This window comes from Callospermophilus lateralis, chromosome 4 (assembly GCF_048772815.1).
Source record: "Callospermophilus lateralis isolate mCalLat2 chromosome 4, mCalLat2.hap1, whole genome shotgun sequence".
Taxonomy (NCBI): Eukaryota; Metazoa; Chordata; class Mammalia; order Rodentia; family Sciuridae; genus Callospermophilus; species Callospermophilus lateralis.
Window position 1 is genome coordinate 53091952 of NC_135308.1, and position 288358 is coordinate 53380309.

The following is a 288358-nucleotide window of genomic DNA, read 5'->3' on the forward strand; positions in this document are numbered from 1 at the left end:
ATGCATATACCCCTAGGTGGCACTACTTGTAATGTGTATGCTCCCCGACAAGACTGAGCTCCTCTCTTTCTACTTCAGATTTATTGTGCCCAACACAGTGCCTGACTCACAAGAGGTACCCCTCCCTGGCCCCAATGCTCAATGAATAAATGTGGCATCAGGGCCAGAAGAGCCAAGCTGCCATGACTGCAAGCTCGCCTTCCCACTCCCAGTTGGTAGGGGAGAGTGACTGTTATTTACAAAAACACCAAGCCAAACAAGACCCTCCCTTCTCTGACAGGCTGAGGCTGTGCTGAGAACAGCCAGGGGTCACCAAATGGTGGCCAGATGGTAACTGGCTGCTGCTCCCTAACTCCAGGGGCCTGGGGCAAAAGGCTGGGCTGCCCACCTGCTCCCAGGAACCTGTGAATGATTCACTTTGGAGGGAAAAAAAAAAAAAAAAAAAACCCAGACAGTTCTCTCCTCTTGAATCCCCTCTAGCAATAAGCTCTCAGAGTGGAGAATCTGCTGACTCCCAGTTCCTACCAGTCCCAGGGATTCCTGCAGGCTGGACCAAGCAGAGTTCAGCCTCACCCAGTATAGAGCCTCACCCAGAGTTCAGCCTCACCCAGTATATGCATTTTTTTTTTCTTCCATCAACGCTCTCCTAACAAAGAAGCATCAACTCTGCAGTACTGACCCTGGGAAGTAGGGAGTTCATCCCTGGTGCTCAAGACTCAGAGGAAGCAGGACAGCGTCGGGATGGTGTGTGCGGAGAGGGCAAGAGGGACTCCTTCCTTCCTGGAAGAACTCTGAGTAGCTGGAGAAAGAAGGAGAGATTTTTCTGCAGTGTTCTCCAACAATGGGAGCTGACAGGGCTTTGGGGAGAGCTCTGATTCCCTTCCTCTCATTCAGCACCCTTCCCCTCCTCCCACAGATCTGGGAGGCAACAGGCCCCCAACTGGTTATCAGGTCCTGGAGCGTTAGAGCCTTTGTCTCCCCCTCAGACAACTCGCTGGCAGGGCAAGGGGCCTACAAATCCTCCCTGACCCTCCCAGCTCTTTGTTATCTCAGAGGGAAGATTACATTTCTGTGTGTGGAGGCAAGGTGCCAGGAGTCCTCAGAGCAGTACAGAGGCAGGCAGAGCTGCTGTCTGACCCCAGTTGCTTGGAGCAACTCAGAACTGCCCTGGGACCCTCTTCTTCCACAGGCCTGGGCCTTTTTCAAAGTGGAGGGTCTTCGTTTCAGAAAGAGCAGGGAAGCAGTGGGGAGTGGTACTTACTGAAGGGGGGGGGTTGGGCTGCAAGGATAAAAGCAGCCACCTTTTAATTAAATAATTGACTGGGTCTATGGATGGCACCGGGATGGCCCATTGTCTTCCCTGGATCTTTCTCTCCATTTCCCTCTCTTGAGCTATTTCCCTGAGAACAAATGAAGTGAGAGCTAGCAAGTTGGCCACCCATTTTCTTTCTGATTTCTTGATAAATCTATAAAGGAATTTGTTCAGCAGTGAGTCCTCTCAATGCCAAATAAATAAGACATTTAGATCGTTCTCTTTCTGTTTAAATCAAGGATACATTCTTCAACTCCTCTTTGGGATTCAACAGACTCATTAAACAGTTTCAAATCAAAAGGGAAAAAAAAAAAAAAAAAAGGACTGGATTCTCACCCTTGCCACCCTCTGCCCCTGGTTCTGGGGAATAAACCCAGGCTTCATAAATGTTAGGCAAGTACTCTACCACTGAGCCACATCTGCAGCCCAGGGATTCTAAAACCCTTGTTTTAAGAAGAATTATGGAAAGGAAGTTCAAGATACTCCCCTTTAGGAGCAAAGTGGAGAAATACTAGTTGAGTGTTAACACTGCAGTCTGGATGTTTTTTCTTCTCATAGATTGACTTCCCAATCATGTCCCCACAAATTTTATCTCCTTCTCTGGTTACTCAGGTTTGTTACACTTGTTGAGTCCAAAAACAACAGATGTGTATATGGAAAACCTCCTGAGCAGATCAATGGGATCTTGCCCAAGAATAGTTCAGAAGCTAGAGAAAGGCAGAGTGAAGAGAAGCTAGAATGGGTAAAGAGTGAAAAGACAACTACCAAAGCCATGTTAAGTATAAAATCAGTGAATAGGGTTGGGGATATAGCTCAGTGGAAGAGCATTTGCCTAGCATGCACAAAGCCCCGGGGTTCCATCTCCAGTACCCCCACCCCACCCCCCACGCCCACTAACACACACACACTACAAACATAAAATCAGTGAATATACCAGAAAGTCAGTAGGGTTTCCATGGACCGGCTGGGCTGAAATTGACAGGGAAGATGTGAGTTTGGAAGCTTCTATGGGAAGACAAACTAGATCTGACTGATGTGGAGTCAGAGGGCTATCCAGCATAGAGATTTTCTTGTAGAGAACGTAACCCTATAAAAATGTCTGCATTTCATTTATTACATAAGTGAGTCTTTGTTTTTAATTTATTCATTTGTTCAACTAGTATCTATCTATTTATTTATTTATTTTGGTGAGGGTACCAGAGATTGATTTCAGGGGCACTTGACCATGAGCCACATCCCCAGCCCTATTTTGTATTTTATTTAGAGACAGGATCTCACTGAGTTGCTTAGCACCTCACTTTTATGGAGGCTGGCTTTGATCCTCCTGCCTTAGCCTCCTGGGCCACTGGGATTATAGGCATGCGCCACCACACCCAGCTCAACTAGTATTGATTGAATACTTATTCTTTGGCCAGTTGGTAAACCTCTTGTGTGCATGGTGTGTCATGGGTATTGAACCAAGATCTTGCACATACTGAGCACATCCTCTCTACTACTGAGCTACACCTCCTGCTTCCCCCTTCCCCTGGTGCTGGGATTTAACTTCAGGACCTTGCACAACAAACATATCTTGAGTGCTTAGGATGTGATGGCACTATATGGCTCATTGTTCTTTCACCTGCTGATCAAATAAAGAAATGTCTGAGAGATTCTTTTTTAAAATTTGGAGTGAGATGCACAATCTCGCATTCATGATTCTACTAGTTAGGGTGGGGTGTGGATGAGGGAACAGGCCCTACCATTTACTTAATTTGTGCAACACTTTTGGTACACCAATATCTACTCTTCCATTAGATTCTATTGACAATCTTGTGAGGATCTTGTCAGACGCATGACTTGTGCAGAATCAAAAAGTTATTGGGTGGTGGTTCCATTCTGATGGAAGTATCCTTCCTCGCCTACCAGTGGTCTCCAACCTGACCTAAGGAGCCTTGGGGAAAAAATATAGATTCTTGGCTCTTTCCTGGGACATTTTGATTCCTCATGAATGAGCAAGCCCTAGATTTTGTAGTTTTCAAAAGTTCCCCATGGGACTCATACCCATTTGAATTACAGAACCACAATACACTCTGTGTAAGGATCAAGGGGAAAGGGCACTTGAGCCACTTTTCCTGGGGTTCCATGGAACAGAGAGTGCTTCAAGTGGGCTCTGATTAGTTTCCAAACCAACAAAACACACACACCCTCCCACCACTCACTCTTTGCTTTCTGATCATTCACCACAGGCTGGAGACTTCTAGAGACCAAGAATGGTACTGTAGAATTTGCAAGGCCCAATTCTTTGGAAAATCTAAATTATGTGACGGGGAAAGATGAGATCCAAGGAAAGGGTCTGGAGCTCAGGGGTGGGGAGATTGACCTACTTATGAAAAAAAAAAAAAAAAAAAAACCAGCTAGTATTTATTGAGTGTGAACTATGTGCTAGGCCCTTTTTAACTCCTCCACTCTATGAAAAGTACTATTATCCCCCTTTTACAGATAGGGAAGCTGAGATTTGGAGCGAGATCTTTCCCTCAAGGTGCGCAGAATCCAAAGCCCATGCTGCCCTGTGCAACCTCAGGACTACAGAGAATCCCCACTCCACCCTCCAATTTGCTAATCTGTCCATGGCCTGAAATTCGGGGACCCTTCCAGTATTGCCAGATGGAAGGGCAGGAGCGCCAAAGAACCCCAGACTGCTGGGAAGAGAAGCAGAGCTCCTGGCAGTTCAGTTGCTTATCCGCTTCTCGGGGGCAGCGGCTCCGAAACTACAAGGCCCAGCAGGCAGCTGCAGGGGGAGGAGGAGGAGGTGGGACTAGCGCCGGGTGGGAGTGAGAGAGGGAGCCCTCGCGCCTCGCCGGCGCACAGCGCTCGGAGCGCTCCTGCGGCCACTGGTGCGGCGGCCTCGGCAGTAGGCGGCGGCGAGCAGGAGCCCGAAAGCTGGTCCAGCCGCAGCGCGCCGAGAAACCCGGGCTGTGGCCAGAGCTGGGCGGCAACATCCGGACAGGACTGAGACTGTGGTTAGCGCATTGCGGTGCCCTCGCCTTCCCTGGACGCGAGCGCGCGCCGCAGCTGGAAGAGCGGCGGAGACCGAGGACTTTTCTCCGGTTCGAGGGGCGCCCCGCAGGGCGCACCATACCAGTGCTGCAGTCGGGCACACCGCGGCGCCGGGGCCCTCTCAGGGCGATGGAGCCGGGTCTGCAAGAAGCGTGAGGCCCCGCCGCTGGGTTCTGGAGAGGGGAGGCACCAGGTCTGGAGACCCCGGGCGGCGGACGGGAGCCCTCCCCCCGCCCCGCCTCCGGGGCACCAGCTTCGGCTCCATTGTTCCCGCCCGGGCTGGAGGCGCCGAGCACCGAGCGCCACCGGGAGTCGAGCGCCGGCCTCGGGATTCTCGCGACCCCGCAAGAACCAGAACGGAGCCCGGGGGCAAGGGGCCGGAGTGGGGAACGCGGGTACACGCCCGCCTGCACAAGCCACGGCGAGCTCTCCCGAGGCGGAACCGCAGCGCCAAGTGAGGTAAGAGCCGCGGCGCCCCCAGATCCGGGGCGGGCTTGGCGTCCCGAGCGGCCCCCGGCGCTGGAGCCTCCTGGCTGCGCGCTTCGCCCGCCGCAGCCCAGTTGCGGCCGGCGCCTCCCTCCACCCTTTACCCGCCCCCTCCACCTCCCAGCTCTGTCCCCAGCGCTCTGCGCCCCCCTTTGGTCTCCCCTCCCTTTCCCTCCGCGTCGCCTTCTGCACCCCCTCCCCGCGCTGGTCCCGCCGCTCCTCCTGCCGCCCAACTTTTCCGCCAACTCTTGCTTCGGAGCTGGCGAGGCGGCGGCGGCTCCACGGTGAGTCCTAGGAGGGATTGGGCCGGGACGAAGACGGTGGAGGCCCTCTGTTTCCTGGGACTAGGGAGGAGGGCGGGAGTGGGCAGCGAGGTTGTGTGTGTGTGTGTGTGTGTGTGTGTGTGTGTGTTGCATGCCACTCCATCTCTTTTTGGTCCCCTTGTAAGGATTCAGCAGGTAGCTCTGGGCGCACCCCTTAAAATCTGTTGCATTTCTAAGTCTTTTCCACCTCCGGTAAAGTCCGGGGTCCGGATTGGGGCGGGTGGGTGGAGGCATGAGGAGGAAAGGAAGTGGAGGGGAAGGTTAGCTTGTCTTGGAATAGGTTTTAAGGAGGTGTCGTCACCAAATGGCTGAATGTCTGCTTTAGCAGAGAGCGAAGAAAAAGATTCCCTTTTCCAAGGGGTGGTGATGTTTCACTTAGACTTTTTCAGAACGAGTCCGAAGTTTGGAGAAGGGGAGGGTGACCAGCTGGTGATGTTAAACCCCATTATGGGGAGGGGGCGGGGGGACATTCAGTTCCTATCTAGTTCTTGGAGGTGGGGGAAGGGGTGAGGATTTTGTCTGCGGTCCCCTGGGCAGTGCTTGTTGCTTCTCCGAACCCAGACCCCATTGCCCTCCGCTCCTGGCTCCCGTTATGTTTGGGGTAAGAATGAGAAGCTAGAACCCACATTTGCAGATTTTGTGACATTGTAGATGGGATTCTTAAAACACATACCCTGTGAGGCAGCCAGGCACCTTTTTTTGGGGGGAGGGTGAAGGAAACCTGCTTCTCTGTTCTGGGCCTAGAAGCTATTAGCCCGTTTGGAAAGCATTTCTACGGTGCTTTTCTCCCCCACCCCCTTTCCCCAGATGTAGCAGCCGCATCTGGTTCCGTTTCACCCCACACGGGTACACCGCAGCCACATTATTAACATCCCTCTTCCTCCCCTCCCCCTCTTCTAAATTAAAACTGGGGTTATTCAACTTGTTCTTACCACCTCCCTCCTTAAAGTTACTGGAGACTTGGAAACTAGGCTTTCGGATTGGAGGAGAAAAGAAAGTTACCTCGAGCCCAAGTTATTTAGTATCCTCCCGAACTAAGTATTCTCTGCTGCTGGTGGTGGCGTTTGGGTGCTCTCTAGATTGTGCAGAAAAGACGCATCTTGGGAGATGGGGCCAAGGTTTTCGTCTGTAGCACTACTGAACGGTTTTTCTGCTAAAGGTGGCCTCTTTGGCTAGGAGTCTGGCCCAGAACCGGGCCTTACCGATGTTTCTGGAACCAAAGCATCGCTTTCTATCCCCTTTAATTATAGTTGAAGAGGAGGCAGCGTCAGTCCCGGTGCGGAGCCGCCGGACCGCGGCGTCACACGTCTCTTTTCCACTCTCCCCGGAGCTAGCCGGGTGCGCAGCGGCTCGGGGCGGGAACTGTTTGCTGCCAGAGGCGCTCCTTGTGTGTTTTTAGGGAGTTATTGAGCTGCAGCCCTCAGAAACTAAAGTGGGGTGTTTTATCATTTAAATAATGGCTGCAGCTATGTGGGTAGGGGTGGAGTGTCGAATTGGATTTTGAATATTCTTTGGGGTAGGAAAGCATCATAGTGTCCAGCCAAGGGGTAAGTGACTGCAGAGTGGGGAGAGTTGGTCCCTCTCACCCTCTCCTTTCCACTCTCTTTCAAATTGAAAACACTTCTCTGGTTTCCTTCTTTGGGCGGTAGTTTTGGAAGCTGTAATGAAATCGCACTTTCTCTAGACATGGTAATTAAGGTGACTTGTTTCCTCTGCAGATGTGCCCTGCCCTTTGCACCTCCGGACCAGTGCTTTTTTTGGAATACCGTCTAAATTGTAGAACCTTTGCCTTGAGACTGTTGAGCAGAAAGTGGCCATTTTCCTCCCTTGGCTCAGGCTCCCGGTTTCCTCTCTGAGGCTTGTTTAAAAGCTAAGTAGCAGGGCCCAAGGGACCTGCCTTCGTCTGGCTAATTACCCCCAGGCCCGGGTCATCTCTTTTCCTTTCAGTGACCAAAGACCAGCAAGCTCTGCCATTGCCCTCTGTCTGTTCTGATGGCCTGCCTCCTTTCCTAATGACTTGTTTACATATTTTCCTTAAGTTGGTTGGGAGAAGCTAGGGCTGCGCTGACTCTCAGGGTACTGGGTGTTTGGGGATGGGGCCTGGCTTCCGCTGGGATGGTTATAGACTGCATCAGTGACAAGCCCCTTGAAGTATCTGTTGCATTTACTCTTAGTCATAGCTGAGTGTCAGCTTTTTAATGAGAGTCCTCCGGATTGAGAGTACTTTCACTGCCTGCTTTTACCATGTGGACGGAAAGGCCCATTTTAGAGATGTTTTCACAATAGGGATTTGGACCAAAGTAGACAATCTTAAGGTGCTTCTTTTCCTTGGTCTCTGGCCATATAGAGTATGTTAGAAAGTTCCTTTTGGTGCCTTTTGAATAATAAGTGAAGCACAGGGACAGGAAGAAATGGAGAAGGAGCATCACAGATGTTATCTCTTCCTCCTGGAGGGGGGCAGGGATTAAGAATACATCCAGGAATCCCTAAACCTGGGCTAGCTTTATTCCTGATGGGCTCCAGAGGGCGAGAAATTGAATTGAACATTGGGAAGACGGACTCCAGCCTTGGGGACCAAGGAAAATACATAGATTTTTCTTTTAGTGGTATGCTTTTTCTTTATTTGAGGTATTGACCTGAAACAAGACCTCTAATAGGAAATTTGCTCTTGTGAGTTTGAGGTTTAGCAGCCAGCCTCTGAAGCTTTTTTTTTTTTTTTTTTTTTCCCTCTCCCTTGCTTCCATTTCTTTAAATCTCTTTCATCAAAATGGCTGTTAGTTAAAGAGCTGTCTAGGAAGTTTGAGCCTGTTGCTGCTGGAGGAAAAGGAGTTAGATAGAATTGATTCAAACATCTTATTCTGAAAGAACCTCACATCACTTGAATTTAATTTCCTCTTGGGAAATTTGCCTTGCATTTGTCTTCCCCAGAGCTCTGTAAAAGGTCTGAATGCACCAGGGATGGATGGGAGTCCAGATGTAGAGCTTTAGAGAAGGTTCTGGTGTTTCCAGAGAGGATTAAATACCAGAAGTGGCTAGGATATTTGTTTTTCCCTTCAAAGTTGCATCTTAAACAGAAACCTCTCCTCATCACCACCACCCCTCTTACAATAAAGAAGCAATGTTTGTTTTCCCTCCCTCCTGTCCCAGTAAACAGCACCCACCTGGGTGATGCTCCACTAGTATGACCTTTCTTCAACAGCAGGGTTTCATAGATAATGTGGGCAATTAGCATTTCATTCATTGCTAATTTTATATATATTTCTCACTTGCAAGGATACTGGACACTTTCTTGCAGAAACTCAAACAATTAGCATTTCCTTTGGACCAATTAAACTTTTGTAAACTGAGCTGCCTTTTTTCAAAATACTTTTTAATAAAAGTATTTGTTTGCACTCTTCAACATGGAGTAAACATTGCTCACTTTTGGGAAAAGTGACCATTTCTGTTTGTGCTGCCCTCAATTCTGAGGCATCAAGATGTTTAGAAATTTCTCACTTGGTATTCTTTAGAATAGAGTTTGGCTGGCTAACAAGGCCACTAGCTATGACTCCCCTCTGCCCCCCCCCCCCCACACACCAATATACTCTATTTTTAAATAGTATTAATACAAGTTGAACATCCCTGATCTGAAAATCTGAAATCCAAAATACTTATGTCATATTGGCATCTTAAAGTTTCAGTTTTTGGATTAAGAATGTTCAGTGGCATAAGCTATGCAAATATTCCAAAATCTGAAAAAAACCTCAAAATCTGAAATAACTTTGGTCCTAACCATTTCAGAAAAAGAATACAGCCTGTGTCAGTTCTTGCTTGATCAGAATTTTTTTCTTCCATTCAGCCAATTAACAAATATGCCAGCATCTGCTATGTGCATACTAGGTACTAAGGGTATTGATAAAGGTTAGTTGGGCACAGAAGGGCATGGGGAATATAAAGAACAATAATAGCAGGCAACACAGGCCTCATGGGAGAGGAGCTGGTAATTTGTTTTGAAAATTTAGGGGAATGGGATCCTGCAGCTACAAGGCCTAGAAAAGGCTTGTGGAAGAGATATAACTTTTTAAGATGGAGTTCCAAGAATAGGAAAACTCCCAACCAAGCATTGCAGAGGGAGGAAGGGCAAAAAAGAAACACTCGTATAGAGGAATTGAGATGAACTCAACTGCACGGTCCAGTAGAAATAGAACACAAACATCATGTAATTTTAGATTTCCTTGTAGCCACTTTGAAATTAAGTGAAAATTCATGGATGACATCAATTTTGAGTGTATTTGTTTAGATTTTAATTATTTTTAAATTATTAATTTTTAATAATTTGGTTTATTATATTTAAATTAATATATCATGTTAATATTCCCAAAATATTATCATTTGAACATGTGATCAATATACAAAATTTTGCAGGGGTGCTAAGGAGTGAACCCTGGGGCTTGCTTATGCTAAGCATGTGCTCTTCCATTTAGCTATATATACTCCCAATCCCAACATAAAAAATTATTGAGACACTTTGCATTCTTTTTTTTTTAATGCCAAAGGGAAAAAAAAAGATCAGTGTTCAAGATCAGTGTATATTTTTCATTCTAGCACATCCGAAGGAGCAGTAGCAACATTTCAGGTGCTAAAGAACTGCATGTGTCCAGAGGCCACTGAATGGGCCAGCCAGGTTTAGAGTACAGGGTACATCCTAAAGATAGAGGGTGAAAATATCTTTAGAAAGGTAGGAAGGTCCCAGGTAGGAAGTTTGGGTTCTCCTGCCATAGTTATCAAAATTTCTGGGAGTACCATCAAAACACAATGTTTAGTTATAACCCCTTATGTTTGACCAAGTTGGTACTTTCAAGAGGTGAAAGTGGGCCCCTTGACCCCACTTCCCATTTATTTGATCCTCGTAACCACCTGTGATGTAGGCAAGGCAAGTATTTTAACTCCTTCCAACAAGTGGGACATTGAGGCTCAGAAAAGTTAAGTGTCTGTCCCAGAATGGTAAGGTCATAAATGGAAGGGCAAGAATTCATTTGTTAATCCCGTCCAGCCAAAGAACTGAATAGAACTGAACTGAACTCATAAACTAGTTTTTATTGCATTGTTTATATTATAAGAAAATTGAAATCTCGTAAAAAGTATATTTCATAGATTTTTTTTTTTTTTTTTTTTTTGGTACTGGGCACTGAACCCAGGAGCACTTTACCACTGAGCCACGTCCCCAACCCTTTTTGTTTTTTTACTTTTAGACAGGATCTCACTAAGTTGTTTAGGAAGTTGCTGAGGCAATCTTCAAACTTGCGATCCTCCTGCCTCAGCCTCCCAAGCTGCTGAGATTACAGGTGTGCATCACACCTGGCTTAGAATCTTTACTTTTAGAATTAGGGAGAGATGCAAGGTCATGTGGACCAGCCCCTGCTTTCCCACCAGACACTGGTCATCTTCTCTTGGATGAGAACTTCAGACACTTTAATGCATGCTGCCATTCAGTCCTCCTAACCACCTATGATGTAGGCAGGGCAGATATTTTAGCCCTCTCCTGCAAGTGTGAAGATTGAGATATTGTGTTCCACCCTTCACTCCCCATTGAGGACCTTTGCACCCAGGCAAGTCAAGCTGTGAATCCTGGGAGTCCTGACTGATATTGGAGAGACTGAAGGGGGCCAGCTGCAAGGTCTCTGGGGAAGATGCTGTATACACCTGCAAGGCTAGAGGTCACATATGTCAGGCTATAACGGATAGAGGCTGTTCCTGAGGGCTTTGGGGAATTCATTAATTAATAGAATGAGAAGATGAGATGACGGTTCCAAAGATCACAGACAGCACCGTGGATGAGCTGTTTGTATCATTGCATTTTCTGCAGGTGTGTGGAATGGGGTGTGTGCCCACTTATTTTCTCACTTCAGGAACTGGTGCCAGGAAGCCAGGTTCTCTTAGCATCCTTATTTTAGAGGTGAAACCTAAGGCCTGGAGGGGTATAGGTTTTGGCTGAATGAGTTGGAAGGAAAGTGTCAGATTAGTTTGACGAACGCTGATCACGTAGCGAAAAGAGGACAGTCTGAAACCAGCCCTATAATTGAAACCAAGCTGAATCATCTCAAGATAATACCACCTTCTCCCATCTACCCTTTTTGGATACTAAAAATTCATTTAGTAGACTGGCAGTTACTATGGGACTTTGGTTTTCTTGAGTTAGATGCATCTTTCTGGGTGACAAGCCTGCATCAGTGAGGTGTATCTTTGGGATATAGTGAAAGGCGGGGTCAGAGATGCCCTCAGATGAGCATTGCTTCTGTGCCAGGCCCAAGGTTGTGCCCCATTCTTATCCTAGACAGCCCATCTGTGGTCTGCTTCCAGGGGTCTTTCTGTCCACCAAAGGACTAATAAATACCCTTTCATTTCCAGAGCTAATTCAGATTTGTCCTTATCTACTTGTTTTCTTTATGGTATGAATCCCTTTGAGACTTTATCAGATAGGGCTGTTTTTTTGCCCTTGAGGACCAGGAAAGCACTGTATCACTGAGCTACACCCCAGCCCTTATTTGCATCCTCCCATCCTGTCCTCTACCATATGAAAACGGGTGATTTTTGAGCCTCAGTTTCTCCATTGCTTAGAGGAGAATTATACCTTTTATCCCCCTGAAATTTATAGTGAGGAATAAATAAAGTTTTGTAGTTACAAATAATTGTACCTAGTGTAGTTTTGGCATATGGTAATATTCAGTAAATACTCCTTCCATCTCTAGTCCCTTTCCTAAATTTAGAAAAATGAAATAGAAATGTTTACTTTTGGCCAGGTATGGTGGTACACGCCTGTAATCCCAGCGGTTTGGGAGGCTGAGACCGGAGGATTGTGAGTTCAAAGCCAGCCTCAGCAACAGTGAGACACTAAATAACCCTGTCTCTAAATAAAATACGAAATAGGTCTGAGGATGTGGCTCAGTGGTCGAGTGCCCCTGAGTTCAATTCCTGGTACAAAAAAAGAAAATGTTTACTTCTTTAATATGAAATCATTATGAAATTTTAGTAAGCCTTGGGAGGGAGCAGCGATAGTGCATACGTATTCCTGCAGGCCGAGCATGCAAAGCCAAGAATTTGGGGTTTTTCTGCCAGCCAGGACTGAGTCACTGAGAGGGGCCCTGCCTGGCTCAGGGGGAGGCAGGACTGAAGCACCACATTAGGGCATGTTCCGGGGAAACAGATTCTCTGAATAACTTGGATGGCTCCCTGGAGCATTTAGGACAAAAGCCACCTGGAAGAGAGAGATGATCACCCCCCACATAGCCCAACAGTGACCAAAAAGTCTTATCACTTGATAAATGTTTCAGCATTGATTCTTTCTTTAAGATCCCAGGGAGCTGTTTTATTATTTATTTATTTATTTTGTTAAACTTTTTTTTAGTTGCAGACAGACACAATACATTTATTTATTTATCTATCTACCTGTCTACCTACCCATTTATTTATTTATTTGTTGGTGGTGCTGAGGATGGAACCCAGTGCCTCACACATGGTAGGCAAGCTCGCTACCACTCCAGCCCGCTAGGGAGCTGTTTTAAATTTTATCACTGCGGCCCTGGGAAGGGTCAAGGGCTGCCAAGTGTGTGCATTAAACTGGGGCAGGCATGAGCCATCTTTGAGTCAGCCCTTGCAAGAGCCCTTGACTGTGCGGTGGGATGTATCTCTCCCACTCCTGTCCTAACTTCTGGGTATTCTCTGTCAGACATCAGCTGTCACCTTCCAGCATCAAGGACAGCTGGATCCACTTCCTGGTCCCACCCTCTGAGGTGCTCTGAAATCCTTTGTAAGAGTGGTGAGGATTCTGGTGTCTGTAAGGGAGGTGGGTAGAACTGCAGATGCCTGTGATTCACCCAGAAACAAAAAGAAAGAACTCTGGGGGATTGAGGATATAACTCAGAGCACTTGCCTGGCATCTTCCTTGAGTCCCATAATTACTAGCTAATTACCTGTGTACTTGGCTCCCATTTCCTAGTCTTTGGTGTGCTCCACATTTCATCCATCTCTCTTCTTCACCAAAGGGATAGGTCAGTTCTGCAACTGTTTTGAGTGCAGACTAAGAGGTAGCCTGACTGGGAAGATCACCGTAAGGTTCTCCAAGGTACAAGTCTCAAGGTCATTTGTGCTGTCAGGTGAGGTGGCATGTGTCAGAAATCCCAGTGGCTCAGGAGGCTGAGGCAGGAGGATTGCAAGTTCAAAGCCAGCCTCAGCAACTGTAAAGTACTAAGCAATTCAATGAGAGCCTGTCTCTAAATAAAATACAAAATAGGACTGGGGATGTGGCTCAGTGGTCAAGTGCCCCTGAATTCAGTCCCTGGTACCAAAACAAAAAATCTTTGTGCTGAGAAGTGAATGGCCTTATGACTGTCCCCAGATGGTTCTGCTACTTTGTGGTTGAGTGCTTCGTTCCATATAATACTGTGGGAGTCTCAGCATAAGTCTCCTCCAATTAATTGCACACCACTTTGTGAAGCCCTCACCCAGCAAAGTGACAGAACAGTTTGGGACATTGATGAGACTGTTCACTTATCGGCATAAACAGTCTTGAGGCTTATACCTTGGAGAATCTCATGGTAATCTTTCCAGTCAGTCTAGCACTTAGTCTGCACTCGAAATATAATTGTAGAATTGAACTGTGTTAGCCTTCTGTTACTATAACAAAATACCTGAGCTAATCAACTGAAAAATAGCACGTTTGTTTTATTTTTTTAAATATTTTTATTAGTTATTGATGGACCTTTTATTTGTTTATATGTGGTGCTGAGAATCAAACCCAGTGCCTCACACATGCTAGGCAAGTGCTCTACCACTGAGCTCCAGCCCCAGCCCACTAGGACATTTATTTTGCACACAGTTTTAGAGGTTTCAGTCTGGTTGGTTGGGTCTGTTGCTTTCGAGCATGGTTCACCTTACAGCTAGGAATGACCTGGATTCTCATAATCCCCTTCAAGGTCATACCCATGATTACCTAAAACCTCCCCTAGGCCCCAAATATTTGGGTTCAGGGTGCAGGGGAATGTCTCACTGTGTTGGCCAAACTGGGCTTGAACTCTTAGTCCTTCTGACTCAGCCTCTCTAGTAGCTGGGGTTGTGAGTAATTGGAATAATAGTTGTGTGTCTAGCTTACATTCCACTTCTTGAAGGTTCTACCATCTCCTAGTGGCACCATGCTGAGGAACAAGCCTTTAACACATAAACGGCCTTTGGGGAGCACTAAGCTTTAGCATGAATTAAAACAACCCTTAGCCAGAAGTGGTGGCATACCTGTAATCCCAGCAGCTCCAGAGGCTAAGGCAGGAGAATTGCGAGTTTAAAGCCAGGCTCAGCAAAAGTAAGGCACCAAGCAACTCAGTGAGAGCCTATCTCAAAATAAAATACAAATAGGGTTGGAGATGCGGCTCAGTGGTTGAGTGTCCCTGAGTTTAATCCCTGGTACCCCCTAAAATAAAGTAAAATAAATAAAACAACCCTTAGTCTAATTGAGACCTGGAACCTCTGATTAAATGTTGTGATAAGCTCATAGTTCTCTTCTTTGTACCTTAAGGAGTAGTTACTGCTTCAAGCAACGTTTTTTGGTCAGGGTGACCATGTGACATGTTTTACTTTGTTTTTCTCTGTGCCTCCCACCTCTCAGACCCTCTTAACTTTTTGTTTTTTTCTTTCCCCAGAGTCAGCTTGAAAAGGAGACTCGGGCTCAAGGTGGAGTATCCATGGAGGTGTGGAGCCTTGTCACCAATCTCTAACTGCAGAACTGGGATGTGGAGCTGGAAGTGCCTCCTCTTCTGGGCTGTGCTGGTCACAGCCACACTCTGCACTGCCAGGCCAGCCCCAACCTTGCCTGAACAAGGTAAGGCAGTAGGCTGAAGGGTTGGCCCAGACCCCCGAGCCTTTGAACAGGCTGGGCTTGCATGGAGGTGATGTGATCAAGTAGGAAGGCTCCTTCTTAGGTGGAGCAAAGGGCTTCCTTCCTATAGCAGAGATGCTTGAGATTCTTAGGCTGGTTGGGCCTGGTTATAAATCTAAATGACTTCATCAGAGGTTGGGGTTGTGAAGTCTGGTGACAGCCATCCTGAGTTGATAAGATGAGGGAAAAAAACATCTGATTGGCACCTAAGAGCTGAGTCTTTATCCTGGGTGGTATATAAATATATATATAAAAACCGATAGTTGGTGCGATGGCGACCAAGTAGCCTATGAGTTTTGGTTTAGCATTTGAATCGTACAACAGGGGACATTGTAGGATGTAAGAGTTTGATAATAGTCTCTGACTTATAAAAAATTGTTCCAGGGGCTAGAGTTTTAGCTCAGTTGGTAGAGCATTTGCCTTGCATGTGTGAGACACTGGTTTCTGGTCCTCAGTGCCACATAAAAACAGATAAATAAAATAAAGGTTTTGTGTCTGTCTATAACTAAAAAATTATATATTTAAAAAAAAATTGTTCCAAAGATACATCTTCTATAAGGGTTGGTGGTCATGATGACTTGCCTGCCATTTTGCCTTTCTTGAATGTGTCTCCCAGGTCCTGTTTGGGAGCCTGCTGAGTGGTTTGCTTTGGAGATGCCCTATTTGAGGGATTTCAAAGAGACTGGGAACTAGGAAGCAGGATGGAGCATAGAGACCTATAGTGTGTTGGAAATTCACAGAGATTATTAGTAACAGGAAGACTTGCCCCGCTACTCATGGGATTTGCACAAGTTATGAAAATACCTATGGGAGATTACAAGTGCCGCATACCTGATAGCTTTTGAGAGACTTTCTGAGAATTAATGTTTAGGCATTTGGGGGGACTTTGAGACTTGGTGACTGGTCACATAGAGAAAGTTGGCAAGCAGTAGATGAAAAGCTTGGTTGCTTATGATGTGGTGGCTGTATTTACAAGGCCATCAGTCTAGGCTATCAGGGACCTGTTTTAATGATGAGTGATGGGTGAGAGAACATGTCTAGTTACATGATGCTTGGAAGGAGCAGGGAGGGTTGTGTGAGACTTTCTGAAGGTGTAATAACTGGAGCAGGCATTCTGTAGGACCACAGGCAAGATCTGAGCAAGAACATACCGGAGACCCAAAGTGGGAGAGTTTATCTCTGCCCACAGGAGTTAACCATTAGGTAGAGACAAGTACAGAGAAATAAATGCAAAGTATACTGTGTTTAAATTACACATTGGAGTTATAATAAAATGCAGTGGGGGGGCTAGGGTTGTGGCTCAGTGGTAGAGTGCTTGCCTCGCACGTGTGAGGCATGGGGTTCGATCCTGAGCACCCCATAAAAATAAATAAAGGTATTGTGTCCATCTACAACTAAAACAATGTTAAAAAAAAAAAAGCAGTGGGAATGCAGAGGAAGAGAGGAGCACAGATCATCTGAGATGGGGAAAAAGTAGGGATCTGGGAGAGAGAAGTAAAGGGCTTTCTGTGGAAAAGCATAAAGCATGAGTGAGGGTACAGAGGCAGGATATATAAGATAAAATTGAGAATGGTTTGCCTTTTGGGTAAATAGTTATGGGAAATAATACCTTGGAAAATTAGATTTGGCTACCATATGAAAGGCTTCCATATGCCACGCTAAGGAAACTATACTTAAAATGGGTAGGTGCTGGGAAATTTGAAAAATTTAGTGACATGTTCCAGCTTTCAGAAATTTAATTTGGCCATTGAATTTGGACAGATGGGAGGAAGGGGTTAGTTAGGTGGACCTGTTTTCATCTTGGTCTGCCATGTGATAGCTGCGTTAACTTCCTTTGCCAAATTCGAACACAGTAAGCCTTAGTTTTGCCCATCTATAAAATGGGAAGGGTAAAAAAGGATTGAATGCAATAATCCAAATAAAGCACGTAGATGGAAAGTGTTAGCATTTATTACTGCTGCGGCCTCTGTTGACAGAAAGACTAGTTAGGAAGGTTGTTTCGATTGTCTAGTTGGAGTGAGATCGGGAAGTAGGATGGGGGCTGTAAGATTGTAAAAGAAGGAAAAAGCAGTAAAGACCCTCCAGAAATAGAACCCAGGGGTTTAAGTCGGTAGAATAGCAACTCTAGATGACTAGAGACAAGACAAGATGAAAGTAAGGGAGTGAATCCGCGTGTGGGAGGTTACGGGGAGCAGAGAAGATGGTGACCAGCCACTGCGTAGACAGTGGCAGGGGAGTCCAGGAACAAGGAGGGCATGGCTGGGGGTTGAGAATGTGCTTTTATGATGGACCCTGAAGCATTTTCTTTTTCCTTTTTTTAACTTTCTCCAAGACTCTTTGCAGCCCAAGAATGGAGATTAGAGAAAATGAATTTGTACAAATCTTTGGCCTAGCCACTTGAAGGCCGGAAGAGGGTGTGGAGCAGGGAAATGTGAGCTAAAGGAGATTTAGATGGGCGGTGGGGCTGGAGGAGGAGGGTCTTTGAAGCTGCTGGTGGTGGATCCTATCTAGGAAAGGAAACGGCAGGGATGGAGGATAGAGCCAGGGATCTGAAGGTCTTGATGAGGACAAAGTACAAGCCCTGAGAAGAGAGGGAGGAAGAGAGGGGGATGGGGACTGTTGGGAGGCTGTAGGCAGTCAGGACTGAGCATATAAAAACGTTAACTTAATTGAGGTATGATTTATGTAACATGTGTTGGTTGTAAGTGTATGGTTCCACGTGTTTTGTTCGTTTGTTTTTGTTTTTTGGTACCTGGGATTGAACTCAGGGCACTTGACCACTGAGCCACATCCCCAGCCCTATTTTGTATTTTATTTTGAGACAGGGTCTCGCTGAGTTGCTTGGCGCCTCACTGTTGCTGAGGCTGGCTTTGAACTTGCGACCCTCCTGCCTCTGCCTCCTGAGCTGCTCAGATTATAGGCATGCGCCACCGCACCCGGCTCCATGTGTTTTTATAGAATGTGTGTACACCATGTAACTGCTACCTCAGTGAAGATATAGAACATTTTCATCACCCCTCACCGTGCCCCTCTTCAGTCAGTCCCTGAGCAACCTCTAATCTACTTTCTTTCACCATAGATTAGTTTTTCCTGTTTTAGAATTTCATATGATAAAATTACATGCTGAGTGTGTATTCACCTGTTGATGGCCATTTGGGTCATTGTATTAGTCTGTTTTCAGTTGTTATAGCAAAAGACCTGAAATTGGATACTTATAAAGAAAAGAAGATTGTTTACCTCATGGTTTTGGAGGCTGAAAGTCCAAGATCAGGCAGCCCATATATTTAGCCTCAGGTGATGGCCCACCTTGCAGTATCACTACTTGGAGGGTGGGTCACCAGGGTGTATATAAGAGAGATCCTATGATGAGATAGGGAGACCAGGGAGCCGCAGGGAACTTAGAGGTTTCATGAGAACTTCATTTAATCCCTTATGAAAGCAGTGACCTTCACTAAGCCCCACCTCTTAAAGGTATTCAACCTTTCAATATTGTCACTCTGGAAGCCAATCTGCCAACACATGAATTATAGCAGTTATGAACAATTTTGGCCATTTTTAATAAAACTACTGTGTTCTGAACATTCATGCACAAGTCTTTTATGTTTTTTCTTGACTACCTTCATTTTGATTTCAAGTGCACTTCTTTTTTTCTTTCTTTTATAGTAATGGAGATTTAGCTCAGAGCTAGTCTACCACTGAGCTACATTTCCAGTCCTTTTTAATTTTATTTTGAGACAGTGTCTCACTAAGTTGTGAGGCTGGCCTCTAAATTTGCCATCCTCCTGCCTAAGCCTCTCAAGTCTTGGGGATTACAAGCATGCACCACCACACCTGGCTTTGACTCCACTTCTTACTCCCTGTTGACTCTTGGGACAGTTTTCTCTGCCTTTCTATAAACTCTGTTAATAATGAATATGTGCTCATAATGTCATTGTAAAGATCAAATGAGACCGTCTGCACAGCTCTTACACAGAGCCTGGTACACAGTAATAAATGGCTGCTCTTAGTCCATTTTCCCGGGACCCAGGAGTATACCCCATATGGTAAGGGACATGTGGTCTCTTGGGGCAACTTGGAATGGCCTAGGACATAACAGTGGAAAGCCACGGGACTTGGAGAATAAGTCTGGTGAAGGAAGTCCCTTCCTAGTGTGGCACTTTTATCCCTCACGAGCTCTGTCATGTCAGAGAACAGCTGTGACTGTGACGGGTTAAGAGAAAACATATCTTCATGCTTTGTGAACTTTAGGGAACTTTACAAATGTTAGATATATTGTATAGTCTTGGCCCTACTGATTATTAAATAATGCTGCTATTGTCCTCAAAAAACACTATAATCTGGGTATAAAGGATTTGTCCCTAAACTGAAAGCAGACTACCCCAAACCCTGCCTGCATTGAAACCTTTTCCCCCATTGGAAAGGCTTTGTGTGTAAGTGTGTGTGTGTGTGTGTGTGTGTGTGTGTGTGTGTGTGTGTTGGCAGCCCCTCCCCCAGCTGAATGCAATACTAGCTGTCTGCAAATGCTCCTGAGGGACTGGGGAGGGCCTGGAGTTTCTGGCTGTCCTTGGAAAGTTGATTTAATAAGGGTTCCAGGAAAACCAATCTCCCTCTCCTTCCCATTCTCTCGTGTGCCATCTTACCAAGTACAAGCTTGTTTCAGATCAGGCTTTGAGGTTTGCGGGTGGACTGAAGCTGGATCACAGGCCGAGGGGTAGAATACCCCTTTCAGAAGATAAGCACCAGCTTGAAAGACATTCTGAGCTTGAGGTGGGCTGTTTCCATTTGTTTTTTCCTCCTAGAATGGGACTTGAGGGGAACCGTGAGTGGGTTCATCCAAAACTGCCTGCAAGGCCACTTTGGGGACTCCTATCTGCCCCCACTTCAGCAGTCATGTGGGTTAAACATCCCAGACCCCGTGGTACAGGGGTATAGTGTGTGAGACTTGTAGTCTCCAAATACTTGCTTCCATCCATAGAAACCTGCAACTCATAAGCGAGTTAATGGGCTGAGGTTTTACAGCTCCTCCCACCCACCCAGATTTGAAGGAATCTGGTGGCTGGTTGAATGGGGGAGAGGTTACATTTAATGGAAAAGCTCTGTGTTTCCATTTCTGGCTGCAAGACCCCCGGCATGCCATGTGTGTACCACAGAGCAGGTCTTTGTCTCTGTGTTCTGCAGAAACCTGTACCCATGACTGCGGGTAGTGTCAGAACCATGAACCAGCCCTCAAGTTGTAGGGTCCTGGCAACTCTCCCACCCCACAGGGGTTCTGCAGCTGCCTTTAGTCCAAAGGGGTGTGCATTTCAGCTGAGCTACAGCAGGAGTCTCAGATAGGTACCAGGGGGTGTCCCAATATAAGACATGCTGTGATTCCGCAGGCTGCAGCTGATTGGCCTGAAGACCAGTGTCCCAAAGCTGCCCTGGGACACTTGGAGGATGTGCCCCCACTCCACCTCATCCCCAGCATAATTTCTTCTTGTGAAAAGAACCTGTTTGCTTCTAATTCACACTGAATGGCAAGAGGAATTCCAGAAGGCTAGTGGAATTACTTAGAGCAAAAGGTGATGTTGAATGACCCACTTGAGAACAAGGGCAGGGGATTTAGGTCTGTAGAAATCCACCAGTGCTCTAAGCTACCAGGTTTCCCTCAGGATCTACTGTGTCCCATGCCTGCCTCCCCAGAGAGGTGGCTGTTTGCAAGTGTTAGAGTTAGGGCAGGGCTGGGAGGACCCAGCAGCTCTCAGCAGAGTGTGAGAGAATGTGAGGATGCTCACGTGTCCTGCTTGACCACACTGGGTAGAGCTCAGCCACTCCAAGGCTGTGTTCTTGGCTCTGGCTTCTGCATTGCTACACCATTAGCTTCACTGATTTTCCACTCTGGCTTTGCCAACCCACTCCCCGAAGTCAGGGAGGAGGAATTTCTCAGGGAAGAACAAATGGCTATCCAGAGGACGTGCAGCGGGTGGGGGGAGGGAGGGAGCCCAAACAAAGAATCCATGATTCTTTGTCCATGACTCTGTCACCTGGTTTGGGGTAGGCAGGAAGGTGTCAGGGATTCTTCTCAAGCCTTCATGTAAGATGGGAAAATGGGTCCACAGGGTTTGTCCAGCCAGGGTGTTTGCTTCTGGTCAGGCAAACGAGTGAGTGACTGTCTAGGTGGTGATGGATGGCCTTAGGAGAAGTGAGTTCTGGGGAGTCATTATCCAGAAGGGTGAGGTCCAGGGTCAGAGAGCCTGACCAGCAGCTGCGCCCTGTTTTTATAATGCCTCATTCCTCTGGGGCTACCGCGGCCTCAGGCTCCCCCTGTAGACACCACCTTTGCCTCCTTCTTCCTTCCCTGAAGCCTGGAAATGAGACATCTGTTTTCCTGCTGACCAGGGAGGTCCAGCTGCTCTCCTTCCTTCCCCTGGACTCTTAAATTCAGCTGCCCGGGACTCCCTGTTCATTCAGGGAGGGTGGACCATTCATTCACAGACTTAGACACTTCTTTCTGCCCAACCTGTCCCCGCTCCTCTGGAACTGGAAGTTAATTGCCCTACCTGGCCTCCTAAGAACCTGAGGCAGATCCCAAACCATTTCCTTTTAGGAGAATTCCTTCTGGAATCTGAGTTGCTCCTGACCTTGGGGATTTTCTCAGACTTCCAGCTGCCAGTGGCCAAGTAGAGACCCTCCCTCCACGTACACAGAAGGTGTATTGCCAGCATAGTAGCATCAAGCTTGAGCATCCATCCGCCCCCTGGTTTCCACTCTCCTGACTCTTAACTCACAATAACTAATCACTCACCTTTCTCCTTTGCCAAAGAGGGTGTCCGCTGCCTTCGTTTAAAGGTTTGTGTCATGCACACTGAGGAGGCCTGGGATGAGGGGTCTGCCCAGTTAGTTACAGGGAACAACAAAGATCTGCTTAGGCAGAACTTGAAACTCCATGCTCTCTCCTAATCCCCCACGTTGTGCCGGGCCAAATCTGTACGGTTTGTGTGCAGTAGGTGGATATTGGGATAGCAGGCCCTGTCCTGGGCACATAGGTGTATTAAGCCTCAAGTGGTCGTGAGAGGGTCAAAGAGTTCAAGAAAGAGTGGGCTTAATGGTTATGAGCTTGAGCAGGGCAAAAGGGCACGAGACAGCAACGTGCAAGTTTTAAGTATTAATCAACAAAGAAAATTGAATTCAGAGCTTACCCCTTCCTGTTTTCACTGGGATTGAAAACTAACCTCTGGCTAAGGATTCATTCCTTCATTACTTTTTTTTAACCCATTCATTCATTCATCTGGCCAAGTTAAGTCCCCCCCCCCTTTTTTTACTACAATATATACTTTATATGTAACCTTTGTTCAGTCAGAAATGGAAATTATTTACTCAATTTAACCAGTGTTCAGACAGAACTGGCCGCCCTTATCCTTTTCTCCTTTTCACATTTTGTAATCCCTACTGTATTCTTGGACTAAGGTTAACTTGAGTTTGAGTTAGACCTAGTTTAAGGAACATATTCTTGGCGTCTTCCCCTGTTCACTCCTTGCTTTTTTGTTGTTGTTGTTTTGTTTTGTTTTTAATAATCAATCTAGCACGGACTTTATTCTGCCTCACGTTTTTCGTGTGTATACTAGAGATTGAACCCAGGACCTCACACCTACTAGACAAGCACTGTCAGTCCTTGCTCAGTTTTTTTTTTTTTTTTTTTTTTTTTAAGTTTTTGTGTTTTATCTGTTTGTTTGCAGTGTCAGAGATTGAACCTTGGGATTCATGCATGCTAAAGCATATGCTGTACCTTTGAGCCATACCCCAGCCCTTGGAGTTTTTAATGTTTGATAACTCCTCTCAAAGTTCTGTGCAATTAGCAAGAATATTGTTCTTTTAAAACATTCTTATTTTGATATGTAGTCTGAGTTCATTGTAGAAAATACAGAAAACCTATAATCCTATTACTAAGGAGGCTGAGGCAGGAGGATCACAAGTTAGAAGGTAGCCTCAGCAACTAAGCAAGACCCTATCTCAAAGTAAAAAATAAAATGACTGGGAGTCATATTACACCCTGTTCCCCCAATTTAATCCCTAGTACAAAAAGAAAGAAAGAAAAACTTAAACTCCCATCATCCAAAAATGATTATTTTTTTAAAAGACTTTTTTCTTGCCTTTATACAAACTTTCAGAAATGGATTTATACTATATGTACTGATTTATAACTTAAGCCTATATTTATTGTCATACAGAAAAGCTTTTCATCGTGCCTGATAACTACTTAGTATGTGAGTATACAAAATTTGTTTATCTTGTCCTCTACTTTGGGAGTAACTTAGGTTATTTCCAGTAATTTGCACTTGAGTGAACATGCTGTTACAAATAAAATTTGTTCATGTATCAAAGGGGAGTTACATTTTAAATGTTTTGATATCATCACTATACCAAACTGCCCCCCAGAAAGGTTGTCCAGTGAAAATCTTTTTGAAAGCAGGGCTGGGGCTGGAGGTACTCGCCAGTATGCACAAGGCCCTGGCTTCCATCATCATAATAATTAATAGTAAGCATCTTTATACTGCATGGTTTACATTTTTACATCTTTATAATGAACCCATGGACACAAGGTTCATGCCCATGATCAGCTTGAGATTATTTAACCTTAGTTTGAAGTTCAGGAAACTAAGTAACTTCTCAAAGATTGTATAGTTGGAGAGGGGTGGCATGAGGTTTCAAATTCCGGTAGGTCTGATGATATTTTTTTTCCTACTCTATCGCTCTCCATACCATCAAATTGGATTCCCCACAAAATTGAGACAGAACACCTTTTGAACATCCCTGCATGAGGCAAGAGAACTATAAGTTCAAGACCAACCTGGGCAATTTAATAAGACCTTATCTCAAAAAATAAAGGGAGCTGGGTATATAGCTCAGTGGTGGAGTGTTCTTGGTTTCAATCCCTAATACCACAAAAGAATAAAATAAAAAGAGATTTAAAAACTAATAATAATATAAAAAATAACAAAAATAAACATTGCTGGCTTAGTCCCCCTTATCTCACAGGAATCTGACTTCTCTCTTTGAGATGTTTGCCTTGAGCCATTTCTCCTGTGACTTTCTGTTCTGTACTGTGAGGTTCCACATCAGTCACAAGTCTGTGAGCTGCCCTAATGACAGTGGTTCCCTAGCATGGAATAATCAACGGAACAAAACCCTTTCTTTTCCACAGTAGCCACAGACCTCATACTTGAGAGAGATCTAGGATCAGAGATGCTCAAGTGTCAGATACCACACCTGAGTTTTTTGTAGGTCACACTTAGTCCGGAATGCAGCAGTATTGCCTAGACACAAAAACTACATCTATGTAAACTGGGTTAATGGTATACACCTGTAATCCCAGCAGCTTGGGAAGGTGAGGCAGGAGGATCAAGGGTTCAAAGCCACCCTCAGCAATTTAGTGAGGCCCTAAGCAACTCAGTGAAACTCTAAATAAGTACAAAAAAGGGTTGGGGATGTGGCTTAGTGGTTAAGTGCCCTGAGTTTAATCCCTAGTACCAAAAAAAAAAAAACCTACCTAGATTTCTTTTAATTGGATGGAAATAAATATGTCAGAAGGTTCATAAAGGCTGGGGTTTAGGATTTTTTTTTTTTTTTTTTTTTTAAGGCTACAGTGTTATTTTTCTTTAAGTGCAAAAACTGCGGTGGGGGAGGTCTAAAATTTTGTTTTTCTTAGTGTTTATATTTAACAAATTAATGTAAAAACAAAATTTTATATTACAAGGTAGTACCACAGAATAATTATGGGATTTTAAAGGTACGTATCAATTTGTGGTACACTATTCGTAGTGCCCTCGGAATAGAAACTAGACTTGTTGAAAGTTAGGGAATGTTTTCCTCTGGTTCTGTCAGTTGGTACCATCCATGTAACCTTTTGGGAAGAAACAGTAAAAGTCTTATAGACCTTTTCTAAATGCTTGAGTGAGCCGTCCTATTCGTACCCTCACTATGTATGGGTCAGGCCCAGCCCCAGCCAGCATTAACTCTTAATAACACAAATACAATAAATGACTCATTTAAGAAATAGTATCCACTCTTCGGTCTCGGGCCTAAGTTGCGGTGACAGGGCTAAACGCACTAAGAAAGTCGGAATCGTTGGTAAATATGGGACCCGCTACAGTGCCTCCCTCTGGAAAATGGTGAAGAAAATTGAAATCAGCCAGCATGCCAAGTACACATGTTCCTTCTGTGGCAAAACCAAGATAAAGAGATGGGCTGTGGGGATCTGGCACTGTGGTCCCTGCATGAAAACAGTGGCTGGTGACGCCTGGACCTACAACACCACTTCTGCTGTCACCGTCAGGTCTGCAATCAGAAGGCTGAAGGAATTGAAAGACCAGTAGAAAGTTCTACCATATAGCAAAATTCTGGTTTGTTGTTAATTGTATTAACTGGATGTTCTGATGTGAATTGTGTTAATATTGCCTTTTCAAAAGAGATTTGTAAATTGAAGCCCTTCTAATTTGAATTGGAAAATTTTGCTGAGATGGGTTATTGTAATTCAGGTGTTTTTCCACCAGTAGTCAGATGATAATGGCATGAAACTAAGTCTTACAGCTTAGGTATATACTTAGCATTTTTTTTTTTTTTAAACCACTGTTCAACTACTCTGAGATACATTTGACATTGTACAAAATTTGTTTTAAAGGTAAAATGCGCTAAAATACACAAAGGATATACATTAAAAAGAAGAAGAAGAAGAAGAAGTATCCAATGGTGTTAAAATGCAGTCCTTGGCAGGGTAAGGGCCCAGGAATCAGCATTTTAAGTTCCCGGGTGATATCAATATTGTTAGTTCTTGAACTACAACAGTTAAAGTGTGGACTTCAACTTGAATATAATTACATAATATTTTCTAGATGGTAAAAAATAAAAAGGTGCAAAAGAAAAAATAGAAGTAATATTCAAAGCCCACATCAAATAAAGACATTAAACCCTAGATTATACGAGGTCATATGAAATGACAGGATGGCCTCTTCTCAAAGGAAAGGTGTAAATTGACTGACTGCTGTATGCTATAGTATATATAATAGTGTGTATACACACACAGAGTTGGGTGTCCCTTTGATGATGTCAGTATGTTCTGAGAGGTGCACAGTTAGGAGATTTCATGGTAGTGGGACCATCATAGAGCGCTTACACAAACCTATGTAGCACAGCCTCCCACACTCATAGGACAATTAGTGTGTGCATCTGTGTACATGGTGTAGCCCACTACTCCTGTGGCTGTGATGAGTGAGATGACACGATTTAAATGAAGCACAAGAGAAAATGATGGAGTCAAGACACAGAAAACATGAGATATATGAGGCTTCTGCTGGCATAATGCCGCCAGCAGCATTAAATATAAAAAGTAAGCTTTTTTATATTTAACTAGAATAAACACACACTAAAATAACAATTAAAAGTGTATTATCATAAACCATAAACCAGTTAATTATCAATATTAAATATTATATACTGTATATAATTGGATGTGCTATATGACTAGTAGCACAGTAAGTTTGTTATACCAGCTTCTCTACAAACACATGAATGATGTGTTACTTACTCTGTGACTTGAGGACTGATATAATGTCACTGAAAATTGGAATTTTTCAGCTCAATTATAATCTTATGGGAACACTGTCATATGTGGCTTATTATTGACCAAAACATTATACAGAGCATGACTTTATATCTCTCTTTTTTTATATGTATATACATAGGTGCACCTCGACTTATAGTGGGGTTACATCTTGTTAACCCATTCTAAGTTAAATGCATTTAATACTGCCAACCTACCTAACATCATAGCTTAACTTACTTAGCTGATCTTAAAACATGCTTAGAACACTTACTTTAGCCTGCAAAATCATGTAACACAAAGCCTGTTTTATAATAAAGTGTCTAATATCTCATATCACTTATAAAATATCTATCCAAACCGACATCAGGAATCCAGTATACTACAGAGTATCAATTATTTACCTGAAGCTGCAGCTCACTGTTGATGCCCAGTGTAGGGCATGTCAGAAAATAGATAAAACTCAAAACACAGTTTCAACTAAATGTGTATCACTTTCTTCCTACAGATAAATTGAAAAATCTTACATTGAAACAGTGTAACTTGGAGACTGTGTATCTATTTACATATGTATGTGTAAATACATATACATATATATACATACACATATACAGATGTCTTGGACATATTAATACTTTTTAAGTAGTTGGTTTCACAAGTAGATTGCAATCCATTGTCATTTTTAAAAAAGATATCTAAAAATTCTAATTTTAAAAAAGAAAAGCTGTTGGGGTACTGTGGCACCTACCTATAATTCCAGCAACTTGGGAGGCTGAAGCAAAAGATCACAAGTTCGACATCAGCATCAACAACTTAGTAAGAATCTGCCTCAAAATAAAAAAATAAATTAAAAGGTTTGGAGATGTTGCTCAGTGGTAGAGTGCCCCTGGGTTCTATCTCTAGTACCAAAAAAAAAAAAAAAAGAAAGAAACTGGGAAGGAAGAAAAAAAATCAAAGCTAGGAAGACAAAGAAAATCAATGAGAAACAGTTTGTGCTACCATGTATTAAACTCTTACCTCAGACAGTACAGTGGTCCTTAGATTTCCCTGGTTCAGTGTTCCCTGGAGGGCATGTTAAAGCACATCACTACATTTTGGTCCTCTTGAGTCTGAAAAAGGGCCCAACCTTGGTGACTAACAAGTTCCCAGGTTGATGCTGTTGCCTCCAGTCCTGGGATCCACACTTTGAGAATCTCTAAATTCAATTCATTCCCATACCCAGAAAATCTATATGCTAGGCATTGTTGCCATTTAGCAGCTTAGGAGACTGGCTCAAAGTCTCAAAACTTGCTAAGGTTCAACAGCTAACAGATTGGTGGAGTGGTTCAGGATCAGGTCTTTGCCAAACTAATGCCTACTGCTCTAACCCCTGTGCTGGGAAGAGGTGAATGAAGATGGAACTTTGGAGGTTCTGGGAGGAGAAAGGCATGATAGGCTGGAAAGTGGGGAGAGGTGCGAGAAGATGAGTACTTTCACCTTGGAGGGCTGCGTGGGCGAGACTGGAATAGGGAAGTGTTCTAGAAGCCATCCTAGGAAGGAAAGAGACCCTCTTCCTGGAACACCCTCCTGCATTAAGTCCATTATCATTATCTTTGGGATGCATGTTAGTTTTCCACCCTTTTAGGAATCTGCTCCTTTATGGTCAAACTTGAGGGTTTATTTTTGGAATTAAGTTTTTTTCCTTTGCTGTTAGGAATTAGCCTTTGAACCTAGAATAAAATTCACCCCTTGATGTCCAAAACTTATGATTTGCTGCTTGAATGGTCAAAACCCTGAGAGGTATGGTTGGAAGTGGTCTTTATTTTATCAGGTTAGCCCTTCTTTGTTATCCACAAATTCCCAATGCATTTGAAAAATTTATTGACCTAACTTTTCTCATGGGATTGTATTCCATTAGCATCAAAAAAGAATCGGAAGTGAATTCTTGAATAATACTGAGTTTTCTGCTAGTCTTAGAAGAGATGAAGATGAGAAGCATTTATTGAAGGTGCTGGTGGCCAGAGTTCTGTGACCAAAACAGATTCCCTTTTCTTAAAGGACAGTTACATGGAGAGACAGTTCCCTCCCCCATCATCAGTGTGCTCTTGGTTGGGGGCAGGTGGGGAAGTCAGTGGATGACACTCCTCCATCCAGCAAGGCCCTGTTGGAACCCAGGACATTGGTTAGAGCTGGAAGGAAACTTTTCAAGTCAGCCTCCTCATTTCACAGATCATGAAGCTGTCAAGGAAGGTGACTTGCCTGGGGTCACATGGTTAGAGGTAAGGTTAGCCCAGTGGAGTGATTTCTACTCAGATGCTGTCTCTGCTGCATCCAGCCAGTGACAGCCACCTGTGTGGCTCAAGCTGAGTTGGGGACTAAATGGTTTCTGCAAAAGACCTCTCTTCCCCCGGATTCTAGTGGTCCTGGATCCCTGTGGAAGCAAAGGCACATAGACACCAGGTTCATTTTTCTATGTGCTCTACCTGAAAGCCATAATATCCTAAGTAGAAAAACCCGGAAACTATGTGTTTAATTCTTAAAACAGTAAAATGTTCATCTCTGATGCTGTGTGCATGAGAGAAGGAGGCTAAATGATGAATACCTGGTATGTGGAAGATGGCATATAAATGAAGCAACTTCTGGGTTTCCACAGGCCTGGAAATCTGTGAAACTGACCCTTGGTCCCATATTTTTAGATTTAGGACCAGTATAATTCCCCTTCTAATATTTTGAAACCCATGTAGGGTTCTCAATTTATTTTACTGAGTAAGCACATTTTTAATAAGCTATTGGTGTCTACCCCCATCACCATTGCGGGGGGTAAAACATACATAACATGAAATATACCAGTTTATCCATTGTCAAGGGTACAGTTATGTGGTATTATTTGTTCACATTGTTGTGCAGCCATCACTACCATTCCACTAGAACTTAATTGACATACCTATTAATCAGCCCCTCCTTCTCCTGTCCCTCAGCCCCTTGAACCATCATCTATATTATGTCATTTTAAGAGGATGTTTTATCACTTTTATTCTCTTAAAGTGAAAATAAGAGCTTTATTTTGTGGGGAGGGGGGTTCTGCTGAGAATGGAACCCAGGGCAAGCTCTCTACCACTGAGCCCCACCCCCAGCCCAGGCCATTTCTTTACATTGAGAAAAATGTTACTTTAGGAAGAAATCATTCCTTTCCCCACCTGGGAGTAGGCCTTAGGCAGGGCTCTGACCCAGGCCACCCAGAGCCACCATCACAGGATTGAGACCTGATGGGGGTGTGGGGCTGGCAGAATGTTGGGGTGCTGAGAGTCCTGGTGACTTGTGCAATGCAGCACACCTATTGTGGTTTGGGGGGTCCATAAGGTACATTCAAACAGCTGAGGCCTCTACTAATGCATCAGCAAGTTTAGGGAGTGACAAGTTTTTCCTGGCCAGCTGCTGGCGTTTCCTTCCCCAAATCAGCACCGCTGAGCCTGGGGGAGGGGCAGCCCTCTGAGAGGCTGGGGAGGGCCTGGGGAGGGCCTCGGGGTGAGAGAGGTGGGGGCAGGGCAATACATTCTTTTCTTTAAGGAACCTGACCGGACTTTAAGGTCAGAGCGCAGCGGAGAGTGGGAGCTGCAGGGTTACCTCTTCACTGTTGATTCATCTCGCTCTCCTCCCTCCCCCACTCTTAATGATCTTTCCATTACAGAACCCAGACCAGGAAGTGCATGACAGGTCGCAGCTGCAGACACATGGCTGGGAGGCCTGGGCTTTGGGCCAGTGGTAGGAGGGTCTGAACTCCCCTCCTACAGCAGGACCCCTACACACACACACACACCCCTCCCTTCCCCCACCTCAAGCTAACATTTTAGTGGAAGAAGTTTGTTCTTATGCATTTTATCAGTTGGTGACCAGTTATACTTTTGCTTTGAGTTTAGGGCGTGATTTTTTTTTTTTTAAAGGCAGGAATAAGACCTTCACCTGACCTACAGTCCACATAAATTGCCCATACCAGCTTTTAAAGAGTTCCCCATCATTGAGCAGACTCTTGCTCCTTGTCCCAAAGTAGAACCCATCTAGTTATGGTCTTCAAAGCTTCCCAAGATGTTCATGGTAGTTGCTGGGCAGTCTGCATTGCCTTCAAAATAAAATATCATCCTCTGTGATTCTATCTAAAATGCGAGGTTCAAAACATGTTTTGGGAAAGGTCTAGCTGCAAGATCATGGGATTTTCAAACTCAGACCTGGGTTCGAATCACAGCGAAGAAGCTGTGCCCCCTTCATTTTTTAGACTCTGTTGGAGAGGCCCTTTCCATTTATGAGTTGCTTAGGAAATGTTAATTTACTCTAAACTGTGTCCTAGGGGGCAGTTGTCACACGGGAGTTTCTGTCTCCACCGCCAGCTGTGTTGTTGGCTCTCTTCCCTGAATCTGCCAAGGCTGGATTCTTCTGGTGCCAAATGAGAAATGGTGACACAAACTTCTAGGAGCTGTGATCCTTGACTGCCCTTCCCCATAGCTGCAGGGCATCCACCTTCACTCCCTCTGAGTTCTTTCTTGCTGATAAGATTGGAGGGAGAGAAACAAAGTCTATTGGGAATCTTTTTGGAAAATGGGTGGAGTCAGTTTTATTTTTGACCTAGCTTAAGGTGTTATCAGTAAATAATTGGGGCCCTGAACTTTTGCTGGGGAAAGAAAGGAGATTTCTTTTTAAGACTACTCTTGGGTGCATTCCTTTGTTAATCACTTAATTACAGTCCTTCAAGCTGAGAAGGTTCTCCCAAAGTGGGAGGTGGGGGACGCTGATACCAGTTGGGGGAAGGGGACCAAATCCCTAGGGATTCAAAATACGGACAGGAAGGAGGCATCAGATGAACCCAGGAACAGAAGTTTGAACCCCAAATTCAATTCGGGTACATTGCAGCATATTAACACTCAGGCTTCCTATGTGTTTTAAGATTGACACAAACTCTCTCAGTCTGGAGCTGACAAGTGGGGTTCTGCATGCTTCCTGCGCCAGCTCAGTTCTTGGGGAGCTGGTTTTGGGGGGTCATGGGGCAGTCACAGGGCCCTGGCTGTGGCTTTACCCAGCACAGGCGGCTCTGCACTAAATTACAGTGACGAGGTGGGACATACAAAAGACCAAAATCTTTTTTTAATAAAAACAAAACAAAACTCCAGCCCCAAGCCCCTGGGCTGCTGAATGGCGATGGCTTCCTGTCAGGATTAGCCGGGCTGCCTGGGCATGTGTGCGCTGCCTTTCTCCTCAGGAAATACCTTTAGTAAGCCCCGGTGGGGTCCCCATGGCAACGTGCGAGGGGACCTGCTGACTGAGGCCATTCAGCCCGCCATTGTTCCTCGGCCCCTTTGTTGTGAGCTTTATTGCTGCCCCTCTGGCAAACACAGCAGTTTGCACCGTTTTGTCAGGCTGAATGTGGAGTTTTTACATTTTAATGGGCTCTTCTGGCAGTGGCCCATTTGCATGCAAAATGTTCCTTCTTACTCCTTTCCCTTTTTTCTATTAAAAAAAAAAAAAAAAAAGGCACCCTACTCCAAATCCCCTGGGTCGGGCGACTGGTGAATGCTGCTGATCTGGGCATCAGACCCTGCTAATTGATTTGGTGTTCCTGTCTCTCCTGCCACACACACCTGTCTCTGTCCTGTTCTTCCTGCCACCCACAAGATATGTGTTCCTCATTTCTGCAGCTTCCCTTGTATTGGGGGGACTTCCCTTGTATTGTGGATAAGTTCAGGGAGTTCCTTACCTTTAAGGCTCTCTCTCTCTCTCTCTCTCTCTCTCTCTCTCTCTCTCTCTCTCTCTCTCTCTCTCTCTCGATATCCCAACCCTATGGGATGATGGGTGTTATCCAGGATTTCAGTGAGAGGCTCTGGCCTGGTCTTGCCAGACTCAAGTAAGTTTTCAGTTCCATTTCAAAGCCAAAATAACGTAATAAAAAACCTCTGCAGAGGGCCCCCGGAGCCCCGCTGCGCTGTTCTGTGTTCCTTTTAAGTTGCTTTCAAAGCCACCCTGAGTTCCTCCCCCACCCACAATTGCCCCCTCATTTATCTCTGGGGAGCTTGTGCCAAGACTGTAAACATTCCTAGACCACCAGTTCCCCCATGTTACTGAAGAGGATGGCCTTTCTCCCCTAATTTTCTTAACCCAGAAATTCGAAATCAAAGGGATTTATCGGAGATGACAGAAATTGCTACCCTGAGTCATCATGCTAACAAGCCAAGTCTGGTTTGTTGAGGGGTGAGCTGCTCAAAGCTTAAGTAAGAAACCCTTTGTCCCATCCAATGTAGCAGCTATTCCTGACCCCAGTAGGGAGTTAAGACAGGGATGTGTGGACCAACCTGATGGCTAGGCAACAAGATCAAGTACAAGATGAAGCTATGAACATTTTCAAGGCCAGGGGAAAAGTACATTAAGAATGGAGTGAAGAATGTAGTTCACCTACAAATCTCAGATAGGTGAGCTTGAAGATCTGGGGACATGATGGAGAGATTGTTGGAGAGAGAAGAGAGAAGAAAGGTATTTTAGGAGAAGCAAGGTCTCTTGTGGGAGGAAGGGGCAGTAAAGAACCCAGAGATTTGGCCAGATGAGGTGGGGGAGGGGAGGTAGCTCAGCAACTCAGGGTTCTGGTGGAAGGAATAAATTCTGGGCTGTCACAGCATGAAGAGACAGGAGGCAGCATGAGACCTCTTTGAGGACTTGTGATCCAAAGAGCTGGCCCAAGGGGAGGGTTGACCAGCCCCTTTGCCTAATGTTCTTAATCTTCTCAGTGGGTCATCAGAGGTCATCAGCTGTAAGCCATAATCAAGGGTGAGGGCCTTGAGAAGAGGAATGGTGTCAGGTGACTGAGGGATCCAGCCAGGGAGCGAAGAGGGAGGGCCATGCTGCCTTCTACCTGTGGCAGAGGCAGTGCCCTGCATGCCTGGTGTGGGTTGCCTCTCACTCACATGCTGAGGCAGCGCTTTGCTGGACCACCCTGGGTGAGAAGCGCTGCAGAGGGACCCAGGACTCAGCAGGCCTGTCATCTGGGTCATCGCCGATCACTTTGGGAGAAGTCTCTCAAACTCTGTTTTCTTATGTTCAAAAGAGAATGAACAGGAGTGACATGATCATGAGTATACTTGTTGTAACAGATAAAGCTGTGGTAGCCAAGGAGGGCACTGGTAGTGCATCCCACCCCGCATTTCCTCACCTGCCATTGTGGACAGCCAAACCTCTTCCAAGAGGTCAGTGAGCATGGGCAGAAAAGTATATTTATAAATTGTTAGCATTCCATTATAAGGTAGTGGTTGTTAGATGAGCTATGGGATTGAAGGGATGAAGGAAAGGAGAGAGGATAAGAATTCCACTGAGGAGGTAGGAGATCTGGGTACCATCACACAGGATCAATGGGCTGAACCAGAAGGGCTTCATCATTCTCCAGAAGTCTGTAAAGATACAGTGAAGGTACAGGCTGCCTTTCAAAGTGATAGAGCCAGATTCTGGGTGTGTGAATTCTGAAGAACCAAGTCCACTGAGTTTAAATCCCAGCTCTGTCATTTACTACTTAGGTGTGCCATCGTGGTCAAATCCTGAACCTTTGTGCTTCAATTTCTCCTCTGTGAAATATGAATAATAACAGTACCTAATTCACAGGGTGGCTGTGGGGTTCTGAAGAGTTAACACATGCTGAGAATTGTGCTAGGCATATAGTAAGCAAACTCCTCCAGATACACAATAGAAGAGAATCAACCCCAAAGGGCTGCTATGAGGATGAAATAAGATGGTCTGTGAGAAGAGCTTTGCAGAGTATAAGGGGTATAGTCCACCCACGGTGAATATTAGCCAGTATTGTATTCCTGTCTACACAGTTGTTTAAGGATCACTAGATAATGTATGGGAAGGTATGTGGCAAATTGCAAAGTGCTATGCAAATATGTTGTTGTTCTTCACTGGGGTCATGTTAAGTTGTGGGATTTGGAGATGGATAACCTCCAAATCAAATTGGCTGTTATGAGACCAGGGCTGGTGAAGTGGTATTTCAAAATACATTTTCAGGTATGTTTGTCCCTGTGGCATGAATGGCCTGCATTTATAATTTCTGCAAAGAGATGTGTTCCCGGGGACTTCTTCAGTGGCTCTGTTATATTCCTGGCCTTACAAGTTGAAATCTTTTTGCCCCTACCCCTCTCCTATTTTCTATCATAAACCTTCTGTTCCAAACAGGCCTTGTAGTCAGGCTTCATACAAAGGCACAGCCTTGCTCAGAAGCATTTCATTCTTTGCTGTCCTCCTTCCCTGCCAACTTTGTCCCACTTTGCTCTGACTACTGAAATTTTTTTTTTAAAAGTTGTGTAACTTAAGACCCTGTGCTGGATTTGCTTGTACTTAGTTCTTGTATTCTCCAGTTGTCTCGTGTTGCAATATAAAGTGCATCATACATATCAAGTTGTTGTGTGCATCTTATCACCCCAGTTAGGCTAAGACATGTCTTGGGTGTCTTAACCATGTCTTGGGTGTTGAACCCATTTCTTCTTGCACAGACACACCTAATCATAACTATTTTGAAGACAGTTTCCTGTCTTCTTGGATTTTCAGGGACTGGGGTCTCATCCTCATAAGAATAACAAGGTGTGTATGGGCTTTGTGCCTTTTACAGGCTCCATTCCCCGACTCTGCGCAGTAGCCATAGCTGGCAGAACTCAGAGAGATTTATAATCAAGAGCTTAGAGCTGATCTGATGTACCCAGGGTAGAACCTCCTGCTAAACGACTAGTGGGAGATTTCTGGCCAGTCTTGCCTTCAACAAAATGCCACACCTGTTGGCTTGTTGGGAATTGCACAGCTGCAGTATGTGAGCGGCAAGTAGGAAGGGAGGGAGGACTCACTAGTGCTTCATTAACACTAATCTATCATGTTCCTAAATTTGAAACACCATGGGAAGGCCCCCCTCCATCCCTACCTCTTATCTTTTCTAGCAGTTCCCTTAAGGATTACTGAAAATTGTGGGTCCCCTCTCTATCCTACTGCAGGGGATAGAGAGGCTCTGTTAGAGAAGCAGGATAGGATTCATGAATGAATCACTTTCACTCTCAATGCAAGGAGCCCTGGATCCAACCTTCATGAGTTTCCACCTTCACACTGTCCCAGGCACTTGTCTCAGGACTAGGCATGTCCTCCATTTCCTATTCAGCAGCTAAGTAAGAGCCTTTGTTCTCTCCTGTTTTCTAGAGAGTTAATCAGGGCTTTGGAAATGAAGTCAGCAGCCTGAGTCCTCTCAGGATGTTCATGTGAAGTCAGACCCTGTCCCTAACCTTCCCACTCCCAATGATAACAAGACTCCATTCTGTTGGCATCAAGCACAATGCACCTTTTTTCCACAGTGTACTTTTAAACACATGGCATCCGGAGCTTGTAATAGTGAACATTATAAATTGACTCACAGTCAAACATTTTCAGCCTCAGGCTGGGTCACCATGGCATCCAGATACCACATGGTCTCCAGCCTCCATCCCCGCTTCATCTCTCAGGAAATAAGATACATAAAGCAAGTGTTTAGGTCTGCAGCTTCCCTCAAGCATCCCTATTGTATGTATTGAGGACAACCCTTGTACCTGATTCTAATGAATCAGATTGTTCCAGGGTTGGAATGTTGGCTTCAAGTGGCTGAGCAATAAAATGGCTTTCTTTTCTTCGCCTTTCATGGCCAGCTCAATAAAAGCATCAGTTAGCTCATCTCTTGCTAATAGACACCCAAGGACATGTCTAGCCTAGCCTGTTGGTCTTGACCAGAGAAAGACCAGCTGCTTTAAACTAGAGCAGGGATGGAGGACCTTTTCTCCAAAGAGGTCAAAACGTGAGGGACACTGGAAAAAACAAAAAGGAATGGGAAATGGTGACTTAATTAAGTTGTGGGCTGCTGGTGATCAGTAATGCACTGGAATAAGCCACCTTTCATAGGACAATGTCAAGGTCAGGGTCACTGAACAGGGCAGCAATGCAGAAGTAGGACCCACCATAAAATAAGTGGTTGGCTACCATTTCATCACCTCCTAAAAGAAAGTGGCATTATCCCTGCGTTGTAAATAGAGAATCTGACACATACTCAAGGGCACGCTAGCACTGAACAAGCCACAAATACCTTAGAGCCTTAGGCTGATTTTTGATTCCTCTAAGAATTAGCTTTTGCCAGATGCTAAATTTAGTTGAAGACCTATCAAGTAGTTTCTGTGTTTCTGACATTGTTGGGTACTGCTGGAGAATAGGTAATCTTGCTCTGGGTTGCTTGCTTATTCTTAAGAAAGGCAAGACATGAACTTTTTAAAAATTAATTAATTTATCTTAATTAGGTATATATGACAGCAGAATACACTTTGATTCATTGTACACAATTGCAGCACAACCTTACGTTTCTATGGTTGTACATGATAAGACATGGACATTTTTGACAATTAAGAAAGAACACATTCAGATGACTGCAAGTGGTATATCCCTACAGTGGAATATTTGTAGGCCATTAAAAGGAATAAAGTACTGCAACATTATGCAAAGTGGAAGAAGCCAGTCCACAAAACACTATCTATTGTATGATTTCACCAATATGGAGAATGGATAAATCCATAAAGATAGAAAGCAGATCAGTGGTGGGGTATGAGATGGGAGGTGACTTCTGTGGGTATAGGGTTTCTTTTGGTCTTGCAAAAATATTCTTAAGTCAAGTTGTGTTGATGGTTTTACAACTCTGAATACACAGCCCGCTGTGTGTTCCTGTGGTTTCTGTACTTATGAATTCAACCAACCTGGGATGGGAAGTATTGAGGAAGTATTGGTTTTTATTCCCTAAATAATACAGTATAACAATGATTTATATTTGATTAGGTGGTTAATCAAATGATTAATCTAGAGGTGATTTAAAGTATAGGAGGGGAAGTATCAAGGTTGTATGCAAATGATGTGCCATTTTATACAAGGGACTTGAGCATCCTCAGATTTTCGTATAGGGGTACGGGGTCCAGTTTCCTGGAACCCAGTCCCTCCTGGATACCATGAGACAGTGTACCAAAAACCATTTAATTGTACACTTCAAATGGGTGAATTTCTATAGTGTGAATTATCTCTGATGTTTTTTAAAAAATATAAGACAGTAATATAATTGAGTGTGAATTTATGTGGTTCAGTTAGCAACCATTTTACAGAAAATTAAGAATAGAGACACTAATATAGACTGAAAACTTAGTGGGCTTTTTTTTTTTTGGCACCAGGGATTGAACTCAGGGGCACTCAACCATTGAGCCACACCCCCAGCCCTATTTTGTATTTTATTTAGAGACAGTTGAGTTGCTTAGCGCCTCACCATTGCTGAGGCTGGCTTTGAACTCGCAATCCTCCTGTCTCAGCCTTCCAAACTGCTGGGATTATGGGCCTGTGCCTCCGTGCCCGGCATTGGTGGGCTTTTTTGATGGTGGACTTTGCGTAGTCTAGGGCAGGAGGACTCTAGAGAGATGCTGATATTTGTCAGCAGAAGCTTAGTTGTATAGAGGGGAGGATGTATTCAGGGCAGAGAACTCCTAGACTTAAAATGGAAGGCTCCTGTTAGGGAGAGAAGGTGGGACAGAACAGGTGGAAGAGATGTGGGAAGACTTAAAGGCCAATAGGGATATAGATACTAGCCTATTCATGACTGGGATCTGGGTCTGGATGAGGAGAAAAGGTGGGGCCAGTCTGAACTGTAACCAGAAAGACCACATAGGAGGTTATCCCAAGATGGAACCAGGAATGGGAAAGAATGAAACAAATGAGACACATTTGGAAGAGATCCAGGATCCAAAGGGTTGTATCAGGAGAAAAGAAAGCTGGTTCTTGAGGTTTTTTCATAGATTGTGTAGGAGAGTTTTGTTTGCACATTCTAGTTGAGACCAAGCCAGAGTGGGTGTAGGCAGGGCCAGGTCCCTTGGCTACTTTCTCTTGGGGACAAGTGTCTGAGTGTTCTCCTTGCTGTGATTTTTGTCTTTGTGAACTACTTTTCATCTCTGGGACCTGTTGAAATAGTCTGTGTGATGCCAGAGTCTAAGAATTTGAGTTCACTGTTGACCAACGGCTGATGCAGATCACGAGCTACAAAATATTTAATAAGTGAGGTCACTTGAGGGAAGTAAGATTTGATCAATAGGAGTGTCTGCTGTTTTCCTTTAAGGATCGAGTCCCAAACTGCTTTTCTTCTGCCTTCATTTGGCAAAACCACAAATCATTAAAAATGGAAAGAATAACTTTTTCTAAGACCCACAAAAGCTTATTTTTAATCAACTCTGTGTTCTGCTCACCTTTGTGGTGTTTCCCTTCACCGGATTCACAAAAATAAATGTGTGCTAGGTTAGTAGTTTCCGAGCCCTTTTAAAATAGCACCCCCATTTCTGATGAGCCTAGATTTATGATACAAACCTTGAATTGAAGTGGCCAGGGTACAAGTCCCCTTGGAAGAAAACTGAGCCTCTGGTAGTTTGCAATGTTGACACCCATTGTCTGTCTGTTTGTCTGTCTCTCTCTCTTATTTTCGTATTTAAAGTGAGTCTTGCTGTGTTGCCCAGATTGACCTTGAACTCCTGAGCTAAGCAAGCCACCTGCCCCAGCCTCCTGAGTAGCTGGAATGATAGGAGTGTGCCACCAGGTCTGGCTTTAGACATTCATTTTTTTAAGTGTGTGTGTGTATATATATATACATACATACGTACATACATACATACATACATACATTTAGTTATAGATGGACACATTATTATTTTATTTGTTTATCTTTATGTGGTGCCAGGGTTCAAACCCAGTACCTCACACATGCTAGGCAATTGCTCTACCACTGAGCCATAACCCCATACATTTTTACTTCTAAGGATTTTACTGAGAATATGTGGTAGACTTCAGAAAAAGACTCATTAAAATGAGGGGTGGGGCAAAGGAAAAAAGGGGATTCAGAGAAGAGAAGAGACAACGAAGAGACCAAGAGACAACGAAGAGACCCTATCTGTGGCATTTATTCAGCAAGCATTTATTAAATAGCTCTTGGGTGCCAGGCACAAGACAGGTGGGGTGCTAGCTAGAGATCTGAAAGTCAATATGGCATCAGAGTGGGAGGGAGAAGCAGCTTCCAGAAGGAGGTCCCTGCCAGGCCAAGCACTGGAGAGTGTATGGAGAGAGCCAGGCAAAGACATGGGCCCTGCAGATGATGGGGCAGTAGCAGATTAGAATAGCATGTTGTGCTTCAGGGCCTTGTGGATCTGTGACAAGTTCCTCCTGAGCCTCTTTCGGTGAGCAGGTGTGGAGCTGTAGGTCAGGTGGCAGGTGTGAGAGGCACCCAGTGGTTTCTTGTGGTGGAAGCCAGAGGCCAGCAGAATGCATGTACACCCTAAAAGCAAGTGGGAACTTTATTTCTCCCCTCCCCCATTAGTGAAGGGCAGTTATTAGTCTGGGATGGTAGGTTCCTAGATTCATTGGGATCACCGGCCTTCTTGCTAGCAAGAGTGAGCAAGTTCTCAGGAGAGGGATGGGTGTTCTTGGTGACATCAGATCTTGTGAGCCATGGACACTCTGGCCAGGTCTAAAGCCGCTGTCCAGAAAAGAAGTGAGGGGTGGGGTGGGGTGGATGTGTGACAGTGTGTTATAGGGAGGAAGGTGGCACACACATGAGAGGGTGAGTCCGGGCAGTGGGATGAGGAGAAAAAGGGGCTTTGTGTGCAGCAGCTTCTGCTGCCAGAGCAAGTGTGGGTTTTGTGGCAGCTGCAGGCCCCGTTCCTAATATAGGCAAAAGCTCCAAATCCTCGGGCCGACACCTGTTAGCTGGAGGCTCCCCTAAGCTGACCTCTCCTTGGGCTGTCCCTCTCACATTCACATCTGACTCACTGGGGGGCCAGATACCCACCCTCACTGAACCCTGTGAACCCAGGGCCTTCTCCCAAAGTGGGTGTTGGTGGAGGGGGCTGCTGGATTTTTGAGGAGCAGCACTTACTCAGCTGTCACTAGGGAGAGGGGTGAGTCTGACCTAGCCAAGAGAAATGGGGTGTTCCTCTTGGGAAGTGGCCATTCCTGATGAAGAGCTGAGGGTGTGGGGAGGGGGCACCCTGGACACAGTCCTGGTGAAGGCCAACTTTCCCCTTAGGATAGGGGGGAATGAAGTGTGATTCGCTTAATGCTGCTGCAGCCGCTTCCTAACTTTGCCTCTTTCTTCCTTTGACTTTTGGAGGAGTGGGGTGGAGAAGAGGACATTGGGGTCCTAGGTAGCCAGCTGCTTCCAATCCCTGCCTCCCCAGCTGTGTGTCTGGGGTGAGTGAGGCCTGGGAGGTCGCTGCTCGCTGTGGCTAGCGTAACTCCCTTTGTCTCTCCCCTCCTTCCTCTCCCCTCTTGATTCCTCTTCCTGGCCCCCGTGGGTGGCTGCAGCTCAGCCCTGGGGAGCCCCTGTGGAAGTGGAGTCCCTCCTGGTCCACCCTGGTGACCTGCTGCAGCTTCGCTGTCGGCTGCGGGACGATGTGCAGAGCATCAACTGGCTGCGTGACGGGGTACAGCTGGTGGAAAGCAACCGTACCCGCATCACAGGGGAGGAGGTGGAGGTGCGGGATTCCGTGCCCGCTGACTCTGGCCTCTACACCTGTGTGACCAGCAGCCCCTCTGGCAGCGACACCACCTACTTCTCCGTCAATGTCTCAGGTTGGTAGCCAATCCCTATCCTTGCCTTCCCCCCTGGACCCACCCCTCTGACTCTCTCTGCTAGTTTCAGGGGGAGGTGAACCTCCTTCCCTGCCATGATCTGCCCCCACTCTGCTTCAGAAACTGCTGCCCACTAACATTGCTCCCTGCCCGCCGCGTGGCTTAGCTCTCAAAGGGGTGACCAGGTAGGGCAGACCACAGGCCAGAAATGTGGGGCTTCTAAGACCTACTTCAGAGGAGTGGCTGATGCTCTTGGGATGTTAAGAGCCTACGATGTTCCTACCACAACTTACCCAGATCACCAGGATGCTAAGTGGTTCTTTCTCAGCCAGCTTCCACCCTGCCACTACCTTGCCACTTGGACTTGATACTGAGCTTAGTGACTAGAGCCCCAGAATATGTGGTGAGTCCCTGCTGTGATGGGAAGGACCCATCCAGATGCACCATGTCCACAGGCTTTACAGAAATACCTGCCAACCAGCTCTTGGAGCTGTGCCAGAGCAGCCAGAGAGCTCTGTGACTTTGGGAATCTACTACCTTTAGATTGTGACTTTCACAAAACTACCATCCAAGGAAGTAAAGCCGTTTGTGTACCCCAGGATGCAGACTTGGCACCTCCTCCCAGACATCACTGAGAACCTGCCCCACTACTGAGGGACTTGCCTTCTTTATTTCCCTCCATATCCCCCAAAGTGCCAGAAGGACTGGAAAAAGCTCTGGCATGAGCCCTGTTGCTGACCACATGGGTGTGAAGCCTGTTCTTTTAAGGGGTGGATACTTGTTGAGCAGAGATGTTGGTAGTGGTGGGCTCCCCATCTGCTGTGGTTAAAAGGGCATCTCCCAAACCTTAGCAGAGCCATGCCAAGGAACCATGACTTTGAAAATAGCTCCTAGCCACAGTGTGCCTCAATCTGCCTGTATTTCCCAGGGGTTGGCAGTCTAAAGAAGGATGTAGGTTCCTTGGCTTGCTACTGTGACACCCAGGGCAATCAGGTGGTGCCATGAGCAGAGAGAGGGCCTCTGAGTGCAGGATGGAGTTAAGTTAGAGGAACAGCTGCTTCTGGTGGAGCATTCAGAGGAGAGGCTTCTGGGCAGAGAGGGGCAGTGCAATGGGTTGAGGAAGGGAGGAGACAGCACTGGAGCACACAGTTTTTAGTTTCCGTCCCATTGAAAGATTGTCACCAAGGGAAAAGTGGGACTGGGAGTCCTCATGAGGAGGGGTGGCTGGATTCATTTATGACTCTACAAGCCTTAAGGGGGTGACTGTTGTTGTGGATGGAATAGAGGTGCCTCAGAAGGACCTTCAGTGCCCCTTCTTCTTCCTGTAGATGCACTCCCCTCCTCGGAGGATGACGATGACGATGATGACTCCTCTTCAGAGGAGAAAGAGACAGATAACACCAAACCAAACCGTATGCGTGAGACACTGTTTCCTTCCTTACTGCCTTTGGGGCCTGGGAGTTGGGTTTAAGCAGGAAGGGGGAAGCTTGATTGAAGCAGGAAGGAAGAAGCAGAGGGCACCCAGGGTCATGGTGCCTAGTTGCCCTCCCTTTAAATGTTCTGATAATTGCTGGGCACTGCTCTCAAGGGTTGGGCAGATGGGTGGGGCGCCTCCAGGTCCTATCCAGACCTTGTCCCAGAGCCTGACCATCCCTCTCCCCCATCCCTCTTGTCTCTCTTGGCTTTCCCTGGGCAGCCGTAGCTCCATATTGGACATCCCCAGAAAAGATGGAAAAGAAATTGCATGCAGTGCCAGCTGCCAAGACAGTGAAGTTCAAATGCCCTTCCAGTGGGACACCTAACCCCACACTGCGCTGGTTGAAAAATGGGAAAGAATTCAAACCTGACCACAGGATTGGAGGCTACAAGGTACTCGTGTGTATACACAGATATGAACAGCAGAAAAGTTTGAGAAAAGGGAATGGAAGAGCTGAGATAGATGATTCTTACTTATTACATGCCTTTAATTAGTGTTTTGTTTGTTTTTTTGTTGAGGCTTTTGGTACTAAGGATGGAAGCCAGGGCCTTGTGCGTGCTAAACACACACTCTACCACTGAACAGCTATACCATCAGCCCCCTTTAATTGTTTCAAATAATGCTTTTTTAACTATAATGGTAATGTATTTTTAAAAATTTCAATCTTAAAAAAATGTGAATAAATTTTAAAATCTTTTTTATGTGTATAGCAGTTTAACAAAATTGATCATGTTGTATAATTTCCTATTATAAGAAATTATAATTATTGAGAGGCAACAACACTATGAGTCTTTTTCAAGCATGAGTGTTTGAACAGTAATTTTTCGTGATTTACTTAAGATTCCATTATAACTAAAGCACTAATAAAAAAAATTTTTTTTTAAAAAGATTTCATTATAGGCTGGGATTGTAGCTCAGTAGTAGAGCGCTTGCCTCACACAGGTGAGGCACTGGGTTCAATTCTTAGCACCACATAAAAGTAAATAAATAAACTAAAGGTATTGTGTCCATCTATAATTAAAATTTTTTTTGAAATATTTTATTATAACCAAGCATGGGGGTGAACCCCTATAATTTTAGCTACTAGGAAGGCTTAGGTAGGAGGATCCCAAGTTTGAGAGCAGCATCCACAATTTAGCAAGACCCTGTCTCCGATTTTTAATTTTTGTATTGTTTTGTACCAGTGATTAAATCCAGGGGCACTTAACTACTGAGCCCCACCCCCAGCCCTTCACCCGCCCCACCGTTTTTAATTTGTCAATGGGCCTTTCTTTTATTTATTTTTATGTGGTGCTGAGGATCGAACCCAGTGCCTCACACATGACAGCCAAGCGCTCTACCACTGAGTTACAGCCCCAGACCCTTTTTATTCTTTTTTTTTTTTAAAAAGAACTTTTTTTGTGGGGGGAGGGATTGAATCCAGGGCCTTGTACATGTACTCTACCAACCAAGCTATATCCGCAACCCCTTATTTTTTATTCTGAGACAGGGTCTTGCTGAGTTGCTTAGGGCCTCATGAATTTGCAATTCTTCTGTCTTAGCCTCTGAAGCTGCTGGAATTACAGATGTGCATCAAAATATTTTTTAAAAGGTTTGGGGATATAGCTCAGTAGTAAAGTGCCCTGGATTCAATCCCTAGTACCAAGAAAAGAAAGAAGAAAAGGAAAGAAGGAAGGAAGGTTCCATTGTAAAAATACCCTATAGTTTTAATTAACAATTTTGAGCTATTAGATATTTTCTAGTTTTTCACTAATGTAAATATTACAGAAGATATAATCAGCATTTTGAAATGTGTGGCCTTAGGACAGACTGCTAGAAATGAAATTTTCAGGTCAAAGGGTGTGAGTGTTTTTTAAGCTATTGATTCATATTACCCAATTACTACAGCTTTTTTTTTTTTTTTTTTTTTTTGTAGGCTGGAGATTCAATCCAGGGCCATGCACTTCCTAAGCATATACTCTCTTACTGAGCTGTATCTCCAAGCCCCAATTACTTTCTTAAAAGGGGAAATTTAATTCACCTTCCCATAGTAGAGTATGAGAACGACAAGTTTACTAGACCTCTGCCAACAGATTAAGATAAAAAGTTTTTTCCTTTTTTCTTTTTTTGCGGTGGTTGAGGTGGAACCAGGGACTGAACTCAGGGGCTCTTGATCACTGAGCCACATTCCCAGCTTTATTTTGTATTTTATTTAGAGATAGGGTCTCACTGAGCTGCTTAGCGCCTTGCTTTTGCTGAGGCTGGCTTTGAACTGGTAGTCCTCCTGCCTCTCAAGCCATAGATTTTCTTTTCCTTCTTCTTCTTTTTTATTTTTTTTTTGTGTGTGTGTGTGCTGTTTTCCTTATTAATAAAATTAGAAGTCTCATGTTAATAAGCAATTTTCATTTCCTCTGGTAAATTCTGTTATATCCTTTGTCCGTTTATATTTATAGGAAGAACATATTTGTCTTAAGCCCTTCTTCAGAGTCTCTGATAATGTTTAACTTTCATATCACCTAGCTTCTTTTCTAAGCAGAGGGAACCAGAAAGAATAGGAAAAGGTTTTTAAGTTCATTCACCAAGCACTTACTGTCTGCAAGTTACTGTGTTTCAGATGGGACAACATAGCATTCCTGCCCATAAAGATATTCTGGTCTAATAAGAGGGCAGATGTCCATGAGAAGCTATTTTTAAAATGAGACCATGATTAGTGCTTCAGTGGAGATGCAGAAGAGGAAAGGATGAGAACAGATCTGACCAGATATTCAACTTGAGGCAGAGATGGGTTTTGAAATGAAGTGTCAGAGGCAGCCAAGAACTATTAAGGAGGCTCTCTTAGGAGGAGAGCACAAGAATGGCACAAGAATGGAATGGACAGAAGTGCAGATTGGAAAGGTTCCTAGTGAATTGGGGAGAGAGTGCAGAAAGCACATTTGCCCACATCATGGCTGGCCTTAAATGCCACAGTGAAGATGTTCAGAGTTCTCAGACCCATCTGCCATTTTGCAGGATATGTTCTCTCTGAGTATAAATGGGTAAATGGGTGGGCCCTTTCTACTTGGTTCTGGCTAACATTGCAGCCTGGGGCCACATGCTGCCTGCTCTGATGGAAGGGGCTGTGCTATGGGTTACCAGTACCACCCTGTGGCTTTCACCTGCATTCTCCTTTAGACCCTCAATGGAACCCTTTGGCATGTATCCCTGCAGGTCCGTTATGCCACCTGGAGCATCATAATGGACTCTGTGGTACCTTCAGACAAAGGCAACTACACCTGTATTGTGGAGAATGAGTATGGCAGCATTAACCACACCTATCAGCTCGACGTCGTGGGTAAGTCAGCCAAAGTGGCAGGAGTAGGCTTGGAGGAAAGGGCAGGGGCTGGCAAACACAGGATTCCTAGATAGCACGTAGCACTGCACTTCCCTTACTAAGCCTGACTTTTCTAGTCTACAAAATAGAGTGAAGAAGGTCAGACAAAGATACATCTGAAAGCTATATATTACTGTGGAGCAGAAGATGCTATTGATGGTCCATCCTGAAAGATGTGGCTTGTGCATTGATGCTAAATGTAGCATAATGTTAGCACATAACCTTGAGGCTTAGTGAGGCCAGACACTCTGTGAATGTAGAATCACAGCACATACCCACTCTGGGGCATCACAGGAGACTCCAAGAGGAATACCATGCCTCTTGGGGCTATGATTGCAGCCCAGTTCTTCTAGAAGATCTGGATCTCACGCTCCCGAGATCTTGGGGTGCAATGTCACAGCCAGCATCCTGCCCTGGCTTTGACAGTATATTCTAAGAAGATTGTGGTCCCAGAGGTCTCACGTAGGTCTTAGATTCTAGTTTTTGACAAGCTCTTGGTTGATGCTGCCATATGCTCGGGACAGCAAGAGTCTGAGTGACTATGATTCTAGTTGACAAGTAGGCTGTGGATGTTACAGGTAGACTGGGGATGTGACTGAGTTGCAGGGTTCTTCATGTAGACAAGAATTTAACTGTGTCTGTGAATGTGGGTACATTGCCTCAGAGAGGAGGTTCCTGAGGGCTTGGGGCTAGAAGACAGGTATCCCTTCTCCCAGCTCAGGTTCAAGGGCTCAGCAGAAGCACCAGGAAGGGTACTGCCTATCACTGGGAAAGCTGAGGGGGCACCAATGTGGGTATACCTCTCTTTAGGATGATATCCTCTGTCAACATCCCAGCCAGGACCAGATCATGGCAGGGTCTGACAAGCCTGTCCTCTCCATTGTTCTACAGAGCGGTCCCCACACCGGCCTATCCTACAGGCAGGATTGCCTGCCAACAAGACAGTGGCCCTGGGCAGCAATGTGGAGTTCATGTGTAAGGTGTACAGTGACCCACAGCCCCACATCCAGTGGCTGAAGCACATCGAGGTGAATGGGAGTAAGATTGGTCCAGACAACCTGCCTTATGTCCAGATCTTGAAGGTAATTTTGGCCCCAGTCTTTATGGGCCAGTGTGCTGGGAAGGTGACCAATATCTCCTAGGGGCTCAAGTCCTAGTACCCAGGACTGGGACTAAACCCTTACCCTTCAGGCATTCACTCGCCAGAGTAGGGATCTAGCCACATTCCCTAGGACTAGTGACATATCACAAAGTAGAGGTGAGCTGGGAACACATGGCTGGGGAGTGGGCCATCCCAGTTTCTAAAAGTGTGGAGAGTGACAGTTAGGACTTCTGGGTCAGCCACTCAGTGCATTTGGACTCCTGCTTATTCATTGCCTAAGACCAAAAACTTTCCAGCTAGGGTCTCCCAGTCTTAACCCTGCTAAATTCCCAAGTTACGGTGTTTCAGCAAGTGGGTGAATGATAACAACAAAATTCAGTTGGAAAAGCAAATGCCACTTATAAATTCTAAGCGGTATGAGGAGTAATGGCATTTTCTTCCTTTTTCCTTTCACTCCCAGACTTTCATTGTCCCTGAATGCTCCATTAATCCAGGGAAGGTAATTGGCTAAATCTCCAGTGGATCTTGCAACAGGAAGTAACCAGAAGCTGGGAAAGTGGTTTACCTTCTTGTCCCAGAGTTAGACTGCATCCTCCCCTGACTTGGCTGTCCCAAAGATTTATCGGCTGACCCTTCCCTCCACCACTGGTGCTGAAACTACTCTGGAGGAAAAGGGGTCATAGTCTTGGCCTTGGCCTGTTTCCATAATACCTGCTTCAATCCTGAAGGAGTGGGTTTAACACAAATAGAACATTTGCTTTGGGACAGTGGTTTCTTTCTTTTTAAAAAATTTTAATCAAATGTTTCAGAGGGGCCAACCTTGTTTTGTCCTACTCAAAAGGGGAAAATTATAAATCCCTCAGTGTTTCCCTTGCCTTGGCTCCATGGGCCTGCCTGAAAGTGACACAGGAGCAAAGTATGGCCACATCTCGGTGTTTGCCCAACTGACTGGTGTGTCGTTGGTTTGTTCCAGCATTCGGGGATTAATAGCTCGGATGCGGAGGTGCTGACCCTGTTCAATGTGACAGAGGCCCAGAGCGGGGAGTATGTGTGTAAGGTTTCCAATTATATTGGTGAAGCTAACCAGTCTGCGTGGCTCACTGTCACCAGACCTGTGGCAAAAGGTAAAGGGGAGATGGATGGGACCCTGTGCTGGGAACTTGATTTAGGCCCCACATTGCTGGGGCAGGAGGGGAAGCGAGCGCCGACTCTCCCTGTTATCCTACTGTATTCTTAGTGCCCAGAGCCATGGAAAAATACCTGGCCTGGGAGGCTGGTTTGGTTTGGTACTGTGTTGGTGGCTCCCTCTGTGCCTCTTGTGTGTTCCTTGGCTGTATGTATATCTGCATATGGACTTTTGCTGTGTTAGGAATGATGGTTTGAGTGGTGGATGAAAGAAGAGACCAGATGTTCCCTTGCAAGCTATGTGTGTGTGTGTGTGTGTGTGTGTGCACAGCACCCTTCCTTCCCTTCTGTGTATACCTTGACTTTCTTTACCTGAAACCAAACAGCCCCCCACCTGCCGGGCCCCATTTCTCCATGCCGCCCACCGCCCGCATGCTTGGATGGGCCAGTGGCTGCCAGCGTCTGGTGAAGGGTCATAACCAGCCATCCTCTTCTCAGGTCTGCCGGAGTTCCTCCCTCAGGGCCTCAGTCTCTTCCTCTAACAGGTCTCGCTGCCTGGTGGTTTTTGTTTGTTCCTTATTGCAAAGGAGACGCTGGGGAGCATTTCTTCCTCTGGTTTTTTTTCCCCTCTTCTCTCTCTCTCCCTTTCTCTGTGTCTCTTCGAGGTCCCATGTCTGGTGCTTGTCCATTTTGCTTCCGTTGTCTCTTCTAGACTGCTGGAGTTAATACCACCGACAAAGAGATGGAAGTGCTTCATTTAAGAAATGTCTCCTTTGAGGACGCGGGGGAGTATACGTGCTTGGCGGGTAACTCTATCGGACTCTCCCATCACTCTGCATGGTTGACCGTTCTGGAAGGTATACACTGTACTTCTCCTCTCGATGTCCTGCCCTTGCCATGGGCACGGGGGGAGCATGCATTGTGTGGCTAGGGGACATACAGTGCCGGGAGAGGTGGATAGAGGGATGGCTCCTGCCTACCATGTGCCCTTTTTTGCTCCACCTTGGAGGGTTACATCCTCTCGGCTCAAGAGGTTCCTGGTTTTGCAGGAACACAGAGGTGTCCCACCTGTACACCTGCATCTGTCTCTCCCCTTGGCCAATGCAATGCATGCACGGGCTCTGGTTTACCGTGCAGCTGGGTCCTTCTCCAGGGCAGGCTCCTTCCCTCCTTGGGTCCAGCAGCTTTCCCTCATCCACTTGATGCTGAGTGTCTTAATTTCCAATAGTGTTTTGGCCAGTCCCAAGTGTCAGAAAGGCTTGCCATTTGAAGGACCAGCGCTGGTCTACCCCTCTATACTGCCATCCTCTGTCACTACCTAGACAGTAAACTTCAGCTGCCTTGAGTCAGACCTGTCTCTGGAAGCTACTGGAGGCATGATGATCCTCTCTGGCTACTGCCAACCCTCCTCTCTCACGGAAGGAGGTCTGTATGTTGAACCAGGATGGAAGGAGCCTGCAACCTGTGCAGGGTGGTGGACTGGTGACTGCAGGGCCAATGCTAGTTGTGACTGCATCACTGAGTGCCCTGCATGTGGTCTGGGTGCTGCTGTGTCCTATGGCTGCTTAGACTGCCCTCCTTTCTCTTCTCTTTCCCTCTGCCCCTGTCTGATCTGCTTGCCCAGCAAGGTTTCACAATGCCCTGCTTGTGACAGAGAAGTGTTCTGTTTTTATCATTGTTCCTGTCTCTGTCCTGTCTGTGCTCCCTATGAGTTGTCTTTGTTTCTCAACATTGGGGAAAGAAAAAACAGAACCCTTCTCCTAGAACCCTTCTCCCCTTATCAGCTCAGCTGTCTCCTTGTCAGGACTTGAGGCTCACTCCAGGGCTGTGCTTTGTGCCCCTCTGGGAGGGCTCCCAGGGATGCTGCCTTCCTGGTAGCTGGCTGGTGTTTTAAAGGGAGGATTGGGAGAACTATAGAAGGGGGAGGACTGTCCACATGGTGGGGCAGAGAGTGCTCCCTGAAGCTGGCATCAAGTTTCTCGTGTTGAAGGAAAAAGTGAACTAACTGGTGTGGCTTCTGTAGGCATGGGTGTGAATTCTAAGTAGAAGGCAGGAGAAGAGAATAAAATAATGCCTCCTCCCATATCCTAAAGTTTTGAGTCCTACAGAACCTGTGGAGTTCTTAGGAATAGGGAGAGGGGGGAGTTTGATTTTTCATCTAGAGCAGTCCAAACATGTTTAAAAGTCAAAATCAGTTTTGCCTGGGGCTGGGGATGTGGCTCAAGCCTGGCATGCACGGGTCGCTGGGTTCAATCCTCAGCACCACATAAAAATAAAATAAAGATATTGTGTCTTCCGAAAACTAAAAAATAAATATTAAAAAAATTCTAAAAAAAATCAGATTTGCCTGAGGTTTGGCAAGCTATAAATATTTACATGTCTGACAAAGGATACAGACATGAGGCGGGATGTTTAGTCACGACACAGACGGGTCCCTACCTTCCCTTTCTTTGTCCCCTGAATCCCCCTGTATTGCCAGGTATTACAGCACACAGGGCTGAACAAGATATAGGCCCCACCTTCAATGACCTCCTGGGCCCTTGGGGTCAAGGACTCAGAAACTGTCTGTTCCCATGTGATAAGTGTGTGTGTACAGTGCTGAGGCTGTGCTGAGGGCCTTGTTTCCATGAGGAGCCTGAGAAAGGCATGCGAAAAGACTTCTCAGCTGCTTCTGGGGTACCTGATAACCTGTCTAGCCCAGCAGTTCATTCTTGTGAGCGAGGAGTGTCTGGGATAAGGGAGGATGGGACTTGTGTAGCGAGATAGTCTAGTCCATTCCCTTTAAGGGCTTCAAGTCAGTTTAAAAACAACACAAAAGTTTCAGGACGTCTAATCCCCTGTGTCAGAATCACAATCCTAGCTAGGACCTGTCTTGGTTCTTCCCCCTCCCTAAAAGTTCCCAGGGGAAAGGAGATGGGTTTCATGTTTCTTATGGAGCAGGGCCTCTTATGGACGGGGCCCCCAGAGCCTGCTAACAACCTGTTCACACTGACTCAGCCCTGGAAGAGAGACCGGCAGTGATGACCTCACCCCTGTACCTGGAGATCATCATCTACTGCACAGGGGCCTTCCTCATCTCCTGCATGGTGGGCTCTGTCATCATCTACAAGATGAAGAGTGGCACCAAGAAGAGTGACTTCCATAGCCAGATGGCCGTGCACAAGCTGGCCAAGAGCATCCCTCTGCGCAGACAGGTAACAGAAAGTAGATGGGGGATTCGCATGCTCTCTGCCACCTTCTCTTCCTGGGCCTCCAGGGACTTCTCTCACATGCTTTCATGCCTTGTCCCCTCCACTATCCCTAATCTTCTTCAGGCTTTGCTTTCTGGCCTCTAGACCTCTGGAACATTCTAGGTGTTCCCAAATCAGTTTCACACTGCTGTTCATGCCTGTAAATTCCTGTAAGTCATAAATACAGCTGCCCCACTCACCTGGCACTGAATTTAAAGAAAGTCTTGTCTTAAATGTGAAGCTGATATCATGCATTTGGACTGTCCCCAGGGCTGATTAGAGGTGGAGAAGGCCTGATTAGGTCCTCCATGCCCCCCTCCTTTTAGTGTGCCCCTCCCTCAGGAAAGAAACCTCCCAGGAGGTAAAGGTGTATGCAGGAATGACCATTCACTCAGAACACTGCTGACTCTGGAAGTTGCTTTAAGGGTTAGGAAACTATAATCTGAGGCAAGGTTTTTGCAAAGAATTGGGAAAAGAATAGTTTTGTTATTGTGATAGAGCTGTAAAATATCAAGCTGAAAGAGGTACATTTGGTCTGTTCATTTAAAAGGTGAGTAAAATGAAGTCCAGAAAGGCTAGTCAGGTGGTGGAAATCAGTCAGGTTCTAGAACTTTGGTCTTCTGACCTCAGATGGTCTTTCTGCCACTCTGCATTGAGGGAAGCATGTCATGTATATAGAAGCATACCTCTGCCATGGTTAAAAGCCTGATGAAGAACTGAAAGGAACCTGCTACTGCCACTCCCCTGCTCCCCACACCCTTGCTAGAAGGGTGACCCCACTCTCCCCTGCAGGTGTCAGCTGACTCCAGTGCATCCATGAACTCTGGGGTACTTCTGGTTCGACCCTCTCGTCTCTCCTCCAGTGGGACCCCCATGCTAGCTGGGGTCTCTGAATATGAGCTTCCTGAAGATCCCCGCTGGGAGCTACCCAGAGACAGGTACTACTCTAACTCCCAAGTTTTTCAGGATTCCCTTTGCTTGTTATTCTATGATGGGAACTGTGTATACCATGACTTCCAGGGAGTAAAGGTATATGAGTGCTTCCAGAGCTAATGCTGCCTGCTCTGTGCTCTCACTTGGGTGAAATATGGAGAGGCAGAGATGGGGTGTCATAAAGGCTTTTGACTTTTACTAGCCCCAGCTTACACTGTTCTCTTTCCTCCCCAAAAGACTGGTCTTAGGTAAACCTCTGGGAGAAGGCTGCTTTGGGCAGGTGGTATTGGCAGAGGCCATTGGGCTGGACAAGGACAAACCCAACCGTGTGACCAAAGTGGCCGTGAAGATGTTAAAATGTAAGTAATGTTTCTGCCTTGCAAAAGAAAACCTTTCCCTTTCTAGACAAACTAGAGTCTCAACCAAGTGGGATACCTTCTCTGGTGCTTTCAGTGCCTACACCTGCTATGCTGCCTACATGGGTTACCTGCGAGTAGAAGGGCATTCTGTGCCCTGAGATGTGAGATGGCTATTATCATCTCACCTCGTTCTCTTTTTTTTTTTTGTTGGTACTGGGGATTGAACCCAGTAGCACTTAACCACTGAGCCACATCCCCAGCCCTTTTTATATTTTATTTAGAGACAGGGTCTCACTAAGGACCTTGCTAAGTTGCTGAGGCTGGCTTTGAACTCACGATCCTCCTGCCTTAACCTCCCAAGCCGCTGGGATTACAGGCGTTCACCACTGTGCCCAGCTTCACCTCATTCTTAATGTCATCCTAGGCTGTGCTCATTCTAGATCCCATAACTGATTTTTCTTACTGTATCCCTGGACACATTTGCTACCATATATTGCAGAATTGGCTCCCATAGGGAAGGGAAAATAAACTTGGGAAGTGGGGAGGGGAAAAGCAAGTTCTGGAGCGAAGGGGCTCCTTAGGCATACACCCTTCCCCTGTCCTTTACCTGTCCTTCCCCCTCCCTCCATAATATCGTTAAAGAGTTTCACACCCATTCTCTGGTTTGTATGTGAAGCGGATGCAACAGAGAAGGACCTGTCAGACCTGATCTCAGAGATGGAAATGATGAAGATGATCGGGAAACATAAGAACATCATCAACCTGCTGGGCGCCTGCACACAAGATGGTAGGGTCTGGCCTCTTGAGTGTCAGTGATAAGGACTCTCTCGGGGTTAAGAGGAGAGGCTAGTTTAGCAGTGGTTAGAATGTGTTTCTTTGGATCTGAACTGGTGCCCATTGGTGTTCATCTGAGAATACAGGCATTTATATTCACACACATTGTATGGGCAGGAATAGAGAAGTAATTGTGGTCTAAATTAAGGCTCTTACCCCCAGTGTTGCTTGGGAACTTTCTAGGCTGTGGTCGGAAGAATTGTTTCTCTGACTTTCTTTGGGTAGTAGAATGACTTTTCCTGTTGTCAGGAGGTAGAAACAGAATTTAAGATTGGGGAATGTATGTATGGTGTGTTTTGGGGATTGGTATTTCCTCCAGCTGATACTAAATCTGCTTACCAACTACTTGACCTGCTGTGTCCTCATCTTGTGCTCCCAGGTCCTTTGTATGTTATCGTGGAGTATGCTTCTAAGGGTAACCTGCGGGAGTTCCTGCAGGCCCGGAGGCCCCCAGGTCTGGAATACTGTTACAACCCCAGCCACAACCCAGAGGAACAGCTTTCCTCCAAGGACCTAGTATCCTGTGCCTATCAGGTGGCCCGAGGCATGGAATATCTTGCCTCCAAGAAGGTATGGAACCTAAAGGCTCTATGAATGAGGTTGGGATGGGACAAAGCCGTCCTAGAACTCCAACTTACGATTTTTAATCTTTTGATAGAGTTATAGTCATATTGTCTGCTGACCACATGTGCTGTCTTAGGCTTTCAGGGAGCCTTAGAGGCAAGAGAGAGGGTGTAGCCTAATGGCTTTGGGATCAGACTGCCGTAGGTTCTAATCTGTTTTCTACTACTTTCTGTGTAGCTTTGGAAAGCTATCGAACATCTTTTTTTATTCAAATACAAAATGATAATAATACTTATATTATGGGAATAAAATGAAACCATATCTGTGACAGTAAAAATTAAGTGTAGTTCTCGGTGCTCAGTAATTGGTGGCTTTCTTTGAACACCAGCTCACCATGGATAAGCTATGCCTGGAGAGATAGGGCTTACATTCTTTTTGTTTTGTTTTGTTTTTAGTTGTTGATAGACTTTTATTTAATTTTATTTATTTATATGCGGTGCTGAGAAACAAACCCAGTGCCTCACACATGCCAGGCAAGTGCACTACCACTGAACCACAGCCCCAGCCCCCTGAGGATCATTCTTTGGGGTGAGAATCCAGTAGCTCAGAGTTAGAAGGACCAGAACGGAGGCCTATAAGAAATATTTTCTAAAATGATTGAGAGGCCTGGAACTGGAGGGTTTTGGAGTAGAGGAAAAGAACATTCTAGGAGGGGAAATAGATGCTCAGAGGGTACAGCATGGCAGATGACCTGGGTGCTGAAGCGGAGGGGACTCTGACAGCTGGATCACGGTGCATGTTTCAAGGCTGTCACCTGCCTCCCACCCTCCTCTCTGCAGTGCATACACCGAGATCTAGCTGCCAGGAATGTCCTGGTGACAGAGGATAATGTCATGAAGATTGCAGACTTTGGCCTAGCTAGGGACATTCACCACATCGACTACTATAAAAAGACAACCAACGTAAGTGCTGCCCGGGGCTTATCCTCCGCCCTGGGCACTTTCTTACCAGGCATCCCCCACTTAGGTGTCTCTGCTATAACCCACCTGGGTTGCTGTCCTTGACAGGGTGGAAGGTGGGCTGAAATTATGCACTGACCTCACCCAACCCCCACATCCCCTGCCTATGCCCTCCCTGCCCTGGGATATCCCCAATCTTCTCATGCTGCTCACAGGGCCGGCTACCTGTTAAGTGGATGGCTCCTGAGGCACTGTTTGACCGGATCTACACCCATCAGAGTGATGTGTGAGTTTGAATAAGCAATTGCCAGGGGTTCTGAGTGTGGGAGTCCTGATGTCCCCTGGATTGATGAGAGTCTCCTGTGTTGGAGAGACGACACCAACATTATTTTATCCACTAGCTTTGTCCCTATATGTTGAGAGCACCAGTCTTCTCCTTGTATTCCCCTTGGAGTTAAGAGTTGTGTTGGGGCAGGGGGAGGTTTGGGATGGGTACTTGCCATGCTGGCTTCTGAAAGGGAGACAGGAAAACCCAACTCTGTTCCCTGAGACGCAGTGGCTCTGTGCTCATCTGCAGGTGGTCTTTTGGGGTGCTCCTGTGGGAAATCTTCACTCTGGGTGGTTCCCCGTATCCCGGTGTGCCTGTGGAGGAGCTTTTCAAGCTGCTGAAGGAAGGTCATCGAATGGACAAACCCAGTAACTGCACCAACGAGCTGTAAGCTTGAGAAGATTCCTCAGCCAAGCCCTGGGGGGAAGAATGGACTTGATGGCAGAGGGAGAGGGGTGTTCATCTAGAGAAGTAACCCCTCCTAGCCATCCTTCCCCTAAGGCCTCCAATGCATCTCTCTGCTTCCGTCCTTCCTACCTGACCTCACATTCTTGCCACAGGTACATGATGATGCGGGACTGCTGGCATGCGGTGCCCTCTCAGAGACCTACTTTCAAGCAGCTGGTGGAAGACCTGGACCGCATTGTGGCCTTGACCTCCAACCAGGTAAGACTGGCGGCCCTCAGGCCATCATCTTATGGGTATGTGTGGCAAACCCTGCTGCAGGGAGGGGCATGCCCTACCATCATTCTCTCTCACCTATCACAGGAGTATCTGGATCTGTCAATGCCCCTAGACCAGTACTCGCCCAGCTTTCCCGACACCCGAAGCTCTACCTGCTCCTCAGGGGAGGATTCCGTCTTCTCTCATGAGCCGTTGCCTGAGGAGCCCTGTCTGCCCCGACACCCTACCCAACTTGCCAATGGTGGACTCAAACGACGCTGACTGCCACCCTCCTCCTTCCCCAACCTCCATCATCAACTGTGTCCCTCACCCACAGCTCCCTGGACTCACTGCCTTTCCCCGCCCCTTTCCTGCTGGCAGGAGCCAGCTGCCTACTTGAGGCCTTCCTGTGTGGCCTGCCTGCACCCACTGAGCTCTCTCTCTTTCTCTTCTTCCTCTCAACCTGCTTGTGAGAGAGAGGAGTACAGAGGCAGGTACTTGCTGGTGGCCACTTTGTTCCCTCCCAGGTGTTGGACCAAGACCCTTCCCTGTCACCCAGCACTGCCTGGAAGGTCGGGGAGTGGGTAGTGAGCAGGCATGCAAGTGAGAGCTTTACTGAGCTTTCTAGTATTGGTATTGTCTGTTTTACCTTAACCTGTCAGCCCCTTGCATTCTGGTGGCAGGTGCCTTGTCCTCAGGGCTACAGCTATAGGGAGCTCAGTGCTTCGGCCTCAATTGAAGGTGACCTCTGCTCCAGATGGATGGTGCCAGTGGCTTATTAATTCCAATACTAATTTGCTTTGCTGACCAAATACCTGGTACCAGAGGATGATGAGGCAAAGACTGGGAGCAGTGATGTGGCCCTGGGGCCCAGCCCTGAACTGGGGGCTTTGTACATAGCTACGAAGAAAACACAAAGTGTATAAATCTGAGTATATATTTACATGTCTTTTTAAAAGGGTCGTTACCAGAGATTTACCCATTGGGTAAGATGCTCCTGGTGGTTGGGAGGCATCAGTTGCTATATATTAAAAAAAAAGAAAAAAAGAAAAAGAAAAAAAAAAGGAAAATGTTTTTAAAAAGGTCATATATTTTTTGCTACTTTTGCTGTTTTATTTTTTTAAATTATGTTCTAAACCTATTTTCAGTTTAGGTCCCTCAATAAAATTTGCTGCTGCTTCATTTTTATATGGGCTGTGTGAAAAGGGAGCAACTGAACACAGGAAAGGAGGGAGACTGAGGGCCCCGGGGCTGTCTGTCCAGCAGGCACCATGTTCTCTGCAGTTCCCTTGTAACCTCTTCCTCCTAGGTCGCACACCCAGACCTCCAGAACAAACCTCCTACCTCTCCCATGCTTTTGGAAAGGCAGGAAAAGAAGATGTCTGCATCTTGGCAGGAACTGTGCCCCAGAGGTACTCGGCAGAGAGCCAAGACTGAGCAGCCCACAACCACAGATTGTTTCCTCAGAGGAAGCAGGGAAGGGGCCACAGAGAGGAAGGGCCTTGGAACAGCCAAGGGGTAAAATCTACAGTGACTGAGAGGAAAGCTAAGGATTGTTCCGAAGGGTCTGCTAAGACTCAGGCCCAGATAGGCAGCTCCCCCAACACCCAGGATGTGTAGTGTGGCTTGGCCTGTGCCTCTGAGTGAAGGAAAACTTGTCATGTACTTCAACATTCAGGTCCCTTGCTTTATCTTTTCCAGACTCCTCTGTTCATTATTGTCCCCCAAACCATTCTTCTGTATCTGTATGACCAGACTGCATTTGTTGGGTCTATCACAGATCTTGGCTTCCTATAGTTCTTCCTCTACAAACTCCACCTCGTCCCTCAGGAAAGGGGGAAAAAATTCTCTAAATGTTTTGGTTTTGGGCTGCTCTAAAGCTTCTGCCACCTGCTGGTTGTCACTGTCCTCACCAAGTGGATTCTGGCTCTTCTGTACCTTATTGTTCAACCTAGTACTACTCAGCCTGTCCTTTAAGCTTGCTTTCTGCTGGGCTACTGCTGAAACAAAAATGGTCAGCATTTCTGTAGGGGAAATGGGATTGCTGCTTTAAATTTCCTTTCTGAGCTGGGCATATTTTGGCAGCAGCAGTGTTGGTAACCATTGTACAATTTCCTGTCTTTGTTTTTCTTTGTAAATATGCAATTGTTGGCATATTGCCATTTGTGTTTATGTTTAAAGAAGGCATAATTTAGTGAACGGAACCAGGAAATGAATTTTAGCTCTTAAAATCATGTGCTTTGAGACCATATAGAAGTGTCTTTCCTTGTAGTGGTGGTAATTCCTGCCTTGGCCCTACCTTGATATGATTTTGTTTGAGTGGATGGAGGCTCTATAAAGGGCTTTATATGCCTGTCTGTAGGAGAGGTGCTAGAGAAATATAAGGCACTATTATTATAACAGTGATGTCCTTGCTATTACTACTCACAATCACCCACAAATTTCCCCAGAGGCTGGGTTGGCTGTCAAATAAAAGATAGTGAAATTGACCTGAGAGAAAATGAAATGGCCATTTTACTTAGATGACCAGATTGGTTCTCTTGGGGAAGGGAATCCAGTTTATCTAATGAAGACATTGTGCTGTCAAAGTGCTGAATCTGTCTGGTTTCCTGAGGGTTAAAAGATTAGGGCCTGGGATCACCACAGCATTAATCAATACTGCCTTTCCATCTTTCCTAATTGCCATAGGCTGAAGATCATCATTCCCTTGGCCCTGCTAATGTAATGTATTGATCTCAGGTAAGTAAGATTGAACATGAAATGAAGCAAGAAATCTATCTTAATGAAGTTACTGTGTCTGTCAGCCACCACTGGGTGGCGCCATCAAGCTAAATTCGCACCATTAGGTAATGCGTCAGTTTGCTTTGAAGTAACATTAGCCTGACCTTACCTGTGAATGTGTACTGGTGGTGAATGGGAAGTCTTTAGCCTAGGTTTAGCATTACAGAACACTGATTGGATATCACCAATATGACTTGTGATTAAAGTACAGTATTAAATGTGGCACCCAGGGTAGGACCATAAAGGCCACAAACTCCTCTGTATCACAGCAAAATTCTCTGTGTGGCCAAGTCTAACATCACTGGTTGTATGTTAGAGAATACCAGAAATCCATGAGGTCATTAGCAGCTGGTAGAGACAGGCACCTGCATCTGCAGAGAAGAGTAGAGAACAGTGAGATAGAAAGGAGAGGGCTTTGAAGCAACCTTGTATTGCCTTCTATTCCCTCAGCTGATAAGCCAGGAAGGGGGAAGATCAACAAGAACCCAGGTGTTAAAGAAGTCTTGGTCTGAGGCAAGTTCCCTCTGGTTGACACTTTAGCAATATTCAGAACTATCTGTATCATTCTGCCTCCAAGACGCATGCTTTGGCACATAGAAGTGATGCATTGAAAAACCCTGTGTTGTCAACTAGTTCAGCTGTCTCCTGTGACTCTATGAGGCCTAGAGCCAGTTGTGTGCTTTCTCAAAAGCCAGTTGGGCACATCTCTTCCCAACTCTGCATTGCTCAGTGATTTCATATTGGTGGCCTAAAATCAGCCATGATAGAAGAATTACATCACTGAAACCTGCAAGTGCTTCAAATCAGAGGAATGTTCCCTTCAGATTTGGTTGTTAATCATGCCAGAGCAACACCAGCCAGGTTTGGCATGGGGCTAAATCTAACAATCGTGGAACCCAAAAGCCAAGCACCCTACATGATGAGTATAAAGAAACATCCCTGAGTTTTCTTGGATGAGCTGCTCTATTTTTAAGAGTGAGAAGCGGGGGCTGGGGCTGTAGCTCAGTGGTAAAGCACTTGCCTCACATGTGTGAGGTACTGGGTTCAATCCTCAGCACCACATAAAAATAAATAGATACTGTGTGTTCATCTACAACTAAAAACATTAAAAAAAAAAAAAAAAAGTGGGAAGAGAAGTGTGTCTTATATGCCCAGATGTAAGAAAAAAACATGTGAAGGCCAACAGGCCAAAAGTGAACAGGGCTCCTCATATAACCATTCCCAATCAGCTCACAGGGAAGGGCAGAAAAGAATTTTAATACAGCCCAACGGTATATGCTAGTCATTCAACTGAAACAAACCTGAGAGCAAGTTAGCTTATTCATTTCCCATATTAAATACCTGAAGTGTGGACTAATTCAAATAAACACCCATCATCTTAAAAATGGGAAAATTTATTGTGAAATCACTTGGCTCTGCCAATAGCAAGATCCATGGAATCCTATATTGCATAGTAGGGATTCTTCATCCTGAAGGAGCTGAAATTAACTGGTAGGACAGGGTGGACTTGTCCTCTGATGGAGAAGCATTTTAAAGTGCATGTTCTTGCTATAAAATGCTGGTGATGTTTCTCATATAGGTGGTTTCAGGTGAGGCAGATGTGCATTTTATTTGGTTTAATTGACTCCATCTAACTGTTTTGTTTCATAGTAAGTAATCTAATTTCATCACTCACAGGCTAAAATATCTTTTCCCTTCTCAATTTCCCAAAGGAAGAAAGCTCTTAGTCAGCTGTATAACTGTTCAGTTGTTTCACTATTAATAATAGTGAAAACACTAAATGTAAATAACTAAACATTATACTTGTTACTAAGTAGCATAGGGATTGTATTGGACTTTACCAACCCCTATGACTAACAAAGTCTTATTTGTGAGAGACAAACTGACAAAAAAAAAAACACTCACCCAGTACAAATGGTTAAACGTTAAACCCTTAATTATGTTTCTTAGCAAAATGGTGGCTAATGGAAGCCATATGTGCTAGAATAGTGGCCACCTCCCAGATTCCTACAGCCTTTGCAAGCCCAGGAGGAGGATGCCTCAGAACAGTTAAGCAGTAGCCAAGTCTTGATTGCCAGTCTGTTTAGCTTCCCATTTTCCCTTCTAAGAAGCTTTCCCTTTATATTAGGAAAACCTTACTGAGAAGTATAACCATCCTGTCTCATAGGGTACTTTGTTTCTGTTCCTACTGATAGATCATTCTGAAAAAGTTGATTTAGGTGCTCTTAAAATGGGTTTTGAAGTTCTGACTCCAGACTCCAAACCATAGGAGGCAAAGATATCCAAGGTGCCAAGGTAATTCCATTATGCAAAACAATTTCCTTTCTTAAAAGACATGCACACAAATAGGAAACTGTTCAAAACAATACATGGTGGTGGGGGTGGGCTTTACAGTTTAGTGGGATGACATAATGGTGCAGAGGAAATGAACTTTGCAATTACATTTCTCTAAATAGCCTGAACTTGGTGTTACTGCTGACATCATCTGGAATGGTTACAAGGCCCCAAAGGACTGCTCTAAGGACTAAATGGCTGATCCTCTGTCTCAAACCAGATACTGTCTTAGCCTGAGGTCCTTCATGGGTGCCACTGCTGAGGGCTGATAGCTGGAGGGAGGGAGCTCCATCCTCAAGTAGTTCTTAGGCTCCTTTTGAATTAGCCTTGCTGTTCTGGGATGTCTTGTGTGATTTGGCCTGGAGTGTCTAGGTAGAAAACATAGGCAATGGTTGCAATTAGATGTGTAAGTTCTATAGGAGTCCCTTTTTTCTTTTCCTAAAGTAATGACAGACTTGTTTTCCTAAAGTCGAATGAGGGTTTATAATTTACTTTGGTAATAAAAATGAAGAAGACAGGCAAACAAGGCCCCCAAGTACCTTGGAGATCACTTTCTCAATGTCATATTCACAGGTATCCTATGAGCAGCTTTGGTCCTCAGGGCCACTTCACAATTTAACTCTCTCATGACTTCCCTTACTGTTTATTTATATCATGCTTTCTGCACTTGCCCCAAATTCTTTCACTCAAATGGGAAGAGTGATTAGATAAGTAATTTTATTTACAGGCGTTTCTCCTAAAATTTTAATTGCTTTCCTACTAATGTTTCCTAACATCAGAAGCCTATGTAAAACACATAACATACAGAAAACTATTTCTATCTGGTTCATAAAAATATAAGGATTCGCCTATTTTGTAATTAGCTTCTAGACTTAACATGTTTACGTCTGGTCCACCATTGCATTGGTTTGTAATTTTTTTCACTTTTGGATAATTGAGGTAAAAAAAAATACATATAGTACTCTTATATAGATGACTAAAGTTCGGCCTATAACTTCCTGTTTGGATGACAGGAAGAATTGTGCAGTGTTTTGCAATGGTCATAATTATAGATTCTCACTACCCTTAGAGATAACTAAAGGGAAAGGTTTTTTGTTTGCTTATTTTGTTTCTTGTTAGATACTTACAGCTTCTTTAGAAGAAGTAATGGGTAATGAAATAGATGTTGATAGTGTTATGGGTGATGATGGTACTAATGGCAGTTGTGTAAATTCTTCATCCTTAAACATCAGAATTGAGAGTTGGATTACTGATTTAAAACAAAAGTAATGGTTACAATTAAGGATTATAATATTAAAACTAAAAATGCCATTATAATATAAATTAAACATTCATCAGAAAGATGGAAAGTGGTATCTTCTATCTAGCTTTTCAAATGTAGCAATAAACTCTGGAGCAGAAAAAATTATAGAAAAGAAAAGGAAATTTTAATTTTAAAAAAATGTGGGCTGGGGTTGTGGCTCAGCGGTAGAGCGCTCACCTAGCATATAAGAGGCCCTGAGTTCAATCCTCAGCACCACATAAAAATAAATAAATAAAATAAAGGTGTTATGTCCAACACAACTAAAAAAATAAATATTTTTTAAAATGTATAGTGTATCTACTCTCATGACCTCCAAGAACAACTACTTCATATTCAGAAATAACTATTTCATATTCTCTCTTTTTTTTGGCAGTCCTGGGGATCGAACCCAGGGTCTTACATGTGCTAAACAAGCATTCTACTACTGAGCTACATCCCCAGCCCATAACTGTTTCATATTCTGGTATAGAATTCAAAAGGCAAAATCTGGAGTACAATTACATATAACCAAATGTTGAACTTTTTTTTTTTTTTTTTTTTTTGTCAGTGCTGGAGATCAAACCCAGGGCCTTGCACATTCTAGGCAAGCGCTCAACTACTGAGCTACACCCTAGCCCCAGATGTTAAACTTTCTTAGAAACAGATACAATAAATATTCCTTAATAAGGAAATAAATTCAGTTTCATTAAGAGGATTAAAATTAGAGGAAATTAATGTAGCACTTTTTTATATTTTTAACCTAATCAAGTGAGAAGTAATTGTCTAACCTTAGTTCCTTTCGATTGAGGTGCAGAATCTACCGTGTCCTCCTTGGAGTCAGGGGAAGTAGGTGATTCCACAGGATTGTCTGTCTTTGGAATCTAAGGAAAATAATATTTTACATAAGCATTAGTTTTCTGCTCTTCCTGAAACTCCAGTTCTTTTTACAGTAGTCAGTGCCTTTTAACACAATTTGCTTTCCATTAAAATCCCTAACTTCCTCCTCAGACTACACCCTTATGAGTAACATATGAAATATGCCCCTGAAATAGCAACTTAGTATTACTATTTCTTTTTGCGTTTTGAGCTCTCTATATACAAATGTTACACTCTAATTAAATTCTAGTATTTGAAATCCTTAGTTATTAACAAGCCAGTGACTTGCCAATATTGGTGCTGTTCTCAGTCTCAAAAAGAAGTTGCCATTTCTCAATTACTCATCAGTTTCTAATAGCACTGACATAGCCAAAATTGACATCTATTGATTTTAGTATCATAGTAAATGGTAAATTTGCCTGACTAAAATATAGGTATTCCTTAGTAAAAGCTCCTAAAAAGCTAGGGGTCTAGCTCAGTGGTTGAAGTATATGCTTAGCATGGTCTAGGCCCTGGGTGACAAGCAAAATGAGAAGAGGTAATAACAATAGATAATAGGTTAGATTAAGGAGCAACGATAAAATAGGTAGCTAACCTATCATTAAAAATTATGTTAATTATTGGCTGGGGATGTGGCTCAAGTGGTACCGCACTTGCCTGGCATGTGCCGGGTGCTGGGTTCGATCCTCAACACCACATAAAAATAAGGATGTTGTGTCCATCTGGGACTAAAAAATAAATATTTAAAAAATTATATTAGATTTGAAAAAACAAATATCACTATAATTTTTGGAAATAACCTCTTTGGTGTCCTTTGGAGGAAAAGGAGCTACCTAAATTCAAAGTCATAAGAATCATATATTTTTTTCTTTTTTAGTTGTCAATGGACCTTTATTTTATTTATTTATATGTAGTGCTGAGGCACCCAGTGCCTCACACATGCTAGGCAAGCGCTCTACCACTGAGCCATAACTCCAGCCCTCATAGTATATAAGTTATTTATGGAGCCTAGTATGCTACTTATTTTCATTTTATAAAAAGAATAGAAGTTTAAAAACATGAATGAAAAGAACAACCAATAAAATTCCAAGGAGCTTGTCACTTTTTCCATAATTCCTTTCTTACTCCAGAAAGTAACATCTTGATAAAAAGAGTTTATACCCATGTAGAATAATTTTGAGAATCCAAATTTTAGCCTGAGACATTGTGGTCCTCCAAGAAGATTCCCTTGCTCTTGAAAGTGGTCTGAGATGACAAAAAACAAAAAATCTTTGTTCTGTCTTGAATGGTTCCAGGAGTTTGATCCTGAACTCACTAGCCTGCCTTCATGGTCTGTACAAAATTGCCCCTAACCTTCCTAGAACCTGCCCTGGACAAAGCCCCAAGTCAGATACTCTGTGATAATACATAAAGGGAAAGCAGGGTGGCATTTCCTGAAGTAGATATTTCATGCTTCAACTAATTATCCTTGTCTTGTCCTAGGGGATCAACCTCATATCTAAGATTTAAAATGACTGGACCTAGCTGGGTACAGCGGCACAGGCCTGTAAATCCCAGCAGCTTGGGAGGCTGAGGCAGGAGGATCATGAGTTCAAAGCCAGCCTCAGCAACTTAGCAAGGTCCTAGGCAACTCAGTGAGTCCTTGTCTCTAAATAAAATACAAAAAGGCCAGGGATGTGACTCAGTGGTTAAGTGCCCTTGGGTTCAATCCACTGTACCAAGAAAAAAAAAAAGGCTGGTCTTCATTTTGAGTTGTATTTCCTTTCTTGCTTATGACAGTTCTGAGTCAAGACTTGAAGCCACACAGTAGTGGAAAGCCCTTTCTGATGGGCTCAGAGCAAGGTGCTCCAGTGCTTTGGCCCATCCTGCGTTGGTTTTTCAGTGAAATAACAGGAGGAATAAAGTTACTGAGTTGAAGGCAAAAATAAAATGAGTAAGGAAATGAATTACTTTCTGTGTTAGTCCTTCTTTGCTTAAAAATCAATAGAAATTTAGACAAATGAAATAGGAACCATTCAGAAAAAGGGAAGGCAGTGTGTGTATGGGGGACGTGGTAGAATCTGCTAATGAAAACTAGATAAGGAGGAAAAAAATACTCCTATTCATAAAATTCTTATGTCTTTTGGATTAAAGGCAATAGGAGCCCTATGACAAGGTGGTCTTGAGTGGCCTTTTAGGGTGGGGGTTTGAGAGTGCTGGGGATTAAACCCAGAATCTCATGGATGCTAGGCAAGCACTTTACCACTTTACCACTGAGCTGAATTTTTTTTTAAGAATTATAAAGAAAATATTAAAGCTAGTTGAGCCAAATTCCAAAAGAAATCCCGGGTGTGACAGTAAAAGGAAACAAAACAGTGGTGGAGAAGCCTTGGTTATAATGGACATTCAGATGATTCTCCCTAAACCCAATTACTCACTTCTCCACTTTGTGGTATTTCAATTGGCTTTGGTTTCACATCTATCAAGTAGAAGGTGCGCGATAGGAGCAAAAGGGAAGGAGGGACATTCTCCTTCAGGTGGAGGTCCAGCCACTGGACAAAGGGAATAAAACATGACAGAAACACAATGTTAAAGGTGAAGTGACCCACAGTCATCTACTGCTTCCCTGAGTTGCAACTCCCCACACACTCACGCTGAATAAGTATAAAATCACCAGCCAACAGACTTCTCCCCCAGTGCTAGTACCTGGTAGCACCTCCTGCCCCGTACTCACATGCCCCTCACCACACACACACACAGTAGTGGGATCACTCAGACCCAGCGATCAATTAAGTTCTCAATCCAATTATGATGAAAGTACTAAGCATCTTCTCTAAAAACAAAAAGTGGCATGAACCATTAACCAAAAATTAGAATGAGGGTGAGATGTAAATTTTTAGATATTAAGTAGGCCAAGCTTTAAAAACAAAAAGTTTTTAGACCATTTATACGTACACAAGAGACAATTCAAAAAGAAACGCTTTCAATAAAAAAATGTCTAGCATGCCTGTAATCCCAGCAGCTCAGGAGGCTAAGGCAGGAGGATCATGAGTTCAAAGCCAGTCTCAGCAACTCAGTGAGACCCTGTCTCTAAATAAAATACAAAATTGGGCTGGGGATGTGGCTCCATGGTTGAGTAACCCTGAGTTCAATCCCGGATACCTCCCCCTACCCCCCACCCAAAAAAAAAAAGAACAAGTCTGTTTTTTCCACCATCTTTCCATGCTGCCATCATGGTGCACATAAATGTCCTAGCTGATGCTTTCAAGAGTATCAGTGTGCTGAAAAGAAGCAAATGCCAGGTCCTATTAGGCTATGCTCCACAGTCGTCATCTGGTTTCTGTGATGATGAAGCATGGTTACATTGTTGAGTTTGAAATCACTGATGATCAGAGCTGGGAAAATTGTTGGGGACCTCACAGCTAGTTAAACAGCCTGTGATCAGCCCCAGATTTAATGTGCAGCTCAAAGACAGAAAAATGGCAGAATGATCTGCTGTCATCCCAACAGTTTGGTTTCAATGCACTGACAACCTAAACTGGCATTATGGACCGGGAAGAAGCAAGTCAAAAACACAGGAGGGAAAATCCTGGGATTAACCACTGAGCCATAATTCCCCAGCCCTTTTTTTTTTAATATCATCTTTATTTTACTTATTTATTTTTATGATGTACTGAGATTCAAACCCAGGGCCTCACAAGTGCTAGGCAAGCACTCTACTGCTGAGCCACAGCCAAATCTTTATTTTTATGTGGTGCTGAGAATCGAACCCAGTGCCTCACGCATGCTGGGTGAGCGTGCTACAACTTGAGCCACGTTCCCAGCCCTTTTTATTTATTTACTTATTTATTTTTATTTTGAGACAGGGTCTACCGAAGTTGCTTAGGGTCTCACCAAGTTGCTGAGCCTGGCCTCAAACTTGCAATCCTCCTATCTCAGCCTCTCAAGTTGCCAAGATAACAGGTGTGCACCATCATGCCTGGCTGATTTATGTTTTTAATTTTTTACACAAAGGGTAATATGCACACAATTTTGTCCTTTGTTTTTTTTCCATTGGCAATTGATTCATGTCAGTAGATGCAGTACTGACTCTCTCTAAACACTAGTAAAAAATCTCATTATATGGAAATTTCATAGTTTATTTGATTCTCTTATCAATGATCTTCAGGTTGTTCCTAATTGTTTGCTATTATAAATGGTATTGCTGCACTGGATAATCTTATACATATTTCATTTTGCACATGTCCAAGAATATGGGATAAATTCCTAGAAGTAAAAGTGATGAGTCAAAGAGTATATGCATTTTCAAAGTTTGAAAGATGATGCCAAATTACTCTACATGGAGATTTTTACCAGCAATGCCCCTTCATCCAAGCTCTTAACAACACAGTATGATTACAACCTCTGATCTTTGTCAATATATTAGTGAATGTGGCATCTCTTAGTTTTAATTTATCATATGAGTAAGGTTAAGATTGTTAAGTTTACCATTTTAAAATTTTCTTTTTTATGAATTAGACAACACAGGATTATCATTAATGGAATTCTTTAAGTAATATGTAATGCTAAATATGATCAATGATTATATTAATATCTTTGTTCCTTTGCTGGAGATTATAAAATTATATACCCTTTCAAGAGGGCAATTTGACAGTATAATAATCAATGACATTTAATACTCCATGTTTAAGAAATTCATGATCTCAAGTATTTCTATAATATGTTCATCTTCCAACCATAGTTGGTCTACATGTAAGAGGAAATAGCTACCTATTGTACTTTTTTAAATTATAAAAATGAGAATTTTAATAGGAGTTATTCCTTTGTTTTAAAGCATTGATATTTTTACTAAATTACTATCTGAAGGATAATATTAAGCATCTATTAGCAAAGCAAACGCTGAATTGGTTTGGAGAATTAATTGGGCACTACTAGGTGAGGTCCAGACATCTAGACAGTTTACATCCATAAAGCGACTTGAATGAGAATTTCTGCCCAGACCCTTACGGTCTCTGAAGTAGACAAAATTCTAAGGTGGCCTCAAGGTTCCCTGGTATACCCATACTTTCTCGAAGGTACTCAAACACTCTTCTAGGTGTTATATGAAGGGATTTGAGATTAAGGCCCCAAGTCAGCTGACCTTGAGATAAAGAACTTTTCCAGTTAGGCCTCACCTAATCACATAAACCCTTAAAATCTGGGGCTAGAGGTCAAAAGTGAGAAGTTTGATATTTAAAGTGTGAGGGGGATCTGTCATACAAGAAGTCCACTGCTAGCTCTGCAGATAGAGGCCAAGAGGTATAGCATAGAGGTAGCTCTTAGAGCTGACAGCAGTTCAAGGCTGGCAGCCATTGAGGAAACAAGGATTTCAGCCCTACAGCTACAGGGAGAGGGTTTCAGTCACTGAACTGAATGATCTTAGCAATGGACTCTTCCCCATAGCCTTCAGAAAAGAACACAGCCTACATCTCTAACCTGTAAACTGTGAACTAAGTTTCTATAACTGTAATTTGTAGTACAGTTATAGAAAACTAATATAATGTCCCATCCCAATCCAAGTGCAAAATAAATCTAGCTTCTTCGGTATCCTGCTACTCAATGATATGAGGCAAAATATGTAAAATGGTTCACTTGTGCTATGGTTTAATCTTAAATGTCCCCCAAAAACCCATGTGCTAAAGGCTTTGAGATGGTAGAACTTTTAGGAGGTAAGGCCTAGTGACGGGAAGTTAGGTCATTGGGGGCCTGCCCTTAAAGGGGATATTGAGACCAGGCCCTTCCCTTTTTCTTCCTGACCACCTTAAGATGAATGGAATGAATGGTTCACTTGGAATAAATGTTCATCTTATCACTTTGAGATGAACAGACTTGTGCCATGATGAACTGTTTTGTCACAGTCCTAAAGCAATAAGACCAAGTGACCATGGACTGAAATCCATGAGGTAAAATAAACCTTTTCTTCTGATAAATTAATTATCTTGGGCTGGAGATATAGTTCAATTGGTAGAGTGCTTGTCTTGCATGCACAAGGCCCTGGGCTAATACTGGGGGAAAAAAAAAAAAACCCTATATTTTGTCACAGCAATGGAAAGCTGATTAAAATAGTTTGCAAAGTAAATATCACAAGATGAGGTCTGCAAATCATAGGGGAGATTTGCTCCAGAGAAGAGGGTCTGAGGGTGCTGCTGCTTGCCTCTGTGAGCTGTTGTTGAAGTTGTTCCTCAGTAAGTCCCAGTGATCTCATCCCTCGGGCCCTACAAGCAGATTGTAGTTCTGACACACTCAAAGTCTTCACCCCTTCTTTGGCAATTATCTGCAAGAAATGTTAAGGAACAGTGTTAGATCTTTGTGTTCCAATTTTATCTAATCCCCTAGATTCCAGCAAATCAGTAGAAATCCAGAATTTGATAAGTTGATCCTTTGTCCCCTACATTGATTGCTGCAAAGACCAGAACCCTAAAAAAAATCAAAGTGACTTAGAAGGGTGGTAGTTTAGATGAAGGAAATCCTGCTAACAGGTATTAATAACAGAGACCTTACTTTCTTTCTTACTTTTTCTTTGTTTTGTTTTTCTTACTGGGGATTGAACCCATAGGCACTTAACTAGTGAGCCACATTCCCAATCACCACCATCCCCCTCCTTTTTTTGAGACAGAGTGTTGATAAGTTGTTTAGGACCTTGCTGAGTTGCTGAGGCAGCTCACTAATTTGCAGTCTTCCTACCTCAGCCTCCTGAATTGCTGGGCTTATAGGCATGTGCCACCATGTAATAATAGAGATATTTCTATAACTCCTTCCCAACATTTTATCAACAAAGTATTTCCCCTCTTGCATTTTGCATTGTCTGGTTGTAACATCTCCTTTCCCCTTTCATAGCATCTTTAGGGTTCATTAGAAAAAATGTTGTACTTGAAAAGCTTTCATGGTAACATCTGTTGCATGTCCCAAGATTATTTTTCCTCCACTGTCCCCTAACACCACTGTAGGAATGGCTCTAACTGATCCACAAAACTGCCTCAATAGATAACAGTTTCTGCTTGATATAATCCCAAACTATGGTACCTCTGGTACCAGTATTGCTTATTCCAAAGGTCTGAAAGCTCATGTAAAATCAAAATGAGACCAGTGGAAACCAGGTGTGTTGGCACATGCCTGTAATCGCAGAGGCTCAGGAGGCTGAGACAGGAGGATCATAAGTTCAAAGCCAGCCTCAGCAATGGGTGAGGACTAAGCAACTCAGTAAGACCCTGTCTCTAAATAAAAAGTATAAAATAGGGCTGGAGATGTGGCTCAGTGATTGTGTGCCCCTGAGTTAAATCCCTAGTTTCAAAAAAAAAAAAAAAAAAAAGCCAATAGGTTTTGCTTTCACGGTTCTGGGAAGCCTGGTCCCACAGGTAGAATACTTTATAACAGCTGATTTAGATTCAAGAAACACTCTTTCCATTTTTTTAAGGCATCTAATTAGTAGTTATATTCTAAATGGTGCTTTCTGTAAGATGTCTAGGCTGTGCTTCTCCTTCCAGCATTATGCTTTACCACCCGCTTCTAACCAGCCCAACTCACTCAGCAGAATATTTACTTTGGCACCAGCTCCTCAGTAGGGGAGCAGAGGTGTGCAGGGTAAAGCCTTGCCAGGAATCTACTGAGCTGCCATTTCCTTCCCAGCAGGTCCTAACTGCTTTAGATTAATCTCAGCTAAGACATCCAAATTACTGACTGCTTATGATGGCATTTTTAAGAAAATGGGTCCCAGTATAACAAACAATTTCTAAAATGATTGTTTAAACCACTCATTTTGCCAGCATCAATCCATGAGCAGACCCAACAGAAAATACTGCACTTCATCACAAAGGCATACTAAGATGCCTCCCAATGCTTCTCAAATCCCCTTCAGCTATGTTTAAGCTCTTACTTTATCGTCTGCTTTTATAGACTTCAGTGTCATCAGGAGCTGAAAGCGGAGCAAATTGTTGGTTCCAAAGGTCTGCAATTCTAGCAGTTTACAAAGGGCAACCAGCTGAGGTCGATCTAAGTGCTCCAGGGGTAGCTGATCCTCAAAGAATTTGGAAAAGCGAACTATCTCCTTTGTGCTGGGTTTGTGGCCTGTCTGGACCTAGGCAATGAAACAAAGAGGCTAATTAAAATGTATTTCCTACTAAATGTAACTTTCCCAATAGACCTTTGTGGGGGTGGGTATAAGGACTGAACTCAGGGGCACTCAGCCACTAAGCCACATCCCCATCCCTATTTTGTATTTTATTTAGAGACAGGGTCTCACTGAGTTGCTTAGTGCCTACTAAATTGCTGAGGCTGACTTTGAATTCTCAATCCTCCTGCCCCAGCCTCCTGAGCTCCTGGGATTATAGGCATGTGCTACCACGCCCAGCCCAGTAGACTTTTGAAATAGACAACAAAGCATTTATGAACATTATCTTCTTTCTTTTTTTTTTTTAATTTTATTTTTGTAGTTGTAGATGGACAGAATGCCTTTATTTTATTTGTTTATTTTTATGTGGTGCGAAGGATAGAATCCAGTGCCTCACACATGCTAGGCAAACACTCTGCCACTGAGCTACAGCCTCAGCCCATGAACTTTGTTTTCTATCTGGAACTGGAATCACCTGAAAAATAAAGAGAATTGTGCTGTTCTTTCCAAGAAGTTACTATCAACAAATTGATTACTTAAGCTTTCCTGCAATCTACTCTGATTACAATTAGTGTATTTTATAACATACATATTAGCAATTTCAAAGATTTGAACAATTTGGAAGATCCATGATGACATGCATTTTTCATATAACTCCAGCTCAGAAGTTGTTTGGTATGATATAAAAGACTAACACCTGTTTTACATAGGATGATAGCTGTGTAGAGGCATCTCCCATATTGGCTCTGTTCCTCCTTGCCATTTCTGTAATTGTTTCTTGAAGGAATTTTGCTACTTCCAGTTTTGCAGCCATTTTCTTTTTCTGTTTTTCTTCCTTAATAGTAGAAGAGGAAAAAGTTAATCTTTCATGACTACAACTTGGCAAAGATGGAAGAAATAACTATCACTTTGTTATTGCATATCCCTATAACATGTAGTGTAATGATATTATTTGCAGGCCTAATTGGGATTTGTGAGAACCAGGGCAAATATAAAATAGCTTGTATTTGAAACTTGTTTCCTTAATCTTGCCTTTCTTCCTTCCTTCCTTACTTCTGTACCAGGAATTGAACTCAGGGACACTCGACCACTGAGACACATCCCCAACACTATTTTGTATTTTATTTTTAGAGACGGGTCTCACTGAGTTGCTTAACACCTCACCATCGTTGAGGATCCTTCTGCCTCAGCCTCCCAAGCCGCTGGGATTACATGTGTGTGCCACTGCACCCAGCTTACATTTATTTCTCATTCATTAATGAAATGTTCATTAGCATTTAAAAGATCCCAAATGTCCCCTCAGTGGAAGGCTTTATCATTATTTAGAAAGAGATACTATTTCTTAACCAACTAGGTTGCTACTTGAGCCAACTCCTGATCTGAATAGACCCGGATTTTGCTCTACAAAGACAAGGAAATCAATTCTACACTGAAGTAGCTTAGAGTCTAAATGGAAAATAGATTTAATTAATTACAATACAGAGAGTTAAGTGGTATAGTACATATGAAGAAAAGCACTACACAAAGAGGGATAAAATGTACAATCTCAAGACAGTAGGTTACTAGTATTTCTTAATCCCTGTTTTTCATAAAAAATCCATGTGGTAGCATTTTCAGTCTAACCATGGTTAGTGTGTTTGTGGGTGGAGAGAAATAGAAAAAAATATATCTATATCTAGCTATATCCATATTACATACATAGATGATTACATATGTAGATTATATAATTAGAATTTCCTGAGCAACTTAAAACCACACACATAAATACATACATATAATAAACATACATATGTATATACGGTTTATATATAATATGTAAATATGTATTATGTTTTTATATATGTATGTTCATATAAAAAATGTTTTTTAAGTCACCTCTGATATTCTAATGATCATCCAATTAGAGGAATCATTGATTTTTAGATTTTAAAAGACAGCCAAAATGAAAATACACAATAGCAATAGCATGGTGATTAGAATCTGTTTGGTCAATCACTCATATCCTTCCATCTATCCATTTATTTATTTATTTATTTGGTACCAGGGATTGAACTCAGGGGTACTTAACCACTGAGCTATATCTCCAGCACTTTTTTATATTGTATTTTGAGAGAGGGTCTTACTGAGTTGCTTAGGGCCTCTGTAAATTGCTGAGGTTGGCTTTGAACTCTCTATCCTCCTGCCTTAGCCTCCCAAATTGCTCGGATTATAGGCATGCACCACGACACCATTTATTTATTGAGCATGTACCATGTACTAGGTGCTCTAGATTAAAACTAGCAAAAAAGAGATATGAGTTACTGTCCTCTTGGAATTTCTAATCTAGTGAGATGGACAAACATTAGTGACTAATGATGATCCAGTACTTCTACAAATTAACAGAAAAATAGAATGAATAAGTACTATGAAAGAGAAATGTATGGTTCTTATTTATTTATTATTATTTTTGTGTCTGGTACTAGGGATTGAACTCAAGTTTGCTCTACCACTGAGCTACATCTTCAGACACCCTGCCTTTTGTTGTTGTTGTTGTTGTTTTTTAACTTTGAGACAGGGTCTCTCCAAATTGCTGAGGCTAGTCCTGAAAGTGCAATACTCCTGCCTCAACCTCCAGAGCACTGAGATTTCAGGGTTGCACCAGTGCCAGACTAGAGAAATGCATAAGGAGCACAGAAAGCTCCTCCAACTCCCTCTCTGGAACACCACAAGTGTGTGTGTGTGTGTGTGTGTGTGTGTGCGCGCGCGCGTGTGTATGTGTGTGTGTGTGTGTGTCTATGTGTATGTTTGGGGAAGGTATAGTGTTCAAAGGAGAGGTAATATTTAGATAAAGCATTTCCCCGATTCCCCCCATGTTCCTATATCCACTACTACTTTCCTTGGAATGTTGTAGCATTAATTCTAAATGATGGTTCTCTCTCACTCTCTCTTTCTTTCTCTCTCTCTCTCTCTCTCTCTCTCTTCCAGTACTGGGGATGGAGCCCAGGGGTGCTCTACCACTGACATACACCCTCAGCCTTTCTATTTATTTGTTTGTTTGTTTGTTTGTTTGAGGCAGCGTCTCACTAAATTGCCAAGGCTGGCCTTTAACTTGTGATCCTCCTGCCTCAGCCTCTAGATCCTGCTTGGATTGTGCTATTCTTTCTATCCAGAATATCCTTTTCAAACTGTGGTAAAATTTCACTCTTTTTTTTTTTTTTTTTAAAGAGAGAGTGAGAGAGGGAGGGAGAGAGAGAATTTTTTAAGTCTCAGTTCTAAAGTTACCTCTTCTGTGAAATATTTCCCAGTATTACTGATTTAAAAGTTACCCACTTTGTCCTCTAGTAGTTTTGTTCATACCTTCATACCACTGTCTAGTAGTCACACAGAAGGGGAAAAGTGAAGGAATTGTGTCTGTTTCTCATCCATCCCCTAGATTTTTTTTTTTTTTTTTTTGATTGAACCTGGATTGAAACCAGGGCCTTATGCATGCAAGGCAAGCACTCTACCAACTATATGTGTGTGTGTGTGCGTGTGTATGTGTGGCTATATCCCCAGCCCTCATCCATACCCTTGACAGCAACATCAGACACCTTCTTCTCAAGGACTTCTCAACACTAAAGGGTCTGTGTGGCTGAATAAATTCTACCTACTATTCAATTAGTCGCCACAGTGGGCTTTTGTTATCTTTTTATTTTTTCTAATTAAAATTCAGTGGAGGGCTGGGTGGTTAGATGTGGCTCAAGTGGTAGCATGCTCGCCTGGCATGCGTGCGGCCTGGGTTCGATCCTCAGCACCACATACAAACAACGATGTTCTGTCTTCCAAAAAACTGAAAAATAAATATTAAAATTAAAAAAAAAATTCAGTGGAAAGGGATAATCTTTTTAAATAAATGGTACTAGAAAAACTGGATATCCACATGCCAAAAAAAAAAAAATCTAGACACTGACATCACACCTTTCATAAAAATTAACTCTGAATGGATCATACACCTAAATGTAAAATGCAAAGCTATGAAACTCCTAGGAAAAAAAACAGGCGAAAAATCTACGTGCCCTTGGGTTTGGTAATGAGTTTTTAGCTGCAATAGCAAAAGAATGATCCATGAAAGAAAAATTGATTAGATGGGCTACATTAAGAGTGTTTGGAGGCCGGGGTTGTAGCTCAGTGGTAGAGTGCTGAGTGTTTGCTTTGTGGCAGACACTGGTCAGGAATGAAAAGACAGGAGACTAGGAGAAAATATTTGCGAAATGTTTGTCTAATGAAGGACTTTTTTCCAAAATATACAAAGACTCAAAACCACAATAAGAAACAAACCACCCAATTAAAAAAGTAGACAAAAGATCTGAATAGACACCTCCTCAAAGAAGATACACAGATAGCAAGTAGTTACATGAAAATATGCTCAACCTCATAAATCACGAGAGAACTGCAAATTAAAGCAACAATGATATACCAGTACAAACTACTAGAATGACTAATAACTAAAGCATGGACAACATCAAATGTGGGGAAAGATGTACAATAACAGAACTCTCATTCATTCCTGGTAGCAATGCAAAATGGTACAACTACTTTGGAAGACAGTTCAGTAATTTCATGTAAAACTAAACAGTATTCCCATTTGATCCAGCTAGGTAAATACTCTCCTAAGTATTTATTCAAATGAACTGAAAACTTTCATCCACATGAAAGCCTGAACACAATTATAGCAATTTTACTCATAATAGCCTCAAATGGGAATCAACCAATTTTCAAAAGGTAAATGGATAAACTGTGGTATATCCATACACTGGATAAGACCTGGAAGAATTTTAAATGCATATTGCCAGAACTCAACTTAAGCTTCATCTTAAATATCCCTTTGCTTATCATGGTCAAAGTTCTGGGTTTGATCCCCAGTACCACCATACACTCCCAGCCAATCCTAAAGTAGAAACACTACCTACTAGTGAGAAGCAGTCTCCTTCCCCAGTCCCACCTCACAGCACTAGGGATCCAACCCAGGACACTGAACATGCTACATCTCAACCACTGAGCTACATCTCCAATTCCCAAGAGAACCAGGCTTTCTTACTGAGTTTTTCTTTTCCTTTTTAGTACAGGGACTGGAACCCAGGGGCACTCTACCACTGAGCTATACCTCCAGCCTTCATTTTTAAATTTTGAGATAGGGTTTCAATAAGTTGCCAAGGCTGGCCTCCAACTTGTGATCCTCCTTGCCTCAGCCTGCTGAGTTGCTGGGATTACAGGCATTAGCCACCACTGGCTCTTCCTGAGTTTCTTATTTGTCTGAAACTGATTTATTGTATAATTTTAGGCAATATTCTTAAAATTTTAATATATTTACCTATAGTTATAACTATTTTTCAGAAGCCAGCCTAAAAAAGGCTATAGACTGTATGATTCCAAGTATATGACATTCTGGAAAAGGTAAAACTATAAGGATAGTAAAAGGATCAGTGGTTGCCATGGATTGGGGGGAGGAGCAAACAAGGAAAAAATAGATGGAGCACAAGGGATATTTAGAGCAGTAAAACTATTCTGTGTGATGATATGAAGATAGATAGATGACATTATACATTTACAAACTCCAAAAACCGTACACCACAAAAAGTGAATCCAAATGTCAAGTCTGAGATTTAATTAATGAATGTATCAATATGGTTTCTTTAGTTGTAACAAATGCACCACACTAGTGTAATATGGGGGATAGAAGTATATGGACATTCTCTACTTTCTGCCCAATTTTCCTGTAAACTTAAAAACTGGTCCAAAAAGTAAAGTCTAGTTTTTTAAAAGTTCAAAATTTCTACATACCTTTTTGGATTCACTTTCAAAAGTTGATGGCAACATCTCTGGGAAGAGTTTCAAAAACACCGGTATCAAGAATTCCATGAAAGGTACAATTATGAATACCATAAATGGAACCAAGCGGAAGAAATCGGCACAAGTTCTCAATAGCTAAAGAATTAAATGCAGAAGCAATATTTCATTATTTTATGATATGCCAAGAAAAAAAAAAAAGCCTGCCTTGGTTCTTAAACTGTTAAGAGTCAAGATAGGTTTTCTGCACCTGTTCATAAAATAGAAAGGTGGGGTTTTTCTCTTCACCATTTTTTGGTGGTACTGGGGATTAAAAACCCAGGGGTACTCTATCCATGAGCTATATCCTCTGTCCTTTTTATTTTTTGACAAAGAGTCTTGCTAAATTGTTGGAGACTGCCTCAAATTTGTGATCCTCCTGCCTTAGCCTCTGGAGTCCCTGGGATTACAGGTATGTGCAACCACTCCCGGCTAACAGTACTTTGCATTTCTAATGCACATTAAACCTGAAATCTTTCAACTTCTTGGAGAAATTTAAAAACATAACTATTCTATAGACAAATATAAAAAACAATAAAGAATACTGCTTAAAGCTGTACAGCAAGTCAGCTGTAGACAAATAAGAAACTCAGTAAAAACTGGTTCTTTTGGGAATTGGGGATGAACCTCAGGGTAGAGCATTTACTTAGTACAAGGTCCTGGGTTGGATCCCCAGTACTGTGAGAAGAAACTCATTTTCACCAGTAGTTAACTATTCCTACTTTAGGATTTGAGATGGAGGGTGTTGGGGATCAAACCCAGAGCCTTGAACATGCAAGACAAGCTACTTTGGGATATTTTAGATGAAGTTTATGGGCTGGGGATATGGCTCGGTGGTAGACTGCTTGCCTGGAAAGCATGAGGCCCTGGGTTCAATCCCCAGTTCCAAAAAAAAGATGAAGTTTGAGTTTAAAACTTGGTTCCCAAATAGTTCATTTTAATTTCACATCTTCTTGCTGGAATACGATTTTTGCCTACCCGTCGTCTCTCTCGTCTGGTCAGCACCTGTCCATGAAGCAGCCTCCAAGCCATTTTGACAGCAATTTTGGTGTCAATCCAAAGTAAGTAGAATCCGTTGTAATAATATTTAAGTTCATCCATAATTTTTTGTCTGAGAGATCGCTTTCCTTCTTTAATATTTATCCCAATTTCTTCTGTGGTCTGAGGGCTTATCACCTTTGCCTTTTCTGGGGTTTGCTCCAGCTGAGGTTTACCAGGGTTCTGTTGTAGCCAGCAAGCTGATGTGTGTAACTTTTGTATTGGCCTAGTTCGTAAATGAAGTATTTTATTGCCTGACTGACTGGGATAACAGTACTTCTTGCTTCTATGGTTCTTCATATATGTCTTATTTAAATGAGAATCTGGCAAGTGAAGAAATGCAAGTGATGGGGAATAAGAGCAGATAGGATGGACAAAATGGCTAGGGAATCTGGAATAAAGAGTAACATTTCTGAGTTGAGCACATACTATTACAAACTTAAAGAAATAGATATTTTATCTAGTTAAAACTAAACTTTTTAAAGCTCATAGACAGCTCCTATTTATTAGTGAATGAAATATTTTTTGTTGTGGTGGTGATGGTAGGGGTATAACCTAGGGCCTCACATATACTAAGCATATACTAGACCACTGAGCTATACCACCAACCCCAAATATATTTTTTTGCCTCAACTAATAAATAGTATGTTCTATGGTTGAATATTCTCTATGAGAAATATTAATAAGTTAATTTCTAAGAATAAATTGCTTAGAAGTTAGAAGTCCTACAACCATTAACTTTAAAATCTACTAGCACACATCTACATGTCAGGGATTATGTTCAATAGTATTGTCTCTATGGACTACAATATTGTATCTTTAACCACTCTACTGATAATAGGAATGTTTTAATGAAACTTTCCATGGTCCCTGTGGGGGTTAACCAATCAAATAATACTACTTTGTCTATGTAATGTTTATGGACTCCCTTAAATGAGAGGCACTTACAACAGAAATGCCCTTTCATCTAAAATTTCTCAAGAACATTAGAAATTAAAATTAGAATTGGAGTCAAGGAACTCTATATTCTATCACAACAGCTTATAGCCTTCAGTTAAATAAGACTGTAAGATAGATCCTTTTTCTATTCTTTCATTCTTTTTTAATTTTCTTTTTAAAGGCAGTCTCTTTCTATGTTGCCTATATCATCTACCCAGCCTGGCCCTGAACTTGAGATTCTCCTGCCTCAGGCTCCTAAGTAGCTAAGATTACAGGCTCAGGACATAAAGCTTATTTCTTTTTTACCCCAGTGCTGAGAATGGAACCACAGTCTCATGCATGCCAGTCATGACTACACCCCCAGCCCTCCAGGCTATTTTTGAAGTATCCCAAAATAAAAATATTCTTTGGATAACCAAAAGGGAAAATTTACAATGTGATAACACACCCTAATGAAACAGGAATTTGCCATAGAAGGGACTTGTTTATTAGTCATTTTACTCCTTTTTACGTCAAAAGGCCTCATCAATTATAGAGGTGTCACTCTATAATTTTATGTGTGTATATATGTGGTACTGGGAATTAAACCCAGGGCCACTCTACCAATAAGCATATCTCCAGCCCTTTTTAATATTTATTTTGAGACAGGGTTTACCTAAATTGCTGAAACTGGCCTCAAACTTGCAATCTTCCTGCTTCAGGCCCTAGTTGCTGGGATTACAGGCCAGTATATCACTGCATCTGACTACATCTTCTACCTTACTTGTACCAGACCTCAACAAAACTACTCAGCCCAAGTTCTAAAGCATACAGAAGATTTTAGTAAGTTTACATTAAAATGTCAGCTTCCTAAGAACCAGCATAATCAAAAACCAACAAGGTTTTAATTGTGCACTAAGCCAACCCTTTTATACATATCCTTTCCATCCAGAAGAATAAGGTTCATATACTTTTGGGGGTTGGGAAAATTCTAATGCTTACCTTGTACGGACAATAGCTAAGACTGAATTACAACTGTTGAATGCCATATTTATTTTTCTCTGAACAAGTTTAACAAAGAGACCTAGACAAAAGAAGTAAATAATTTGGTATTTTAAAAAGACATCAATTAAACAATGAGTTTCTAGCTATTGCAAAGACAGAAAATTTGCATATTCAAAGTACAAAACCTCCTTCAAGTTCATTCCTAACAATTATTTTCTTAGCTCTGGATTTGAGTATGGAACTTTCAGATCCCAAAACACAGAAATGATCTCTAAGATAATGCTTAATGAAGAAGATATGACCGTCAGACACATTTTTATTTCTGGTCAATATGTCTAGTAATCTTCCTTGGATGGTGAGCAGGTATTTAAGAAGATGAGACAAACACACCTATTTGTAGACTAGAATACAAGTAGAAAGCAGATACCCTGGATTTGTTTTCTTCTCCCCACCTTTTTCCTCCCCCCCATGGATTTGTTTTCTGTTAGCTTTTTCCATATTTGGCCAAGCTACCCCAAACCCTATAGCTTGAAAGTATTCACTAATCTCTTTTATGTAGCAGTAAAGATATGCATGGTGCCTATATTCAAGTGCAGGTAAAACGGCGCCAGCAATTTTCCACAGTCCAAACTGAGCTTTCCTCCATCCAGCGGCGCTTTTCAGCTAGGGGCAGCAAGGAGTTGTAAGAACCCTTAATATCTCACACTATCTACTTCGCTTTCCTGCAACTGGGAAAGCTCATCAGGGTCTTTCCTGGATGGAAATCTTAACCACAGAGCTAGGATTTTGAACAGGGCTCAGCGTCTCTGGACCCAGCCCAACGGTGGACGGTGCTTTGCTGGAGCGAGACAAGACCTGCTGGGGCGGTAAATCCAGTCTCCCGCCCGGCACTCCTGCGTTGGGCTGTGGACGCCCAGGGTTCTTGGGGTTACCTCTGCCGCTGGCACATCACTACCCGGGTGCAAACGCGCCCTCGGCTTCCTCGGTCAGCGACTTTCGCGCGCGTAGTACGTGGGTGGACTGTTGTGGGGTCTCGGGATTTTTGTCTGTGTGTGTGCGGGGGTGGGGCAGATACAGGAACGATAACTCCTAGTGATCCATGTGGTTCAAAATGAAGACGAGGAGAAAAGGGCTCAGGACACAGAAGAGAGACTCGGAAGCGAAGCGCGAAAGGAGTGGAAACGGAGGTTGAGCTCCAAAGTTTGGGAGGCCAGTGAAGAGGACGAGATCAGGGGCTGAGGAGAGCGCGGTGGGAACTGGAAACCATAGGGAAAACGGGGCGCTGATGGGAGGGGCAGGATGCACAGGGAGCGGGCTCCGGAGGGGAACACGCAGGCACGGTCCAAGTAACAGCCTGAGGACTTTGTCCGCCCACCCCTACCTCCTCCGCCGGGATCCCGGGAACGGCCGCCCAGGTCCTCCCAGTTCCTTCCCAATTCCTCCCTTGGCCCTTCGAGCTAGAAGGGCCCGAGGCCAAGTCTCTATGACTCCACCTCTTGCCCTTCGCCCCGTGACGTCACTCTGAGTGACGACACCATCAACCAATGAACTCTCAAATTCTGTGGAGGGCGGGCGTCCTTCACCTTGGCCACCCAAGAGGCGGCAAGATCTCCGCACCAGCGAAATGACTTCTCTGCTGGGTTTAGTTTAAAGAGCGTCGGTCTTGGAGGATCGAACGGTGGCGTTTTTCTGACTGTCTACACCCTGTAATCTGTGGCTACCCCCCCTGGGAAACCCCCGAGTGAAGGTTGGATTAAAGAGACTCTTAGCCTAGCGTAATATGTCTGATAGTCGCCATGGTAACCATCTCTGAGTCACGAATGACATCATTTTGATGTATTCTCCCTCCGGCCCTCGCCCCTTCTAACTCCAAAACTGCCTACCGGGACTTGAGCCGGGAGGAGGTAGTGGGTGGCAGAAGGGCTTCCCCCTACCCCAGGCCCAAGGTTGGAATGCTGTGAAAGCTGCACGTGGAAAACTGGATTCCACTAAAAAATCTTTGCTTTATAAATGTTCTCTTTAATAGGAGTTACTTATAATCAGTAGTTGGTGTAGAAATCTCTATATTTAAAATGTACATTATATGGGCTGTGAAATTACGTATGCGCTGCAGTTTCAGGGGGCACTTCGGTTCCTAGAATGTGAAACTGAGCCATCTTGGAAAAGAGAACGATCTAGAAATATTCTTGTTCCCCAGTTATCTCTTCTTATCCATTTGATCTGGCTGTCTTTTAAAGGAAGAGAAAAATTTTAGTGGCTTTACCCTACCACCAGACAGCAAGGAATCGCTTTCTCGAAAAGAACGCCTTCTCTTCGCATGTAAACCGGCTACATACTTTACTCATCTGGGCAGCACATTTGTAAGAATGAAAGATGGCGGGTATTAAATTTCAGTAAGAAGTGCAAACCGCTTTTAATCCACAAAGCATTTTTCAGCTAATAACCAAACGATTCAACTGTTAAATAGGCAAAACTTATCAGTTTGGCCACTAGAGGTCCCCTTGTGCATATCTGATGCCTAACTTTCCACATGAAGGTTTCACTTCACGTTCTATGTTTACTAGAATTAAAATCTACAAGGCTTCCCTCCTTTACCTTTCCGTCCCTGAAAATTCACGAGGGTAAATTTTGAATTTTAAAATATAGGTATAACTTTCATATTGATTTCACAAATTAACCACTGTTTTACCATAAACACATACTTTTCTGGAAAACATTATAAAGGATCCAAAAATATTCGCCCCTGGTTCACTGGGAGACATTTTATACTAGGAAATATTCCTATTCATGCATTGTATTCACTTATAACCAGGCACAGTGAAAACCATTAAGTATTCATAAACCAGATGAACAATTCCATGCCTACCATTGAAAGATGAGCTAGGTTTTCTACCACCGCGGTATGTCAGCAACTCTATTCTAAAAGAGTGAAGGGTTAAAAACCCTTCTTACTGAAATCCATTTGTTCAAAGTAATGTCTATTTTTTCCTATTATCAAGCTTGGCAATTTCTTTGACTTTCAGGATACATGATTTGATATTTAAGGAGTTTTTGAATAAAATCATCAAAAGAGAAACTAAAAAAACTTTTCCCTATAACTATGGCTCAGAGAACTGTTTTAGATTTCTGTCTTGATTAACTGTCTGCTCCTTTACTATGGAGAAGAGTAAGCATATACTAAACCTCAGAAGATGTTAGATGATGAAAATGTGAATTGTTACTTTTAGTGCTCATTTCCCTAAATATTAACTGCACTCAATGTTTTGCAGAGAAGACCACATGCATCTACTTCACATAATATAAAGTTTAAACTTTTACTGTCATCATAGCTATTAGAAGCTGGCTAAAATAGAATTCCTGAGGACAATTTACAAAATTCTCCTCAAGAGGAAAATCCAGGTACCAGGTCAAGATGATAGTTTATCTACAAAGCATGGAGGTTACAGACAGATTGAAAAAGGAGGATAGAGGCAGAGAGGAACATAGGGGAAAAAAAAAAAGCCAAATCTAGCCCCTTACCAGGAGATAGAATCAAGTGACTCAGGTGGCTCCCTTAAGCTATCTGTTTTTAAGAGACATATTTATAATAAAAATGTGTTTTATGGATTCATTTAACTTTGATATTACACAAAGTGTAGGTTTAAAATAGTTTAAAATTCTGGGTTGTGGTGTTCCCTTTAGTCCCATCTTGGGAGGCCGATGCAGGAGCTTTGCTTGAGCCCAGGAGCAGGCCAGGCTGGGCAACATAGTGAGAATCCATCTCAAAATAAATAAAATTAACAGAGATGAATAGGAATGGGAACTCTTAATGCACAATATCAGCCTTACAGGATTAACAAACTAATAGATAATTAGTGCCCATTAAAATAATTGATCTGTGCTGGAAAGCCACACCTGTAACTCCAGCAACTTAGGAAGCTGAGGCAGGAGGACTGCAGGTTTGAGGACAGTCTGAGAAATTTAGGGAGTCCCTCAAAAACTTAGGGAGAACCTGTCCCAAAACAAACAAAAAAAAAAAAAAAATAAGAAGCAGCTCAGTGGTAAGGCACCCTGTGTTCAATTTCCATTACCAAAATAATAACTGACGTGTAGGAATCTTCTAATTTAAAGATGATAAAGAATTTCTTGTAATGGTACCAAAAAGAGCACTACAATGCCTATCAAAAGTATGACGCCTAGTAATGATATAACTTTATAGTTCTCAGAACAGACCGCGGACTACATATTGGTTTCCTCATCTGATTGCTGCCTGTGTTTCCTTTGTACGTTCATATTTCCGTGCTGCAACGTTCTAAGTCATTACCCAGGCTCCAGGAAATAACTACATCTGCACGCTCCTGTAAGACTCGTTTACTTTGTCACACACCTAAAACCTTCCATTGTTTTACATATTTTCCTAGAATGGGAAGGGCAAGAGGTTTACAGAGCATTACCGCCCTGTCCCTCTTCTTATTCTTGTGTGAGTGGTCTAGGACAAACGCTTTAGCGTCACTGAGTGTGAAGGTCTGGCCAGAGCGGCAAGGGCCCGGGCACGTGACTGGCACCGGGAGCTTTCTGGCCCTGGCAGTCTGGGATGCAGTCGGCGCTGACGTCCTGCTGTCTACCCACAAGCCTCCGGGCCCCAGTGCAAGCAGGAAGAAGGCGTGCGGGCCCGGTGCCTGCTCTAGGGAGGTCGGGGCGCTTCCTGAGCGAAACGGGGACGCCGCCCAGGCCTTCTGATGCTTGTAGACTGAAGACCATGCAACACTAGCACCCAGGGCCGAAAAAGAGACTGCCCCATCCCCCGATTTAAGTCCTAAACTGCTACTAGTGTTTCCGGCTGCAGACCCTCGTGGACCAGTGCTCGCTTCCCTGACAGCTGTCGGACAGAGACAGCCAAGAAAGCTCTGAATCGTTACGCTTTTTCCTGGTCTTCTTAACTAGATACTCGTTTGTGCCAGTCCGAGGAGTACCACATGGTGTTTAATAAGTGTGTTATCTAATAAGTATCAAAGAACACGCACAACCACAGTTTTGCCTCAGGACCAACCCTAACCCGCCCACCTGACTTCTAGTTTCATTTGCATTCCAGCCCCTTCGCATCATTCTTTCCTGACCCTTTGCCTTATCGCCCGCGGTCTCCTGTCTGGTCTAGACACTCTCGCGCCGTTCGCTCTGCTGGTTCTAGCTCCCGCCTCTCTCCTCCCGGGGCTGACGAGCCTCTTCCTCCTTTCGCCCTCTGTACCCCAAACCTGGGACTGCATTTCCCGGCAGGCGCCGCGGCGCGCGGCCAATGAGGGGCTGAGGATTTGGCGGCGGCGGCGCCCCGAGAGTCGGGGGTGGGGGGGCTTTGTGCGCGGCGGCGGCGACGGCGGCGGGAGCGGGCGGCGGGAGCGGGCGGCAGCGGCCAGCGCGGAGGCAGAGGCCGAGGGGGCTGTGCACAGGTCGCTGCGGACACGCGTGAGAATTCTGAGTGGAACTCGAGGACCCTGCTGCCCCGGTTGGACCGCCCGCCACAGCTCCTCTCTGGCACCGGTGGCTGCTCGACGATCCCTGTCCCGCCACTTCCCCTTCCCACCCACCTCCCGCAGCCTTCCTCCTCCCCTCAGCGTGCCCGGCCCGGTCCGGCCGTGGCAGTCCTCGGTGCCGGCCGCCATGGCAGAGGCGTCCGGCGCGGGGGAAATCTAGTCCGGGGATTTCATGCGGCCTAGCTTGGTTCCGTCTCCTCCCCCCGCGGCCCCGGCAGCTGTCGGCACCCCAGCCCCATTCCGGGCCTCCGTGTCTCTCCTGTGATCGTACTGACACGGCCGGGGGGTTAGAATGGAACAAACTGAAGGTAAAGTAAGTGTGTGTGTGTGTGTGTGTGTGTGTGTTGCACGGAAGTGCCGAGGAGGGAAAGATGGGGTGGGGGCTATCTAAGGATGGGGCACCAGTAGGGATAGAGACTCAGGAATGGGAGGAGAAGCGGGTGGCCTGAAAGGGTTCAAGGGTAGTCTAGAAGGAAGAGCAGATGGCAGGATGAGGGGTGTGGAGGGAATTGGGGGGTGGGGCAGGGGAGGTAGGATTGGGATTAGGGATGTAGTGGCGCTGAGCTGAGAATTGGGAGTAAAGGTAGGATGGGGGCGGGGATAAAGATAGGAACCGGGGAGGGGCAGAGAAAGAAGAGTTAGATTTGGAGAAGATTAGAGACCCGAGTGGACTACGAAATAGGGAGGTCTGGGGGTGCAGTGTGGGAACTAGAAGAGGCTGGGGGAAAGGGATGGAATTTGATGGGGAAATGGGGCAACTTATGGGAATCAAGGGAGAAATAAGGAAATGAAGTGGAGAAAGAGATGGTTTAGAAAAAGGGATGAGAAATGATTGAGACAGAATGCAATAGGAGGATAGGAAATAGACGCAGGAAACTGAAAGACATAGGATTGGATTAGAGAAGGAAATTAACTGAATGTTGGAAGGGATGAGAACGATCCACCAAGCGTCACATAGTGGGAGGAAAAGGGAAGGGGGTTGTTAAAGTGTTAGAAAGGAAAGCCTTTTGTTCCTATATTTGTGTGTATTCTGTGCCTATTTCAAGGCTATAGAATAGAGAAGCTAGTGGTTATGGGGTTGTGATTGTTGTGAAATGGGGGAGGTGTGGGTGTTACTGTTTTGAGGGAAGAGGAGATGTGTTTGTGTTATGGTAAGGAGACAGGGAGAGACATGGCCATAATATGATGATTTTGGTGAGGGAGTGAGGACTATTCAGATTTAAAGGGGGCAGGGGCAGCCATGTTTGCTGCCAGGCACTGCAGTGTAAATAAATTCCTTTTCCTTTCCGACATCAATGTAAATCTGGAAGGGGCCAGCTCACATTGTTAACCCCCCTTCTTTCTATTCATGAACTCTTTTCCCTTACCTCTTGGATCATTTACAGTTATTCATAACCAGCAAAGGAGGTAGTGATGTTTTCCATCTTGTGTGTTTTGCTGCCCACCCCCTTCCCTTTTCTGGTTGCAAACAAGACATACTGATGAATTGCAGTGTAAAATTTAACCCTTTTTGTAAATTTGAAACTAGATTTTTACTAGTTGAAGGAATCATTACTACTGTCATATTTCAGACATGATCGTGAAAAGTCCTTTGAATATTGATTGGTTTCAGAAGCCTTAGAAGCGGTCAACAATGTTTTCTTCAATTCTTTAAGTAAACAAGGAAATTGCATTGGTTTTTTTTTTTTTTTTTTTTTTTTTTTTTTTTACTTGGGGCTGTGCTCTTGGCAAAACACTGTTGTGTGGGTAAGAAGGGCTAGGGAGATCCGCTTGTGATAGATTATTTGCTTGCTATATTTTGAATGTTGAAAAATAAGAATGTCTAAAAGGGTATTTCTGATAGCTATCAAAGGATGGGTGTGTTAAGAATAGTGATTTCTATTTTTTAAAAATAAACTCTTTTCCTCATCTCCTCCCTTTGCCTTCATGCTGCTATCTCAATGTAGTCTCCAAATGCCAGTTCAGCACAGTGCAATGATCTATGAAGTAGGCAGGCAGTTCTTAGAGCCTCATTGAGTTGCCAGTTTCTTTTCTTTTCTTTTCCTTTCTTTTTTTGATGGGAAGTTCTGGTAACTCTCATGAAAGCTAAGGTAATTCTAATGTATTCAAATGTAACTACTTTTGTGATTAGAAGTTGTTGCTTCTCTAAAGATTTAAATCCTGACAAATTTATAGTAGATCAATTAGTATTAGGTGGAGCCTATTTTATTTTCATATTGAAAAGGATTAAAAAGTGTTCATGACCTTTTGCTTTTGATTTATAATTGTAATTGAGGTAATCAAAACTTTAACCCATCACATTGATGGTCAGATTGTTCTCTGGTACCAGGAAGTTCTATTAAAATTGTAATATGATGGACTGAATCCAATTCTACTACATATTGATTTAATCTATTTTAATAGTAATGTCCTCTCAGTTGTTTTGGAGAAGTTTCGGATGTGTTCTTGGTTTGTTGGGAAATTAAAATAAATGTTGTTAAAGTGGTACTTTCTGAGAGTACTTTGTTCATAGCATAAAGCCTGAATTTTTTGAAATTCTTTGAAGATAAGTTCCATTCTAAAAGGCCATTCAGCATGCTTTTTTTTTTTTATTTATATTCATGGAAATTTCTTAGTTGTGTTTCCCATTTGATTGACATTATTTTTTTAACTTTTTAAATTTTTTTAGTTGTAGATGGACACAATATCTTTGTTTATTTATTTTTATGTGATGCTGAGGATTGAACCTAGGGCCTTACACTTGAAAGACAGGCGCTCTACCACTGAGCTACAGCCCCAGCCCCCTTGATTGACGTTATTTATAATTAGTTTGCAAATTATGTGCATGAACTATCAGTGCCATACTTTTTAAGAAAATAAGCAATCATTGCAAGTTAAAATGAAATTTAAAAAAACACATGAAGCTTAAATGAGCCATCATGAATATTCTGGTTCCTTGCCCAGGTATCCATTCAATGAAGAAGGCTACTCAAGTCAGATAACAACAGAAACCCAAACTTTGCTCTAATTTTTTTGATCATCAGCCCACCTGTGTACTTTTTTTTTTTTTTAAACTGTAAATTAACAAATGTGCTCTAGTATGCTGATCAGATTGAATGAGTTTTGGATAGGGGAAATTAATATTGATGAACATTAAATTAACTTTCAGATCTGATAACAATCATAGCTGGTAACATTTGACCTCTTACAGTGATTTCCTTTTATCCTCCTGATGGTTGTATGAGCTTAATACTTTTAACCCATTTTTACAGATGGAGAAGCTGAGGTTAAGTAATTAAATAACATTGTAAACATTTTAAAATTCTTTGAAGACTGGTTCCATCCTAAAAGACCATTCATGCTGGGGTTTTTTTGGAATGTCAGCAAAGCAAGTATTTGAACACAGGTATAGAACCTGGATCGGCAAACCTAAGAAATTTATTTTTAAAAACCATAAAAATAGTATGTTTGTTACTTTCAACATTTTCAAGAAATTTAAAAAATAGCAGCCCTGATTACTACTTTAACTATTTTGAAGTTTTTTGTTTCTCCTTCTAGAGAATTTCCATGCACTTATTTGTATATTTCTCTTGAAGTACATACTATCTGCATTTTGCTTTTTTGTTTTAATAGGATGTCTGGGACATCTTTTAAAATTGGCATACATGGACCTACAGCTTTTTATAAAGGGTCATATAGTATTTCATTGTTTGGAATATTAACATTTAGGTTGCTAACATGTTTTTGCTATTATAAGTAATATAGCTGAATCTGAATTACATTCCTGTCTGTTCAAATGGAAGAGAGATAATACACTACCTTATTTTTCAAAAGAGAAAACTGAATCTTATAAAAGTTAAACCCAAGGCTTTGGTAACCTGTTACTTGGGTCTTTATACCACACCACATTATTTTACTGTGAAAGTATTTGAGTTGCCTGTGAAAGCTCAAGATGAGGGGGCATATTTCAAAGTTAGTATAATTAGTTTGAGGAAAGTAAGTTGCAGTGAAGCAAGGGATCTTGCTTTATTTTTTTCATACTTTGTTCATCAGGCACATATAACATATACACAATATTTTTACATGAATAAATGAATTGTGTTCAAGTTATCTTGGAGTTTGTAAAAAAGTGGTTTTTGTCAGAATTTTTCCTGTTTCAATACAGTTGTCAGTGACATAGCAGTGAACTGAATTAGAAAACAAAATTTAATCGTGATCCTAGAAAGAAAATTGTGACACTGATAAGTTTTTTAAAATGAGCTAAAAATGTCTCATTGAAAACAAATTTAGGGATGAATGGGCTCTGGCTCAGTGGTAGAGTGCTTGTCTAGTACATGTAGGCACTGTGTTCAATTCTAAGCACTACATTAAAAAAATAATAATAAGGGGCTGGGGTTGTGGCTCAGAGTTAGAGCGCTCACCTAGCACTTGTAAGGCCCTGGGTTTGATTCTCAGCACCACATAAAAATAAATAAATAAAGATATTATGTCCAACTAAAAAATAAATATTAAAATAATAATAATAATAAAGATATTGTGTTCATCTACACAACTTAAAAATTATAAAAAGATAACAAGTTTAAAAAATCTTAGCATATAATGTTGATTACTTTGTTTAGTTTTAAATTATTTTTGCCTATCAAGAAGAAAATAGAGCTGGGCATGGTGGCACATGCCTGTAATCCCAGTGGCTCAGGAGGCTGAGGCAGGAGGATTTGGAGTTCTAAGCCAGCCTCAGCAACAGCAAGGTGCTGAGCAACTCAGTGAGACCCTGTCTCTAAATAAAATACAAAATAAGGCTGGGGATGTGGCTCAGTGGTCAAGTTCAATCCCCAGTCCACCCCCAAAAAAAGAAGAAAACAGGTTACCATGGATGCTTACTCATTGGTTTTATTTTATTTTTAAAAAATATTTATTTTTTAGTTGTAGTTGGATACAGTACCTTTATTTCACTTATTTATTTTTATGTGGTACTGAGGATCGAACTCAGCATGTTGCATGTGTGAGGCAAGCGCTCTACGCTGAGCCACAATCCCAGCCCTGGTTTTATTTATTTATTTTTTTAAACAGCAACAGCAACAACAAAATAGTCTTGTATTGTAGACACTGAAGAAATTAAAATTATTAAAGTTTTTTTAGAATTTGGTATCTATCCATAAAATCTGTTTCTCAGTGCAATACTGTTTTTATTGTTCTTTTAGGAAAAAATCAGTCTTTTCTTTTTTTTTTTTTAAGAAGACACTAAGATGACTTTTGTTGTTGTTGTTGTTGTTAATAAACAACATACCCAGCATTTGAGTTTTGAAATAAATGGCAAGCTTTCCTTCTGCTGGCTAATTTTTTAATCAATATTAATAAGGGGGGCTGGGGATGTGGTTCAAGTGGTAGCGCGCTTGCCTGGCATGCGTGCGGCCCGGGTTCGATCCTCAGCACCACATACACACAAAGATGTTGTGTCCGCCGAAAACTAAAAAATAAAATATTTAAAAAAATTCTCTCTCTCTCTCCCTCCATCTCTCACTCTCTCTTTAAAAAAAATATTAATAAGGGTAAATTTAAGGAATAGATTATGCTAAGACTACTATGTATACACACACACACACACACACATTTTTTATTTGTCAATGGACCTTTGTTTTATTTATTGATACGTAGTGCTGAGAATCGAACCCAGTGCCTCACATGTTAGGCAAGAACTCCACCAATGAGCTACAACCCCAGCCCTACCTAGTATTTTTTTAAAACATACAATATGGTTTTTATTTTTACTGTTGATCTTAGTAAGTACTTAATAAATAAATACTCCGAACACTTCTATAGTATGTTGTGCCTGCTAGTACGGCATGAAAAGAATGTAAAAGCCATAAAATTTTAAATACTGTGAATTTAGAGAATGTTCAGTTTTTACACGATGTGTTTTGTTATTCCTAAAGACATGCTTATCAACAAGATTTTGAATTTAAAAAACTCTTTGAAAAATAATTTTTGGCTTATTTTAAAAGTTCAGATATGGATCTTAATCATCATAGAGTATGTTGAGAAAATGAATTGGAAAATGAAAAAGAATTTACATACATATAGTTTCTGTTTTAACCATATGTAACACTGAAAACATTACTTAATATCTTACATTTTACATGGAATTTTCTGAGATATTGATAAAATTCTCTCATAATAACTCAAGTTTTTTAGTTTATTTTAATGAAATTGGAAAGCACAGTGTTTAACTCAATAATGATGAAATAGACTTCAGGGACTTGTCAGGCCAAAGAGACTGTCTCATATATAAGTTTTTACATTACTTAAAAATTTTTTAAAAGAATATGTGTCCTTTTTCTTCATAGCTTGTGTTTTTATTTTAATAGATAACTAAACATTAAGTAATAAGTATTTTTCTAGGGCATATTTTTTCTTACTTGGTTATGAGTTAATGTGTACTTTCTAAAATATATAGGTAGATATTTTAAATTTATGAAGTGGGTAGCTTCCTGGGATCTCATGGATGAACAAAATTTATCAAATTGATCTGATGTTAAGAGCACATGGAGACTTGCCTCGTGGCATTTTGGCCATTGCCAAGATAATATTGTGTTTGTAAGTCTCGAGTTACCTAAGTTCTCTTAAATGTAGACTCTAATGAAAGCCGTATGCAAAAAACAAACACAAATAAAAAATAGGCATTTTACAACCTTTTTGAAGTTGTTTAGCATAATATTAATAAATGCATTTTAAGACCCAAATGTTCAGTATAAACAAATAATGAGAAAATGAACATTGTGTAACTATCACTTGGGTAATAAGTCCTTTAAGTAAACCTGCATAGGCATCTTGTTGGTTCAGCTTGTCCTGCCTTGGTGGCAGTAAGACTTTAGGGATAAAAGTATGCTAATGTTCTATTTTTCTTTTTAATCATAAGGATCTGAAAAATTCATAACCACAAAGGGTCAGCAAATATAAAAATGGAATAACCAGTTTTAAGGATTATCTTTTTTATTGTTATTTGTGATGCTAAGGATCAAACCCAGGACCTCTTATGTCCTAAGCCATGCTGTAGCACTGAGCTATACCCCCAAACTCATAAATAGTATAACGAGTTTATAATTATTACTGCCAAATGAATATCTGGGTAATTTTTTAAAAGCAGCTTCCTAACATTGTAGATACTTAGTAATTTGAAATCTAAGTGCTTTAATTATGAATGTGGAATAAAACATAATACTGAGTCCCAGAAGAAAGTTCTTTTTTTTTTTCTTCTTTCTTGATATTATAATGAGATTGAACTCAGGGGCGCTAAACCATTGAGCTACATCCGCAGTGTCTCTCTCTCTCTCTCTCTCTCTCTCTCTCTCTCTCTCTATATATATATATATATATATATATATATATATATATATTTATTTATTTATTTATATATGTCCATATACATATATGTATGAGTGTGTGTATATATATATATACATATATATATATATATATATATATACATACATATATACATATATATTTTATTTAGAGACAGAGGGTCACACTTAGGTGCTTAGGACTTCACTAAGTTGCTGAGGCTAGCTTAGCCCTTTTTTTTTTTTTTTTTTGGTACCAGTGATTGAACCCAAGGGAGGTTAACCACTGAGCCATCTCCCCAGTGTTTTTTAATTTTTACTCTGGGACAGGGTCTCAATAAGTTGTTTAGAGCCTGGCAGTGTTGCTGAGGCTGACCTTGAACTTGGAATCATCCTGCCTCAGCCTCCCAAGTCTTTCGAATTAACAGCCACGCACCACCATAGCTGGCCCATGGTGCCTCTTGAATCTTCCCTTTTCTATAATTTGGCTGAGTGAATCAAGTTTCTTTTGAGCTTGGGAAAATTTCTGGATTGTGTGTGCTTTTCTGACCTTCTAGATGGCTTTTTTACATGTTTAGAAAAGTTAATGTTGACTTTCAAGGATGGTAATAGCAGAAAATGTTGAATGCTTTTTTCCCCCTTTTCACTACCAGCTGAATACAGTATTTCATAAACCTCTACAATGTAGACTTTGAGAAAGACATTTTTATAATTCTTCTGCATGTGTAAGTTAAAATTTTATTTGGTTATTATAATTTTGTCACTTTAAACTATCCTCTCTTTTTAATTGCTGCAGGATCATCTAAATGCATTTTTAAAATTTATTTATTTTCAAAAAAATTTTTTTAGTTATAAATGGACATAGTATCTTTACTTTATATTTTAATGTGGTGCTAAGGATCAAACCTGGTGCCTCACACATGCAAGGCAGGTGCTCTACCACTGAGCTATAGTCCCAGCCATCCAAATGCATTTTATAATGTAGTATTTTACATTAGATTGGGGTTAAGAAACTTCTTTCTTTGCTCTACTGTATCTTTGAATTCTTTTCTGTTATGTAATAGAATTTTTTTTATTTATACTTCTACTGAAGTTTAAATATGTTCCTTGTTAATTTCTCCCCTGCAAAGATGATAGATAATGATTTTAAATCTTTTTAGATGGACATGTGTTGAATTTTCTTATATGTAAGAAAGCTCTATTTGATAATTATTTTAAAAAACATAAATTTGGTTTTGTGTAGGAAGTAGAGTTAATAGACTTTTAGTTACCTTATGGTTTCTGTGTTGCTACCACTTATACAATTAAGACTTGATCATTAGAATTTATCTTATTGATTAATAAAATTAAGGTGTTTAGGTGAATATTCATGTGTATGCATATGTATTCACACATATGCACACATACACATAATACTTCTGAGAAATGCTGTTGGTCCCATTTTCATTTTTTGGTCGGAAACTTGAATTTTTCTAAAGTGGTACTAGGTTTTCAAATAACATTTGTTATATTTAAGTTATTTAAAGATGATTTTATATAGAAATGGAAAATCAGTAAGATATAAAGAAAATTAAAATCACCTGAAACCCTCTCAACTGGAACTACTATTGATATTTTGTTGTATGTCCTTCCAGTAGTTTTTCTTATCTATGTATATATTTTCTTTTACAAAATTAAAATTATATAATCGTAATATTTTATAACATGTTTCATTGTTTAAAATACTAAGAAATAATATGTTTTGAGATTGCATTTATAAAAACTGACATATAGGGGTTTAGGTTGTAGCTCAGTGTTAGAATGCTTGCCTAGCACATAGGAGGCACTGGGTTTGATCCTCTGTACCACATAAAAGTAAATAAAATAGGGGCTGTGGTTTTGGCTCAGTGGCAGAGGCATTGCACATGTGAGGCATTGAATTCAATCCTCAGCACCACATAAAAATAAACATTTTTTCGGGAGGCTAAGACAGGAGAATTATGAGTTCAAAGCCAGCCTCAGCAATGGCCCTTAGCAACTCAGTGAGACCCTGTCTCTAAATAAAATACAAAATAGGGCTGGGGATGTGTTTCAGTGGTTGAGTGCCCCTGAGTTCAATCCCTAATACCAAAATAAATAAATAAATAAAATTAAAAAATAATTAAATCAAATAAAGATATTTTTAAAGTAAATAAAATAAATGTATTTTAAAAAACAAAAACACTGATATAATTTCTTTATATTGGTATTTTATAATCTGTTTATCATTCTTCTATTGATAGTATTAGGCACTTTATAATTTTTGCATATGGCAATTTTATCAACATCCTTTTACATTAAAAAAAATCTAACACTTGATTGTTTAATTACAATAAATTCCTAGAACCAGAATTGCTTAAAAGATACATGAACATTTCAAAAGCTTTTCATACATATTTCCAAATTGCTATCCAAGAAAAGTTTTTTAAAATACAGGTTCAGTTTCCCTATGCCAAATGCTTGGGGTCAGAAGCCATTTTTCGGATTTTGGAATATTTGCATGTACATGGTGAGATATGTTGAGGATAAGACCTAAGTCTTAACACAGAATTCATTTATGTTTTATATGTATCTCATACATATAGCCCAAATGGTTTTTTGTTAATGTTTTGTTTTTTGTGGTACTGGGAGTGGAATCCGGGGACTTGCACATGCTAAGCACGAGTTCCAACACTGATCTATGTCCCTTGCCCTAAAGGTAATTTTATATAATATGTTTGGTTGCACCTGTGTTTTGAATACAACCTGTTCTACATGAAGTCAGGTGTGGAATTTTCCACTTCTGGCTTTAGGTCAGTACTAATAAAGTTTTAGATTTTGGAGCATTTTGGATTTCAAAATTTTTGGATTAAGAATGTTAACCTGGCCGGGTGCAATAGCACATGCCTATAATCCCAGCAATATGGGAGGCTCAGACAGGAGGATCTCAAGTTCAAAGCTAGCCTCAGAAATTTAGTAGGGGCCTAAAAAGCTTAGTGAGATCTTGTTTCAAAATTAAAAAAACAAACAAACAAAAAAGGTGGGGGGTGGGTCCTGAGGATGTGGGTCAGTGGTGCTTAACTGGGTTCAATCTCTAGTACCAAAAAAAAAAAAGTTCAACCTGTAATTTTTTTAAAAATATTTTTTTAGTTTTACATGGACCCAATATCTTTATTTTGTTTATTTATTTTTATGTGGTGCTGAGGATAGAACCCAGTGCCTCACTTGTGTGAGGCAAGTGCTCTGCCACTGACCTACAACCCCAATCTTCAACCTGTAATACTTTATTGAGTTATAATTCACTTTCCATACAGTTTACCCATTTAAAATATATAACTCACTGTTAGTATAGTTACAGAGTTGTATAACCATCAGCACAGTCCATTTTAGAATATTTCTAGAAAAGTTTGACCCTAATTAAGTTCCTGATAATATTAAAATCTTTTTTTTAAGAACTGCAAATTATTTATATGCACTCAGGGCCTTGCACATGGTAGAAGACTGCTTTACCACTGAGCTACATCTCCAGCACTGCTTCTCCCTTCTGAACCCCTGCCACTTTTTTTTTGAAGACAGGGTCTCCCTAAGTTACTGAGGCTGGCCTCTAACTTGTGATCTTCCTGCCTCAGTCTCCTGAGTGGGTAGAGTAACAAGTATGTGTTATACTCTGGGCTATTCATAGCTATATTCTGTAGCTATTTTTTGTACTACACTTTAGTACACTTTTGTATTAAAGTATAGTACAAAAAGGCACAGTGGCACACACCTCTAATTCCAGCTTCTTGGGAGACTGAGGCAGAAGGATTGCTTGCGCCCAGAAGTTGGAGATCAGCCTGAGGCAACATAGTAAGACCTGTCTCAGAAAAAAATATTACAGGTCAAAGTACACAAGAACATGTTCAGTACACAAGAACATGTGTGACACATACTTTAAATACATTTATGAGTGAGATGTTAGAAAATTCTTAGAAAAAAAGATACCCATATGTCCTGTATTAAGAAAACCTGATATGCAAGTAAAAATTTTTATCTTATGAAGCAGTGTATGCAGTAGCTTTTTAAATTACAAAATAATATTCTTGTCCAGTCAAGATATCTTTACTGAAAGAACTTGTATGTGGCTTACAATAAGTTTTTTTTTTTTTTTTTTTTTAATTCAAGTTTGTGGACTGAGGATGTGGCTCAAGCGGTACTGCGCTCACCTGGCATGCGTGCGGCCCGGGTTCGATCCTCAGCATCACATACAAAGAAAGATGTTATGTCCGCCAAACACTAAAAAATAAATATTAAAATTCTCTCTCTCTCTCACTCTCTCTTTAAAAAAAAATCAAGTTTGATTTTGAAATACTTTAGAAAATGTCTTCTACCTGTATTTCACTGTAGTGGACTTGGCTCTCTTTTAATCAAGAGAAGTTTGCTTTGTTCTGACATTAACCCCTGAAAGTTGTACTATAGTTCTGTTTGTTTTAACCACTTAGCATGACTATTTTTTTTCTTTTTTTTTAAATTAGGTGGGCAGTGGAATGAGTTCTTCTACTTCACTTTATCATTGAGGATCAATATTCTCATCTGTAAATAGAGATGAAATTTATAGGAATTTGAATTGGAAGTGTTAAAATGGGCCAAGAATTGTACCAGGCATGTAATTGATAATAATAAGTGTTTTGTTTCCAGCAATGGAAATGTGTGCAGTGGGCATGGGAATATAGCTCAGTGTAGAGTGCTTTCCTAGCATGCTCAAAGAAGACTGGATTTGATCCCTAATGCAAAAAGCTCTTTCTTGCATTTATGCATTTATTCTCTCTTTGTGTGTGTGTGTGTGTGTGTGTGTGTGTGTGTGTGTGGAGAGAGACAGACAGACATCCAAAAAATAAACTTTTATATATGGTCTATATGTTTATATTTAATAAATGAAGAAATAAACTTAGTTGCCTAACCTAAGAAAGTTTACTTTCTTATTTTCGTAGAAATTATAAGTTAAATGTTAACTAATGCTTGAAAAGCATCTTTTCATGGGTTATGTGGGTGTTTCTCAGTTGGAAAATAAATTCATGCTGGTACAAGTATGAACATGAAGTTAACTTTCCAGTAAATTTACTTCACTGTTGTTATTACAACTTTGTGGTGGCTCTAGCTACACCAAAGCTTAGGATTCTGATAAAACAAATGTATGTAAATTGATGTAAAATTTGAATATATGATATGAAGTTCAAATGTCCTTTTATTGCTTACTTTAAAAAATAATGAATACAATAGAACTTAAAATACTAAAAAGATAAAGCCGATGAACCAAAACAAAACAGCATCAACAAAAACAAACAAAAAACACCCAAACTAGTTGTTATAGGAAATAAAATCTTAGTAAATTATAATTTTATATATGATAAGTTGCTTAGTACCTTAAAATACATATAATTTTATTGTATGTTCTATTTTTGCCTTGTGGAGAATGGAGACTCCAAGTTAAAGTAAAATTCAACTATCTTGAAAATTTTAAGAACCAAGCTGGGCATGCTGGCACATGTGTGGGATCTCTGCAGCTCAGGAAGCTGAGGCAGGAAGATCACTAGTTTGAGGCCAACCTCAGCAAATTAGTAAGTCCCTCAGCAACTTAGGGAGACACTGTCTCAAAAAAAAAAAAAAAGACTGGGGAATGTAGCTTAATAGTAAAGCACCCCTGGGTTCAATCCTCAGTATATAAAGACAAAACAAAACTTTTTTTTTTTTTTTTTAAAGAATCAGTTTTAGGGCTGGGGATGTGGCTCAAGCGTTAGCGCGCTCACCTGGCATGTGTGCGGCTCGGGTTAGATCCTCAGCACCACATACAAACAAAGATGTTGTGTCCGCCGATAACTGAAAAATAAATATTAAAATTGTCTCTCTCTCTCTCTCTCCCCTCTCTCACTCTCTCTTTAAAAAAAAAAAGAATCAGTTTTAGAAACTATTTTAATGTAAGAGTTTGTTGGGGGAAAGGGTAGGAAAATATGTGGATGAACTTGTTCGTTTACTAGATTTCTTAATGACTGGTACAAGATGACTGATAAAAGTTACTTAATTTGTAGTAATTTTCAGAGTGAGCCAGTACCCTTGCTGTAAGAGAACGGAAAATAACTTAATATACATTTTCTGTAAGTGGTAATACCATGTGTGTTGTTGTTGGGTGTGGTCAAGAACAAAGTGAAAGCAGTTGAGGTTAAACCAGATAGATAAGGGAAACAGGGTGTTTTACTAGTAAGTTTTGTATTAGTATAAAGTAGTTCAGTAGTAATGTGGTTTAGTCAGGAAAAAATAAGAACTACCAAGCAACCTGAGATGTTTTGTAACTTAATGGAATCTTAGTTAAGTGACAACTGTGATTGAATTTAGTGACAGGGTTTTTGGTTAAATTTAGCAAGGTTTTGTTTTGTATCTTAACTAATGATGTTCCACTTGATGCAGGCCACTTCCTAATACAGGGTATTTTAACGTCTTTGACACATTTTTAGTGGAAAATTTTGAGTGAAAGTTTCAGAAAATATTTGGGATGATAACACTAAAGTTGAACAGATTGTGGAGTAGTAGTACAGTTATACTCTTAAAAATATTTTTGCTCTATTAGTAGTTTAAACTAAGAAAAAAATTTTAAAAATTAGAAGCAAATGTGCAACTTATCTAACACCTTGCTTAATTAGACAGTGGCATAAAGACAGTTACAGTGAATATGGTGATTCTATTCTTTAAGTTCTTATTTATGTATGTAAGCATTGGTTGTGAATTTAATTGTTTAATACTGCAAATTAAGGCTATTCTTAGATAATGTTAAAATAGTAGGTAAGACTTAAAGTTAATTTTTTAAACCATGTATATTCTTGTCAAGCTATCTAGAAGGAATTGCAGCCCATCTTTCCATTGTTTGGGGTCATTTCAGATATCTGGATCATGTGCTTTAAACTTCCCTTATTGACTATAAATGAGAGCCCAGGGCTGGGATTGTGGCTCAGTAGTAGAGCGCTCACCTAGCTCATGCAAGGCCCTGGGTTCTATCCTCAGCACCACATAAAAATAAATAAATAAAATAAAGGTATTGTGTCCAACTACAACTAAAAAGTAAACAAACAAACAAATAAATAAATAAAAATGAGAGCCCAAATATGGTATAGCTGCTCAAAATGTACAGCTATAATAGAGAAGCAGAGTGGGAATTAAAATTCAAATCAAATGACTATAATATCAGTGATTGGGTATGTACTGTTACTCCGTGGACATTTTATTTGTCCCTGGTTTTACCTGAGTTTTTCTTTCTTTCTTAAATTTCTTTTAGTTGTATATAGACTCAGTGCCTTTATTTGTTTTTATGTGGTGCTAGGATCGAACCCAGTGCCTCACACTTGCACGGCAAGTGCTCTACCACTGAGCTACAACTCAACCCATGAGTTTTTCTTATTCTAGTATATAGATCTATTGTTAAACTTCCTCTCATGTGATTTCTTTCTTGCATCATAGTTATCAGTGGACCTTTATTTTATTTATTCATTTATATGCAGTGCTAAGGAACCCAGAGCCTCACACATGCCAGGCAAATGCTTTACCACTGAGCCACAACCCCAGCCCCTTTTCATAAACTTTTTACGGATATTTTTGTTAGATCAAATTTGAAAAATAATGTAGATCATCACTGTCTAAAAAAATTTCTAAAAAATATTTTTTAGTTGTAGTTAACACAATACCATTATTTTTTTTACTTATTTTTATGTGGTTCTGAGGATCGAACCCAGGGCATCACATGTGCTAGGCAAGTGCTCTACCACTGAGCCACAACCCCAGCCCCATGCCTAGTAAAATTTTCTGCAGTGATGGAAGTATTCTGCATGTGTGCTGACCAATACTAACCACATGTTGATATTTAATACTTGAAATATGGCTAGCACTATTGAGGATTATAATTTAATTTAATTTGTTTAAATTTAAATAGCCATATGTGGCTATCACGGATTTAGTTGTTCCTAGTAAAAGAAAATAAAAGAAGAGACCTGGCACAGTGGTGCACGCTTATAATCCCAGCAGCTTGGGAGGCTGAAGCAGGAGGATTTTAAGTTTAAGGATAACCATAGCAACTTAGCAAGACCTGATCTAAATAATCCCCTGTAACAGGAAAAAAATAAAATGAAATAATTAACGAAAGTGAACATATTGTTATATTCTTTGCTGTAGTGATTACTATGTTTGTTTGTGTGTGTGTGTGTGTGTGAGAGAGAGAGAGAGAGAGAGAGAGAGAGATTGGATTTTTAAAATCTTATTTTTCCAAAATGCTCACTATCTCAGGGAATACAACTATTTACAGGAAACAACTTATCAGTAATAGTTATTTCAAAGCTAGAGTATTTTTTTAAATTATTTTAAATCAGTGTAGCTGTTAGCAGACTATAGAGTTCTGACCAACACAATGATTTAAATGCAGAATGCATTGGTCTAGTTATGGTTAGATAATATATAAGGTTTAAACTCTGTATCACATGAAATACTTGATTGAACTATAAAGCCTTTTTACTATAGCCATACCTCAGAAACTTACGACAGAGCAAGCTCAAAAGGAAATAAAAATGTTGCCTGATGATGACTTCTATGCTTCTTTTTCCAACCTTCTATATGAATGACTTTGATTCCATTAGTCCTTTTAAATACCAGTCAGTGTAACATAATACCCTGTTATTTAGTAGCTTATCACTATCTGAAATTTTTTTGTTTATTTTACTCCATGAGACCAGAATCTTATTTATTTATTTATTTATTTATTTATTTATTTATTTATTGATTTCTCAGGACTTAGAAGATGGTCTAGTACATGACTGATGTCCAGTAATGGCCCATATCACAAAAAAACAGACATAGGAGTCTATGAAGAATAAGATATGTAACATGGCATTGAGTCTGGAAATAGGCAAGGTGGGACTTAGCTTTTGATTGTCATGGTAGTGTTGGCATGGGTAATTCATGCTGGTTAGGTTAGAATGATTTTAGTATAGAAAAATTTCCCTGGGGAGCCAGACATGGTGGCACATGCCTGTAATCCCAATAATTCAGGAGGTTAGGGTAGGAAGATTTCAAGTTTGAAGCCAGCCTCAGCAATTTAGTGAGACCCTGTCTTTTTTTTTTTTTTTTTTTTTTAAAGAGAGAGTGAGAGAGGAGAGAGACAGAGAGAGAGAGAATTTTTTAATATTTATTTATTTATTTTTTTTAGTTATCGGCGGACACAACATCTTTGTTTGTATGTGGTGCTGAGAATCGAACCCAGGCCGCACGCATGCCAGGCGAGCGCGCTACCACTTGAGCCACATCCCCAGCCCCAGACCCTGTCTTTAAAAAAGGAAATTAAAAAGGCCTGGGATGTAGCTCAGTGGTAAAGCACTTCTGGTTCAATTAAAAAAAAAAAAAAAAAAAAAAAAAAAACTTTGGGAACTCCAGTTTCTTGTTTTTTGTTTTTGCCACATGATAAAAATGGAAAGGATTTTGTTTCTACCCAACTATTCGTGTTATATTTTTGAATAAATAATGATTTAACATGTGAACAAAAGCCTCTTTATTTAGGGAACTTGTATATTATTACTTTTAGAAAAATAAATTTCCACTTAGAGATTACCCATTAGAAAAAAATGTTGGCTTAATAGAGATCTTTGGGATGGCTATGAAAGGCTTTGTTTTTAATTGTGACCATTATAGATTTAAACCAACAGACTTTTTAAAAACAATTCTTACTATATAGCCGTTTTATGACTATAGGATCTCCTTTCTACCTACGTATTTTTGTGAAAATCAGCTACAAAATCCATCATGGCCCAGAAATTTTGGTTGGCAAAAATTGAAAATCCTAAGTGTAATAAGTATTTTACTAGTAAGGACCCACTGCATTATCATCTCATGCATAGTTATAGCTTTACTGCCATTTATTATTTATATCAGGTCCATAACTAGAATGAAAGTAAACTCCTGAGCATGGAAAGCAGCAGTGACTGTGTCGGTGAAAAGAGAAAAAAATCATTTTTTATCCTTTCACATGTGTGAAAAGTGACAGCAGCCCCCTAGCAGTTATTAAATTTAAATGGCTCTTCTTAGAGATCCAGGGACAAATTGTGGTCACATTAGCATATTTGTATCTATATGTAGGACTATTTAATGTTGTGATGGAGTAAGACTTCTTTTTAAAATGATATCTCTATTTTTAGGTCTCCTCCCTGTTACATACCTTACAGGAGTGTTTGTGAAACTAAAAAAAAAAGCTAGTAGAAATGTTTTCAGAAAAAAACCCTATTGCTGCTGTGACAAGTTACAACAAATTTAGTGACTAAAACAATGCAAATATATTATCTTAGATTCTAGATATCAAACATAGTACTCGATGGGCTAAAATCAAGGTAGTGTTCCTTCTGGAGGCTCTGGGGGAGAATTTCTTTCCTTGCTTCTCCTCCTTTTAGAGTTCACTCATATTTATTGGCTTATTGTCCACTTCTCTACTTTCAAAGCCAGCAGCATTGTATCTTCAAATCTCTCTCTGATTCTCTTTCCTTCCCTTTTTGTTTATAAGGATCCTTGTGATTATAATGATCGCAATAAGATACTATCTTCATTGCAGGATTGTGTTTTCTACCATCCCTGTATTCATTTATCAGCTTTCTTCCTTCACTTATTATACTAGGGGTATACTAAGAATTCTAACAGTTCCTTGTTAGAATTGAAGTGGTTTTGTTTGTTTCCATGACTGAAAAAGGAACTGCTACACTTTGGTTTGGAAATTAAAGATAAGTATAAATTTCAGTTGTTTGAACATTTGACGATTTTGTGAACTGTAATGCTATTCTCAAAGACACCTCAAATATAGTATGACATTCTAATATAAATTGGTTTTGTGCTTAAGTTAGGTTTTGTATTAGTTGTAAGTGATACAGAAAGGGAAGACATTTTATTAGAGTTCAAGATTCTTCTTATATTATGTTCAACAGTAATAACATTGTGACAGTTTTTCCTCATCATATTAATAGTGACTGTAACTTCTGTACACTAATACAAAAGAGAAAGCTTCATGTCATAACATACCCAATGTTTGAGAAAATATGAATTATAATATGTTATCAATAGTTTATACATGTTTGTAGAATTATTATTAGATTTATAGTAGAAAATATGTTAAGTCTTGTTATTTAAATGTTTGAAGTTTCTTGGAAAAAGATTTCTTGTCAGTTTATGACTCTTGGGTGGGTGATATGTTTACACTCTGTATTTCCAACACTTAAAAATAAAATTAGAACCAAACGCTGAATGTTCGCTCTGATAAGTGGATGCTGATACATAATGGAGGAGCATGGGAAAAATGGAGGAACTGTGATTGGGCAAAGGCGTGGGACCGCTGGGGAGGGGGGGATAGGGGCAGAAAAGATGGTGGAAGGAGATGGACAACATTACCCTAGGTAATGATGTATAAATGCACATGTGCGCAATCCTACTTTGTGTACAACAGAGAAATGAAAGTTGTGCTGTAATTGTGTACAATAAATTAGAGTGAATAAATAAATTTAAAAAGAAAAGAAACCAAATATTCTCAGAAAAGTTTAGAATTGTTGGATCTGCTTACTTAACTTTCTAGTTGTAATTTCAATTTATCTGCATTATAGAATAAAGCCTGATTTTTTTTTCAAAAAAATAGAATTAGAGTAGAAGATATTACTAAAATAATTTTTAGGGGCTGGGGATGTGGCTCAAGCGGTAGCACGCTCGCTTGGCATGCGTGAGGCCCGGGTTCGATCCTCAGCACCACATACAAACAAAGATGTTGTGTCCACCGAAAACTAAAAAATAAATATTAAAAAATTCTCTCTGTCTTTCTCTCTCTCTCTCTCTCTCTCTCTCTCTCTCTCTCTCTCTCTTTCTTTAAAAAAAAATAAAATAATTTTTAAAACCCTAAATACTGAAGCTTTTAACAAAGCTTAAAAATAATTGGGGCAGCCAGGCATGGTGGTACATGCCTGTAATCCCAGCAACTCAGAAGGCTGAGGCAGGAGGATCTCAAGTTCAAGGCCAGCCTGGGCAATTTAGTGATACCCTTAACAACTTATCGAGACCCTGTCTCAAAAAATAATAATAGTAATAATAACATCTGGAGATGAGTGGTAAAGCAACCCTGGGTTCAATCCCCAGTACCAAAAAAATTAAAAATAATTGGGGCAAATTTTTTTGTTTTGCTTTATTTTTAGTGACCTAATTACCTGCTGCCAGTTTGGTTTTGTGTTGGACATATGAATAATCATACTGCAGAAAAGAATATCTTTAGAATCAGTTCTAAATTCATGTTGTTAACCATCTGTGGCACTTCAGTAATACTAGTTACTTAATGGTGTTAGCTCATCTTAAAATATTTAAATTGTTAACCCAATCCTGTGGCCCCTTACTGTAATAGTCCCTTCTGTTTAGGATTGACTTCTTTATTGATAATGTGCCAGGCAGGCACTGTAGTTCTCTCCATATTCTCTAATATCTAAATTGTTTTTATTTCCCAAAGTTATATAGTGTGCTTTCATTAAGTGCTTGTAATTTGGTTTTACATCATCAAGAAAAGCCCTTCAAAAATCTAGATCATTTGGAACTTGTGATAGTAGGAAGCCAAGAAAGTTCTTAACTGAAACTCTTAGGTAAGGGTTTACCTTTAGTCTTTGGAAGGGAGCTCTTCTCCCTTCTACCTCAGCTTAGGACTTGCTTCATAAGCCTGGAAATGTGAGATCCCTTGCATCCTCTCCCTACCCCACATCCCCCAGCTTTTCAACCCTGGATGTTTGCCTTTGTTATTCAGGGCATTTGTCCCCTTCTGTCAGCAGGGACTCTATCTTGTTATCTTTTATCTCTAGTGCTCATGACTTGACATAATACAGGCACTCTGTGTGAAAACATGAATCTTACCAAGTGATTTCTGAACCTCATCTCCAGCACTTCTCCTTTATTGCCTTTCTCTCGCCAGTAATATCGTGAGCTGTATGATTTCAGGGACCTTGTCTGAATTTTCAGACCTATAACTTTAGTGTTTAGCTCAGTTTCTATTCAATAAATATTTATTTTATTAGAAAAGCCTGACTAGGTTGGGGGTGGGGACAACCTGACTATAATTTATGGTCTCCCCATTATAGTTGCAACCGAATAGAAGGGAAGGAAGAGCTGCCATGAACCCCAGCCCAACCTTGCCTTTGCCTACAGAAGGCAGGTAGTAGACAGAATCTGGTATCCAGAATTTTTTTTTTTTTTTCAAAGAGAGAGAGAGAAGAGAGAGAATTTTTAATATTTGTTATTTTTTAGTTTTCAGCAGACAACATCTTTGTTTGTATGTGGTGCTGAGGATCGAACCCAGACCGCACGCATGCCAGGCGAGCGTGCTACTGCTTGAGCCACATCCCCAGCCCTAGTATCCAGAGTTGATGAAGTATTTTACTGTTATTTCTTTTACAGATGTTTTGAGATTATGTTCACTTACACACGCACATGCATGTGTATATACAAACACACACACACACACACACACACACACACACACACCCCTACCTTTCTTTTATGACAAGATGGCTCTAAAGAATGTATTTAGTATCATAGGGGGATTTTATATTGATTTATGTGATGGTTTGATATTAATGTATTTCCCCCACTATCCTTAATGCTCTGTCCTCTTCTATTTTTATATTTATCTACTAACATAGCTATTGACACATAGTAGCTGCTCAATAAATATTTGCTAAGTTAAAAAAAAAAGGAACGTATTTCATACTGTGGTGGAAATATAGGTAAGATGCTGTGCCATTAGAAGGGGGATACTTGACCTAGCTTTAACAGGTGTCTGAGACTGAGGGGTGGTCTAGAAAAGACGTGTTTACACGTCTGAATAAAATCTTAAAGACCAATGGGAAAGAGAAAAAGTACTAGAAAGGTGGAGGGCAAGACTGGGGGAGCTGAAGCACCAGAAGAGGTGGCTGGACATACAGGTAGGGGTCAAATCATGAAGGGCTTTCCACTTTTGGGATTTATGCTGTGGCATGGGGAGCCATAGGGTGTTATAAATTTTAAATTGTATTTTGTTTTTACATACTGTTGATGCGTGAAGGGTAGATTGAAGGTGGACAACATTGGAAGCATGAAGATCAGTTAGGAAACTGTTGTTCTAATCAAGATGAGAAATGAGAAGGCAGAGGTAGTGAACATAGGAGGAAGTGGGCAAGTTTGGAAGAAAGTTGGAGGATGGAAACCAGCTTTGCAGTCATCTTCTCCCAGTCTGTGGGCTTGTCTTTCGCTATGTGTTGTTTATTGTCCTACAGCTTTTTAAATGAATGTTGTCGATTTCATCAGTCTCACTTCCTTTATGTTTTGTACTCTTTATGTATTATTTAAGAAATTTTTTAACTCCCCAAGTGGATAAAGATCTCCTGTTTTATGTTTCTGTTTTTTCTTAAAAGTTTTACTTTTACATTAGGTCTTTAAATCCACCTGGGGTTGGTATATTAATATGGTGAGTATCTAAAAAAATTTTTATTCTGTGTGGATAAGCAGTTGTATACCATTCTTTGAATCTTTTCTTTTCCTCACTCCTCTGTAGTACTGCTTTTGTCATGGGCCACCGCCATATAAGCTTGGATCTTTGTGTAGGATTTTACTCCCTTTCATTTTTCTATCCCTTTCCAGTATCTCATCTTTTAATTACTGTAGCTTAATAATATTCATAAAACTTCTTATTTTAAGTGCATTTAAAACGTATGTACAAATCAGTAAATTTGCCAGGGGTGGTACTAGGGATTGAACTCCAGGGTGCTCTAACACTGAGCTACATCCTCAGCCTGTTTAAATTTTCACTTTGAGATAGGGTCTCACTAAGTTGTTGAGGTGGACTTGACTCGCAATCCTCCTGCCTCAGCCTTCAAAGTCACAAGGGTTACAGGTTTGTGCTACCACATTTGGCCAAATCAGTAATTTTTTAAAAAATATATTTTTTTAGTTGTAGATGAACACAATATCTTTATTTATTTTTATGTGGTGCTAAGAATCAAACCCAGCGCCTCACATGTGCTAGGCAAGTGCTCTACTACTGAGTCACAACCCCAGCCCCCAAATCAGTAATTCTTTGTGTTGAGAAATATACATAAACCTTTCTTGATTTTTTTAGAGCATTCTTTTTTTAAGATATGCTTCCTTATTTATTTATTTATTTATTTGGGGGGGGGATTTTAATATTTATTTTTTTTTAGTTTTCGGTGGACACAACATCTTTGTTTGTATGTGGTGCTGAGGATCGAACCCAGGCTTCACGCATGCCAGGCGAGCACGCTACCGCTTGAGCCACATCCCCAGCCCCCATATATATTTATTAAAAAAATTTTTTTTAGTTAGTTGACTTTTATTTTGTTTATATGTGGTGCTGAGAATCAAACCCAATGCCTCACACATGCTAGGCAAGCACTCTACCACTGAACCACAATGCCAGCCCGAGCATTCTTTTTTTATAGAGATATAATGCATATATTAAAATATACAATTTAGTGACTTTTAGTATATTCACAAGGTTGCACAACCATCACCACTGTCTAATTCCAGAACATTTTATCCCATTTTACCCCAGCAAGATACTCTTACCTATTAGCAGTCACCCTTCATTCATTCCTTCTTCCCAGCTCTTGGCAACCAGTAATCATCCTTCTGCCTATATGAGTTTGCCTATTCTAGACATTTCACATAAATGGGAATAATTCAGTACATGGCCTTTAAATTCCTATTTAAAGTGAGTAAAATTGATAAGTTATTAGGACACATTCTGTAGGAATATTACTGTGACTTTAAGAAAATAGGAAAAACTTTTCCATCATGGGTCCGGCAGAATGGCTCCTGCAAAGAAGGGTGATCAGAAGAAGGGTATCTCTGCCATCAACAGGTGGTGAAGTGGGAATGCACCATCAACATTCATAAGCACATCCATGGAGTGGGCTTTAAGAAGTATGCCTCTCAGTTACCTCAAATTTAGATCCTCCTGCTCTAGCCTCTCAAATAACTGGGATTACAAGAATGCACCACCATGCCTGATTAGTATTATGCTTTTGCTTAGTTGAGTCATGTAGTGAGTCCTGTTTCAGAAAAGAACATCTTTTGATACATCTCGAGTTCATAATATATAGATGGAGCCAAGATTACTGTTTCAATGCACATTGTCATTAATTATATAAAAATGACATGAGGCCTGGCATGGTAGCATGTACCTATAGTCCCAGCTATTCAGGAGCTGAGGCAGGAGAGTGCTGAAGCCTAGAGTTTTGAGGCCAGCTTACACAACATGCAAGACTTATCTCTTAAATTAAAACAAAAACATAATTTAAGGGAATATATTCTCTTGAATTTGTATTTTTAAGCAAGCAGATTTTCTAGTTGAACCCAGAAATTAGCAATTTAATTCTTTTTAAAAGACTATCTTGGAAAGTACCTTTAAGTCAAAATACCCAGATAAGGTTTACTATTATATGACATTTATTTACATATTAATGTGCTGTAAGCATTTGTGGAAGGATGTTTTATTAGTATGATTGCCGAGAAGTCATTCAGGAAAATGTTTTCCCTTAAATAATAACCTTAAACTTTCAGCACCTTAACCAGCATGATAATATACCATTTTAAATGATTCCATATTTGACCAGCAGTCTTATCAAACCTTATAATTTTGACATCCTCAAATTTTCAGTAAAAAAGCCACAGGAAAACTAAAAATTTGTTAAGTATCCATAGAGGAAATGTCATTATATAAAATACCCTTAAAGTCTGAAAAGTTCAGATATTTTCATTACCATAAAATTTAGATAGCTATAACTGCCAATGTGTAACACTTGGATGCCATTAAAAGCATTTTATTTTGTTTGTGGGCAAAATCTTAACTATTGTAATCCAATCTAGTGTAAATTTTTCTCTGCCAAAGGATAGGGAAATGGAGGGCAAGATTGGGGGAGCTGAAGCACCAGAAGAGGTAGCTGGACATACAGGCAGGTGTCAAAAATAAATCTAACAACCAGTTCCATTTGTCTCTGACAAAAGTTTTCAAACAGGATTCATTTTGTTTCATAGATTGACATTGCATTGTATAATCACTATATCAAATTTGGTTATTGCTATTTATCTATAATAAGGAGCTAGATTAGATGTTATCAATTCTAGTTACTTTTAATGAATGTAAGGTAAACATTGTTACTCATTTCCTTTTTGGAGTTGTAGAAGTGTGACCTGATTCTTAGAAGCAGGTGGTTGGTTGGTTCATTCTTTCTTTCTTTCTTTCCCCACGCCATAGTCCCCAACACTCATCTTTTTTGAGGTGGGGTGGAGGATGAGGTTAAACTATGATTAAAAAGAACCCATAGGGGCTGGGGTTGTGGCTCAGTGGTAGAGCACTTGCCTAGCACATTTGGGGCCCTGGGTTTGATCCTCAGTACCACATTAAAATAAAATAAATAAAGATAAAGGTATCATATCCATCTACAACTGAAAAAAAGTATTTAAAAAAAATAACCCATGACTTGTAAAGAAAGAATATTATTAGTGAGAGGGTAGAAATTGACTTTTGCTTCTGCATATTTAGTAGCTACTGGATTTTGTTGAGTTTTAAAAGTGTGTATTTCGGGCTGGGTTGTGGCTCAGTGGTAGAGTGCTTGCCTAGCATGCACGAGGCACTGGGTTCGATCCTCAGCACCACATAAATATAAAATAAAGATATTGTGTCCACAAAAAAAAAAATCTTAAAAAAATAAATATTTTCAAAAATGTGTATTTCAGCTGGGCATGGTGGCAATGTCTGTAATCCCAGTTACTCAGGAGACTGAGGCAGGAGGATTGCAACTTCAAGGCTAGCTTCAACAACTTAGTCAGACCTTATTTAAAAAAAAAAAAAAAAATTAAAAAGGGTTGGGAATATAGCTCAGTGGTAGAGCACCCTGAGTTTAATCCTCAGTACTGCACAATAGGCAAACAAACTTCTACTTCTAAAAAAGGATGAGTTTGTTGCAGTTTTAAGATAGATATAATAAAGCAAAATAACTTATCTCTATTATTTTAAAACAATGCACATTTGTTCCATTACTGAAAATAAAATTTTAAATTATGAAAGCCAAAATGGGGAATACAGAATTTAAAGAGTCCAAGGACCATATATTTAGAATGGAATATGAATAGAACACAGAACCAAAAAGAATGAAGTATCTTTTCAAACCCTGGAACTAGGGGATTGTAGCATTCTTCCTGTAAGTTAAGCATTTTTTTTTCAAGTTTATTTATAGAGATTATAGTTTTACTAACAAAACCATGTACTGTGAAAATAGTGTCCCATATTTTTAAAAATTAGCTTTCCCTCATTTTCTTGTTGGTATACATTTGAGGAAAAATACTAAAATAAACATTTATTTTCCTTCTAAAGAGCTTCATATTCTATCAATTGTGAGTCATAGTCTCAAGAATTTTTGGAGGGAGGTGTAAGTGTATGTATTAAATTGTTTCAAATACAGGAACAATTTGAATAATTTTCAACATTATCATTGGGTTAGAAATCAGCATTTGAATATATTCAGTAGCTTTCTCTTTACACATCAAATAATGCATAGCTTGCCTTTAGGTACTACATTTCAATTTTTTGTCTTTAAAACAAAATAATCCTCTAATTTTTTAACATTATGTGTCTTAAACTTTTTTTTAAATGAAATTTTTGCTACAAAAATGTCCAAACAGTAAAAATCCCAGGTTTTTGAGGACCAGCATAGCTGGTTCATTATCATAAACTGTCTGCATGTGCTCTGTTTTTGTTACTATGGAAACATATTTAGACTGGATTTATCATAAACCTTGAGAAATGCTCTCTGCAACATTTCACATAAAGAAACATCTGGATCCCTTGTTTGTCCTGGAAAAGGAAGACGGCCCCCTTTCTCTATGTTGTAGAAAACATGGTATAGTCTACTATTTGTTTTCTAGCTGTAAAAATCTAAAGTGGATATATCAAATATACCAAAAGTAGGATAGAGTATATTTACCAGAAGAGCTTTATAAAACAAAAATTAACATTCATGATGATTCAGTTAACTATGACTAGGGAAACTGTATTTTGAGTGCTTTAGTGTTTTGAATTTTAGGCCTACAGTATTAATAAGAACAGGGTTTTTATATAGATGTGTTTTTGTACAATAGTTTTGGTTTTTGATTGAATTAACATGCTCCCTGGAAGTTCATTTAACTTTGAGCCTTTCTCTGGGGAATTTAAACCTTCCATGGCAGTTTGGTCCAGAACTAAGCAAAGTCTCAGTGTTGTCAAGGTAAACAGTTTGTGTCAGTCAAATACTGCCAAAAATATTAGCTGAGGAGATTGTAACTGCTTTTATATTCTCTTACCGTCTCTGTGGAAAGACCTTCAACAACTCTATACATGATGACTCACTTAAGTTTAACAGTTCAGTTTAAAAGATTGATTAAAGCCCCTCCTCCAAGCTTTTCATTTGTATTCTAAGAACATGCACAATATGAAAGCAAAATTACCTCCTGCTTTTAAGAAAACTCATGTAAGTGGGTGTTTTTGGTTTAGGAGGCATGCATAAGCTGTCTCAGAGACACAGAAAAAAAGTTACTCAGACTAACTCAGAGCTTCAGTGACTATTGAAAATGACTTTCTGAGCTCAAAAGATGGTTGAGAGACAAGAAATAAAAAAGTGTAAAGGGGCATAACAGAAATAGGAGATAACATTAGTAAAGGCATCAGAGGTGTGAAATAATGTCTGCATACTAATTCTTAATAATTTAGCATTATTGGAGTACAAAGTGACTTGAGAGTTGACAACTAAGTAGAGACCTTGAGGGTCTTATGTGGTGTCAGTCAAGGCATTTGGCCTTTTTCTGGGCAGTGGGAAGCCACTGAAAGAGGTTGATCAAGAGGGCTAATTAGATTTACAAATTAACCTAGGAGCATATTTAAGGGGTTGGTGGGTCTCCAAACAATAGTCTACTTATATAATATCATAGAACTACTTCTGATTCCAGAAGACCTAAGTAATGATATCACCGTGAGGAATTTCAAAGTGTAATAAAAGTTTTCTCATTACTGAGACTGGCATTTCAAACAAAAAAACCAAGCTTATACACACACACACACATACATATATGGTATAGCATGTAATTTTATAAAATAGAATTCAGCAAGTAAATGTACATTCTACCAAAGAGAATGGTTAACTTTTAAAATTTGTTTCAGTAACTTAATTTATACTTTCACACATTTTTAATACTTAATTGATATTTGTAGCCTCAAGCTGTCCCCCTAAAACATGATTTTTGGGGTGGGTATCAGAGATTGAACTTGGGGGCACTCGACCACTGAGCCACACATCCCCAGACCTATTTTGTTTTTTATTTAGAGACAGGGTTCTCTCTGAGTTGCTTAGTCCCTTGCTTTTGCTGAGGCTGGCTTTGAACTTGTGAGCCTTCTGCCTCAGTCTCCCAAGCTGCTGGGATTTACGAGCATGCACCACCATGCCTGAAAGCTAAAACATGATTTAAAAAAATTTTTTTCTATATCTGCGATTTGACGTAAGGATTCTCAAAACTTTCCTGTTATCACTCTTCCCATGAATAAGTTGATAAATAAGAACTTTAGATGATAATCTTTTTTTTTTGTTTGTTTCAAAACCTTACAGACAGCTTCAACAAAATTAAGAAAAAATTATTCATTGAGTTTACTTTTTCTTCTTAACTTTGAAGCATTGGTCAGAGAAAGAATTTATCAGAAATTGTTTATGTAGTGACTTCATTTACTTGGAAGTACAAATTAGAATGAGTGGTATACCAGTATAGTTATTTAATCTCCCACCAAATTGTCAATTCTGAGAAGGGGAGTGATGATGTGTGAAGTGAAGTTTTAGTTTTGTTTTTGTGTAATAATTAGAGATTATGGGGAAATAAGTTTACTTGTTAAGAGCTGTTGCTGTGGAGCAGAGTGTGTGTTTGAGACCTCATTTATTGGATGTGAAACTGTGGCCTTGATTTTTCATCATTAGAAAGGGGCTATTAATAGTGTTTCCACAAAATGGTTTCTGAGGGGTAAAATAACATAATTTAAAAAAAATTTAGTAAAGTAAGCCCTCAAATGTTAGCCATTGGTATTCTTACTTTTGATATTATTACATTAATTTTATGTTTAATAATAAAAAATTAAGCATACTATCTTTTATAAGGGATTTATGTAAAAACAAAGGTGTATAGTGTGTACCTAGTGGTTTTAATGCAGTGGGTGAAAAAACCCTTAACTTCCCCAGGCAGCCTTTCACAGCCTTAATGCCTCTCTAGCATTGTTTTTCCTCTTCAAATATCTGTTCTAACTGTAGTGCTAACACAACTTAATTCGTGGTCACTTTCTGTTTCACACTGCTTACTACTACTTTACAAGTCTTTTTCATAACATCTGGTCTTGGTAAAGAGATAGCAAGTACCTTTAGGTCAAATCATGATTTTAAAAAGTTCTTTGTCATGGCATTGCACCAAATAATAATAACCCAACAGGTGCTGAACTGTATATTCTAGGAACTGTTTTCAGTTTTGTTAATTGATTAACTCTTTTCTTCATTGTCTCTCTGTGTGTACATGCACATATGTGGTGCCTGGGATGGAAACGAGAGCACTGACCATGTTAGGAAAGTGCTCTACCACTAAGCTACCCTACCAGCCCTGGAATTACTCTTTTTTTTTTTTATTGGTTTTTGTATTCTTTTTTTTTAAATTCTAATTTGTTATATATGAAAACAGAATGCATTATAGTTCATATTAAACATATAGAGCACAATTTTTCATATCTCTGGTTGTATACTGGAATAACTCTTAATTTCTATACAACCCTGTACAGGTTAGACAATTACAAGTGTTCAGTTTCTGGATAAGGAAACAAAAGTTTAGGGATATTCAGTTGCCTAAAGTCACATGAGCAATATGCCTTGGAGGTTGGACTTTGATATGGAGCCTATTCTTCCAACCATGGTGCCCTGAGAGAGCCTCCTAATTTGTGAGGTCTTAAGCATTGTATCATTCAACTTGTCTGCTATTCGAAGGTTGGCTGCCAGACTTACATATAAAAATCACTATTTACAGAAATGTGTAGTCCTACAAGATACTTTTTAAAAAGATAAAAATTGAAAACTCGCATTTTTATATTGGAGGCATAATATAGAAGAGCATGGCCCTATTCATGTCTTTTTAGAAAAGATAACAAAGTGGAGCTTTAGCTTAATTGGTGCCAGTATTTAATGGAGGTTCCTATTACCTTTTCATTATTTTATCCAAACCATGGCCAAAATGTTTCCATTTTTCTCAACTTTTTACTTTAAAAAATTATAAACTTCTAGAAAAGTCAAAGAAAATTATAGCCAAATGTTAACGTTGTTCCTTATTTGCTTTACTCTAGGCTTAGGTACTTCTTATCCTGAATCATTTAAAGTTGTAGGTATCATGACACCTTACCTCTGAATATTTAAGCATGGCTCTCCTAAGAATAAGGACATTCTCTTATATAAATAGAATAACATTATTATGCTCTTGAAAATTAATAGCTTTTTTATTGAAGAATATTCATATTTTGAATGTTTTAGTTGTCTCCAAAAGAAAACCTTTTTTAAAAAAATCTATATGTGTGTGTTTAAATCTGGAATTTAAAGTTCATACATTGCCTTTGGTTGTCTTTTCTTTTAATTAATTAATTTGTTCTAATTTGTTATACATGACAGCAGAATGCATTTATTTCATGCATTTATGGAACACAATTTTTCATTTCTCTGGTTGTACACAAAGTGGAGTCACACCATTCGTGTCTTCATACATGTACCTAGGGTAATAATATCCATCTCATTCCACCATCTTTCCTACCCTCATGCCCCTTCTCATCCCCTCCGTCCCCTTTACCCTATCCAAAGTTCTTCCAGTATTGTTCAGCATCCACTTATCAAATAAAAAAAAAAACACTCAGCCTTTGTTTTTTTGGGATTGGGGTATTTCACTTAGCATAATATTTGTCAATTCCATCCATTTACCTGCAAATGCCATGATTTACTTCTCTTTAATGCTGAGTAATATCCCATTGTGTATATATACCACAGTTTCTTTATCCATTCATCTATTGAAGGGCATCTGTACAATTTAGCAATTGTGAATTGTGCTGTTGTGAACATTGATGTGGCTGTGTCACTATAGTATGCTGTTTTTAAGTCCTTTGGGAATAAACTGAGGAGTGGGATAGCTGGGTCAGATAGTGGTTCCAATCCAAGTTTTCTAAGGAATCTCCATACTGCTTTCCAGACTGGTTACACCATTTGGTAGTCTTGGGTTGTCTTTTTCAACCTAGAATAATCTTTCTACCTTTTGGTCAATTTTTATTATATTAGCTTCCCCCTTCCCCTGCCCCCTGAAGGGCCTAGGCCAGTTGTATGAGAAATCCACATTTTGGATTTGTCTCATTGTTTCTTCATTTTAATTTCAATTTAAGCACAGGAAAGACTATTTCAGAGGTGATACTGTGAGCCACATCCTGAGCCCCGTAATGGTAGGTGTTTCATTATCATTAATGTCATATTTAGTCACTTGTTAAAAATGGTGGCTGCCAGATATCTCTATGGTACATATTTCTGCTTATAATTAGTAAGTAATCTATGGGGTGACAGATAATTAAACTGTCATTAAACTCAGAAACCCTTTGTGGATTCCTATGTCTTAGAATGTAAGCATATATAAAGATATTCCTGAGATTAGCTCTTTGTTAGATGTGTTTTGCAAATATATATACATCTATAAGTTACCTACCAATCTTTTTATTTCATTGTTCATATTTATGTCCCATTTGTATCCTTTGTTAGCACAATGTTATGTTTTCTTTTCTGTTATTCTAATAGTTCTATTTATTTTGACTTTGTGGTATTTAGGTTTATGAACTAACTGTGTAGTTATCTTTGTGTATAATGTAAAGTGAGGGTTGAGGTTCATCTTTTTGCATACAGACTTCCAGTAACTTGTTCTATACCCATTTGGTGACATTTGTATCCTATACCACTGAATTACATTGATATCTTTGTGCAAGAGCAGTTGACCATATAACCATAGGGGTCAATGTTTTAACTTTTTTCGTATACAATGAGAATAACATGTTTTTATAATACACAGGGCAGCTACCATCTAGAGCAGTAGATTGATTATAATCAGCACCCCAGTGTTTACACTTTCCCTCTCCATAGGCAAATACTATAACTTTTCCTGTTTTTGAACATTGTATCCTATATAAATGGAATTATTATGTCTGACTCCTTTCATAAAAAATGACATGTATGAGAGCCATCTTTGTTGTTGAGTATAGCAGTTTTAGTTTGCTTTGTTCTATTGTTGAAGGATTTTCAGGTGACTGGATGTTAGGTTGGGAAATAGATTATGGTGAGGCAGAAGCAGCACAGAGACTGGTAAGGTAACTAGAATAAATAAGGTAAGATTTCATCATGAGGAGATCAAGAGACAATGAAGTAAATAAATGTAAGATAACTGGAAGGTAAAATTCAGGCAACTTGGTGATTGATTAGATAGAAGTAGGAGCAAGGGAAAGGGATGTATCGCGATTCCTAGGTTTCTGGCCTGGTTAACTGATAGATGGATGTTGTGTTTATTTCTTGAGAGAAGAGAAAAGAACATATTTAGGTAGAACAAAAGCTGAGTTCATGGGGCTGGGTTGTGGCTCAGTGGTAGAGCGCTTGCCTAGCACACATGAGGCACTGGGTTCAATCCTCAGCACCACATAAAAAATAAATAAATAAAATAAAGATATTGTGTCCATCTACAACTAAATTTTTTTTTTAAATGAGTTTATGGGGCTGGGGATATATAGTTCAGTTGATAGAGTGTTTGCCTTGCATGTACATGGCCCTGAGTTTGATCCCCAGCACCACAAAAAAACAAACAAACAAACAAAAAACTGTGTTTATTACTGGGTATTTTAATATACTAGAGGAGCCATTAATCAAATATTTGTATTATAAGTATGGGGTATACTGGGAAAAAAATAGAAGTTTCCAAAGTAGGAACATTTTTAAGATAGTTGTCATATAAAGAACACTTGTATTGGAGTTAAAAGATCTGATTTCATTCAACTTCTGTTGGCTGTGTGACTAAGGGCAAATCACTTGGTCTTTTTGAGCTTTATTCTTTCTCATCCATAAAATGGGAATAATAGTTTGCTTCATAGGATTAAATACATATAACATATGTGTCAGTTTATAGGTATTTGACCCAGTAGATGCTCAGAAAAGTTGGTTCATGAACGTGTAGTCTGGGTCAATAGGAAAAAATCAGGTTATGGAAAACCTTGAAAGGTGTAAAGGAGATTTGGCATATTATGAAACTATATAGTTTCTTATTATGGGAACAGATTTATGGAAGTTTGGTTTCAAGAAGTTGTTCTCACTGCTGTGCAGGAAAAAGTTAGAAGCAAGAAATATTTAGAAAATCAGTTGTCAGAGAGCTGGGGATATAGCTCAGTTGGTAGAGAACTTGCCTCATATGCATAAGGCCCTGGGTTCAATCCCCAGTCAGGCTAGGGTTGTAGTTCTGGTAGAGAGCTTGCCTCGCAGGCATGAGGCCCTGGGTTCAATCTTCAGCACCACATAAAAATAAATAAATAAAAATAAAGATATTGTGTCCATCTACAACTAAAAAAATATTAAAAAAAGAAAAAAGAAAAGAAAGAAACTCAGTTGTTATAGTTCAGGATAAGGTGCTTGAGGGCCTGTTTGGTCTGGATCTCAACATGGTCATAGAGATAAAAGAAGAAATCAGAGATTTCAAAGGAAGAATTAGCAAGATTTGCTCAGACTAGTTTTATGACTTAACTGAGAGAGGAGTCAGTTACTTAGGAGCCTGAGATGTCTAGCCTAGGAAGCTATAAAAATGGCCAAAGGAATGACAAATCTTGGGTAGTCTGAAAGGGAACCTGAGTTAGGACAAGGATGGTATATTCAGTTTTGAATGTGTGACGCTTAAATTTATAGTACTGCATTGGTTGTCCATTACTTTCTGGCAGTGAGATATTGTGAAAAAGAGCACAGATTAGAATTCAGGAGATTGTTTTATTTATTTTTTTTAAAGTACTGGGGTTTGAATCCAGGGGCACTTGATTACTGAGGCACATCCCCTGCCCTTTTTGTATGTTATTTAGAGACGGGTCTTGCTGAGTTGCTTGGGGCCTCTCTGAGTTGCTGAGGCTGGCCAGCTAGGAGCACAGATTTTAGAATGAAACTGCTGAGTTGAAGCCTATCTCTGTTAATTACTAGCTCTATGTACTTGTTTAACTTATCTCTGCCTCTACTTTCCCATCTGCAATGAGAGTTAAGGATAGATAGAAGGATTACACTGTATGTAAAGCATTTAAAATGGTGCACAGCACCTGCAAACTACTATTTAAATGTTCATGGAGGTTATTGGAATAGTTGTTATTTTGTCAGTTGTCAAGGAATAAAATGCATGAACAAAAGAAATGAATTGTCTCCAGATGGGTAGCTGGAGAAGTGGAAATGGTACAGTGATAAAAATCATGAGCTTTAGAGTCAGACATGCTTTGTGGTTTAAGCAGCCCCTAATCCCTCTAATTGTCACTTTCTTTAACCTATGAATCAGAAATCACAATATTTCTCTTATGGGTAATTATGAGGGTTAGTTGAGATAAATCTAAATTACCTGGACCATAGTAGATGCTAAAAAAAAAATAATGCTGTCTGTCTATTCCCCACCCTTTGCCTCTTCCTTTAATGTAGAGCAGTTCTAGGAGTTTGATTTTTTTTTTCTTGTATGCCTTCTTATTGCAATTTTGGAACCTGTAAAATCATTTGTTTGCTCACTGAAAAATAATTAATAGCTTTAAAATTGAATGGATATACCTCAAAAGTGTATTGTCAGGTTGTGTGTCCCTCTTTCCTTTGCTGTTTTGGATTAGTTGCTTTATCATTACAAAAATAAATCTTGCTAGAACCAATATGGTGGCATTAATCAGTCACAGAATTGACCTGGTATGTAGTCTCAGATTCCTTCATCACTATATTATAAGCAGCTGTCATCAGAGTTGATACAGTAGTAAAAAACCTGTCTATTCTCCCTGTTTTAGAGTTCTGTAGAAGAAAATAATAGAATAATAAATGAGCAGTCCATTAACCCTCTGTCTTGAGATGTGGATTTAATCATACTTCATGACAAGTAGGGTGTCTTATAGCAGATGCTTATCTATATTATAACATTGTTACATAATGTGGGCATCCTTAGATACCTTTAAGAAAGATGCAATAGTTTTGAGAATATAATACAGTTGCTAAATGCAAAGATTATAATACTAGTAGCCAACAAAAGATGTGCATAAGAATCAGCTGGGATATGGTCTTTTCATTTTAATTTTTTTCCCTTTGGCACTAGGGGATTGAACCCAGGGATGCTTGCTTAACCACTGTGCCCCATCCCAGCTCTTTTTAATTTTTTCTTTTGAGACAGGGTCTCACTAAATTGGGTAGGGCCTCCCTAATTACTGAGTCTGATTTCAAACTCACAGTCTTCCTGCCTCAGCTTCCTGAGTCACTGGGATTATAGGTGTGCCCCAGCACACCCAGTTTGGAATATAGTTTTAAAATACTCATGCTTGGCCTCCTTGTCCAGATTTTTTTTTTAATATTTATTTTTTAGTTTTTTTTTTTTTTTAAGGTGGACACAGTATCTTTATTTTACATTTATGTAGTGCTGAGGTTCGAACCCAGGGCCTCATACAAGCTAGGCGAGCACTCTACCACTGAGCCACAATCCAAGCCCCCCCTGGCCAGATTTATTGAATCAAAATCTTAAGAAGATGGACCCTAACATGTGCATTTTCTAAAAGTAACTCCAGATGATACTGCTATATATACCATTTATTAAAAACAACTAGACAGTGGCAAGAATGTAGAGAATTAGGCATTCTCGTATGCTACTGGTATGAGTATAAATTGAAATAATACAGCCAACAGAACAGTTTTGCAGTATATTATCAAAATTTCAGATCTGTTCTATAGGAATATATATAGGCACAAAAATGTAGTTTTAAGAATGTTTTCCATAGGCCTGTTATGAGCAACTAATTGATTTTCAGTACACAAAGAGTTGAAGACATGATAGTGATATCACACTTGTTTATTATTCAGTCCTTTAAAGGATGAAATATGTATGAAAATTATACATGCCAGTATAAAATACATCTAGGATATGTTATTAAGTAAGCCTATTTTTAAATTATATATAAATATTATAGAGAAAGATGTGGCTGAATGCCACCAAAAGTGTTCACAGTGATTGTCTATGGCATAGAAGAGTGGGAACGATATGGAATTAGTCTTTTTACTTTTATATTTAAAATATTTGAAATAAGATTTCATTTTTATAATAACAGAAATTGAATAAAACTTTAGTGGAATTTTAAGAAATCTTGAATGGCAGCTATTTATACGTGTCAGGACACTGCTTGTTTGGCATATACCAATTTTAACTGGGACTTAATAATCTAAAACTTGGGAAAAGAAAGGAATGTTAGGACAACAAGTCTCAAGTAAAAATGCCTGTTTGCAGAGAGGGTAAAAATTTGTTGTCAAAGTTGTTATGAAGGTAATCAGGAGTTTTGCTTTTATATATATATATTTAGTTTTAGGTAGACACAGTAGCTTTATTTTAGTCCTTTATTTTTATGTGGTGCTGAGGATTGAACCCAGTGCTTCACGTGTACTAGGCAAGTGCTCTACCACTGAGCTACAACCCCAGACCAGGAGTTTTAAATAGACAAACATTTAAGATAAAATTTGATCTGTATGATACTTATATCATCTATCTGTCTATTCACATCTGGATATGAAAATTAGGATTGAAACATTGGGTTTAAACCTTTCTCAATTGATTAGCCTCCTGCCTATGAGGATACTAACACATTTTAATTCCTTCTTTTATAATTTCAGGCCCGATGAGAGAAAGGGAAAGTTAAGGATGCTGGAGCAGAACAATGGATTTCTCTTTCTCTTTCATGCAAGGGATCATGGGAAACACAATTCAGCAACCACCTCAACTCATTGACTCCGCCAACATCCGCCAGGAGGATGCCTTTGATAACAACAGCGACATTGTTGAAGATGGTGGCCAGACACCTTATGAAGCTACCTTGCAGCAAGGCTTTCAGTATCCACCTACAACAGAAGACCTTCCTCCACTCACAAATGGCTACCCACCATCAATCAGCATGTATGAACCTCAAACCAAATACCAGTCATATAATCAGTATCCCAATGGGTCAGCCAATGGCTTTGGTGCAGTTAGAAACTTTAGCCCCACTGACTATTATCATTCAGAAATTCCAAACACAAGACCACATGAAATTCTGGATAAACCTTCCCCTCCACAGCTACCACCTCCTCCTTCGGTACCACAAACTGTGATTCCAAAGAAGACTGGCTCACCTGAAATTAAACTAAAAATAACCAAAACTATCCAGAATGGCAGGGAATTGTTTGAGTCTTCCCTTTGTGGAGACCTTTTAAATGAAGTACAGGCGAGCGAGCACACAAAGTCAAAGCATGAAAGCAGAAAAGAAAAGAGGAAAAAGAGCAACAAGCATGACTCATCTAGATCTGAGGAACGCAAGTCACACAAAATCCCCAAATTAGAACCAGAGGAGCAAAATGTAAGTTGAAACATCTTTTTGAAAATTTTTGTAATCTTTCACATTTACTGGAAATCAAAGACATCTTTTTTAGTTTGAATCTCTTCAAATTTGAACATCTCTGGTAACTTCTCTGAAATCCCCAGCAAGGTACTTGGGATGTTATAATAGATGCTAATAAATATTTGTTGAAAAAAATGAATGGGGGCTGGGGATATAGCTCAGTTGGCAAAGTGCTTGCCTTGCATGCACAAGGCCCTGAGTTCAATCCCCAGCACCACAAGGGAAAAAAAAAAAAAAAGGCCTTCATTAAAGAAATATTTTAAAAGCATAGACACCAAGAATTTTGTTTATGTTTCTTTATCTTAGAAGCCTCAGTTATTTTTACTTGCTTATGGTAAACTCCTGGTTTTTGAAGATGAAAAGGAAAGTTTATGAGAAACACATTTTTCATTTATTTTGGACTAACTTTTGCTGATACAACTTGTATTTAACACTCATTGCTAATGTGTTTGCTACAAAATAAGCTGATATAATAGAATTCTTTTTATTGAAATCTGTTCATGGAGCCAGGGGTGGTGACCTATACCTGTAATCCCAGCAGCTTGGGAGGCTGAGGCAGGAAGATGGCGAGTTTAAAGCCAGCCTCAACAAAAGCCAGGAGCTAAGCAACTCATTGAGAACCCTGTCTCTAAATAAAATACAAAATAGGGCTGAGGATGTGGCCCAGTGGTTGAGTGCTCCTGAGTTCAATTCCTGGGGCCCTCCCCACCCCCCAAAAATCAGAGTTTGTATTGATATATATTGGTTAAAACTTCAGGTTGAATATTATTTATAAACCATCCTTCATGGATAACTTAAGATGCATGTTGTCGAATTTTTTAATATTTGAAGTTTCATAGCAATGATATAATATTAGAAAGTATGTAGCTAATTAATTCTAACTTGAATGAAGAGTTCATGATATGAATTGTAGATGTTTCCTAGACATTGATTTGCAAAAAAACTAATGTTTATTTTTGTGATCGTTATTTGCTTTTTATATTTGATATACCTGAGCAAGTTAAGTTTGTTTTCTTACAAACTGTTCTTTTCTTTGTACAACTGAAATGTGATCTTTTTCTGGAGTAAAGGTCACAATGGTTCTATCAGAAGCCCAAATGTGTCATTTCAAAATGTTTTCTCATTTTCTTACTTATTCATTGAACACATTGATTGACTGTCTGCTAGGCCCCATTCTGAGAATTGAAGTTATAGTAGTGAGTGAAAAACAGAGATGCCTGTTCTCAGGGTGCTTATATTACAGTGTGAGGAACTGGAAAATACATAAGTCCACATATACATAGCTCCATATGTTTCGAAAGTGTCAAATACTATGAAGAAACTAAAACTAGGTAATGAGGTAAAGAGTTCTGCATCTCTAAGATGAAAGACTTTGAAACATAATTTCTGAAATGCCTGTTGGGTTCTTTTGTCATTTACCAGATACCTACTGCTGAACCTAACTCATGTTTTTTATTGACTGTATATTGAGTAAATGAATAAATGGAAGGAGAAAAGTCAACTTTGTGCCCTCTGAACATGTTCACAGCAGCATTTCTTACCTAGATCTGCAGTGAAGAGACGTGATTCACTGTGGCTTCAGGACATCACAAAATGCATGAATCCTGGATTTGATTATTGCCTGGAGACTGTCTTGCTGCCTTGTCTTGGTTTTGCTCTAGAGAATCTGGCAAATAGGGGACCAACCAGTTTTATTTATTAGGCTAGACTTTTTGCCTTTATTGATAAAGTTAGTTAAAAAAATATATCTCAAAATAGAAAAAGGGCTGGAACCTACAGAGGCAAGATAAAATAGTCTGTTCTTTTCATAACTATTTTCTGCTTTATTAGAATCCAGGAAAAATTCAGTGCAGTGATGGTTCTAGTAGTCGCTTTACAGTCAGATTCTAAAATCAATTCAGTCTTATTGGATATCTGCTATGCCTAGCTCTTTATATCACTTAAACCTTCATTTAACTGTGGTAGGAATTCTGGAAAATATGCATTTGGATAGAATTGATATAAGTTTGCCTTTATTATTTATTGTACTACCAACAAAAAATATTCCTACAGGAGTATTTTGGCAAGAAGGTCCATTATTATGGATACATTTATCTTATTCTCCTAACACTATTCTTACTAGGTATCCTGAGGCTGTAGGACAATTAATACTCAAAGGAATAAAAGCAGCAAAGGGAGTGTTTGGAATTTCTCCCAATAAAATTATTACTCCATATACTATGAATCAAATTGATGAGTTAGCTAATGAGTTAAATACTTGGGCAATAATCATGTGCAAATCTAATGTTTCATTTGATAACCACTTACCATCTAATCCTTTATTGTCTTTTTGGTCATCGCATCCTATAATTTTTCCAAAAATGACAAGAAAAACACCTATCGGGAATGCTCCAAATATATTCACTGATGGATCAAATAATGGTACAGCAGCAATAGTTACACCTGATCAAACTTTTACATTTTTAGTATCCAAACAATCAGCTCAAAAGGTAGAGCTTAATGCGGTATTACAGGCTTTTGTGATGTTTAAAGATTCTGTATTTAATTTATTTTCCGATAGTCAGTATATAGTTAATGCTATAGTATCCCTTGAAGATGCTGGTAGGATTTCCCCTTCCTCTACTGTTTTCTCTTTGCTTTCCACTATACAAAGTCTAATCTGGGACAGAAAAGATCCATTCTTTATAGGACATATCAGGGCACATACAGGATTGCCTGGAGCCCTTAGTTTGGGCAATGATTTAGCAGATAAAACTACACATGACATACATATTTTCTCTACACTAGAAGAAGCTACAAATGTTCATAAAAAGTTCCATGTCAATGCTAATACTTTACAAAAGAGTTTTAAAATAACTAAGGAACAAGCTAGACAAATAATAAAACAATGTCAAAATTGTGTGACCTTTTTACCACAAGTTAATCTTGGAGTCAATCCTAAAGGATTGATACCTAACCATATTTGGCAGATGGACGTCACACACTTGCCAGAATTTGGAAAATTAAAATATTTGCATGTTACAGTTGATACTTCTTCTGGATTTTTGCTGGGGCCCCTTCGGCTGTGGCTCTCAACAGGTATCCATGGATTAGAATGTTTAGATACAATTTAAGAGTTTTAGTAAAATCCTGCTGAGCACAATTTAATATTTAATTATTTAGGATCTTAAAATATCTTGGAGTAAAGCAACATCAATTTGACCCAAGATATACAGGTAGAAAATGGTATTGATTGTACTCAATATTACTAAAACCATTGCCTGAACATGGAATTTTGGGGGGAAATTCAAAGTTTTTTTATCTTCTCTTTTACCCCCTTTCCTTGTGCTATCTTCTGCCTCTTCCTTCCCTCTTTTTTCCTCTTTCCTTCCTTCCTTTAAAAAAAATTAAGATTCAATTTTGATTAATTGAAATTTTATCACACATGGAGGCAATTGTAAGCTTAAGAAGTAGGTACCATAAAAGTTATCCTTCATCCGACCATAGAACTTTAAAGCCAGAGCTCCCAAGGCTCTTGCTTATCTTGTGTTCTGCTTTTGCTAAACTAAGTAGGTGACTAAAGCTGAGCAAAGATTAATCTGCTTTGTAACTCTGTGTGTTTTAAAATTTGGCATCTTTAATATGAACATCTATATTCCTTCCCCAGGACAGTTGTGTTTTTTGATTCCCTTATGCTTCCTAGTTTGTACCTGGAGGACCTAGTACTTGTGTTAAGCAATGTAGGGGGCTTAGAAGTAAAGGGAAGCTCAGAGAAGCATCTGCTGATTCCACTGGACAGCTCCTCTCTCCTAGATGCTTCAGAGAAGCAAAACCTACTTAGAACTGTAGGCCTGGAGAAAAAGCCTGAAATAATTGTCCTGGAGCTGGATTTGCTTTTTCTTGTCTGTCTTCCTTCCTTCCTTCCTTTCAAAAATTATTTTTGTTGGTAGATTGTAATTATATATGTTAGTGGGATTTGTTGTTGCATATTTATACATGCATGCAACATAATCTTTTCTTTCTGGTTGATGTTGTTCCTTAAAAGTCTACTAATAGGTTCTTTTTTTAGTAATCAAAATGATACACTTGAAGATTTAACCCACAGGAGCTCCAGTTGTAGCTCAGTGGTTGAGCACTTGCCTCAGTGAGTCAGGCACTGGGTTCAATTGTCAGCACCACATAAAAATAAATAAAAAAAAAATAAAGATTGTGTTCATCTACAACTAAAAAATATTTTTTAAAAATTTAACACACAACTTTTCTTTTCAGTGCTTGATGTGTACATATTTCCTCCCAGTTCTGAGCTGCTTGGGCAGCTATTACTTGGAACAACCTTAAGTATGTCTTCTCAACAATGAAAATGTGTCCAAACATCTAGGCAGCGGGAGACCTGAGATCACAACTGAAATTGTATATTTTAAAAATCTGCGTTAGCTGTTTTTCCTCCCACCAAATTAGAAACATGTGGAGATGTTTCTGCACTTCTTCTCCTTGGCAGGTGTAATGCCTCAGGCATTTGAGTGTAGGCTCTATTCAAACATTCATTGGTCTCCTTAACACTTCAAGACCAGTCTCATTAACTCTTAGCTTGCCATTTCCAAGTCTGTGGTTGGATCAGTCTCATTAACACTGAGTTAGAGGTTCATTTCGCTATCTTCAGAGTATTAGGCCTCAAAGTTTGTAGAAAATATTTACATACAAAATGTTCCTTTTGGACATGTTCTTTGCTTTTGTTTATTAACATATTTATTTATTTATTTATTTTTGTAGTACTGGGGATTATACCCAGGGACTCTCTTAATACTAAGCCACATCTCCCTAACTCTCCTCCTTCCCTCCTCCTCCCTTTCTCCTTCTCCCGTTTAAAAAAATTATTTATTCTAATTTGTTATACATGGTGGCAAATGCAAGTATTAAGTTGCCCAGGCTGGCCTGGAACTGGCAATCCTCCTGTTTCAGTCTCCCAAGTCACTGGGATTATTGGGATGCACTACCACACCCAATTCCATATTTTTTGCTTTTAACATTATGAATCTTGGTATTCATAAAGTTAAAGAAAAATACACAATTCATTGCCTCAATTTTTTTTTTTCCAATTTGAATGTTGATGTTAGTTTTCTGTTCTTTCTAGGGAATATGATTTGGTTTAATATTTTTGAAAATTATGTAGGAGAGCTTAAAATTCTGCCAGATTTGATGCATTTTAGTGATTTTTAATGAATGTTTTATTTTGTTTTAGCGATAATGGGGATGGAACCAAGGAGCACTCTTTGAAACAGGGTATTGCTAAATTACCTGGTCTGGCCTTGAACTTGTGATCCTTCTTGCCTCAGCCTCCCAAATTTCTGGGTCTTAGGTTTTAATACAATTACCAAACCAGAAATTTTTAAAAGGAATGTTTAGGATAATGTAATTTATTATAGCTATTCTCTTAATATAATTTTTTCCTGTTTAACAGTCTTTAGCCGGGTTCAGTGGCACATGTTATCCCAGCAATTTAGGTGGCTGAGGCAAAAAAATTGAAAGTTCAAGGCCAGCCTCAGCAACTTATCAAGACCTTTTCTCAAAAATAAAAATAAAGTAGCCGGACACAGTGGCACATGCTGTAGTCTCATTGACTTGGGAGGCTGAGGCAGGAGGATCACAAGTTTGAGACCAGCCTCAGCAACTTAGTGAGACCCTGTCTCAAAACAAACAAATAAAAAGTGCTGGGGATATGGCTCAGCATCCCTGGGTTCAATCCCCATTACCAAAAAAATTTTTAAAGTAAAAAGGAATAGAGATGTAGCTAAGTGGGAGGGTGCTTTTTTAGTATGTGTGAGGCCCTTAGTCCAGTCCCCAGCCCCACCAAAAAAAAAAGAGAGGTAGTAAGAGACTTTACTGTAATTCTTTTCTGGACAATAGGTCTTTCCATGTGGAATAAATAAATATATTTTTAAAGTCATGTATACACATAAACTTGTAAATTTAAAATTAATACAAATAGGGCTGGGGCTATAGCTCAGTGGCAGAGTGCTTGCCTCGCATGTGTGAGGCACTGGGTTCAGGCCTCAGCACCACTTAAAATAAAATTAAAAAAATAAAGGCATATTGTCCATCTATAGCTACAAAAAAATTTAAAGAATACAAATAAAATTAATACGAATTGAACATAAAGAAGAGCTAATTTGGGGTGGGGTTGTGGCTCAGCAGCAGAGTGCTCGCCTAGCACGTGAGAGACCCTGGGTTCGATCCTCAGTACCACAAAAAAATAAAGATATTGTGTCCATCTACAACTAAAAAATAAAATATTAAAAAAAAGAAGAACTAATTCACAGTCATCATTTTCTCTGATGATTTCTCTTCCTAACATTCACATTATTTAAACCTCCCTTATCTTTTTAACAGCTGTAATAGATTCAGAACTATTTTATCTTTTGGCATTTTTCTGAGTCATTATTTTTTATTGTTATTATTTTTACTCAGGATTTGACTTCCATTGTCCATTTCTTCATAAAAGCAGACCCTCTGCTATACTTGGTTTATCTTAATCTTCCTTTGAGCCCCAAAGATCTCCAAATGCCTACTGGATATTTGTTTTGCAAATGCATTATCACATCTTATGCTATTTTAAAAAATATTTTTAGTTGTAGGTGGACACAGTACCGTCATGTTATTTGTTTTTATGTGGTGCTGAGAATTGAACCCAGTGTTTCTCACACATGCTAAGCAAGCACTCTACCCCTGAGCCACAACCCCAGCCCCCATTTTATGCATGTTTACTCTCTATCTTGCACCCTCTTTATTTGACTTCTTTTCCCTCTCTTGTTTATATAAGAAAACTTAAGAGTAAATCTTATTGGGTTTTCCTTCTCTTGTCACCTTTCTTTTAAAAATGACTATGAAAGTTTCAGTTCTTTGAAAGTGATTTTGACAGCATTTCAAATCGGTCTGAATGAAGCACCAGCAATCTGGAACAAACCCATAAAACAAAAAAGATAATGCATTTGAATAAGAAGATTTTGAAGAAAATTCTGTCTTTAATCCAGAAAGGGAAAAAATGTTAATGGTTTTCAGATCAGTTCTTGCCATGATAGTCTTCTGTTGTATGATAAAGATTAGTCACTTCTTATCTATTTGCCCTTAAATTTGAGGCCTAGAGACCCTTCCCTTTAGACCTCAATGTGTGGTGGAGGGAGCCTCGTTTTCACAGTTACCTGTTCTTCAGGTTGCCCTGTCTTCCTGCTGTAGCTTGGTTGGAATGAGGAGCTAAGGTGAAGACTTAAGCTGTCTATAGATTAAAATGAAGCTATTGAATAAATCTATGCAAACATGGGCAGTAGTTCTAAACTGCTTCATTATACACTAGTGAGCAAAAAAAATTTTTTTCCATTTTTTTCCATTTCCATATTTTTCTTTCTTTACTCATTGAGCAACTCTCAATAGATATTTATGGTACCACTATGAAAGTAACCGACGTAACTAATTTTGTGCCTCTCAGCCAACTGCCACTATCTTTTTAACCTGGAAGACTGTAAGGACCCCTAATTAAACATTCTGCTTTCCCTCTTTCTTCCAAAATACTCACTACCTAACAGCCAACAGGATCTTTTGTTTATTTTTATTTGGGGCAGTACTGGAAATTGAACCCTGGGGTGCTCTGCCACTGAGTCCCCAACTCTTTCTATTTTTTATTTCGAGATGAGGTTGTATTAAGTTGTCTGGGCTGGTCTTAAACTTGTAATCCTCTTGCCCCAGCCTCCAAAGTAGATGAGATTATAGGCATGCCCTACAATGCATGGCAGGATCTTTTTAAAACACAAATTGGTATTTGTTATTCATCTACCTACATCTCTTGAATGGCTTTTCATTGCACTTAAGATAGAATCCAAACACTTTACTATGGTTTACAAAGACCTTATATTCTAATCTGCCTCTCCACTCTTATTTTTGCAAGCTCTCTCTTCCTCTGGCAATTAGGTCATTAGTTGTGACCTTCTTAATTTTAGGTACCTTATACATTACTCCTTTTTCCTCCAGTGTTCTTTCCCCAGTTTTTGACTAAACTAATTCCTCCTTTGATTCTCAGATTATAACTTTAGTAGAAAGGTCTTTCCTGATCTACACACACACACACACACACACACACACCATTTTCTTTCTAAATAGCTCTTACTTCCTAAGTGAATGTCTGTGTTTCTGTTTGTTTAATTTCTGTCTTTCTTATGTATCTGTAAGTTTCTTGAGGTCAACACCACATCTGTTTGTTTCTAACAGTTTAGAGGCCTGGATTCTAATACTGTTACTAGAGCTTCATCTGCACTTTTGAGTGAATATTGATACTTGCGGTTTGGGATTTTAGCCTAGCATTCATAAAATACCATTGTCCTAACAGTTAAAAACCTTTTTGTACTTCTTTTACTTAATAAACCTTTGCTTTTACAACAGTGCCTTAAATGTCTTGAAATAATTGAGAATGAAAATTTTAAGTAGAAGTAATTATGTTCTTTTAGTGGAATTAAGACCTTATTTAATATATCTGCCCTTGTCTTTTTTTTTAACTTGTGTACATGTCACTGAGGTTACCAATTTATTTATTTTTATTTTTTATTCTTTTTAGTTATACATGACAGTAGAATGTATTTTGACATGTATACATGGAGTATAACTTACCATTCTTGTGGTTATACATGATGTGGAGTTGGTTGTATATTCATGTGTGAACATAAGAAAATAATGTTCAATTCATTATACTGTCTTTCGTATTCTACTGTATTCCCTATTCCCTCTCCCTTTCCTTCATTCCCCTTTGTCTAATCTATAGGATTTCTATTCTTCCCTATCTGTCCCCCTTATTTGTGTTAGCATCCTCATATCAGATAGAAGATTCAGCCTTTGTTTTTTGGGGATTGGTTTATTTCACTTAGCATACTATTCTCCAGTTTCATCCATTTACTTTATGCCCTCTTCTTGAGCTATCTGAATTCTGTTCTCTGACAAATGAGAGACCAAAAATATTTTAAATTGTAGAAATAGTTTGCTTTTTACAGAAAATGTAGATGATAAAAAAGTTTGAAAGAGCCTTCTTCATTATTTCCCTAATCTCATTCTCAAAAGATAATTACTGTTAGCAATTGGGTATACATTGTACGAAATATTTTCAAAACATATAAGCAATTTTAAAATAGAAGAATGGAAGATGTTGCTAGATGTATAGATCACTGGCATGAAATAATATTGTAGTTAGCATTCCTCTGGTAAGATTTTCTTACTTTGTTTCTGTAGATAAGTTTTTAAAATGTAATTGGTAAATTGAAGAGTATACATATTTTGAGTTTTTATACCCATTTCCAAGTTACCTCATAGAAATTCATTTTTAAATAACATTTGTGGGTTTTATGATTAGAAAAGTAATGTGATGTTTATTAGAAGCAATTTAACAAATATTGAAAGCATCCTCCAAATATTTTATTACCTGGTAGTAACCATTTATATCCTTTGAGTCTTTTTTCTGTGTAGATAAAAAGATTATTTTTTCAAGATTAGAATTATTATATTCGAACTACTTTGCAATTTACTGTTTTCAAATAACATAGTTAATGTTATTTAAAATATATTGATGTTCTCTTAATCTATACTGTAACTTATTTAATTCTACATTTTCAGACATTTACATTGTTTCTGTTATGTTGCTCTTAAAATATGCACCTATTTATATACCTACTCATATATTTTTTGCACCTTTTGGTACTTTTTCAATATACATTTTTAGAAATAGATTTGCTGGTTCAGAGACTTAAAAGTTTAAGGATTTTCACATATATTACCAAATTGCTGTCCAGAAAAGTTCCAGGTTACATTTTATGAACAATTTCAGAGTTCCCCTTTTTTCCCTTCAATCTGATAGAATTAAACAAACAAAAAACAATTTAGTTGATTTTTTTTTTCTTTAAGTCACTGTTCTTTGGTTTACTGCCACTTTATTCTATTCCTCTATGGCTTTTCACCTAGAGACCAAATGAGAGGGTGGACACCATACCCGAAAAAACAAGAGAAGAGCCAGTACTCAAAGAAGCCACCCCGGTGAGTTACTTTGTCCAATACTGTCTGACCAGCTGTGGTGTAAGAAGAATGTGAAAGTAACACAGTTAATTGTAATACAGTTCCCTTCTTCTTTATTTCAGAAAGTATACTGAAATAAATCTCAGAGGTGGTTTAAGAGAGAGATTTTTACAGTGCATTATTTTTCATTTAAAAACTGTCATCAATTTTTTTATTATTCACATAAATCCTCAAGATGCCTTATCAGCAATTTAGCAACAGAAGCCTTCCATCTTATTTTTAATATTTGAGGCTTATTAATTTTTTCCCTCTTTCTTCTTCTCCTTGGTAGTTATAGGTAGCAGGTATCAGATAAAAGTATAATTGAAGATAAATTTTACATTGTTAGCATTTTTAAGGTACCTTACATAGTATAAGGTTTCTTTTTTAAAGAAAAATTTCTGATGGGAGTTTTGTGACCTTTTCCTGTAGATTCAGCCAGTACTGTCTTCTGTTACAACAACAGAAGTATCCACTGGTGTTAAGTTCCAGGTTGGAGATCTTGTATGGTCCAAGGTGGGAACCTATCCTTGGTGGCCTTGTATGGTTTCAAGTGATCCCCAGCTTGAAGTTCATACCAAAATTAATACAAGAGGTAAGAAATTTCATAAATAGATATTGAATAGAAAGTTGGTAGTAAATAAAAGTGAGTTTTAAATGTATGTGAATATAAGAATATATGTGTAATGTACAATCTGCTTTAAAAATATATTTATGTATATTAGTTTTTGGTAACCAGTGGAATAATTATGGTCATCTTAACTTACAGAGATCTTCTATAACTGATGTAGCCCTTATTTTCCCTTATAATAGCTTCATTTGCTTATAATATCTCTCAAACCCTTTTTAAATTTTTTTTTAATTAATTTATTTTGAAATAGTAAGGAGTGAACCTAAGGCGGGCATACACCCCACCACTGAGCTACATACCTACCCCTTTTTATTTTTGAGGCAGATTCTGGCCTTAGTTTCCCTGACTATCCTCAAATTTGCAATCCTCCTGTCTTAGCCTCTTGAATAGCTGAGACAGGTGTGGGCCAAGTCTTCTTTGAACATTTTTGTTTCCATCATTTTCTCCTATACATAGTACTATTTTTTACCCAGACAAGTACTTTTCAACCTGATAAATTTTGCAGGATGCTTTTTCCCTTCTCTGCTCCATTTTTGAATCTGTAAATTTACTGTGGCTTCCCTATATGTTTGGTATTACATAGAAGCATAGCTTAAATCTGTCTATATATAACATAGAATTTTAAGAATGTCAAAAATTAAGAAAAGATGTATTTACACTTTTCTCTCTCTCTCTCTCTCTCTCTCTCTCTCCCTCTCTCTCTCTCTCTCTCTCTCTCTCTCCAAAACATGATATGGACTAGATTCCTGAGATTGTAAGCATTAGGAAGGGACTAGCTTTGTAGCCCAAGGAATGTTTGAGCTCAGAACTTATTCCTGGATATTTGCTTTGTGAACTCGCTCTAGTTGTGTGTTGAGTTCCTCATTGTCTATGACTGCTTTGCACCTAATTTTTTTTCTTTCACTTAAAGAAAGGTCTGTTGGTTCTATTAAGAAAGACAGGGGTGGGGGTCCACTTAAGTCTGGTATATCAGGTTTGTAACACCATCAGCCATATCCATGAAATTTTGCTATGTAGGCCAGAATCTGCCTGCATATAGCAAGCAATGTGTCTTGACCATTTTTCATCTTGTCAGTATTATGTGCTGATTAAAAGTTGGGAGAATAGAAGTGTTAGTGTGGCAGAAGTGAAAAACCAGCATTGTTGAGTGTCTGCTTTTTTTCATGTGTTTTCTTTATGCAATTCTTACAGCCTCAACACTATGAAGTAGGTAGTATTATGTCCTATGTTTCAGATAAATAGAGTCTCAAAGAAATCTCTTTCTATAACCCCTACTATTGAACATTACTTAGATGTCAGAGGGAAATCTCTTGAATTTATCCTGTCATAGTTGATAGAATTTGGGGGAGGCAATTGTTGTTCATGTGTTTATATAAGAAGGGTATTGGAACAGTATCTCTGAAGCACCTCACATCTCTAATAACCCATGATTCTATGAGTAGGGAAGAAAAGATAGGATTCTCTAAGACAGCCAAGTCTTCTAAAATAAAACAATTCCTGTCCCTATCTGGGCCTCCAGAATACTCTCAAAAATTGTATCCTAAGAGAGTGGTGGCTCTTCAGTTCTCACCTCAAGGGAACATTCTTTTGAGATGTTTCACATTTAATTTCTTTATGAAAATCTTCTGATTTCAGCTTTTTTATGAGATACAAATGAGAGCACAATTTATGCCTCATCTGTATTTTAAAGGAAGTATTTAGACTTAGTTATATTAATGAAAACTAATCCAGTCTGGTATCCCCTCGCAGTCTCCTAACTTTAATGCCAGAAAAACTGATTTTGTTTATTATTACCACCAGCAACCTGAGAACTTGGGTTAAAAAAGAATGCATATTTTGATAAAAATCTAAAGTGTTCTTTTTGTCTTGTTGAGATATAATTCACATACCACAAAATTTATCCCTTTGAAGGGTGCAGTTCAATGACTTTTAGTACATCCCAGAGTTGTACACCCATCACCACAACCTAATTTAAAAAATATTTTTATGACCCCCCAAAAGAAATTCTATATCCATTTGTTGTCACATCCCACCCCCAGTCCTATGCTATGAGTAACTACTGCCTTTCTATAGATTTACTATTTATCTGACTTCTTCACCAAGCATGATTTTGAGGTACATCCATATTTTGGCATGTATCAGTACTTTATCCCTTTTTATCATCAAATAGTATGCTCTCATATAGCTTTGTAGGATATTAAAGGAAGTAATTTCCTGACAGTTTTTCTAAAAACCAAAAAACACAACATAAAAAACTTTGTTGATTATGTTTCATACCTGATGATTGGGAAGCTTTTGTGTTGCTTATTATCTGAGCTATTTTATAAATTTTTTCTTCATCTCATATATAGTAATTGTTGGTTTCCATATTGTTATTAGTAATTATTGTTACTAGATTCTTAGTCTTGGAAGTGTATTTAATGGTTTTGCATACCATTAAAAATAATAAAAATTCTTTGCAAGACCATGTTGAAAGATGTTTGAATAACATTTCTATTTTCAGTTGTTTTTCATTGTTTAGGTCTCATTTTAAGTTTAAAAGCTAAAAATTAAATGCTTTTTCTGCTTTTGAAAATATTGTGTTCAATAAACCTAACAAGTATATACGGGGGTAGATGAATAATATTCCATTGCATGATATAGCATATTCTCTTTATCCACTTACTTATTGACAGATAGGTTTTTTATTTAGTATTTTTTTCAGAGTTTCATTCATTTGCTCCACGAATATTTACACAAATATTTGATCACAAATATTTAGAGTAATGACTGCTTGTGAGGCATGGCTTAAGGAGATGGAGAAATAGCATTTGAAAAAATGGATCAAAAATCCCTCCCCTCATGATATTTACATTCTGGTTGAAGAGACAGATTGTAAATAAGATAAATAACTAAAATATATAGTATGCTAAATAGACATGTGAAGTGGAAAAAACAAAGCACAGAAAGGGAGTTGGATAGTAACTAGAAGGGGGCCACCACTTTCTGAGGATTGCTTGGCATTTTCCACTTCATTTGTATCATTTCATGTATTTTATTGTCAGTTATACATGACAGTAGAATATATTTTTGCAGAATATGCATAATCTTATTCTGTTAGGTTCCCACTCTGGTCATTCATACATGATGTGGTACCCTTGTCATATATGTAAATACAAGGCTAGGAAAGTTATGACCAAGTAATTCTACTGTCTTTTCTATTCCCCTCCACTTCTTGATATAGGTGCTGACTATATGAGCGTGCTCAGTTTGTGAAAATTCAGTATATGTACACTTAAGATTTGTGCTCTATTCTGTACATATTGTACTTTAATAAAAAGTTTTTTAAGCCTGTGTATGTGTGTGTGTGTGGGGGTGCACATACTCTCAACTTCAAAGTGTCAGAATATGTAACTATAATTAAAAGTTTGGAGGTAATTCCTTTTCTGTTTGTATAATTAATAGATATGTAAATAAAGATTTTTATTGAGAATTTTAATTAGTATTACATGATACCTATTTTTACTTTTTTTTACTAAATAATTTGCTTTTATTTATAAAGTATTTCATGTCTACTGCTTGAAAATAGAGTAGTTTACAGTAATAATTTGTAAAGCTACATTTTAAAAAATTTATAACAGTATTTAAAAATTATAAAACAATTACTAAAATTAACAAAGTGCTTATTTTTTATTTATATATGACAGCGGAATGCATTACAATTCTTATTACACATACAGAGCACAATTTTTCATATCTCTAGTTCTATTTTTACTTTTAACCCCAGCAATATTTTTTAAGTTTAAAACTAAATGGCTTTATCTTTGCCGTATTTTTCTTTTTTTTAATATATATTTTTTAGTTGTAGATGGACATAATACCTTTATTTTGTTTATTTATTTTTATATGGTACTGAGGATCAAGTCCAGTGCCTCACACATGCTAGACAAGTGCTCTACCATTGAGCTACAACACCAGCCCTGCCTTATTTTTCTTATATAAAAACATTTCCTTGCTGGGCACCGTAGCATTCTCCTATAATCCCAGTGATTTGGGAAGCTGAGGCAGGAGGAGGCCAAATTTGAGGCCAGCCTTAGCAACTTTAGTAAGACCCTGTCTCAAAATAATAAAATAAAAAAGGGCTGGGCATATAGCTCAGTGGTGGAGTACACCTGGGTTCAATTCTCAGTATTCCTCCCTAAAAAGGTTTTTTTACATTTTTCTGTAGAAAATTTAGTTCATTATTCAGAAACAGATTTGCTTGTTTTTTTGTTTTTCCTGTCTTTAGGTTTTTGTTTCCCTCTTACAGTTTTTAGTTACAAAAAAAGAAGCACTAACAAATAGGCTAATTGTCTGACCTTCTTCCTCTAAAGTAAGTAATTCAATGCAAGAGTTGAAAATACCGATGAAGGGCTGGAGATATAGCTCAGTTGGTAGAGTGCTCAACTCACATGTGCAAGGCCCTGGGTTCAATCCCCAGCACCACAAAAAGAAAAAAGAAAGAAAGAAAATAGAGATGAAAATGATATTATGTCCCCTATGAATTCTAGTTTTTGTGTTTTTAACTGTAAAGTCCACTGGGATTATGTTTGCTTCTGAATGAGTAACTCTGACTTTTGGGAACAGATTATGTGCTAGATTCTTTTAATTCTACTTCCTATACCAATCCACCTAACCTCCAAACTCACCTAATTAGTTTAGGTTACATTTCTGTTTTTCTCCCCTAAATTGGATGCTTGGATTTTTTTTTTAATATTTATTTTTTAGTTGTAGTTGGACACAGTATCTTTATTTTGTTTATTTATTTTTATGTGGTGCTGAGGATCAAACCCAGGGCCTCGCACGTGCTAGGGGAGCGCTCTACCGCTGAGCCACAACCCCAGCCCCAGTTGCTTGGATTTTTGATAAATTTTCCTTGATTTGTGCTTGGTTCTTTCTTCTCAGATTAAATGTGGAAATCTAGGTTGTGTGTGTTTCTCTCCTATTAAGTTATTTTGCATATGAAATGTTAATTTGTTTCCAAAATAATGCCTTAGATAATTTTTCATTAGTGTATAATAATAAGATGTGTCAAACTTAAACTGTAATAGATTTTAGTTGATGACATCACTTTCAGCCTATCCGCATTGTTTTTCTAGTCACATCTATGTTTTGTCTTTTTCCCTACCTGAATTATCATGGACTCCTTGAGAAGACCCATTTCCTTCATTTTTTCTATTGATCTGATACTTTTTCTCTAGAACAGTGTTTTTCAAATTATCTCTGATAGAAGATCAGTTTTTGTTCTTTTTAAAATTTTTAGTCCACCATAGACCAATACTTTTATAAAATTTAAAAAGCTTATTTTTTAAAAATGCAAGCCTCCCCACCCCATTCCAATACAGAATTCAAGATCTCTGATCATATGTCTAGGTGTCTTGATAATATCAAATTGATAACATAGTTTCTAAATGCTTACTGTCATCTCTATTTCTTAGTTTGTTACAATCTGGCTTATTTGGACCATGCTTTCAAAGTACCACTGGTGTTTCTAAGACTTTAATACTAGGGATTGAACCCAAGGATGCTTAACTACTAAGCTACATTCCCAGCCTCCTTTTTTAAAAAATTTTAAACATTTATTTATTTTTGGTACCTTGTATTAAACCTAGGCTGCTTAACCACTGCATCTCATCCGCTAGTAGCCCTTTTTATTTTGAGACAGGGTCTTGCTAAATTGCTAAGGCTGGCAATCCTCCTTAAACTTTCAATCCTCCTGCCTCAGCCTCCTAAGTAGCTGGAATTATAGATATTTGCCACAGTGCACAGTGTAGCACTGCTCTTAAACAGCAGTTCTTGGGTATTTTGGTCCCAGGACTCTTTTTACCAAGAAGTTTTTGTTTATAGATTTTTTTTTATTTATGTGACAGCGGAATGAATTACAATTCTTATTACACATATAGAGCACAATTTTTCATATCTCTGGTTGTATACAAAGTATAATTTTGTAGGTTATATCTATTACTATTTATATTGAGAAATTTTTAAAAATATGTACTAATTTATTTAAAATAATACTTTCTTATATTAATTAAATTTTTTGAAAAACCTTTTTCCCAATAAATATTAATGAGAAAAGTGGTATTGTTTTCATTTTTGTAAATCTCTTTAGTCTCTGGCTTAATGAAGATGCTGGATTCTGATACTTCTCCATTCTGTCATAATTTATTGTTTTGGTTGCAGTAAATATACTACCTCAAACAAATTTTCAGTAGGGAAAGGAAAGAGTATTTTAATAACCTTTTTAGATAATTGTGGATATTTTCTTTGATATTAAACCAAAGCTCAACAAGTGGTGGGTTAATTACAATGTAGAATCTGAAATAATTTCAATGAGCTTTTTGTACTTTGTTACATAAAAATTCACTGGTTTTACTTGCACTTTGTATGAATCTTTTATCTTTCATGATTTTATAACACCTTGCATGTATTGCCCATTTAAAAACTCTTGGTTCCTGAATCATGTGGCTTTTTCAAATATTGACACATTCCCTTATAGATATTCTTTTAAAAATTGATTATTGGGAACCTGGCAGACTCTGGAGCAAAGACAAATTTTTCAGAATTCTAATTTTGCTTGAAAGATCAGATTTTATTATTGGTACAAAATAGTGTTGTTTTCCTTGAAGTAAGAAAGATCATTTTCAAGGAGATACCTGCCAAATACTCAAGTTTGAATTACTATAGTTCTTTCAGTCACACTTTCTAGTAAAAATATTATTTATGGAAACATGGCCAAGTCACTCTGCTTCTCATTCACACTAATGTTTTTTCTCAAGACAACAGGCATATTCCTATCTGCAAAAGTGTTTTATTCATTCTTTTATTTCATCACACAGAATATTGAAGGGGCATGTATTCAAGGTCCAAGATTTAGTAAAATTAATAATAATTATTATTAATTAATAATTATTCATTCTTTTATTTCATCACACAGAGTATTGAAGGGGTGTGCATTCAAAGTCCAAGATTTAGTAAAATTAATAACTTGGACCGCTTCAACAGTGATAAATAGACTTTTTTTAAAAAGTGCCACTTTATGGCTATGAAAAACACAGTAACAGTGGTACAGTTTGGGGCCTTCTGTTTGTCTCTATTTGCGCTAGGATGGCAGCAGTCTCTTCTGCTATTGTTTTTGCACTAGCAAAAGTGTAAACGTCAACATAATGAGAAAGACAAATAATTATTATGAAAATGGTTTTGACCTCACAGAATCCCTGAAATAGCCTCACATTTATTTAGCTTAGAAGAACAACTTGATCAGTATTTGGCTTTTAAAAGTCTGAGGAAACATCTCAAAGATTTTTTGAAGGAAATATTATTAATTTATACCCTAGTTGGTTTGTAAAAAGATTGGAGGCAAATAAAAATAAATCTGATAATTAGCAGACTTCCTGCTTTTGTTCTTTTATAACTTGCTGCACTGATTTTAATCATTTGGAGTGATTTTTACAATAGCTATTAGTTGTATAATTGGCAAGTATTGGGATATATCTTTGGATAAATCAAAATATCTGGGTTTTAATGGGAGTGATACTGAGGAACCTGGGGTAGAGGTCCTTTTGGCAGTGTATGTGGATGCTTACATTCTGAAATGATTAATAAGAATTTTTATTTACAGGTGCCCGGGAATATCATGTTCAATTTTTTAGCAACCAGCCAGAGAGGGCATGGGTTCATGAAAAGCGGGTACGGGAATATAAAGGTCATAAACAATATGAAGAATTACTGGCTGAGGCAACCAAACAAGCCAGCAATCACTCTGAAAAGCAAAAGGTAACTCAGTATCTTATTAATATATTTATTAGTCTGATTTTTTTTTTTTTTTTTTTTTTGGTTGGGTGCTGGAGATCAAATCCAGCGCCTTGGGTTTGATCAAATGCTTTCCCACAAAGGTACATACCAGGTTCTTTAATTTGATACTGCGGAGTTGAACCCAGAGACATTTTACCACTGAGTTAGATCTATAGTCCTCTTTTAAATGTATTTTTTATTTTGAGATAGGGTCTCACTAAATTGCTGAAGATCTTGCTAAGGTACTGAGGCTAGCCTCAAACTTGAAATTCTCTTGCCTCAGCCTCTTCAGTTGCTGGGATTATGGGCATGTGCCACCACAACTGGTGGTATATATTTTTAAAGAATTTAATAATTTAGAATAATTTTTCATACTTGAATTCAGACAACTGTTAGAATGATTTATTTTTAACTTTTTAAAGCTCAGTTTTAATAACTGTAAATGATCAGTAAGTTTGTAAGTATGTTAATAAGTTTTACATAAAACATTGTTATATAAACAACGTATTACTTTTATAAACCTTAACTATCTGCTTAATACAATTCTGTAAATTTTATGTTGAGCACATGTTAGTGAAATGTAGAGTTTGCCAGGGATTTTTAATCATTTTCCTCCTGTAGCATTGTTAAGTAATTCCTCTATTTTTTTGGGGGGGTGTGGGCCGGGTTCGGGGGATTGTACTCAGGGGCACTCTACCACTGAGCCACATCCTCATCCCTATTTTGTATTGTATTTAGAGACATTGAGTTGCTTAACACCTCACAGTTGCTGAGGCTGGCTTTGAACTTGCAATCCTCCTGCCTCAGCTTCCAGGGCCGCTGGGATTGTAGACATGCCGGCTTGTTATTCCTCCTTTTTAAAAATTTAAACTTAATTGTGTGTGTATGTGTTATATTTTTATTTTTGTTTTTGTTTGGGGTGTGTGTGTGTGTGTGTGTGTGTGTGTGTTTGTAGTGCTGGGATCAAACCCAGAGCCTCTTGCATGCTAGTTAAGTGCTCTACCTCTGAGCTACATCCTCAACCTAAAGATTTTAAATTCTTCTTTACTCTTAATTAACAAAGTTGTTTTAAGAAAATAAAGACTATACAAGTGATGGAACCAGGAAATATGTTTTATATGGTGGTGAATAGAAATTTGATGTAAACTCTTGATGATCTGTCTAGTCAAGCTATTTTTGGTTTATTTGTTTGGTTGGTTTTTGGGAGTGCAAGGGATGGTATCCAAGGCCTTGCCCATGCTAGGCAAGTGTCCTACCACTGAGCTGCATGCTCAGCCCAGAGATTTTAAATTCAACTAATTACAATGTGGGTCTGTTGTGATTCAGAAATTTGACATTTTTATACTTTAAAGGCTAAGTTTTGTCACCGATTTTGATTAATTTTTATCAGGTTTACATTTTATAGATTTAAATATCAGTATTTGACACAGACAATACCATCTCATAGTTTTATTAACTAGTTTCTGTCAGTTTAGCTATTTTTTCAGTCACCTCCTATACTTCTATACCTGTTTTATTCATCTCATACACCTTGAGCTTTCTTATCTCTTGCCAATATAGTCTTCTAATTAGTCCTGGACGTAAAAGGCCTGTGGAAATTGTGATCCAAGCTTATTTTTCTTTCAAACATACCTGTTTTTCTTCATCTTGTTCCTTGTGCTCATGCCTTTTGCTTCATTCTGTCCTGCCTGCATTATGGTACAGACTAGCAGTACATCTTTAAATGTTGGCTTTCTGCAGGTAGTTTTGATGTGGAGATTACTCTCCACAGCACCCTGACTTACCTACCCCGAATCCCTAACAATGGAGAGAAAATAGGAACTTTGGGTCATTTTTAATGTTAGTGTTAATTGGTCACAAGAAGTAATTATTTTTGTAATCCTTCTTCTCTCTTCCTTGGTTATCGATAGCTTTTTATGAATATGAATGAGGATGACTCCCTCTTGGGGACTTGTGCAGCAGAGTGGTCCAAAGAGGATATAAAAATAGACCTTTATGCCATCTAATAGAGTAATGCTAATTTGTCACAAGTTATGGAGTTAGAACATTCAGTTATTTGAACTCAAAATATTAATGTACACTGGAAAGATAATAGGATATATGTTGGTTTTAGTGTACCTCCTAGATTAAAGCATGTCACATAATGGTTGTACCTGTTTTAAAGATTCGGAAACCCCGACCACAGAGAGAACGTGCCCAATGGGATATTGGCATCGCCCACGCAGAGAAAGCATTGAAAATGACTCGAGAAGAAAGAATAGAACAGTATACTTTCATCTATATTGATAAACAGCCTGAAGAGGTTTTATCCCAAGCAAAAAAGAATGTTGCCTCCAAGACTGAAGTTAAAAAAACCCGGAGACCCAGATCTGTGCTGAATACTCAGCCTGAACAGACTGATGCTGGGGAGGTGGCCTCCTCACAGTCGAGGACTGAGATTCGGAGACAGAGCCAGAGGCGGCACACAAGCGTGGAAGAAGAAGAACCACCTCCTGTTAAAATAGCTTGGAAAACTGCAGCTGCTCGGAAATCCTTACCAGCTTCCATTACAATGCACAAAGGGAGCCTGGATTTACAGAAATGTAACATGTCTCCAGTTGTGAAAATTGAACAAGTATTTGCTCTTCAGAATGCGACAGGAGATGGGAAATTTATCGATCAATTTGTTTATTCCACAAAGGTAACCTCCTTTTTTTATGGACTCTTGGGGAAGGGTATTTTAAACACAGTTAACCTTGGCATTTGAAATAATAACATAAGGACATATTTAAATGCTTTTTGTATCTACCCCATTTAAAATATACAATCATGTTTACTCTTTCCACAAAAAATACATAGGCAAAAAGACTGTTTTTCTTCTGTTTTTTCCCCCCTCTTTTGTAATATTCCCATCTGTAGTCGATTAATCTTGAGCTATGCAGCCAAAATTGAGCTTAGCTCCCAAAAGTCATGGGGAAAAACTGGGCAATTTGCCTGTTTCTAGTTTGTATAGTTAAGGTTTTTTTATTGTTGTTGCAAAGTTTGCTTCTTATTAAAATTATTGTTTTCAGTTATCTGAATTAGCCACTGCTATAAAAACTACTGTAATAATTGTGCCTGCTGGCCTGTTCTGTTGTACCAGCAGTTTTGTTAGACCCCTTTTGGCTTAGGTTGTCTAACTGCATTTTAGAGAAATTCCAGTACTATGTTTGTCCCTCCCTTAATTAATTGTGGTAATAACTTGGGTAATGGGTAGAAATAGCCTGTACAAACTGATTGTCTCCATCAGGCTGCCCTGGGCCTCTATTTAATACACTTACACTTTAGCTTCAAGACATTAAAATTCTTTCATAACTTTAGTATTATCTATATACCTTCTCACCAACATCCCACAATTTTGAGTTTATGATTTTGATTTAGTTGTAGCTCACACACGTGCACTTTAAAGAATTCTGTGCTTATTTTTTTCAAACATAGTCATGTGGACATTAAAATAATTAATTAAATATAGGAATCCCCCATCAGCAATATATTTTCTTTTCTTTTTTTTCTTTTGGTACTTAGGGATTGAACCTAGGGGTGCTTAACCTCTGAGCCATATCCCCAACCCTTTTCTTATATTTTATTTAGAGACAGGGTCTACTGAGTTATTTATGGCCTTGATAGGTTGCTGAGGCTGGCTTTGAACTCATAATCCTCCTGCCTCAATCTCCCAAGCTGCTGGGATTTCAGGCATGTGCCACCACACCCAGCAGTAATATATTTTCTTAATTAATCTTTTTCTGCCATATGTTCAACGGATTTCAGTAAGGCTAAACTACTTGCAGAAGCTTAATTTGCAGTTTCTACTTGATTGTTTTCATGACAAATGAATATTTTGCACCTTTTAAAAAATGTGAATTGGCTTTATTCTTAGAGCTACTTTTATCTGCTTCTGTATGCACAAATCAAATTTTATCACTCCTCCTCCCCCAAGAATGCTACTTAAGATTTGAGATAAAATTGAATTTTTAAAACTCTATTTTAAAATATACATTAACAAATTACTTCTTTACTTCTATTCCATTACATTAAAAATACCTAAATTGAGACCTCAATTAATTGTATCTTCCTCTGTCTTCTCCAAATTGTTTATTTGGTCACATGTTGATCACTATGAATGATATTTCTGTATCTAAGGATATTCTTGTCTCTTAAGCCATGTCGACTTTTCTGTTTTTGTTACTTTGCTGAAAGAAAATGATTGGAATTATCTTACTATTATATGTGTAAAGGAAGAAATAATTCAGACAAGAAAATATTTTGTTTATGACAGAAAATAGGGTAAATAGACTCATTTTTAAGGAATATTTATTGTCTAGACTTAGATCAGTTTTTACCTTCCACATCATGTCATTGTACCTTTTAAAATATATACTGTGATGCCTTAATAAAATTGTTTCAATATTAGCTAGGATACATTAAATGTAATTAAAGGCCATATAAATTCAAGCAAATTATGATCAAGGTAAGCCATCTTTATAAGTCAATGATGCTATTTGCCTGATAATCAATTATTTTTACTTTGCCTTATTTTAAAGGGAATTGGTAACAAAACAGAAATAAGTGTCAGGGGGCAAGACAGGCTTATAATTTCTTCACCAAACCAGAGAAATGAAAAACCAACACAGAATATATCATCTCCTGAAGCAACATCTGGTCTAACAGGTGGGTATAAATGAGTAGTGTATAGATTCACTTTGAGAAGTCTCTTTTCTGCAATAACATGGTAGCTCTGTCCTAAGAAACTTCATTTCTGTTATCAAAAGTAAATTACAGGCCAGGCGCTGTGGCACACACTTATAATCCCAGCAGTTTGGGAGGCTGAGGCAGGAGGATCATGAGTTCAAAGCCAGCTTCAGTAAAAACCAAGACACTAAGCAACTCAGTGAGACCCTGTCTCTAAATAAAATACAAAAAAAGGGCTGGGGATGTGGCTCAGTGATCGATTTTGCCTCTGAGTACAATCTCCAGTACCCAAAAACAACAACAAAAAAGTTGAATTTTAAAAGCAACTATTTCATTAGGAAAGAACGGGTTGGAAGCTAGAGAGCTTTATCCATAGTAACAGTTATTTTTTTCCTACAGGAGTTTAAATAATGGGTTGGTTCTATTAACCTATAACAATAAAATCTTAATATGTATGAGTAAATGCACCATTTGATTCTCTTTCCATGAGAATAAAAGTTTTATATTTCTAGTACTTTTAGCATATTCTTACCATTTCTTCCCTTATCCTCTGTTAAACAATCTGCAGATGCCAGAGCATTTTTCATTATTCTTAGTTGTGCTACAGGTGCCTGGGACCTGTCCTAATGTAACCTGTTCTCTAATTAACAGATACATGAAAATGAGACTCTTATACTTTCTTAAAGAAAAAATGCCTATATTTGGTAATGTTGTGTCTTTTTTTTTTTTTTTTTTTTTTTTTGTAGTCCTGGGACTTGAACCCAGGGGTGCTCTATCATTGAATCTCAAACCCAGCCCTTTTCATTTTGAGACAGGGCCTTGCTAAGTTGCCCAGGCTGGCCTCGAACTTATGATGTCCTGCCTCAGCCTCCAAGTTGCTGGGATTACAGGTGTACACCACCATAAAGTAATTTTTTAAGGAGACTGACTTACTAAGATTCTGAAGAGTTTTAACTGACTTGTGGTTTGGTTTTTATAACAGTTTTTTTATCAGTAGTATTTCTGTAATACTGCTTCACATAGCCATCAAGAAAACAGATAAGTATTAATTGGCTTTGTATTTGAAATCTTAAAGAGACTTTGTTTTACTTTGCTCTTTTATTTTTAATTTTTTTTTGGAATCAATGAAGGGACTGTATAACAGGAAAAAACAAAAATGATAAACTGTTTCTGTCTTACTGTATTTTGACAACACACTTAATTGAACTACATAGGTAGGTTGGGGTTTTTTCCCCCCACATACTAATTCTCTAATACCACTTGGGTGTCCTATGATTCAGTTCACTTCTCACACTTTCTACCTGAAGTTAGTGTCAGATCTCACAGGTTAAGGGTTCAGTCCCACAAGACTGCCTCTCCTTTAGATTTCTCCAGAATTTCTGATTGACCAGCTATACATTGAGGTTCTCATAATACCCTTCTGTGGTCCAGTCATTTGCCAGAGTGACTCACAGAACTCAGGAAGATACTTATGTTTACACATTTATTTTAAAGGGTATTACAAAAAGCACAGCAGTATAGGAGAGATGTATAGGGCAAAGTGTGTGTAAAGGGTTATGGAACTTCCATGTAGTTTCTGGGATCACCACTCTACCAGGCACCTCCATGTGTTCCTGAGCCCAGAGTTCTTCAGACCCTATGGTTCAGAGGTTTTATGGGAGCTTCATCACATAGACACAATCAGTTATTAACTCCATATTCAGCCTATCTCCTCTTCTTGGAGGATGGGGAAAACTTTTCATCATGGCTTTATCTTTCTGGTGACCAGCCTCTTCCTAAGTGTCCACCAAGAGTTGCATAATTAGAATAGAAGACACATGGCCATCTAGAAAAATCCCAAGAGATTGGGAGCTCTGTGTGGGAAACTGGGGTCAAAGATCAAATATTAAAACAAAAGATGCACCTAGAATTCCTGTTATTTAGGGAATTACAAGAAATTTAAGGAGCTCTGGGCCAGGAACCAAGAGGCAGAGACCAAATACATACATTTTACTATATCATAATATACATTTTACTGATCACACTGTTATAGTAATCAAATAATATTCTAGAAGGGTCAGAGTCTTAAGACCTGAAGTAATATTCTTTAATCAGTAGTAACTCAGGCAAACCTGTGACGGAGACATGAAGTTACAAATATTTTTGCAAGGAAATTTAAGTAAAATTCTGATTTATAAAAGCTAAATGAAGGAGCTGGATTTGTGGTTCAGTAGTGGAGTGCTTGCCTGACACATGTGAGGCACTGGGTTCAGTCCTCAGCACCACATAAAAATAAATGAAAAAATAAAGGTGTTATGTCCATTTACAACTAAAAAATATATTAAAAAAAAAAAGCTAAATGAAAACAGTCACTGTTCAGAAAAGTATTTGAGTCAGCTTCCTAAAAACAAGTGATGGGGGCTGCAGGATAGGGAGAGGTAGTGTAGAGGACATGGAACACATACATTGGATGAAGCATATTAAACAGTATGCCTTCATGCAATATCTAGTTGGGAAAGGAAACTGAATTTTAAAAAGGAGGGAGTAGCAAGTTTCAGAAAATGGATGGTAACTTGTGTAATTTCAAAATACATAAAACAAAAAATACCATTTAATAAAATGAAATTGTAATGTTGAAGGAATGAGAAAATAGACTTATATTTTGCATTAATTAGTCATAATTAGAAATGTTTGCTTTCCTCTTTCTCCGGTGTATTGTAAATTATATAATATGTCCATATTATATTTAATTTGTCTATATGTATGTGTGTGTGCAGTTCTGGGGAATGACTCAGGGCCTTGCACATAAAGTGCTAGTAGGTAAGCATTTTACCACTGAGTTTTGTCCCCCGCTCTTTTCTTTCAATATATTATTTAATATTTATTTTTTAGTTGTAGTTGGATACAATATCATTAATTAATTTATTTATTTTTATGTGGTGCTGAGGATCAAACCCAGGGCCTTGACCGTGCTAGGCGAGCATTCTACCACTGAGCCACAACCTTTGCCCCCTCTTCTTTCAATATTAAACATACCTTTTAGCCGCAACTTTTCATAATTAGGCATATCAGTTTTGTTCTGTTGCTTTAAACTATTGTCTGAATTTAAGCGTGATACTTGAAGGACCTTAATATTTAAAGTCCTAACTAAGGAGAAAGTAAATTATACTCTTATTTTACGGAGTTTATTTTTTCCCCTTCCCTCTGCTATGGAACATTTTATTTTTACGTGATTTTTCACTGTAAGATTTAAACTTTATGAATTCTCATTTTCCTTTTTTTGTTTAAGTAGAAGGTATAAATTCTTTAGATCTGGAAAAAGTGGACTTAGTACCTTCCTTAGGCAGGTACATATAATTTAGGTTGTAAATTAAGATTGGACCTTACTTTAGGAATGGGTTCTCTAAAGTTTGGTCTGGATTTCAGTTTGATTATCATCTGTGATTGAAAAGCATACTTTTGTCTTTTTAAATGGCCATTTTGCATTTTTGTAAAATAATTTTTAGTAGTGGAAAAGTCAGAAAAGAGACGTGTTTTCCCTTCAGAAATCAGTTGCCTTGTCTCAACTGATGTTAACAGTTGAAGAAGCATTTCTGAGCTTTTTCTTAGTAAACATAGGGGATATATCAAATATATGGCACTGCTACGTTTTTGTAGTTTGAAGAATTATATTTTCATTTACACTAATTTTCTGAGCTATTTTCCAGATCCCAAGATGCTCACCTCTTTTTTTCTTGGAAAATGAAAATAGTACTTGTTTTCTGTTTCCAGAGTAATTCAAAGAAGTCATGTTGCCTACCCCTCTGTAAGGCAGTAGATAAAATCTCAACTGCACTTCATTGTGCAATTATAGTGTCATCCTCAGAACAAGTACAGGTTTTTGCTTGCTTTTTAAAAATTATTTATTTATTTTTGTAGTTGTAGACGGACAGAATGCCTTTATTTTATTTGTTTATTTTTATGTGGTGCTGAGGATTGAACCCAGTGCCTCACACATGCTAGGTAAACTCTCTACCACTGAACTACAGCCCCAGCTCTTTTGTTTGCTTTTAAGCAGTTTCATTTTCATTTTTGTCTGCCTTAGTAGTACTTGAATATTGGTGATTATACTGAAGAATGGATTTCTGGTATACTCCGGTGGGTCTATGAGAATAGGAGTTGTCTTGGTAAACATTTTTATCAATGTAAGAATAGTGAGAGTAAAGGAAGAAGCCAACACCTTTGTGACTTCTCTGCTAAAAAGTAACCAGAACTCCAAAATATACTAAATAAAACTACCTACTCCTCAGCAAAAACAAATTGGTGGGGTCTTTCTTTGTTTTGGTTTTGAACTAAGGTGAAGGAAGCCATTTACATATGTCTCAGAGCAGTTAAATTAGAAAATGTAAAGGTTACCTGGAAAGCTCTGTCAGAGTAGCTTCCATCTGATTTTTTTTTTCCTTTCTTTTTTTTATTGGATTTTTTTAATATATGACAGCAGAATGCATTACAATTCATATTATACATATAGAGCACATTTTTTCATATTTCGGCTTGTATATAAAGTATATTCACACCAATTTGTGTCTTCATACATGTACTTTGGATAATGGTGTTCATCACATTCCACCCCTCTGCCCTATCTATAGAGTTCATCTCTTTCTCCCATGCTCTTTCTCCCTACTCCACTATGATTCAGCCTCCTTATATCAGAGAAAACATTCAGCATTTGTTTTTTGGGGATTGACTAACTTCACTTAGCATTATCGTTTCCAACACCATCCGTTTACCTGAAAATGCCATGATTTTATTCTTTTTTAATGCTGAGTAATATTCCATTGTGTATATATGCCACTTTTTTTTTTTATCCATTCATTTACTGAAGGGCATCTAGGTTGGTTCCACAGTTTAGCTGTTGTGAATTGTGCTGCTATAAATATTGATGTGGCTGTGTCCCTATAATATGCTGTTTTTTTTTGTTTTTGTTTTTGTTTTTGTTTTAAGAGAGAGAGAGAATTTCAATATTTATTTTTCAGTTTTCGGCGGACACAACATCTTTGTTTGTATGTGGTGCTGAGGATCGAACCTGGGCCGCACGCATGCCAGGCGATCGCGCTATCGCCCGAGCCACATCCCCAGCCCCTAGTATGCTGTTTTTAAGTCCTTTGGGTATAGACCGAGGACAGGGATAGATGGGTCAAATGGTGGTTCCATTCCCAGTTTTCCAAGGAATCTCCATACACTTTCCATATTGTCTGGCTTCCATCTGATTTTATAGGAGTTCTTAATATTTTCTTCCTGAGGCAAGCAGAAGGAAGGACCAGTCAGGTGGTCCAAGTAGTGAAGAATAACTGCTGTACTGAGGGTCACAGAACAAAATCATCCCTGACTTAGTGTTCTTTTAGTTGTGGTCTTCAGTGTAACTTATTTTTTCCAAAAATAAAGTCCATGTGGGTTTTTAAAATACTGTATTGTTTGAAAATCTTAGTTCTTGTTTTATCATTTGTCATTAAAAAGCTTAATAATTCATTTCAAGTTGCTTTCCATTACTGATATTTCTAAAGTATAATTAAAGTCCCTTGATAGTAAAATCAGTGGTTTGGTTTTGGTCACATTTTGGTGCCTTCCCTGATTTCTCACTATGATTATTAATAACGATAGCAAAACTTAGATAAGTACACTAAACACTTAACTGTTTTACCTATAAAATTGATTCAGTCTACTTGTTAGGATACAAAATGTGTACTACTGATTGTGAGTGGGTGATTACCAGGGATTGAACCCAGGGATGCTTTACCACTGAGCTATCTTCCTAGCCCTTTTTGAGACAGGGTCTCACTAAGTTGCTTAGGGCCTCAGTCATTTGCTGAGGCTGTCCTCAAATTTGTAATCCTTTTACCATAACCTTCAAGTTACTGGGATTATAGGCATGCACCACTGTAGTGGACCAGATTATATTTTAAACCAATAATTCCTGGTTTAAACAGGATAATAAAGTCAATTTTAACCTGTATCTTTAGTCCTTTCATCTCCTCAGTTATATTTATTTATACTTTATATTTATTATACTTATAAGCATTTTTACCTGCCCTCAAAACTAAATTGTGCTTCTGCTGTTTTGGTTTGACTTTATAATTTTAAAATATCCAGTCCCCCCCCCCTTTTTTTTAAGAGAAAGAGAGAGAATTTTTTTAATATTTATTTTTTAGTATTCGGGGGACACAACATCTTTGTTTGTATGTGGTGCTGAGGATCAAACCCGGGCCACACGCATGCCAGGCGAGTGTGCTACCACTTGAGCCACATCTCCCGCCCAAGTCCCCCTTTATTTGTATAACAAGTTTCCTTTGTGGATCCCAGTCTTGGCTTACCCCTGTTACAATTATATATATTAAATAATTTTTGTAGTCAAGTATTTAACAGCTTTTTCATGATGTATAATTACCCAAAAGTAATGGGTAAGAAAAACAAAGAATCTTGTTAACTTTTAACTACACAAATATCAAGCCATCCTTAAATGAGTGTTTGTTTGTTTCTGTGTTTAAATCATCTTTTAGGCTCAGTAGAAAAGAAGCAACAGAGAAGATCAATTAGAACTCGTTCTGAATCAGAGAAATCCGCTGAGGTTGTGCCAAAGAAGAAGATCAAAAAGGAGCAGGTTGGCTTCCTACATGTAGAGAGTTAAAACATTATATTTGTAAATGTTGTGGCTTATTTCAATACTTTAAAAGAAAGAGAAACTTCCCCACCCTCTATTTCCTTTCTGGACTGTCTTACACTTCTGCCTGGTGGGGTCCAGTGCACAGTTTTAACATAACCATACCTGTGATTCTGCTTCAAGCATTTTCACAGAAAACAGTCAGGCTTCAGGAAATGGGAAGCCAGTGGTGCAAGACGTTTATAAAAATCCCTCACATTTATTTTGATATTTCTGTTATGAGCAAAATGATTTCATGTTTTCATGATTTTTATTCGGAACCATCATTGAGTTCCCTTTTTGTTATTTTTATTTTTGGTTTAAGATGCTGGTATGTATTTTTTTTAAGCAAATCAAATTAACTTATATTCTTATATTTAAGAAGCAAATAATCATAGATGATCTGGTTTTTCTGTTGATATCATAGATTTTTTGGAATATTATTTTCCCAATGGAATGACACTCACCTGGTAACATTGTCAGATAAACAATATACAGGTAAAAAGGAAGTACATTTTGACTGAATATGTTTAATTTGTGTAATCAAGCCAGTAATAATATATGTGTTAAATTACCTTCTCAAAGAGATTTTTAGAAACACTTCTCCTTTAAACTCACAATCAGAATTTTCTTAATTTTTTTGAAGAGAAAGAATGTCCATTTTTACAGCCCAGTTCCAATAAGTTTTATAGTTTTTAAAACCATTAAATATGAAAGAGTGTGGACTTTTCTATTTAAAATATTGCCTTTATAATTTTAAACGTCCGAAATTAAAAGCTAACTTTTTGGGTGCTCTATGGTATCATAAGCATGTAAAACAAATTTTCCAGAATATTTAACTGAAATTTAAATATAATACACTAATTTATCTTTAATTTATCATATTAACCTTCATTCTTAGGAATTATATTCCAAAAAATCATTCTAAGCTCTTGAAAATTTACCGTATTCATTAACAAAATGAAGTTGTGATTTTGCCACCTGGTTCCCAAAGCCAGTCTGTGACCAGTTAGTTTAAAATTGATAAGCAGAATGAGTACAAAAAATGGGACAAATTGTTAATGCCACTGTGTCATAGTAAGTAGTAGAATAATACCAGTGATTGTTTAGAAGATTTTATATTTGTATGACTAATTGTATCTTATAAAAAGCGTTCTGTTGTATGTTTTTTTAACCTGTTGTAAAAAAAATAAAAAAATTTTTAAAAAGTTTAGAACAATCCTTAAATATTTACAAAATGTGTTTCAACATGCATATTTCACCACATCCTTAAAGAAACATGAAATTCAGTTCATAGCTTAAACAGGAACTCTTCCAAACAGCATCCTTTCTCTAATTCCAATGGTTCAAACCTCAAATTACCACGTGTTTTACATATACATTGGCAGAATAACTTCTGATCTCGCTCTCCTAATGTAGGATCAAGACACTGTTCATAAGACACTCAAGAAAGTGCTTTTGCAATATCACAAACTTATTTTCTTAAGTTTGTACTAGCAGCAAAAGTATTGAGCTTCCAGCTGTATGGAGCCCTGTAGCACTCTCTACAGAGAGGGTCCTGATTCCCAGCAACTTAGCTGTGAGTGCAGGCGCGGAAGGGTCTTAAAGTGGCGTGAGTTACATTAACCTGAGTATCATAGTAAGTAAAAATTTATCCTAACGTCTTTGGGGCGGGAGGGGTTTATAGCAACATCCGGGCTGGTTGCAGAAACAACCCTCTCCTGCCTCCCAGACACTGAGGAAAGTATCTTGTTCTCTTCATATACCAAGGGAATGGTGGGAAAAGATTTTGCTAGAGAGCATGTGGCTGTGTGTTGTCACTTAGTATTAAGAACAGGCAGCTAGGATTTAAATCCTCTCTGACCTTGAGACAGGGAACTTGACCCACAAGATGGGACTGAGTTCAAATTTCAGATAACATTGATCACTCTTCACTACTTAGATTGATGAAAGTGTTATTTTTTTTCCCTCTGCAAATTAAAAATCAAAAAATTCCTTGTTAATTCTGTTTTTTTCTGTCCAAACAGGTTGAAACAGTTCCTCAGGCAACAGTGAAGACTGGATTACAGAAAGGTGAGTTAATATTATAGTGTTGCTTTGCATTTCCTGATTAAACTGATTTTTAAGAATTATTTAATTTGTACTTCATGTATTTTGTCTGTCTCTGTAAATCATTGTTGTTGCTCTTCAGTGTGAAATTGCAGTATTCCCTGATGTTTGTGTGTGCGTGTGTGTGACTTTTAGAGTTGATCTTACTCTGTACCTCCACGTGAAAAGTCTTACTTGTTTTTGGTAAATTGGAGAACACCATCTAGCATTGATACTGTTTCCAACTTTTCTCCATAAGATTCTGGGGTTTCACTGGCTTAAAAACTAGGGATGTGACGAATCCAATTTTTTTGGTATTCGACTGAATACCGAATAGTAGCTATTAATGTTTATCAAACATGGACTATGACAAATCAGACAAAACAACCTGATTGAAAAAATCTTGCCACATTTATTTTTACAGTGCTGTAAAATCTTTTTGTAAATTAAAATGACCCATAGCATATTTATAGCCACTCTTAGATGACCTTATGTGAATCTATTTGAGATATGCACAAAGTTTAAGAAACCTTAAACTTATATCTGTATTTTCTGTGTGCAATTTGACTACAGTACAAACTCCGTAGCATGATTCATGCGTTTTTGGTGAGCTCAAACTGTATTTAATACCTGTAGTTTACTCTGGGCAAATTGCATTATTTAAAATAAATAAATAAAATAAAACACCAGCCTCTCTGCATTCTCGGGGAGAAGTCTGCAGCGATGGTCTCCGTGGAGATCCTCAGCAGAACTGAACAGCCTCTCGGAGGGAACACTGCTTGGCGGAGCTCCAAGAAAAGACATCGCGATCGCTGCGAGATTAGGAGGCCTGATTGCGTTGTGTTTCCACCATTCCACAGGGTCGGCGGACCGGGGAGTGCAGGGCTCTGTCAGATTCAGTGACAGCTCCGTCTCCGCAGCGATTGAGGAAACTGTGGACTGAGATTCCTGTACAATTTCATCCCAGAAACTCCAGACTTGTAGTCTCCATGCAAGATTTCTTTGTCGGCGGCTCGAAAAACAGTTTCTTTGTTTTCGATTTCAATTTTGCCAATCATCATTATTGGCACTCTCCTGCCTGGTTTCTTCTTCAAGACTCTGAAAAATTGCTTTAACATTCAAATGATTTTTTTGTTTTTGTTTTTGTTTTTGTTTTTTTGGTCTGAGCTGGATGGGTACAGCTTAAATCATGGGTCCAGCCTAAAAACCACCGTTTAACTTACACTGATCAATTCCAACATGGACTGTTTTTTTGTTTTTTAATAAAGCATCATTAATGCACATCTGCAGGGTTTTGCCAAACAACCCAACCTGTATACATTGCAATCATTAAAAGCTCTTATTTTTTTTAACATTAGTGCCGTTATCATGGAGAACAGCATGACAGCTGTCTTTGGCAGTCTGTCATTTTTCTAGCATTTTCAGAAACTCATCGGAAATGGCGGTACCTGTGTTTCCCTTCGAAAGCCTCTCAGTACAGCACTCCTGTTCCTCTGTTAAACTCCTTGTTAATCCAGTGATCTTTTAGGCCAAGGAAATATTTTGTGGTGGTGTTCTGGGTCCATACACCAGCAATGAAGGAGATAGATTTGTGTACTTGTGTTTTTTAATCAGCGGTAACACGGGCAGGCACCCTCATTTATAGCTGTCAGGAAGCATTCAGTGAAAAACTTGTAGAATGGGATGTAATAACGAGGTTCCAGTAATCTGAGCAGTCTCCCGAGGCCCACATCCTTCACCACAGAACATGGCTATACACCAAGTGCTGCTCCCACTCAGCCTGTTGCGGATCTTCATGGCCTCAGGAGACTTATCTCTCCCGGGTCTCTTCTGGACTGCACACTTCCACCATAGCTTGCTGGGCTGGTCTAGATGTCTGTTTGTTGTATGAAAATTTTGGGGAAAAAATTCAAAACATAAACTGTGGGTGGAAATATTAACCGTCTCCTTGGTTCCTTGGTATTCACCGTGCCTGACCTGCACATTTCATCGTGGCTGTTTCTGTATAGCCTATACTGCATTAGCCCAAGAGATTGTTGCTTTGTAACTTTTTGCACTATTGTTTTGGCTGGATTTGTATTACACACAGTTTTAAAAAAAAATTCCACACTATTCTCTGCCTTTTTTTTTCATATTTATTCCTTTCCGTACAAATTCCACATAGAGGCCTCTCTCATCCAGCTCTTCGTGATTTGGCTGCACTTGAACACTGATTGTCCATTTACCGCCCTCAGCAATGTGCCTCCTAAATGGCATAACATATGTAGATGTGCTGCAGCACTTGTTAATAATGGTCATAATAAATGCCACTTCACCAAGGAAGTCTCAGATGAACAATTATGAACATCCAAAATCTATTTGGGGGGCAATAATCAACTGAATGGCAAAATTCAGGGGAAAATGGCACTATCCGTGTACGAATCGAATACAAATCAAAGATTTGTCACATCCCTAATAAAAACAAGATGGAGATGTCTCTGCGACCATATTTGTAAGCTACACAATGTGTTGGGTTTTATGTCTTTCCCCCTCCAAATTGAATGGTTCTTTGAATTGCTCCAAATCAAACAGCTGTCCTGCAGTTTTTATAGAATTGAATTTCAGGTTGGAATTTAGGCTCTGTTGATTGAAAATAGTGTTAGAGCAGGAGAGCTGATTTAAATGTTTTAAGAGAGCGGTTGTAAATTAAATCACTACCAGGAAGGTCAGAAGCTTATGAAGTTTTGATTTGTGACTTCAGTGTTACAAAGAGAGCTGTGCTTTTTTTTTTTTTTTCCTTCCCACACTAAAGATGAGTTTGGGGAAAGAAAATATTCTCCCACAAAAAAATTAAAGCAAACTTTAAGTGCTGTTTTAGGATTAATTTCGGTGTGTTGTATTAAGGTGCCAGCGAGATTTCAGATTCCTGTAAACCTCTAAAGAAAAGGAGTCGCGCCTCAACTGATGTAGAAGTGACTAGTTCTGCATACAGAGACACATCTGACTCCGATTCTAGAGGACTGAGTGATCTGCAGGTAAATATGCTCAAGGCTCTGGGCAAAAAATTCTTTCTTACTTTGCCAACCAAAGTAACAGTGCTTTTGCTTGACTTATTTAGGGAAATTGGAGAATTTTAAAAGCACTCATAGGGGAAAAAAATCAATTTGGTTATCTTGTAATTTGTAAATGTCTTAATTTTGCTGATCTTGTATGTAACAGAAACAGTTTTCTTTTAAATTTTAATTGCAGTTTCTTCCAAAACAACAGACATACTGTACATGTGGGGTTTAGAAAGAAAAGAGATTGTGTCAGGATCTCTTTTCAGCAGTTCTTAATAGGATTTTCATTGCATCTAACTTCAAGAGAATTTTTTGTTTTGTTTCTCTTAAAAATGTGTTATGTTTTCCATATAGGTAGGCTTTGGAAAACAAGTAGATAGCCCTTCAGCTACCGCAGATGCAGATGTTTCTGATGTGCAGTCCATGGATTCAAGTTTGTCTAGAAGAGGCGTTGGAACGAGTAAGAAGGACATTGTGTGTCAGGTAGGCAGGTGACTGATCCTTTGGCTCTAAACAGTTGTGCTCATATTCTGCCAGTAACATACTTAATCTCCTATAGAAACGGCAGGCATTGTTTTTCCAAATTATAATATTACTTTAAAGCTTCAGATCCAAAATCTGTTTCTGGCCCTTTTCTTCCCTGATTTGGAATACTTAACATTCACATTCAAGTGTCAATCTTCATTGTGATTTTAATTAGAAATAAATGGCAGATGACTGGTTTCAAAAACATTTTCTTAAATTTGAGTTCATATCAACTATTGGAGGGGGCATTTACTGGGGATTGAATGCAGGGGCATATGACCACCTAGCCACATCCCCAGCATTTTTTATTTTTTTATTTGTTTGAGACGTGGTCTCACTAAATTACTTAGAGCCTTGCTAAAGCTGGCTTTGAACTTGTGATTCTCCTGCCTAAGCCTCCCAAGATGCTGGGATTACAGGCATGTGCCACTGTACCTGGCTTCATATTAACTTTTTTAAAAAATATTTTTATTAGTTATTGATGGTCTTTACTTATTTATTGTTTTATATGTGGTGATGAGAATCGAACCCAGTGCCTCACACGTGCTAGGCAAGCGCTCTACCACTGATCTACAATCCCAGCTCCATATTAACTTTTTAAATACATTTTTACCCTTTATGAAAAATACTGTTTTGTCCTATGTCAAAAGTACACAGATTCCAAAGGAAGAATCATAACAAATCAATTATGACTTTTAAACTTTATACCAAATTGAGTCTAGAAATAGAAGTAACTGTTTAGTTCAGTGTTTGAAATGCAAATTCTTGGGCCTCATCCTAAGATACAAAATCAGAATCTTTGGGGAAGAGAGAGAGGAACCCAGTGATCTGGGTTTAACAAGCCCTCTGGTTGATTCACATGTCTGCTAAAGTTTAAGAATACTACTTTTGCCTTACTGCAGATCTGTGAAAGCTCTGGTGACTCTCTGATTCCTTGTGAAGGAGATTGCTACAGACATTTTCACCTAGAGTGCCTGGGATTGACATCAATCCCTGATGGAAAGTTCATCTGCATGGAATGTAAAACTGGTAAGTTTATATGAAAAGATGGTTGGGGAGGAATATGCAGTGACAACAACTCCCATGACATCCTTTTCTCTTGTCACTTTTATCTGACTCCCTTCCTCCCCTCCCATAGTAATTTAACAAATTAAGACGCCATTCAGTGATTAAGATCCCCAATATCAAAAGAATAATGAAACTTCCTCCTATCATAACATGTATCAAAGTATCAAGATGAATTTGTGTTTAATCTGATGAGTTATACAATTGAGTTATTTTTCAGATGGATTGGATGTTTTTGGTGTTTGCTCAATAAATTGGGCTATAGTCCTTTCACCTTATTAGATCAGAATAAGTGTCAACCAAAACCATAACCATGATAATTGTATTTTTAGTGAAAAAATGGAGCTGTCAGAAATTTTTTTTAAATTTGGAATTCACCGTTTATTTCTTATGTCTAAACATACTTGTTAGAATAACATGAAAGAAATATGCTAGTTTATATTTCTTTTTTTTTTTAAGGGCGGGGGGAGAGAGAGGGAATTTTTTAATATTTATTTTTTAGTTTTCAGCAGACATAACATCTTTGTTTGTATGTGGTGCTGAGGATCGAACCCAGGCTGCACGCATGCCAGGCGAGCGCGCTACCGCTTGAGCCACATCCCCAGCCCTATATTTCTTTTCTATGTAGCCATTATTTTTAAACTAACAGAAATCAGGAAGTAAATGTTTAATAAGTAACAAGTGAAAAAACTGGATCCAGGCACAGTGGTGCACACCTGTATACCAGCTACTCAGGAGACTGAGCAAAGCTAGAGAAGTAGCTGTAGCTCAGTGATAGAATGCTTGCTTGGCTTGTACATGTTTCTGGATTCAAACCCCAATACAAGGAAAGAAGGGAGGGAGGGAGGGAGGGAGGGAAGGAAAGGAAGGGAAGGATTACTGGAGATAGCATGATAGTGCTTCTAGGAATTGAGTTTATGTGGTCTTTTTGTGTTTGGTTTTGGTTTGTTTTAACTATGAGGAACTAAGAGCCAAATATATATCAACTACATGTGATATGCTGATTTTTCCTTTGACTCTATTAATAATTTTCCTACACTCCTTTCCCCCCTTTATCTGGATAATCACAGATGTTTTCCTTTTTCATTTGAATGTATGCTTCTAAAATTCTTTAAACAAAAAGTTGGTCTTTTTTTTAGTGAACTCTTACTAAATGCTAGGTGCATTTTATCTTTCTCTGTCAGTTGATCCTTGTAATATTATGAAATGAGTACTATTATTATTTCCATTTTGTAGAAAAGGGAAAATGAGGGTTAGAGAGTTCATTATCTTGCCCAAAGTTACAAAGGTAGCATATGATGAAGCTGGAATATAAACCTAGGCAGTTTGACTCCAGAGTTCTTGCTCTTTTCCATTGCCTTCTGTTGCCTTGGCTAAGTAGAAAGTACATTGCATGTCATATATCCTAACACACATACTCACATATATACACACATTATGTTAGTCTTTTGTCACAGTGATGGAGATACCTAACAAGAACAACCTAGAAGAGGAAACATTTAATTTGGGATCATGGTTTCACAGGTCTCAATCCTGGTCAACCAACTCCATTGCTCTGGGCCAGAGGCAAGGCAGCACATCATGGCAGAAGGGTGCAACAGAGGAAAGCTACTTAGCTCATGACAGCCAGAAAGCAGAAAGAGAGCAAGGTACCAGAGACAAAATATAAACCAAAGCTTGCCCCCCAGTGATCTACTTCCTCCAGCCCTGCTCTCCTTGCCTACAGTTACCACCCCATTAGTCAATTCAAATTATTAATCTGTTTTAATACACTGATTTGGTTATAACTCTCATAATCTAATTATTTCACCTCTGAACATTCCTGCATTAACATAGGAGCTTTTGGGGGACATCTCATATACAAACCATAACAAACACATATAAATTAAACTCCAGAAGCTGTAGAAACTTCACACTTTTCTCTATATAAAATATTTAGTTCATCACATTTAGATATAGTAAAACTTCAGAACAATTTTCCAACTGGCAGCCTTGGGGTTAAATTATCTTCACATTGTTTTGTTTGGCCTTCAGAATGTGTTTTCATTTGGGGGCATGTAATTCTGGTTCCCCAAATTCCACACCATTCTCTTTTTCTAAAACCTGGTTACTCCAGTCATTGTTGTAACCTTCCTGACCCCTTAAGTGTTTAAGTATGCAAATCCTGATTTGAACTACAATAGGAAGGACCACATAACTCATGTTAAAATATGCATAGGACTTCTGTCCATAATTTAATTCTGCCAACAAATTGTATGTAACCAGAAGATTGAAAAGTTATACTCCTATTTATGTATGATATGTCAGAATGAATTCTACTGTAACTAATTAGAACCAAAAAAAAAAAAAAAGCAATGGGGGAAAAAAAAAGTTTGTATATAAATTGGCTGTGGTGGTGCAGGACCTTAATCTCAGCTACTCCTCAGGTCAGGGCAAGAGGATTCCAAGTTTAAGGCAGTCTCAGCAACTTAGCAAGACACTGCCTCAAAATAAAATTTAAAAATGGACTGGGGATGTGGCTCAGTTTTGAGCACATGCCTAGCATGGGGCAAGGCCCTGGGTTCATTCCCCGGTACCACACATACACACACACACACACAAAAGTTAAATATGATCTAATTTGGCACATACTTATCTTGAAATTTAAGAGAAATTTTGCTTTAAAAACAAGAAGAGGGCTACTGTCACATGGTGTGTGCTGTTTTCTTATTACATGCCTGCCACCCAGGCTACTCTGTTTCTGTCGATTCTTTGGATGCCTGTGTTGTTGCCTGTGGCCTCCCACCTTCTGTTGCTACCCCAAGCACTCCTGTCCATGGCCTTGGGAAGCCCCCCCGTCCAGCCCACACCAGCCTTGGGCTCTAGCTATGTTCCAGGATCCGTTTCTGCAGCCTTTGTCACTTGCCCCAATGAAAAGGTCACCAAGGAGATTGCTAGAGCCATGGTGGAGAAGCAGCTAGCAGCTTGCATCAACCTCATCCCTCAGATTATATCCATCTATGAGTGGACGGGAAACATCGAAGATGACAGTGAGTTACTGATGATGATTAAAACCCAAAGTTCCTTGATCCCAGCCTTGACAGATTTTGTTCATTCTGTGCATCCTTATGAAGTGGCTGAGGTGATTTCCTTGCCCATGGAGCAGAGGAACTCCCCCTACCTTCACTGAATGCGCCAGGTCACAGAGTCAGTTTCTGTCTCCAGCACAGTCCTACCAATGTTGAGCCCTGTTCCTGTCATGATCCTTTCATTAAAAAAAAAAAAAGAAAAAAGAAAAAGAAAACTCTCTGACTTTCAGGTGATGGCTGAACCCCCAATAAATACTATCTGGTTCTTGCTGAAAATTAAAAAAAAAGTAGAACAAAATTGAAGGACTTAACTTTCTGATTTCAAGTTTACCACAAAGCTATAGAATTCAAAACAAAGTGGTATTGGCATAGAGAGAGACATATACTAATGAAATAGAATGGAAAATCCGGAAATAAGCACTTACATATTTATAGTCAACTGACTTTTAGACAAGAGTATGAAGACCATTCTGTAGGAAAAGGAAGCATTTTCAACATTTTCAAATGATGCTGGAAATATTGTTGGACCTTTACCAGTGTAATAAACAAAAATTAACTCAGTGGATCAAAGATGACAGTGTAAGAACTGAAATGCTTAAGAAAAAGCATGGCAGATGGAGCTAGGAAAGTAGCTCAGTTGGTAGAGTGCTTGCCCAGCATGTGCAAAGCCTGGATTCAACACCTAGAACCATAAAAGAAAAAGAAAACAACAACAACAGAAAAAGCTTGTGACATTGGATTTAGTGGTGATTTCATGGAAATGACACCAATAGTATAGACATCCAAAGAAAAATATACAAACTGGACTTCATCTTTTGTACACCAAGCGACAGTACCAACAGAGTGGAGAAGCAAGCCACAGAATGGGAGGAAACATTTGCAAATCATATACCTGGTAGGTGAAACAATTCAAAATTGGATAAAGAATTTAAGCAAACAACAGACATTTCTTCAAAGATACAAATGGCCAAAAAGCACATCAAAATGTTTTCAGCATAATTAGTAATCAGGGACATGCAAATTAAAATCACAATGAGATGCTACTTCACACTCATTAGGATGGCTATTATCAAAAAACAGAAAAAAAGTATTGGTCAGGATACAGAGAAATTGGAATCCTGTACATTATTGTTGGGAATATAAAAGATGTAGCAACTATCAAAAACAGTATAGTAGTTTCTCAAAAAACTAAAAATAGAATTATATGGCCAAGCAATTTCAACTTGGTATATCCTAAGGCATAGAAAGCAGCGACTCTTAACAGGTAGGTATAAACCCATGTTCATAACACCATAGTCAAAAGATAAGAGATAGCTCAAATGTTTGTTGATAGATGAATGTATAAACAAAATGTGTTATATACCAACAGAGGGATATTATTATTACTGTTATATTTCTTCATGGTTTGGGGGATCAAAGCACCTTATGCATGCTAGGCAAAAGTTCTACCACTAAGCTACGTTGAACCCAACCTAATGAGGAATATTAGTAAGCCTTTAAAAGAAATGAAATTCTGATATATTCTGTGGCATGGATAAACCTTGAAGATATTATTATGTTACAATATAATATTGATAAATTTTATTTTTTCAAAGATATTATGCTGAATAAAATAAGGGAAGCAGAAAGGACAAATATCATATGATTTCATTTATATGAGGTATTTAGAATAAAGTATTAGAGACAGAAATTAAAATAGTACAGCCACGCGCAATGGCACATGCCTATAATCCAGGCGGCTCTGGAGGCTGAAGCAGGAGAATTGCGAGTTCAAAGCCAACCTCAGCAATTTAGCAAGACCCTGAGCAACTTAGTGAGACCTTGAGCAACTTAGTGAGACCCTGTCTCTAAATAAAGTACAAAAACAGGCTGAGGATGTAAGTGCCCTTGGGTTCAACCCTCAGTACAAAAAAAGAAAAAGAAGAAGAAGAAATTAAAACAGTGCAACAAAGTCATAGGGAGGGAGAAAGGGGAGTTTTTTAACACAGAGTTTCAGTATTGGGTGATGAAAAGTTCTGGAGAGAGAGGTAATGGTTGTACAACAATGTAAATGTACTTTAAAGCCATTGAACTACATGTAAAATGATTAAACTTTATGTGTGCGTATGTATTTTACCACAATTATGAAAAACAAGTGTTCCTTAGTTATGACAAGAAAATTAGTTTGGATACCGATTTCACACATTTCCACCTTATTAAGAGTGAGAACTTGGATTTTTCAAACCAGAAAAACTTTTTAAAAGTTATTTAGGCAGTTTTCCTTTGTTTATCAAAAGATAAGTACATGTAAAAAAGTATTATGCCTAATAAGTTCTTTTTAAAAGTTTACCTACTTAGGTTTTTTTGATTGATACCTAATTAGTTAGACTACAACTTTCTATTATTTGAGCCACATATGATTTTTAGAAAAGAAGCATTTTTGGTTGTCTTTTTGAGTAAAATGTGTAATAGAGATTACAAATAGAGCTCTGTACAGATAATTTTACTTACTGATTATTTCTTTTTTTTTTTTTTTTTTTGGTTTGTTTGTTTGTTGGTTGGTATCAGGAATTGAAACCAGGAAGCTCAAACTTGAGATCCTCCTATTTCAGCCTCCCAAATCACATGCACCACTGCAACTGGCTATTTAGAGTATTTTATGCATTAGGCAAAGCTGTAAAGTTAAACCTCCTGCCCTTAAAATACTTTTTTTTTTAATTTTTAAGACTTCTAAAAGTTACTTTTTTTTCTTTTTTCTAATGTGTGTGTATATGTGTGGTGCTGGGGATAGAATCCAGGGTTTTATACATGCTATACAAGTGCTCTACCACTGAGCCATACCCCCAGCCCTAAAAGTCATTTTTTAAAAATACTGTTACCTTCAAAAATATAAACCTGTTAAAATGTAATGTAATTACATAAAATGTAATCTGAAGGACAGCAATAAGAAACAGCAATAAGAAAAGAAAAACACTGTACTTTATTTCTACAACAAAGACAGTTAAAAAAAATGTGAATATCACATTTGTAAGTACTGATTTTAAGAAAGTTTTATAATTCAGATAATTGTAAAGATAAGGCACTTGCAAAACCAAAGAACAATGTAGCCATTCAACTAGTCCTCTGGGGAAAAAAAGGCAAAACTATTCCTTGTAGTTTTCCCTTCTAGTTTTTATAAGCATTTGAAGGAAAATGGGCTAAAGACGAACGAACACTTCCCAAAAGATGATGTCCAGATGTTCAATAAACATTTAAGAAGTTTGTTAACTGTAATTTTCAGTTCTTTGTTTATAACTAAGCATTTTTTTCCTATATCTTTATTCACTCTTCTGTGACTTTTCTGTTCATGTCTCTTGTCCATTTTTGTCTTACAGTGTTATACTTAGTATTTTATCTTCATTTCCAATTATAAGAGTAATATATTAATATATTGTATGAAAAGTTGTACTGTCTAGTTGATTTCTACCGTGGTCATTTTGTTTTGTTTTGGAGCTGGGGTTTAAACTCGGTACCTAGTGCATGCTAAGCACAGAATTTACTACTGAGCTACACCCAGGCCTTGATCACCACTCTTAATTTTAGGTCCCTGCTTTTTTCCATCTCTTGCCAGATCCAACTAGTGTTGTCACTTTGTAACCCTGCAAATGTTTTTATGTTTGTGTGTGTGTGCTTAACATTTATGCACATATGTTCAATAAAAACATATCATACAGTTGTTCTGCAGGAACTCTTTCTATAATAAATACAGTTGCATTCTATTTGATTGCTGATAGTATTCCATGGTATGCATATAGGATAGTTACATTTAACCCTTCTATGGAAGTACATATGAGTTGATTTCAGTTCTGCAATTGGAATTATTCAGTCAACATACTTTTACACATATAAATTTAACTAAGTACTTATTAAGAAGTAGAATTTCTAGGGCACTGGAAGTGAATGTTCTTTTATTTTAATAGCTATTGCCCAATTGCCTTCTAAGGTAGTTCTTTACAACTTAAATTTCTACTATCAGAATATAAGAGTGCCTGTTTGCTCACACCTGTATCAATGATTGGTATTATTTCAGGGAGGGGAGCTGGTGTTGTGGTTCAGCGGTAGAACACTTGCCTAGCAAGTGTGAGGCCCTGGGTTCGATCCTCAGCACCACATAAAAATAAGTAAAATAAAGGTTTTGTGTCCAACTACAATGAAAAAATATTTTTAAAAATTGGTATTATATAACCATTTTAGTTTTTTTTTCTTATTTCATAACTGTTTCAGTTAGCATTTATCTGATTACTACTGAAGTTGAGCATTTTTAATGTTTTTGGCTCTTTTTCTTTCCACTGTTTGTAAATTGCCTATTTATACTCTACCCACTTTTATTTAGGCTGCTTTTGTTTCTGTTTTGATTTATGGTTCTTCATAAGTCTTTTTCAGTTATCTTTGCTAATGTATGTTGCATATATTTTCTCCATAGGGTGGGTAAACTCTTTATGGAACAAAACATAATCCTGAGCCATTTTGGTTGCATATTTTTCCACATCTGTTTTCTTGTATGTGTTCCTTTTTTTCTATTCCATTTCTATCATAATTGGCATTATTCTTCCTTTAAATGTTTGGCACATCCACCGGTGGAGCCATCTGGGCCTAAAATTTTCTTTGTTGGAAGGTATTTAATTACAGTTGCAATTTCTTTTAATAGTTCATAAAACTATTCATATTTTCTATTTATTTTGTGCCAGTGCTAGCAAGTTCTGTTTTTCTAGGAATTAGTCTGTTCATCTAACCAATTAGCAAATATGTAGTGAAATCCTTTTAATCTTTTTAATGTTTGTAGGATTTGTAGTGATGTTCCATTTTTTATTTCTGATATCACTTAACATTAGTGCTTTTTCTCATTTTTTATTACTCATATCAGGGATATTTGTTTTAATTTTCTCAAAGAACTATGTTTTATTAATCCTCCTCAGTGAACTTGGATTTTACTGGATTCTTAATCATTTTACTGGGTATAGAATTCTGGCTTGGTAATTATTTTCTTTCAGCTTTTTGAAGATAGCATTCTGTTGTTTTCTGGCTTCCATTATTCTCTTTCAGAGTTAGCTCACTTTGAAAGTAATTGTCTTTTCTGTGAGTAATTTTAACTTTTTTTTGTACTTGATTTTCTACAAGTTAAATAAGATATGCTTATCTGTAATTTTCTGCCTTTTTTATTCAGAGTATGAGTTTTCATTTTGTGACTTTTTACATACATAAATTGTCCATGGTTATGAAATGGAATTGCTCTATTATTTGGTAATGGCTTTTGTTCATTTTGTGTGGCAAAGACCTTGCCACTCTCTGCTCTCAGATATTTAAAAAAATTCTATTTGGGTTTTTTTATGAAATTAGTTTTGGAGATCCAAATTGTTTTTAGTGTTGTATCTCCAAATTGATTATTAATTATCCTAGCAGAACTTATGAAATTCTTTTAATTTAGCCATTTATTTTAAATACTTCTTTTTATATGTTAATTTCTTATATGTAATAGTAGATCTTCTAGGAACACCTATTTGATGTCTGTTGCTGCTTCTATCTAAAAGGAATATGCTTTAATTATATTTTATTTAATCTGTATTCTTCATCAATCTTTCAGGGCAACACCCATGTTTTTCATGTAAGGTGTCTGGTAAAGATGTGAAACGTTGTTCTGTTGGTACTTGTGGGAAGTTTTATCATGAAGCCTGTGTCCGCAAATTCCCCACTGCCATCTTTGAATCAAAAGGATTCCGCTGCCCCCAGCACTGCTGCTCTGCCTGCTCTATGGAGAAAGATATCCACAAAGCGAGTAAAGGTAACACTGCTGAAGAAGGACACAACAATTTTTTTGTTTAAAGTGCAGTGGCAAATAATCTATTAAGCACATTAACAAACAACATTGAATATTGTCCCTGTGTGTATCTCTAGGCATAAAAACTCAACCCAATCAGCCAGGCGCCCTGGCGCCCACCTGTAATCCTAGTAGCTCAGGAGGCTAAGGCAGAAGGATCATGAGTTCAAAGCTAGCCTCAGCAACTTAGTGAGGCTCTAAGGGCTGGGGATGTGGCTCAGTGGTTAAGGACCCCTGAGTTCAATCCACAGTACCCCCCCTCCACCAAAAAAAAAAAAAAAAAAAACCTCAACACAATCAGCAACATGTTAAATGGAAATAAAATTGCCAATTCAGACCATGAGAAGAAAATTCCATATGTTCAAAACTACCCTGAAAATCCCTTATACAAGTGCCAGATTGCATATCACCATCTTTCTAACATTAGAACTAAATTTTTTTTTCTTTGAACACTTCTTTTATGATGATTAGGCTTGTATTTAAGGGCCATATAGCATAGGAATGAGAGAGCAAGCCTAGTGAAGGAAAATATTTACTATTCCAATCACTGGTGTCATGTGGGAACCCAAACAGCCTAATTACAAAAGTCTCATTTCATATCCAGCCAATGCTTTGTTGTACAGATTCTTTGTTGACCTGTCTTTAAACAGGACGCATGATAAGATGTTTGAGATGTCCAGTTGCCTATCACTCTGGAGATGCTTGCATTGCTGCTGGAAGCATATTTGTATCCTCCTACATTCTCATCTGTAGTAATCATTCCAAACGGAGCAGTAATTCTTCTTCTGCTGTAAATGTAGGCTTTTGTTTCGTTTGTGCCAGAGGTGAGTGTCAGTCCTTTTTCTTTATTTATTTTTAATCTGTTGGCATATTTCTCCATTAAAATGGGTCTCAGCATTGGGAGAAAACTCAGGCCACCTAGTACAATCTCCTCCCAGTTCCAAATTCCATTTTATTATGTCCCTGAGAGAGATGAACATTCTAGCAACTAAGTCCCTTTTACAGTGTTAGACATCCAAATTGTTAAAAGAGTATGAATTCTTCAATAAGCCAAAATCTGCATGTGAGAAAATATCTTAGAAGTACAGATAAATTCTTAGTTTTTTATTTGGTTAATATTTCTATTAATCAAAAGATTAATCTGTTCCCTTCCACAAATAAATTTTCTATTCCAAGTAAATACGTCCCATGTCATCTTCTTCAATCCAGATTTTTAACTGATTGAGACTTCACTTGGAAGGCAAAACTAGCACATTTATTTTTTGATTGTTTATGTTGTATTTTATAATGTTTTGGTCTGGCATTGAGAAGGCCTGATGGGACACAGCCAAGACAACATATGTGGTGGCTTAGTTAAGAGCCAGCAATGCAAGCTTTCTCATTTGCCAGCTGTTAATACTTAAGTATGCCAAAAGATTGATCAATTGAAATAATATTGTGACCTGGGGGTTGGGAGGTTGGTCAGTGAACTTGAGTTCTCCTGGAACACATAAAATAGAACTTCTTTAGTTTGGCTGTACTATGCAGTATCCAGCTTTGTATGATAGGGAAACTTCTTGTTTGTAATTAGTAAACATTATAGCCCCCAGTACTGGTTTTGTTGTATTTTTAATATAAGTGCTAAGTATTCTGAACGTCCCTCTGTGTGAAATATTTGAAAGTACACTAAGGTAAATCAGTACTGTTTGATTATGTACTATATTAAAGATGAAAGCATATTTTTGGTTTTGTTTTAAGGAGAGTTAATTTGGTGACAATACTATATAAATATTTTTAAAGTAGGATTTAGATTGCATAATAGATCTTAGGTTGTCTTGATTTTGTTTCTTTTATTTAAAAAATATAACTTAGAGTAAATAGGTAGACAGTGAAAGATTAAGTGGTCCTTTGTGTAGTAGCCTGCTGGTTAGTGGTACATATGGCTGGCTAGCTGCCATTGGAGTAGAAACATTGTTTTTCTTTACTATTTACTAGCCAGTTAAAGTATGTCCTGCTCTAAAACCTGGCTGCTACATGGAGGAGGAGGGCTAAGATTGTTTCATGCCACATTGTAACAGGTGACAGAAAGGATTTAAGTGGGCAAATAAAAAATTAAAAACCATCATTAATGCCTTTCTCATTTTCATTCCTCCACAAAGAACATAAAGATAGGAAAGAATTATTGAATTATCAGTTGAGTGCCTAGCTTTAAAGACTTTCAGATGAGTGGCAGTGACAACATAGTCTCTTTTTTAAAAAACATAGTCTCTTATTAATTTTCAAACCTTTTCTATTTTACCATTCTAAGGTGCTCTTACTGGCAATGAATAAGGAAATATAATTTAGCCAACATTTTAAGCCTCAATTTTATAACTATTATAAACTTGCTTATTTTGGGGTATATTCTGAATTCAATGCCATCAGTATATTCAACAATATTTTCTTTTGCTGTTTCATTCAATAATTGGGAAATCTTTTAAACAGGTATTTTTAATTTAGGATAGATAGAAAATGGTCCACTTATAAAAACTCTAGCCATTGTATTAAATTTAACATATACTTTGATTAAAAGCTTGAGACTAATGTAGATGAGGGCAAAAACCATATGTTAAGAACAAAATCTGGGGCTGGGGTTGTGGCTCAGCAGTAGAGCACTTAACTATCACATATGAGGTCCTGGGTTTGATCCTTAGCACCACATAAAAATAAATAAATAAAATAAAGGTATTGTGTCCAACTACAACTAAAAAATAAATATTAAGAAATATCTTAAGAACAAAATCTGTATTTATATCTTATCAGTTTGGCAAATATTCTGATTTACTATATTTAAATGCCTATTTAAGAAAGGTTATTTAGTTCTCAGATATTTTAACTTTTGAAACTTTGTGTAATCAACAGAAATCATCTTCATTTTCCTTTCCAGCACTTAGCAAAATTTTATTTTAAATATGTTAGATATTGGGATTGGAGAATGCTTAAAAGTCTTTCAGAAGTAAATAATATGTGTTCTTTTATAAGTATTGATTATGAGAAAGGTCACTCTTTTAAGAGACCTAACTTTTATAAGATCATACACAAAAAGATACATTTTAATCATTTATATTTGGTATTAGAAAACTTAGCTTATTTTACTTCTTTCCTCATACAGAATTAGAATTCTTCACTCCTCATAAAGGATCTTTTTTTTTTTAAGTTCTTGGCTATTGGGTATCTAAAGTCACTATTTCAATTGTTGTTGTTTGGTTTGGTTTGGTTTGGTTTGGTACTAGGGATTGAACCCAGGGGTGCTTAACCACTGAGCTACATTCCCAGCCATTTTTATCTTTTGAGTCAAGGTCTCACTAAGTTGCTTAGGACCTAAGTTGCTGAGGCTGGCCTCAAACTTGCAGTCCTCCTGCATCAGCCTCCCAAATTGCTGGGATTGCATGTGCCACTATGTCCAGCTAAGTTAGTTCTTAATGTCTTAATGTCCAAAATGTCTAGAAGTAGATTGAGAGATTTCAAGATTTGGAGGTATAGTTACATTCATAAACAGAGTCACTTGAGGTGCTATAAGAGAAACTGAGACATTTTTCAATGTAGTTTGTGTCTACCTTTTCTATTCATCTAGAGAATGGTTATGAAAGTTACTTAACATTCTGTGCCTTTCTTTGAAATGGTAATTTAAAAGCACCAAAGGTTTTCATTTTAATAGGAGTAATAGCAATTTATTTTGCATATGTAAATCAAACTCTAGTAAACACTATTTGAAAGTCTTTGCACAATTGCCCTGAGAAGTTATTTCCCCATTTATGTGGATGAGAACACTGAAGCCCAGATGAGATCATTTGCCCAAGGTCACACTGGTGTTAGCATTTATACCTGATCTTCCATATTTCAAAGCCTATGACTTTTTTATACTATACCACCTCCCTCAATTAAAAGTGTGAAATTTATTTCGACATTATATAACTTTTCTTAGGAGATTCTTATGTTATTAGCAATTTCAAGTTCCATTCTATTGTCTGGTTCCGAGACATTTCTTGAATCTATCTCAGTGAAGGGCATCAAATGAAGATAACATCCACAGGAAAAAGTAAATGGTAACCCTTTTAAAAACAAAACTCTTTCTCCCTCTCAAAATTATTTCTAAGTGAAATTGCTTTTGTGATTTGTGTTCAAAAGTCCTAGATCATTATAAACTGACTGGTAACTAAGGTAAAGCAGTTTTCCTTGCTGTCATTGTCCCTGGTTCATGGTGGCTTATAACTACATTATGAACACAACTGGGGAAGGGGCAGGGAGGGACAGAAGAGGGAATCATAGATGGGTTACAGTGATCTTGTGTTTTTAAAATCATGTACCATATTGGTGGAGAAAAATTTCATTACCTGGCAGAGAAAGCTAGAATGAAGTATACCTTAAGTTCTGCTTGACATATTGAAGGTAGATCAGGATTTATGTTATGTAGATGATCCTTATTTCTTGCTAATTGACATGTCATTTCATTCTCTGGGTTGTTATCAAGTACTTCTAAATGTTAAGGAATGTAGCTTTGTTTTCCTCGGGGAGTTTTCATTATGATACTAAATGCCATGTGTGTATCTTGAACTTATTTGGACCTTTCTTCTGCAGTCTAGGGGTTTCTATAACAGAGATAAGGTTTTGAGTAGCTCTATTCCCCTTTAATAACTACAAAAGGCTTTCTGTCAGACCTTTTTTCTTTTCCTTTTTCTTCTTCTTCTTCTTCTTCTTCTTCTTTTTTTTTTTTTTTCATATTCTTCCTTAGCCCCAACTTGGCATAGCTGCAAAATAGGTATTGTTTTTTTTTTTTTTTTCTTCATGGAATCATGGGTAGTTTCATTGGAGCTCATCTCTTTCTGTTTGTTTTGTATAGGGCTGATAGTTCAGGACCATTCAGACCCCATGTTCAGTTCATATGCCTATAAGTCCCACTACCTACTGAATGAATCAAATCGTGCTGAGTTGATGAAATTACCTATGATTCCTTCTTCGTCAGCTTCCAAAAAGAAATGTGAGAAAGGTAATAATCAAAATAGTTTATCTCTTGTTTTTATTTTTGCATTTCCTATTTTTCTCTTTTTAAATGAAGGGGGGAAATGTATGCTTGTCAAGCACCCCATCTGTTGCTTTTGGTAAATTCTGCCTTGGTGGTTGTGACTGTGTCTTCATTGGCTGCAAAATTATTAAAAAGGGCTTAAAATAATTCCATTATTACAAACTTTTACTTTAATCCTTGAATAAGTTTTCACACATTCCATATATGTTAGGTTATTAAAATAGAAAGACTAGGATTTTGTTCAATATAAAATAATATTTTAAGGATTCTTTCTCTAATTTCTGATACATGTAGATCTATCATTCCCGGTAGAAGAGAATAGACATGATGTAATTTGTTACTGTCAACTAAATAACAACATAGGTTATTAAAAGAAGGAAAACAAGATGCAGATTCTTAAAACTTTGATTTTAGAATAAGTCTGTCATTTTGTTTCTTAATTTTTGCTAGGATGCTATGAAAACTAGTTGCCCTTATCTTAGGACACATTAGGAAGCTGGGATTGGGGGAATACCTCAAATACTGGATATTGAGTTGCTGATGGATAATTCATTCACAGAAAACCAAGAGCTAAATGTACATGTAAATATACACATGAATTTGTATGTGTGTATACATTTATATATCTCTCCCAGTTAATTTCATCTATGGAAGAAGACTTTATCTATGTTTAGCTTTCCATAGCATACTTGCAACAAAAGGAAAAAGTGATTGAACAATAATGTATTATTTGAGGAGTTTCTGTCTCAGGGGGAAAAAAAAGTCAATGAACTTGGAAGGTGAAGGCCTTCTGTATACATTCCCATTACGATCTGGGGGCCAGGTTTAGTATTTTTTAAAAAGAAAAGAAAAACAGAAATTCATTCATAACTATATATACTAAGTATGTGTGTGTGTGTATACACACACACATACTAAATATATTTGAAATGGGCTCCCCCACCCCTGTTCTTTATGTTGTTTGATTTATCTTTGCTGTTTGTCAGATATCTAAAGTGGCAACTCATAACTAAAAGAAAGTATAAATAAGTTAATTAGAACTATTGAAAAAGTGTTGGCTTTTTGTTTGTTTTCTGTTGAAGTCAGATATCACCTTATTGGTGATACTGCCTGCTTCCCAAACAAAGATAAACACAGGTCTGACTTACTCCAAATGCAATAAAATTAGTCCATCTGAGGCATGTTAGGAAATGCTTCATTTCCCTGCTGGTGCCTACATAAAATTAGATTAATTCAGTTGTTACTTTGTTTTCAGCACTCAATATTAACCTTTACATGAACCGAAATTATTTTGAGCCCTCTGCTTAATTTGAACTACATCTTATTTATCTTGCATTCTAAAGCAGTTTTCTTGCATAGCACCAAGGCAGATCATTCATATTTTAATTTTTTCTATTTCCCTATGTATTTTTAACATTTTTATCATGATGATTTTCACTGATGATTCTGGCTCTGTATTTCCTCTGAAATAGGACTTAAAATTTAGGAAAATTCCATAAAAATAAGAAGCCTGACTTTTCCACATCAATGCTAATAATCACCTGTCCTCTAAAGCTGTTTGCAAAGACAATTCTCCCTATCAGTCATTCTTTTCCAATGGCAAAATGAATAAACTCATTTTACTTTAAACTTACAGAATTCCATACCTAGGCTTAGAGCATTCAGGAAGCTAATCTCTAGGCTGATGAATTGACCCAATTAATCTATATTTAGATCTGCAGTCAAAGGAAAAATCCTGATGATTTAAGTAAAAGTTTTTAAGCAGAGGAAATATAGTAATTTAATTCATCACTAGTTATTTATGGATTTTCTTTTTGTTTTCATGTTAATCAGAAGTTTGAAAGTCTGTTCAGGAAGACAAGATTTTCTGGAAAACTTGATAGCACACCCTCAAAAGGTTGGAGCATGTAAATCAAGTTATTATAGAGGGCTCTTAACCTTTTGCTTATGAGACTTTAAACTCAGTATACTCATGGGCTATAGATCTAATTTTCCAATGGAAAGATTTTTTTTCTCAATAAATGTCTATTATATTCATCTTCAGTGGTTAACAACCTTTTCATTCACTTGTTGAAATGTATATTAGAAATACCTAATCTCATTTCTTTGTATTTAATTTTTTTCTTTTGCTACACCTGTTTTGGTATCAATTCAAAGATCATTTTGTGTATCCAAAAGAAAAGGGTTTTAATAAGGACTTGACAGGATGTCCTTGCATATGGTACTTCATTCTACACTGAAAATCAGTTCTGTGCTATAAAGCAGTGGTTCTCAATAATTTTAAGTTAGAAAAAAATTGTGTAAACAAAATTTTTTAATTATTTTGGAAAATCTAATAATCACATGTAAAATAAGGGTGCATGAGTTTATGTTTTGCTATGATTTTAACACTGTAATAATACTCCTTATTGGAATCAGAATCTTTTGTTAGCAGTTATACATCTCTTTACTTAATGAAAATCATAGAAATTGTTAATTTTGAAATGCAGGTTTTTTTGGTTGATACAATATTCGAAAACATGGGTTTATGAGAAAGGGAAGGGAATCCTTGGTGATGAAAAGTTGCAAACCACTGCTATGCTGCCCGTATGATTTTCTTTATCTTTACTGCTAAGGTAATGATACTGATGACCAATTTGAGAATCCATATTCCTTTGCTATTTTGTATTCTTTTACAGAAAGCAAAAGTACTGATCAACCAATTGGCTATTTTCACTCTTGTTAATTTTATTGTAAAGGGATTTAGTTAAGTGTGCACTGGATTAAAATAGAAAGATGACTATTGCTTTCTTGCCTGGCTCTGAAGAAAAAAAAGAAAATGGCTACTCATTTATTTGAAAAACTTGTTCCCAAATCTATTCAGTCTAAACATTTTATGTATCTCTCTCATCATATATAAAAGGGTCTTAGCTTGCTAAACTCATACCTCAATAGCTCACATTTTAGCAAAGTCAAGATATTATTATATTAATGAAACTCTAAGCTTCTAGTCACTGAAACCCTAAAAAAAAAAAAGTAAATATTTTCATGGTTTCCTATTTTAATCCATCGCTATAGATATGACTCAATCCCTTTGTTATTTCCCAATTTAAATCAAATTTAATGCACTTAAAAGATAACTTTCTCCTTTCTTTTTCTGTTTCCTCTTTTCCCAGTTATTAAGACTGTTTATTTGTTTCAAGGTGGAAGATTGCTCTGCTGTGAATCGTGCCCAGCTTCCTTCCACCCAGAATGCCTGAGCATAGAAATGCCAGAAGGCTGCTGGAATTGTGATGACTGTAAAGCTGGCAAGAAACTACATTACAAGCAGATTGTTTGGGTCAAATTGGGCAATTACAGGCAAGTTTTCCAAGGGCAAAGAGGAAGTTTTCCGTCAGTGTTCAGACCAGGTTTATTATTTGGATGCAGAGTAGCTAGGAGATGGGCAGAGCAGCATAGACCTACCTCTTCTAAAAACAAAAAGGGAAACAGGTTTTCAGTCTGAATTTTTAGAGGGTTGGAAAGATTATGTTGTTGGAGTTCTTTTGGTTTTTTTGTTTTTGTTGTTTTTAAGATTTGTTGATTGACTTGCTTTTAGATTCTGAAAATTATCTTATACTAATAAGATCAAGAATTTATATGCTGAATGAAATAGCTCTCTTTGCCCCTGAATCTGGCCCATTTTTTTCTAGCTAGAAGCCCTAACCTGTGTCTAGAGAGCTTTTTATAAGTTAAAAAGAGATTTATTTCAGTAAGGACCTTTAGTAGTTTTTTTATTTGTTTGTTTGTTGTGGCGCTGGGGATTGAACTCTGGGCCTTGAGCATGCAAGGCAAACGCTCTACCAACTGAGCTATATCCCCAGCCCAGAATCTTTAGTTCTTAAGTGAATGAAATAAGAAGTATATGTGATTGACATTATTTTAATAAAACTTTTCCTTTGGGGCTTGGGCTATAGTTCAGTGGTAGAGTGCCTGCCTTGTAGGTGTGAGGCACTGGGTTTGATCCTCAGCACCACATAAAAATAAATAAATAAATAAAGACATTAAAAAAAAAACAAACAAACTTTTCCTTTAAGGCTTTAAGCAGCCTTCATTAAATACATATGCATACATTTTTTTAAATTCTGCACTTTGAGGCATATATTTATTATTTTTCAAAGAAAATAGAAACTAGTCAGGTTAACACAAAAGAGTTGTGCTTTTCAATTAGAATCCTAAGCTACATATATTTCTATAGAATTTCAGCCATATTGTAATTTTGTTTAGGTAAGAGCTATACTGTTTTGTTTTAAATATGCTGTTTGTTTACTTACTTATTTCAAATTTTCATTTTTATTTAGGATCAGGGACATTAAAGTCATAAAGGCCCCTCCCCTCTTTTTCCCCCCAAAAATATGACAAGAAACTTCTAAGACCTAAAAAATATTTTTAATAGTTTGAATATTTAAATAAGTTTATACCATATAACAAAAGATGTCATAAAGTTTTAAAAGGCAAACCAAGGGAAAATATTTTTTGGTCCATATTCTATAGGAAAAAATGAATGTCTCAACAGAAAAAGAGGCAAAGAAGAAAATAAACCAGTTGCAGAAGAATAGCAAATAGAAAATAATCCCAGGAAAAATGCTCAGATTTACCAAAAATAAATACACAATAAAACTTTTTTTTTTCAATTAAAAGATTGACAAAGATTTAAAAGATTACTAATTTTATGGCCATTGAGGGCATGGGGAAATAATTGCCTCTTGGAGGACAGTCTGGTATCATATATCAAAACAGTAACTGGGCGGAGGTTGTGGCATCTACATCTAAAAATATATATACTTAAGAAAACTATAACTATAACTAATATCCACCTCAAGGAATTTATCTAAAGAAAAAAATGAAAGCAGGCAAAACATTTATTTAATGGTATGTTCACTGTAATTATTTCTAACTGTAAAATTTTGAAATAACCTAAATGCTTAATTATTAATAAGGGATTTGTCAAATAAAGTATATCCATATTGTAGGATAACATGAAAGCAATAAAGGATAATGCAGGTGTATATAAGAACATGGGAACATATCTGTGATATATAGTTGTTTAAAATGCATATTAAGTATATGTAGTTTGTTTCTGCATTTTATGCATTTTTTTTCTTTTCTCGGGACAGGGTCTCCATATGTTGCCCAGGCTGTCCACAGACTCCTGGGCTCAAGCAGTTGTCCTGTCTTAGGCTACCAAGTAGCTGGGACTAGTTACTTGCCACTGTGCCTGGCCTTATTTATATAATTTTTGAAAAGTGTAGCTCTGGATACATGTGTTTTTAATACTTAGAAAGAAGTAGCATCTAATGTTAATAGGTTCAGGGATAAGATTACAAAAGGAGACATTTTTACTTTTCTCTTATACATTTCTGCATCATTTTAATTTTAAAAAATTTAATAATTGTATGTAATACTTGTACATATTTCTGGTCTATAACACGATGTTTTGAAATACTTTAGTTTTTGAAAGACGCACATGCTATTTTCATAATTATGTATGTGTGTGTGTGTATGTGTGTGTATAGGCCCCATTTTCTGATCTTTAGCTTCACCCTTCAGTTCCTGGTTTGTTCAGTTGCTAAAAACTGTTCAATGCTCCTTGTAGATGGTTTCATTTAGCAATTACTGTAGAATTCAATGATCATAATGTGAAAGTTATATTTTCACTCTGTACCAATCCCATGTTTGTTGGATCAAAGATGAATTAGATTCTGAAATACCAATGGAGATAAAACCTATTGTATTTGATTAAGAACTGTTTGCCCTGGATGATTTGAGATTCAGAAAATGTTGATTTTCATGGGGGTAGCCATACTTTATCATGGAAGTTCTTTATTCTAAAAATAATTCCCAGACTACTAGAAATAAATAATCTTTGATATCTTGAAAAGCATTAAGTATGTCAAGTGTAGGAGAAACGTGACTTTTGTGGATCAAATTGGGATTGGAGTAGTATTGGACCATTCTGATTTTATTATTAAACTTTTTAATATTTTCATGAGCTATATTTTGTAAATGTCACATATTGATTTTTAAAGACAGAAACTAGGCAAGGGTTTAGGGCCAACTTTGTATAGTCTATGTTCACTATTTAATTAATTAATGTTTTCAAATGATGCACAGTTTGGATGGATTAAAAATAAAGATTTTTGTGGTCTTAAAATCTGAATGAAAATTGCAAAATACAAAACCCTTTTTATTCTTGTCAACCTTGTAAAGAATAGTGTGATGTTTCATTTTCTTTGTCTAAAATTGCTTTTGTTTTCAGATGGTGGCCAGCAGAGATCTGCAATCCCAGATCTGTGCCACTGAACATCCAGGGCCTTAAACATGACTTGGGGGACTTTCCTGTGTTCTTCTTTGGTTCTCATGACTACTATTGGGTACACCAGGGCAGAGTGTTCCCTTATGTTGAAGGAGACAAAAGCTTTGCTGAGGGACAGACTAGTATTAACAAGACCTTCAAGAAAGGTGAGTTGTATGATGTTTACAGTGACTCAGAACCAGGACTCCAGTGTAGATTTCTCCACATCTCCTCACTTGCACACAGCACATCTAGTATTAGAGAATTTTCACTAGGCTTAATGATCCTGCATCCACCAACTTCCAGTCATATTAGAATCAGGTCTGAAATGAATTTAAGTATAGTAGACTTTGCTGTATATGTGAAAAGAATTTCTTCAGCAATCGTTTGTGTGTGTGTGTGTGTGTGTGTGTGTGTATTTGTAATTGGACACAATATATTTATTTATTTATTTTTATGTGATATTGAGGATTGAACCCAGTGCCTCACACATATTAGGCGAGTGCTTTGCCACTGAGCCACAACCTCAGACCCCAGCAATCTTTCTGTAAACAAAGATTATACTGCAAATAGTCTTCATAATGAAGGGAAACTCCTTTGCCACAAGAGTAGTAAAAGCTTCCTATGAAGAGCTTTACAACTGCTTTTACAAAAAGTTGCCAGGAAATTTGGCTTTCTGGGTAAGAGTGAAATGAATTTAAATCTAGTACAAAGTAAACACCTACTATTAGGGTCACTTGGAGGTCTCTATCATGAGGTAGAGTGCCTCTGAGGCAGCAGCGGGCACACAGCTGTAATGTTTAGTGAGTTATATTCTATTTCATTATAACCCTATGCTGGTGGTGAATGGTAATTTCCAGAATGTGATTTTAGAAAGAAAATCTCAGGCCAAATACAGAGCATTGGGAAGATAGTATAAAACTACTACCGTGACCATGTCTGTTTGTATTTCAGTAATTATGTAATTTGTTTGGTCTTATTGTCAGCACTGGAAGAAGCTGCAAAACGTTTCCAGGAATTGAAAGCACAAAGAGAAAGTAAAGAAGCACTAGAGATTGAAAAAAACTCAAGAAAACCTCCTCCTTACAAACACATCAAAGTGAGTCTTACCCATGAAAACACTGGTATTTGATAGACAAAATGAAATCCATTATTCTCTCAGTAGTTAAAGGCCCTTTTTAACTTGTGAAAACTTTTGCTAATTATCAGCCTATCTTCTGTAAAACCAACTTACAGCTTTTGTTGAAGGCATCAGATGGGAGCCCTAGCTGCAGTGCTGTGAGGATTAGAACTTCGATAAACCTTCTCATATCTAAGAGGAACATAGTTCATGTGAAATCTCATTCTTCTTCTACCAGGTTATCCTGCAACCAAATGAGAATATAGGTGTTTAGCCTCTTTTTTCAAAGAGCCCACAGATAAGCAAGCTTGTCAACCAGTGGAAGGAGAAATACACAGGATAAACAAACAAAAAATTTATTTTTCAGGTTTGGATATTTTTGTTGACCAAGGAGAGTTATTATTCTTAGCTTATTCACAGAGAAATTAAGGTAAAGAGCTTTGCCTAGAGTCATATCACAGGATATTAGCAGAGGCCTGTATAGCATGGGCTTTTGGCGGGGCAGTGCTGGGGGGATGTTTCTGTTCAAATTGCTAGTAGATTGCTTACCTTGGCCTCCCTCTCTTTTGTTATTTTGTTTTCTAGGCTAACAAAGTAATAGGAAAGGTACAGATACAGGTTGCTGACCTGTCAGAGATTCCCCGCTGTAACTGCAAGCCTGCTGATGAAAACCCTTGTGGCCTGGAATCAGAGTGTCTGAACAGAATGTTACAGTACGAGTGTCACCCACAGGTCTGCCCAGCTGGAGATCGTTGTCAGAACCAGTGCTTTACAAAGAGGCTATATCCAGATGCAGAGATCATCAAAACAGAGCGAAGAGGCTGGGGCCTCAGGACCAAAAGGAGCATTAAGAAGGTAGGATGTGATAGAGGTAGTGGTTGGGGTGGAACAGACCAAAACTGTGTTGCTTTGGAATACTTCAGTAGTGTAAACAGATATATAATGTAAGGACCACTAAATGCTGCAAAGGAAAATAAAGCTATAAGAGGGAATGGCTGGCTGGGGATGTGGCTCAAGCAGTAACACGCTCACCTGGCATGCGCAGGGTGCTGGGTTCTATCATCAGCACCACATAAAAATAAAAAAATAAAAATAAAGATGTTGTGTCCACCAAAAACTGAAAAATAAATATTTAAAAAATTAAAAAAAAAAAAAAAGAAAAGAAAAGAGGGAATGGCTGCTAGATGCAGTGGCACATGCCTGTAAATCCCAGCAACTTGGGAGGCTGAGGTAAGAGGATTTCAAGCCAGCCTCAGCAACTTAGTGAGGCCCTAAGCAACTTAGTGAGACTCTGACTCAAGATAAAAAATTTTTGAAAAGAGTTGGGGATATGGTTCAGGGTTCAATCCTCGGTACCCCCTCTCCCCCCCAAAAAGGCGGGGGGAATGGCTAATGTCAGGGATTACTGTTTTCAATTGATTAGGAAGCCTGAGGAGGTGACATTTAACCTGAATGTGTAAAGTAGAAAACCATGTAGATTTATCATAACAGCATTTCAGACCAAAGGAAAAGCAAGTTCAAAGGCCTTATCATAAGCCAGGTGTGGTGGCACATGCTTGTAATCCCAGTGACTCAGGAGGCTGAGACAGGAGGAGTTCAAGTAGTTCAAGGCAAACCTTGAGAAATTAATGAGACCTTGTTTCAAAATACAAAATAAAAAGGGCTGGACATGTAGCTCAGTGGTAAAGCATCCCTGGGTTCAGTCCCCAGTACTGAAGGGAAAAGGCAAACTAGTAAGCCTGGAGAAGAGTGACAAGAAGTGGAGTGGTAGGTAAAAGATGAGGTGAAATGGGTAGGCAGGGGTTAAATCTTATGGGGCCTTGTAGACGATAGGATGAGAAAGTTACGGATTTTAGTAGGGAGTGCCTCCATCTGACTTGGTGCATTAGTTATTACTGCTATATAACAATATTACCACCAAGTTAGCAACTCACGAAGCTCAGGATTTCAGGCAATGCTTAGCCTGGGTCTCTACTTAGAATCTGACAGGGTTACATCAAGGTGTCCACCAGTCTCCCAGGGTTATGTTCTCAGCTTGTGCCTCAGCTAAGTAAGGATCCACCTCTCTGTTCATGTGGCTATTGGCAAAACTCTGTTCTTTGTAGCTGTAAGTCTGAGAGCTTCAGGTTGGAGTTTCTTTGTTTGGGGGGATGGTTTCTTGCTGTTGGCCAGGAGTTGCTCTTGCCCACATTTCCTTGCCACCTGGGGTTCCCAACATAGTCACTTGCTTTTTTTACAGTGAATGGAGGGGAGACTCCCAACAAGATAGACACTAAGGTCTTAAGTAGTAAACTCACAGAACACATACACACCATCATTATTACCATATTGTATTAGTTAGAAGCAAATCACAGGTCATGCTCACATTCAAGGGGAGAGGTTTGTGCAAGGGCATGAACACCAGAAGGCATGGATTTCATTTTGGATTGTTTGTTTTGGGGGGTTTATTTGTTTTGTTTGGTACTGGGGATTGAACCCAGGGGTACTTTACCACTAAGCTACATTCCTAGTCCTTTTTATTTTATTTTGAGACAGGGTCTCATTAAGTTGCTTAGGGCCTTGCTAAGTTGCTAAGGCTGGCCTTGAAATTGCAGTCCTTCTGTCTCAGCTTCCCAAGCTGCTGGGACTACAGACATGTGTCACTGCTCCTGGCTAGACTAGAGGGACCACTTTGAGAGTCAGTCTATCAAACCTGGGTTTGTTAAGTCCAGTTTTTGTCACTGTGACCAAAATATCTGACAAAAACAACTTAGAGGAAGGAAAGTTTATTTGGGGTTCATGGTTTCAGAGGTCTCAGTCCATAGATGGCCAGCTCCATTACACTGGGCCCAAGGTGAGACAGTTCATCATGGCAGAAGGGCCCAGTAGAAGAAAGCTGCTCAGCTCAATGTGGGGTCAGAAAGCAGAGAGAGGGAACAGGGAAGGGCCCATAGGAAAGATGCATTCTTCCAGGATATACCTCCTCCAAATTACCTCCTGACTAAAGTTATTACCCAATTACTCCATTTCAATTAGGATGGACTAATTAGTTTACAGCTCTCATATTTTCACCTCCCAACATTTCTGCATTAATAGGAGCTTTTGGGGAATACCTCATATTTGAACTATAAAATTCTAGTCAGTTTTATGTTACTGTGACAAAAATAGGTTTCAAAAGGAGAACTTTGGCCAGGTACAGTGGCACACACTTGAAATCCCAACTGCTTGGGAGGCTTAGACAGGAGGATTGCAAGTTTGAGGCCAGGCTTGGCAACTTAGTGAGACCCTGTCTCAATTAAGAAGGATTGGGGATGTAGTTTAGTGTTAAACCATGTTTGGTACCCAGTACCAAAAACAAAAAGGTCAAGTATATTTAAAGTTGTTATATAATGAGCTGGGCCTGCTGATGCATGCCTGTAATCCAAGTAGTTTGGGAGGCTGAAGGAGGAGGATTACAAGTTAAAAGCCAGTCTTTGCAACTTAGCAAGGCTCTCAACTTAGAGCCTGTCTCAAAATACAAAATAAAAAGGGCTGGGGACTCAGTGGTTAAGCACCTCTGAGTTTAATCCCTGGTACTAAAATAAAATAAAATAAAAAATAAGGACTGAAGATATAGCTCAGTTGTAAGGTGTCCTTAGGTTCAATTCCCAGTACTAAAAAAAAATATGTATGGGGAGTTATGTAAAAAAAATTATATTATTTTAATGCTGTGCATATCACACCTACAAATGTTTTCTATGATTCTGGAGAAGTTTATAGGGCTATCCTCGAAATCCATCAAGTTTAATGTTGTTACAATCTTTTAATAGTAGTTGCATTTATTCTAAAATAACTTATTAAGTTAATAATATAATCAAGGGAAAAGAAAATACAATCTGGACTGATCTTCCCTTTACATTTGAAGGATTACTAATGTAGGACAATTGGCCTTTTACAAAATAGCTATAAATATTCAGTCGTGGAAAAGTATAATCATAATGATGTTAAAGCAACATGGAAATGATTTTTGTTACATTCACAATAAAAAAACAAATATAAGGGGCTGTGGTTGGGGCTCAGAAGTAGCACACTTGCCTGGCATGTGTGAGGCACTAGGTTCAATTCTCAGCACCGCATATAAATAAATAAAATAAAGGTCTATCAACAATTAAAAAATAAAAAACAAATATGAAATTGAATGTACCAGTCCTTCCCCTTTTCATACATAACAGACTACTGAAAATGTGTGCCAGAATCAAACAAAAAAACTTCCTGTTATATAGTGGTTTCTTTTCTGGAAAAATTTTGGGGGATGCTAAGAATTGAACCCAGGGTCTTACACATGCTAATAAGTATAAGCAACTACTGAGCTTCATTTCCAGCCTATATTTCATACTTACAGAACTTTTTCTATTAGATCTTAAATTACAGCCTATCATTTTTTGCTGCAGTGTTTTGTTTTGCAGTTCAGGGATTGATCCTAGGGGTACTCTACCACTGAGCTATATTCCAGCAGCCCCTTGCCCGCACCCCCAGGATGGCTTTAAACCTGGGATTACAGACATGCACCACTGCTCCCAGCCTTTCCTACAATTTTTTTTTTAATATTTATTTTTTAGGTGTAGATGAACACAACACAATGCCTTTATTTTTATGTGTTGCTGAGGATCGAACCCGGGTCTCGCCCGTCCTAGCCAGGTGACTAAGTGCTGAGGCAAGAGAATTGCAAGTTTGAGGCCAGCCTTGGCAACTTAGCAAGGCTTAGCCTTAGCAACTTAGTGAGACCCTGTCTCAAAAAATAAAAAGGTCTGGGGATGTGGCTCATTGGTAAAGCACCCCTGGGTACAGTCCAAATAAACAGATAAACAAACAAACATACACTTACCGTATGGTACAGCAAATCACACTCCTGACCATTTGTCCCAGAAAAATGAAAATCTTTATCTACATGAAAACTTTTCCAGAATATTCATAGCAGCCTTATTTGTAATAGCCAAAATTTGGAAACAATTCAAATGTTCTTCAGTGAGTGAATGGTTAGACTGACTAGTATATCCATTCTGAGGAACACTAGTCAGCAATTAAAAAACAAGCTTATTTTTTGGGGTGCTAGGGATTGGACCCAGGGCATTGTGCATGCCAAGCAAGTACTCTACCAAGTGAGCTATATCCCCAGCCCAACAAACTGTTAATACACATAACTTGGCTGTATCTCAAGAGAATTAGCCTGAGGTTTGTGTACCAATGTCAATTTTCTGGCTTTATACTGCATTATGGATCTGCAAGATGGAGGAAGCTGAGTGAAGGGTAGGTACAAAGATCTCTGCACTATTTTTTCTAACTTCCTATGAGTATCTAAAATTACTTCAAAGTAAAAAAGTTTAAAAAAAAAAGACAGAGCTTATTTGTTTCAGATTCAGATCTTTCCCAGTTCTTACTCCCAACCCCTCACAGTTACAAACCTGGAGTGATAATTACAAACCAGTCTGTGGTAATTATATAGCTTCAAAATCTGGGGTTAATTTTTTCCCCAGATCCTAGCAACATGTCATGTGGTATCACTTGGACTATAGAAATGTATTCTTAGCAAGAAAAGACAGATAGATTGGCACTTTATGAGGCACTTGTACAAGAAAAATAGTGCCCCTGTTGTAATTTATAAATAAATTACCATTTATTTCCAGGGTTTCATTTATTTCAGGATTCTTTTTAGTTAATTATAATAGAGTATAGCTGTGTTAAGCAGTATTTTATAATATGATATACTGATTTTAGTTATATATTTACATGCTTCTCTGCAGGGTGAATTTGTAAATGAATATGTTGGTGAATTAATTGATGAAGAAGAATGCAGACTGCGAATCAAGCGAGCCCACGAGAATAGTGTAACTAATTTTTATATGTTAACTGTTACAAAGGTAAAATTGCTTTTTTTTTTTTGGGTAAGAAAAAGGGATTTTCTGTTCTTATTTCATGGTTTCAGGTTGAATTCAGTTTCTTTTGATTTTTCCCAAGCAAATTATAATGACTTATAATAGCCAGCAAACTATAATGTGCTGATTATTCTAGAATACGAAATGAATCATTATTGAAGCCTTGCACACGTCATATAAGAAAATACTAAGAATGAAAAGATAACCAGAAATAGGTTTTACATATCTGGATCTGCATTTTAGTTCCTGGATATTCTGAAAGACCTGGGCCTCAGTTCCTTTTTAAAAATATTTTTCCTTAGTTATACATGGACACAATGGCTTTATTTAATTTATTTATTTTTTATGTGGTACTGAGGATTGAACCTCGTACCTCACACATGCTAAGAGAGTGCTCTACCACTGAGTTATAACCCCAGCCCCTCAGATTCTTTATCACTGAAGGGAAGAATTAGCTGTGTGATTCTAAATTATAAATCACCATTAAATTTCTCATTTAACAAAAAGTCTAAACTTCTATATTTATATTTTTAAAGAGTTAGGAAAATGAGTGTTGTCATAAGAAAAATGGTAGTAAAACTGCCAGTTTAATAACACATATAATTGTAAGACCTACATATTACATATAATACAATTTTTTCAATAGTCCTCTGGTTTACAGAGGACAAGAAACTGAGGTCCAGACATGGTGAGTAATTGTTGAATATCTTGTTATCATTTAAGAGCCAAGACTAGTACCCATGTTTTCTGTGTTCTAGGATATCTCTAAAATTAAAAATCAGACTATGATTAGGGCTTGGGATACAGCTCAGTGTTAGAGCATACCGAATATGTGTGAGGCCCTGAGTTTGATCCCTAGCACTACTAAAAATATATACCCACTATAAATTAAAAGATACAGCATTTAAAAAGTATTTTGCTTGATATATAATTGTTTGAAAGTTTCATAACTTTCAAAAAATTTCTCATGAACAGAAGTTAAAATGCCAATTTTGACGATGCTGGAGTCTGGCTCCATGAATCTTACCTATCCTTACCACCAAGGTCCCTTCAGCCAGCTTGACAACAACATGTGGGAATGTTGTTTCAGATTCTCAGTTCAGTTTCAGGGGCCTAAGCATTCATCTTTTTACTATATTTTTGAACTTCAGTATAAGTGAAAATAAAATAGGTAATTACTGGAAAGTCTGACCCACACAGTAGTCTGTTCATCAAACAAATCTCCAGATTTTCATCTGGGGAGAGTTCTCATTTTTCCTTCTTACATTTTTATACTAAACACATCGACATCACACTATTTTTGCTTCCTGCTTTGAGCAAGAAAGAGGGCTGACAGCAAAATACTAGAGTAGTTATCTGAACTTGAAGTTTCCTAATTAGAAAATACCTACCTGTATGGCTTGCTAATCTAAGTATCATTATTTGGTGGTCTGCTTGTTTCTAGAAGCAAACTTAAAAAGAAACTAAATTATGGTTTATCTTAATTACTATTACTTGAAAGTCATCATATAAATTAGAGAACTTAGTAAACTGCACAGAGAGTGTCACATTTTGAGACTTATCAGTTGTGAAACACCAGCAGATAGCAAAATGCTGTTGCCTTGTGACCCCTAAGTTGGATGTTTCTAAAATAGACTTACATTTAGCTTTATGTCAAAGATACATTTCTTTTCTTCCTGAAGGATCGTATAATTGATGCTGGCCCAAAAGGAAATTATTCTCGTTTTATGAACCACAGTTGTAATCCAAACTGTGAAACACAGAAGTGGACAGTGAATGGAGATGTTCGAGTTGGACTTTTTGCCCTTTGTGATATTCCTGCAGGTAAAAAAGTAACCTGATCTCCTCTTCTTTAGGTTTGATACCCAAATATTCATTCAAAAAAGTTCACATTATATTTGAAATTGTTACCTGTCAATGAAAGGCAAAAGTTTATATCCTGTCTGGGAGCAGTGGCGCATACCTGTAATCCCAGGGGCTCAGGAGCTTGAGGCAGGAAGATCACGAGTTCAAAGCCAGCCTCAGCAATTTAGCGAGGCCATAAGCAACTCAGTGAGACCCTACCTCTAAGTAAAATATTTAAAAAAGGCTGGGGATATGGCCCTCAGTGGTTAAGTGTCCCTGGGTTCAATCCCCACTACCAAAAAAGAAAAAAGAAATTATATCCTGAAAAGAGAACTTAGCAAGAGCCTTTATATAAGAGAGAATGTGTCAGGATTCTGTGTGTCTATGATGCTAGTGCATTACTTCTCTAAATGATTGCTGTCTGTATAATGTAACCAGATGCTTAGCCGTTGTTTTCTTTTTAAAACGTATTAGAAGTAATAAGTTTATGTTAAAACCAGTTGGTTTTATTGTTTTTGTTATTGTTTTTTACTCTGAAAGATCATTTTGTTTCAAATTAGACATAAAAAGCCTTGAAAACCAGAGCTGTTGCTTTCATTTTTCCTTTTCTATCCAGATCTTAAAAGCGAAACTAAGATTCTTTTTTGTGAAATTTAAAAAAAAAAAAAAAAGGTGAGAAGAGAAATTCTGTAGCTAAGACAGATTTAAACTCTCTAGAACTATGTAGATTGGTCAAGCCCAGTTAGAAAGAAGCTTAGGAGGCTCTAGTTTGAATCCCTGGATGTTTGGTGTATATAGTAAACCTCTGTTTTGAATTTTTTTCTATTTATTTAAAGCATTACGTATGAGAAATAGCATCATCACAATTCCAAGATCATTTTGTTCATTTAGAAACGGGAGTGACTAGCTTTTAGAAAAGAAGGCTAAACTAGATGCTCTTTTCTTGATCACAGGTTGCAGATTCCTAGTCCCTATTACATCATTCCAACCACTTTTATAAAAAAAGAATGTAACTTCTTTTTAGGATATTTAGTGTTGTCATAATTGTTGATGGAGATGTTTTACTGTCTTTCCCCCCCTTTTTTTTAATTTTCATCCATCACTGTTTTTAGTGAGGGTGGATTATGGGAAGGGAAAAAAGTCTTCATGTCAGAATTATGCATCTTCCAGTATGAGAGTATATCTGACAGCTTTTCTCTTCCTCATGACTTGAGTATGCATAATTATTTTTCTTATATTTTAGGGATGGAGTTAACGTTTAATTATAACTTGGATTGTCTGGGCAATGGCAGAACGGAGTGCCACTGTGGGGCAGATAACTGCAGTGGCTTTCTAGGAGTGCGACCAAAGGTCAGTTGTGCGGGGGAGCACCCCTAGCCAAAAGAAAATAGAAGTGGGGCTGCAGAAGTTTGCTTATAACCATTTCAGGAAAAAGCTGTCAAATGGACACCTGCTCTACTTTGTGGGTCATCAGGAATGTTTACCAATAGTTTAGACACTTTGATTTTCTAGTGAATCCTATTTAGTAAGATCTTTTAGTTCTGAATTGTATTCGTATTTCTGATTGTTTGAAATTGGCAATCCTCTTGAAACTTTTTTATTAATTAACTGTATACTAAGACTGCTGAATAGTGAATGTTGTAGTATGTGAACTATAGAACTTAATGGGAAAATTCACATAGCCTGCTGTTGTGGTACACTCCTGTAATCCCTGCTACTCAGGAAGCTGAGGCAGGAGGATCACAAGTTCAAGGCCAGTCTGAGCAACTTCACAAGACCCTGTCGCAAAATAAAATTTAAAAAAGGAATAGAGCTATAGCTCAGTGTTAGAGTGTCCCTGGGTTCAATCCCCAGTAACACACACACACACACACAGAGAAGAAAAGAGAAAGAATTCACAAGTTGTCTTAGTTAATAAAAGTTGTTTGGATATATCACCACCTTTACAATTAAACAAAACAGCCTTTTCAAAAGTCAATGAAAACAAAGCCTTATTTTTATTGTAGTATTTTTATAGGAAAAGTCCACCTGGTGTTTTTAGGAATTGTACAGAAGATGAATTTAAATTAACAAAGGGTTTTCCTTTCTATATAGTGCTTCCTACACTATCTGTGATCACTGAAACTGTGGTCCTTCTTTCCTACTAGGCATGTGCAGCAACAATTGAAGAGAAGGCGAAAAGTGCCAAGTTAAAGCAGAAGAGACGAAAAATCAAAACAGAACCAAAGCAGATGCAAGAAGATTACTGTTTTCAATGTGGAGATGGTGGAGAGTTAGTCATGTGTGACAAAAAAGACTGTCCCAAAGCATACCACCTCCTATGCCTTAACCTGACTCAGCCACCATATGGTAAGCTAGACCTGCAAGGCCCTTTCTCTGCTTGGGTCTTTGGCAACTGTGTTTATCAATAGAGTACATTCTACTTTCCTTAGTAGAACCATGAAGTAAGTGACATTAAATAGAACAAACAATAATAGCAAATAAAATTATGCAGGTGAACTGGGATACCCTGTGTGGCAGCAAGGATCAGTTTCTTTTGAGTATTACCATAGGTGGGTTACTGGACCTATGGCGTTGAGTTTGGGCCACTAGCTCACATCCATACAAAACAACACTACTTGGTGTATGTTTGGCTGGAATTTGGAGTTCTATTCAATCGAATTCAATCGTCACTCAGAGTGGAGGTGGGGTCTTGGGTTTTCCTGGGTAATCAAAACAGGCACTAACCCGGGTGATCTCCTCCTTCCTCCCACACCCTGTGTTAGGAAAGTGGGAGTGCCCGTGGCATCAGTGCGATGAGTGCAGCAGTGCAGCTGTTTCCTTCTGTGAGTTCTGTCCACACTCATTTTGTAAAGATCATGAAAAGGGAGCTCTGGTTCCCTCTGCATTGGAAGGCCGACTCTGCTGCTCTGAACATGACCCCTTATCTCCTGTGTCACCAGAATACTGGAGCAAGATCAAATGTAAACGGGAATCACAAGATCATGGAGAAGAAGTAAAAGAATAAATAAATGGGTGATGATCCCCACTTCCTGTTTAAATGCAAAGAAAAAAGCAAGTAGATAATACATTCAAAAAGAAGTGACTGCTGCAGCACATATAGCCTTTGCCATCGGAACTGCCTTATTAAAGCAAAAATGGAAAACCAGAGTACACAGGCAGAAGCAGTTGGTGGTGTCTGGGTTTTGCTTTGTTTTTTTTGGTGTGGGGATTCTTCTCTGGAGGGTTAAATTCCCTTGTTTTTTTCTTGCCTTTTATTGTGCTTCAATGCCTTTGCAGCTAGGAAAAGAGATGTCTTTGCTTTTATTAAAGTAAGAACAAAGAGAGGAAAATTTTGTTAAAAAGATCAATTTAAAGTTTAAGATATGTTTCTTGGTTGTATAGAGCAAAAATAGCCATCATTCCTTTATTTATTTTCATCTTTAGGAACTTCAAGATGTGTAGTTCAAATAGTGTGTGTGTGTGTGTGTGTGTGTGTGTGTGTGTGTATGAAGTAGGAATCGGAGGAAGCCCTCCAGAAATGATCACCTTTATATACCTCTTTACTGAGCAGTAAGTAGGCTACCTTCTCTTTCCCTTCAGAATGTTTTTCATAGTCTTAGAGAAGGGCTGTCTGGAAGTATTAAATCTGGCCTCTTGAAAACAAATGCCCTGGTGAATTTTCTCTTTGGTCTTAAACCAGGGGGGCTTTGTGATATGATAACTCTACCTAGAAAAGTATATAATGTGTATTTTGTTTGATTGTTCATTCATCTGTTTATTTAGGAGGAAGAAAATGAGTGGGTGTGCTCACTGACTTTAAAATGTTATCCATTGACAACATTTTGGTGGAGTGCATATGTGGATATGAATGCATAGGTGGAATGGCCACTCCTGTTATTTTGACACACTGATAAAGGCAGCTAAAGGGAGATGAAAGGCACAGAACAAAAGCTGGACCATATGAGCCCCATCTAATGTCCAGTCTAATGTTTGACTTGGAATTATGGATATTTTATATTTTCTGTTTTCCTCTCCTAATCAAATATTTCGTTGTCAGCACCATTCAGTCGTGTTTCCTGGTAATGCCATATAAGTGAGTCTAAATTGTATTTTGAATAGATCTTTTTGGTTGTGTTCCTAATTTGGGGGATAGGCAGTAAGGGCATCCCCAAGTTATATGTAAACAATCTCTAATTAATATTATCCAATACTTAATTGCGCTTGGATGGGCGTGGTGGCACACACCTGTAATCCCAGCAGCTTGGGAGACTGAGGCAGGAGGATTGCAGGCTCAAAGCCAGATTCACCAATTTAGCAAATTTGCAAGAAACCTAGTGAGACCCTATCTCAAAATAAAAAATAAAAAGGGCTGGGGATATGACTCAGTGGTTGAGTCCCCCCCCCCCCCAGATTCAATTCCTGGTACCAAAAAAAGATTGCCCTCCTTGAGTAAGGGGCAAAACTTCTATTTTTACAGGGTATGTAAAAGCCACACAAACACACTTCATCTTAGGAAATTCTTGGAGAAAGTTCCCAAGAAAGCCAGTGTTAGCAAAATTGTTTGACTCTAATACTTGAATCTTATTGATAAAAGTATACCAAGTTGTCTGCCCACAAAAGTCACTTGCATTTAATTTTTAGTAATGAATATACACACACACACACACACACACACACACACACACACACAGAGTATCCAGTATTCCTTGGATAAAATAATTATTGTTAGACATTATTGTAACACTGTACTAAATAGAAGTCTATGGTTAGCCTGAAAGATTGTTAACTTTCTCCATGAATTTTGACTGTTTGCAGTTGCTGGTACCTGGTAGAATTTTTTTGCCTTCAAAAAGTATCTAATTAACCTTATGAAAATAGGGCAAGTAGATGCTCTACTGCATTCCTTCAGTTGTGTTAAGTGTGTTCTATTTCCTTATCAATTTAGAGCTCTTTTCTGAAAAGAAAAGCTATTTTGTGCCTCCCTCCCTCCCTCTCCCTCACCTCTTTGTATATAAATGTGTAATTATACTGGATTCTCTCTTGTTTAAAAAAAAGAAAAAAACAATCAAAAAAAAAAAAAGCAACAACACTACAAATCCTTTACTTAAGCTCCTAAACTGCCATTTGCCTGGTAGAAGCAATTCATTCTGAGGTGACTTATTGGGAATCCAATAATTCTGTTGATTAGATATGATCCCAAAAGAAAGAGGTACGTATTATCAAATCTAATTGCTACAAGTAACATGAAATGTAGCTCATGAGAACACTAAACTTTGCTCTTGAGCAATTAGATGTTCTTTGAAAAAAATAAGAAAATTTAGGTTTTAACATACTAAAGTTTATTTTATATAGATATAAATGTATGTTTTTTTAAACTTACTAACACAAGGATTTCTTTTAATATTCAAAATGCAACTCTTGTTGAAACAATATCCAACATAAAATTGTATCTTCTTGTTTTGTTTTGGACTTAGTGCTATTTAAAATCTGATGACTTTTATATGGTAAGCCAGGGTACATCCTATATACTGCAAATACCTTAGATTTAACTATTTTTATGCAGCATCTTCATTGTGTCACATTTTGTTTTTATATCTATAATAGAGCTCTGCAGAGACTTTAACTTTTTTATGACAAATAGGATTGTTCTATCATTTCAGAAATCAAGGTAGAAAACAAAATAGCTAACTGTAGCTCTATCATCTTTTATGATCTAAAAAGTGGTTTTAGTCATGCCAGTGCCAAGGACCTCTCCTTGCATCTCCATGGTGTTAATGTTGACCTATTTATCTTTAAAAAGTCACATCTTATGGAAGCAGAAAGAAAACTGTGTTTTATGTGTGCATAAGTATACATGTACTGTGCTTGCCTGGGCTATGCCAGTGAAATATTCCAAAAGACATACGGCTTACTTACAGTCTGAAGTTAGTAGCTATTAACTTTTAAATCTTTATGTGGTCAGAGAATAAGTGGATGGTTTTTATTCTTGTCCAAAAATGAAATAACTTACATTATGGGATAATAGTGGTGATTTTTTTTTTTTAATCTCATGTTAATTCTTTGGAGGAAGAAGTGAACATAACACTTTTGATCATCTGCATAAAGCTTCAGGAATTGGATCAGTAAAAGCTAAAGATGAAATTGTGGGAAACCTTCACACGCACTGCAGTGGAGACAGGGACTGGACCACAATGACTATGAGAAATCAGAAGAGCTGCGTGAGGCGGGCAGAGAAGGAGGGGGAAGATGGCCCTTCATTCCTGACATGCTGAAGCAGCTGGAGCCAGTGATTCACTTCTTTATTGTCAAATCAGTACTGGAGATCAGAGTGAAGTGGGGTTTATTTTCATTTTTGTTTTAATAAGTTTCTGCTTTTTTAATTCTCAAAAAATGGTCTGGTTTAAGCTAAAGAATAAATAGGCTTGAGTTTTAGGATCATGGAAGCTTAGAGATTTCTGTGTGTTCAAGTCAGGAACATATCTGAAAACTAAAAAGATAATTGGAGGTGGGTGGGGGATTGCTTTCACACAGAATTTGGCAACATGCCTGTAAATAATGTGGAACTGAGATATTGAGTAGCTAATCATGTAAAGTACTCTTAGGTGGGACAGGCTGTTGGGCAACTTTCCCGATTCATGAAACAGTTTCTTTTTTTGAGTAGTTTCTTGCATGATATGTTCCCAACAGGGTCAAACCAGACCTGCAGTTTGGAATCAGAGATGACATCTATTCAGAATGTAATTTCTGGACTGTCCAGACCTGTTGCGTGTCTTTCATTTTATTTTTAAATACAAAGGTCATCTTTTAGCATTCACCATAAAGTCAAGGTGCTACCTGCCACAGTCACATCCAAACAGGATAAGAAAACAAATTTCTTTGGAGTCCTTACAACTTGGAAAGCTTGTTTGTGATGTACTTTTACATGAGGTACAATGGCATTGGAAAGTTGCTTTATTGGCAGTACAGAGTAAACTTGAATTACTTTTTACAAGGCTGATATAACTAGCCACCTTCCTCCCACTTGTCCAAGTTGCTGCAGTGATCAAATGGAACAATTTCCTTCAGCCTAGGGCCATATAAACTTGTCTCTAGTTATTTGAAAACAAACAAAAAGTTTGTTTTTTTGTTCCATTTTCAGATGGATTAAGCAACAGATGTAAGTAGACAGCTTTGCAAGGAATTAACAAATATTGAAAAGTTGGGACTTTGTATATACCGAAATCTTAACCAACTTTTGTCTGGGGTGGGGTACTGGGGAAAAAAAGAGGTTATGTTAGGGTAAGGGAGGGGAATGATAATGTTTACCACAGGTACGATGTAGTCACTTTAACATTGAGACCTCTACTTCATTGAATTCAGGTTTTTTAAGTACTTGAAACTCTTAAGATTCTCCTTATTTTAATTTTCTTTTTTTAAATTTACGGAGTAGAAAACTTTTCATTTTGTATACTGTTTTGGAAACAAATAGCCTAGTCTCTTTCCTCTTTATCTTGGATTAAAGACAAAATTCTGCAAATAGGAGTGTGTCCACAGGAGATAGCTCAGATTTATTGTGCACCCTTAAGGAAGAGACTTCTTCCTGCACGAGATACTAGTCACATTTTTTACAAATATTTCCTATGTATGTTCTTTTTGTTAACCCTATCCCCAGACACTTCTTATTTTCTTCTACTATATGCCTATGGGGACAGGAGGGATGCACTTATGTTACACTCCTAAAATGCTATGTGAAACCCTTGTATTTCAAAAACCATTTCTGTTTTCTTGTGGGGTTTTTGTCAGTCCATAGCAATTATACTGAACTCCAAAAGTCATTAACATGTAAGCATAAAGGGAAAACAGAATGGCTGCCAAAGTCAGTATTCAGTACTAAGTTTTCCGAAGTGACATGACTGCATCTGCCACTGAATGAGAAAGCACCCTTAGCTTCCACTGCTCCCCTTCCCTACTGGCCAAAAGACTCTTGATGTGTGCAAATGGCTCTCAAGTACCCATCAGATTGCCTGTATAAGGTATTTACAAGGTATTCTTGTCAGTTTAGAAGTGTACTGGATAAAATTTTTTATTTTGTTGTCATTGACATTATCCCATTTGTTCTGTCTACATATCCTGTGTTAAGAACCACATTGCCACTAAATAACCAAGATGCTAAATGATTACAACTGGCTAATTAGATCATTTTTTATATACAAGGATGTGTGCATATTTGGAATTGATATGAGAAATCCATTTGTACCCATTTGAGTGATATTGCACAACAGATACCTACAGATTCCGTTTTCGTTTTCTCATGTTCTTTATGATAATGACCTTTGTAGATTATTTCTGTACTTTATCTGTAATAAACTTTGTAGATCCTGTGAAATGTTATTTTACCTAATCACTTGAGACTTGAGTCTTTAATAACAAAATATCAATATTCACTAAAAGTCAATCTCTTCTGAGTTTCTGAGACTCTGCTGGAAGCTCTTGACACTAGGGATTAGTGTTAACTTTCCCTGGGGGTGTTCCACTAGGGCATTACTGTATAATGACTTGATGTTGCCACATAGACTTAAAGATATATAATATTTCGAGGATTTTGTTGATTGGCCTATGTTTAATTGCAAAGTGTGAAATGTGCAAAGCTTGGTTAACCTGTATATAGTTCATTGTTGACTAGTGTACTTAGAAATGCCTGTAATATTTAAGCTTCTTACTCATGTGTATGCTGGTAGGAACATATAATTTTTGTACATTATATTTACTGAAATGTTGCCTTTTTTATTTTACAAAATACTTTGGAATTCAAATGTGTTTTCTGCTTCTGTTAGGATTCATTTAGGAAGGTTTTTAATGACATTCCACTGATTTCAGATTTTGCTTGAGATTGACTTCAATAAATTGTCCTGTATGTTCCAAATTAAATATGTGGACTTGTTCTTTGTCTATAATTTTTTGCTACAACTCATTGGACAGGAGGCCAGCATTGTGTGATTTTGTGTGTTGGGGGAGGGACGGCTTAAAAACACAAAACATCCAACCTCATCCAGCTTTTCTTCCTTCAAAATCACTGGATCTTAAAAAGTGAGTTTTGTTTTTCATAGAGGAAATATTCTTAGAGAACGTTGCTTCTTGCTTTGGTGTGGTAAAAGACCATCTACATACCACCTGGTTGGTGAAAGTCCCCAAGGGAGATGCTGATCAATCTTCATCCCACTGGTATGAGACCCAAAGGTGACCTGCAGCTTGGCTGGGCACTAGTGGAACCAGCTCCCTGCTGAGCTGGCTTTCGTTGCTGTGCTAGGTGAAGCCCTGAAAGGGGCCCCTCCTGCTTCCTAGAAGCCACCGTCTGATAGCAGATCTGGCTAGGGAAAGGAGGCTGACGGCCACGGCTTCCTGCCATTCCCGCGGCGCCCACCAGCCGGCGCTTAAAGCCAGGCGGGTTGCAGGCAGCCTCTTCCCTGGCGCAGCGTCTCCACGCAGCAGCCGCCACGTCAGCGCGGCGAACGCCCGGGCGCGCTGGCCGGATGGGGAAGGCAGCCGCTGCCTTTGGGGCCGAAGTGGGTGTGCGAGTCCTGCTGTTCGCAGCCTTCCTGTAAGGAATTGAGGGTCGGATCCCAGAGCGTGGCACCTATTAACAGGCAGTGGGAGACACTACTGCCTTGGAGGTGGCAGCCTGCCTCATCCACCAGCCAGGCAGCTAGGTCCTCCGGGAGAAAGCAGCATGCCAAGAAGCTTCTATGCTTTTGTTTCCTCCTCAGGGTGACTGAACTTCTCCCTCCCTTTCAGAGGCATATCCAGCCAGAGGAGATGTGGCTTTACCGGAATCCATATGTGGAAGCGGAGTATTTCCCTACCAAGCCGATGTTTGTGAGTGAAGAACTATCCTTTGCCTATCACAATACTGTTTGATGCTAGGATGCAAAAAGTGGGTCATTCTGGCCCCCAGATTATCTTTGTGGGGAACTTATTGTTCCCTTGGTTGATGTGCTCAAGAATTTCCTTCCTGATGTTTAAGGTCGAGATTTAGAGAGCAAGATGTAAGTCTGTTTTGGATGCAAATGGATTCTCTGTGAACCCTGTTTAGAATAGTGGGTGTTATTTACTGGTGGAACTGCCAGCTCCCAGCTACCCGCCCCCCCCCAGGAATAAAGGACCCTAAAAGACCTCTGCTTACATATAGGAATTATTTCTGCTCTGGAAGTTCTGCTGTAATGTCCATCCCTCTACCTGTAGAAGCGACTTTAACAACTAATGTGGGGTTTTGCTATTTTGCTTTTGACACATTCTGATTCAGGTCATTGCATTCCTCTCTCCACTGTCTGTGATCTTCCTGGCCAAATTTTTCAAGAAGGCAGATACAGCAGACAGCAAACAAGCCTGCCTGGGTAAGAGCTAGCCCTTTCTGATGATGATGTCTTCTTAGAGCTAGGAATGAGATGCTTCCCAGTGGTAGAGTTCAGGCACTAGAACCTATGCAGAAACCAGAGTTCCACATTGCTAAAGCAATTATATCTACCTGTATGCCATGCAACCCCATGAGACAGAAAGAACTTACAGGTGTGCCTTATATACTGGCTTATTTGTACCCCAGGAATGTCTCTGGCTAGGTACAGAAGTTTTCCCTTTACTACAAAGGATGGTCCTTGAGCACCATAGTTATTTTTGTGCTCAAGTCTGGTTGGACTATCTCAAAAAGTGCATGAGCTGCTGCTGTCATTTCATGAGGCAGTAGATATGCCAATTCCTCCCACGTAGATACCACTAACAATTTATTTTATTTCTAGCTGCCAGCCTTGCTCTAGTTCTGACTGGTGTCTTTACCAATATAATAAAACTGATAGTGGGAAGGTAAGTGATAAGACTTCGCACCCCAGTGCCTGCCCCAGTCCTCACCCCATCAGGAAAGACCAGGAATAGCAATCCATCACACATCTTTATCATCCTTTTCTCATTTATTATCAGTCTAATCTTTCTCATTCAGCACTTCCTCCTACCCCAGTCCTGCTGATTACGACAAGTGGACTCTCTTTTGGCTTAACAGCATTTCCCATTAACAATCAGCACAGTCCTTGGCCTTAGTGCATCTCTAAAGTCAAAGTGTGATTTGTTTGCCCTAAAATGTAATTGCATGCTAAAGTCACTATTTTTTCCCCCTCATTTAAATTTCAGCCATGGAACTAGGTTTTTCTTATGTGGTAATTATCCTACTCTAGTTATATTGCCTGGGACATTACATACCAACAATTAAAAGGAATATTGATGTCTGATACAACTGAAAAATACTTTCTAGAAGTTTAAATGTTCAAATCATGCTTATTTCTTCCAGGCCACGCCCAGATTTCTTTTACCGCTGCTTCCCAGATGGACTAGCCCATTCTGACTTGATGTGTACAGGGGATAAAGATGTGGTGAATGAGGGTCGCAAAAGCTTCCCTAGTGGACATTCTTCCTGTATGAATTTCATATGGATTCAACTTGAGTGCTTATTAATGTGTTTAACCTAGGAAGCTTGTAGGGATGAGAACATCCAACTACAGTTGTTCTTACACCTACAGATTGGAATTCCCTTCTTCTTTAATAACCCTGTGATTTTACAAGCCTGAACCTTGTATGTCAGTAAATATTAGAGTACAGAGAGGTAGTTTATATCCATGAGATTTGCACATTTTATTATTACTGTACTAATTGCCTACATCCTGTAATCTTGTACTTGTCCCCCAAAATAACTAATCTTTACTAAAGTTACTATATGTCATGTGCTCTGCAGCATTTAAAATTTGTACCTCATTTATAGCTCACAATATCCCACTAAAGTGGGTACTATTATTTTTAAGATTCCCATTTATAGATGAGGAAACAAAAGTATAAAGAGGTTAAATAACCTGCCTAAAATCATAGAGCTATTCTAACCTATCCTCAGGTAAAAAATATTAACTTGGGAACAAAATAAAGTCCTTTATTTTCCCTTTTCTTTCCTCACAATCAGTGATCTACACCAGAAATATGCAAAAAGTTATGAAATATATTTGTACTCCCTAGTGTATTTGGAATTGAGTGTTGGGGGTGTATAGCTCAGTGGTAGAATGCTTGCTTAGCTTGTGTGAAGCTCTGGGTTCAATCTCTAGCACCACAAAAAAACATACAAAAATACTTATAGGTTTTTGTCTGTCCTAGTTGCATTTGCTGGTCTGGCCTTTGCTTCCTTCTACCTGGCAGGGAAGTTACACTGCTTCACACCACAAGGCCGTGGGAAATCTTGGAGGTTCTGTGCCTTTCTGTCACCTCTACTTTTTGCAGCTGTAATTGCACTGTCCCGCACCTGTGACTACAAACATCACTGGCAAGGTAAGCAAGTATTCATGCCATGGAAGCTTTATCCCTAACAACTGACATTAAGGATACTTTTGCTTTCTCACTAAATGCTTTCTCACTAAATATGTTGCATGAATGAACATGAAGAAGTGTGGGTGGTCTAGGTTCTGAATTAAGAGTATACATTTATCAGATATATGGAAGTCAAAAGTTAACCTTTTAAAGAGAGATTACCAAAACAGAATGTACTAATTTTTCCATTATTTGAAGCACTAAAGTTCCAGTTAAATTGCATCCATAAGAAAGTTTTAAAACTAGGCATGGTGGTATACATCATGTGCAGTCCCAGCTACTCAGGAGGCTAAAGCAGAAGGATCATTTCAGCCCAGAAGTTGCCAGATTAGACAATATAGCAAAGGCCCATCTCAAAAGAAAAAAATATATGTATATATTTTTAGTTGTCAATGGACCTTTATTTTATTTATTTATATATGGTGCTGAGAATTGAGCCCAGTGTCTCACACATGCTAGGCAAGCACTCTACACTAAACTAAAACCCCAGCCCTTGCCAAATTTTTTAAACAAACCTAGAAGCTCAATCTATTTCTTTTAAAAATCAAGCTTATTGTCTGTAATTTGTTCAGAAACAAAAACTTTGGTATTTTATCATTTCTCAAAGAAATTTAGGATGAATGCTAGTAACATTCCAAATGACAGCATATCTTTAAAGAAAAGCCACAATTCCAAAAGAAATTCAATAGTATTGCTCGCTCCTCGGGAGCCATATTTTAAAGAATGAGCAAAGAGAGGCAACTCCTAAAGTTTATTCCTTCCTCTAGGACTACTGAAATGGTATAGGTCAACGAATAGCAAGCAATTCATAAATCTTTGTCACTCTTGTGAATTAAAAAAATTCTAATCTGGTCCCCTCTGCAAAAGTAAAGTAATGGTGTGTTCTGATGTGTTTAAAGAACAATCTGACTATGCTAATCCTATAACTATATGACAAAATTAAGAAAGCCTAAAGAAACCACAACTATGGAGGGGGGAATTTACGAGTAAGAGTGATAAAAGGGGGGGTGGCGGGGACTTATAAGTAAGAATAACCTGGAAGGCCAAGTCTTCTATTCTGTCCGGTGTCTAATGAGATTTAAAATTCTAATATGAATAAGAAAATACCTTGGGCTGGGGTTATGGCTCAGAAGTAGAGTGCTCGCCTAGCACATGCAAGGCACTGGGTTCGATCCTCAGCAGCACATAAAAATAAGTAAATAAAATAAAGGTATTGTGTTCAACTACAATTTTTAAAAATGTTTAAAAAAATACCTTATATTTCCTCTCTCTTCAGATGTACTAGTTGGATCCATGATTGGAATGATATTTGCCTATGTCTGCTACAGACAGTATTATCCTCCTCTGACTGACGAAGAATGCCATAAACCATTTCCTGACAGACATGCACTTTCTGCTCTTCAGAAGAAGCCTGGTGATTCGTACTGTTTGGATATTTAAGTCAAATCTAAATTCAATGGAGAATAGGCAAATCAACCTTAGAACCAAGCACATAACAAGAATTCTGGCCTTTTTATCTCTTCCAAGGTACAAGTGATGGCATAAGCCACACTGTATTCAGCCTCCGTGTGATTATGAACTTTTGCCCTACTTGACATGATCTACCATGAGGAATCAAAGTTCTTTTCCACCACTGTATGCCACCCATTCAATAAAGGGATCTTTCAATAGTTCTCCAATGGCTTATGCATACGATCCATTAGGTTGATAATCTTAAGATTTAGTATTTTAATATTTAATTTAAATGCTACTTTTTAAAGGGTCTTTTCTCAAAGACTTTTACACAGCCCTACTTTTATCCTAGAAGCTAGTTAATTATCAGATTTGTGAGCTGGACCCAGTGACACATGCCTATAATCCCAGCAGCTCAGGAGGCTGCAGCAGGATGATCAAAGCCAAAGCCAGCCTCAGCAACTGAGCAAATCCCTAAGCAACTCAGCAAGACTCTGTTTCTAAATAAAATATTTAAAAGGGGCTGGGGATGTGGCTTAGTGATTAAGTGCCCCTGGGTTCATTCCCTGGTATCAACAAAAAAAAAAAAAAAATTTTTTTTCTTTGTTTCTCATAAATCAAAATGTTAAGATCAAAGGCATGACCAAATTATCTTGATTCTATATACTCTCTCTAGTGATAATTCCATTAAACCTTAAATAGGAAAATGTCCAATCTTAGCTAATTTACCACTCCTGTGTACATGTATCCAAGTCCAGGCATCTGGTGTTGCTGTCCATTTTGAACACTGTGGGCATAAACAATCTGTTGAATTACTAAAAGAACAGAGCAAAAAAGAAGAAAATGGTCAGGAGTGTAGATTTTTTTCTACCTCATTTCTCTTTAACTGTGCTAATGAGCTTCTTGCCCAAATTCATATCTGCCAACTAAGATAGAAAAGAAGTTACAGAAATTATTTGGAGGACAAATGAATCATTTTCTATCTTTTCTTCAAAAGAAGATACAAGAAACAATTACAGGACATCATCATAAATGATGATCTAGTTCCTACAGCTAGCTGTTGTTTTCTTTATTGTAATTATATTTTAAATGATTTTTACTTATGTATATCTTTTTATAACACATTTTCAATGCACTTCTTCCTTTACTAAACCTGATATTCAAATAAAATGATGAATGTGTGTTTTGTTGTTGTTTGTGTGGTACCACCCAGGAACTGGAACATAATGTAAACACTGGATTCCCCATCTGACATAAGTGACTTATCAACTATTATGTGTAGTACTAGCTGACATTTATGCATATCAAAAAATCATTTCTGTATTTACTTTATAATTGCCACCTTTAAATTCTGAACTATATCTGCCTATGACAATGAAAACACTGGTCAAGGAGAAAGAACTTAAATAAATATCAGTTCTTTGCCCCAAATGTTTATTTTTTAAACTTATTTTAGTAATACATATGGGAAGAGAAAATAGTTAATGTATTGATTTTCTCTGTGATAGATGAAGCCATGTAAAAGTAGGCAACTAGTCAATACAGTTTTATTTCAGTACTTAAAGTTTTAATCACATAAAAAACCAAACATTTCAAAAGTGCAAAATATTAGAAAGCTAATAATGCTGTTGTTTCCATGCAAATAATCTCTTTAACTGAGAAGCAATACTAATTTTGCAGCTAGAAATATGTACAAAATGATGTTTTACTAGAGTTTAAAAGTAGGCTTGGTCAAGAGATTGCACATGATATAAATGAAGCAATGCAAATAATGTAAGACTAAAGTATTTCAATCAAGCTTATTACCTTGTGTAATATAGCCATAATACCATAGGTGGATGGATGAGATATAAAGGTCTTTTATAGTTACCTACAGCTTGCCTCCCCAAAAAAAGCATTTCTTAGTATAGTGGTTTATCTAGCTCTCCAGGGTTGTGCCATCCATCTTTGGTTACAGCGACTCTCACTTGGTTGTCCTTTGGTTTACTCTTTAAAAAAAGAGTACCTATTCTGCTAATGTGAGGAGTAAACATTTGCAGATAGTAACTTGATAAAAGCCTACCTTTTAATATATAGTGAATGCTAGTTAAAACTCAATAACTCTTGCTCAATTTATGTGATAAAGAAAATAAAAGTAATCCATGTATCTGAAACTTCTTTGTAGCTTATTCAGTATTATAGTCCATAAGCCAATGATGCTGACCAGGTTTGACTTCTACCCCACCTTTGCCTCTATACCTCCATAATGACAGTATTAACCGTTTTCGTTTTCTGTTCAGAAAAGGATAAAAACCACTACTGTCTTAGGGATGGTATCAGGGAATATTTAATACCAGTGCTTTGGATGTCATGATATATTTACAAAAAAAAAATTTATAAAAAACAAAACATGGCTTGCCTTCCTCTGCCACTCAATAAATAAGGGCCTGTGAACCTGAGAGGAAACATAAAGGACTATCAAAAAGAAATGGAAATGGCAAATGCTGACTAATGGGGAAGAAAATACCTTAAAAAAATGCAGTGAGTAGATGCTTGCAAAAATATTAGCCTATGGGCTGGGGATGTGGCTCAAGTGGTATCGCGCTCGCCTGGCATGTGTGCGGCCCGGGTTCGATCCTAGCACCACGTACAAACAAAGATGCTGTGTTCACCAAGTACTAAAAAATAAATATTAAAAAAATTCTCTCTCTCTCTCTCTCTCCCTATCTCACTCTTTCTTTAAAAAAAAAAAAAATTAGCCTACAGTCACACCTGTGTTCTTCAAGATAAATCTCACTTTGCATGTTCTAGACTCAACTTATAGTGACTGCAGTGGCTGCTCCTCAAACCTATGTGCTCAGCTAACACTGCCTATGCCAAGAGGCTTATTTTATTTTTTATGTTTTGGTACCAGGGAGAGAAACCAGGGGCTCTTAACCACTGAGCTACATCCCCAGTCCTTTTACTTTTTTATCTTAAGTCAGGATCTTGCTAAATTGCTTAGGGCCTCAATAAAGTTGCCAAGGCTGGCCGCAAACTTGCAATCCAGCTGCTTTGGCCTCCTGAGTCACTGAAATTATAGGTGTGTGCCACCACCCCCAACCAAGAGCCTTTTAAATAAGTATTCTGGATTAGGATACTTAAGAACACAATGATGTTTACAAAATGTTTTTTAAAAGGACATCACAGTATCACTTTCAACCAAGTAGAAGTGGCAGATGACTTTAAATTCTGTTTCACCACGAAGGCACCACTAAAGATACTATTTATAACCTGAGCAGCCTGAAAATGCTATGTAATTTCAGGTTTGTCAGCTTTCATAACTTTACCCTCAATATAAGAATAGAAAAAAATATACGTATATAAGAATAGAAGCTGTCATTGTCAAATAACTAAATCAAACCTCATCTAGACTTCCTCAGTATAGTACAAAAGAGCAGGTCTACAATATATATAACATCTTTGTTTTATAAAGATATACCTAGGGCTGGAGATGTATCTCAGTGGTAGATCTTTTGTCTAGCATGTGCAAGGCCCCAGGTTCAATCCCCAGTATCACAGAAATTAAAATAAAAAAATAAATATGTACCTAGTGTAAACTCAGTTGTTGTCCACTTTAGACTTATAGCAGCTCAACTGGTTATAAAAACAACAGACAGCATTATAGATTCCTAGCAATATGTTCATCTGTTCAGTTGTTAGAGTAAACAATACTCTTATTAAACAACATTCCAATCTTCCTTCATAAAGTACACACAGGAAGGAAATGCTGGTGGAAAAAAAAATCACCCATCACCATATCCACTTAGAATTAGAATTAGACTTCGGGTACCGAGAACACTAAGAGATGTAGAATCTCCAAAATGCCCTCTATATCTCAAGAATCTGCTTCTACACTGGAACATTTTCTAAAGACAGCAATAATTCCCCAGAAAAATATCTAGCAAACCCCACACAGACCATAGACCATCTCGTAATAAGGAATCAAGTGTGGCACCTATAAGCTATCATCAAAGAAGTAATTGATGCAAACAACCTCCAGCCATAAAGAAAGAATGGCAAGTATTTATATGTAGCCCACATAAAAAGTAACAGGGTCTTCCCTTTGCTTTTCCACTCACTTCCAAAAAGGAAGATTATCTTCCAAAGACCCCAATGGTAAGTGGCAGGCAACATGCAGGAAATGATGCAGCTGAGAAGAAAATTGCAGCAACAAAGAGATGACAGTTTTCTGGGGAAGGATCCCTCAATGTCCGTCTAGGGAGAGAGTGGGAGAAGAGGTCATCATGCAGTCACAACCGGAAGGCAACCATAGAGGATGCCAAAGTATAATGTACAGGCTTTCTAGTTTCACAACTAAAACATTACTTTAAATTTCACGATGGACTATCTGTAATTAAAATGATAACTGTTGCCATGTTGATACTTAGATGATCAGAACTAGTAAGATTCTAAGTTTAAGTAATAAAAGACAGCAGATCTCACTGGTCAAAATCTCAAGCAAAATAGACACACATTAATCCTCTTCTAAGTGGACTACTGTGCATTTTCTCCATGAATTTTACCTGGAGTTCCTCTAAACATGAATAATAGCCTAGATCTTAGGGACAGGCAACAGAAAGGTATATTTATAAAGACCTTGAGGCTCCACATTTCTTATAAAATGTTAATATGTAAGCATTATGCTATATACATGACATTCAAAAACTTACATTAAGCAGTCAGATAGGTCATTTTTACTGTAAGGGCTGATCAAGGAAGATACCCTGGGTTTGGTAGATCTCTTTAAGGACCAGCAATACTGTATCTTCAGATTCCCTGTAAACAGATAAAAAAATCTATATTGAGAAAAGATAGAATTAACATTTTGTGCTACACTGCCTTACATATATTATTTCATTTAATCCACATAACCATCTTTTTTTTAATTTTTTTTTAGTTGTTGATAGACATTTATTTATATGCTGTGCTGAGAACTGAATGCAGTGCCTCACACATACTAGGCAAGCGCTCTACCACTGAGCCACAACCCAGCTTCCCCACATAAACATCTTTCAAGTTCATTTTTTACTATTGCAAAAAAAACAATGAGACTCAGAAGTGGCAGTGGTTTGGAAGATGGTCTAGTATCGTGTTTAGAAACACAAAAAGCTAAGGTATAACTCAGTCAAAAAGCACTTGCCTCGCAGGCACAAAGCTCAGGGCTTAAGCCCCAGACTGCAGAACACATACAAAGCTATTAAATGACCAAGAACTATACCTTTCCACAAAGTTCACTCTTGAGACCATACTGAAGAGCCATCCAGTTTATCACCTTCAATTTATTACTTTTTTTGATTTGGGGGGTAGTAGGGATTGAACCCAGGGGTGCTCTATCCCTGAGCTATACCCTCCAGTCCCTTTTATTTTTTAATTTTATGGCAGAGTCTTGCTAAGGCAGCTTCCTGAGTCATTGGAGGTATGTCCCACAGTGCCTGGCTTGTCACCCTTACTTTAAAAAAAAAAAAATTAGAGCAGTATTTTTTATTGGTGCATTATAATCATACATAATAGTGGGGTTTATTAGCAAATACCCAATTTTAAAACTTTACTCACTTTTTTGAAAATACAATACAATCATATGATTCAATCATATGCAGGACAGGCAGGTACTGGGGGGAGGCTGCTGGGAGGCAGGCAAAGTAGCAGTTTGAAGCTCTCTTGTTCACAGTGGTCTTGGGAAAAGAACCCCAGCTGGGGGTGCGTATAGCTCAGAGAGCAGCCAAGGGCTGGGAAGAGCCAACCAGCTCTCCATGGCCAACATAGGCAAGTGACAAGAAGCTGGAATCAAGGCAATTGGCTTAGGTACTGGGGAGCAAGAAAGTGGTTAATCTGAAGCAAGAAGAGTCTTCTGCTTTACCCTGGGTGAGTATGTGGCCTTTGATACATGGGAGCAGCACCTGGAGAAGATACCTGAGAGGAAGCTGTGTTCCAAGGATGACTGAGGAGAGGGGAAGATAGAAAGTGGAGGCTCTAAAGAACCCAAGAACCTGTGGAGGTGAGCACCTTGCAGGACATGGATCTGGACCAGTCAAGCTGGCTGCCATTATTAATTGCTATTTTGACTGTGTATGAGTATGTGGTGTTTCCTGGGAAGAAATTCATTATATTCTCAAAGGAATACATAACTCAAAAAATGAAACACAAATACATAAGAATGTTTGACCCTTATATCCTTAAGGCAATTGTTCATGCTAACCTTTTTTGTTTGTTTTCTTTTGTAGTTCTGGGGATTGCAGCCAGGGCTTCATGCATGTTAGGCAAGTGCTCTATCACTGAATATATCCCTACATCTCCAACCTCATTTTGGGGTTCATATACAGTCAAAATTACAAATAGAATTTTATTGGATTTATATATTATATAAATTAAATATAAACATTATTATATATATTAAATATATAATATATAAAATAAATATATATTATAAAATTTTATTGGATTTATAAACTACCCTCATCCCTCCATAAACCCCATACACAGATCCAATTTAAAAATGCTTACACCAACAAGAGGTAATAAGCTGTATCAGATATTAAAATTGTGCATAAACAAACAGATCAAAAAGAATAGAAAGTTCAGAAATAGTCCCATTTATAAAAATTTAATAAAGTTAGAATCTCAAATCTATTATCAAGACAACTGGGGAAGAAAAATGACCCGGATCTATCCTCACACTACATTGGGATGAATGTGAAGTTAATCAAAGATTTGCTTGTAAAAACTGAAAACATTTGAATAAACTGCAATAAGGACTTTTTTTTTTTTGGAAAGCAAGGTCTTTCTAAGTTACAACACAAATTCAAGAAGCCAAAAAGCAAAAATTAACAAATCTGACAACAAAAAATTAAAATTTTCTGCTTATCAGAACCAATCTAGAGAGGGCATGGTGGCATACGCCTATAATCCCAACAGCTTGGGAGGCTGAGGCAGGAGAATTTTGTGAGTTCAAAGCCACCTCACCTTTTCTGAGGCACTAAGGAACTCACTGAGACCCTGTCTCTAAATAAAATATAAAATAGGGCTAGGAATGTGTCTCAGTGGTTAAAATGCCCCTGAGTTCAAATCTTTAAGTACCCCCCACCAAAAAAAAAAAAATTATACACACACACACACACAATGTCACAAGACAAACTGGGAAAATAGTATTTGCAACTCATATAGCACACTAATCAATACCAAAAAAATCAACATTTCTATATAAAGGGAGTAAAAGGTACAGACAACTCCTAGAAAAGGAAACTTAAAAGGCTAAATATATGTCAATATGCTCAAAGCCAAGCATGGTGGTACATGATTGTAATCCTAGCAACTCAGGAGGCTAAGGCAGGAGGACCTCAAGGTCAAGGCCAACCTCAGCAACATAGTGAGGCCCTAAGCAACTTAGTGAGACCCTGTCTCAAAATTAACAATAAAGGGGCTGGGGTTATGGCTCAGCAGTAGAGCACTTGCCTCTCACGTGTGAGATCCTGGGTTCGATCTCAGCACCACATAAAAATAAATAAACAAAATAAAGATATTGTGCCCATGTATAACTAAAATAATATTTTTTTAAAAAATTAACAATAAAAAGACTGGGGATATAGCTCAGTGGTAAAGTACACTGGGTTCAATTAGCAGTACCAAAAAAAAAAAAAAAAAGCCCTAGATTATTAATGATAAAGGAATAATTTAAAACTTTAGTGTGCATAGTATAAAAAGTGAAAACTATAAAACACTGTTGACAGAAATTAAAGATGACCTAAAAAAATTGAGAGATACATGTTCACAGCTCAGAAGATCCCATATTAAAATGTCAATTCTCTATAGATAAAATGTTATCCAAAGTGACCTATAGACAAAAAGCAATCACAAGGTCCTAACAAATTTCTTTATAGAAATTAACAAGCTGAGGAGGTAGCTCCATAGTTCACACAATGTTTGTCAAGCACACGTGAGGCCCTGGGTTCGATTCCAGCACAAAAAAAAAAAGAAAAGAAAAGAAAACAAGCTGATTCTAAAACATATGGAAATGAAATGAACCTACAATAACCAAGTAACTTTCACTTAAAAAAAAAAAAGCTAGAAAACTCATGCTACGTGATTTAAAGACCTATAAAGCCACAGTGATTAAGACTGTGCTATTGACATAAAGATAAAGAAATCAATGGCACAGAGTCCAGATATGTGTGTGTGTGTGTGTGTGTGTGTGTATCAACTGACTTACAATGTAGTACCAAGGAAATTCTAAAGTTATTACAACTAGATAACTTTTCAACAATGGTGCTAGAACCAAAGACCTACATGAGAAACAATAAACCTGTATCCTTATTTTCCATCATATTCAAAAATTAACTTGATCAAAATGGATCACAGACCTAAACATAAGAGCTGAAACAATACAATAGTAGTACAGAGGAGAAATCTTAATGACTTTAGATTCAGCAGAGATTTCTTAAATATATCCAAAAGGCACAAGTGTCTGTCAATCATTTAGACTTAATCAGAATCAAAAACTTCCTTCTCTTTAAAGCACAATGACAGAAAAATAAGCCATATCTTTAAAAAAAAAAAAAAAAAATCTGAGCCAGGCACAGTGGCACACACCCATAATCCCAGTGACTAGGGAGGATCACAAGAGGATCACAAGTTTGAGGCCGGCCCTAAGCAACTTAGCAAGACCCTGTCTCAAAACTTAAAAAATAAATATAAAGGGCTGGGGATGTAGCTCACTGGTTAAGTGCTCCTGGGTTAAACCCATAGGACCAAAAAAATTAAATATTTTTTTTAAATATGAAAGAACTGGTAACTAAAATAAGAACGAACTCTTGTAATTTTAAAAAGCACAAAATTTTTTAAATGGGCAAAAGATCTAAAGAAACATTTCATCAAAGACATAGATTTCAAATAAATATATGAAAACACTCTCAGAATAGCTAAGAAACTTTATCATCAAGAGTTGTGTGGGGGCTGGGGCTATGGCTCAGTGATGGAGCGCTTGCCTAGCACATTTGAGGCACTGGGTTCGATCCTCAGCACCACATAAAAATAAATAAATAAAATAAAGGCAGTGTCCATCTACAACTGCAAAACAAATTAAAAAAAAAAAAAAAGAGTTGTTCTGTGGTGGCACACACCTGTAATCGCAGTGGATGGGGAGGCAAAGGTAGGAGAATCACAAATTCAAAGCTATCTCAGCAGCTCAGCAAGGCCCTAAACAACTCAATGAGACCCTATCTCTAAATAATATACAAAAAAGGTCTGGGGATATGGCTAAGTGGTTTAGTGCCCCTGGGTTCAACCCCCAGTACCAAAAAAAAGAAAGGAGTTTTAGAGGATATGGAGCAACTACAACTCTGATGAGAATGTCAACTACCATAACAATTCAGTTTGAAAGTTTCTTTTGAAAATACTCTTCCATATGACACCTAGCCATTCCAGTCCTAGGTATTTACCCAAGAAAATTAAAAAAATATGAGATAGGCATGATGATATATGCCTGCAATTCTAGTGACTTGAGAGGCTAAGGCAGGGTTTGAGATCAGCTTCAGTGACTTAGACTCTATCTTAAAATAAAAAGGACTAGGGGGGTTGGGATTGTGGCTCAGCGGTAGAACCCTCGGTAGAGCACCGGCGGGACCTGGGTTCGATCCTCAGCACCACATAGAAATAAAGGCATTGTGTTGTATCCATCTACACCTTAAAAAAATATATATTTTTTTAAAAAAAAAAGGATTAGGGATGTAGCTCAGTGATAATGCACTACTGGGTTCAATCCCAAGAAAGAAAGAAGGGAAGGACCCAGGAAGGAGGGAAGAAGGAAGGTCAGGAGGAAGGAACTGTCCATACCAAATGTTTTATAAAAATGCTCCTACCAGTTTTTTTTTAATAGCCAAAAATTAGAAACAACCCAAATGTCCATTAACAGATGAAGAGATAAATTGTGATCTATCAATATAATGAAACACTACTTAGCAATACAAAGGAATAAATAAGCTGAATGTGGTCACACCCACCTATAACCCTAGTGATTTGGGAAGCTGAACATAGCAGGAGGATCCCAAATTGACAGCCAGTTTCTGCAACTTAATGAGACCCTATCTCAAAATAAAAAATAAAAAGAATTGGAGATATAGCTCAGTGGCAAAATGCCCCTAGGTTCAATCTCCAGTACCAAAAAACAAACAACAAAAACTATTTATCTACACATGAATCTCAAAACAAAATATATATATATATATATATTTTTTTTATGCAATATATATATATATATATTGCATAATTTCAAATAAGTCACATGCAAATTAATCCACATTGCAGAGACTAATGGTTCCCTGGAGAATGGGCAAAGAAGGGATTACAAAAGGGCATAAAAAAACCTTTTTTTTTTTTTTTTTAACAAGTCCACATACATTCACACCCACATTATGTATGCATTAAATAGACTGATAGAAGAAACTTTAAGTATGACAGTTGCACATGAGGGAACTCATTAACAAAGAACAAAATGAAAAAGAACTTTTCATTTTTTTGTCTTTCTTTGGATTTCAAATCATATAAATATACTGTCCACTCAGAAATTTTAAAAGCCAGACTAGCAGAAATCATTCTTAAAGAGCATTATTTTAGCCCCATATAAGACTTCTTTAACCACTTTGATTTTATGTCATGACTTCTGTCAAATTTATCATATAACAATATATTGATTACATCAGGCAATTATCCTTTATCAGAATTCCGTAGAAAAATTCCTTTTAGATGGGCGAGGTGGCTCATGCTTGTAATCCCAGCAGCTCGAGAGGCTAAGGCAAGAGGATGGCAAGTTCAAAGTCAGCCTCAGCAACTTAGTAAGGCCTTGTCTTAAAAAAATAAAAACTAAAAGTGGGCTAGGGATGTGACTCAGTGGTTAAGTGCCCCTGGGTTCAATCCCTGGTACCAAAAAGAAAAGAAAAATTCATTTTAGAACAATAAAGCTTGCAGGCTGGGGTTGTGGCTCGGTGGTATAGTGCTTGCCTAGCACATGTGAGGCCCTGGGTTCAATTCTCAGCATCACATATAAATTTAAAAAAAAAAAAAAAAAAAAGCTGGGAAAATAAGATGGGTCATGGATAAGTGTTTTTAAAAATGCAAGCTTTATTGTTTTTTTTAAAAAAATTTTTTCTTTTAATAATTTTTTAGTTGTCAATAGACCTTTTTTTTTTTTTTGGCTAGGCAAGTGCTCTACTACTGAGCTACTGGAAATTCCTAGCCCTTTTTATTTTTTGTGATAAAATTCCATTAAATTCCACAGGTTGGCTTTGAACTTATAGTTGATCTTCCTGCCTCAGCCTCCTGAGTAGCTGAGAATATAAGTGTGTACCATCACACCAAGCGAGCTTTATTTTTTCTTCATTTTTTTCAGTGATTAAGTTGCATTGTGTTATACTGTATGAAATCAATAAGCAACATTAATTTGTTCTATAATCCACTCAGTAATTAATTATACTTAATAATGATTAATTCTGATCTAGCTACTGTAAATATTTCCAAATGGGTTTCTCCAAATACATTCAGCAACCGTACTATATTTGTTCCAATTCATTTTTATGCATCGAAATGGTCAAAAAAGATTTAATTTTAAGACCAAGCTACCTGAATTAATGATTGCTAGCATCATTAATTTCATGGTCTATGGAAATTGCAAAACAATATCACAAAGTGTTTCAATAAGATTTCCTGAAATGATATGACAATGCTATTTTGTAATTGTTTTAAGTGAGAAATCATTCTAATCCCAAATGTACACAGGCCTATCCTCCTTTTTTGACATCTATCAAATATGTGTGAAACAATTAGACAAACAAAAAACAGAAACAAAAACAACACTCACCAGTAGCACAGATGGCTTTGTAAAGCAAATAAGTATTCATTAAAACTTTCAATAGGTTTCTCCTGTAGCACATAGTCAATGCGTTGGCCTCCATTCAGCTTTCCTACATTGATGGGAGGGACTTCTTCTTTAACTGCTGCAGAGGTCTCATCCGCATTAACATCTGGATATGAAAGAGCTATCATAAATACCAAAGAGCTTTCGAACCTCTAGGGTTTTGTCCTGTTACTTCCTTTCATATGAGCTACTCTCTATTCAGAGAGCAATTTTCCATATTCTTCCTCTCAATCTCCTTAAAAGATCCTCCTCCAGTCACACAAATTTTGCCCAATCCCTTTTCTTTTGCTCATCACATCACATTACTTGTACCTTCAACAGTTAAGTAACTTGCCTTAAATTTATAAACTAAATGCAAACAAGGATATTGCTCTTTAGAAAACTGAAAGCTAAGAGTAAAACTGAGTAGAGAATCCTAGCTCATTCCCAGCAATGAAATTAAAACTGACCCACAAATATGAATATTCCTCCAGTAAAAGCAAGGTACCAAAGTAGGCTCATAACATCATTTCCATAGTTTCAAATTGAGGAATGTTTTCAAGCCTAGTTAATAGCTTCTCTGGACATTTTCCCTTATATACAATGTTTTTCCAATTTGTGGCTATTAGGATAACAGAAAAGGTTAGCGGAGATGAAAACCAATTAGGACTCAAGAGTATACAATACAAAAGGAAAGAAGGCCCTTGGAAAATAAGAACTCCACATCATGGAGTTCTCCCTTATTTGGCCTGATGCTAATAATCAATGTGTACAGTGTGACTGACCACTGGACTTCTCCAAACTTGATTCAGGTTCTGCTTCAGCTTCTTCTGCAGTTTCTGAAGCTTGTAAGGCAGGATATGGAGCTCTGGTGAAAGATTTCCAAGCCATCCGCAGTGAACCTAGCAAGTTGTTCTTAAGGTCCATACTCATCCTGGTCAAGCCCTCTCTCAATTCTGAAACGTTTATGAATAAAGAATGTTGAATGTTTTAAAAGACTTAGGTTATAACACAACAAAAAAGACTGAATGATGAATGAGGTCCATTTAGTTTGTGCTGGCTGGAGGTCTAGAATTATCAAGTTCTACACACAAACTTACCTAAGTGCATTCGCTTCCTGCCTTTATGATGTGGGATCAGCATTGGTTCAAATTCCATTCCTGGGACCACCATTGGTTCAATCCTATAAGCCACAGGATCAAACTACATAGGAAAAATAATAGCTATACTTATCTGTGCTAAAGACAGTCTGAGAAGCTGTATCCTAGGCAAGTATAAGTTCAAGTGCTTGCCTAGCATGTGTGCAGCCCTATGTTCAATGTTAGTACTACAAATAATTTTTTTTTAAAATTATAAGTTCACTTAATTTCTTAAAAAGGTACAGTTGTTCTGACCCACCACTTCCAGATTAATACTATTATAATAAATTCTCATTACTATACAATGGTATAGAAAAAAACAAATCAATACAATACAAAGTCACATGTTCTTCATCAATAAGCCCTCAAGTTCAGGTAAAACCACAATAACTGTAGGATGCTTACAGGATGGTAAATATTGAAGAAACCTTTGCATGTTGGAAATTTATAATTGGGATCAATTCTTTTTAGTCCTCGAACAGTAAGGAACATTCCAATGGGAGATCCAAAGGCAAAGAATATTTCTGGTTTATAGATGAGCCGGGGATATTTTACAGAAACCTGGAAGGAGCAAATAGAAGCATCTCTCACTACTAACAAAAATTACATCTGTTCCAACTAAACCAATAGAAGCAATAAAAAAAAAACAATCAAACAGAATTAGTATTGTTACCTGCCCAATGACAACATCTAGATATTCATCATTTCTAGTATCATCAATACTACTGCAGAATTCAGATTCTTTGGAGATATTCACTGCTGAAGCTGACTGTGTGGTTTGTCTATTAATACCCTAAAGAACAGACAATTGTTAGGTAGAGCTACTATACAGTAAAAATAATCAAATGATTATATAGGTTTCTACTGGCTTGAAAGAATACTTGGGAACATCTTTAAATGGCAGCCAATAATTCTAGGAAGAAGCCCTCAAAAAAAAAAAAAAAAGATAACACCACTAGCAACAGTAGTTGCCTTAATTATAAATTAACATCCCTGTGTGCTCTAAAATGATGGAGGATATAAAGTCCTTTGGACAGCAGCTGAAAAATTTATGCACCCGTTATGAGAAAAAACAATAGCAAAGCATTGTGGCAAGAAATGTCAAGGATTGCTAAGGAGTTCTATGACCTTCTGTGACAAGATGTCATACTGGTACAGAATATAATAAATACTGAACCAAGAATTGGGTCTTAAAAAAAGGAACTGAGCCATCTGCTAAAAATTTGGAAAAGAGTTAACTACTAAACTATGGAAAGAAATACAATGGCCAGAAAATAACAATGTGGAACTGTTACAACAGGGATAAACTTTAAGAACATTATGTTAAATGAAACAGATCAATCACAAAAGGTCATATATTATATAATTCCTCTTATATGGAATATCTAAAATAAGCAAATCCAGAGAGACAGAAATAGATTAATGGTTGATAGAAGCTGGGACAGAAGGGAATAAGGAGTATCTGTAAATGGGTATGAGCTTTCTTCTAAAGGTGATGGAAATGTTCTGGAATTAGTGCTCATGATTACAAAACTCTTGTGAATATACTAAAAACTACTGAAATACACACTCTAAAATGGTGACGTTTATGATATGTGACATGAATTTTATCTCAATAAAGTTGGTTCTTCAGAAAGCAGGAGTAATCCTGGGGAGGTAAGAATCCCCAAGCTAATAACATTTTTAAGGCTCTGGATAAAGAAAATGTGTTTATTTTCAAAAAGAAGACCCAAAGATCAATTATCAAAAGTGCTTAGCTAAACCAGGCACTTTGGCATGTGCCTGTAATCCCAGGTACTGGGAAAGGCCAAGGCAGGAGGCTCACCAATCAAGACCAGCCTGGGCAACATAGTGAGACCCTGTCCCCCCCAAAAAACACAAAATCTTCCTAGCTAGCCAGGCATGTGGTGTGCCCCTATTGTCCCAGCTACTCAAGAGGCTTAGATTCGCGGCTCTCCCGAGCCCAGGAGTTTTAGGTCAGCCTGGGCAACATACCTGAACCCCATCTCAAAAAAAAAAAAAGAAAGAAAAGAAAAACTGTTTAGCTCCTCAGAGTAAATACCTCATAAAGCTTAAGGATACACCATAGATGTCAAAAGAACTGCTTAGGCCAATGAGCTATGTTGGGCACATACCACTGAATTTTTTCTGGTCCTGAAATAGTTTAGTATCTTCTTTCTTGGTCCTAAGGGAATTCCCATTTCCTGAAGATCTTTGTCTGTACATAAAGCCTAGGCATAGAAAACCAAGTATTTTTTATTTCTAGGCAAAATAAAACCAATTAAATATCCTGTTCCCTGAGAGGGATAAGATCTAGGCACTCCGTTGTTCTTTGCTCTATACTGCTGTGGCTTTTTTGTGGTACATCATCATTAATAACTTCAAGAAGAAAAGACTGTTTTATTCATAAAACAACCTAAAGAAGAATAGAAAGTGTCAGTAACTAAAATCGGTCAATGATAACAACAGATAATATTTTGTACTGTTAAAAAAACAATAATCTAGAGAAGCTGAATATCTACTAACTTCATGATAGAAAAACCCTCTTGATTTCCATGCTCAATTAGATGTCTCATTTCTGAGAATTATACTCCTAATGGACACAAGAAGTGAAAAAATATAGCCAACATAGAAGCATAACACAAAACAGAATCAATACCTCAACTTAACTGCCACTCATCTTATTAGGAAGGGCTTCCTTTGCCCTCTCAAGACTTAGTTAACTCATCTTATTATACATTCTGATATCCCTGTGTACTTTTCCTTATTAGTTCCTACCATAATTGAAATTAATTATATGTGTCATTATTTAATGTGTCTTCCTAACTACATACATGATGAGGTCAGGAACCATATCAGTCTTATTACCATTTTACCTCTAGTCCTTTGTATAGTATACTCATCATAGTAAACATTTACTAAATATCTATTAAGTAAATGAATGTCTATCACAAACTAGAAAAAAGCATAACCAAAGTGGGAAAAACAGAAACATAGAAAAGCAAATAGTAACACAGATCATGAAAGTGTAAAAGAAAGTAATAGTTGCAAAAGTTAACGTTCAGTTAGAGGTTCATTCTTGCCCTCCTATTTTCTCCAAGTTGTGCCAATGTTTGCTCCATTGCTAAATGAATATCAATGTGGCTCAACTGAAATTTGAACTTCTGTAGAGCAAAGACCACTTTATATGATAAAAAATAAACAGTGCTAAAGAATATTTTAAAAAGTATTTTTTAGTTGTAGATGGACACAATACCTGTATTTTGTTTATTTTTATGAGGTGCTGGGATTGAACTCAGTGCCTCACGCATGCTCGGCAAGCACTCTACCACTGAGCCACAATCCCAGTCCCTAAATACATTTTTAATGATGCCGAAGTATTTATGACTAAAAGTATTTATGACTAAAAAGCAAGGGCAGACTCTTAGTAAATGTGATAATAAAAATACTGAAAATGGTTTGGTATAAAGTTTTAAAAGGTTATTTTTACCAGAGCTTCCTTATCTACTTTCTCCTTTTCAAAGACATTAAAGAATTCAGAGAGTTGAAGTTTCTTCAAATCTTCCTCTAGTGTTGGTGCATCTCCTTGATCCACAGCAATATTTACTGAACCCTAAAAATTAAATCATAAAGCTTATATTCTCAAAATTCATTGTTTCCTTAAACAATATTTTGTGATTTGAAATATTAAATTCCCATAGTAATGTATATTAACTTTAAATAGTTACTTATGCAAATATAAATGAAAACTAACCTCCAAGTTTTTGCAACTTCAGTAGAAAATACATTTTTAAATGAATGAGGGAATGAACAATTTACAAGTATTTACTGAGCTCTTATTAGGGAAACAGAGCTTAAGAAATAACACAGTCTAAGACAAAGCACTTGCCCTGGAAGAAGAACTCATGGTCCTCTAGGAGGAATTGGACACTTAGATAAAAGGAAAAAATACAAGATAGTATCTGTGAAGTACCAAATCAATGGTATCAATAATACATGTTCATAGGAATTCATTTAATTAAAATGTATGTTTAAACATAAGTACCCCCATTGCTTTCAAACAGAATTTCTATAAATAATATCAATTTGCATCTAATTCATTCTTCATTTTTCTTTCATCCAAACTCCAATTAGTTCAATGATCCTATAATTCTATAAATAGATCAGTAGTGATTATTTATAAAAGACACCTATGATTATTTTAGAGTACGGTAACTATTTGTAGATGCATATTACTATCTTGCTTCTATAACCCAAAAATGAAAGATAATTACCAGCCTGTTAAAATTAAAATTAATGTAAATTTCAACATCATGTTATGATACTAAACTCAATTAAAAGCAAAAAATAAATCTAAAAATATAAAATGCTTTAATATTTTATACTACATTAAGAACCTAACTGAACATCTAAATTACCTTTTCACTGTCAATATCCCCCAAAGAATCTTTCTGATTTGTTAGGATATCAAACAATATAAGCGAACCTATAAGTAAAATAGAAGAAAGAAGGGACAATTTCTAAGCATTAGCACTAAATGGCTATCTTTTATACAAATAAAAAAAAGGCATGATCCAATTAATTATACATGTAAGCAAATCTACAAAGCAAGGGAATGTTTCCAAATTACCACCACCACCCTTTCAACCCTTCCAAATTCTTCATCATAGACCACTTTCAGACCTCTGAATTTGATAACGATAAAAGACACTGCATCAAAAAAAAAAGTATTCTCAAACTGTCATATTCCTCCCTGGTTACAAAGAATTCATTTGTTACCTAAACTATGACCAGCAATGGACACACCCCCTTTGAAATCAGGGTTCCTCTGCAGAAAAAGTGTGTATATTCGGTTCATTTCAGAAGCTACTGTGTCCACAATAGTCTGACAGTAGGTGGGGCTATTGTAGAAGAAGACATCCAGAATTGTATCATTGGTGAAATGCCTGAGGCGGTTAATGCTGGGCAGGGTTATTCGCTGTAGATCTCTGAAAAAAATAAAGTATATTTTATTTTACATAGCCACTTCTAAGTAATTATCTAGCTTAGTCTTCAAAATTAGACTCAAGCATTTAATGGTACAACAAACAACTACCAATTTTTTACTGTCAATTTGTTGTTGTTGTTGTTGTTTTTGTTTTGTTACTGGGGGTGAACCCAAGGGCACTTATCCAATGAGCTACATCCCCAGCCTTTTTATTTTTTGAGACAGGGTATCACTACTAAGTTGCTTAGAGTCTTGCTGAATTGCTGAGGCTGGCTTTGAACTTGAGATCTCCCTGCCTCAGTCTCGGAAGACACCAGGATTACAAGCAAGTGCTGCCACACAAGGCAAAACTACCACCAATTTTATAGGAAAAGCAGAGGAAGGAGAAATATGCTTAATGAAGCCAATAACAGATAACCAGCAAAATTCATAGTGTAAGAAACCCTAAAAGTTTCTTCAAAATATAAATAGCAAGAAAATAATGGATAGAGGTAATCAAGAGATTAAGAGAGACTTAAACTTATCATCTAATTACAATTTATGGGCCTTATTTGGGTTTCAGTTTAAAATACATGTGGGTGCATATTTATGTGTGTGTGTGTGTATGTATGTACATATAGAAATTATATGTATTAGACAACTGGAAATTCGAACATTGATTAGATATTTGATGATATTAAAACTACTTTTAGGGATAAAATTGGTGTTATGCTTAAATTTTTTTAAAGTCCTTTAAAATGTACAAACTGAAATTTTTTTAAAATATTTTTTAAGTCATTGATGGACCTTTATTTTATGTATTTGTATGTGGTGCTGAGAGTCAAACCCAGTGCCTCACACATGCTAGGCAAGCACGCTACCACTAAGCCACAATCCCAGCCCAAACTGAAATATTTAGTGATGAAATGATAAGTGGGCTAGAGTTGTGGCTCAGTGGTAAAGCGATTGCCTAGCACATGTGAAGCCCTGTGTTCGATCCTCAGCACCACATATAAATAAAATAAAGTTATTATGTTCACCTACAACTAAAAAAAAAAAAAAAACAATAATAATATGTTGGAGAGAGGCAAGAAGACAGAGCAGAAGCAGCCAAGAATTTAAGCTTGTTGGGGCTAGGTAATTGGTATATGAAGATTCATAAAAGACACTATTTTTGTATATAAATTCTCTTTAATAAAAAGCTTATTAAAAAGATATGAAGGGCTGGGGTTGTGGCTCAGTGGTAGAGAGATTGCCTAGCATGTTCAGGGCCCCAGGTTTGATCCTCAGCACCACATAAATAAATAGATAGATAGATAGATAGATAGATGTATTGTGTCCAACTACAACTAAAAAACAAATATTGGGGGGGAAAAAAGAAAAGATATGAGACTTTTCCTAGAATTCTCAGGATTCAGTTTTCTTTCCCCCCAAGTTAGGATTCATAGAACCCAAGGCCTCACCCCTGCTAAATGCTCTACTACTAAGCTATATCACCAGTTTGCCAGCATTGTTTTTTAACCCCTGAATGACAAAAGAAACAGTGCCCTCCCTCAATGAAGAATTTTTAAAAACAGAAAAAGGAAAGAATATCAGATGCCAAAGGCAAACAAAATTTATATTTAGCAAAGGAAGACTAAAGGTAACATAGTCTAAACCAAATTTCAGTTAAAGCTTTTTCAAAATTCTCTGACAGACTCCTCAAATAATGAACAAGGCTATGTGCCCTTTATAACTTCCTAATGCTAGGTCAAATGTTAAAGAATATGGACTTCATAACTAGTAAGAGCAACATCATGGTGGAGTACGTGGAACATGGAACATACTCGAATCATAGAGTATTAAAAGAACCCAGGCACAGAATCAGAAAAGCCATTTCTAAAACTAGTGTGAAAACAATGCTATTTCCTTTACCTTAGTAAAGCCCCTTCTAGTTCTATTCTAGAGCTATATTATGAACATACTTCTTTCTGGAGAGCACTCAGCCAAAGATCCTCAGTATAAGGCAACCTTCTCTGTTTCTACCATAAAATTTACAATCAAAACTAAAGGTCTTAAGCTTTAAAAAAGCTATCACTAAGGGTTGGTTGGGGTTGTGGCCCAGCAATAGAACTTTCACCAAGCACGTGTGAGGCCCTGGATTCAATCCTCAGCACCACATAAAAATAAGTAAAATAAAGGTATTGTGTCCAAATACAACTAAAAATTATTTAAAAAAGAAAAAAAGCTATTACTTAAAAACACTTTACTAATTATACCTCAAATTATAAATGCTAATAATTTAATTTAGGGAGAGTTCTTCCCTTTTCCTCAAATTTGGACCACTATTCAAATATCACCACAAAAGTAGCAACAAAATTTTGTACATCTTGGAGAATAGTTGGCTTTCGACATGTGAAAACTGAAATGCTAATAAATGATAGAAAGAAAGTAACATTTGGCTTTAATGCTTTAAAAAAAATGAAGCTTTTAAGAGTAAATCAGACATGTTGGCTCACACCAGTAGTTTCAGCAGTTTGGGAGGCTGAGGCATGAAGTTTGCAAGTACAAAGCCAACCTCAGCAACTTAGCAAGCCACTAAGCAACTTGGCAAGACCCTGTCTCAAAATAAAAAGTTAAAAGGGTTGGGGATGTGGCTCAGTGGTTAAGCATCCCTGGGTTAAATCACCAGTACAAAAAAAAAAAAAAAATAGTAGAAACAACAGAATCAGTAAAACACACTGAAGAAATACATAGCTCTGTACTTCTAACCAGGGCTAATACAACAAAGAACTGATGAGCATTTCATAAATTCTCTCTACAGTCAGCCATAACAGAAATATCCTTATGATGATTAGAAAACATTACAATCATAGTCAACAACTCAAGGTATGAGGTTATTACTCACACATCCACACCAGTAGAATGTAATGGACTGTGCCAGTTGACTGGAAGAAACTCTACCCTTCCAATCTGTTGATTTTCCTGAGCTTTTTTAAAATGTGTCTGTAGTAAGTTCAAGGAAACACTGCGAAAATCATTAACTAGAAAAGAAAATCAATTTATGCATTAAAAGTGGAGCGATTAATAGCATCAACTCAGAACGCAACAGATCATGTAGTAATACACCACTTAACTACATTTGCTTAGAACATAAAAATACTAAAGTAATACTCAGGAAAATTAAGAGTGTATATAAAAATATTACCTTTATATAAAACTTGATTTTACCATACAAAATATTTCATCAAAAGAAAAACTAACTTCAAAACTTCTTTGTCATTGGAACTATTAAAAAATATTTCAATATTTTTTAAAAATCACACTGACTGTATATCAACCAATTTTACAGTCAGGTTCCCATCCTAACTTTTCTGGTTCTTTTTTTTTCCCAGGCACCCTTTTTTTTTTCTTTTTCTTTTTTTAAAAATGTTAACAAACTTTATTTTATTCATTTATGCGGAGCTCAGAACTGAACCCAGTGCCTCACACATGCTAGGCAAGCACTCTACTACTGAGCTACAACCCCAGCCCTCCCCCAGGTTTATTGAAGGATAGGAAAAGGGAAAAGGGGACACTTTCAAGGAAGAGTGTAAGTCCTCCCAGGGAGAAGAAGGACCTCTTTTTGGTTCTTACCAATACCTTAGATTTTAAAAATATGTAAAATGAATTTTGAATAGCATTGATTTTAAGAACCATTAGCCAATAGAATAAAACTGGAACAGATTCTGGCTACTACCAAGTTTTAGAGGATATTGCCTTTTAAAATCAAGTTATATTAATGACTTAAATCTTCCAACTATAATATCAAGAGGTTTAACAAAATATGAATTAAAAAATGCGTAAGGCTTGTTATTCTTTTAAACTTCATCATTTTTATGGTTCCCTTTAATTTTGCAATGGTTAGAAATAGGAGCAATACACCATAATTTTTTTTTTTTTTTAAACAGGGATTAAGAGTTTGTTCACTCAAGAACTGCTAGTTAAGAGTATAAACTATTAGCCTCAGGAATTTATTAGCACTTTAGGTCTAGGCTAGGAAGCTTTACTGTCTTGTTGCCTGTCTTTAGCTCTCTAAATCTTATTATGTAGCTAAGACAACAGACCAAAGCTTTCTCTCAGCTGACAGTAGCAGTTCCTTTAATTAGGATCTAACTGTACATGCTTTGCAAACCTACCACACTGTACAATGCTTCGAAAGCGGAGATCACAAGCTGGTCCAATCCCATGGACTACAAAAACCAAGTGATCTATTTGTAAAGGTTCCCCTATAAATAAAATTAAAAAGAAAAAAATTATTCTATATAATTAATTATGTGTTCTAAATCAAATATCCACAGTGAACAAGTTAAAATAATAATTTAAAATACACAAAATAGCCTTATATTTTAACCACTTACTAAAAGTATGCAGATTTTACTTTGTTTCTCTTTTTATCTCGAAGTCTGTGAAAAATGTTTCTAGGTTTTTAAGACGCTTTAAGTGCAAACTTACAGAAAACTGAAAAACTAGTATAGAAATTCCCATGAATTTTTACAGATTCAACTTTTTAAATAATTGCCACATTTTTTATTATTCTTTTTATGCAAGTGTGCACACACGTATTTTTCTGAACCATTTGGGAGCAAGTTGCATATGTCATCAGGTATACTTAATTAAAGCTTTAATATGTGTGTTTCCTAAGACTATCCTCTTGCATAACCACAGTACAGTCACCAAATCCAGGCAATTTAGCATTAATAGAATACTTATACCTAATCAATTTTTATCAATTGTACCAATGTTTGATCTCGTTTTGTTTGCTTGTAATACTAAGGATTGAACCCAGGGCCTCATGTGTGCTCTGTAAGCACTCTACCACTGAGCTACATCCCCAGCCCTCTTTTTATTTTTTGGTACTAGGGATCGAACCCAGGGGTGCTTAACCACTGAGCAACATCCCCAGCTCAGTGGATGAGACAGGGTCTAGTTTAGTTGCTGAGGGCTTCACTAAATTGCTGAGGCTGGCTTTGAACTCATGATTCTCCTGCCTCAAATCGCTGGGATTACAGGCATGCACCACTGTGTCCAGCTCCTGTATTATATCTTTAAAGCCTGAAATTTTAAACTCAGCTGGGCACACTGGCAAATGCCTATAATCCCAGCTAATCAGGAGGCTGAGCAAGGAGGATCGCCAAGTTCAACCTGAGCAATTTAGCAAGATCATGTCTCAAAAAATAAAAAGGGCCTAGGGATATAGCCCAGGGGTAGAGTGGCCCTGTATCAGAGGATAGGAAAAATAAAAATAAAATAAATTTAAACTCATCTTTTAAAAATTATAATCAATCTAAGAAACAAATCCTTTCTTCTGCAATATAACTTTTTTTTGGTGGCACTGGGGACTGAACCAGGAGAGTTCTACCTCTGAGATCCATCACCAACTCTTGTTTTTTTATTTTTATTTTGAGATAGGGTCTCAATGAGTTGCCCAGGCAAGCCTAGAACTTGTGATCATCCTGCTTTGGGCTCCCAAGTATCTGCAATCACAGGCGTGCACCACCACACCCAGCTATAAAAGGTATTTTATAATCCAGTTAAGTATAGTTAAACCAATCATAACATAAGTGACTAGAAAACAAAAGATAATCATTAAGTTCTTTCTGAAAAAAAGGTTTTCCTTAGCTGAAAATCTTTAAGGAACCGGCCATGGTGGTACATGCCTGTAATCCCAGCAGCTGGGGAGTCCGAGGCAGGACAATCACAAGTTCAAAGCCACCCTCAGCAACTTAGAAAGGCCCTAAGCAACTTAGTGAGACCCTGTCTCAAAATAAAAAATAAAAAGGGATGGGGTTGGGCTTGTGACTTAGTGGTAGAGTGCTTGCCTAGCATGTGTGAGGCACTGGGTTCGATTCTCAGCACTGCATATAAATAAATAAAGTAGGGCTGGGGATGTGGCTCAATCGGTAGCGCGCTCGCCTGGCATGCGTGCGGCCCGGGGTTCAATCCTCAGCACCACATACAGACAAAGATGTTGTGTCCGCCAAATACTAAAAAATAAATATTAAAATTCTCTCTCTCTCTCCCTCTTTCTCTCTCTCTCTCACTCTTAAAAAAAAATAAATAAAATAAATTTTAAAAAATAAATAAATAAAGTAAAGGTCCTTGGACACTAAAAGAAAAAATTTTCAAAAAAAAGGAGGCTGGGGATGTGGTTCAGTAATTAAGCACCCCTGGTTTTAATCCCCTGTACCCACCCCCTCAAAAAAAACTTCAAGATAGGAATAGCCAGTAATAAATTTCTAGTTTAGCAGGTGAAATAACCAGTTCACCTATATTTAATGCTACCAAATTATACCCATTGCACATATGTCCTCAGCAACTTTAAGTTTTATATCTCTTAGCATATGAAGGGATGCTAACCTTATCTCAGAATAAGCCCATATGATTAAAGATCATTTTAAGCCTTACATAATCCAAATCCATAGAAAAAAGGTCACACTTTAAAAAATAAATATATAAGAAAAAAAATTATTAACAAATATTACCACAATGAATGTCAACAGAGATGTTTTCAACTCCTCTTTTCACTGTTCTTGGTCGACCCTGTTCAGTGGGTGTTGAACCCCACTCATCAGACCCTGCAATTGGCTGGTAATGTACCATGAGCTTAAACAGAAAAAGATCACAGCAGTATAGTCTTCATTATAGACATCTCTATATTATATCGAAGAGTAGTAACCTATCTTTAAATACATATAGTCAAATCTCCACTGGGGTTTTGATATGCAACTTCTACAACTTGAAATAAAAATCCTCAAAATATATGGACTAAAATATACACCTGAAAGATATGCTCACATAGTGTGTCAGTGATTTTCTTAATCCATACTGACATAATTTTGCTTAAGAAAACTCTTTTGTATAAGCTGAGAGGGGTAAATAACAGTACTGGCTCTAAGTTTCATAATGATAAGTTCAATATAAAATCTGCCAAAGGTTATCCTATGTAGAGTCCATAAAAAAAAGAAGCCAATTAAGTTTTCCTTAGTAATGTAATTAATCCTTAATCTCAACATCAGAGAAATGCTTTAATTCACTTTACCTTTGGATTGTGTAATATAATAATTTCTCTGTTTGGAGATTCCAGTTTCTTTTTCCATTCATCCAAAGTCACAGCAAGCCTGTATGTTTCCTTAAAAGAACACATTAATTCATTAGACTTCTCTAATAGCTTTTTTATTAAAACTAACTACAAGAATACTACACGATTAACTGGTTTCAATAAGAATAGCATTCTCCAATTTATCAAATTTAGTTTAAGATTGTTTTAAAATTAGATTAGTATAGGACAAAGAAAAAAAATCATTCCTGTCACCTAGACTACACAATCACTATTCACCATTTTATATACTTCTATCAGCAACAGTAATGTTCTACTCCAGTTTAAAGAAAACAAATATCAATTTTCAGAGAAAGAAAAAGAAAAAGAAATCGATCCTGCCGTCATAGCTGAAATATTATAAATGATTACCTTTAGGGAAATTTTTTACATTTTAATTGGGGAATACTAAAGTCTCCATGTTATTTTAAATTCTGAAATTAAAACTACTTTATCCTGAAATTAATTTGTGAAAATAAATGCTATGAAATATGATGCAGAACCAAACATTCTCTGGAAATTTCACAAAGTAAGTTACAAGAGGAAGAAAAGATTATTAAATGAGAAAAGAAAAAAATGAAGAAAATGGTAAGTAAAAAAGGCTAAAAGCAAACCTCTAAAACTTGGCTGAAGCTTTCTGAGTAGGGAACATATTTATTGTCTTTTTCTCCCTTGTAAAACCAAGTACATCGTCTCACTTCTGATGCAAGTTCATCCCAGTACACAGCATATCTCATCCTCTCCCCCAAATGAACATCATATCTGCCCCCATCAGTGGGGACAACTCTCCCATTACAATCTTTTCCTATTAAAAGTCAGAAAACAAAAAGAATTTGAAAGGGGAAAAGAAATACATGTTTCACAATATATTTCCCAAAATATAATTATAAGTTATATTCTAATATTATGAAACACATGGAATAGTTTCTACTTGGCTAAACATTAAAAAGAAAGAAAGAGGGGCTGGGGATGTGGCTCAGTGGTAGAGTGCTCGCCTAGTATGGGTGAGGCACTGGGTTTGATCCCCAGCACCACATAAAAATAAATGAATAAAAATAAAGGCATTATGTCCACCTACAATTAAAAAAAAATTAAAAGAAATTTAATACACATCTTTTTCCTAGTTTTAATGAAACATGAAAAAAAAATACTATGCAGTTTTGCTTTTGTTTCTAAGGAAAGATAATAATACCTCTTTAAAAAGGAGTTTAGGGGTTCAGGGTGTAGCTCAGTGGTAGAGTGATTGCCTAACATGTGTGAGGCCCTGGATTCAATCTCGAGTACCAAAAAACAAAAAGCATCTTTTTTCCAAATTTTTGGTTTAAGGAACTAAAAATGCAACTTAATGTCAATCATGATGACATAGTGTAACTAGCACCATTCCTGTATCATAAAATAAGAAAAAAACAACACATAAGAAAGTTCATTCTTCTGAAATTCTTCTACCCTACCTTGATTAACCAAAACTGAAACACAAGTTAGAATATAAAAATATTACTGGGGGCTGAGGTTGTGACTCAGTGGTAGAGCATTTGTCTCACATGTGTGAAGCATTGGGTTCAATTCTCAGCACTACATATAAATAAATTAATAAAATAAAAGTCAATCAACAACTAAAAAAATATTTTAAAAAATATATTACTAGGCCAGGTGTGGTAGCACAAGCCTGTAATCTCAGCAGCTCAGGAGGCTGAGACAGGAGGATCATGAGTTCAAAGACAGCCTCAGTAATGCGGAGGCATTAAGCAACTAACTCAGTGAGATCCTGAGTCTAAATAAAATATGGCTGAGGATGTAGCCTAAAGAGTTCAATCCCCAGTTTAAAAAAAAAAAAATTACTGGATAACTATGCAGAAATTATAACAGGAATTGTTTTCAAGATACAGAGCAAGTTTTTGAATATTATAAATGATTAGCTGGGCACTAATATGGAACTCTGATATAAAAATTCTACTTAACTGGGGCTGGAGGTATAGCTTAGTGATAAAGCACTTGTTTAATTAATGGGAAAAAGCTAAAATGTACTTTTAATAGTGCTTTATAAAAGTTATTACATTATAGTTAGAGATGAGTCTATATTACAAGCCATCATTATCATCCTACCAGAGCCATATGCTTCTTCCAGTTGTTGTGAATCTTCAGAGTTGAAAGGAATCCATGTCTCCTTGGAATCTATTATTTTACAATAAAACCAATGTGGAGAAACTGGTTCATACAAACTGCCAGCATCCATGTCTATTAGCTCAAAGGAACTACATGAGTTTGGTGATGGGGAAGGATCTGACTGAGACAAATGCTCCTGGTGTGATTCCACAGATGACATTTCGCCCTCTAAAAGACAAGATAAAAACTATCAGGAAATCATTTTTCCTCTATCACCAATGTAATTGCTAAAGCTATGCACATGCATACACAAACACACACACACACACACACACACACACACACACTGGTCACTTTAAGAAGTCACTTCTGGAGGTGAGGACAAATAACCTAAAGAGGCTACCTAATTTAGAATAAAAATAACAAAGGGAAAATTCTTTAAATGTTTCTATTACATCAGCTATTTTGCACTGAGCTCCCAATGCTCTCTTAACTGCATGGCTTACAAGTTATAAAATAAACCCTAAAACACAAGAAAAAAATGGTCAAAACTGACTGCAACAAAATATCTTACCCCAATTTCCAGTTTAAACCTAGTGCCAAAGGCAGCTAATATATACAACCATTTCTAATAACACCAGGTTTTAGGCTCTGGGCCATTATCACTACGCATTTACTTTACTGGAATCTTAAAATACAGAAAATACAACAATCCACTTAAGAATCAATCATTGTGATTAATCCTCGAAGCGCGCTTACTTAATTAGGGGCTGTGACACAAACTCAAACACAAACCTTGCCAGGGGTCACTATGTGCATGCGCACACCCACTCACAGCGTACAAGTCGTAGGTGGAAAGCAACAGTGGGACCTCAAAAGCCTCCCCTCAATCTGACCGATGTGTTTCTATCTCTTATACACACACACACACAAAATGAGGCAAGGACTGCAGGCATCAAAAGTATGCTCCTGCGTGAGAAAGCTCGGCAGCTCGGCAGCTCAGCACGGGGCATAGCGGAATGGCAAACACCTGGCCTGAGTGGAGGCCCTCCGGGCTTTCGGCCCAATGCCCTTTTTCCTAGCACAAACTTACCTCAGCCACCTCGTCCGGTCCCTTCTTCCCCGGACCCAGGCCTTCTGTCGCCCAGTTTCAAGGCTTCAGAATTCGGGGTCCTAATTTCTGCCTCCTTCCTCCAGCCTGGCAGAGAAAAACACCCACCCGCGGACACGAGAATTTTCCAGTTCCCTGGGGCGCAGTCAATACGCTGGGCCCCGCCACTTCCCGGGAGCCGAGGCTACCCCTCCCAGTCGCCGGATCCTAGCCTGAAGCTACGCGTCCTCCTCCGCCCCCGGTTTCGCCATTCCGCAGGGTCTCCAGCCCACCTCCCAGCCGCCAGCCCCAAAACGAGGAGGCGGACTCACCTGGCAGTTCCACCGCCTCTCACGCTTTGCTGCCTTCGCTGAGGGGAACACGACATGTCCCCGCGGCGGCCTTTCCCTGGAGCCCGGGCGAGGCGGGGCGGGGCAGGGCGGAGCCTGCAGCCCCACCCGGCTCGAGCCGAGCCCTGAGCTCCACCGCGCTCCCAGCGGGCGAGTAGCGGGCCAGGCTGCCAGGAGTCAAGGTGAGGTGGCTGTGAGCGCCGCGCCCAAGCCACTAGTGGGGCAAGGAGGGTCGCAGGGGATCTAGGAGGAAGTGTCGCGAGAGGTGGAGGGGATCGCGCGAGACGTGGCTCCTCTTGCGGGCAGGCGTCGGGGCGCGGAGCTCGCTAGGTAGGCGTTCTGCGAGGCGGTGTGCGGTACTCCGAACCCGAGGCCCGAGGCCTTTGAGAAGAAATAAAGGATAACAGTTTTAAAGGAGAATTGAATTTCAGCACAAGAAATGTTCAAGATCAACCAGTGCAACCTCTCACTTAACAAATGGGTAAACAGGCTTCCTGACTCCAGAGGTACTCTGGCTACCCCATCAATGGGCCAGGATGGTGGGGGAACCCAGGAGAGACAAGGATGCTACGCCACTTCTAATAAATACGATGAAAGGAGGTGTTTGGAAAATGTTAATAGTTAGTTGACTCTATCCAGACCTCCCCTTCTGGATGCTGAGAAGGGATATTATTGACATTTGCAAAGATGAAAAGATTATCTCAGGGACTTGGGCTCCTCTTTAGTTTATTAAAATTCAGAACTGCCAAAAAAAAAAGTATCCCTAAAAGATGTACGCTTGATGGAATTCAAAATTCACAAAGGAGGCTGAACACAGATATTTTTCCTCCAAATGAGGAGATATAACTGATGTGAAAAGTATGAGGCTTAGTAATGGTCCTTCCTGCACTGGCTCCCCTGATTATTTCGTTTTCTGGAAAACCGCAATTCCTTTGGTTACTTAAAGAAAAAAAAAGAAAAAAAAGTCTGGGCATAGTGATGCTCTGTAATCCCAGTGGCTGGGAGGCAGAAGCAGGAGGATCCCAAGTAAAAGCCAGCCCAAGCAACTCAGCGAGAGCCTCAAAATAAAAAAGGGAGGGGGGGATGTGGCTCAGTGGTTAAGCGCCCCTAGGTTCAATCCCTAGTACAAAAAAAAAAAAAAAAAAAAAAAAAAACACTACTTTCTCACTAGATTATAAAGCAATGGTTCAGGGAATATTTTTGGTTGTTTCTTTAGAAACTGGGAAAAGGGAAACAACAATAACACATTCTCTTTCAGAATCACAGCCACACGTTTACTTATACTTTCCTCTCAAGTTTCTAATACCGAATTAGCTTATGTTCTCTTTGGATAGGATGAGAAAGCCCCAGCCATATGCTATTCTCTAGGATCTTGCCAGACAACTAATACAGATTAGCACGAGTTGCTAGCATTTACTGAGCTCTGGGACTTTGTAAACATTTTATAAATTATAACACCATTTCATTCTCACAGCACCCAATAAGTCCAATAGTAATTTCTATTTTCAGAGGGGTAAAATGACTCGCCCAAAGTCATAGTACCAACAAGTGGTGGAGCCAAAAATTATGAACGAAATTCTGACTCCATTGTCTACACTAACTAGCTTAAAGTCAGTGTCAGCCCCAGAACTGAAACTTGGGTTTAGGTTCTGTCTTCAAATTCCACTGTATCCCATGTACCAGATGTTCTCAAATTTGGAGTCTCTCACAATTTCTTCACTCTAATTATTGAGTACCCTAAAGTTTATAGAGGTATATTATCACTATTTGATGTACTAGAAATTAAGACAAAAATTTAAATATTAATCTATTTAAAATAATTTTTATAAAATAACTTTTCTAAAATAATTTTTTAAACCAGTGAGAATGGCATTGCTTTATATTTTTGTAAATTAATGTCTGGTTTAAGGAAAAACTGTTTATCCCCTCAGTACTGGAATTGAACCAAGGGGCACTCTACCACTGGTCTACAGTCCCACTCCTTTTTATTTTTTTGAGATAAGGCCTTGTTAAATTACTGAAGCTGGACTCAAACTTGCGATTCTCCTACCTCAGCATCTGAAATCATTGGGTTTACAGATATGTGCCACCACTCCTGGCTAAAAAGGAGTATTTTAATAGTTTTTTTGGATAATTGTGGATAGTCTTTCTTAATACTACACTAAAAACTGCACAAATGGTAGTTTAAGTGAATTGTAGTCAGGCCCAGTGGCACACACCTGTAATCCCAGCAATTCATAAAGCTGAGTTGAACTAGTGCCCAAGGCTAGCCTTGGTAACATATCAAGACTCTATCACAAATTTTAAACAGGAGTGAGGCTCAGTGGCACACACCTATAATCCTAGAGGTGCGAGAATGTGAGGCAGGAGGATCTCAAGTTCAAAGCCAGCCTCAGCAACTTAGTGAGTCCCTTAAACAATGGAGGAAGACCTTGTCTCAAAATAAAAAAATAAAAGCTGGGCATGGTGGCATACATCAGTAATCCCAGTGGCTCAGGAGGCTGAGGCAGGAGGATCAGAAGTTCAAAGCTAGCATCAGCAATTTAGCGAGACTCTATAAGCAACTCAGGGAAACCCTGCCTCTAAATAAAATATAAAGGGGGGAGGACTGCTGGGGATATGGCTCAGTGGTTAAGTACCCCAGGCTCAATCCCTGGTACCAAAAAATAAATAACAGAAAAAGGGCTGAGATGTGGCTCAGCGGTTGAGCACCACTGGATTCAATCCATGATGCCAAAAAAAAGCTGGAGAAGTAGCTTAACACTATCATACTTGTCTAGCTTGACAAGGCCCTGGATTCAATCCCCATTACTGCAAAAAGTGAGTTATACACCTATAATCTCAACTACTCAAGAGGCAGAAGCTAAGGGAAAGGTTCATTAAGACCAGCCTGCCCCTCTCCATCTCTAAAACAAACTAAAACAAAAGAATGAGTTGCACTGTGAAATCTGAAAATACATCAATAAATTTTTCATATTCTGATACCATTAAAATCTATTGGTCTAGTTAGTGGTGGTAATCCCAATGAATTGGAAGACTGACACAGAAGAATTGCAAGTTCAGCAATTTAACAAGACCCTGTCTCAAAATAAAAAAGGACTGGGGATGTAGCTCACTGGTTAAGTGTCTCTGGGTTCAACCTCCAGTACTAAAACAAACAAATAAAATTCACTGGCCTATCATCTTATACTTTGAATGGATCTTTTACTGATACATGATTTATGACAGTATATATTGGTCATTTGGAAAAAATCAGTTCACTAAACCATGCAAATCTTCCAAATTCCAAACACATTTAATTATACAATTTTAAAAATCATAATAGCTGGATGTCATCAGAAAAGTCTTTAAGTATTGGGACACTCAAGCTCACAGTAGCAGATAAAAGTTTCTTAAAATTCTGTTTTCTTGAAAGGTCAAATTTTATCATTGGAAACAAATAATAACAATTGTTTTCCATGAAGTGAAAAGATTTCTTTTAAAAAAAACTTTGTTAAACCAGGCATGGTGGTGCACACCTGTAATCCCAGCAACTCTGAAGCTGAAGTAGGAGGGTCTCAGTTTAAGACCAACCTCAGCTTCTTAACAAGGTCCTACACAACTCAGCCAGACCCTGTCTCTTAAAAAAAGGGGGTGGGGTGGGGTGCTAAGGATGTAGCTCAGTGGTTGAGCACTCCAGGTCAAACCATGGTACCAAAGAAAAAAAGAAAACTTTTGCTAAATACTTAAATCCAAACAGGCATAATTTGTCAAAGGTTTTTTGTTATTTGTTTGTTTGTGGTACTAGGGATTGAACGCAGAGGTGCTCTACCATTTAACTAAGTGTCAAATAATTTTATTCCTCATTTTGAGACAGGGTCTCACTAAATTGCTGAGACTAGCCTTTAACTGGAAATCCTCCTTCCTCAGCCTCCTGAATCACTAGAATTACAAGCATGCAGCAGCACAGCACCCCACTTCAGTTGTATTGTGAATTAAAAATGTTTCATGAAGCTGGGCACAGTGGAATGTGCCTGTAATCCCAGTAACTTGAGAGCCTGAGGCAGGAGGATGGCAAATTTGAGGCCAACATATCAAGAATCTGTCTCAAAATTTAAATAAACCGACTAATACAGCACCCCGGGTTCTAACCCCAGTAAACCATATATATATATATATATATATATATATATATATATATATATGCAAACCACATATCCATCAAAGAACTAGTGTCTGCAAAACATAACAAACTTAAAACTAGCCAGCGGGGTGGCACACACCTATAATCCCAGTGGCTCGGGAACCTGAGGCCAGAGGATCGCATGTTCAAAGCCAGCCTCAGCAATTTAGAAAGGCCCTAAGTAACTCAGTGAGACCCTGTCTCTAAATAAAATACAAAATAGGGCTGGGGATGTGGCTCAGAGGTTAAATGCTCCTGGATTCATTCCCCAATACAACAAACAAACAAAACCCCTCAAAACTAAATAATGAAAAGGCAAAATATGGAGCCTAAATCTTGGTTTCTAATACTATACTTCAATAAAATAAACCAGGACTCCTTGGAGAAATATACAGTTTGGACACTAGAAAACAAAACATACAAGACGATGAGCCTGGAGCATCTTGTAGTTCCAGAAAGTGAAAAATAAACTGGGCATGGTGGTGCACACCTATAATCCCAGCAGCTCAGAAGGCTGAGGCAGGAGAATCGTGAGTTCAAGAATCTGTCTCAAAATTTAAATAAACAGACTAATACAGCACCCCTGGGTTCTAACCCCAGTATATATATATAAATACTATATCATATATATATTTATTATATAAATACACACACACACCACATTACCATCAAAGAGCTAGTATCTGCAAAACATAACAAGCCAGCTTCAGCAACTTAATGAGGCTCTAAGCAACTTAATGAGACCTTGTCTCTATATAAAAAAGAAAAAGGGCTAGGGATGTGGCTCAGTGGTTAAGCACTGCTGGGTTCAATTCCTGGTAAATACCATCCCCTCCATAAAAAAAGAAAGTAAAAAATAAGAAGCAGAAAATGTAGGAGTATAGCTTGCACTCCCTATCTAGTCTACATCTGCAGATTCGACCAACTGCAAATTTAAAAGAAAAACGAACAAAAAAAACCCTATGTACTGAACTTATATAGACTTTTTCTTGACATTACTTGACTATGTATGTCATAAGGATATAGGAGCAACTAAAAGAGCTTCCAATGACAAAGCACAAAATAAATAAGGTAGGATTGTGTTATAATTCAAAGTATAAAATAAATATCCATGAGTCCATGTGTACATAAAACATCTATATATATATATATATATATAAAACAAATTTTCTTGCAGGGAAATTCCAAGTAATTTATGTATTCTACCTTCAATAAAGCAAAACATAACTTTCTACTCCTTAGGTGTGAGGCTGCATTCATTGACTTTCCTCCAAAGAATATAGTCCTCAACCTATAATGGTTTGACTTTCAATTTTTCAACTTTACAATGAAGTGATGTGAAATGCATTCATTAGAAAACCATACTTTATTTTTTAAAGAGAGAGTGAGAGAGAGAGAGAGAGAGAATTATTTTTTAGTTTTCGGCAGACACAACATCTTTGTTTGTTTGTGGTGCTGAGGATAGAACCCGGGCCGCACGCATGCCAGGCGAGCGTGCTACCGCTTGAGCCACATCCCCAGCCCAGAAAACCATACTTTGAATTCTGATCTTTCCCAGGGTGGTGACATGGTGCACTCTCATGATGCTGAACAGTGTTAGAACCTTAGCTGGGTCAGTGGTGGAATGCTTACCTAGCAGCATGAGGCGCTGTTTTGATCCCCACACTACAAAAAAAGAGTGCCACAGCTCTCAGTCACATTTCTCCAAGGAGAAACAACTAATACACTACAGTGTTTAGTAGGTTAGATATGTATGTATTGTGGGCTTTATGCTATTTTCAATTTATGATGGATTTTTCAGGACATAATACCACTATAAGTCAAGAAGCATCTGTAGTATGAAAAGGGAAGAAAAGTGTAATTTATAGTGGAGAAATATGACAAACACTACCTTAATCAGATGATAATGTTTAACAATAGTCTAACTCATGTTGACAGCATATACCCTTGAAATGCTGATGAGAAAGGCAAATCAACTCTCTAATCATCCTCCCTGAAACCCAAAGCTCTAGTTTAATGAGAAAAATATCAGAAAAATCCCAACAGAGAGATAGTCTACTAATAAATACCTGACTAGTATTCCTCAAAAATGTCAAATGTCATGTTTAAAAAATTAAACATGCAACTTCCATGCTACCCCAAAACAAGAAAAGCCAGAGAAACTGTCACAGCAAAAATGCCCTAAGGGGCCATGGTGATCAAATGCAATGTATCCTAGAAGGAATCTTGGAAGAAAAAAAAGGATAGGGGAAAATTAAGGAAATCTAAATAAAGCATAAACTTTAATAAGAGGGAAGTGGATGAGGAGTGTATGCAAAACTCTCTGCAATATAGCAATTTTTTTATAAATATGAACTACTCCAAAATTAACTTTAGCCAGGCATGGTGGCACACCCTTGTAATCCTAAGGACTCAGGAAGCGACTCAGGAAGCTGAGGCGTGGCTCGAGGACTGCAAGTTGGAAGCAAGCCTCAGCAACTTGAGACCCTATATAAAAAATAGAAAGAGTTAAGGTGGACAGTTCAGTGGTAGAGCATATATGGGTTCAATCCCCAATACCAAAAAAATAACTAAAAGTTTATTAAAATAAATCCTATTAGAAAATTGGAAAAGACTTCCACATAGTTCACAGAAGAGAATATGTTGAAGGCAAATGAGCATGTGAAAAGCTGTTCAACACCATTAAGGAAATGCAAACTAAATTTCAATGAGCTAGTACTATATGCCTATCAGAATGGCTAAAATAAAAAATAGTGATGCCACCAAATACTGTCAAGGATTTAGAGAAAAACTCATGCATTGCTGGTGGGAATGTAAGATAGTACAGCTAATCTGGAAAAAAAAATAGCAGTTTTTAAAAAATTAAACATGCAGCTACCATGCTACCCTAAATTGCACTCTTAGCCATTATTTCATTCCATAAGAAAAGGAAGTAACTGGGTATAGAGGCCCACAACTGTAAGCCCTGCATTGCTGGTGGGAATGTAAGATAGTACAGCTAATCTGGAAAAAAAAAATAGCAGTTTTTAAAAAATTAAACATGCAGCTACCATGCTACCCTAAATTGCACTCTTAGCCATTATTTCATTCCATAAGAAAAGGTAGAGAGGCCCACAGCTGTAAGCCCAGCATGTCAGGAGGCTGAGGCAGGAGGGTCACAAGTTCGAGGCTAACCTTAGTTACTTAAAAAGATCCTGTTTCTAAATAAAAAATAATAAGAACAAGGTCTGAGGGCTGGGGTTGTGACTCAGTGGTAGAATGCTCACCTAGCACACGTGAGGCACGGGATTTGATCCTTAGCAGCACATAAAAATAAACTACAACTAAAAAAAGACATTTTTTAAAAAGAACAAGTTCAGTGGTAGAGCACCCCTAGGTTCAATCCCCAGGTAACTACCAAAAAAAAAAGAGTGAGAAAAAAAGAAATGAAAACTTATGTTCACACAAAAACCTGTATGTAAATATACAGAGCAGTTTCACTCATAATAGCCCCAAACTAGAAACAACCCAGACACCCTTCAACAGGTGAATGTTTAAACAAACTGTGGTATAATCATTATTATACACAACTACTATTTAACAATAAAGAATTGACAAAGGAAACAACTAAGCAAATCTCAAGAGAATTATGCTGAGTGAAAAAAAGTCTCTAAATCAATATACTATATGATTCTACTTAGATAACATCCCTGAAATGACAAAATTTAAAGATGGAGAATAGGTTAGTATTTGCCAGAATCTTAGAGAGCGGATGGGCAAAGCATGGCTAAAAATGTCAACAGAATGGATAATTGTGGTCATGCAATTATCCACATCAGACTCCTGATTGTGACTTTGCAACAAAGTTTTACCACTTATTACCAATGGAGAAAACTGGGTTAAGGGTACATGAAATCTTAGTATTATTTCTTAAAATTACATGAAGTATTTCTAAAAGATTTTTTAAAAAATAGTTTTTTTAGTTGTAGATGGACACAATATCTGTATTTTATTTATTTATTTATTTATGTATGTATGTATGTATGTATGTGGTGCTGAGGATTGAACCCAGTGCCTTACACATGTGAGGCAAGCGCCTACCACTGTTACAGCCCCAGCCTTAAATAAAAGTCTTAATTAAAAACAACTCAGTGCTCTTAGTTAAATTTGGATTTTAAAAAACAAGAAAACGATCTTTTAGTACAAATATGTTCCAAACATTGCCTGAGTCATACTAATACTAGAAAACAATTCATTATTTATCTGAAATTCAAATTTTAACTAGAAATCCTGTACTTTGTCTGGCAACACTACTCTTGATTTTACCCAACAAGATAAAGTAATTACAAAATAAAGGACATTTAACATTAGTTGAAAGAAATTATATAGCCCCTTAAATTCACACTCTCAGCAGTTTACACTACCACAGAGTCACATCCCAAGCCCTTTTCACGCTTTTTCATATTTTAGTTTAAGATAGGGTCTCTCTAAATTGCTGAGGCTGGCCTGGAATTTTTGATCTTCCTGCCTCAGTCTCCCAATTAGCTGGGATTTCAGACAATACCACCAGGTATGGCTGTGCCTCACATTTGATCATGACAAACATGTACACTATCTCGAATAGAAAAGTCACATAGAATATAAAAGCTTCCTGTTTTCACACAAGTTAAAATCATTCAGGTAATCTCCACTTCTCTATTTCAGAATTAAAATATCTATCCATCCCTCCCCTACCAATACACAGGAAAGATTTTTAAAAAATAAAATAATAAGGATGGGGGATGGAGCTCAGTGGTAGACTTCTTGCCTAGCACACATGAAGTCCTGAGTGTGATCCCCAGCACTGCAAAACAATGGAGAAATAAAAAGAAAATGGAAGCCAGACACAGGGTGCATGCCTTTAATCCCCGCAGCTTAGGAGGCTGAGGCAGGAGGATCGTCAGTTCAAAGCCAGCCTCAGCTACTTAACAAGGCCCTAAGCAACTCAGTGAGACCCTGTCTCTAAATAAAATATTTCAAAAGGGCTGGGGATGTGGATCAGTGGTTAAGCGCCTTGGGTTCAATCCTCGATACCCTCCCCCTAAAAAAGGAAAGAAAAATTAATTATACAGAATCTCCCAGAAACAATTTTGGGTCTCCAGTGAAATAAAAATCACACTGTTAAAAAAAATCTAAAAACTAACAGACATCTGAGAAATACTTCTAATATGATATATACCTTAAAGTAAAAGGAACTACAGAGGAAATTTGTTACTCAGGAAGAAGAAACATCAAGAAATTATCATTAATATCCTCATAACTATAAAATGCTACTCCACAAACAGGAATAAAAACCCACAAAGGAAAAAAAAAAAAAACACTCTCAGGAGTTAAAAATACAATGGAAGAAACTTTAAATTCAATGAAAAGCTGGAAGAAAAAAAAATGTGAATCTTCTAAAAAGTAAATGGGAGAAAAAAAAAAGGGAGTCTAAGAACCAGTTTTCTATGGTCCACAATCAAAATAATAGTGAGTCTAGAAATGTTAACAGAGAAGATTGGGAAGAAGGGGAGGGGAGGGAAAATTAAAAACAAAATCAAGAAAATGTCATAGAATTTAAGGCATGGATTTCCAGAATGAAATATGCCCAACAAAAATGGATAAAAATAGACCTACACCAAAACAACATTTTTAGAAATTTCAGAACAGAAGGGACAAAAAGTATGGTACAAACTTCCAGACAAAAATTGGGTTTTATAACTGAGCTATATCCCCAGCCCACTATTTTTGTATCTAATTTAGAGACAGGGTCTCACTGAGTTGCTTAGCACCTCAAGGTTGCTGAGACTGGCTTTAAACTTGCGATCTTCTTGCCTCAGACTCCCCAGCCTCTGGAATTACAGGTGAACACCACCATGCCCATCTTGGGTTTTAAGAGTCTTAACCCAATCAGTGTATTAATTCCTGATGGGATTAATCGAAGTGGAAAGGGTGTGGCTATAGGGTATATATTTTGTATATATATATATTTTGTATCTGGAAAGCGGTGATCTGCTTCTTGATCACCATAATGTGAGCTGCTTCCCTCCACACCCAAATCTGCCATGATGTTCAGCCTCACCTCAAGTCCTGAGAAATGGAGCAAGCCTTCTATGGACTAAGACTAAACCATAAGCTCTCAAATAAACTTTTCCTCCTTTAAAATTGTTCTAGTCAGATCCTTTAGTCACAGCGGCAAAAAAGCTGACTAAAACCCTTCTCAACAGCAATTCTAGAAATCACAAGACATTAGATAATGTCTTTAAAATCCTTAAAATAATCATTTCCTATAATTTTATACCTAGCAGAAATATTAATCCAGGGGCAGGTTAGAACAGAGATCTTCAATTATGTAAGATCTAAAAAAAATTACTTCCCATGCACGCTTTTCCAGAAATCTATGTATTCCATAATCTACCAAAATAAGGAATAAAATGAGAGAGACATGGGATACAGAAAACCAAAAGAGAAGACAAAGAAAATAACTGAAGATTCCAAGATATCTATATACACCAGGAACATACCAATCCTCCAATCAGAATGCTCCAGGATAGACTTCTTTAGGAATTTAAAATTGCTAAAATGTTTGAGCATCTTGAGAGAAGATTTAGACAACTGATGTAGAGTCTGAGGTCAGATCAATCGTAAATACATAAGCAAACAAAATAAAGACGACTAATAAATACAAGGAAAACGAGGAGTTGATCAGGAAAAGAAATCACGGTTTATTATATGAATAAGTTCTGGTTAGCATTTACATAGAAATAGTCAAACTATATTGAGAAGTGGGGAAGACGGAACTAACGTGTGTAATAGAGGCAGATACATGAACCTAAATCCTCACCCTCTAAAACAGAAAAATCAGTAGAAAAGACCTAAATTGGTAAATCAAACAAACAAAAAAAAAGCAATACAATTGTGTTATTTAAAAATATGAACATACATTTTGAAAATGTATTTACATTTTTCATTTGAAAGTGGTTGGTTATCTGAACTGGGTGTGGTGGCACATATCTGTAATCCCAGGGGCTTGGGAAGCTGAGGCAGGATGATTGCTAATTCAAAGCCAGCCTCAACAACATAGTGAGGCCCTTAGGAACTTAGCAAGACCCTGTCTCAAAATAAAAAATAAGAGCTAGGGATGTGGCTCATCCCTCGGTTCAATCCCCAGTATTGAAAAAGAAAAAAAAGTGGTTTTCTTTAGAGAAGGAAAAATAGGGATGAGATCAGGAGAATGATCCTTTTCACAGAAGAACTGACTCATCAAAATCTTAACGTCTATGAACTAAGATAAACTCATAATTTAAAAAAAAAAAATTAAAAAGAAAAAGCTCCAACCTTTTTTTTAATGCCAATTTTATCTGCATTCTTCAATTTTTTAAAATATTTTTGCTTACCTTTAACAGTATTATTTACAATAACCCACTAAGGAATTATTTTCAAACCCCATTTTTTAAAGCACTTTTAAAAATTCTAAGCCAACATACAGAGACAAACATAAACCATGCCCTAGATTCTTCATTTGGCTGATTTGTTTAAATGTTTACATTAACATCTATATTTGGAACAACTGTGGCTTATAATAAAGAAAACATAGCTGTGTTTATCATGCCAGCTCTGGGTAACTTTACTCAAGATTTTGACAAAAATGATCCCCAAAGTAATGTAAATTTAGACACTTTTAAAAGTCTGAGCATGAAATTAAATAAAAAGATTTCAGTTTGAAGTCAATATTAAAAAAGGTGAACAAATTCTACTAATCATAAATACTATTTTCATCTTAAGTTCACGGTATTTTCTGGGACAGGTAATCAACTTAGTTTTCTTTGATACTGGTATTTATAATCATTTTAACATGATTTATATCTTCTAAGTTTGAACCTATCCTGAATATCTTAATTATAATTAAAAATATAAATCCAAAAGTGACAGCTCTTCCTTAAGAATAATTCCAATTATTAAATGTAGAAGAAATAAGTGAAATAGAAAAGCACTGTTAGAACTCCACAGTAGTAACTGCCACAAGCAAGATCTGCCAATGGATAGTAAAAGAAGTAGGCAAAAGTTTACGCAGACACAGAACATTTGCATAGTCTGAAGTATCTCTAGCAAATATTTAGTAATTACAAAGGAAAATATAGTATACAGTAGGGAATTCTAGCAGACATCACCTTAGCATAGTGATTGAAGTTAACACCACCAGAAATACATTACATCAGGTATCCTGTTAATGTACATTGTCACAGACTGGAAGACACTATGGAGACATGACAATTAAATGCAAGATGGGACCCTGGAATCAATCCTAGAACAAAAAAGGGGCATTAGTAAAAAGACTAATAAAAGTCACTTTTAACTCTCTATTTAATACCATGTAGCAAGGTTAATTTCTTAATTTTGACAAATGTTCTGTGGTTTTTTAAGATATCAACATAAGAAGAAGGTGGGTGAAGGGTATACAGGACCTGTAGTATTTTTACAACTCTTCTGTAGTCTAAAATCCCATCTCAAAAGTTTAAATAATAACTTGAAAAGATACACATGCATATGTGTATATTTGTGCATAACGTATGTATGTATATATATGTATGTATGTATATATATATGTAAAAATCAAGACTTTGTGGAAATTGTCATCTTGGGCACTCAGTAAATTAAATAGCAATAGCAAAGTTCCCTTTTGAATTAGTCACTGTACCATTGGTAACTTGGCTTTAAGTTTCTCCACTTTCTAAAGTCTTAAGTATAATTTTCTAATTTTCACAAAAAAAAAGGTCTGTTTTAAAACATTCCTGTATTAGGCCAAATATAAAAATCCTAAGATATAATTATCATCATATTATCCTGTAGAATCACTCATCCCAATCATAAGCCCCAGCCAATATTCGATATTTTTACTACATTTCATATCATCATTTAACATGTTTTTATTAGTTTACTTAGTTATGAATAGAGGAGTTGGCTGACAGATTTAGTATCATTAATAGGCTTGGCAGTCTAGGAAAAATATTATCACTTGGATATCTTATTAAGAAACAGCTGGTAGAGCACTTACCTAGCATGTGTAAGGCCCTACACCCCCTAACACCCATCAAAAAAAAAAAAAAAAAAAAAAAAAGAAAAAGCTATTTTCCTAAAAGCACATATAGTATACTAGAACTCAGATGTAAAAGTTACTTACCTAAATCTCTTCTATACAATAGCACATAGGTACCCAAACAAGGCCAGTTGAGACCCTTTCCATATGCTTTCTCTTAAATTGGGTTCTAAAATCAGTTGTTACATCTTTTATGAAACAAACAAACAAAAATCTATGAAATTTATCTAAGAAACAAAAGAAGAAAATAATTTCCCACTCTATACATGATTTACTCCCTGAGCATCTCCTTTTCCCATCATTATTTTTAAATATAAATTGAGCTGAAATCTGCCCACAGGGATCTTACATAGCAAAACTGATAGCTTAGATGGAAAACAATATTATCAAAGGGCCTTGTGTCAAATAATCATATTTATTACTTTTTGGAGTCATTATTTATATTCATTATGGCATTGATTTTTCATCTGTATCTATCACAGGCTTTCTGTAGAAGCAGCAATAGTAAAAAGATAATTATACTTTTTTTTTTTTTTAAGTAATTTTAAGTGGATCTTTATCCAAATACAATAAAAAAGAAAAATGTCCATAAACATTTAATTCTTGTATCAATGTCATTTCCAAATTCACCTTCCACTACTACTATGAAAAGTAGAAGTGTTAAGAACTCTAACTAAACATGCTATACAAAAAAGGATGACAATTTACCTCAAGAATTCACTACACATTGCAATATATTCAAGTGATGAAAAGACATAAATCCATTCAGAATTGCCATATTATCTGGCTGTCAATATAGTCTTTTGAATAATTATATTAAACATATTACTACAAAACGTACCAAGAAGTAGAGAATAATACTATATTTGTGAACTGTAAATAATAAAACAGAAGTCCAAGAAGGCTAAAGTCTAAGCTGTAATTTACAATGAAGTGTCTACACTGAAACAGTCACAATGTACAAAAATGTTGACAAGTAATCCAGATGTTTACAAAAACAGATTCTGTTTGTCTCAGATTATATCCAGTTTCATCTGGTAGGTTTCTGATAGCCTGTTACATGAAATGTATTTCTCTCCTGCTGATAAGAAGCAGCTTAAAAATGTCCCCAAATTTCTTAAGAAGTGAGTCTACTTGGCAATGTTAGTAATTCCAGTTTTCTATTACATTCATTCGTCTGAGAACTGAAAATCTCGTAACTAAAGTGTTCTTCCATTCCTTTACCAACTTTTCAAGTTTTAAATTAAATCAAAGGAAATTTGGAATGTATTGCTTCTTGTCATCAACAGGCATTTCAAAAAGACAGTAACTAACCAAAATCAAGAGTTCTTTGGCCAAGTTATTAACAGGCTTCCACTTTGTTCTAAATCCTTTCATAATCCTTTTTTTTCTAATTTTTCCAGTATGGCCTGGATCTTACAAACAGCCTCTTTCCTGGCCTGCCGGACAGAGTCCTGGCCCCCAGTTTCAACAGAATCCAGTTCCAAAAGTTCCTTTGTTAGCATTTCTTCCAGAAGCCAGTATGCTTTGTCTGTCTTTTTTCCTACAAACTCTTCTACTTCTTGCTCAAGATACTGGACCTTCTCCAATACATGTATGATTTTTTTAATACTTGGAGGAGTACCTTCATCTGAAGATAAACATTCTTCAGGAAGATTATTACTCTGATCTTGATTGCCAGGATGCTCATTGGTGGCATTACCATACAGTTGAGGCTCAGCACTATATTGGACTTGGGAATCCAAAAGGTCTGAATTATCATTGTTCACTGTCCCGGAGGATTCATACTGATGGACACTGCAAGGAAAGTTGTGCCGGTTCATGCCTTGATCTTGGCTATAGGGGTATGAGGAATCCTTAGGATGGGAGAATAAAAAGAGGAAAAAAGCTATTTTAATAAGACTCCATCAATGGTACAATTTTTTAGCGCACATCTTTCACCTGACCCAAAAGTACATTAAAAGAATTCCCCCCGGGGCTGAGGATGTGGCTCAAGCGGTAGCGCGCTCGCCTGGCATGCGTGCGGCCCGGGTTCGATCCTCAGTACCACATACAAAACAAAGATGTTGTATCCGCCGATAACTAAAAAATAAATATTAAAAATTCTCTCTCTCTCTCTCACTCTCTCTTTAAAAAAAAAAAAAAAAAAAAAAAGACTTCCCTCCAATAAAACTGGACCACCCTTTTCAATCATTTGAAAAAAACACCATTTTAAGAAGATAAAAGGGAATGTCCTGTCACATAAAAAGCAAGAGAACTCCTGAATATAACAACAACCTTCCCTGAGGCACATTATCATTGTGAACACCTTACAATATATCTTACCACTTCACAATCCATCCAGTGACTTACTAAATAAGAATTAGACAGTTTTTCCCTTTAAGATTTAAATCCTCAAGATCTTAAAAAGGAAGCAGACATAAACATATAATGTTCAAATCTATGGTTTAATTTAAAAATATTAAACCATAGAAGATAATACTATAGGTATTTCACATCGGTTTTTATCTTCTATCTCTAGATTATTTGTGGTTACAAAATGCAGTCTGATTGTATTTAACATTTGGAAAGAATTACAACAAAGAGAAAATGAGCACTTTTATGTCTTTTAAAAATAGGATGTGAGCCTAAAATGTCTTTAAAAAATAAAAATCTTTGGAAGGCTAAAACAGCAGGATCAACCTTGGCAACTTAGTAAGGCCCTCAGCAACTATTGAGACCCTGTCTGAAAAAATAAGAAAGGTTGTGGCTCAGTGGTAGAGCACTTGCCTAGCATGTGTGAGGTACTGGCTTCAATTTTCGGCACCGCATATAAATAAATGAATAAAATAAAAGTTCATCAACATCTAAATTTTTTTTTTAAATAAATAATAAAAAAGGCTGGGATGTGGCTCAGTGGTAAAGCACCTCTGGGTTTAATCCCCAGAACAAAATAAATAAATAAAGTCTTTGAGAGTATAAAAGAGAAAAGAAGAATAGGCTGAACTAAAGCTACAGGAAGTAGTCACCAAATTTTCATAATTAGTCCCCATTTAACATAAACCAATGGAGAAAAGTTAAATCTTGAGCTTTTTTTTTTTAAATTTTTTTTAGTTATAGATGGACACAATACCTTCATTTCATTTGTTTATTTTTATGTGGTACCAGGGATCGAACCCAGTGCCTCACACATGCTAGGCAAGCACTCACCACTGAGCCACAACCTTGGTCCCTTGAGCTTTCTTCTTACCCAGAGAGCAAAAGAACAACACTTAGGTCTCCTACCTTGGATTGCTGGGGTGGTGGTGAAGGAGGTGGCTGAGGAGAGCCACTGCTAGGCCACGATGAAGTTGATTCAGTCATGTAGAGATTCCCAGGTGGTACTGAGGGCGCAGCTGAAGGCCAGGGGTAGCGGGAGCCTATCCCATAAGCACCAGGAGAAGCAGCCCATGCATCCTCTTGTGGTCGTACAGTTGGTCCTGACTGCTGAACACTACGATTACCATCCCCATAAGGATAATGGGGCAGGGTCATTCCGGGGTTCTAGATTGAGAGGAAAAAATATGCTGACCATTTCTAAAAAAACTAAAAGTAATGAAAATATTATTGGCAAATTCTAGGATGCTAGGAACTCTAATTAGTTGCCATAATTACTACAAGCCTGAAAAAAACCTGTTCCAGTTATACCGAGGAAAGATTTGGTGATGATCAAAATAGAAAGAATAAGGCCTAAAATTTAATTACTGAAGTATAGTATAAATCTGTCCATAGACACTATAATCAAATGATCCCATGTTATAAGGAAGCACAAATAAAGATATATTAGAAATCCTCTTAAAGTGAACAGAGAAATAAACATGGTATCATTCATAAAATATTTAAAAATATAAATCTAATAGCACACCAAAAAAAGGTTAAAACTAGGAAACTTTTAAACAATTCTCTAAAAATTTATTTTGCCAGGCACAATGGCACACCTAGAATTCCAGCAACTTAGGAAACTGAAGCAAGAGGGTCACAAATTCGAGGACAGCCTCAGCAATTTACCAAAAGCATGTCTCAAAATTAAAAATAAAGCCGGGTGCAGTGGCACACACATGTATTCTCAGCAACTCAGGAGGCTGAGGCAGGAGGATCTCAAGTTTAAAGTCAGCCTCAGCAGATTAGTGAGGCAGTTAGCAACTCCGTGAGATTATGTCTCTAAATAAAAAATGGGGGGGGGGGCGGAGGGGGGCGGGGGGGGCTGGGGTTGTGACTCAGTGGTAGAGCGCTCGCCTAGCAGGCATGAGGCACTGGGTTCGATTCTCAGCACCACATATATGTAAAATAAAGATATTGTAGAAACTTCTCAGAAGAAGATATACAATCAATCAACAAATACACGAAAAAATGCTCACCATCCCTAGCAATCAGAGAAATGCAAATTAAAACTACACTAAGATACCATCTCACTCCAGTAAGAATGGCAGCCATTATGAAGTCAAACAACTTCAAGTGCTGGTGAGGATGTGGGGAAAAAAGGTACACTCATACATTGCTGGTGGGACTGCAAATTGGTGCAGCCAATTTGGAAAGCAGTATGGAGATTCCTTGGAAAACTGGGAATGGAACCACCATTTGACCCAGCTATTTCTCTTCTCGGACTATACTCAAAAGACCTAAAAACGGCATACTATAGGGACACAGCCACATCAATGTTTATAGCAGCACAATTCACAATAGCTAGACTGTGGAGCCAACCTAGATGCCCTTCAATGGATGAATGGATTAAAAAAATGTGGCATTTATACACAATGGAATATTACTCAGCAATAAAAAAATAACAAGATCATGGCATTTGCAGGGAAATGGATGGCATTAGAGCAGATTATGCCAAGTGAAGTTAGCCAATCCCAAAAAAACAAATGCCAAATGTCTTCTCTGATATAAGGGAAATGGGGTAGGGAGGAAGAGCATGAGAAGAAAATTACCTCTAGATAGGGAAGAGAGGAATGGGAATTGCATGGAAGAGGGAAGGAGACCCCTTTCATTATACAGAATACAGGTATGAAGATGTGAAGGAAAAAAAAAAGAAGTGGGTCACATTAAATTGGGTAGAGAGAAGTGATGGGAGGGGAAGGGAGTGGGGGGGGGAATGGAAGGACAGCAGAATAAAATAGACATTATTATTGCTGTGGATATATATGTGACTACATGACCAATGTAATTCTACAACCTGTACACTCAGAAAAATGAGAAATTATATCCCATCTGATTCAAATGATGATATGTCAAGATCATTGTACTGTCATGTGTAACTAATTAAAACAAATTAAAAAAAAGATACTATTCCTTGACACCGTTTAAAAAATAAATATTTTTCAGAAAATAAAATAAAAAAGGACTGAGGACATGGCTCAGTGGTTGAGCATCCTTGGATTCAATTCCTGGTACCAAAAAAATTAATAAGTAAAAAGGGCTGGGGGTGTAGCTCAGTGGTAAAGTACCCCTGGGTTCAATACAAGTACCACCACCATCACAAAAAAAAAAAAAAAAATTTCTTTCACTTTATAAAAATTTTCTGAGTGGGCTGGGGATGTGGCTTAAGTGGTAGCGCACTCGCCTGGCATGCGTGCGGCTCAGGTTCGATCCTCAGCACCACATACAAACAAAGATGTTATGTCCGCCAAAAATTAAAAAATAAATATTAAAAATTCTCTCTCTTTCTAAAAAAAATTTGAAAAAAAAAATTTCTGATTATGACACCTTTAAGGTACCTTCAACTATTTATTGAAATAGTTACTACAAGAAAGAAAGGCATCCAATATAAAAGTAGTCCCTGCCTTCACCTCTGGAAAACTTCTGACCATCTTCAGTATTTTCTTAAATAAGCACTAATATAAATAAACACCCTTCCACTGTTTACAACTCAAGAAGCAAAGACTTTGAAATTTTTCCTACAGAAAACTGCTCACCTGTGAAGCAGGATATCCTGGGACCTGCCCTCTAAGAGGGGGCGCTTCAGTCTGACAGTCCTGTTGAGGATACATCCAACGAGAGGCTGGGGTTGGGCTGCTGCCAGGTGATCGATAAGTGCTTGGAACTTCTGTAGAGTAACTGGTCTGAGAATAGCCAGGTGCATAATAAGCCCCTGAATATGAGGCAGTATTTGCCCCAGGGCCTGGGGGATATGGTGGACCATATGCTCCATTTGTATAAGAATTCAAACTCTGAAAAAAAGCAAAATTGAGAAAAAAGATAAATGGGTAGAAGAGCTGAAGAACTGAAATGCCCTAACTGAATGCCCAATGTTGAAAATTTTAGGAAGAAATCAATAACTAATGAAAATACAAACTCCCTAACCAATCTGTAACGTATTCTTTCTCTCTTCTATTAAAATAATATTCCATAGACTGAACTGTAGAGCCCATGTAACAATGGAATGAAACATGTATATTGTGATGAGACACAAAGTGATGACCTTAGAACAATGCTTCTTAAACATTGCCTTAAGTATACCTGACAATAACATAACAGCAGAGAACTGACTGACTAACTGAAGAGGGAATTGTGGGAAACTTGAGAGAATTCCAGAGAGAAGGAAGACCATGATGTAAGAGGAAGAGAGACTATAGAGAAAGATCCAGCTATACCAGACTTTATATTTAACTGCTCTTAGTTTTAGTTTCTCCAACAGGAAAAATGAAGACCATAATCTTTTCTTGCAGGGTTAATATGAAAATTAAATGACATGACATAAATTAAGACTTAGTATCTGATACAAAGTATGCTCAATAAATGGAAAATTATTTATCTTATTGTTGTTAGTATTATTATGGCAAGATAAAGAAATAAACCCAATCTGACTCCAAAGTCCATGTTGGTACCATACCATTACTCTATTACCCAGATAATAACAGATAACAGATAATAACAGATAACAGAGATACATTCCTCATACACTGCTTACTGCCATGGTTTTTTATTTTGTTTGCAGAGCTGGGATTTGAATCTAATGTCACGTGCAAGCACTCTACTACTAAGCTTCATTCCCAGCCTTCCTTAACTGTAGTTTTAAATCACTTATCTAGACTATTACTAGTACCAAGAACCCTCAGTTTATAATACAAATGAGAGTAAAGCTAAAACCTAAATTTAAATGACCACCTTAATGTTTTCTACTAATTTCTACTTTACCTTTTAAAAACAGTAAAAACCCAGAATCAAGTTTTGCTGTGTTCACCTCTGTCTCTAAGACTAATCATTCTTTCTTTAGGTTTGAGAACAGACAAGGAATTCCAAAGAATTCCTCGCAGAGTCAAGTACAAGGGAAGAGCCAGCAATACATTCCTTGACCAGAAGGGCAATGAACCACCTCTTTGTTAAAGCTACTAAGAAGCTCTTTAAGCTTTCAGTCTAAACAAAGAACTCCTTAATATACCACACAATATACCTGATTGGATAGGTAAATCAAATTAGGTCAGATCAAGTTAGGTCAATTTTGAGTGAGTCCCCAGAAGTTGGAGACTGTCCCAGAAGAATTAAATGTTAATTCCTTTGGAGCCCTTCCTCCACCCTTATCTAGAACCTGCCCCTGCTCCAAACTGTTGCTAAGGTAACCTGTCCCAGGAATTGCACCTCCCTACAGGGAGCTATAAAGAGTGTCCTGGGCTGTACCATCTGGCCCTTCTCCCTTTCACCACACCTGTTTCCCACCTTTAGGCCCTCCCACCAAGCATGGTGGGGGTACTCCTGTAATCGAAGGAGAAAGATAAGGGGGAAAAGGCAGAAAAACAAAGGAGGTCTAGGACATATAAAAAGCACAGAACACCTCGCTTCTTGGGATACCAGGATACCAGCTATGGCCCCCTTCGCACCTTCCTGGGAGAAGTCTCTATTACCCTTTTTAAATAAACCCTGCTTTATATGCTTGCCTCAGCATGCTTAACTAATGTTCAAACTTCAGCATTTGAGAGAGCAGAACTTGTCACAGGTAACTGGTGGTATTAGCATTGTGGTTATGTTTTCAAAATGTCCTTGGCTAGGGTTGTGGCTCAGTTGCAAAACATTTGCCTAGCATGTGTGTGGCATTGGGTTCAACTCTCAGCACCACATATAAAGGTCCACTGACAACTTAAAAAAAAATTTAAAAAGCCCTTGCCGGGTGCTGCGGTGCACACCTATAATCCCAGAGACTCAGGAGGCTGAGGCAGGAGGATTCAGAGTTCAAAGCCAGCCTCAGCAAAAATGAAGCGCAAAGAAACTCAGTGAGACCCTGTCTCTAAATAAAATACAAAAAAGGGCTGGGGCTCAGTAGTTGAGTGCCCCTGAATTCAATCCCCAATACCCACCCCAAAAGTCCTTATATTTTAAAAAAACATACTTAAGGGCTGGGGATGTGGCTCAAGTGGTAGCTGGCTCGCCTTGCATGCGTGTGGCCCAAGTTCGATCCTCAGCACCACATACGAACAAAGATGTTATGCCCGCTGAAAACTAAAAAATAAATATTAAAAAAAAAATTCTCTCTCTAAAAAAAAAACATACTTAAGTTTATTTACAAGTTATACAGTTTGACATCTGGAATTTCTTCAAAGTACTCTAAAGAAATGCTCCAAAGATAAATACATGATAGTCCAGGATTAATAATCAAAGCTGAAAGATGGACACACAGGCATTTTTTATGCTATTCTTACTACTTTTGTTTGAAAATTACCTTAATATTAAAAAGAGAGGGATTGGGGTTGTGGCTTAATGGTAGAGCACTTGCCTAGCATGTGTGAGGCACTGGGTTGGATTCTCAGCGCCACATATAAATATATAAATAAAATAAAGGTCTATCAACGTTTAAAAAATTTTTTTTACATATTAAAAAGAATGTTCTTGATATTGCGCCCTAATATTAACATGGCAAGTGCATAGGGCAACTAAAGTGCTAAATTAAAAAGTGTATAATCATTTAAAGCTGTGTAAACATGATAGGGAAAAAAAGAAATTTTTTAAAATATGAATATATTAAGATGGCACAAGTAGTATTTTTTCTCCTCTCCCTAGTTTCCAATTTTTTTGTTGTTCTTCCAGTCCTTTCCTACTTTTTTCTTTCTTTCTTTCTTTCTTTTTTTTTTTTTTTTGTGGTAGTGGGGATTGGACTCAGGAGTACTCAACCATTGAGCCACATCCCCAGCCCTTTTTTGTATTTTATTTAGAGACAGGGTCTGAGTTGCTTAGTGGCCTCTGGCTCCTTCTTTTTTTTTTTTTTAGATTCATTAAATTGCTTACTAAACTGCTGAGGCTGGTCTTAACTTGTGATCCTCCTACCTCAGCCTCCCAAATTGCTGGGATTACAGGCATATGAACCATCGTTTTTGGCTTCCAGTCCTTTTTTAAATTTTAGTGTGAGACAGAGGTCTTGCTAATTTGCCAAGGCTGGCCTAAAACTTTTCATCCTCCTGCCTCAGCCTGCCAAGGATCTGGGTGGGATGGCACACCATGCCCAGCCCAAAATTTTAATAATAAAGCTACATTACTTTTTAGAGTAAACAAAGTTTACACTTAAAAATATCATATAAAATTTCAGATATGGCTAAAATCCAGTTGGCTGCTAGGACCCTAGCTATTTCCTTGATATCCAAGTAGACTATTTTAATGAAGGCAGTCTGTGTCTAAGGACAGCAAGTTTTCTGTTTGTTTTTGTACTGGCACTGAACCCAGAGACATTCACTGAGTTACATTCCCAGAACTTTTCATTTTTAATTTTGAGGCAGGGTCTCACTAAGTTGCTGAGGCTAGTTGAAAACTTGCAATTCTCCTGGCTCAGCCTACCGAGTTGCTGGGATTTTAGGCATGTGTCACTCATCCAGCAAGACAACTTTTAATTGCAAATTTGTCAGCTGATATGGTAATATGCAACCTAAAACTGAGCAAATCACAAGAATTAAATAAAATCTTCTTTGATAGTTGCCGCTCCTGACCCATGGGGGCAGCTGAACTTAAGGTCGCTCATGTGAATTTCCAGGAACACCAAATAAAACACAGACACTTTACCTTTAAACAAACTTCAGGACGGCTCCTCCGCTTTTAGCCTCAAGCCCCCCCCTCCAAATGGGAGAGCGAGGGATAGTCATGAGAGTCTGACGAGAGAGCGTGCAAGCACGTTTGGAAGTGGGCTTTTACTGGGAGGACCCTCATTCTTATAAAGTTCCATCCAAAAAAGGTAAGAAGGGGCGGAGTTACAAAGAGCTTGTGAGTGTAATTCGACCCAAGGGCTGTAGGGCAACGCCTATGTCTGAAGGCTTGTCCTCAAACTTCCAGGACCAGGGCAATGTCCAAGTCACTACGAGGTGTAGTGATGGTCAAAGCCTCTCCGCTCCAAAATGAAAGACCGGAATCATTCAGAGTGGCTCCCCACAGATAGTTTACTTGAAAGTACCATTCTGGATTCCAAAAGAAATCAAAATCGGCACTCTCAAAATTCGGATAAATTACAACTAATGCTCTTACTCTAGGACAAAATGCAAGACATAATTTTAAGGAAGAGGTAGAAGGTCTAGGCAGCCAGGGCAAGACAGCAAGTGAGGAGGTCAGGGCAAGGCCAGAACAAAGGAGCACGGAGAGGGTCTTCTGATGAGGTCAACTTCCTGCTTGACAAAAGTACTTGTAGACACAAGGAGGGAATCCAATCAGACACTTTGGTACTTGTGCTTTTAAATAGGGGACCCAAGAGAAAAACTAAAACAGACGCATGGACACAGGAGGCACCAATCAATAATAATGAAGAGCCCATGGACAGGAGAGTAGATAAGGAAAGGAGGAAATTTCACGGACTATAAAAAGAACAGGTCAAAACTCCTCCACCAGATTCCCAGGGTTAGGGCCCCTTTTTTCAGAGAAGTCTATGGCTATATCTCTGTCACTTTTGCAATAAACCTACTTCTTGTTTGCTACCTGTAACCTGTTCTTCAATTCTTTACTGAAAGGAGACAAGGAACCCAGACAACAAACCAAGCAACCCCAAATAGTAACAATTTAAGAGCCAAAAGACATCTCACTATTTGCCATCTCAATACAAGCTAAAGATTGTCTGACATAAAATACTTTTTACTAAAGTTGGTTTCCCAGTTGATGGATTATTGTGTAGATATGGAAGAAAAATGGTCAAGTTTCTTGCCCAGAAAAAGGCTGTTGAGATTCCCTTACTATTTGGTATATGACTATAAAAGTGCAGACAGATGTGAGCTAAGCAAAAAATTATTTCCCCTAGCAGTATCACAACTTTTCCTGTTGTGCTTATCGTGAAAAATACGGAAAATTTTACCACAAAAGTATTCCAAGACTTCATAATTATCAGTAGTTAACATCACCTTGAATTTTCACTAACACTTGTTTTTGGAACTACCAAATCTACCATCATCCACCGGTTGCTCTCTCAAGTAATATCTCAATTTAAAGAGCTATTCCAATTTTTGTCTTATGGAGCTCCTAACTACAGTACTTAATTTTTTTTAATTTTTATTTTATTTTTTTTTTGGCACTGAGGATTGAACCCAGGGATGCTTAACCACTGAGCCATATCCCCAGCCCTTTTTTATATTTTATTTAGAGACAGGATCTCACTGAGTTGCCAAGTGTTGAGGCTGGCTTTGAACTCAAAATCCTCCTGCCACAGCCTCCAGAGTGGCTGGGATTACAGATGCATGCAACCATGCCCAGCCCTTTATGTTCATTATAAAAATTACTTCCTGGTTTTGATCTCTTTGTGAGTTTATAACTACTTTCTCCAAATATCTACTGTGTCCAGAGATCACTACTTGCAACATGCATGTTTAATAACAATATGGAGTCAGAATACCACCTATCAACTTTGCAGTTAACATGTTTGCTAAGGATGAGACAATGACCAATTTCAGAATGTCTCAAAGACAACTCAAAAAACACAAACAAGAAATTATGCATTATTTTTTTTGTAAAGTATATTTTTTTATTATTAATATTAGTTGTTCAAAACATTACAAAGCTCTTGACATTTCATATTTCATACATTTGATTCAAGTGGATTATGAACTCCCATTTTTACCCCATATACAGATTGCAGAATCACATCGGTTACATCCACTTTTTTACATACTGCCATACTAGTGTATGTTGTATTCTGCTGCCCTTCCTATCCCCTACTATCCCCCGCTTCCCTCCCCTCCCCTCCCATCTTCTCTCTCTACCCCATCTACTGTAATTCATTTCTCTCTCTTGTTTTTTTTCCCTTTCCCCTCACTTCCTCTTATATGTAATTTTGTATAACAATGAGGGTCTCCTTCCGTTTCCATGCAATTTCCCTTCTCTCTCCCTTTCCCTCCGGCCTCTCGTCCCTGTTTAATGTTGATCTTCTTCTCATGCTCTTCCTCCCTGTTCTGTTCTTAGTTGCCCTTCTTATATCAAAGAAGACATATGGCATTTGGTTTTTAGGGATTGGCTGGCTTCACTTAGCATAATCTGCTCTAATGCCATCCATTTCCCTGCAAATGTCATGATTTTGTCATTTTTTAATGCTGATTAATACTCCATTGTGTATAAACGCCACATTTTTTTTATCCATTCATCTATTGAAGGGCACCTAGGTTAATTCCACAGTCTAGCTATTGTGAATTGTGCTGCTATGAACATCAATGTAGCTGTATCCCTATAATAGGCTCTTTTAAGGTCTTTGGGAAATTGACCAAGAAGGGGGATAGCTGGGTCAAATGGTGGTTCCATTCCCAGCTTTCCAAGGTATCTAAATTATGCATTCTTCTCTAGCAATCAGAGAAATGCAAATCAAAACTACTCTAAGATATCATCTCACTCCAGTCAGAATGGCAGCTATTATGAAGATAAACAACAAATGTTGACCAGGATGTGAGGAAAAAGGTACACTCATACATTGCTGGTGGGACTACAAATTGGTGCAGCCAATTTGGAAAGCAGTATGGAGATTCCTTGGAAAACTGGGAATGGAACCACCATTTGACCCAGCTATTCCTTTTCTCGGACTATACCTAAAGGACTTAAAAACAGCATACTACAGGGACACAGCCACATCAATGTTTATAGCAGCACAATTCACAATAGCTGAAATGTGGAGCCAACCTAGATGTCCTTCAGTGGATGAATGGATAAAAAAAATATGGCATTTATACATAATGGAATATTACTCAGCATTAAAAAAACAACAAAATCATGGCATTTGCAGGTAAATGGATGGCGTTGGAGAAGATAATGCTAAGTAAAGTCAGCCAATCCCAAAAAACAAATGCCGAATATTTTCTCTGATATAAGGGGGATGACTCATAGCGGGGTAGGGAGGGAGAGCATGGGAGGATTAGATTAATTCTAGGTAGGGAAGAGGTGTGGGAGGGAAAGAGGTGGAAGGGGATTAGCAAGGATGGTGGAATGTGATGGTCATCATTATACAAAGTACATGTACGAAGACTTGAACTGGGTGTCAACATACCTTATATACAAACAGAAATATGAAAAATTGTGATATATATATATGTGTGTGTGTGTGTGTGTATTAAGATTGAATGCAAAAAAAAGAGTACATGTATAATGGCATAAATTGACGTGAACATACTTTATATACAGAGATATGAAAAATTGTGCTCTATATGTGTAATAAGGATTGTAATGCATTCTACTGTTGTCGTGTATTTAAAAAAATAATAAAATCAATAAAAAAATTATGCATTCTTGGTTTATTAAAACTATTTTTAATTAGAGATTTTAAGATTTATAAAACACACCAAAAAGAATGATTGTGAGGCAAGATTAATATAAGGAGGCAACCAGAAGGAAAATGAGTGATATGATTTTTCTTTTTCTTTTTTTTTTTTTTTTTCCTTTTTTGAGGTACCAGTTACCAGGGCCTCATTATACTAGGGGTATATTCTACCAGATACTAGGGCCTCATCATACTAGGGGTGTGAGCTACGTCCCCAGACTTCTTAAATTTTACTTTGAGACAGGGCCTTACTAAGTTGTCCAGGCTGGCCTTGAACTTGGAATTCTCCTGCAGGTTTTTTAAAACTGAATTAATTATTCATCCCTTTAAAGAAAATGTATTTCCATTATTTCAGCTTCCACTAGAAAATTTAAAGAGACAAACATATATTTGACTACCTAAAACCCATCAGAAGACTAATTCTGCAGAGAAAGTCAGTTTATAGACAATTCTAATCTGGATCTAAAGTTCTGGGTACTCATTTGAAGGCTGCTTAAATGTAGCTGCTTTAAAAATATATATTGCAATTGTATTCCTTAAAAATTACTTACATACAGAAATACAGTATCTAGATAGAAAAAAAAAAACTTTGACAATTATTGTTAGGACAGCAAGATTATGGATGATACTTAAATATTTTCTCACTGGTACAAACACTGTGAAAAGTAATTTGCTATACCTAATAAAGATATACACACCAAAACCCAACAATTCCACACCCTAGAGAAATTCTTGTCTCATATGTGTACAATAGAAAAATAAAAATCTGAGCAAAAAGAAGGAAGCTGCAAAAGGTTAATGTGAAACTACTCAAAGTTTAAAAACATGTTAAATAATACTACATAAAGTTTATGGATATAAATACAAGTATAAAAGCATAAAAACAGAAAGAGGATAATAAATATAATTTAAGGAAATGGAAAGAAAATGTCATAAGGAGCTTTAATTGTATTTTTTTAAATATGAACTCTGGTAAAATTAAAAATTGATAAAGCAAGGTATTGTAGATAAAATGATGCATATATTTTCTTCAAATATTTATAATGAAATATTTGTCATAAATAAAAATTTTTTAAATATGTACATTTTTTAAATACATGTACATTTTATATATGTTTTTTCCTGATTCTGAGAAGTAATTTACTCTGCCTCAAGTTACCTTTGCTGTAGATAATATGTGCCTAGATCTGTAGATAATATGTTCCTTATCAACATAAATGAGGTACTGGGTAAAACCCCCCCAGTACCACAAAAATAAATAAATAAATTAAATACTAATGAAACTGATGGAACCCATTAAATTAAAAAGTAAAACAAAGCTCACATATTACCACTACGAAATTTCCACAAGTTCTGAAACTAATTGATTCGTTAAGAACAAATTCAGAAAGTTTGTCAATTTTCAACCATACCTGGCCTTGCAAATCTGGTCTGATAGGATATGTACTTGGGTATGGGGCCCTAGGTCGTGCAGGAGAATTCCAGTAGTTAGAACTGTAGCCAGGATATGGTGGCTGCTCCTATGAAAACAAGAAAAATTCACTTTCAATAACATTTTTACATCATTCTGAAATAAATTGACAGAGGCAAGATATAGATATCAAAAAAGAAAACAGACAAAAAGCAATAGAATCCTACCATTATTTATCACTATTAAACTCATGAAGATACATTACATGATAAATTACATGCCCTGGAACAAAACAATTTTTGACTATCTAGTAAAAGACTATTCTTATGCATTATGCTAATTTCACCAAAACAAATAAAGGAAATGAATGTCAATGAAGGAATTCTGCATCAAAATAATTAGTGGAGAGGGGTTGAGGCTCAGTGGTAGAGCACTGGCCTAGCACATGCAAGGTCCTGGGTTCGATCCTCAGCACTACATAAAAATAAATAAATAAAATAAAGGTGTACAAAAATTTTAAAAAATATAATTAGCAAAACCAGATATATTATAATATAATATTTGTATTTATAATATATTTATAATGTATTTATAATATTTGCTTTTATTCCTCCTTAGTCACTACCCCTTATCACTAGAGGTTGAACACCCCTAATTTAATAGTGTAAGAATGCTACTGAAAGTGAATTTTTCTTTTTTTCTTAGGAGCAGCCATCATATCCTTTCCACTCTGGGTAGGCTTCAACATCAGGAATTAATGTAGAACAAAATTCTACAACTAATATAGAACATGGAGCAAATCTAGCCATGACAATAAATCTCTTCAGCCTTTCCAACTCAAAAAGTTAATTCAATGATTTGCAACAATTCAATAAATTGGGTTTTCTTTTTTTTAAGATGGATACAATACCTTCATTTATTTATTTATTTGTTTGTTTGTTTGTTTATTTATTTATTTATTGTGGTGCTGGGGATTCGAGGCAGGCACTCTACCAACTGAGCTAAATCCCCAGCCCTCAATAAGCTTTGGTAAGAGACAAGACCAACTCAAAACTTTGCAGAGCATCTATTGTCTGGCTTAATGTATGTATACATTTATTATCCTGTAAGTTATTTTGCTTTGAACTTTATCATTTAAGTATACTTCTAAGGTTGGACAGAATCTCTGAATTTTTTCCTAAATTTTGAATGTGGTTTCACAAAGAAATTCATTGGCGGTTGTAACCACTAAGAGGTTACCGCTATCTTAGCTTAATTGCACTACTTCTAAATTTCATAATACTTTCAAAGCATGTAAAGATTCTATATGACAATATACATGCTAGGCAAGTAGTATTACCTTTATAAAAAAAGAGAAACTAGAGAATAGCAGGACTACTACTACTTCTTCTTCTTCTTCTTCTTCTTTTTTAAACATTACAGGCAAACTTCAAATCCTAACTTCATCTTCCAATCAGGCAAATTCCTCTAATTAATGCCCTCCCTCTTGTCCCCTTGATTTAGGGGTGAGCTTCTGACTAACTGCTTTCTCTCTACCAAGAATGTGAATCATCACCAGGTACAGTGGCGCACGCCTGTAATCCCAGCAGCTTAGGAGGCTAAGGCAGGAGATTTTGAGTTCAAAGCCAGCCTCAGCAATGGTGAGGCGCTAAGCAACTAAGTGAGACTCTGTCTCTAAATAAAATACAAAATAGGGCTTGGGATGTGGCTCAGTAGTTGAATGCCTTTGAGTTCAATCCTCAGTACCCTCCCCCATCTCTGCAAAAAAGAGAGCATAATCGTGAATGATACTGGCCAAATTATATTGCTATATTGTGTGCATGTATGAATGTGTAACAACAAATCTCACAATCATGTACTATTATAATGTACCAATTAAAAACTGGGGGGAGAGTGTAAATCATGAGAAAAGAGATAAAAAGAGAAGGGCTAAAGTTGACTCACCCCAGAGGTAGTGAGTTAATATCTAACTTCTTAGACCTACCCTGGTTTCTGTCCTTTTCCACTGATTGTATGAGGTTCCCATATTTTTACTACCACTCCAACTCTCCTATCTTCTATATCACCTATGTCCTCACTTCCTTCCTGACTCAGCTTCCCAAGATCTTAACCCTAACCCTAACCCAAAACCTCTGTCACTCTGGGTGATATGGGCATAACCAAGGCTGTACTTCTCGAGGAACAATATCATATACTCTAAACTAAAGGGGGTTGGGGGTTATATCATATATTCCAAACTAAAGGGGGTTGGGGGTTATGGAGTATATCAAAATAATCCAGCCAGCCAAGAAACAAACAAACAAAAGCAAATAACAATAAGCTATTATTGAGGGTGGTTGGACCAATACATTGAGTTGCCAAAATATGATATCTAAAATTTATGGCACATGCAAAGAAATTGGAAAGTATGACCCATAAAAAGAGAAAGTAACAAAACTGTTCATGAATGTGACCAGATGTCAGATTAAAAAATAAAAAAAAAAAACTTCAAAGTAGCCATTATATGTATCTGTTTGAAGAACTAAAGAAAACTGATTAAAATAGTAAAGAAAGGTGTGATTACATGTTGCAAAAAATAGAGAATAGCAACTCCAAATAACAACTTTTAAAAAAAGAATCCATAAGAAATTCTGGGATTTAAAAGTACAATAACTAAAGTAATACTTTCACTAGAGGGGCTCAACAGGAGATTTGAAATGGCAGAAGAAAGAATTAGCAAACTTGAAGGATAGATTGGTATAGATAATGCAATCTGAAGAACAGAAGAAAAAGAAGACTGAACAAAAAGAGTGTCAGAGATATTTTTGACACCACTCAATACACCACCATACCAGAAATGATAAGAAGGTTAAATCAGGCATAGTGGCACATGCTTATAATTCCAGCCACTCAGGAGGATGAAGAATGGGGATCACAAGTTTGAGGCCAGCCTGGACAATTTAATGAGAACTTGCCTCAAAATAAAATAAAAAGGGTTGGGGATATAGCTCTGTGGTAGAATGCCCCCAGATTCAATCTCCAATATCCCCCAACAAAGAAACGCTAATATATTAAAACATATAGACTTGCTCCTTTCTTCTCTCAGATTCTTTAAAAAACATAAAATTATTTAAATTAGTAAGTATAATAAGTAACAATGGGTCAGTAACATTTATAGATAGAGTATGGATAACAATTATATCATAAAGGAGACAAGTATATAAAATTGTATAGAAGTAACATTTATTTCTACATATCACTGGAATTAAGTTAGTCTAAATAGGAAGTTGATTCTGGTAACATGCATAGTTAGCCCACAAATAACTACTAAGGAAAGAGAAATACATACAAGTATCCATTAAAGAAATTTAAAAGCTACATTAGAAAATATTCTTGAAAGCTAGTGGTGTGGGTATAGCTCAGTGATAAAGCACTTGTCTAGCATGGATGAGGTCCTTGGAATTGGCCTCAGTAGAGACAGGAAAAAAGGCAATTGGTACAACTGGCACCCAATTTAGGTTTCAGCTCCACCAGCCTATTTTCCAAGTTTCCAAGTTCTAATAAGCCTAACAGTTTCCCTTTATTTCCCAGCCTTAGAAGCTGTATTTGCTTCCTACAGTTACTATCTTCTATTACTTCTGTTTTCTTTTTCCCTTTTCAGAACTCCAGTACCTATTTAACTAATTCCCTAAATCAAATTATCAGTTTCAAAAGAACTAGTGAGGTTTCTGTTTTCCTGCATAGATCCTGACTTACACAGTTAGCTTCTAAATATGAACTTCTATTGAAAAATAATTAAAAAAAAAAATCAGGGCTGGGGGGGCTGGGATTGTGGCTCAGCGGTAGAGCACTCGCCTAGCACGTGCGAGGCCCTAGGTTCGATCCTCAGCACCACATAAAATAAATAAATAAAATAAAGATATTGTGTCCAACTACAACTAAATATAAATTTTTTTTTTTTTTTTTTTAAATCAGGGCTGGGGTTGTAGCTCAATGGTAGAGCACTTGCCTAGTACTTGTGAGGCACAGATTTAATCCTCAGCACCAGATAAAAAATAAATAAAAATAAAGGTATTGTATCCATCTACAACTAAAAAAAATTTTTTTTTAATCAAGTTCTCTTAAATTAATAACTGATTATATGTCTTAGAATGGGATACCTGCAAAATTCTTGTACCAGAGATCAACAGCTCAGTAATAGAACATGTGTAAGGCCCCGGATTCAATCCCCTCCACCAAATAAGGAAACAAAGAACTGTAATTCAGAACTATTCCTAAAAATGGGTGGGATGTACTATATGTAAATTATGCTATTTTTTAAAAAAATAAGAATATTTTCAACTAAATAATAAAAATCATTAATTTTAGCCAGGCGTGGTAGTATACACCTATAATCCTAGCAACTCAGAAGGCTGAGGAAAGGAGATTACAAATCTGAGGCCAGCCTCAGCAACTTAGCAAGACCCTAAGCAACTCAGCAAGACCCTGTCTCAAAATAAAAAAAAACAAGGTCTGGGGTATATCTCAATGGTAAAGCACCCTTAGGTTCAATCTCCCTTAATATACTTTTTCAAAAATATATTGTCAATTACAAAAGATTATCTTTGTCCCCCCACACACACCTTGTCTCTCTTTTTTTCCCTTCCTTTTGGACAAAAGGGGACAAATATAAAAATATGTCCAGTAACACTGAAAGTCTGTGCTTATGCCTGACACAACCTAACACAAATGGCTTCATAGGATATTGACTAAAGCTAAACTTTAAAATGGCATAAGGAAGTGAAGAACTAACTCTAAACTTTTCATTTATTGACTGAAATATAAACTAAAACAAAAGTTTAAATAAAAAAGGTAATAAAAGGTTTTCACAAGTGATTATAATATGAATTAAAGCTTTTCTGGCAAAGGAAATTTAATTACAATTTTCTGTGGCAAAATACCATTTATTTACTTTTTTCTGTTCTAAGATATACTACTTAAATCTCAGATGAAGGCTAGAGTCAAGTAAATTCCTTCTCATTTTTGTCCTAGAACTAACTAGTTACATAAGAAGTAAAGAGCTGAGATATGACTCAGTGGTAGAGTGCATGCTTAGCATGCTCAAGGTCCTGGGTTCAAGACCCAACACACACACACACACACACACACACACACACACACACAAAGATGGATATATGATTAAATTTAGTGACTTACCAATATTGCTGCAAAAAATAACTTTGGCCCAAGCAAATCTAATAATGGAGGAATCTGGGTAGTGCTGGTACTATACAAGTTATACTTATAAATTTGCTTATATTTTTAAACAAGATCTTCACAAAAGTTAGCTTAAAAATACATAAATAATTTGTACAGCTAAATATCCAAAATCACTTTATCCTCATCATAATTTTTGAAATTTCCAATCTCATTTGAGTTTTCTCCAAGTTTTTCTACAATTTCCACCCTTTCCCTAGCACCTGATTATAACATTTATCAGCATATGCTATAATATAAATTTCCCAGCATATCCTATCCTATTTTCCTTACTCTGAAATGACCTGTACTTCTCCTCTCCTCCAACTCTGAATTCCTTCTATCCCCTCAAGAGGTTTCAATTCTTTTCCTCACTTTATTTATTTACTTATTCATTTTTTAATTTAATTTTATTTTTTTCCTTCACTTTTTTTATTTGTTCTAATTACTTATACACACCAGTAGAATGCATTTTGACATTGGCGATTTCAAAGCCAGCCTCAGCAAAAACTAAGCACTAAGCAACTCAATGAGACCCTGTCTCTAAATAAAACACAAAATAGGACTGGGGACATGGCTCAGTGGTCGAGTGCCCCTGAATTCACTCCCCAGGACCCAAAACAAAGAAAAAAAATTTTCTAGAAGTACTTCTTATCAAAACCTCTCATTCAGCCAAGCCTGGTGGCATACCTCTTTCATCCCAGCTGCTTGGGAGGACAAGGAAGGAGGATCACAAGTTCAAGGCCAACCTCAGCAATTCAGCAAGGCCCTGGGTAACTGAGTAAGACCCTGTCTCAAAATAAAAAAATAAAAAACCTGGGCTCAGTGGCACAGGCCTCTATGTAGTCCCAGCAGTTCAGGCTGAGACAGGAGGATCGTGAGTTCAAAGCCAGCCTCAGCAAAAAAAAGAAAAAAAGTGAAACACTAAAACAATTCAGTGAGACCCTATCTCTAAATAAAATACAAAATAGGGCTTGGGTTGTGGCTCAGTGATCGAGTGCCCCTGGTACAAAAAAATAATAATAATAATTAATTAAATTAAAATAAAAAAGGGTTGGGGATATGGCTCAGTGGTTAAGTGCCCTGGGTTCAATCTCCAGTACCAAAAATAAGTAAATATATATAATATACATGTATAACATATATGTATATACTACACATATTGTATATGTATACGATATATATATATATATAAAATACCTGTATTTATATTTGTATAATTATAGGGACTAGAGAAAAGGAATATAAAATATTATGGGAGGGGGCTGGGTTGTAGCTCAGTGGTAGATACTTGCCTAGCACGTGTGAGGCACTGGGTTAGCTTCTCAGCACCACATATAGATTAAACAAAGGTCCTTCAACAACTAAAAAAATACTAAAAAATATATATTATGGGAGAAAATAATTGAAGAATAATAGACTCCAAGAAGTCATGTACAAACCAGGCAAGGACAGTGGTATGAGAACTGAAAAGAAGTTGTTGGACTGGCAATTTGAAGCTATTGTTGATTTTAGTGGTGATAGTTTAAAGAAGTATTATTATATATAAACCTTATCATCAACAAATCTTGTTGAAATGCAGTTTCAAAGCCTGGCTGTGGCACATGACTGAAATCCCAGTGACTCTGGAGGCTGAAGCAGGAGGATTATAAATTCAAAGCCATCCTCAGTAACCCACTGAGGCCCTGAGCAACTTAGTACGATTCTGTCTCAAAATAAAAATAAAATAAAAAGAGCTGGGGATGTGACTCAGTGGTAAAGCACTCCTAGGTTCAATCCCTACTACCAAAATAAATAACTAAATAAAATGCAGAGTCAATAGATCTGGGGTAGGGCCTGAGACAAAATATTTCCAACCAGTTCCAATTGTTATGCAGATGCTGTTAGTTCAAGGATCAAACTACAGTGCTGTAAATACTGGATATTTACTGTACACTTTAAGGATAGGTAACAAGAAAAATTTTACTCTTTGAAGTAATTTTTCCTAAAATTACTTTTTTTTAAGAGAGAGAGAGCGAGAGAGAAAGAGAGAGAATTTTTTAATATTTATTTTTAGTTTTTAGTTTTCAGTGGATACAACATCTTTGTTTGTATGTGGTGCTGAGGATCAAACCCACCGCCCGCATGCCAGGCGAGCGTGCTACCGCTTGAGCCACATCCCCAGTCCCCTAAAATTACTTTTGGGGGGAAAAATAATGGAGGGCTAGGGATGTAGCTCAGTGGTAAAGCACTTGCCTAATGTATAAAAGGCCCCAAGTTCAAGGGCTGGGGTTGTGGCTCACCTGTAGAGTGCTCGCCTATCATGCATGAGGCACTGGGTTCAATCCCCAGCACCACATAAAAATAAAAAAATAAAGATGTTGTGCCTACCTATAACTAAAAAATAAATATTAAAAAAAGGCCCCTAGTTCAAGGCCCAGCATCTCAAAAAATAAATAAATAATAAATGGAGAGAGTGGCAGATTTCCAATTTTCCCCTGTCATATTTAAATATGTTAATATAGTCAAGTCTTTATTCTGGCTCAATGCAACATCATCTCAATATATCCAATTCTATAGTGCAAAGCTTCTCAAACATAAATGTGTATATGAATCACCTGGGAATCTCAATACATTGCAGTAGTGCTGAGAGCCATTAGCCAAGTAGGTATGACAATTTCCTTGCCAGCGTACCCCATGTTGCTTACAGGAAGGACTCTTGGTAAAATGGACCTGCCTTGGACATTTTGCAGTGACATTGCATGTAAGGTGACCTTGCTCAAGGACCAGGGCGGTTCAGGGTTTAGGGCGGTTCCAGGTTTAAGGTGTACCCTGCTGGGAATAGGGTGTATCCTGCTGCCTCAGGCTTGCCGCTCCAGTAGTTCCCGTTGAGTTCTCACAGGATTCAGAGAGTATTTGGGCAGAGAACGTGGATTTCCCCAGAACGTGTTTGTAGAGGGCCGGTGTGAGTTCAGGAATAAAGAATTGCTGTTTGAATCTACAAAGCTATGAGTGGCTCGTGATTTTGTGCCCAGCCAGACTGCAGCACAGTAGTAAGTCTAAAAGAGGGCAGATTCTGCGTTTCTAATAGGCTTCCAAGACTTTTTTTAGTAGCAAAATTCTTACCTTCCTATTTTGTTTGGTTTTTAGTTTGACAGACTTAACAATATAAAAACATTAAACTTACATAAAAACCAATAAAGACAATGAATTAAAAAAAAAGTTTGCAATATCTATGACAACAGGCACTGTATTCATTTTCTACTACCTATAGAAGAAATTACCAAACTATACTTTTAAAGTTTCAGAATCCTTGACCTGAATGATAGAATACAAACTTTTAAAATGATTTACAAATGCCAATTATACACAGCCAAGTCTAACAAAAGTAAATAAGCAGTTTGGAGGTCCTCTTCTCTTTTCCTTCAACTGATCTTTAAATCTGGGCACCTATAAGTCAAGCATTTCATCACTAGATCACAGGATTAAAGTCCCACAATTTACTTATTCCAGATCTTTCTTTTACAGTAAACTCTCACTGCTACACATTTTTTCTCATACAATTTTATGAGATATAACTAGCATACCATAAACCCATTCTTTTAGTGTACAAATTACCTCAAAAAGAAACACCAAGGGATTGAGGTTGTGGCTCAGTGCTAGAGCACTTGCCTAGCATGTGTGAGCATGCGCTGTGTTGAGCCTCAGCACCACATAAAAAAATAAACAAAGGTATTATGTCCATCTACAACTAAAAAAGAAACTCTTAAAAAAAGAAAGAAAGAAACACCAAGCCTGATGTGGTGGTATGGCACATGCAAATAAGCCCAGCAACCCAGAAGTCCAAGGCAGGAGAATTGCAAGTTCAAGGCCAACTTAGCCAGACTTTGTCTCAAAATAAAAACTCAAAAAAGGGCTGGGGAATATAGCTCAGTAGTAGAGCAGCCCCCACTCCCAACCGTATTATACCCAGAAAAAGATAAAAAAGTCAGAGGCAGTGGCACTAGCCTATAATCTCAACTCCCCGCCACTGGAGAGGCCAAGGCAACATCATAAGCTTCAGGACCACCTGGACAACTTAGTGGGATGCCAACTCAAAATAGAATTTTAAAATGAGCTGGGTATGTAACTCAGAGGCAGAATGCTCCTGGGTTCAACCTGATTGTACCACAGGAAGAAAAAAAAAAATAAGAAAAAGAAATCCATAAACTCATCAATAGCTCTTGTTCTTCAACCCCTGGCAATCACTAATCTTTTTGTCTCTATGAATTTGCCTACTCTGGACATTTTACATAAACGGATCAATACCATATGCAATCTTTTTGACTGGCTTTACCCAAGATTCCTGATCTTTTAAAGATTCACTCCCGTTGCAGCATGCATCAGTACTTCAATCCTTTCTATATCCAAATAATATTTCACTGTATGAATATACCATATCTTGTTAACCCATTCATCAGTTGATAGACATATGGGTTACTTCCATTTTTCATTATGAACAACGGTGCTACCAACATATGTATAAAAGTTTTTATATGGACATGTTTTCAGTTCTCTTGGGCATATACCTAGGAATGAACTTGTTGTCTCATACACTAATTCTATGCTTAATGTTTTGAGAAAATGTCCAACAATCTTCCAAAGCATTACATCATTTTACAATCCCATCAATGATGTATGAGAATTTCGCTAATAACACTTTCAACAAATGATTTTGTCATACTTCCTAACTGAAAAGAGAGGTGTGCCACCATTCTATAAAGACAGCCCCTTACTAAAAATACTACATTAATAAAACTGAAACACATTTCTGGCAGGAATACAGAGAATAAAATGTTACAAGTTCAAATACATTAAGCAAATGCGTTAACTTCTCAAATCTGCCTTCGTTATCTGAAAATAGGGATGCCGTAATGACATTTAACTTGTAGTTGCTGTGAACATTAAATAAAACAATCCACGGAAAGATGTTTACGATATTGACTATTCGTGATTCGATCCAGGGCAAAGCTTTAGGAGCAAAGGGCTAAATGCTCAGATTCCCTCCCCCTCGTTCAGGTTCCTTCCCACCAGCGGGAGGGGTTGCTGAGCGACAACGGGGGCTGCAGTCACTCTAGCCACGCAGGATAAATTGTCAGAGCTCAAGCAGAGCCCTGCCATTCCATCCCAACATCGCTCCGTGGTGACAGATCCCCAGCCTGCTACTGAGCTTAGAAGTCAGCGCATGTTGTTTTTTCCTTTCTTAATGAAACAGATACACTTATTGCAGCCGAAGCAGAAATGGAGGGGCAAAATGAACACAAGCATATTCTCCCACCTATGTTCCCAGTCTGTCTCTCGTCTGTCTCTCCAATCCATCCCCATAAGGAAAACAATTATGAAACCCGAGCCATTGCAAACCTAGAGGTACAAAAAGCGCAAGGACCCTCGCCTACTCCGGCACCAAACACCCCTATCGGATCCACCAAGCCACATGTTTCAAAGCTTACCTGGTGGCTTCCTGCAGCTCGACCCGGCTCCGGCCAGGCGCCCCCGGAGGGATAGTAGCCATCTCCACCTCCGCCTTCTCCGGGCCAGGTGGTCTCAGGCGGGCCGCCCCCGCGCACCCGCCAGGAAATGGGAGGCTGGGGAGGTTCGGGGCGAAGGGGAGGATATATGGGCGGGGGAAGGTGCACTGGCACATCTCCACCCCCAGGCCCGTAGTAGCGACCATAAGACGGACCGTCACTGGGGCCGTAGCCCGAACGCCTCAAGGCCGACATGGGCTCCACTGCCCCGAAGCGCTTCCCGCCCCCCACGGCCAACCCATTGCGCAGGCGCCTGCAGGCGAGAAAGAGTGGAGAGCAGTAAGAGGGGTCGGACGATAACAGCCAATCCCAGGCGCTGACCCGCCCCTTTTGCCGAGTCCTGAACGTAGAAGACGGCAGTGACTCCTTGGTCTCGAAGCAGGAAAGCAAGAGGCACCATGCTCCTTACACTAAAGGAAACATTTTTCGACTCTCTATCCAATCTAGATCCTTCATCCTAATTTCTCCAGGATGGGGAAACGGTACCCCGAACTCCACCGTCCGGAACCGCACGACTGCCCCACCTCTTCCGGGGGGCAGGCACGTGATACCGGAAGTGGGTGGGGTAATATGAAGGTGCTTCCGGCAGACTCCGGCGGCTGAAAGCCGGGGCAGAAGTGGTGGTCTGGAAAGAGACTTTCCTGTCCCGGTCCCGCCAAGGCGGCGACTGCGGTGGGGAAAAAAGAGTCATTGGACACGCTGGCCTATCGCCGCTGAACATTACAGCCTCATCTCAGCTCAAAATGAACTATATGCCCGGCACCGCCAGCCTCATCGAGGACATCGACAGTGAGTAGCTCATTTCCTCCCGGTGAAGCCTGGAGTGAGACCCTTTCTCTCCGGAACACGGCCCTCTTTGGAGGGAACTTGTAGAATGAGTCCAGAGCTGGGGGCAGTGTGTTTGAGCTCATTTCTGAGTGTTCTGCCTTGAAATTCTCCACAGCCACGGGACCCCACCGCTTGCCACCCCCTTGCCTGCTACCTCAGTTCTGCTCCTCGCAACCTTCACCAGACCTAGGGCTGGTGAGCCGCAAACTGTTGAATTTATTTTTAGTTCCAAGGGTCGTGGCAGCCTAGGCCCGAGTACCAAAGTGGCCCAGCCCACTTGTCCCGCATCCACTGTTTCCCGCGGTAATTTCTCTAAGTACCAGGTTGTTACTAGTGGGTACATGAGAATATTTAGAGGAAGGATGCATCAAAAAATGAAAATATTAAGACCGTTTTAATTAGCAGTAAATGTAGGCTTTCTGTTCTGTAGCCATTTGCAATATTCTTTTACTATGAGGGTCATTAGCATTTTCAGGTTATGTTAATAGAGACCACTGCGAGACAACCTGTCTTTATCAAAATTTTTATCTGTGCATTATTCTTCAAGAAGTAACATTTTTATCATTTTAATCATTTTATCCGCCTCATTAACTTGTAATTGCTGCAAAATGATTTACACATTTTCAAACAAATTACAGTGATCTCTGTAGTTACCGTGCGAGTATGAAAATTAGATTGTTTGATTACATTCTCATTTTATGGTTATCTGAGATCATTTTTTAAACCCAAATTACTAATTTTGCTAATGAAAGGAAATGTAGGATAAATTGAGCCAAATATGTATATAAACATTACTCTATAAGTAGTCTACCTGTAAGGTGTAATGAAATATTCTATTTTAGTGGCTTGAGGATGCTCTTCCCTTTTGCCTTCACCTCTTGTATATATGAATCACTTGAAACCACTAACACACCCTTCCATTTTCCTAAAAAAATTATGTTTTGTTTTCAAGTCTTCTGATCTGTGCCTCTTTGTAGATTTCAGGACCCCTCTTAAAAAGTTTGAAACCACTTGATATACAGACTTTATATCACCACTCCAGAACATACCCTCTCCTCCTCCCCATAGTCTTTTTGTATTTTCACCCATTCTCTAATTTGAGTAGGAAGTATTCCTCCCTTTCTGTTATTATATTATATGTTTTCTTTCATGTCTTCTGCCTCTTTGTCCTTGCCGCATCCTTTCCTTTATATATGTTATTGTCTGTCCATCTCAAATATTTCCTCAGTTGTATCTCCCCATCAAACTTCCATCTCTTTATTGGTATCTTGAATCGTCTCGGTTTTATTCTACTTCCTGACCACCTTCTTTTTCCTCTGCAATCTTAATTTTTTGCTGTCAACACTACTGAAACTACTTCCTAAGTAATCATTCTAAGGCTCTCCTCTGAGTTCTCTCCAGCAGCATTGTGATACTATCATCACTGAATTCTTAATTCTGTTCTCTTGGTTTCCCTTTTTTTTTTTTTTTTTAATATTTATTTTTTAGTTTTTGGCGGACACAACATCTTTGTATGTGGTGCTGAGGATCGAACCCTGGCCGCACGCATGCCAGGCCAGCGCGCTACCGCTTGAGCCACATCCCCAGCCCTTCTCTTGGTTTCTCTAACTCTGGTTTTTGCAAATTTTTTCAACTCTTCTGCTCTTTACTATTCCCCAGAAGAGATTAAGAGATCTCCCAGATAGGCATTAGCTTTATAACTTCTCTTGCTTTTCTGTTAGTTTAGTCTTCAGTGTTTTTGTTTCTTATGAAGTCAAATCAAAATGGGGGGGGGGGGTACTGGGGATTGAACTCACGGACACTCAACCACAGAGCCACATCCCCAGCCCTATTTTGTATTTTATTTAGAGACAGAGTCTCATTGAGTTGCTTAGCACCTTGCCATGCTGAGGCTGGTTTTGAACTCACAATCCTCCTGCCTTAGCTTCCCAAGCTGCTGGTATTACAGGCATGTGCCACCACGTCCAATTTCAAATCCAAATTTAAGCCTGCCCCTAAAACTATTCTGACTTTAACTACTGCTCTTTCCCTTCACATCCTCAGCCTTTAGTTTAATAATAGGGGTATATAGTCCTTTTGTCCCTTTTGCTTAATTTACAGTTTTCTCTCCCTTTCCCTCTTTCCTTTCCCATGACCAAAAATTACTTACCTTTCAAGATCCAACTTAAATACCTCCTCCAGGTAAATGATATTTTCTCTGAAATCTCATGTAAGTACAATTTGCTTGATTACGGCAAGAACAATCCAAGGAATAAGACAAGTTCCTTCAAGGCAAAATCACTGCCCCTCTTTTCTACATCTACAAAGTATTTTATGCATGGCATTAAAGAAATGAATGGCTGAAATTTTGTTATCTTTTACCTATCTTCCCTTACAATGAATATTAATTCATAAGGTTGGTGTTCAGACCCCAGAATAGCTTGTATCTCTTAATAAATATTGAATTATGCTGTAGCTTATTAGGTCCTCATTGTAAATATCTGAGATGTTGCTTTTGCTTTTGTTTTGGTGCTACGGATTTAACCCAGGACCTCCCACATACATAGTGCTTGCTCTATTACTAAGCTATACCCTCAACCCAAGGCATTTTGTATTTATTGAAAACTTTTCTAAATTTTTCAATTTACAGACAGAAACTGAAATGACAGTGTGAAGGTTTAAGGGCCAAACATCAGGGTATGAAGCCAGTTAGGCTTCCTGGCTCCATACCCTGCACGTTTTTACCTCTTTTGCCACTACTGTGTTTCTCTTTTTACCACCAATCTTCAAATTTAAGTCCTAGGCTGTCCTGGCCATCCCTCTGTTTTTTCCCAGTGAATTCCATCTTAAGTCCATTAAAGAGGAAGTAGTATACTTAAACTGCTATTAACTTTATTTTCCTATTATCGTTTAAACTCACTGAAGCTGACATCTTTCATTTTAAAGATCCTTTTTCCTCTCTCCAGAAAAGCACTTGGTTCTGCTTCGAGATGGAAGGACACTTATAGGCTTTTTAAGAAGCATTGATCAATTTGGTATGTATTGATTATAGACTTCTTCTTTAATTCTCTGGATAATAACAGCCACTCATTGCATTTTTGGTGTTATTTTATGTTGAACTTTATTTATCTGCAACTTTTTCATATGTGTCTGGCATATTGGAACTGTTTTAAATAAGTATGATTAGATGATTCAAATGCTTGTATATTTACAAGCGTGTATATCTACAACTGGTTTTCACAGTAGTATTTTGGACTATTTTTTTATTTCCCCCATTAGAGGGAGCCAAATGATAGAAATAAACTCAGTTCACTGAAAAGGCTGCTCATTTGTACATTGGTTTGGGTGCCACTCTCTTCAAAGCATTTCCTGTACTGAAGGTAATCTCTCCTTGTCTAATGAAAATTGGGGAGAAGGCATTCCGTGAAGATTTTGATGGAACATTAAGCTCGATGTTTTACATATAGGGATACATTAGACTCAGGATTCTCAATCTTTGTTTTGTTTTGGTGCTACGGATTTAACCCAGGGCCTCCCACATACTTAGTGCTTGCAAGAGATGTGTGTTTCCTTCCATTTCAAGAAAATTTTCAGTTCACATCAACTTTTGTTGAACCAAAGGGATAAGGGGTATAGATCAGTGGCAGAGCTTTTGCCTGGCATGTGTGAGGCCCTGAGTCAATCCTCGATGTGCCAAAAAAAAAAAAAATATTCTAGAAGGTATGGAGGCTGGCCAGGCACAGTGGCACGTGCTTGTAATCCCAGCAGCTCAGGAGTCTGGGGTAAGAGGATCGTGAGTTCAAAGTCAGCCTTCGCAACTTAGTGAGGTCCTTAGCAACTCAGTAAGACCCTGTCTCTAAATAACATAAAAAGGACTGGGGATGTGGCTCAATGGCTAAGCACCTCTGGGTTCAATCCCAGTACTAGAAATAAATAAAGAAAGGGGGGGGGGGGGACAAAGGGAAAGAAAGAAAAGAAAAGAATGAATACCTGGGCATGGTGGCATACACCTTTAGTCCCAGCCATTTGGGAGACTGATGCAGGAGAATCACTTGGGCCCAGGAGTTCAAAGCCAGTCTGGGCCACACAGTGAGACTCTAAAGAAAAATGTATGAACGTAGATTTCTGCTTTGCTTCAAATATGACAAATATTACTACTTCAAAAAAGAAAATTAATTAATCAGAGCACTTTAAGGATAAGTAGTGAATATTGAGTTTTCTCTTGAATTACCAACTATAATTTTCTCCCAAGGTGAAAAATAGGCTTTTGCTATATCATAATTTATGGATACCTGCATTGGTTTAAACGAATCCTAAGTACTGAAACAAAGTTAAATCTTCAGTAAGGCATCATATACACATATCCACACCACAAAGAAACACTGTCTCATTTCAAAACCTAAGGTTTTAATCAGAATGGTTGTTGCCATTATTCAAGTTTTCCAAATTTCTTTTTTTTTTTTTAAAGACACAACAGCAGTGGAAAGCATTACAATTATTATTACACATTTAGGGCACAATTTTTCGTATCTCTGTATATCAAGTATATTCACACCAATTTATGCCTTTATACATGTACTATATTTTCCCTTCCTTCCTTCCTTCCTTTCTTTCTTTCTTTTTTTTTTTTTAAATACTGAGGATTGAACCCAGAGGCACTAAGCCACATCTCAACCTTTTTATTTTTATTTTGAGACAGTGTCTCACTAAGTTGCTGAGGCTAGCCTAGAACTTGTAATCCTCCTCCCTCAGCCTCCCAAATTGCTGGGATTATAGGCATGCACCACCATACCTGGCTCACTTATTTTTTTTATAGCTGTGTTGATACAAGCAGTTAACCATTAAAGGAATTTATTTTTCATAACTTATTTCTGTTGCCATTCATGGATTAGTGCAACATAATCCCAACTACTCTATTTGCAATTGTTTAAATTCTTCTCAGTGAAAGAGAAGATTATTTGAAATTTTTGTACTTACCTGGAATTAAAAAGTTTGGAAATCATGTTTAGCTGAATCTTTTCCACTCAAAATCACTGAATAGTTGAGTTATGGACCTTTATCCAATCATGTGTACTAAATATCTTCATTTTTTTCCTATACACTTATAGCTAACTTAGTGCTACATCAGACTGTGGAGCGTATTCATGTGGGCAAAAAATACGGTGATATTCCTCGAGGAATTTTTGTGGTCAGAGGAGAAAATGTGGTCCTACTAGGAGAAATAGTAAGTGAAAACTGTTAAGCTACTATGGATCTTGATATTCATACTAGTTAGGTTTCTTTTGTCTTTTCAAGAGAAAAAAATATTTTCCACATATCACTGAGTTTCTTTATCACAGGCACCCACCAAATTAGGAAAGCTACACAGAAATATTAACTTTGTTTCAGTGCCTTTGGGCATTTAAATATTTTGATCCCATGAACAAATTATCAGTGATTTTACCTGATATAAAAATATTGCTCTGGACTGGTGTTGTGGCTCAGTGGTAGACCACTTGCCTCGAATGTGTGAGGCACTGGATTCAATTCTCAGTACCACATTCAATTCTCAGGTCCATCAACAACTAAAATAAATAAATAAAAATTTTTAAAAAATATGTTGTCCTATATAAATGTGTTTGTTAATATAGAATTTCTGTGTATGTCTAATAGCAGAAAGTCAAAAAGACTTTCGATGAATGTTGTTGGTTTACAGGTTACCTATGTTAGAATATTTTGCAGTCATTTAATTGATTAAAGTGGTTTTCCATAACATAAAAATTAATTAGCAGAGTTTGAGGGAAGAACACATTGCATATAACATATTGTCCATATTTTTCAAGGGGGAAAGAGAAAAAAAAGGCTGTAGGAAAAGCCCTTCTTTTGTCTATCCTGAAAATGGAGCTCAGCTGTGATCCTTGGATCACAGCCAGGAAGGAGTACCTGTGCCAGGAAGAACAATTGGCAAGTGAAAAGTTAAATCAGCTGGGTGCAGTGGCACATGCCTGTAATCCCAAGGACTTGGGAGGCTGAAGCAGGACCATTGCAAGTTAGTGACCAGCCTCAGCAAAGGCAAGATCTGTCTCAAAATTTAAAAATTTTTAAAAAGGGCCAGGGGTGTGGTTCAATGGTAAAGCACCCCTGGGTTTAATCCCCAGTATGAAAAATACCAACAACAAAAAGTTAATCTTGATATTGCTGTGGATCTGTGTGTATTTATACTATTGGAAAACTATTTTATAAAAAACCAGAGTCAGGCGTGGTGGTGCATGCCTGCGATCCCAGCAGCTTGGGAGGCGGAGGCAGGAAGATTGTGAGTTCAAAGCCAGCCTCATCAAAAGAGAAGCAATCTGGTACACCCCTCAACCCCCCAAAATGGGCTGATGATTTGGCTTAGTTGTAAAACACCCCTGGGTTCAATCCCTGTTACCAAAAATTAATAAATAAAGAGGAGGGTGGTACTGGGGATGTAGTTCAGTGGTACAACACCCCTGGGTTCAATCCCCAGTACTGCAGAAATTGTGTGTGTGTGAAAAGTACTTGGACCCTTTTTTTTTAATATCTTCTTAAAATCTTTTATCAAGTTAAGTCTTGCTGATTCTGATTATTAGATTTTCTAAGAAAATCAGGATCCCTACAAGACTAGTTGAGCTAGGGGTACAGCCCAGTGGTTGAGTTTGCCTATTATGTGTAAGACCCTGGATTTGATTCCCAGCACCACAAAAAAAAAAAAAATGAAAAGGAAAAAGAAATTAAGGTCTGGTAACCAGCCCTGTTTTCTGTTCTTTGCCAAAGACATTGGTGTTTATTTTTTCTATTTTTATTTTGTTTTATTCAATAAAGTTTCCCAATACCTAGCCACATCTTAATTCAGTTTACAGAAGTCTTTTGAGTAGAGTGGTTTGGTTCAGAGCTAATTTTTAGCAATTGATCATTTGAGAGATAATTCTGCCAGGGTCAATCAGATTGGTTCAGAGATATGGTGGAAATAGCTAGAAATAACTAATCAAAAACTATCAGTACTGCCCAAGTACTGCAGTAAAATGTTTAAAATGCCTTTTTTCTTACTTATGAATTATTTTTGTGGTTGGCATATGTGGTTTGGTTTATCATTCCTGGCATGTTTAAGCAGCAGAAATGATCACCATATTTTATGTACAGGTTGAAATAAAGCACCTAGTACTCCAGGGAGAGGGGGTCTAGTAAAGAACTATAAAGTAGTCTGCTAGTATATTAGAAGAGCTATCCATCTCTTGATAGGTAGGATTGAGGGTGATTGGGGTGGGAGTTGGGAGGGACTAAGAATGCTTTACCACTGAATTACATTGGCGTGGGGGGTTGTTTTGAATTTTTTGTTTGTTTGTTTGTTTGTTGTTTTTGGTACTAGGGATTGAACCCAAGGGCTCTTAATCACTGAGCCTCATCTCCAGCCCTTTTTAAAATATTTTATTTAGAAATAGGGTCTCTCTAACTTAGGGCCTCACTAAGTTGCTGAGGTTGGTTTTCAACTTGTGATCCTCCTGCCTCAGACTCCCCAGCCACTGGGATTACAGGCGTGTGCTACCACTCCTGGCCCAGTTTCTGTTTTAATTTTGAGACAAGGTCTTCCTAAATTGCCCATACTAGCCTGGAACTTATGGTCCTCCTGTCTCAGCCTCTTGAGTCATTGAGATTACTAGCATGAGCCACTACACCCAGTTATAGAGGAAAGGTATTACTTTGACACCAGAGAGAAAGACTTTAATTTAAAATATTTACACATACTCTGCTTCAGTTTTATAGTGCTAAACACAATAGACACACTTTCTGTACCAGTTATGTTGGTACAAAAATGTGTCTGTGGTAGATGTAAATATATTCGAAAACAAGCCACAAATGTACTTGAAGACTCATTGTTCCCTGGGATCCATTTTGTAGGGAAAAGTTGTTTTTTTTTTATTTTAACATGTTATGGTTTGGATACTGAGAAGTTTTACACTAACCACTAGAGAAACATGGTTAAGGAATGCTTACATGATTATATAAATCAACAATCAGTTTAAAGAAATTTCCAGCTCCAAGGAAACTCATGTCCAGAAACCATTTAGGTTCTATAAACATTATATTGCTTAAGAAGTCCCTGGATTTTGCCTCAAGGATGATGGTGCACACAGCCTTAAGTAATAAAACTGATTATTGGGAAGCAGCAGCTTCTTAACCACATGAATGACATATTGAAAACCTCAAGAGGCTGTATGCCAAGAACACTACCCTCCAGTTGCTACCCACAGATTGTGAGGAAAGGTATAATTGATAATATATATTTTGTTGGGTGACGTTAACTTTGACCCAGGGCACCAGTGGCTTATATGTATGTGACTTACCCTAACTTCTCTGGTGAAAGTGCTCTGACAGTATTATTGCCTGTGAGTTTTAAGACCTTGGCAGCATGTGACAGTTAACTTGTATCCACACTAGAACAGCTATGGAGTTTGTGTATGTGTCAGTGCCTTCCCAAACCTTATCATTGAGAGTGATAGAGGAAAATAAATACGAAATGAGTGCTTTGTATAGGCTTTCCATGTTATAAACACAGTAATCCCTGTATGTTAATTCTAATTCACTATTCACAGTGAGATTCATTTGTAGCAAAGTTCTTCTGCATTTTGAAATTGTGTATCAAATGTTTATAAGATATTCAAAAATAAAAATATAAAACATGCTATATTCAATGAAAAAAGTTAGTCAATATTTGCATTTTTGTGTGTGTGTGTGTGTGTGTGTTTGTTTTTATCTTCTAAAATACAGATGCTATGGCACACACCTATAATCCCAGCAACTTTCTGAGGCAGAAAGATCACAAGTAGTTCAAAGCCAGCCTTAGCAATTTAGCCAGACCTTAAACAACTTAGTGAGACCCTGACTACAAAAAAATAGTAGGGGAGAGGGCCTGGGTGTGGCTCAGTGGTTAAACGCCCCTGGGCTCAATCCCTAAAGGAAAATAAATATTTTTTTTTTTTTTTTTTTAAGGATATTCACCGAAGTATTAACCTTTCATACTGGAAGTATGGGTAATTTTTAAATTTTTTTCTGCTTCTCTGCCTATTTTTTAAATTTCCTACAATGAGGAATTATTTTTGAAATAAGGAAAAATAATTTTTTTATTAAGCAAAGTATTTTAAAATTAAAATAGTAAAGAAATGGGGCTGGGGATGTGGCTCAAGCGGTAGCGTGCTCGCCTGCCATGCGTGCGGCCCGGGTTCGATCCTCAGCACCACATATAAACAGAGATGTTGTGTCCGCCAAATACTAAAAAATAAATATTAAAATTCTCTCTCTCTCTCTCTCCCTCTCTCACTCTCTCTTAAAAAAAAAAATAGTAAAGAAATACATTGGGACCAACCTGGTTTAGTAATTCAGCTGATCTTCTAAAGTATTCTATAGACTTGTCATAAAAGAGGAAAGAGTCTTGTGTTGTATTTTTTTCTTTTTCTTTTTTTCTTTTTGTGGTGCTAGAAATCAAACCCAGTGCCTTATACATGCTAGGCAAGTGCTCTGCCACTGACCTACTTACTTTCTTGGTCCTTTGTATTATAATTTAGAAACTCCTAATGGAAGAACCATTTATTGCTTATAAAGAAGGGTGGGAAACCAGGGTCACTGGTGCAGGCCCATAACAGCTACTTAGGCGATTGAGGCAGGAGAATCACAAGGTGAGACCCTGTCTCAGAATAAAAAATTTAAAAAGGCTGAAGATGTAGCTCAGTGTTTAAATGCTCCTAGGTTTGATCTGTAATACCAAAAAAGAAAAATAAAAGTGGGAAGGGTGGTGCTGACTTGAATCAGTATTCTCTACTTTTTTTTAGCAGGGGAGTACTGGGATGAATCCAGAGGTGTTTTACCACTGAACTATGTTCCCAGATCTTTTTAGTTTTTGAGACAGGGTCTCAGTAAATTGCTGAGGCTGGCCTTGAACTTGTGATCCTCCTACCTCAGCCTCCCAGGTCTCTGGGATTGTAGGTGCATACCACCATACCCAGCATTCTATACCTTTTACTGAGCAACAACCTCCACTTAATTAAGCTGACTTGGGAAATGAAAAAATACAATGTAAAGCCTCTTGGGCTGGGAATGTGATAGACTCTGGATTCTATTCCTTGCACCACAAAAAATAAATAAAGCCATTTTGGCCTCAGTAACTTTCTTGGATTCTATACAGTTGAAGAGATAGCTGTTTATAAGCAGCCCAAATAATTTTGTTTTAAAGAAAGGTTTCCAGGCACAGTGGCACACACCTGCAATCCCAGCAGCTGGGAAGCTGAGGCAGGAGGATTGCAAGTTCGAAATCAGCCTGGACATCTTAGCAAGACCCTGTCTCAAAAAGGGACTGGATATAGTGGCGTACACCTGCAATCCAAGCAACTTGGGAATCTGAGGTAGGAGGGTCATAAGTTTGGGGCCAGCCTCAGCAACTTTATGAGACTCTGATTCTGGAGGGAAGTAGCAGGAAGTAAAACACCCCTAGGTTCAATCCCCAATACCAGAAATAAAATAGGAAGGTGATGTAGCTCAGTGGTAGAGTACTCACTTGGTTCAGTCCCTAGTACTGCAAAAAAGAAAAGTTAATTCTTTAATAAATAAAGATAATCCTGACTAATGTGGGATTTTGGCTAACTTAAATCTGCTATATATACCGATACTGATCTGTTACCATGTTCTGGTTATATATTCTGTAGTAATGTTATCAGCCTTTTTTGTTTCTGTACTAGAAGGATATTTCAGCCATGTCACATTAATGAAAAGTAATCTGCCATAGGAATCAAATCCATTTGTTTTAGATCTGTAAGGTTCTTTATTCTCAGTCTTTAAGGGAAATTTTTCAAACCTGCCTCTTTTGCAGGACTTGGAAAAGGAGAGTGATACACCCCTCCAGCAAGTGTCTATTGAAGAAATCTTAGAAGAACAGAGGGTGGAACAGCAGACCAAGCTAGAAGCAGAGAAGCTGAAAGTTCAAGCTCTTAAAGATCGGGGTCTATCCATTCCTCGAGCAGATACTCTTGATGAATATTAAGTCATTGCTCAGAGGCTATGCTTTGGAGAATAGGGACTGTCACTGAATGAAAGTGACATCTTGGTCACCTGATACATTTGAACAGACTGTAGAGTTTTGAAAAGTCAGCTTTATTTTTCATTCTTTCACATGCAACATGAAGAAATCATGTGGGATTTTGTTTTTGTTTTTTTCTTTGTTTTAAATAACAGAATCATTGTTTAAATAAATAGTGGCATGGACTCCTTTCACACACGTCACTGTGGAGCCAGCAACCGTCTCTTTATATTGTTTTTCATATCCTAAATTAGAGTTTACAGAGGACATTTTTCATTGACTTGCAAATAAAATATGAATCTCAGAACTGTCATGTTATTTTCCAAGTTGGAATTGCCTCCAGCGATAGACAAAAATTGTTTCTACTCAGAAAGGTATAAGCAGTCCACTCACTGGGATTCCCCTTTTCATCACAATTTCAAGTAGCTGGTTACTTATGAAGGAGAATTTCATACTGATTATCTTGGGGGTCCTCCTCATATCCTTTTTCATGTTTGTATCTGATAAGAAATAAGTTTTCAAGGTTGAAGAAAGAGCTTTCATTTAAGTTTTCCAGTATCTGATTACCAATGAAGCCTCATGTTTGAGAAACAACTTTACTCTTACTTCACCCACAGCTATACCAAACCATGTTCCCATGAGATCCAACATTTTCCTGAGATGGCTTGTTCTCTGAGTTGTCTACTAATTTAGTTAGGTTTCCTAATCCTTTGGATTGAATCTTCACTTGTTTGTGCTCTGATTTTTTTTTTTTTTTTTTTTTTTTTTAAAGTAGAAATGAGGCTGGGGTTGTAACAGCTCAGTTGTACAGTGCTTACCTAGCATGTATGAGGCCCTGGGTTCGATCCCCAGTACCATATCAAAAAAAATAAATAAATAAAGGTAAACTAAAAATATTAAAAAAAAAAAAAAAAAAGTACAAATGAAATGTGTTTTAGTAACTTATAGACCATAATAGTAATACCACTTTGTCAGTATGATTGTTGAAGAGTGATCATTATGCCGTAAGTATAACAAAGTGTACTTTTCAAGTAATGTGGTTTAGTAAACAGTGGACTGGACTGAATGAGTCATGCAGAGACACAATGTAAAATTGCTTCCTGGGATATTGGGTGGGAGATATCCTCTCATTCTTAGTAATCTTAGCTATATATTTCAGATATTTGTTGCAAAAAAAAAAAAAAAAACTTTGTATAAGATATTTATATCTCATCCACATGTGTATGAATTAGTTTATACTGCAGTGTTAAGTATACATAATGTGTTGCTTTAGCTATCTATGGTACAGCTCATAACAGTTCATTAGCTCAAATGTTTTTAATAAAAACTACCCCAAGGACTGGGGTTGTGGCTCAGTGGCAGAGCGCTTGCCTAGCATGTGTGAGGCACTGAGTTCGATTCTCAGCACCACATATAAATAAACAAAGGTTCATTGACAACTAAAAAATTAAAAAAAAAAAAAAAAAAACTACCCCTGAACTCAATTATTGGGTTGGTTTTACAGTTGAAATTTTAGGAAGAAATGGTTGTACTTAATGATTTATCTAGTGTTTTTACTGTAATCTTGAAAACTCTCTCTTTTTTTTTTTTTTTTTTTGGTACCAGGAATTGAATCCAAGGGCACTTAACCACTGAGCTACATCCCCAACCCTTTTTATTTATTTATTTATTTGAGACAGGGTCTCACTAAGTTACTGAGTCTGGCCTCGAACTTTGAATTCTCCTGTCTCAGCCTCTCAGACTGCTGGGATTACAGGCATGACCCACTGTGCCTAGCTAATTCTTCACAAATTCTAATAGCCTGAATTTGTTATTAACTACTTAAACAAAGGGAAAAAACCCATCACCAACTTTTGAAAAACATACCTGACTACAGTAACATACTCTGAGGGTCAGCAGAATGACAACATTTAATGTTCTGAGCCCTACTCTTTCAGAACATGTGACACCTTAGTGTGATGTGAATTTACTGCAGTTAAATCTCTTTTCAACATCCATCAAACAATTTAAATGTAATAAATACTTGGAATTGTAAGAAGAAAAGAGAACTAATTGCCACAACAGGTGGAAATCAGTTAAATTTGTTGACTTTCCAAGCCATAACAAGGTTTCAGTCATGCATAATGTGTTGCTTTAAAGTTCTATCATGCAGCAACCAAGAATAAGACACAAAGATTGGAACTCCCCAGGCTGCTCAGCACAGTGATTTTTTTTTTTTCCCTGAGCTCTGCCCAGCCTGGTCTGCAGATACTGAAATCTGATGCTTTTTCTGGAATGACTGCTGGTATTCTCTCCTGCTGTTAGACTTAAGGATAAATCCTAGTTCATACCAAAAGTGTCTTCTTGGGCTGGGGTTGTGACTCAGTGGTAGAGTGATTGCCTAGCACAAATGAGACACTGGGTTCAATCTCCAGCACCATATCCAAAAAAAAAAAAAGTTAAATAAGCAAAATAAAGGTACTGTGTTCATCTACAACTAAACATTGAAAAATGTCTTCTTACTGGCTCCTATGACACTGCTTTGAAGGGAGAAAAGTATACCACAGGCCCATTTCTGACCTATCCTTATTCTGAAATAATTAAGTGTACCATCTGTTCTTTTTTCTCCCTCCCTTGGCCCTTGACCTTAGATTTCATACTCTCAGCTGTTTAAACCACAATATCTCTTCCATGCCTCTGCTCTGATTAACTCCCAACAGACCTTGGATACTTATTAAAGTCAAGTACCCACATATTGTTCATTGTGGAGGCTTCTCAGGGAAGCCCAGTTAGGGTGAATCACAATGATTCTGCGTGGGTGAAAAGGACTGGAAGATCACATTTTCATACAGTGTAAAGGTCAGGCAGAGCATAGGGCAGACCACAGGTGTGGACCTGCAGTCAAAGCAGGCACACCAGGCAAAAGATGTCCAATGGTAACTTATGGACAGTTCCCCAACTCTCGTCTCAGTTCCATAGGTGAGATTCACATCAGCACTACACAGCTCTAAAATGTGCCCCAGGAATTGCAGCTGAAACAAAAATAGTTAATGGAACAGTTTCCCACTCCCCACCCCTAACAAAGAAATGTATGTATAATATGTACATGAGTAGGTGTGTATCTGTGGGGTTATTCCAAAAAGCATACTTAAAGGAGAGTTCCATGCAATTTCCTTTTGTGTTTACGAGCCAGAATTCCCCATGACATAAAGACAGCATTCTGATTGTAGGTACTGCAGATTGACGTTCTAATGCTGAAATAACCCTCCAGTTTTAAGCTTGGGGGAACTAAAACCAACTGCACTCAAAATCAAAGGAAGAATAGAAGATGTCTAGTAAGGGTTGTCACCTTGGAGTATTACCTGGTACACACAAACAAATGCACACGTGCTCTCCCACTGCAATTGACTTCTGAAGACAACACAACCTGTTAGGACTGTGGTAAACCCAGGAGAGGGAAGGCTTTTGCCAGAGTCTGAACATGCACAACCTAGTTTAAACCCAGATTGCAGACTACTAGGTCATAAAATGAATTTATAACCAGATTTTTTTTAATTGCAAGAGAATGTAAAATAGAGTAATATGTAATAAAGTTAGGCTGTGTGTGAAACTTACTCATGTACACAGAAAATGGCAATATAAAATACATTTCTGTGAATGGCAGAAACATTTGAAAAACACCAGCTCAGTTTATAATAAATTTTTATATGCTTATATTTAGGAAAGAAAAAAGTGCATGTTCACTTTTTTGTCTTTCATTTCAATTCCTGCGAATCACCTGTGTCCTGGATGGAGCTGAATTGTCATTCTCTGTGCTCGGAACACATTTCCCTCAGATAATTGCATGAATCCTATTTGCAGATCTCCCCTTCCTTGAATACCTCTTTAAAATAGTACCCATAAAGCTGAGGGTGAAGCCAAGTAGCAGAGCACTTGCTGTACCATAAGGAAGACCTTAGGTTTGATCCCCTAACCTTGAGGCCTCTGAGCTGGGCATGGTGACACATGTCTATAATCTCATCAATTTGGGAGACAGGCAGGAGGATCACAAGTTCAAAGCCAGCCTCAGCAAGTTAGCAAGGCCCTAAGCAACTTAGTGAGACCCTGATTTAAAATTAAAAAATAAATAAAAAGGGCTGGGGATGTGGTTCAGTGGTTATGCACCCCTGGGTTCAATCCCCATTACTTCTCCCCCCAATTTTTTTTACTTGATTATTATCTGCTTCCAGTTATCTAGAATGATGCCTGGCATCATATTAGATCTCAGTGTATATTTCTTGAATTGAAGAATGTATGGATAGATGGATGGGCAGACAGATGAAGGGGAACATTCAGAAACTTCAGGCTGGCCAACTAGGATGTTTCAGTGACCAGTAGGGAACCAAAAGGTGAGGACACCTGGACCATTGAGCGACTAGAAGTTGAGTTATTAGTAGAGATTCTAACAACGAATGTGGAGATGTTTCCATGCTGTAGGGGGCTGCCTTTACTGAAGGCCACTGCCCTCAAGTGTGAAGAGCTTGGAGATAATTGGTGTAGAAATGTCAGGAAAAGCATCCCGAGAAACATGGAGTTAGGGTTGGGAGCGCTTCTCAGAGCTACTGAAAGTAGAGATGCTCTTCTGCCTGTTTTCCTCCTAACTGCCTTTCAGGTGGAACTGGACTGCACTACCCACCCCAATCTTACATGTTGTTCCTCCAGAGGTCTCCCTGGATATTGACAGCAAAAGACTGCTTCATGGGTACTTGCTTTGCCCAATTAAGCAAATCTTGTATCCACCTATGTGGCCCAAGACCAAAAGTAATTTTTTATTTTGTTTTGGGTTTTTTTGGTGGTGGTGGTGGTGGTGGTTGTTGTTTTTTTTTTTTTTTTTTTTTTTTTGGGTACTGGTGATTGAACCCATGGGGTACTTTACCACTGAGCTATATCCCCTGTCCTTTTTTTAATTCTGAAACAGGGTCTTGCTGAGTTGCTAAAGCTGGCCTCAAGGTTGCGGTCCTGCTGCCTCAGCCTCTCCGGTTGCTGGGATTATAGGCAAGTGCCACTATACCTGACTCAAAAGTAAATTTTAAACTAGGTGTGGTGTAATGTGCTTATAGTCCCAGTTACTCAGCAGGCTGAGGTGGGAGGATCAGCTGAGCCTAGAAGCTCCAGATCAGCCTGGGCAACATGGCAAGACCACCATCTTAAAAACAAAAAACAAGGGCTGAAGAATGTAACTCAGTGGTAAAGTGCTTACCTAGCATGTGCAAGGCCCAGGGTTTGATTTCCCAGCATCATAAAAAGGGAAGAAGAAGGGGGGAAAAAAAAAAAAAGCTTGTGATTGATTTCATTATCCTCTCTTCATGAAGGAACTGGAAAACCAACCCTAGAAAATGGAGCACATCTGCTGCTCTCAAAGCTCATGTCAGTCTACCATGGAGAGGATTCCCTGCCTGTATAACCCCAGATTCTGCCAGAGTTACTGGGAAACGATAAAACCAAGTACTTCTTTTCTCTTCTCCCATCTCACTTCATTATTTTGCCTCTCTTCTTCCCACAGTCCTTCTACAGTTGTCCTTACCCATGACCATCCCCCACTACCACCAAAGGCCTAACTCCAGCCACTCAGCAGTGGTTGCTGCCATTTGGCCAAAACCAGGGAGGAAAGTAGCCTCAAATATTCTTGCTTTGAAAATATTGAGAACTGAGTGGTGTGTCAAGGCCTAAGCAACCAGTAACTGGGGCCAAGTGGAAGAAAGAGGGCCATAAGCTGGGCAGATCTCAAGGTCAAGAATCCAGATGGTCTGTGAAACTAATTCTAAGACCCAAGTTTTTTTCCTTGTCAGGTTTATTAAGTTATAATTTACATACAGTAAAATTCACTCTTCGTATTTTTTTTAGCTATTGATAGGCCTTTATTTTATTCATTTATTTATATGTGGTGCTAAGAATCGAACCCAGTGCCTCACACACGCTAGGCAAGCACTCTACCACTGAGCCTCAACCCCAACCCAAATTCACTCTTTTTAGTGTATAGTTCCAACACCAAAGTTTAACTGACTGCAGCTATGTAACCACTATCATCATCCAGAGAATATTTTCATACATCCTTGCCCACTGTACTTAACTCCTTCCTTCCTTTTCTAGCCCCTAGAAAAGCACTGCTCTGTTTTCTCTGTCTGTGGTGTATGTTGGCAGCTAATTCAA

General features: G+C 38.4%; 8 protein-coding genes and 1 pseudogene across 35 annotated transcripts; 6 read left to right on the forward strand and 3 right to left on the reverse strand.

Annotated features, from left to right (window-relative positions):
• Positions 1–4336: 4336 nt before the first annotated feature.
• Positions 4337–57704, forward strand: Fgfr1 (fibroblast growth factor receptor 1). Of its 11 annotated transcripts, none has more exons than XM_076853857.1 (18): positions 4337–4807; positions 14826–15004; positions 41013–41279; positions 42608–42697; positions 42976–43148; positions 45943–46066; positions 46997–47187; positions 49045–49189; positions 51330–51532; positions 52355–52500; positions 52733–52854; positions 53531–53641; positions 54068–54258; positions 55092–55214; positions 55427–55497; positions 55789–55926; positions 56100–56205; positions 56308–57704. In XM_076853857.1, the coding sequence occupies exons 2-18, from the start codon at positions 14914–14916 to the stop codon at positions 56482–56484; spliced, it is 2469 nt and encodes an 822-aa protein (XP_076709972.1). In that variant the 5' UTR covers positions 4337–4807; positions 14826–14913; the 3' UTR covers positions 56485–57704. The 11 variants fall into 11 exon arrangements, with proteins under 11 accessions (XP_076709972.1, XP_076709973.1, XP_076709968.1 ...); XM_076853858.1 differs by having other exon boundaries at positions 42608–42691; XM_076853853.2 differs by lacking the exon at positions 4337–4807 and adding an exon at positions 4913–5118.
• Positions 19741–25557, forward strand: LOC143397612 (large ribosomal subunit protein eL43 pseudogene; annotated as a pseudogene). Its single transcript, XR_013091182.1, has 3 exons — positions 19741–19828; positions 20440–20622; positions 23269–25557. The product of XR_013091182.1 is annotated as a large ribosomal subunit protein eL43 pseudogene (transcript).
• A 3828-nt stretch (positions 57705–61532) lies between the features above and the next one.
• Letm2 (leucine zipper and EF-hand containing transmembrane protein 2) lies at positions 61533–80530 on the reverse strand. The gene is made up of 10 exons (XM_076853865.1): positions 80403–80530; positions 78423–78873; positions 77400–77543; positions 72298–72435; positions 71367–71567; positions 69648–69767; positions 65893–66006; positions 63388–63480; positions 62445–62537; positions 61533–61685 (listed from the first exon to the last, which is right to left on the reverse strand). The coding sequence occupies exons 1-10, from the start codon at positions 80447–80449 to the stop codon at positions 61623–61625; spliced, it is 1464 nt and encodes a 487-aa protein (XP_076709980.1). The 5' UTR covers positions 80450–80530; the 3' UTR covers positions 61533–61622.
• A 5225-nt stretch (positions 80531–85755) lies between these two features.
• Positions 85756–197602, forward strand: Nsd3 (nuclear receptor binding SET domain protein 3). Of its 7 annotated transcripts, XM_076853871.1 has the most exons (25): positions 85756–86220; positions 122262–122980; positions 132992–133063; positions 133514–133676; positions 141352–141506; positions 143689–144204; positions 146084–146210; positions 152747–152847; positions 154914–154959; positions 157858–157988; positions 158367–158495; positions 159440–159566; positions 168270–168467; positions 169154–169327; positions 173362–173508; positions 176700–176883; positions 179822–180024; positions 180844–180956; positions 181563–181832; positions 186737–186853; positions 188551–188692; positions 189957–190063; positions 190861–191062; positions 191479–191538; positions 191656–197602. In XM_076853871.1, coding segments are annotated over exons 2-25 (4161 nt in total). In that variant the 5' UTR covers positions 85756–86220; positions 122262–122305; the 3' UTR covers positions 191658–197602. The 7 variants fall into 7 exon arrangements, with proteins under 7 accessions (XP_076709986.1, XP_076709981.1, XP_076709983.1 ...); XM_076853866.1 differs by having other exon boundaries at positions 191479–197602; XM_076853868.1 differs by having other exon boundaries at positions 186737–186820; positions 191479–197602.
• On the forward strand, positions 162358–162851 carry LOC143396571 (protein CutA). The gene has a single exon (XM_076852481.1). The coding sequence runs from the start codon at positions 162358–162360 to the stop codon at positions 162769–162771; it is 414 nt and encodes a 137-aa protein (XP_076708596.1). The 3' UTR covers positions 162772–162851.
• Positions 180560–231410, reverse strand: Ddhd2 (DDHD domain containing 2). Of its 4 annotated transcripts, XR_013091183.2 has the most exons (20): positions 231166–231408; positions 230837–230941; positions 229744–229971; positions 228255–228445; positions 227584–227673; positions 227027–227147; positions 224681–224770; positions 223411–223546; positions 220337–220545; positions 219976–220043; positions 219048–219170; positions 217693–217788; positions 216231–216350; positions 215963–216118; positions 215519–215621; positions 215204–215374; positions 214383–214545; positions 207208–207313; positions 206617–206752; positions 180560–181221 (listed from the first exon to the last, which is right to left on the reverse strand). XR_013091183.2 is itself a non-coding variant. In XM_076853873.2 (19 exons), exons 3-18 carry the CDS (start codon positions 229961–229963, stop codon positions 207232–207234), a joined length of 2139 nt encoding a protein of 712 aa, XP_076709988.1. In that variant the 5' UTR covers positions 229964–229971; positions 230837–230941; positions 231166–231408; the 3' UTR covers positions 203949–206752; positions 207208–207231. The 4 variants fall into 4 exon arrangements, 3 of the variants coding, with proteins under 3 accessions (XP_076709988.1, XP_076709989.1, XP_076709990.1); XM_076853873.2 differs by lacking the exon at positions 180560–181221 and having other exon boundaries at positions 203949–206752; XM_076853874.1 differs by lacking the exons at positions 180560–181221; positions 230837–230941 and having other exon boundaries at positions 203949–206752.
• Positions 198197–203669, forward strand: Plpp5 (phospholipid phosphatase 5). 5 transcript variants are annotated; one of them, XM_076853876.1, is made up of 7 exons: positions 198203–198272; positions 198439–198547; positions 198975–199065; positions 199465–199528; positions 200007–200131; positions 200855–201025; positions 202341–203669. In XM_076853876.1, exons 1-7 carry the CDS (start codon positions 198205–198207, stop codon positions 202502–202504), a joined length of 792 nt encoding a protein of 263 aa, XP_076709991.1. In that variant the 5' UTR covers positions 198203–198204; the 3' UTR covers positions 202505–203669. The 5 variants fall into 5 exon arrangements, with proteins under 5 accessions (XP_076709993.1, XP_076709991.1, XP_076709992.1 ...); XM_076853877.1 differs by having other exon boundaries at positions 198212–198272; positions 198467–198547; XM_076853878.1 differs by lacking the exons at positions 198975–199065; positions 199465–199528 and having other exon boundaries at positions 198197–198272.
• Positions 231411–242056: 10646 nt separating the features above from the next.
• Positions 242057–270825, reverse strand: Bag4 (BAG cochaperone 4). Its single transcript, XM_076852482.1, has 5 exons — positions 270241–270825; positions 259560–259667; positions 250373–250627; positions 247704–247961; positions 242057–246295 (listed from the first exon to the last, which is right to left on the reverse strand). The coding sequence occupies exons 1-5, from the start codon at positions 270511–270513 to the stop codon at positions 245813–245815; spliced, it is 1377 nt and encodes a 458-aa protein (XP_076708597.1). The 5' UTR covers positions 270514–270825; the 3' UTR covers positions 242057–245812.
• A 64-nt stretch (positions 270826–270889) lies between these two features.
• Lsm1 (LSM1 homolog, mRNA degradation associated) lies at positions 270890–282363 on the forward strand. Of its 4 annotated transcripts, none has more exons than XM_076852487.1 (5): positions 270890–271107; positions 274092–274160; positions 276234–276349; positions 280114–280154; positions 281984–282066. In XM_076852487.1, exons 1-5 carry the CDS (start codon positions 271062–271064, stop codon positions 282039–282041), a joined length of 330 nt encoding a protein of 109 aa, XP_076708602.1. In that variant the 5' UTR covers positions 270890–271061; the 3' UTR covers positions 282042–282066. The 4 variants fall into 4 exon arrangements, with proteins under 4 accessions (XP_076708602.1, XP_076708600.1, XP_076708599.1 ...); XM_076852485.1 differs by lacking the exon at positions 280114–280154 and adding an exon at positions 281351–281519 and having other exon boundaries at positions 281984–282057; XM_076852484.1 differs by lacking the exon at positions 280114–280154 and having other exon boundaries at positions 281984–282363.
• Positions 282364–288358: the final 5995 nt, after the last annotated feature.

Bases quoted from the DNA above. Each gene is read 5' to 3' on its own strand.
- Fgfr1 (XM_076853857.1), top strand. From the start codon at position 14,914: ATGTGGAGCTGGAAGTGCCTCCTCTTCTGGGCTGTGCTGGTCACAGCC. The intron at 43,149-45,942 runs GTACTCGTGTGT...GTATCCCTGCAG, and splicing joins ACAGGATTGGAGGCTACAAG to GTCCGTTATGCCACCTGGAG. The intron at 51,533-52,354 runs GAAAGTAGATGG...TCTCCCCTGCAG, and splicing joins CTCTGCGCAGACAGGTAACA to GTGTCAGCTGACTCCAGTGC.
- Letm2 (XM_076853865.1), bottom strand. From the start codon at position 80,449: ATGGCATTCAACAGTTGTAATTCAGTCTTAGCTATTGTCCGTACAAG. The intron at 63,481-65,892 runs GTGAGTAATTGG...TATTTTCCTTAG, and splicing joins AAATACCACAAAGTGGAGAA to ATTCCAAAGACAGACAATCC. The intron at 62,538-63,387 runs GTTAGACAATTA...CTGATGTTTAAG, and splicing joins CTCAATCGAAAGGAACTAAG to GATGAAGAATTTACACAACT.
- Nsd3 (XM_076853866.1), top strand. From the start codon at position 122,306: ATGGATTTCTCTTTCTCTTTCATGCAAGGGATCATGGGAAACACAATT. The intron at 146,211-152,746 runs GTGGGTATAAAT...ATCATCTTTTAG, and splicing joins AGCAACATCTGGTCTAACAG to GCTCAGTAGAAAAGAAGCAA. The intron at 186,854-188,550 runs GTAAAATTGCTT...TTCTTCCTGAAG, and splicing joins ATATGTTAACTGTTACAAAG to GATCGTATAATTGATGCTGG.
- LOC143396571 (XM_076852481.1), top strand. From the start codon at position 162,358: ATGCCTGTGTTGTTGCCTGTGGCCTCCCACCTTCTGTTGCTACCCCAA.
- Plpp5 (XM_076853876.1), top strand. From the start codon at position 198,205: ATGGGGAAGGCAGCCGCTGCCTTTGGGGCCGAAGTGGGTGTGCGAGTC. The intron at 198,548-198,974 runs GTGAGTGAAGAA...ATTCTGATTCAG, and splicing joins TCCCTACCAAGCCGATGTTT to GTCATTGCATTCCTCTCTCC. The intron at 201,026-202,340 runs GTAAGCAAGTAT...CTCTCTCTTCAG, and splicing joins CTACAAACATCACTGGCAAG to ATGTACTAGTTGGATCCATG.
- Ddhd2 (XM_076853874.1), bottom strand. From the start codon at position 229,963: ATGTCATCTGTGGAATCACACCAGGAGCATTTGTCTCAGTCAGATCCT. The intron at 227,148-227,583 runs GTAAAGTGAATT...TTTCTGTTTAAG, and splicing joins TTATATTACACAATCCAAAG to CTCATGGTACATTACCAGCC. The intron at 217,789-219,047 runs GTAAAAATAACC...TTCTATGCCTAG, and splicing joins AAGTAGATAAGGAAGCTCTG to GCTTTATGTACAGACAAAGA.
- Bag4 (XM_076852482.1), bottom strand. From the start codon at position 270,513: ATGTCGGCCTTGAGGCGTTCGGGCTACGGCCCCAGTGACGGTCCGTCT. The intron at 259,668-270,240 runs GTAAGCTTTGAA...TTGTTTTCATAG, and splicing joins GAGCTGCAGGAAGCCACCAG to GAGCAGCCACCATATCCTGG. The intron at 246,296-247,703 runs GTAGGAGACCTA...TCCCATCCTAAG, and splicing joins CACCACCCCAGCAATCCAAG to GATTCCTCATACCCCTATAG.
- Lsm1 (XM_076852484.1), top strand. From the start codon at position 271,062: ATGAACTATATGCCCGGCACCGCCAGCCTCATCGAGGACATCGACA. The intron at 271,108-274,091 runs GTGAGTAGCTCA...TCCTCTCTCCAG, and splicing joins CCTCATCGAGGACATCGACA to AAAAGCACTTGGTTCTGCTT. The intron at 276,350-281,983 runs GTAAGTGAAAAC...CCTCTTTTGCAG, and splicing joins TGGTCCTACTAGGAGAAATA to GACTTGGAAAAGGAGAGTGA.